Source organism: Pogona vitticeps, chromosome 1, assembly GCF_051106095.1.
Source record: "Pogona vitticeps strain Pit_001003342236 chromosome 1, PviZW2.1, whole genome shotgun sequence".
NCBI classification, from domain to species: Eukaryota; Metazoa; Chordata; class Lepidosauria; order Squamata; family Agamidae; genus Pogona; species Pogona vitticeps.
The window spans coordinates 279641002-279929359 of NC_135783.1; the positions used below are offsets into that span (position 1 = coordinate 279641002).

At 40.9% G+C, this 288358-nt stretch overlaps 4 long non-coding RNA genes across 5 annotated transcripts; 2 read left to right on the plus strand and 2 right to left on the minus strand.

The window, feature by feature from the left end:
- Positions 1 to 26310: 26310 nt before the first annotated feature.
- LOC110073519 (uncharacterized) lies at positions 26311 to 32341 on the minus strand. The gene is made up of 2 exons (XR_012082469.2): positions 32170 to 32341; positions 26311 to 31983 (listed from the first exon to the last, which is right to left on the minus strand). It is a non-coding gene; the product is annotated as an uncharacterized LOC110073519 (long non-coding RNA).
- A 45733-nt stretch (positions 32342 to 78074) lies between these two features.
- On the minus strand, positions 78075 to 226508 carry LOC144585909 (uncharacterized). 2 transcript variants are annotated; one of them, XR_013540532.1, is made up of 2 exons: positions 211042 to 226508; positions 78075 to 84020 (listed from the first exon to the last, which is right to left on the minus strand). It is a non-coding gene; the product is annotated as an uncharacterized LOC144585909 (long non-coding RNA). The 2 variants fall into 2 exon arrangements; XR_013540536.1 differs by lacking the exon at positions 211042 to 226508 and adding an exon at positions 88921 to 97802.
- Positions 164889 to 179927, plus strand: LOC144585908 (uncharacterized). Its single transcript, XR_013540530.1, has 2 exons — positions 164889 to 168365; positions 177869 to 179927. It is a non-coding gene; the product is annotated as an uncharacterized LOC144585908 (long non-coding RNA).
- Positions 226509 to 250602: 24094 nt separating the features above from the next.
- On the plus strand, positions 250603 to 259089 carry LOC144585915 (uncharacterized). The gene is made up of 2 exons (XR_013540539.1): positions 250603 to 252002; positions 254294 to 259089. It is a non-coding gene; the product is annotated as an uncharacterized LOC144585915 (long non-coding RNA).
- The last annotated feature ends 29269 nt before the right edge of the window (positions 259090 to 288358 follow it).

A 288358-nucleotide genomic window follows, 5' to 3' on the forward strand; every position in this document is an offset into this window, starting at 1 on the left:
TTTGTTCCATCCCCACCGATCTAAGACCGATCAATTAGGAAAAGGCCAGGTCACAAGTTTAGGGTATCATTCAGTTGAAGAACTTTGCCCGGTTAGGGCCATTTCTGACTATGTTGAGCTAAAGGGGATTTGTTTTGCCATAAGGATGATTCACCTCTCACAAGGTACCAGTTTTAGACAGTTTCTTCCTGGGGGCTGCAGAAAGTGGGCATTGAAGGTGGAAATTTGGCACCCACTTTTTTAGAATAGTGTAGCATCCATAGCAGCAGTTCTAGGATATGGGGAAGAGCAGATAAAGAAAGTAGGAAGATGGTCCTCGCACAGGTTCAGAACTTATATATGTTATCTCCCACAATAGATGCTGGGTTTGTTTTCTCTTTCAGGATTCCAGGTGGTTGCCACCCGATTGCAAGTTGTTTTGTATGGCCACAGTTATATACATTGGGCAGCGAAGTTTGCTCTGTGGACCAGTTGGGGCCACAATTTAGTCCTTGGCGCTCAGGCCACAGAGGAAGGGAAGGAGGGTTATGCTCTGGGACTAGCTCCTTGAATGGGGTCCCAGGGTATTAGGAAAGGCCAGCTTTCATGTGATGAAGCTGATATGGTCAAACATAATACAATACCAAGAATGGTTTGGAAGGCTGATTGACATGCTCTAGACTGGTCTGGATGTAAAGGCTACACCGGATTTAGAGATAATTTTTCACTACGTTAGGCCCCCTTGTAGATGGGTGTTTTTTTTTTTAAGTTTAAATAGTTAATAAAGTTGTGGCCCAAGTTTTAACCAAACAACCTGTGTCTCACCTCAAATGTCAGGTGGATACACAATTGGCTACAGAATCATACTCAGAGGGTGATGATTAATGGGTCCTTCTCTAACTGGGAGGAGGTAACAAGTGGGGTACCCCAAGGCTCAGTCTTGGGCCCAGTGTTCTTTGATATTTTTATTAATAACTTGGATGAGGGAGTGAAGGGAATGCTTGTCAATGCTTGTCTGTGCAGATTATACCAAATTGGGAGGAACAGCTAATACCCTAGAAGACAGGTTCAAAATTCAAATGACCTTGACAGGATGGAACACTGGGCCGAAAGCAACAGAATGAAATTCAGCAGGGATAAGTGCAAAGTACTGCACCTCGGAAAAAGAAACCAATTGCACAGTTACAAAATGGGGTTCAGTAAAACTATGAGCAAGAAGAATCTTGGAGTTGTTGTAGATCACAAGATAAATATGAGCCAACAGTGTGGTGTGGCTACAAATAATGCAAATGCTATTTTAGGCTGCATTAATAGAAGTGTAATTTCCAAACTGGGCGAGGTGCTAGTCCCTCTCTATTCAGCACTAGTTAGGCCTCACCTTGAGTATTGTGTCCAGTTCTGGACACCACACTTCAAGAAGGATGCTAACAAATTCAAACAAGTTCAGAGGAGGGCGACAAGGATGATCAGGGGGCTGGAAACCAAGCCTTATGAGGAAAGGCTGAAAGGACTGGACATGTTTAACCTTGAGAAAAGAAGACTGAGGAGTGATATGATAGCACTTTTCAAATATTTAAAAGGCTGTCATATTGAGGAGGGGCAAGATCTGTTCTCAATCTTCCCATAGTGCAGGACACACAGCAATAGGCTCAAGTTAAAGGAAGGGGCCTGCTGAGGGAGGCCCGGAGAGAAAGAATAAGAAACCGGGCCTTCTCGGCAGTGGTCCCTCACCTCTGTAACAGTCTACTTTCAGAAATTTGTCTGGATCCCTCACTGGGCGCTTTTAAGAGAAAATTTAAGCAAAGAGCAAACTCCTTCCTGTCATCATCTAAATCTATGTCTTGCTGTCTTGAGTTATATTAATATTGTTGATTCATTTTATATTGCTATTATTCTATGGATTGTTGTTAGCCGCCCAGAGTAGACTTTGGTCTAGATGGGCGGAGTATAAATGAAATAAAAAATAAAAATACAAAAGGAAACCAGATTTTGGTTAAATATCAGGAAAAACTACCTAACTGTTAGAGCAGTACAACAGTGGAAGCAGTTACCTCGGGAGTTGGTGAGCACTCCAACACTGGCGGCATTCAAGAAAAACTTTGATAACCACCTGGCAGATATGCTTTGATTGCATTCCTGCATTGAGCAGGGGGTTGGACTTGATGGCCTTGTAGGCCCCTTCCAACTTCACTTTTCTATGATTCTATGATTTCCAAGCTCTGATGTCATACACTTTATTGCACTACCGACTTCAGCCAGAGACTAATTCAGTGACCCCTGAGGTCCTGTCTAGCTCTACAGTTCTGTAAGTCTGTGATTCTACAGTATTGCAGAAACATCAAGTTCCAATTTTATTGATTTGTTCCAAATTATTTATTTCACAAATAGTTGTTTTTCGGGCAGCCAAACAGCCCGAAAAACCTACAACAACCATCAGATCCCAGCCATGAAAGCCTTCGAGAATACATAGTATCCTATTTGCTTAAAGCCGATTTGTAGCCTGCCCATTTCAATTTGGATCTAAATACTGTATTATAAAGTATTTGTACCTATTTTTATGTGTCCAAATAACTGAATTCAAAAATGGCGGAAATCAATGGCTTAGAAATGAGGGGTAAAACTCAGTGCAGTAAATTTCTGTGTGTGGTAAAACTTCCACCAGTTTACTTATTCCTGTTGGCTGGTCAGTGACTATTCTGTCTGAGTGATTCTGGTTGGTAAATAGCAAAATGTCACTTCTTTATTTATATACACCAGGAGTATAACTGGCTGCCCTACAAATAGTTGGAAAGCAGCATGTACAATAGAGCTAGGGTTAACCTGCATTGTCCTTCACTTACACAATGGGAGGCCTATCCCCATGTCTCCCATTACCATCCTGGCACCAGTACTGTGAACAAAGTATAATATCTGAGCAGTCTTCTCCTGTGGCTCAAGAGAGATCAGGTGGAATTGTTCAATATGAAGGGAAGCAAATCTGGTGGCCCGCTCAGCCTTTTCAGAAAGGGCCAAACATAGACAAACATGCTTTTGGCCAAGTTGATGTTAGCAGAACAAGTCACAGCTAAGTTAACTTGTGCATTGAAGCCAGAAAATCAGAATGGTTAAGAGAGCACATTTCCCTGTTTGGAAGAAATTACGTTCATACTTCTTGTTCTAGGGAAACAGGAATCCTAGTTCTAGCTACCTAAGGTGAAGAGGTGAAGATGTAGGAAGCCATTGCTGCCCCCTCACCTCTGAAGAACAATATTGAGATGCCTCTTTTGACATTTTCCAGAGTGGGTCAAGAGAAAATTGTGTGAAGGAAGGATGTGTCAGCAGAAACTCTAAGAATAACAGTGTAGGCTGAAGGAAGGCCAGTGGGAGTAAATGACAGTCTAGGAAACTCAAGGAGATGGTTCTGTCTCTACCTATTCCACCCCTGGCAGAGAAGCGCATCATATTCAGTTTAACTTGAGTTGCATTTAGTAAACTCCAATTGTTGGAATGTGCCTTTCACCAGAACTATTGGCATATGAAATGTGATCAAACCTCTCTAAAACAGCCCAAGTAGCCTATTTCAGACTTGCCTTCCAAGTGGCTAAAAGCACCTCTTCTTGTGTTAGTAAAGCATAGTTTTCTGATAAATGATCACCATTTGATGGTGTCTCTGGATGTCATGTCATCTGTTAAATGAACAAGACCATGAAAAATCAGTCCTTAGGTTAGTTCCATTAGCTTGTTTTGGAAAGCTAATGGCACTTTGAAAGATGAGTTGCTGGCTGTACAGTATATGCTCCCAACCCCATTCAGCTCTGGTAGCAACATTTGTTGAATGTTTGCATTTTTGCATTTTTAATATTTCAAAACTTTGCAGGGCTTTGAAGAAGAAAAAGAGACAGAGGTGTACACACACACACACACACACACACACACACACGCACACACACGCACACACACACACACACACACACACACAGAGAGAGAGAGAGAGAGAGAGAGCTAGATCCATATAAAATAAATATATGGATAGCTTTGCAAAATGTTAGCTTTATAAGGTACATTTAACTCTTTAAAACTATAGTGCATTTTAAGTTGAGTTATACAGAGCACAGGAACAGCAATACAAGAAGAAAATCTATGTGTCTGTGTAGAGCAGGGGCATGTGACACACACAGACACACCGAGTGCCCACAGGCGAGAATTAAAACTGGAATCAATCTGCTTCCAGTGAATTTGACATCCATGAGCAATGTCTGTTTCCTTCACCTTCTTATAGACGTGTGTGTTCGAAATATCTAAGGGCAATATTTAATTGAATTGTAACCTTATCTCTGTAGCCTATTTCCACAATCAGTAGCAGCCAGTATGAAAGCTCACTCCTGATTTCAAGATAAATAAGATATATCACAGCCCTCTTTTTGGGCCTACATCTAGAAATCCCTCCTGACTCCTGCCATGTTTATCTCTACTCTCCTGGTGGTCTCTTCAGTGCTGGTGGCAGAGGCAATGATATGTCCCCGATGACTGCCCAGGCCACTACTGCGTTCCCAGCATGGAGCTCCCAATAATTACATCTCTCTCCAAAGGCCCTGTTATTCTCATGAGGCTTAACAAAATGTTTTGAGAAAAAACAGTTGCCATAGGATACTTGGTTCAACATGTTTTCCCCCCCAGCAATGATGCTTAACATCAATTAAAAAAAATTTAACCCTGGTCTCAAGAATAGCATATCAAAACATCCCTTGCAAGTATTAATGAATGCATCAAAAGACCCAAAGGTCAAAATAGAGGAAGTCAAACTTCATGTCTTAATATCTGTCAAGGATATCTCTTATGACACATATCTGGAAAGTATGAGAAGGATTTAATTGTGGCCTAAATTTAGTTTTAGTCCCAAAGAGAATAAACTGTTGGATGGACAGGAACATGGACAATTACTTCTTAGGTAAGTTCCGTAGATTCAGTGGGTCTACCTGGGTTGGGAATAAAATAACATTTAGGCCTATATTTATTTATTTATTTAATTAATTTATATGCCGCCCACACTACCCAAAGGTCTCTGGGCGGCTTACAGCATTTAAAATACAATAAAGATATGTGACAATTAAAATACAATTAATATATATATAAAATTGCCATCGGACCCACAGCTAATATTATTTCAGTTAAAAGCCTTCTGGAACAGGAAGGTTTTGACCTGGTGCCGAAATGTCATCAGTGTCGGCGCCAGACGAATCTCAGTCGGGAGGGCATTCCATAGTCTGGGGGCAGCTGCCGAAAAGGCCCTTTGTCTACAAGCCGTCCCTCTTACCTCCTTGAGGGACAGCTCTTTCAAAAGGGCCCCCTGGCTAGATCTTAACTGCCGGGTAGGCTCATATGGAAGGAGGCGGTCCTATATTGCCATCTTCTATTTATATACTCAGCAATAAACCTCACTGAAATCAAATAAATATATTCTTATACAACATAGATGTCTATATTCCAACACTGGAGGCATTCAAGAGAAACTCAGACAACCATGTGTTAGATATACTTTGATTTGTATTCCTGCATCGAATAGGGGGTTGGACCTGATGGCCTTATAGGTCCCTTCCAACTTCACTATTCTATTCTATGATTCTATGAGCAGGGCCTGGAAAATTGTGGGCAAACAGAATTTTGGAAGTTTAGTCCAATTAAATTTTCAAATTTCTGTTTGCCCTCCTCATTATTATCCGCACTTGGTTATGGCGAATTTTCCTCCCTCTGTAGGGTCACTCCTCTTTACTCCATTGATTCATCAGGTTTACTCAAAGTGGGATTAGAAATTGGATTCCACCACCATGGAAGTATCCACTGTTGGCCTGATGTTTCTTAAATTGTGAATCACGTTTTAAAATTCCATGGGCTTCTGCAGTTACTCTCCTGTAACCTTTGTACAGCAAAGCAAGGTAATTTTACAGAACTTTTTTTTTTTTTTGCAAAATGGGATATCAACAACTATTTGAAACAAAATCCAAATTTGATTGCAACACAGCAAGTTCATGCACAGTTGCGCAAGATATAAAGTATGGTTATGGCAGATTAATCTCTGATGTGACAGGTTGCAATTAGAGGGCTCATTATAATCCCTGTATTGTGCTTCCCCAATCTTTGTCAAAACCTAGAGAACCAAATAAACCATATACTGGAAGCAGAATAAATTGCATGGAGGAGGAAATAAAATGTGCAAATGACTGTAATTTTTGTTGTGCGTGCACATACTGTGATCCATTAAAGTAAGGGGGAAACCATGTTCATTTGAAGCAGGGGATTTTATTTCTTCATTTATACATAATTTATCTCACCTTCAAGATAAAGTTTGTATGTAATTTTTGTTAAAAAAAGAAACAACATGCAAGGAATAGAAAGAGGCAATGTTATAAATTTAAAAATCTTAGATTCTTAATAATTTTGATATGACTTTGCCATGGGAATGGGAATGGGAATGGGAGGGAAGAAGGGCATAAAATATAAGAATGTATATATGAATGTATATATTTAATTAAAAAATTTAAAAAGCAATTAAAAAAGAGGCAATATTATTAAAACTGGGAAAAGATAATGGGAGAACCATTGTTTTTAGTGGAAAAGGACTTCTCTATTTTACATGTTGTAACCTGCCCAGATTAGTGCTGTGATACTAATGAGTGCAGGATACAAATTAAACCAACCAACCAACCAATATTGTTTCTAATTACTTGTACTGAATTTCCTTGTTTTACTCCCAGTGGTCCTCTTTGTATCTTGACATGACAGCTCTGAGTTTGCTGTTTTAAGGAATCATGATGTGGCATATTAGTGGTGCAGACCATTACCCTATTTAGAGATGGATTGCCTGGCACAGCAAAGGGATGGAAGGATCCAGCAGCTTTGGGTTCTCATTTGAACTTTGAAAGCCATGCATTATTTCACTTTCAAATATAAATAAATTTGTGAATATGGATAAAGTGAAATGAAATTCTTACTGAGCGGGGTTTTGTCTCTTGGTTAGAAATGAGAAGTGGAGAGGAAGGAAGGAAGGAAGGGAGGGAGGGAGGGAGGGAGGGAGGAAGGGAGGGTATACACAAGCATATAGATATGGTATACGGATTGCTGATGGCATGATTTGGATCAGGGGAAAAAAGACCAGGTCTGCACATATCTTTACTTAGATCAATCCACTCTTCCCCTTTAAGAGCTGTCTCACACCTTTCTGCCTAGCAATAGGACATGCATTCATCTTGGCATGCTTTTTGTTTAGCCTGTTCTGCTGGAAGATAGCAGCCTCCAACTGCTTCAGCTTCCAACTGCCACCGTGGCTGCAGATTCCAAGGGGGAGAGAGAGTGTGTGTGAGGGGAGAATGAGGGAAGAGAAGCAGGGAGGGGGGGAAGGATGAAAACAGTACCAACAGAAGGAATGAGAGCAACCTAAAAAAATAATTTCACTTCCTCTGACCCTCTGCAGACTATTGGGGAAACACTTAATTGACAGCTGATCAGGCTATAAGGGGTCAGTAGTTGTTCAGACAGAAGGAGCATGTCAAATGGCACATTTCTCTCCCTCGCCCCAACCTCAACAGACCCTTTGTAGTCCAATCCAGCCCACACTAAAGCTAATCTTTCAAAAGTGAAGCACTCAACACCATAAGCCTTCAAGGACAGATCTGTGAGTTCTAGGTTTTGCTTCATAAGAATGTTCTTTTACTCTTTTTCCATCCCACATATGAAGGCCTTTGCAAGTTTTGGTAAATTCATATCAAAAATGAAATGAAATTCTTAGCTCCCCTAGCAAAATGTCTTGATACGATGGTAGAACAACAATATTTTGAATAAGATAAGCTAATATAATCAATGTTTTTGTTTCTCAGCATCTGTAACAACAAATCATCATGACACAATGGAGGCAAAGGTACAAGAATAAACATGTGGCTGCCTCCATAGAAACCACATTAATCTTCATGGTAAAATAACTGCATCTGAGGACAGATTTTCCCACCCACAGAATGTTACTCTTTTCAACTATTATACTATGCCAAGTTTCCTTTAATGTAGAATGTCAGTATACATATGGAGGATCTGATGGTAAAGTATTGTGGAGACTTGGTTTTGATGAAGTTGGTTAGGCTTAGTTCAGGATAGAAAAATAAAGGATGCACAGTTTCTCTGTTAATTAAAAACATAGCTAATCTGCTTTTCAGATGTGCCACTCTCAACTGTCTTGGAATATGGAAACAGCTGTATATACTATATATATTTAAAGCTTTTGGAGAAAGTTCATGGAAGAGACATATAGGAAATCTTCACTGGATCATAACACCCTGACGTGTACATTCTTATGCCCATTATCCAAATCTCATTCCGTTGATGAAGCCCTGTTTTGGAAGAGGAACCTATATGTGGTGACAGAAACTTCCCTTTCTCACCTGCCCTTGCTGTGCAAACATTTATTGAAAAGCTATTACCTACAAGATTGTATGGCCTCCATCCACCATGGCATTAATAGTTCAGGAAAAATTAGGAAAAAAGCTGCATGGTCATGGAAACAATACAAAGGTGCTATTTTTAATTCTAATAAATTATATTTATTATATTAGATTAATTATATCCTTATATATTAAGAATATATATATTAAGAATATAATTATATATAATATCCTTAATGGTTGATTAAAGGTATCACCTGCTCCTGCATTTGCATGATATTAATGGTAGCATCAGGATTTTTAGACTCTTCCCCTCTGCTTTCCATAGGGCTGTCTGAAAACCTAACTTGTGGAGCTCTGCAGTTGTCTGGAGGAAGTTCTTGGAGTGCTTGAAAGAGTAAATGAAAGAAGTGGATAAAGTATCTTGATCTCTGTTAATTTGAGCTAGATGTAAAATGACAGGTGCTGCCATTATCCAATTTGCCCAAAAATGTTCAGCTTTAGGAATTTAATTAATGCATACGACATTTATAAAATGCTGGGCATCATCATACCCTGTTTTCCTGAAAATAAGTCCTAACCTGAAAATAAGTCGTAGTATGATTTTTCAGGATGGTTTTAATAGAAGCCCTACCTCAAAAATAAGCCCTAATTAAATGAAAGCCCACCCTCCATCATTGTGCAGGAACCAGAAGAAGGTGGCATGATCAAATATAGATTGTACATGAGAAAAATAAAGCATCCCCTGAAAATAAGCCCTAATGTGTCTTTTGGAGCAAAAATTAATATAATATAAGAAAATATATCATATTTTCAGGGAAACAGGGTAGATAACCTTTATTAGACAAACAAGAGAGTTATGATTGTTATAATCTCTAAACTAACCATTTATTCCTAGCAAATGGGCAGAAATCCTGTGCACATATATCAGTGGGATTTGCTTCTGTGCAAGCATATGCACAGTCGCATTTCTGCTCTTTGGAATTCAGAACACAAAATTGTTCCTGTGATCCAGTAGTTATATATCCTTTGGCTTCTGTAGAGAGGGAAATGTAATTTAATGTATTTAGACCTCAGCTTTTATTAGTCTCCACTGCCAAGCCTTTTGTGCTGCTAGAAGATGTGGTGATGGTCACTGACTTATATGGCTTTAGAAGAAGATTAAGTGAATTCATAGAAGATAAAGTTATTAATGACTAATAGCTATGATGGGCTATATACCACTTTGGGGATTAGAGACAGAACACCTCCTGATGCCAGTTGCAGTAGAACACATGCAGGAGGGTTCTATTGCCCTCATGTCCTGCTTATAGGGTTCCCATAAGTATCTGACTTGAAGCTGTGGGAAACAGGATGTTGCACATGATAGGCCATTGGTTTGATCCTGCAGAATTCTTGTTATGTTATTTTCTTATCTTTTGTTAGGACAAGCCAGATAGTGGCAATCTACCTCTTAAAACAGTGATTAGATTTGTTTTTTTTTTTTCAAGTAGGGTAAACAAATTATTGGTCCAGTATTTTGTTCAGAGTTCCCAGTACATTAAATATAATCCTGATTTACAAGATAAAAAGGAGACTTCTTAACTTTTCCTTAATTGCTGATTGTGGAAAGATTATATTACTTCTTAATTGTATGTATTATACATACATTTCTATGTATTTCTATGTATGGTGTAATTGATCTATTGTATACCAAGGGTGTTGCTGGTTTCCTTTTTAAAAGTGTGCATACTAACCCAAGTGTTTCTAGGTCCTTAAGGCAGTTGAAAATGTCATTTAAAAAACAAATAATAAATAATCTTACTTACTATTAAAAAATCTAAATGTTAGCACCAAGAAAACCTCAATTAGAGCTGCCTTTTAAAGAAAATGATGAATCCTTGGTGGAACTAGGAATTCACTATGTATGAATTTTAAATTGTTAACATTAGATGATGATTGGATATCACACCCCTGTTTTTCAAACAAAGTTAGGCATCCTTCAGTCTCGAAAGACTATGGTAGCGTGCTCTGTGTGGAGGACTTGGAACAGCGTCTAGTGTGGCTGAGGAGGCCAATTCGAGAGTGACAATCCCTTCCACACTGAAGACAAATCCAATCTGTCCCCTGTCCAGCTCCCTGGTTTTGCTGCTTTTGTGATTTCCTCTTTGCCTCGGCCTGCTGGGCAAGGGTCGCTTCAAATTGGGAGAGGCCACGATGCAGTGCCTGCCTCCAGGCTGAACGCTCAGATGTCAGGGTTTCCCATCTGTTGAGGTCTATTCCTAAGGCCTTCAGATCTCGCTTGCAGACGTCCTTGTATCGCAGCTGTGGTCTCCCTCTGGGGCGATTTCCCTGCACTAATTCTCCATACAGGAGGTCCTTTGGAATCCGACCATCAGCCATTCTCACGACGTGCCCAAGCCAACGTAGACGTCGCTGTTTCAACAATGTATTCATGCTGAAAATTCCAGCTCGTTCTAGGACTACTCTGTTTGGGACTTTGTCCTGCCAGGTGATGCCAAAAATCCGTCGGAGGCAACGCATATGGAACGTGTTCAGCTTCCTCTCCTGCCGTGCACAAAGGGTCCAGGACTCGCTGCAGTACAGGAGTGTGCTTAGGACACAGGCTCTATAGACTTGGATCTTTGTATGTGTCGTCAGCTTCTTATTGAGCCATACTCTCTTTGTGAGTCTAGAGAACATGGTGGCTGCTTTGCCAATGCGTTTATCCAGCTCGACATCCAGAGAGAGGGTGTCAGAGATGGTTGAGCCAAGGTACACAAAGTCATGAACAACCTCCAATTCTTGTGTAGAGATGGTAATGGAAGGAGGTGAGTCCACGCCCTGGCCCATGACTTGTGTTTTCTTCAGGCTGATTGTTAGTCCAAAGTCTTGGCAGGCCTTGCTGAAACGATTCATGAGTTGTTGGAGGTCTTCAGCAGAGTGGGCAACGATGGCTGCATCATCTGCGAAGAGGAAGTCCCGCATGCATTTCAGTTGGACTTTGGTCTTCGCTCTCAATCTGGAGAGATTAAAGAGCTTTCCGTCTGATCTAGTCCGGAGATAGACACCCTCGGTTGCAGTTCCAAAGGCATGCTTCAGCATGACAGCAAAAAAGATCCCAAAAAGTGTTGGTGCGAGGACACAGCCCTGTTTCACTCCACTTCGGATGTCAAAGGGGTCTGATGTTGAGCCGTCAAAAACTACAGTGCCTTTCATTCCCTCATGGAAAGATCTGATGATGTTAAGGAGACGAGGTGGACATCCAATCTTGGGAAGTATTTTAAAAAGGCCATCCCTGCTAACCAGATCAAATGCTTTTGTAAGGTCTATGAAGGCCACTAAGAGCGGCTGTTGTTGTTCCCTGCATTTCTCCTGCAGCTGTCGGAGGGAGAATACCATGTCAGTGGTGGATCTATTAGCTCGAAATCCGCACTGTGATTCTGGATAGACTCTGTCTGCAAGCACCTGGAGCCTCTTCAGAACAACACGGGCAAGCAGCTTCCCTACAACGCTAAGAAGAGAGATGCCACGGTAGTTATTGCAGTCACCCCTGTCTCCTTTGTTCTTGTACAATGTGACAATGTTTGCATCCTTCATGTCCTGTGGTACTCCACCTTCCCTCCAGCAGAGACAAAAGATTTCGTACAGTTCAGTGGTGATGATCTCCTTACAGCATTTCAGCACTTCAGCAGGGATGTTATCCTTTCCAGGTGCCTTGCCGGAGGCGAGGGAGTCCAAGGCCGCTTTTATTTCTGCTAGGGTTGGTTCGCTGTCCAGCTCTTCCAAGACAGGTAGGCACTCAATGTTATTTAATGCTTCTTCGGTTACTACATTCTCTCTGGAATATAGCTCAGAGTAGTGCTGTACCCAGCGTTCCATCTGCTGTGCTCGGTCCTGGATGAGCACACCTGTAGCAGACTTCAAGGGAGCAGATTTCTTCTGTATTGGACCTAAGGCCTGCTTGATACCGTCATACATTCCTTTGATGTTACCTGTGTCCGCTGCTAACTGTATATGAGAGCTGAGCTGGAGCCAATAGTCGTTGGAGCATCTCCTGGCAGCCTGTTGGACTTGGCTGCGAGCAGCTCGAAGAGCTTGCAAGTTGTACTCGCTAGGACAGGCTTTGTATGCTGCTAGTGCTCTTCTCTTAACCTCGATGGCTGGCATTAACTCCTCTGAATGGGCTTCGAACCAGTCAGCCACCTTTTGGGTCTTCTTGCCAAAGGTGGACAAGGCGGTGTTATAGACAGTGTTCTTGAAGTGTTCCCATCGTTCAGGTGCATTTGCAGTAGCCGGACCTGGAAGGGCTTCCTCAAGTGCTTGGGCAAATTCTTTCACTTTTCTTTGATCGCGAGTCTTGCTGATGTCAATACGTGGTCTTCCTTCCTTTTTCGTGTGATATACTCTCTTTGTTCGCAGTTTTACTCTACTACACACCAGGGAGTGATCAGTATCACAATCAGCACTCTGGTAACTGCGTGTGATCGTAATACTAGGAAGGCTGGAACGTCTAGTGAGGATTAGATCGAGCTGATGCCAATGCTTGGATCTTGGATGTCTCCAGGAAACTCTGTGTTGCAGCTTCGTGTTAAAGAATGTGTTGCTGACGCAAAGACCATAATGGCAGCAAAGCTCCAGCAAGCGCTGGCCATTTTCATTCATCTTTCCAATGCCAAAGTGACCTAGACAAGTGGGCCAAGAATTATGATCAGCACCAACTCTAGCGTTAAAGTCTCCAAGAATGAACAGTGCCTCTCTTTCAGGGACTTTTTTGATAGCAGCTGCCAGATCGTCATAGAATTTGTCTTTCACTTCTGGAGTGGATGACAGTGTTGGTGCATATGCACTAATGAGGGTTACTGGTCCTGCTGATGAGTGGAGCTGCAGAGACAGGATTCTTTCACTCCCCACAGTAGGTGGAACAATGCATCTCAGGAGAGTATTTCTGACTGCAAAGCCAACACCATATTCCCTGGTCTCATTCGATGGTTTTCCCTGCCAGAAGAATGAGAAGTTTTTTTCCTTGACAGATCCCGAGTCTGGCAATCTTGTCTCTTGCAGGGCAACAATGTCCATCTGCAGTCTACTCAGTTCCATGTCAATGACAGCTGTCTTGCGCACATCGTCTATTTCTTGCAGGTCATTAGGAAAGCCGTAGTCAGGAAAGCCAGGGGTCATTGTCCGTACATTCCAGGTGCCCAGCTTTAGGGCAGGCGTTTTCTTACGATTGTTGCATGGTGCACAGTTATCGATCTGCTTGTCGGGTTTGACCCTAAACCCCACGCACCCCGTGAAGTTAACAGACCGTGGCGAGGTAGCACCTTACTGGCTGGGGGCTGCCCAGCTTAAGGCGGGCGGTATCTACCTGGTGAGGTGTAATGACCTCTCCCACCGTCAGAAGTAGCCCCTGGCGTCATGCTCTACGCCAATTGAGCAAGGACTTATAACCGGTAACTGCTACTTCCCGTGTTGTTTCGACGCTGTATGCGAAGCTGGAGTGTCCTCTCCAGAGCACGAAGCCTGGGTAAAATAGTATGGAGGATAGGCTGTTACCCAAGCAGCAAATCCCCCCTCTCCACGTCACTGAAATTGTCCAGTGGAAAGGCAAGAGCCAGTACAATTGGTTCCAGTGACGTCGCAGGAGTTGGCGGAATGATATAAACTGCCTCCGGGACTCCGGCTCCGGATTTTGCCTCGAGGTTATCTCCTGAAGCCCTTTCCATAAGAGGATATAGCCACAAGGCAGTGGAGGTTTGAAGTCGGAGTTTTCCTTCTCCTAGATGGGCTGCCTTCCAGGGCTGACGAGCCCCACCTACCCGGCCTCCTCTCTAATAGTGTGGAAGTGTTCTATGTTTGTTGTCATTCCAATGTATCAAATTTCGGTAAAGATAGGATTTGAAGATTTAGCACGCCATTTGACACGCTCTCCTGCTCAGCCTCCTTCAAAGCTAAAACTCCACCTTCCCACAGGCCATGCATATCTACCATGTTAAGGACGGAGATGGGATCGTAGATAGAATAGGAGTATTTGACAGTTTCGCGCGCCGTTAGGCGCGCGGTCCTGGGAAGTCCCAATTTAACCATGCGGTGGGGGGTGGGGACAGAGAGAATAAGCCAGAAAAGCCCATAAAGCCAGTACCTCGGCTTCCTTCCTAGACAAAACTTCCTGAGGAAATGGAGGGAGCTCTCCTGGGAAGTCCCAATTTAACCATGCGGTGGGGGGTGGGGACAGAGAGAATAAGCCAGAAAAGCCCATAAAGCCAGTACCTCGGCTTCCTTCCTAGACAAAACTTCCTGAGGAAATGGAGGGAGCTCTCCTGGGAAGTCCCAATTTAACCATGCGGTGGGGGGTGGGGACAGAGAGAATAAGCCAGAAAAGCCCATAAAGCCAGTACCTCGGCTTCCTTCCTAGACAAAACTTCCTGAGGAAATGGAGGGAGCTCTCCTGGGAAGTCCCAATTTAACCATGCGGTGGGGGGTGGGGACAGAGAGAATAAGCCAGAAAAGCCCATAAAGCCAGTACCTCGGCTTCCTTCCTAGACAAAACTTCCTGAGGAAATGGAGGGAGCTCTCCTGGGAAGTCCCAATTTAACCATGCGGTGGGGGGTGGGGACAGAGAGAATAAGCCAGAAAAGCCCATAAAGCCAGTACCTCGGCTTCCTTCCTAGACAAAACTTCCTGAGGAAATGGAGGGAGCTCTCCTGGGAAGTCCCAATTTAACCATGCGGTGGGGGGTGGGGACAGAGAGAATAAGCCAGAAAAGCCCATAAAGCCAGTACCTCGGCTTCCTTCCTAGACAAAACTTCCTGAGGAAATGGAGGGAGCTCTCCTGGGAAGTCCCAATTTAACCATGCGGTGGGGGGTGGGGACAGAGAGAATAAGCCAGAAAAGCCCATAAAGCCAGTACCTCGGCTTCCTTCCTAGACAAAACTTCCTGAGGAAATGGAGGGAGCTCTCCTGGGAAGTCCCAATTTAACCATGCGGTGGGGGGTGGGGACAGAGAGAATAAGCCAGAAAAGCCCATAAAGCCAGTACCTCGGCTTCCTTCCTAGACAAAACTTCCTGAGGAAATGGAGGGAGCTCTCCTGGGAAGTCCCAATTTAACCATGCGGTGGGGGGTGGGGACAGAGAGAATAAGCCAGAAAAGCCCATAAAGCCAGTACCTCGGCTTCCTTCCTAGACAAAACTTCCTGAGGAAATGGAGGGAGCTCTCCTGGGAAGTCCCAATTTAACCATGCGGTGGGGGGTGGGGACAGAGAGAATAAGCCAGAAAAGCCCATAAAGCCAGTACCTCGGCTTCCTTCCTAGACAAAACTTCCTGAGGAAATGGAGGGAGCTCTCCTGGGAAGTCCCAATTTAACCATGCGGTGGGGGGTGGGGACAGAGAGAATAAGCCAGAAAAGCCCATAAAGCCAGTACCTCGGCTTCCTTCCTAGACAAAACTTCCTGAGGAAATGGAGGGAGCTCTCCTGGGAAGTCCCAATTTAACCATGCGGTGGGGGGTGGGGACAGAGAGAATAAGCCAGAAAAGCCCATAAAGCCAGTACCTCGGCTTCCTTCCTAGACAAAACTTCCTGAGGAAATGGAGGGAGCTCTCCTGGGAAGTCCCAATTTAACCATGCGGTGGGGGGTGGGGACAGAGAGAATAAGCCAGAAAAGCCCATAAAGCCAGTACCTCGGCTTCCTTCCTAGACAAAACTTCCTGAGGAAATGGAGGGAGCTCTCCTGGGAAGTCCCAATTTAACCATGCGGTGGGGGGTGGGGACAGAGAGAATAAGCCAGAAAAGCCCATAAAGCCAGTACCTCGGCTTCCTTCCTAGACAAAACTTCCTGAGGAAATGGAGGGAGCTCTCCTGGGAAGTCCCAATTTAACCATGCGGTGGGGGGTGGGGACAGAGAGAATAAGCCAGAAAAGCCCATAAAGCCAGTACCTCGGCTTCCTTCCTAGACAAAACTTCCTGAGGAAATGGAGGGAGCTCTCCTGGGAAGTCCCAATTTAACCATGCGGTGGGGGGTGGGGACAGAGAGAATAAGCCAGAAAAGCCCATAAAGCCAGTACCTCGGCTTCCTTCCTAGACAAAACTTCCTGAGGAAATGGAGGGAGCTCTCCTGGGAAGTCCCAATTTAACCATGCGGTGGGGGGTGGGGACAGAGAGAATAAGCCAGAAAAGCCCATAAAGCCAGTACCTCGGCTTCCTTCCTAGACAAAACTTCCTGAGGAAATGGAGGGAGCTCTCCTGGGAAGTCCCAATTTAACCATGCGGTGGGGGGTGGGGACAGAGAGAATAAGCCAGAAAAGCCCATAAAGCCAGTACCTCGGCTTCCTTCCTAGACAAAACTTCCTGAGGAAATGGAGGGAGCTCTCCTGGGAAGTCCCAATTTAACCATGCGGTGGGGGGTGGGGACAGAGAGAATAAGCCAGAAAAGCCCATAAAGCCAGTACCTCGGCTTCCTTCCTAGACAAAACTTCCTGAGGAAATGGAGGGAGCTCTCCTGGGAAGTCCCAATTTAACCATGCGGTGGGGGGTGGGGACAGAGAGAATAAGCCAGAAAAGCCCATAAAGCCAGTACCTCGGCTTCCTTCCTAGACAAAACTTCCTGAGGAAATGGAGGGAGCTCTCCTGGGAAGTCCCAATTTAACCATGCGGTGGGGGGTGGGGACAGAGAGAATAAGCCAGAAAAGCCCATAAAGCCAGTACCTCGGCTTCCTTCCTAGACAAAACTTCCTGAGGAAATGGAGGGAGCTCTCCTGGGAAGTCCCAATTTAACCATGCGGTGGGGGGTGGGGACAGAGAGAATAAGCCAGAAAAGCCCATAAAGCCAGTACCTCGGCTTCCTTCCTAGACAAAACTTCCTGAGGAAATGGAGGGAGCTCTCCTGGGAAGTCCCAATTTAACCATGCGGTGGGGGGTGGGGACAGAGAGAATAAGCCAGAAAAGCCCATAAAGCCAGTACCTCGGCTTCCTTCCTAGACAAAACTTCCTGAGGAAATGGAGGGAGCTCTCCTGGGAAGTCCCAATTTAACCATGCGGTGGGGGGTGGGGACAGAGAGAATAAGCCAGAAAAGCCCATAAAGCCAGTACCTCGGCTTCCTTCCTAGACAAAACTTCCTGAGGAAATGGAGGGAGCTCTCCTGGGAAGTCCCAATTTAACCATGCGGTGGGGGGTGGGGACAGAGAGAATAAGCCAGAAAAGCCCATAAAGCCAGTACCTCGGCTTCCTTCCTAGACAAAACTTCCTGAGGAAATGGAGGGAGCTCTCCTGGGAAGTCCCAATTTAACCATGCGGTGGGGGGTGGGGACAGAGAGAATAAGCCAGAAAAGCCCATAAAGCCAGTACCTCGGCTTCCTTCCTAGACAAAACTTCCTGAGGAAATGGAGGGAGCTCTCCTGGGAAGTCCCAATTTAACCATGCGGTGGGGGGTGGGGACAGAGAGAATAAGCCAGAAAAGCCCATAAAGCCAGTACCTCGGCTTCCTTCCTAGACAAAACTTCCTGAGGAAATGGAGGGAGCTCTCCTGGGAAGTCCCAATTTAACCATGCGGTGGGGGGTGGGGACAGAGAGAATAAGCCAGAAAAGCCCATAAAGCCAGTACCTCGGCTTCCTTCCTAGACAAAACTTCCTGAGGAAATGGAGGGAGCTCTCCTGGGAAGTCCCAATTTAACCATGCGGTGGGGGGTGGGGACAGAGAGAATAAGCCAGAAAAGCCCATAAAGCCAGTACCTCGGCTTCCTTCCTAGACAAAACTTCCTGAGGAAATGGAGGGAGCTCTCCTGGGAAGTCCCAATTTAACCATGCGGTGGGGGGTGGGGACAGAGAGAATAAGCCAGAAAAGCCCATAAAGCCAGTACCTCGGCTTCCTTCCTAGACAAAACTTCCTGAGGAAATGGAGGGAGCTCTCCTGGGAAGTCCCAATTTAACCATGCGGTGGGGGGTGGGGACAGAGAGAATAAGCCAGAAAAGCCCATAAAGCCAGTACCTCGGCTTCCTTCCTAGACAAAACTTCCTGAGGAAATGGAGGGAGCTCTCCTGGGAAGTCCCAATTTAACCATGCGGTGGGGGGTGGGGACAGAGAGAATAAGCCAGAAAAGCCCATAAAGCCAGTACCTCGGCTTCCTTCCTAGACAAAACTTCCTGAGGAAATGGAGGGAGCTCTCCTGGGAAGTCCCAATTTAACCATGCGGTGGGGGGTGGGGACAGAGAGAATAAGCCAGAAAAGCCCATAAAGCCAGTACCTCGGCTTCCTTCCTAGACAAAACTTCCTGAGGAAATGGAGGGAGCTCTCCTGGGAAGTCCCAATTTAACCATGCGGTGGGGGGTGGGGACAGAGAGAATAAGCCAGAAAAGCCCATAAAGCCAGTACCTCGGCTTCCTTCCTAGACAAAACTTCCTGAGGAAATGGAGGGAGCTCTCCTGGGAAGTCCCAATTTAACCATGCGGTGGGGGGTGGGGACAGAGAGAATAAGCCAGAAAAGCCCATAAAGCCAGTACCTCGGCTTCCTTCCTAGACAAAACTTCCTGAGGAAATGGAGGGAGCTCTCCTGGGAAGTCCCAATTTAACCATGCGGTGTTCAAACAAAGAAGCTCAAGGATTATGGATATATCGCTCCACATGGCTTTCTTTTGAAACTATAACTTTCTATTTGGCTGGGGAACAGGGTAACTCAAAAAGCCTAGAGTCCTCCATGAGGGAATTGGGGTGAAAATTAAGTAAGCTCACGATTTTTAGCTAACTTGAGTCAAATTAATATTACCTTGCAGTTGCAGTCTTACTTGAATGATGTTGTGAGTCCATGTGTTTTCTTAAAACCACACCTGCAATACATCCTGCATTGTTCTTATGTTACCTCTAAGAAACATGCCTGGCAAAATCCATTGGCCATGAACTTAAATGCTTTGCACCAATGGGAAGTTGTTGCTCTGTACAAAGCCAACAACTCATTGACCACTTGCACATAGCCTTCTATAACATATGACCATACACACCATTAGAGAAAGCAGAGTGAATAAACATGGCCAAAATTCTCAGCTCCCTCTCCTTGCAAGGACATTTCAGGTCACAGCAGCCAGTTTCCTAACACTGACTCTCTCTCCTCTGGTCATCATCACTTTGTTTCCAGTCTCCCATGGTTGTCAATCAGACCTGTGTGGACTTGGCGTGAAGATCTGAAGAGGTGGCTGCCATGTTCAGATGATGTGCATTTGTGGCACTTCTGTCATCAAAGCCCTTGATAAGGAAGGGGTCCCAATCATGGAAATGCATGAATATGTTCAACCAGATACACTTAGAAGTGCTTTTTAACAGCTTTGTACTGAATGTGTCAAGGTCTAACTGACATCCAGTGAGGTTTTAGGAGAGGAATCTATATACAAACCTCTATCCTCTCCACAATTACAGCCCTCTTGTACTTCAAACTATAATGCCTGATGTATGTATGTATGTATGTATGTATGTATGTATGTATGTATGTATGTATGTATGTATGTATGTATGTATGTATGTATGTGAGTGTGTGTGTGTGTGTGTGTGTGTGTAAATAAGTAAATGTATGTAAAGAAGTAAATAAATAAATGTACTACGTAAAGGTAAAAGTAAAGGTAAAGATTCCCCTTGACATTTAGTCCAGTCGTGTTTGACTCTAGGGGGCGGTGCTCATCCCCGTTTCCAAGCCATAGAGCCAGCGTTTTGTCCAAAGACAATCTTCCGTGGTCACATGGCCAGTGCGACTTAGACACGGAACGCTGTTACCTTCCCACCGAGGTGGTCCCTATTGATCTACTTGCATTTGCATGCTTTCGAACCGCTAGGTTGGCGAGGATGTGGGACAGAGCGACGAGAGCTCACTCTGTCACGTGGATTCAGTCTTACGACTGCTTGGTCTTCTGACCCTGCAGCACAGGCTTCTGCAGTTCAGCCCGCAGCGCCACCACGTCCCCTACGTACATACATTTATTTATTTACTTAATTTGATCTGATTTGAAATGTGATTCAAGACATCTATACTTCTGCATCACTTTGCTGTGATGCAATTAGGGGCCATGTTAGTGTCTCCAGCATTATCTGCCAAGTTAATCTCAGAAAATGATACATGAGACTTCTGTTTTGCTGCATGGCTGCTGTTTGTGGTGTACCACTAGGCTGCACTTGCCCCTCGTGCTCTCTAACATTTACATGAGGCTGCTGAAGGAAGTCATGTGGAGATTTGGGCTTCAGACATCATGTCCCTACTTTCTACTTACTAACACCTCAAAGGCTGTGGAACTCCAGACTTGAACTGGAAGTGGTTTTATAACAGATGATGGACAATGGTGAGCAAGCTCTCATCTGTCTGAGAAGATGGGGTAGATAACTTGGCTGGTGTGATTAGAGGGATTCAACCAGTGTATAGGATCCATGTGTAGTTTGCAAGCTGCTTCTTGATTGAGTAACATCCAGATTCAGAAGGAGGGGTTTTAGGAGTCTTTAGTAATGGTAAAGATTCTCCTTGACATTTAGTCCTGTCGTGTCTGACTCTAGGAGGCTGTGCTCATTCCCGTTTCCAAGCCGTAGAGCCAGCGTTTGTTCGAAGACAGTTTCTGTGCTCACGTGGCCAGTGTAACTAGACACGGAACACTGTTACCTTCCCACCAAGGTGGTACACATTTATCTACTTGCATTTTTGCATGCTTTCAAAGAGCTAGGTTGGCAGGAGCTGGGACAAGCAACGGGAGCTCACTGTGTTGCGTGGATTCGATCTTATGACAGCTGGTCTTCTGACCTTGTAGCACAGAGGCTTCTGCAGTTTAACCCGCAGCCCCACCACATCCCTTCTAGGTAATGGTAGATAAGCCATAGAGTGGCTGAAATCCTGTTTGTGTAGCTATGCTATGTTACAATAAGGCTGATTTAGACTATGTTCCTTTGTGATAAATTTCATTCTCTCATTAGAAAGAGTTAGGTCATTAGGTCCTCCCCTGGCTCTTGTCTGTCCGTCCGGTTATGCTGTCCAACACCAGGGTAGACTGGAGGGGCGTGGGGGGGAATAGCCATTGTTTATAAATCCAACTTGGAGGTTACTAGATGCTCCTCGGTGGTAAAGCCGGGTCTAGAGGCATTCCACGTGTCGACTGGGGCCAGGGATGGTATTGGGATTTTGCTGGGTTACCGCGCTCCCGGCGATCCAGCCACTTCCCTTCCGGAGTTGACCGACTTTATCTCTGCGGCACTATTGGGATCCCCGAGACTTTTGGTCTTGGATGATTTCAGCGTGCATGTGGGAGCAGAGGCATCTGGGTCAGCTCTTGAGTTCTTGGAAACCATGGCTTCCTTGAACATGTCCCAACATGTCAACGGCCCCACCCATGTGGGTGGTCACACACTGGACCTGGTCTTTTCCTCCAGTTGGAGCGAATGTGATCTGGTGGTGACAGACCTTGTGTCAGTCCCCTTATCATGGTCAGATCACCACCTAATAAATGTAACCTCACAGTGGCTCTCCCCCCTCGCAGGGAGCAGGGACCTATTGTCATGGTCCACCCTCAAAGGCTACTGGATCCTGTTGGATTCCAGGATGCCATGAGAAGTGTTACAGCTGACCTGGCTAGAGCTCCTGTTGAGGCTCTGGTTGACAGCTGGTCCACCGCTGCCACCAGGGCCATAGAGACGATTGCGCCTAAACGCCCTCTGCGTCGTAGAGCTCGGCCAGCGCCCTGGTTTAACCAGGACCTCCAAGCGCTGAAGCGTATGAGGAGAAGGCTAGAGCGTAGATGGTGGAAGAACCCGACGGATTATAACTGGATAGCTGTTAAGGTCGCTACTAACCTTTACCTGAATAAGGTAAAGGCTGCATGTCGATCTTTCTTCGCTAACCAGATAAGCGAAGTGTCAAATCAGCACGCAGAATTATTCCGTATAGTTTGTGACCTATCCGGAACTGGTTCAGGTGATAGGCCTCCCCCTAGTTTCTCACTTGACCAGTTTGCAGCCTTTTTAAAATCTAAAGTGGAGGCCATCCTCCGGGAGCTCTCTCCTTATTTGAATACAGTGAGTCGAGCAGAGATGTCCAGTGCTCCTTTTTGCCCGGTAACTTTAGACACCTTTCAGCCTGTCACACCTGATTCTGTAGCCAAGGTGTTTGACTGCTGTCGAGCCACCACCTCTTCCCTTGACCCTTGCCCGGCCTGGCTAATCAAAGTAGCCAGGCTGAAAACAACAGAATGGGCCACAGCAATAATAAATGAGTCTTTCCTTGAGGGCAGGTTTCCATCTGCCCTCAAGGAGACACTCATTAGGCCCATTAGAAAGAAACTTAATATGGCGGCGGACGAGACTGGCAATTATAGGCCCGTCGCCAATGTTCCTTTCATGAGCAAAGTGGTCGAGAGGGTGGTCGCTGATCAGCTTCAGGCCCACTTGGATGAGACAGATGCCCTTTATCCATTCCAGTCGGGCTTCAGGCCGCGCCACGGTACAGAAACGGCATTGGTCGCCCTGTACGATGACCTGTTGAGGGAGGCTGACAGGGGCAAAGTGTCTCTGTTGGTCCTCCTCGACATCTCGGCGGCCTTTGATACCATTGATCACGGTATCCTCCTGGGGAGGCTCTCTGAGTTGGGAATTGGTGGCTTGGCGTTAGCCTGACTCCGTTCCGTCCTGGAGGACTGACCCCAGAGAGTACAACTTGGGGAGAGTGTCTCTGCCCTGTGGAATCTCAATTGTGGGGTCCCACAGGGGTCGATTATCTCCCCAATGCTGTTTAACATCTATATGAGACCGCTGGGTGGGGTCATCAGGGGGTGTGGAGCCTCGTGTCATCAGTATGCTGATGACACCCAGCTTTACATCTCCTTTTCACCAACTGCAGGAGATGCCGTCCTGTCCCTCCAGCACTGCCTGGAGGCCGTACTGCTGTGAATGCTGGAAAATGGGCTGAGGCTGAACCCGGACAAGACGGAAGTTCTGAGGGTGGGCACCCTTGGGGTTGGTGGCCTGGGTGGCTCTCTCACATTGGGGGGGAGTGACCCTGGCTGCTAAGAATGGGGTTTGCAGCCTGGGGGTACACCTGGACCCGATGCTCACCATGGAAATCCAAGTGGTGTCGGTAGTTCGCACCGCCTTTTTCCACCTTTGGCGGATTGCCCGGCTGTGACCCTATCTTGACATGGGGGCGCTCACTACCTTGGTACATGCGCTTGTAATCTCAAGACTAGACCACTGTAACGTGCTCTGCGTGGGGCTACCTTTGAGGCTGATGCTGAAACGTCAGGTGGTGCAGAATGCAGCAGCCAGACTCCTTACTGGAGTGAGAAAACACCAACATATTTCTCCTGTTCTGGCCAAACTGCACTGGCTGCCCATCCGTTTCCGCATTGACTTCAAAGTTCTAATGCTTACCTATAAGGCCCTAAACGGTTTAGGACCTCGATACTTGGCGGAGCGCCTTCTCCCACCAAGATCTACTCGGATCACCTGCATGAGTCAGGAGGTGAGGCTGAGGAGCCTGACGCCAAGGGAGGCCCAGAGGGAAAAGACATGAAGCTGGGCCTTCTCAGTGGTGGCTCCTCGCCTTTGGAACAACCTTCCTCCGGAAATTCGCGAGGCCCCAACGCTGGGTACTTTCAAATGCCAACTGAAAACATGGATGTACATCCAGGCCTTCCCTCCTGTCAACTACTGATTTCTTTGCTTTGCTATTTATTATTTATTTATTCCTGCACTATTTGTTATTGTTGTATGCTAATGTTTTTATGTTTTTTTAAAATTGTTTTTGATATTCTGTAAGCCGCCCAGAGTGATAGAATATACCAGATGGGCAGGATATAAATCAAACAAATAAAATAAATAAAAAGAGAGGGGACAAAGAAAAAGAAGATGAACACTGATTTGGTACTTTTATACTATTTCATCCCAAAATATCCTGAACATTTGAAATAAAATGTTTGTGTGTCTCTTGTTAACTTCTCTTCAACTTTTGATTTAGTGAGCATCTGTTGTTCAGAAATGAAAGAAAGAAGTCAGCCAACTGGTCATGAGCAAAATTCAAAGTCAAGGATGAGTACCTTCATTAGATGTGAGTATAATAATTGCTTCCCATTTTTTTAAAATGGTCTTAAAGAAATGGGAGTGCCTGACCACTTTATCTGTCTCCTGAGAAACCTATATGTGGGACAGGAAGCAACAGTTAGAACTGGTCATGGAACAACTGAGTGGTTCAAAATTGGGAAAGGAGTACGGCAAGGCTGTATATTGTCCCCCAGCTTATTTAACTTATATGCAGAATACATCATGCGGAAGGCTGGACTGGAAGAAACCCAAGCCGGACTTAAGATTGCCAGAAGAAATATCAACAACCTCCGATATGCAGATGATACCACTCTGATGGCAGAAAGTGAGGAGGAATTAAAGAACCTTGTAATGAGAGTGAAAGAGGAGAGTGCAAAAAACGGTCTGAAACTCAACATCAAAAAAACTAAGATCATGGCCACTGGTCCCATCACCTCCTGGGAAATAGAAGGGGAAGATATGGAGGCAGTGTCAAATTTTATCTTCCTGGGCTCCATGATTACTTCAGATGGAGACAGCAGCCCTGAAATTAAAAGGCGCCTTCTTCTTGGGAGGAAAGCGATGACAAATCTTGACAGCATCTTGAAAAGCAGAGACATCACCTTGCCAACAAAAGTCCGAATAGTCAAAGCTATGGTTTTTCCTGTCGTGATGTATGGAAGTGAGAGCTGGACCATAAAGAAAGCAGACCGCCGAAGAATTGATGCCTTTGAATTGTGGTGCTGGAGGAGGCTCTTGAGAATCCCCTGGACTGCAAGGAGAACAAACCTATCAGTTCTAAAGGAAATCAACCCTGAATGCTCACTTGAAGGACAGATCCTGAAGCTGAGGCTCCAGTACTTTGGCCATCTCATGAGAAGAAAAGAGTCCTTGGAAAAAACCTTGATGTTAGGAAAGTGTGATGGCAAGAGGAGAAGGGGACGACCGAGGATGAGATGGCTGGACAGTGTCTGCGAAGCAACCAACATGAACCTGACACAACTCCGGGAGGCAGTAGAAGACAGGAGGGCCTGGCGTGCTCTGGTCCATGGGGTCACGAAGAGTCGGACACGACTAAACGACTAAACACACACACATTTTTTTAAAATGGTAAATGGAATGAAATTTTGGTTCATATTTTGGTTGGGCTTTACAGTATCTCGGGTAATACAGATATCCAAATATGTGGGGAAGAGCTTACCATTTGTGATCAGAACAGTTTCTAAGTCTCAGCCTGGAATCATTATTATCAGCTTAACATCACTAGTACTGTAGGGGGATCTGAAGATCTCATATTCTATCCTTGAAAGATTTCTCTTTGAAGACCAGGCTGCCAAACAATGTCATCTACTTTTCTTGTGAAAAACAGGAAAGACTATCCTTGAATAACATTTATGCCTCTATGGCCAAGGCAGGACAGAGAATATTTTAAATTACTTACAATATTGCCAGTTTTGTGAGAGTCCAAATTGCTTGATATTGTTAGACATATTTTCTGAGTTTTTGAAGTTAGCTAAGATTTATTTCCTGTTAGTAGAGGCAGCTCAACCATGCCAAAAGAAATTCCAGGTGAGGAACTAGCGCTGTGTGCTGTGCATGAGGGGTGGTTTCTGAAGCAAGCTTGGAAACTGCCAATTGTCCTGAAAGTGAATGCTACGTTATTAAATAACTGGGAACCTGTTAGGAACATATTTCACAGATACTTACAACACATTATTGTCTTGCACTCAGTTTCTGTGCACAATTAAAAATGCTGATGTTTACCTTTGAATTCTTTTCTGGCTTGGGACCTAGTACCCACCTGCCAGTATATAGAGATCACCTTCAAAGGCCTTTTCCGTGAAGATCCAGCCTTTGCAGCCAATGAATTTGGAGAGGACCTTCTCAAAAGAAACAAAATTCAAAAAAGATCTTGATAGACTTGAGTACTGGGCTGAAAACAACATCATAAAACTTAACAGGAATAAGTGCAAAGTTCTACTACACCTAGGGGGAAAAACAAATGCATAGTTACAAGATGGGTGATAGTTGGCTTGGTAATAGAATGAGTGAGAAGTATCTTGGAATTGTTATAGATCAATAGCAGAATATGAGCCAATGGTGCAATGTGGCTGCAAAAAGGGCAAATGTGATTTTATGATGCATTAACAGAAGTATCGTCTCCAAACCCCGTGAGATACTCCTTCCCCTCTATTTGGCACTGGTTAGGCTAATGAATCATAAGCTCCTTGAGAAAGGAGTTGTGCTGTTTTGTTATTTTGTCAATGGTCTTGGACTGTTTTGGTTTGCTTTGGAGGTTTATTTTTCTTTCGTTTCACTTTTTGCTTTTCTGAACAATGCAAACCATGGACACTGATGGTAGAGATATTTAATTATCCTGAGTAAAAGGCTCAAGTAGAGCAAAAAAAAAATCAGAAAATCAGAATACGGTGATTATTTATTTTATTTATTTCTGTCATTTACTGCAGTGGTCCCCAACCTTGGGCCTCCAGATGTTCTTGGACTTCAACTCCCAGAAATCCTGGCCAGTAGAGGTGCTGGTGAAGGCTTCTGGGAGTTGTAGTCCAAGAACATCTGGAGGCCCAAGGTTGGGGACCACTGATTTACTGTATATACCACTCCTTTAGTGCACATCACCAGTCAGGGTAGTGTACATATAAAAACTGCAAAGTGGTACAAGCAAATCAAAATATAAAGTCCAACCAACAACAAAAGAAACAGACTATCCATTAAACCCTAATGGTGCCATATATTTGAATGGCAATATAGGGGCAAATCACTTCAAAGGAGTCAGCCCTCGAAAGCTTCTCAAAATAGATATTTCAGCAGCCTCTTAAAATGGAGGGAGTCAGATGTAACTCCATTGGGAGGCAATTCCAAAGAGATGGTGTGACTGCAGAGAAGATCCAACTTCTTGTTGAGAATTTTCTGGCCTCCATAGCCACCTGGAGGACCAAAGCCTGAGATAATCTGGCGGCATGGGAAGATGATTATGAACTATCCTCAAAAGCAAGCCAGACATGATGGCCACACAACCCTTTGGAAAGATTATTTAGTTTAGTCAGAGTAATTAATACCAGTAATATTGATGTTGATGTTGATGTTGCTGCTGCTGATGATAATGATAATGATAATGATAATAATAATGATAATAATAATAATGATGATGATGATGATGATGATACTACTACTACTACTACTACTACTACTACTACTACTACTACTACTACTACTAATAATAATAATAATAATAATAATAATAATAATAATAATAATAATAATAATAATAATACAGCTTCTACTGCTTCATATTCAGGATTTGGATGGTATCTTGACAACAAATCAATCACTGAATCATTAGTTCCCTAATTTCAAATGTTCTCCTTTTCTACTGTGAAAATAAGAAAGCAGGACAAATTCTAGACAGTGCATTTGATAACTCAACTAATAATAAACTCAAAAGCTGTGAATGGATCTTCTTTTCCCGTAAGCAAGAACTGATGTAAAAGTTCCTCAAGGAGTTTTGTCTTTCTTATGCAGGGATTCAAAGTTGCTAAATATCTTGAGAGAGATTATGTGGCATTTATGTTACACGAGGAACAAGGAAGGCCTGAAATCTCAAAGCAAAAAGCTGTTATTGGACACAGTTTTTAAGTAAAGGTGAGTAAAGGAGAATATTTGGAAGGTAAACAGACACCTGACACTTTAAGAGATGTACCCATCACCAAAATTACTGTTTCCAGCCTGGTGAACAGAAAATAATTGCTTTCCCTTCAGTGAGCCTGTCTGACATTAAATCATTTCAAAAATTAAGGTGCTGACCTAGCTTTTCACTTGTAGTGCTTCTAGTAAAATTCTGTTGTCACACTTGGCCACATTATAACTGTTTTGGCTATCAATTCTGCCCTTCAGCATCCAGTTCCAAACTGAGAAACTGAGCTCGCATTTCAGGAAAAAAAGGCATGGTTCAGGAATGTCTGTAACACATATTTGCTTTCAAAAGCCACTTTGCTATATTAATCACTTCCCTGAAGTCAGGGACATTCCAGAGAATGAAATATAACCTTTGAAAAAATACTGGGAGAAATCGCTTCCAACTGCCAAATTGCAGAAATGGCTTCCAAAATGTAAAAAGGAGGTGGGAGGGCATTTTGGCTTGGAGAGAGTCATTATTAAACTTCTGGAGCCCCACCTAGCAAAGTTGGCTTCTTATAAACTATGTTCAGAAGTCAAAGAATCATTACCAGTGTTAGAAATGAACGGGCAATCCAGCTGTTGATGGATCGTAACCTTATTGTTTTGGCAGTACTTTCATTTACTTTTTTCTCTGTTAAACTAACTTGTTTGTTCAGGTAATGGAATTTAGAGTTTTTCCGTCTTTTCAGATATTCGCACCCTTCTTGGCAGGGTCTGAACAGATTTTTTTTATTGCTTATAATTATACCTACAGGTAAAATAAATACTTTCCCACGGCTCCACTGTTGTGATGTGTTGCTGGAGGTCTAGCAGTTGAGTTGCACAACAAGTATTTCTGCTTTTGTGTCTTTTCACTTTTGACATATCTTGAAGCCATAGGGACGGGGTGTCCTCTGTCATTCCCATCAGGAAAGATTCTTTCTAATTGATATCAGTAAGTTTCAGAGGGCAAAATCAGAAAGGGAGCATCAGGGCATATTGCATAATGAAAAGAGCTGCAACGCAGAAGAACGTGGGCGCTGGCCGGAAAAGTATGGATAGCAAACTAGAAGGTGATCTGTCATCAGTCATGGACTGCCACTGGATAACCCCATTGTATCAAAACAATCTGCAGAAACAACGTGGCCTTCAGAAACTGGATAGTACTCCACCAATGAACTATCCAGAGATGGAGAACTGGAATTGAGTAAGGACCTGCATTTCCATCTCTGTCCTGCAACTCCCAGGCTGAATGACATCAACAGGCCCTTGGACAAAGCTCCCAGAGGAGTTTTACATAGGCTCTTTGGCCAAGGAGCCAGTTTAGATCCTTCCCTTCCGTTCTCTGCAAAGAAAAGAGTGGGAGAAACAGAGTCAGGAAGGGAAATCCTGGGAACTCCAGTAAGTGGCCAGAGATATCAAGGAATGCCTTCATGCTAGGCACTGGGGTAGTGCTTCAGGGAGATCTGTGTGAACCAGAAGGAGAATTGCCACAGAACATCTTAGGTCTCTGGCTTGCAGTTTCCTTGGTCTGACCTATGCCCACTTTGTTTGCAAGGATAGGATCCCACACCAATCGGTTTAGGGTTGAGGGATTGTCCAGAAGAGCCACCAAATCTGTGATTCTGCAGGGCTGATAAAGATTGCTTTGATCAGGAAAAAGCAGCAGAAGATTTAAAAATATCTATTTGGTTGTTCTTATATTTTTACCCCCAGAGAAGATGAAGTGCTTGTATGATTTTCTGATTACCAAAATGATTTGCCTGGCTTTTGATCTTATGTACTGTGACTTGGGTAGTGCCCTGGACAGCAAAATTTCTTGAGTCTGTCCTCACTCTAGATGCATGAAGTAGCACTGCCATTTTGTTTCTGGACATGTCATGAACCAGAGATCTCACAAGAGACTGCCTTTAACTCCTTTCCAGTCCACATTTAAGAGACCTATTATTCATCATCTGAATAAACATCTTTCCCCTTCACAATAAAACGAAGCCCAACATTGAATAGATGAGATGGTAGAGCCAAAGAAAGGAAAGGGTTATGCTTCCTACGTTCTTTTTTCCAGTTCTGTAACGGATATGCAATATGCCATCTCACAAATATTTAGCTTTGCTTAGCCCTTTTTTGCAAGGAAGGCAAACTTCACTCAACCCAAGTAGCAAGATGACCATGTGGCTTGACTAGATCCATGCAAGCCTGCCTTGGGGGCTTCCACTAAGAGGCAGTCTATAAATCTAACTTAAAGACAGAGATATAAATAAATGGTTGATTAGGTATTGGTGAAAATGGAAGCATTTGCATTCCTGTATGTATCAAACTTGTTAAAGCAAGTTGGACAGGAAGTGGTGAATTACAATCCAAACACAGCCTTGAAGGACCTATTGAACTTGCATAGATAAATGTGATGGTATGTTATGAGAGATACTTTCTGGAAGTGAAGCATGTGGGTTTTTACATACATATTTGGTCTGCTCTTGCTCAATAATGTAAATGTTTAAATATGGTACTAGAAATATGATAAATGTAAAAAGTATTATGTAAAATGCCAGGAAGAGAATTACACTATGACTGAAATCCTGTTGCTCAGTGCACTGAGTCACAACTAGAGTATGCCCACTTGAATCAATAGAACAAAGCAGAGTACTGGAACTTAATTGTATGCCATTAGTGAACTGCTCACATACCAGGAGAAATAACTGTCTCTGCTGATACTGAAAGAACAGATGGGGGGATTTGTTTTATTTTTTCCCCACATCCAAAATACATAATCCTCACTTTTTTGAGTCACAAACCCCTTTTATACTAATCAAGAACCTACGACCCCCACCACCACTACATTTGCATTAAAAAGTATTCTAATGATGTAAAGAAAACACATTAAAATAGATGTTTATAATTCTTCCTTAATATAGTAATATTACTGTAATAATATTTATTTATTTATTTATTTATTTATTTATTTATTTATTTATTTATTTGATTTTTACATTGCCCCTCTAGACAACGTCTACAACCTCTAATTATGGAGGGGCTGCAAATCTGCATCTACCAGATATTTGAGAAGGAAAAAAATGCCAATACGCTTTCAGTTTCATTTCCTTTTTTGGTGTGGAAATTATGTTCTTTCCGTGTCTCCTCCCCCCTCAAAGTCCGCTCAGTAAACACCTCCCCCATGCCCCCCAGTGCCCCATTGGTTCCCCTCCCTTTTGCCCCTCTTGCCTTCCTCCTCCATGACTCAGTGAGGCCTGGAGGCATCTCCCTGACCAGATCACCTCTCCCTTCACTGCCCTACCACTGACACACCTGGAAGAGCCAGAAACCCAGGTGGATGGTGGCAGAGGTTCTTTGACAGGAAGATTCACATTTTCCTGTTTAAGTCATCAAGACCTCTATACTTTCAGTCCACAGTTCCAACAAAAATATGTTAATACTGGAGCTGCCTGGCTATTAATAGCAGCAGTTTTTCCTTTTGCATTAAATTCTGTTTCGAGTACTGCCTTCACTCTATCAAAGTACTTGTTCCTTAATAATGGTTTAAGTTCATTTTGGTTTGTATTGAGATTTTTGTGGATGAGTAGATATTTACAGGTTTTCTGTGCAATTGAAGTTAGGTGACAGTTTTGAGGACCGAAGCTACCAACATGAATTTGACCCAACTGCGGGAGGCAGTGGAAGACAGGAAGGTCTGGCGTGCTCTGGTCCATGGGGTCATGAAGAATCGGACACGACTAAATGACTGAATGACAACGAGGTCCCCGTGCAAATTTACACAAGGAATTACTTGGTAAGAAAGAAGGACTTACCTGCCGTGTGGTTTTATCACCTGTATTTTCAGGGGTTGTAGAATCAATCACCAATTTTTGCCTCTATAGAGGTTGCAAGCATTCACCATAAAGCTTTTGGTGTGCAGAGATAAAGGACCTATTTTATTATTTTTGAGAGAGAGAAAAAAGATCTTGTTTAAAATTTGTAACTGATAATAACTACCTCCTTGTTTAGGCCACTGAACTATAATTCACAAATAGTTTTTAAAAGTAACTTTCCAAGATTTATCTTTATGTAGCTCAGTGGTCCATCTGCCTGTGCTTGCAACAGGAAAAGAATTACCTGAGTGAAAGGCAACACAGATTCCAATCCCAGTGCCTGTGCAAATATATCCATGTCTGCCTGGCTCCCTCCTGCTGATCTGTCCCTCCACAGCAGTCTTGTGATCTTGCAGCTCAGCTGCTGAACTTTCACTGTTACATCCAGGGACCCGCTTCTGGTTCTGGCTGTGCTAATTTCCTGGCTTTGAAGCATAGCCCTGTGTGTGTATGACTGCCATCTATTGGGCAGTATTAAAAGTCAATCAAAGATATCTTTCTTGTGATATACAATAAAGATTATTCTTTAACAGGGAAATTGCTTCCAAAAAGTGGAGGGAATGAAGATCTCAGTTCTTCTCTCATCTTGCACTGCTACTTAAAGAAATGATTGTATGTTTGAAATGTTAAAATCATCTGAATGACCACCATGTACACTAATTAATGTTAAAAAAAAAGGAGAAAAATTCCCGTGTGGCATTCCTTGATCCTCCAGGTCTTTCATAGAAGCTGTGTTCCATTTCCTGAAAAGGAGCAGGTTCTTTTTAGCAGTGGCAGCTGTGTCTTGGCATGACCTCCTTAGAGATCCAGGACAGGGAATTTTTATTATGGCATTATTTATAATTCTTAGGTGACTCATAATTAGAGGTGGGCACAAACCTCGGTTCAGAGGTTCGTGCTGGTTTGTATGCACAGGTGCCATACATTCCCTTCCCCCCCCTCCCCAGCTGGATCCGCCCACCCACCAGCCAACATGCACTCCTCTCCTTCTCCTCTTGTGCTGATCAACCAGTCTCCAGCAGGAGTTTCCCGGCCTCATGTCCTTGGCTAATTGCCCACTCAGACAAGGAGGCAGGACAGACAAACCCATTCTCCTGCTGGGGACTGGTCAAACAGTTGAAGAGGAGGTGAAGAGTGTGTGCTGGCTGGCGAGTGGGTCGTTGGCTGGGGAGGCGGGAGAATGAAGTACAGCGGTATGAACCAGAGTGAACCTCCGAACTGAGGTTCATGCCCATCTGTACTCCCAATCTTTAACAACCAAAAGAATGATGTCATCACCACCAACAAAAATGCAGAAGATTTTCCTTTTAGGAAGACTTTTGGTGGAGTAATTCCAGTTTTATGCATTTGATTGCGTTGACGACTGTCCTATAATAGATAACTGTAAGCAGCTCTCTCAGATTCAGATGGTGGGCCACCTGCTGCCAGTTCTGGAGTGCACAGATCTGGCCATTGTAACACATGCCTAATAATAGCCAGGCCAGAAGATTACTGCAAAGCACTTGATGTGGGCTACCTCTGAAGAAATGGCAGAACATCTTTTTCAAGTAAGTGGCCTTACTTGAAGAAGTAGGCCACTTGCTTATGTATTCATATTACACCTGTTATGCAACAGGTAATTAGGTACCAATTTGTTTCCACAAGTTCTGGGTCTAGAGTAGTGGTTCTTAACGTGGGCGATAATGCCTCCCAGGGGGCAATTTCATTTTTCAGGGGGGCAGTAGAACAAAAAGGGGCAGCGTGGGGGCGCTGGAGCAGAAGGGGGCAGTAGGGGGGCGCTGGAGCAAGCCAAACCTGTGAAGATGGCTGCAGCCTTTTTACAGTGTGCATGAATATATATTTTCCTCCAATTTTAATTTAGTTTCAGAATTTTTTTTTAATTTTTACTTCCTGCATTTGTTTTTATGCCCTTTTTATATTTCTTTTTGCGTCTTAAAATTCACTTGCAACTAAATCATTAAATGTTACTTTTTGGGGCGCATTTCATTTTCTTGGAATTTAATTTTGTTTTCAGGGGTCATTGGATTTAAGTGTCTTAAATAAATAAATAAATAAATAAATAAATAAATAAATAAATAAATAAATAAATAAATAAATAAATAAATAAATAAATCACCGCGGGGAGGGGGGCGATGATAACTTCCTCAATGGCTCAAGGGGGCGTTTCTTTCAAAAAGGTTAAGAACTACTGGTCTAGAGTACATGAAAGAAAGTTTCCTGTGGCAACTTACTGGCAGCTTCCTAAGAATGTGCTATTCTACACAGTTGTCTCAGTTTTATACTTCTTTTGCTACTTTGATGCTCCATTCTACAGAATCCTCAGATCTATAAATTTATGGGGATGCCTAGAACTCATCAGTCAGGGTCCTCTTGGTACAGCTCTCTCTGTGTAAAACTGATATTGTCATGGCATTTTCTCTTTAACTAAAAGTTTCCTATTTTCCCCTTAGGCTCGATATTTCCCTAGAAATCCCTTTCACCTGAGGTGGGCCTTTGTAGGCCTCAGGACAGGGGAAAGACTCTATTGTCTGAGAATTGCTACCCACCCTGCATGCTGCTATGGGTTCCTAGATCAAAGGGGATTTCTAGGAAGCTTCAAAACCGGCGGGGTGTGTATGTATGGTGCAGAAAGAACATTTTAAATTAAAGATAAAAGGCTAGGGCTGATGATGTCATCAGCTGTATGTGCATGGAACTCCACCAGCAGGATTCTGGCCTCCACTAGAGAGCTCCAGTAACTCTCCTGAATTACAGTGCTACAGCTCTTTAGAACAGAATCCTAATGACCTCACATAACATCAAGTCCCAGGATAATGTAGGATGGAGTCATGCCAATAAAAATTGCAGCAAAATAAACAATAATAACTTTATTCAAAAATAAACAATAATGTGATATATGGGGAAACATATATTGTTAAATGTATATTTTCCCATTCTTTAAATATTAACTTACAAAATTTCCATACTACTTTACACTCTCACCACATATGGAAATATGTCCTAACCTCTTGTCCATTTAATTTCACAGGTGTTGAATACCATTTCCATGTTACTTTGTAAACATTTTATTCTGAAAGACATGAATTTTAAAATTCTTTCTCCATATACTCTTCGACATGTCAGTAACTATTTCCGTACCCAAATTGATTTTGCACATTACTTGAGAGTTTCTTGGTAGTTTTCTATCCCTAACAAAGCAGTATAAATCTTAGTCACCATCCCTTTCATACGCTTATAATTTTCCTCTCCCTTTGTATTATAATTTCCCCAAACTTCATTACGTCTCAGCATCTACCATTATCCTTTTTCCATTCTTTCATCCAGTGATTTTAGCTCACTTGCATTAATCCATGATATATTTTCACTCTCTAACATCTTTATTTTTTCTGTAGAGTTCATTTTTCCCAACCAGGCTTTTTAATCCATGTAAATGTTTCCTTTTTCAATACATTCTGAAAAACTCCTTTTGAATTTTCTGGAAGCTTCTTTAATCCAGAGAAGAATTTTTGAACAAATACAATATGATTGGGCAAAAAAAGAGAGAAGGTGTTACGTATGAGCATGGTAACAACAGCTAAACCAGTGATTGTGAGACACTAGAAACTGAAGTATATGTCTCAATTAACTGAATGGTATAATGAACTTTGGAAATTAGCTGTCAACAATAGGTTCGCATAGGATATGAAATTTAAAAAGGGATTGTTAAATGAGAATAAGTTTGTGGCTGCACTAAAATTAGATAAGTTTATCTTGACTTGTGTAGACTTTTTTTTAAAAAAAGTTTTAAGGTATGTATATGTAAAAGTTTTGTTTCTTTGTTTTCTTTTATGTTGAGTTGTATATTGTAGTTAGTAATTTTTTTTTTAAAAAAAGACTTGTAGCACTTTAATTCAGGAAAGGGTACTAGAGCTCTCTAGCAGAGGCCAGTATTCTACTGGTGTAGCTCCATGCACATATAGCTGGTGTTGTTGCTGTGGTGGTGTGTATTTATGCTTATACTTACTAAGTGATTCAGCTTTTCTGCTCAGCATGCATTCACTGTTCTTATGTGGCAACCCCTCTTTTTACAATGTTTTTATTTGCTGAACCCATTTCTGTTCTATACTTGAGCTGTGTATTATGTCTTTTCATTTGTAATTACTGTTAAGAGTCATGTGAATTAGTCTATCAGTCCAGTCAGTCAGTCATTGTTTCTGGATGTAGTTCAGGGTCTTACTGTTATAAGCTGTCCTAGATGCTCGCATTGCGTTCCAAGAAGATACAGGTTTAATACATTATTTTTAACAATTAGAAGATTGTTGATGGTGGAGAGCCTAACCAAAGCAGGACAGTGCACTAGGAATGCTATTTTACTCCCTTTAAGCCTGCTGTTTCATTTTTAACAAATTTACTTACTGTCCATAATTCATGGTGTATGTATTCACTTCAGATTTTGTGTTACAGTCCAGCACAGCTAGAATCTAGACATACAAAAGATAAAATAGAAGGCTTCTACTTAGAGCAAACAATTTTTGACAAACTTTTATTAGGTTCAAAAGAACAAACTGTTAAGAAAATGTGTAATTATATGTTGGAAATTAAGATGCAAGATGAAATGGTTAAGGAATGTATGATTAAGTGGGCACAAAATATAGGGCATAACATTGATATTGATCAATGGCTGAAAATATGGCAAAATAATATAAAGCTTACAAGATCGGTGAACTTTAAAGAGAATATATATAAGATGTTTTATAGATGGCACATGACCCCAGAAAAATTGTCAAAGATGTATACAGATGTATCAAATAAGTGTTGGAAATGTGAATCACAAGTGGGAAGCTATTATCATATGTGGTGGTCATGTGGAGTAGCGAAACAATATTGGAAAAGAGTGCATGTAATGTTGGAACAAATATTGCTCTGTAAAGTGCCATTAACCCCAGAACTGTTTTTATTGAGTATGATACCTGAAAATATAGATAAGTCAAAGAATTATATAGTTATATACATAGTTACGGCAGCTAGAATTTTATATGCTAAAAATTGGAAAAGATCAACGGTACCGAAACAAGAAGATCTTATTGAAAAGATACGGGAAATAGCCGAAATGGACATTTTATCAGAAGTCATGAAGGACTATCCCTTGCAAAAGGCAACAGAAAGATGGGATCTATTTAACAAGTGGACTGAATCAACTGGCAGCTTGTGAACAGTACATATTGAAAGGAGAACTGAATCTAGAAGGCAGAAAAGAGTAAATAGAATAATTTAAAATCTTGATATGGCAATAGGTACAGAATGGATGAAAGTATGTTATTGTCTCCCCTCTTCCTCATCAATCCCAATTCCCTTTTCCTTTCTGTTATCCCTTATAAAAAATAAAAAGTACCAAAAAAAAAGATTTTGTGTTACAGTCTGATAATATCCTAATAGCGCAACCCTAATCATCCAAGATGACTCAAGGCCGGTTGAAATTGTTCTGGATCTGCCCCTCTCCCATACAAGGCATGCAAGGGATTCTTCAGCACTGCTTTTATTGTGTGCTGTCATGATGGCTATACACCTGGACTGGAAGAATTTTTAATGTGGCACTATATCTTGCTTTCCCCCTTGTTCCACTCTTTTGAGGGATTACAGCGTGAAACTTTAAGGCATATTTTGAAAAACTCTGGCAATAAAATGAGATAACATGCTTAGCTGTATGGGCTCTCCTTATATCCCTTCCCAAGATCAAAATTGATTCTTCCACACCTCCTTCCCTTTCAACTCTGGATCTCCTGTTTCAATAAATTAGAGAAGATAAATAGGAAGAAGAAGAAGACAGGACGATCTTTTAAGAAACTCCATGATGGTGCAAACAATTGAATTCGGAAATAATGCTAGAAACCATTTCCTTTAGTTTGCTATTTTCCAGGCAGGATGCATCCTTAGGAAACGGTAAGTGCTGAGGGACACAAATGGCATATGCATCCTAGCCAAGTGTTTTTATACAGGAAAGTAACAATATTGTCAGGCATTTGTGTAAGCAAGCTGGAAGTTATTCAGCATTCTGAGAGGAAGAATAACGGAAACTCATGAGGTTGATGCAAACAGTCAAATCAGGTCAAAAAAAAAAAAAACGGAGGGAGGGAGAGAGAAAACAATGTTCCCCATTTTACCTTGACTTCTTTTGCTAATGTTGCTGCTCTCTATTTACTTCAGTGCTAACTTCAGGATAGTTACCGCAGACTAAAAATAACTGCACATTTGAGTCTTTAAATATGATTCCTGTCAGTTTCTGTGACCACAAGGTCAAACAAAACAGGCATTTCCTACTCTTTAACCTTTGCAACCAGCAGAAGGAAAAGTGTTCAAAAGGGCCACTGTTATTAAGGGCAGCCTGAAACATCTGACCCTGAACTGTTTTGTTTTGCTTCTTGAATTCTAAATGCAAGGAGTGCTATGAGAATAATACCATGGCGCCCATGGTTTTTACACGCTTGCAGCCAATCCGTTCCTCCTTAGTAACATGACATGTGGAAGATATGATGGCCCAAAGGAATATGTGTTCACAGAGTTCTGACAAGCAGAACTTATGTGAAAGATTCTTCTTGGTTCTACTAGCATTTGGTCAGAATCCTCTCTGTGGAAGATAAAATCACTTACATTTCATGCTCAGGATACATAATAAGCATATTGAGCTGCTGAGGACGGTTACACAATGCATTTTGACAGTATATTAAGGTCTTCAGGGAATTTAGTATAATCTGTAATAGATATTCTGAAATTTAACACAAAGTTGGAATAGGACTACAGGAAGCCTTACAAACTATTTGGAGTCTAGTAGCTGTTCTCTAGTCACCTCCACCCGTCCCACCAAACACACATAACTGTCCACAGTCACAACTGCATTCCACCCTTCCTCCAGGAAACATGGAGTGGCTGTACTAATAACAACATGGAAGGGTGTGCTTTAGTTTCAGATGAATCTGGTATACAGAATTGATCCAGACATATTCAGGAAATGATGCTCCTTCAAAGGGGATTAAATCCAAATCTTTATGTTCCTGAAAAGTCTTCACTCTCTGGAGTCAAAGAAACAAAGAGTTGCAAGCAACTCTAAAAACTGATCTTTTCCTCCCCAGGTTACTTATGTGAGGAAAACAGTAGGGAAAGTGGAGGGAGATAAGAGCAAAAGGGAAGAGGGCATAGTTTTCTGACTAGCAGCAACTCTAGCTTTTGACCTCATTTTTTTTAATCAGGATTCTTCAGTCACAGTGTTTTGGAGGAGAGATGCTAAAGTGATATATTGCAGGACTAATCCATTTCTGTCCATTACTCTTTCGTACTTCTTTCCTAAGAAGAAAAATCTGGCCTTTGTGGACCTGGGAGGGTGTAGCATTGGGTGCTTGCTTACAAAATGCTTGGTGTATAAACCTGCCTGCTGCTGTTCCTGTGTATTATGTATTTATCATCCTCTTTGGTTCAACTAAACTGTTTTCAAGAGCAGGTCTATGTGTAAGTAACTATAATAATTCAAATTGGAGTTTACCAAAGTGCAAATGCTTACAGCCAGGCTATCTCTACCCAGGCACCCTTGTAGCTGATACGGCAACCTAGGCTGGTAAAAGTAATTCTGTGCCACCAAGACTACCTGCAATTCCAGTAGTAATGGTGGGCCCAAAAACATCTCCTAACTATGGATCTGATCATTCTGAGGCAATACAATCCTCTCCATAACTGGGTGAACACTACTCAACTGATCAATGACTCCATCTTTCTGGGCTGAGTCTCATTTTATTGTCCTTTATCCAGTCCATCATCACATTCAAATCCCGATCTCCCTAGACATGGTTTCACACCCTTATTTTATTATTTATTTTATTTTATTTTATTTTATTTATATGCCACCCACACTACCCAAAGGTCTCTGGGTGGCTCACAACATTTAAAATAAAAATTCATAACAATTTAAATGCAATTAAAATATATATAAAAATTGCCATCAGACCCACAGCTAATATTATTTAAATTAAAAGCCTTCTGGAACAGGAAGGTTTAGACCTGGCGCCGAAATGTCATCAGCGTTGGTTCCAGACGAATCTCAGTCAGGAGGGCATTCCATAGTCTGGGGGCAGCTGCCGAAAAGGCCCTTTCTCTACACACCCTGCCCCTTACCTCCTTAAGGGACAGCTCTTTCAAAAGGGCCCCCTGGCTAGATCTTAACTGCCGGGTAGGTTCATATGGAAGGAGGCGGTCCTTCAGGCTCTTGCCACTATATCGTATTGCCTTTGCAAATAGAGGGAGCCAAAGGTCTGATGAAATCTTTACCTGGAGGTAACTTGTGACCTAGGGATGCGGTGGCACTGTGGGCTAAACCGCAGAAGCCTGTGCTGCAGGGTCAGAAGACCAAGCAGTCGTAAGATCGAATCCACACGATGGAGTGAGCACCCGTTGCTTGTCCCAGCTCCCGCCAACCTAGCGGTTCGAAAGCATGCAAATGCGAGTAGATAAATAGGTACCATCTCGGTGGGAAGGTAAACAACGTTCCGTGTCTAAATCACACTGGCCATGTGACCACGGAAAGATTGTCTTCGGACAAATGGCGGCTCTATGGCCTGAAGAGCGGGATGAGCGCCACCCCCTAGAGTCGAACACGACTGGACAAAAATTGTCCAGGGGAACCTTTACCTTTTACCTTTTTAACTTGTGACCTGTCTTTTCTTTTGTGGCTGACCTTCTCATGGAACCATTTTGTTTCCTTTTCAGGGCTAGCCATCACTTTTAACAATTTTGTAACCACATAGAGGTGGAGCCTATTGGTTACAGAAACTACTACATGTTGTTTGAGTAACAAAGTTTAGTTAGGATCATGGGGTATAGTTATTAATGAGGTGATGTCTCCAGATGTGCAGAATTGTCAAAATCTAGGCACTGGGGAATTCTCATATTTAAATACGTGTTAAGTATGAGAACATCACAATCTCCATGGACCAGACATGACATGACAAACCTTCTGTCCAAAAGAGCTTTGAACCTTGTGTGAAACAAGGTACTGATGGACTAGCAACTTTATTCAAGTTATGTTCTAGGAGTAGTGGTAAATTCTGAAGTGTAGGCACCATAACACCCTCTTGGTCGTACTTCCAAGAGGAGTCCAAGCTATGGTGTAGATCTATGCCAACAAACCATTTCTAGCAGTTTTTACCTCCACCAGGGACATCTCTTTGATAAAGCTAAAGAGTCCTAATTGCCTATTCAAGACCAAGCCACAAAAATACTTTCCATTCCAACAGGGAATATATTGTTGCTGGCAAAATCCTGTCCCCCATGTGAGGATTAAACCTAAACTCTGAGAACACAGGGAAGCCAGAGAAGAGTGGCAGAGAAAATCATCCTGCTAATGCAAAACCCACAGTGCTTTGTCCTGTGGGCTGTGGTTCTATAATAACACTCTACAGGTTTTTTTGGAAGTTTGTTGCTCTGTGCATAGTGACATTTCCTTCTTAATAGCTTGCTTGTGTGTCAAAAGTGTAGCTGAGAAATGATTTAGTTGGCAATGACTCCATAAGGATCAGAATGTAGGATTGTGACAAATATGTGCTAAACTCCTCATCTTTGTCAATTTACATAGTCTTGATAAGACAGCTTGACAAGGATTTGATATCCCTGGAGGATTCTTCACCTCCAGCTGTGAGTGAAACAAGGAGCTGCATTACCCCACATGCCCATTTAGGCTTCTGTAATTTGTGGAAAAAAAATCCACACAAAAAAGGACCATTTATGTTTGGGAAGGAGACGCACAGCAAAAAACAAAGGACTCATTGTTCAGAAAGACGCAGCTCCTTAACATTGTTTAATTTCCAGGAATCTAAGTCATCTCAAATTTAGGCAAATTTTGTGCAATATATTGTCCTCACAAAAAGGAGGACAGAATCAAGAGCAGTGGAAAATCTTACGCACACCTCACAAGTGAGAAAAAGAATGTTGTGATGTTTTGATCTCCCCTGAAAGGGGAAGACATGGGAGGATATGTACCCTTGCTAATGTGCGTGCGTGCGCACGCACATGCATGCACACACGTATGCTGTGTGTGCGTGCATGTGGGCTAGAGACACAGGTGGTACAGGTGGGTGGGTTGATGAAGAAGTAAGCAGAATATCTACATGTGTGTTTCCTCAGACAGAACAACACCTTCTCTCCCTTGCTTCATTTATGTTATAGTACAAGGTTAAAATAACACGGAAAATCAAACAAATAACTGTCTGTTCCAGTCATTCACATTACTGAACTGAATGAGATTTTTTTTAAAAAAACAACAACCCCCAACAAAGTTTAGAACTGTGATTTCCCTTTGTTTCCATCCTACATCCTTCTCCCTTCTCAAATCCCTGTTTGTGGGTCAGAAGAGAATGGGAAGTGAGGTGAGGATGGAGGGGGCTTCCTTCATGATTCAACAGTGGTACAAAATATGGAGGAAACAATTCCAGGCATTCTTTAAGGGATAAGCTGTTAAAAGGCTAAGCAGAGAGTCAAACAATATTGGCCAGGTATCCAATGGCCTATGTAGATTTTTCTTTTTAGACAGAACCTTATACCATTCAGGGTCATTTTGGAACTACTGGATGTTGTGTCTCCAATTCTGTGAGCAAATTATGTAGCTATTCTTCCTTAGTAGACCTTTGGTCTAAATGGGCAGGGTAGAAATCCAATTAAATGAATGAATGAATGAATGAATGAATGAATGAATGAATGAATGAATGAATGAATAAATAAATAAATAAATAAATAAATAAATAAATAAATAAATAAATAATCAATCAATTATCAATCAATCAATCAATCCTTTATGTGAAGGGTCAACTGTTAAGTTGCCTCTAGAGAAAGAGCACCTTATGGCACATGTTGGAGATATAGTATCACATGCAATAAAATTGCAGATCATTCACATTATTTTGGCAGGATGCTTATTATAGGCATTTTGATTTGGCAACAGCATGCTGTTTTCATTTTTGTTTCCCATATACTTCTGCACGACATTGTCCTCCTTTCAGGGCATGGTTTACAGGAGTGGTGACTCGGTTGTGTATTTTAGCTGTCTGGGCCATGCCTCAGGGGTGCAGTGTAGGCTTTGCTTTGTATCCAGAAGCATTGGAGATTGGCACCTCCAGTTTCTTTCAATAAGAGTTAGACAGGAACCCATGTGAGTGATACTGCACAAGGCTTTGCATCTGCTTCACACAATACCAATACCAAAAGGTGCATTTTAGAGGGAAGTCATTTTATTTCCCCTACAGCATGGAGTGCTTTTCCTCCTCAACAGCTCCATACCAAATTGGCATAAATGATCAAATGTCCCCATTTGCCATTGTTATGTAATTCTGCTCACTTTTGCACTTTCTTTGTGCAAAAGACACTTCCTGGCCTAAAAGATGCCCAAGATCAAATTGTGTGAGCTAGAGGCTTTGGGGTGGGGGGGGGATGACTAGCATGGTGGATCAAACTGGGAGGATATCAGAGACTATCAGGGGAGGGGAGATGAAGCCAGGAAATAAATGAAGCCCATATGTCACTCTTTGTCACTCTTTGTAACTGGGCTTGATTTGATTTGGTTTGGTTTCTAACAGGTCTCCTGACAGCTCTTTGGGAGATTCCTGTTGCCTTGACAGGTGGTCCTGTCAAAGCCCTGGTAGACTAGATCAAATCAAGCCTGAACAATCCCTGGAATGGGGAAATGACCAGGGCTTTGGACATAATAATTTCTAAGTATCCCTTCCTATGGAGTAGAGCTACACAGTCCCCTGATTTTCCAAAAAGGTGGCTGCAATGAAAGGAGCAGAATGGAGACTAGAATGGTGATGGCAGACTCCTTGGAGTGAATCGGACTGACATGGGTAAGAGCTCATTTGAAGACTTATTCCATGGCAGTGACTGCAGTGAAAAAAAGGGATTCTTCTCTGCTGCCATTGCGTCTGCATAGAATAATTCAGCGGTGTTGTTTCAAGTGATCAGGGTTTAATACATGCCCTCCAAAAGAACAAGATTGGTGACCACTGTGAGGAATTTCCATGGCACCTGCATGTGGGCAAAGTCACTCGTATCAGTACTTGCATGTTGTTATACAGGTCCCGTGGATTTGTCCCAAGCTTGTCCCATTATAACGGATATGTTTCAATTAGTGCAGCCAGAGGATGTAGACAGAATTCTCAGAGAGGTGAAAGCCACCCCATATGTGCTAGATCCTTGCCCTTCCTGACTTATAAAAGCAGGAATAGCTGAGTGGGAAAGGGGAGTGGTGAATGCCTCCTTTCAGCAGGCAAGGATCCCAGCATGTTTAAAGGTGGCAGTAATAAGACCATTATCGAAAAAGCCCTTGAACCTTACTTTACTGGGCAACTATTGGCTAGTCTCAAATATTCAATTTCTGAGGAAGATCGTGGAATGTGTGGTCATTTTTCATTTCCAAGAATTCCTGGATGAAGTGTTTTAAATAGACCCATTTTGAACTGACTTCAGGCCCAACTATGGGGTAGAGACAGATTTGGTCACCTAGGTGGATGACCTGTGCCAGCTGCTCCCATTATTTGAGATGTCTGATTTGATTGCAGTGTCACATGTTTTAGTTACATCTCACTTTATTTTATTCTATTTTATTTTATCCAACTTGCATACCACCCAATAGTGCACTCTTGGTGGTTGAAAATTGCAGATTCTGCTAATGATGCCTTTAATAGGTTTTGGCTGGGAGAGAGCTGCAGTTAATATCAATCAATTGAGCAACAATAGTTTCCTCTCTGCCTCAGATTCTTTTCTCAGCTCCCCCCCCCCGCAAAAAAAAATCATGTCAGTCTGTCAGCAGTTAGAGTTAGGGAGTCTGAAATCTTCTAGTTGAGGTGGCTGCTTCACTGCTCCTAATGGGAGGCTGGCCCACTCCTCTGTTGTCTTAGCACTTTAGACTGAATGCACATTAAATTAATATTAAAGTGTATTTTATAAGGTTGGACAACTTATACGTATAAAAGTAGTAGTTTTGTTTTTTGAACAAACTAAGATAGCAACAGCCTCTTTGTAAAAAGTTATGTTTATGTACATGTAGTACAAATAGAAGAAAGTGTTCAATAACATGTGGATATAAATATATACTGTAAATATAAGGTTTTCTTCCTCCCTCACTTCCTTCCTTCCTTTCTATTCAGACATATTGATTTCTTTCCTAAGAAGGCAGGTTCAATACTTATTTATTTGGTAAATCAGTTTTTAAGGCAGTACATACAAACCATACAGTCTACACAAACATGTAGATTTTTTTCCACAGAAGGGATGAAGCTTCTCCGAAACTAACCCAGGCAATGTGACATTTGCCTTTTTGAAGTTTCCTGTTGTGCTCTGTTAGCATCTATTTTAGAGTTCATGTCACTGAATAACACAGGTAAGATGTTTTATTATTCAGAGTCCACCTTTAGCTTTGAGTTCACATTTTGAGGCTGAACTGTTGGGATGAAAACGAAAGTAGCTTTTGTTGGGTGTTTTTGTTTTGTTCCTCAACTCATCTTGAGAGGAATTTTTTTTATAAAAAAGTTATTTGTTAGGTGTTATCACCAGGAAGAGATCCGTATCAGTGACAAAGGAAGTACATAAAACTCTGACATACTGTGACAAAAACATCATACTGAAATTTTCTGTACAAAGCATGATTAACAAGAGGGAATTAAAATAGCTGCCTAGTAAAAAATATAGACTTCAATTGTGACTGAAAGAAAAGAGGGAAGCATCCATTCAGGACAGACAGTAACTGTTCTAGTTTTCTGACAATGCTTTTTCCTCAGATTCTGTTAGGGTAGAATTCCTTATAGGAGCTGTAGGCCAAAAACACCTGGAAGGGCACAGTTACTTGAGATAGTTCAGGACCCCTTTACACATTAGTATTCTCACTCCAAAAAATTAATCTCCTTCAGGTTGGTACACTCTTGAACTTGATTAGTTTAATCTGAAAATATTTTTAAAAGACATTGAACATTGTTCAGTATCCTGTTTGATATTTATATGCACATAGAGTCCCATCTGTGGAAACTGTCATAGAGATCTGATGAGCTGTCAGTTGTTTGTGACTGGGCACAGGATCAGCACCTCATCAGATCACACAGCAGTTTCTGCAATTGGTGTTTAGTGTGTGCAAATATTAATCAGGCTACTAGTCAATGCTGACCTCACTGAAAAGGTAAACAAGCAGATAGAAATGCAATGGGAATGGTAGGCAGGTGAAACAAGGGAAAGAGATGCAGTCTTTCACACAGCATATTTTAACAAAAGGGTGAAAACATGAAGAACGCTCTAGAGATGAGCATGAACAGTTCATGCAGCACACCAAAAAAAGTAGAAAGTAGCCCTTAACCAGGCCCAGAAAGGGGCAAGAAGTGACACTCCAGTGATTCTGTCATGTGATCATTGGCAAAAGGAGTGAACCAGGCAATTTCTGCAGTGATTGAAACAGTGGGCTAAGTGCTGATCCGATCACACCCATTGTAACACTCCATAATATGTTGCAGGTAATGTTGCAAGCTTTGGAGAAATTAAATAGCATTCCAAATCTTTTTATAGAGGGGATCTGGGAGAGATAGCAGAGTATCTATTTTGGGGGAGAATATTAAATAATTATAAAATCTCTCTCTCTCTCTCTCTCTCTCTCTCTCTCACACACACACACACACACACACACACACACACACACACACACACCCCTCTCTCTCTCTCTCTCTCTCTCTCTCTCTGTCTCTCTCTCTCTCTCTCTCTCACACACACACACACACACACACACACACACACACACACACACACACACACACACACCCCTCTCTCTCTCTCTCTCTCTCTCTCTCTCTCTGTCTCTCTCTCTCTCTCTCTCTCTCTCACACACACACACACACACACACACACACACACACACACACACACATTAATGTGCATATACACATACAGAAGTGCCATCAAACCACTTTTGATGTGTGGTGACTTTATGAGTTAATGACCTGCCATATGCCCTATTATTAACAACTCTGCTCAGATTTTGCAAACCAACAGCATTTCATGTTTGGTTGTTCTCTCTTCCTAATGCCCCTTCTTCCTAGCAATATTGTCTTTTCCAGTGAGTTCTCTTCATATCTTCAAACTAACAGCTGCGGACTTCCCTTATTGACTCAACCTTTCTCATGTTAACTTTCCTTCGTTTCCTACTGTCATCCTACACTAATTATGTGTAGCCTGCATAATTAACTTGTAAACCGCCCAGAAAGTGCTTGAAGCACTATGGGGTAGTATACTGTATAAGCAGCACGCTTTGCTTTTCCCCCAGCAATATTGTCTTTTGCAGTCAGTTTTGTTTTCTCATTATATGGATAAGCTAGGATGGCCTTAATTTATTCATTTTTACTCTAGTGAGAGTTGAGGCTTGACTGACTTATTTGTCTTTCTGGTGGTCTGTGGTATTTGTAAGGGTCTCCTTTGACACCACATTTCAAATGAATTTACTCCACACACACCCAGTCTTTTTTCACGGTATGTCTTGTACATAGTATGGATAATTTTGTCCTTGAGTTCAAGTGACAATCTTTGCTAACTCCAAGCTTCCCTGCTTTTTTATTTCAAAAGACAGACATCATTGGAAAACTTGCAGGCAAGATGTTTTTAGAGGAAGAATTTGGAAATTGTAAGATAGTGTTCTAATCAGCATTTTGCTGTGCAAACATGGCAACATTAGTTTGTCTGAGAGGTTAAAGGGTGTGTATTGCACATATTCACGCTTTTGCTTCAACATTTCATTAAGTCCTAGACAGCCCTTCAAGATATTTGGATACAGAGGGACTACAGCAGTGCTTGATGCTGTCCTCCCCCAGCAATCATAGAACAGATTATGTGGTTATTTTTTGTGATCCTCTGGTGACAGCAGCCATGGAATTAAAAGACACTTGCTTCTTGGGAGGAAAGCAATGAGAAACCTAGACAGCATCTTAAAAAGCAGATACATCACCTTGCCGACAACAGTCCGATAGTCAAAGCTATGGTTTTTCCAGTAGTGATGTATGGAAGTGAGAGCTGGACCATAGAGAAGGCTGACCGCCAAAGAATTGATGCTTTTGAACTTTGGTGCTGGAGGAGACTCTTGAGAGTCCCCTGGACTGAAAAGAGAACAAACCTATCCATTCTGAAGGAAATCAACCTTACTGCATGTGTCACAGTTTGTATATAAAATCTTTATGGTTAATTGTATATTCTTTTATTGGAAGCCACCCAGAGTGGTCGACCAGACCAGATGGGCGGGATATAAATCAAATAAATAATAAATAAATAAACAAACCTTGAGTGCTCATTGGAAGGACAGATCCTGAAGCTGAGGCTCCAATACTTTGGCCAATTCATGAGAAGAGAAGACTCCCTGGAATAGACCCTGATGTTGGAAAAGTGTGAAGGCAAGAGGAGAAGGGGACGACAGAGAACTAGATGGATGGACAGTGTCATAGAATCTACCAACATGAATTTGACCCAACTCCAGGAGGCAGTGGAAGACAGGAGGGCTGGTGTGCTCTGGTCCATGGGGTCACGAAGAGTCGGACATGACTTAACAACTAAACAACAACAACAAAAAGTACTATGTAAGTCTATATTAGGGAATATGCTGTTGAGGTTCTCCCAAAGGAAATTGACATAAAGAATGATAAATGGTTAACATATAAATATCTACTCATAGAGGAAAATGATGGACAACTAAGATTAAGAACAAAACAAGGAATGAATCAAGTAGGAATAATATGCCAGTGGTTTCCACACAGACAGCTATCACAAAGGATGAAAATGGATGTGAAGCTCAACAAAACTTGGCTCCCAGCTCTCAAAAAATACAGCATGCAAAAGGTCAATGAACTCTATCCAGCCACAAGGACAGGGGATCACTACACACAAAAGACCAGCTAATGACACCCATCAACCACAGTGACAGATAATCTCTTCTCCTTAGCACAACAATACACCCACAACAAGACACACTAATCACCCATCTACAGAAAAAGACAAAAGCCTATCTCACAGCCATAAATACTGCACTCCCAAGCCAACTACACCAGAGCACAGAGTGCTGTCCTCTGAAGATGCTGGCCACAGAGACTGGCGAAACATTAGGAAGAACAACCTTCAGAACACGGCCAAAGAGCCCGAAAAAAACACAACAACCAAAATATGATAAAATGAATGCAGGAATTAGGTAGAACAATTCAAACAGAAGATTGGTTTAGAGCATGAAATGATAACAAAACTATTAATAAGTACAGATTTGAAAGAAAAGTATATGAAAATATTATATAGATGGTATATGATACCAGAGAAATTGGCAAAGGTGAAGACAAATGAGACAGATAAACGTTGGAGATGTAAGACTATAAAAGGAACACTATATCATATGTGGTGGGGTTGCAAATTTATTAGGAAATTTGGGGAAGAAATAGAAAAGTAATCACCATAGATTTAAAAATAAAAATGGAGATGAAACCTGAAACTTATTTGTTCAACCTGGTAAAGCTAAACTCAAGAAAAGAGACAAAAATTTGTTTATACATATTAGGCACAGCCAGAATTCAAGTGGCAAAACAGTGGAAAGACAAGGAGGAACCTTCGGTGGAGGATTGTTTAATAAAATTACAGGAACTAATATTAATGAACAAACAAACAGTCTCATTGAAAGGAAAGAGTAGAACGGAGCATGAATCCCAATGGGGGAAAGTAAAGAGTTATCTTAAAGAGAAGTGGAAGAAAGATTCCAAACCTGTTCCAAGTGACTTAGGCTTAAATTAGAAGCAGAACTGCTCTCAACAGAAGTTAAAACAAAGTAAAGCAGATTGTTAATATGGATATAAAATAGGATTTAAGAAAGGTATTATTAAGATTGTGAAGAAAATAAATGTTTGGTAGAAAATAAGGAAGTAAAAATGTTAAAGACTTACTGTTTTGTGAAAGAGATAATAAAAAGTTATTTTGGCTATGTGCTAATACAGTATTGTGATAATTATTTACTTATTTTTATAACTTCTTTTTAAATGCAATAAAGATTAAAAGTTAAAAAAAAGCAATGTGGATGATTCAGAGAAAAGAAAGTCCAGTTGGATGCTAACTTAAAATTAACCAGGTGCAAATCCTAGCCCTCCCTGAAATCACATGTAAAGCACTTTATATTTCTTATTGAAAACAGATTTTCCTTTAAAGTATTGTCACAAATCTTCATATATTGTCCAGTTTGAGGTCATATTGGTGAGGTTACTCATGAAGGTGATTGCACACAAATTTTATTAAAAGCAGATTTGGGTGCCTGATATTTTAAAGGTGCATTGTTTGGATGACATCCCCTTTGATGGGCCAGTGATGGGCGGAGCCAAACCCTGATAGGATTCCCCAGCCATAGATGCTTCCTGGTGGGAAAAACATCACGAAGCCGAGCTGTCTGTTTCAAATGCTGACCTCTGGCATGTCCATGTTCTTAACTAGTAGAAAGGAGTCTGGCTCTTTTGAAACCAGACCGCTTGGAATTGAGACGGCTCTGACCAGCCAGACACCAGACACTTGAAACATCCATAGATCAACTTTAAGTACAAATTACACAGATCTATGACAGCTAATGGGAATCATTACAAAAGCAATCATAATCATAAATGGGGTTAGGGGATTTTGCAATTCTTCAACTTATCTGTCATTATGCGCTCCCCTTGGAATGTATCCCTATTCTACTTCGCTCTTTACATTTTCATTCCGCCATGACGACCTTATAAAAGTGACAGAGGACACTCAGATCTTGGGCTGGCAAACAATATACATTAATTGTCACATGAAAGTAATGCATAGCTCTCTTAAATGTTCCCTAGCAGACTCCTATTGCATTCCACAAAGCGCTTGCACTTGAACCACCTCCATTCATATCAGGCTCTTTTTATCCCAGCACACATTGAGCAAGCTGCTCTGAAGCTTAATTCTCCTGACCCTTCAGTGCAGTCGGATATTGTCACCTAATCCCTTTTTTTCCCCTTATGTCCCATGTGTGGTTTTGACTTCTTTCTCTTCTCAATTCCTTTTTCCCCTTCCCTTTTTCTCTCTTTCTTATTCTATAAGCCTCTCTCCAGGCTCCACATTCCAGAATTCATCCTTGCATTAGTGCTGCCATACAATGCTTTCCCAGTGTTAGGGGATTAGACATTAAGGAGACTGTGGCAACTCTAGCATTACTATATGCACAAGGGGAACATAAGGAGATGGTGGAATGTCTACCAAAGCTGGCCGGGATGTGGGGGTGGGGAGGAAGGAGTTGAAAAAGCGAGGAGTGGGCAGAAATAACATCTTAGCTATAAACAAATGAGGATGAGGAATGGCGGTTCAGCTTCTGGAAATATGATTGTATAACATTACCTGCCATGGTGAGCAATCAGGAAGGCTGAGTAATGAAATCTACCGAAAGGAGATTAGGATTGCTGAGCAGAAGAATTCTTAAGTGATTTCTGAGTGATGGGCAATTTGAGAACATGTATGTGAAAGGCATAATCAAATCACTAAGGGTATACTACAGTCATGGCACTGTCTTGGACCTCCACTATTATGGAATTAGTTACTGCAGTGGGAAAGTGAATGTCTTGGCGTTTCCCATTTACCATGGTAAGAGTTTACAAATTCCAGTTGTAGCTGCATTGAAACCCTCTTGAAAAACCTGATACTAGATCCTATTACTCTAAAATAAATAAATAGACACATTCAAAGGGCCTCTGGAAAATGGGTGGAAAATGACACAACAGACAGATCCAACATGCTGCTGCCATCTCTTGAAAGAAACAAAACAAGGGAAGCTGTTCAGATACACTTAATTTGGCATGTGATCATAGTCAGATCAACTCATAGCACAACAGAAATTACTTTACTGCCAATGCTCCTTTACCAATTTTAATGGTGAACACTTCCAGATCTTTAAATGTGTTAAATATATATATAACATACACACCACACACACACTATATATATATGAATGAAAAATGACTTGAATATATATATATATGAATATATTTATATATATAACATACACAACACACACACACACACACACACACACACACTATATATATATATATATATATATATATATTCATTGTTTGAGTTTCCAGATCTTACAGACTATAAATGTCTCTGAATGCTTTGTACTTTTTGGCAACCAAAGCACTGATTTTGCTTTATTTTGTTTAAATGACTTGTTTTTGTGTCATCATTTTCTTATACATGTATCAGGTATAGATTGAGAATTATATGATGAAGGTACTAGTAACCCATCTTTCCTCTTCGACTCCCCTTTGTATTAATTCCATATCTTTTTCTACAGGCTCCTATTGAACATAAATTTCCAGACCAAAGTGATTAGGTGGCAGGAAACAGCACATTACCCCCTTTATTGCAAAAGGTTTAGCTTCTATACTCAGTAAAATGTCAAAGTTTTTGTGGTGGTCTTCTGTCTGGCAGTCATCTTAAACTGTTTATGGATCTGTGCTCTTTCACTGAAACATGCTTGTTACTTTCTTGAACTTCATCTCTCAGATCAGACCTTGAGGCAAGATTGCGTTCCTCTCCAATTTTCTTGTAGTCACACTCTCTTGTTACTTTTGTACTGGGGAATTGACTTTTGTGTTGTAAAAATGAAAAATGACTTGAAAGAGCCTCTTTCTTTCATTTTTGGAGTCTTCAATTCATTTCTGAAAAAAAAAGCTTCTGAATCTGAATATGCGCCCAAACAAATGAGAGGAACCTGAAAAATATTTATTATTCTTTTGTTTGTTTATTCAATTTGTATCCACTCCCATTAGTGTTACAGCACTACTCTGGGTGGGTTACAACTCATAAAATAGGAAACAAAGATAAAAATAGAGATATTAAAACCAATAGCAAGAACCCTAAAAAAAACGGATGGCAACAACTAATCCCAGAATGGATGGATGAAAAGAGGAGAGGGAAGAAGAGGAGAGGGAAAAAAAGAGGGGCAGGTAGTCACCTGGGGTCGGTGTGGAAAGCCTCCCTGAAAAGCAATGTCATCAATTGCTTCCTAGACGGAGCCACTGCAAAGAAGGCCCTACCTCTTGTAGAGGGTTTATGGGCCTCCCTCGGGATGGCCACCTGAAGTAGCCTCAACTGGAATGATCTTGTGGGTCAGACAGATGACTTTAAGGAGAGGCGCTCTGACAAGTAATGTGGGCCAAAACCATGGAGGGCTTTGTATGTGAGAGTCAAAACCTTGAACCTGATTGGGGATACCATGGGCAACGAGAGGATACGAGCCAGAACTGATGTGGTCAAATTTCCTTGCACCAGCCAGTCTGGCTGCTGTATTCTGGAACCACTGAAGTCTCCAGAGCAGGTTCAAGGAGAGTTCCATGTATAGGGCATTACAGTAGTCAATCTGGGACATGACCAGGGCCTGCACAAAAGTCCTGAGGGAGTCCTTGTCTAGGTAGGGGTGAAGTTGGGTGAGTAGCCTAAGCTGGTTAAAGGCTGATCTGAACATCTTTGACTCCAAAGAAAGAGCCGGGTGCAGAAGAGCCTAGTGGCGCAGTGGTTAAACCGCTGTACTGCAGCTAAAACTGTGCTCACGACCTGGGGTTCAAATCCCAGGTAGCCGGCTCAAGGTTGACTCAGCCTTCCATCCTTCCGAGGTCGGTAAAATGAGTACCCAGCTTGCTGGGGGGGGGGGCAATGTGTAGCCTGTATAATTAAATTGTAAACCGCCCGGAGAGTGCTTGTAGCGCTATGGGGCGGTATATAAGTCCAATAAATAAATAAATAAATAAAATAAGAATCCCGAAATTAAGCACTTGGTCCTTGAACTGGAGGGGAATACCATCCAGCCTAGGGACCATCCCCCCCATACCTATTGGAGATTTCCCAGAGGATCAAAACCTCTGTTTTGTCCAAGTTCAGTTTGAGCCTATTAGCCCTGGTCTATTCGAGTACTGCAACCAGGCAATGGTCGGGTGTTTTATTTGGATTTCCTAATTCCTTCATTTGACCGTGTTTTTAATAGCTCATTAGGGCACCTTCACCTGAACCAAACCTCATATCTGGAAAGCTATGGGGAATTTTTGATTCACATATAAGTTCACAGTGACTCATGACAGAGCCAGGAGGTAGGACTCTTCCCCCACTCAGGCCATGAGCAGCTCAAGCATCCTTTATATTTCTAGTGTTTCTCCTTGATCCAACCATGATGATGTCATGAAGAATCTTGTGAGGTGTAGCCACTGGCTGGATTTGCTGTTGACTTTACCTCCTTTTTGTGGTTCAAAAATATTTTTCCCTGTTATAGAACCTGTTCATTAAGCAGAATTTCATAGGCAGTCTCTTTCCTAGATTATCCTAGATTATTGTTATGAAATAGTCTAATGTATCTTCTCATTCTTTCCACTAAGCCATTCCCTCTAAGAGGGTGCAAGGTCTCAGTTGTATGTTTATACCACTATTGTGAAAGTGGTGTTCTTTTTCAGATAAGGTGATGTCTTGTGCTTTATCAGTTGTGAGAAGGCTTTCTCTGGCAAAGACTGCAAACATCAACTGAATTACCTTGTCTGTACTGTAGTAATGTAAAAAAAAATTAATTTAATTATATTGTGCCTTCATTTAATGGATCTTATTCCCCATTTAATTTTTTAATTAATTTTTTAAAATTAAATTCAAATTAATTGCACTTGTGAATAACCTCTAAACATCTCTGGTTACACCTTTCACCCACTGGGGCAAATAAAGGACTTTATTTTCAATGTTAAGGGCAATTTTGAGGTGAAAGGTAGGGCAAAAATATTTTTTTAAAAAATAAATAAATGTCTCCCTTTAAAAACTTATTTTAGTGCAGAGAATATCTTGGAATTGCAACATTTGTATTTATTGTTAGACAAGTACTGCACATGAAGGTGGTACTTTGGCATACCTGCAAGTAAGAGTGATTATATGAGCAAAATGAGTTAAGACACGCAAATTAGTATGCAAACAGTATGCACTCATTCTTCATCATTTGCATTTCTCAGAATGTTGGCAAATTTAAATTTGGTTCTCCAAACAAAAAAAAAGCATGCAAAAATGCAGATATTAATGGAAAGTACACACATGGTGAAAAACCATAGAGAACAGAATTATATTAGGTAAAGCAGCTCACAAAAATGAATATAATTTGGAAAGTACATAGACTATTAGGGAAAATGTGCATATGATGTTATGCAAAGAGGTCTTCCTAAGTCACTAACTAAAATAATAATAATTGTGTGCCATCAAGTCAATTCTGAATTTTGGTGACCTTCTAGGTAGAGAATACTCATGGGTGGTTTCCCATTCCCTTCTTCTGGGGACATCCTGTGACTGCAGCTTGCCCAAGGCTACACAGGCTGGCATTTCTTCCAGGAGAAACAGTGGGGAATCAAACTCCCAACCTTTGGCTTGGCAGCCAGATACTTAATCCACTAAGCATTCCAGCCAACTAAGTCACTAATTAACATGGTGTAAATTATTATGATTATAAAAATGGGAAATGGAAGAAAACAAACTTGATAGATTGAGACTGTCCTTACCTACATTAGACTGACATCTATGCCAGCTTAAACACATATATTTTAAACAAGCATCATGTTAAATTCAGAAAATGAACAATCCAAACGGTACATTATGCTGAAAAAAGGAAAAGCATCAGTGTAAAAGAACAGATTTTTCCAAATTCACAGATAAAAACAATCTGTTGTTCTTGAAGTTCTCAGTCTGCAACTGAAAGTTGCCATGTGCCTATTGAACTGACTTGCTGTTATGTAAGAGAGTTTATAGAAAACTGTATGGAACTATAGGGAAAAGAACAACATTTGACTTAATGGAAAACATAGCCTTGTTCCTCCCCCCCCCCCCCCCCGAAAAGTAGAGCAGCAGGATAGGCTATAGTTGTTTTGTGTAGGATAAACCTCTTCCATGGGTTTTGTTTGCAGTCACTGCCACGACATCCTTATCCCTTAGATTTCTTCCCCAGAATGTGTCCTGTTGCATAAGGATGAAAAGAGAGCAAGAATACTTTAATAGCCATCACATGGAATGTTACTGGTAAGGGATCACCACATAAAGGCTGCAAGAATGGTATCTGCATGGTAAGATTTATACAGCTCCTTTTTATTCAAAAGGCAATGACTTCCAATTTGGCTTTTGCCTATGGTTTTCAGTGAAAATATTATATGTTCAGTATAGCTCAGTGGTTTAGGTATCTGGCTGCGGAACCAGAGGTTGGGAGTTTGATTCCCCCACTGTTCTCCTCCAAGTAGAGCTAGCCTGTATGGCCTCAGCCTGCACTATCCCAGGATGTCCTCAGAAGAAAGGAATGGTAAACCATTTCTGAGTATTCTCTACCTGGAAAACCCTTAAAAGGTTCAGAATGTCAGACCTGATGGCACATGATGATTATTATAGGATGTACAAAATGGTGGTGAATCTCACCAAAAAGGAGGACAGGTCTTCAAATGGAGGGTCATCCTCCCTGAAGGAAGACATGTGGCCATACTAGTTGACAAGTCACAATCACATTAAGATGAGTTAATGGTGGTTCTGGGCATCCACTGTGGCCACATTTAAGCTCTTCTATTCATAAACCTCTTAATCTTCTATAGAGTTTAGAAATACTTACAGATAAAATTTAGAATCCAAGTGACAATCACTATTATCCCAATGGTTTATTCACACTTGAAAATACTAGGCACGTGTACACAAAAAGCAGTGTAATTAAAATTTGTGCTGATTTTTTCCTCTAAAACTAGAGATGGGTCAAAACAGAGAGTGATAGTAATATTCCCATTTAATTTCATAGCAAGCTGCCAAAAGGAAGCTTGGTTTAGTTAGTTCCTTTAAAAGTAAGAATGGGAACCGTGGATTGCAAATATGGCATGTTGCTTGCAGAGTGCTCTGTTTTTTGATAATACAGCAGCAAAATCTACAGTCATAACTTAGCTATTGAAAAAAAAAACACCTCCTTCAACAATCCAAGGAGCCCGCAGAGCCCTCACAACCCCTCGGGTGGACAGTTTTGTTGTGTCTAAGGAACGCAGGTGTCATCGGAGGTCATAGGCACACAATTATTATGCAGTTAATTTGAATAAACACTTTCATATAAAGAATGTTGGAGGCCCTGTGAGGCCTGATATTCTTCACAAGACTGATGCAAGGCTTAAAAAGTCTGTGAAATGTTCAAGAGCTTTGCTGGGAAGGCATTTAGACAAACGCAGTGAGCTGTTGCTTGTTCAACTGTTCATCATTTGTTCAAAGACACTGTTCACTTTCCTCTCTGAGGTGGGAAGTTCAAAGCAGACTCTCCAGAGTTATTGCAGAAAGAGTGGGCAGAAAACAGCAGCATCTCCAGTCATAACTTAGCTTTCAGTAGCTGTTGCTGTAAAATACGGAAGTAACCAGTAACAGATAGAACTATTTACTTTTGATTAAAGAGTAAAGTAATTAATAGATGTAACTAGTAAAGCATGTAGTTGCTGTCAAAAATAGTTTTTAAAGTGCATTTTAAGGAATTTTTAGCAGTAATTTGTCGAGTTTTGTAACTTTCTCTTACAAATCTTAAATGGCATGGAAGGTATTCTTTGGCTTTACCTTTTGTATTTTTAAAAAGTATTTCTGAGGTGCAATATCGGAAATGGCCAGTAAAGGGAATCAGAGAGTACTGAATTTGTCTGGCCTATTAACCAAGACAATGCAAAAGGTTAATAACAGTGCAGTTTTGCAAATTACTTTTATGACTGGAGCAACAATAATAACAGGCTGTCTACCAAGAGGGTACAGAGTCATGCAAAGTGTTCCTTTTAAATTGTAACATTCCAAGGTCTGATTCATGGGACCAAAAGCAGTACTTTTATTACACCCTTACAAGGGGGCTTGTGTGGATTTTGAGCTAATAGATCCACCATTGACATAGTATTTCCCCTTAGACATTTGCAGGAGAAATGTAGGAAACAACGACAGCCACTCTTTGTGGCCTTCATAGATCTTACAAAGGTCTTTGATTTGGTTAGCAGGGATGGCCTTTTATAATACTTCCCAAGATTGGATGTCCACCTTGAATCCTTACTCATCAGGTCTTTTCATGAGAAAATGAAGGGCACTGTAATTTTTGATGACTCAGCATCAGATCCCTTTGACATCCAAAGCGAAGTGAAACAGGGCTGTGTCCTTGCGCTGACCCTTTTTGGGATCTTATTTGCTGTCATGCTGAACCATGCCTTTGGAACTGCAACAGTATCTACAGACTAGATCAGATGCTCTTTAATTTCTCTAGATTGAGAGTGAAGACCCAAGTCTAGTTGAAATGCATGCAGGATTTCCTCTTCGCTGATGATGCAGCTGTTGTTGCCCATTCTGCTGAAGAGCTCCAACAAACTCATGAATCATTTTAGCAAGGCCTGCCGAGACTTTGGATTAACAATCAGCCTGAAGAAAACACAAGTCATGGGCCAGGGTGTGGACTCACCTCCCTCTATTACCATAAAGGATGCAGATACAGGGATATCTGCAAGCGGAATCTGAAGGCCTTAGGAATGGACCTCAACAGATGGGAAATCTTGACATCTGCCTAGAGGCAGGTGGTGCAGCATGGCTTCTCCCATTTTGAAGAGACACTTGTTCAGCAGGCTGAGGCAAAGAAGCAGTCCCGAAACCAATGATATCAGGGAGCTGGACAGAAAACAGGTTGCATTTGTCTTCAGTGTGGAAGGGATTGTCATTCTCAAATTGGCCTTCTCAGCCACACTAGACACTGTTCCAAGTCCTCTATTCAGAGCATGTTACCATAGTCTCTCGAGACTGAAGGATGCCTAATCTAACAAGGGGGCTCTTTAGATGCCCAAGTGAAACACACAGCTAACATATCTCCATGTCCCCCACTCCCTAATGTTTTTGTGCTTGAAACCACTTCTACATTCAAGGTGTGTTAGAGCAATAAAGAAACACACACACACACACATACATACAGCCTAATGTTTACCCATTGAAGCTTCATTCTATTCATCTAATAAAAGTGGTCTGCTGGCTGTAGTTTATTAAAAAAACCTTCTGCCAAATATATATATATATATTCAGCAACTAGGTACCCCTAGTGGACTCTGTTCACTGCTGAAAAAAGAAAAATAAAGCAAAATATTCTAAGCACAAACATTTTTGCATTTTAAAATCTCTTTAAATTTATAGCAACATCATGAACACAGAAACAAAACAGAGCTTGCTTCTGCAGCCCTAATATGAAGCATATTGCTTCTAAAGCCCTAATGTGAAGCATATTGAGTTAAATCCAGTTTCAATCCCAATTAGAGTAAACCTATTGCAATGAATGTAATTTATTAGTCCACATTAATTGAAGTGCCGTTGATTTCAACTCAGATTTTAATGGAAACTCGATTTATCTCATCCATTTGGGAATAAGTGCCATAATGTTCTGGGAAAAGATAAAATATTTTTAAAGAAAAGAGTTAACCTGTCAAATCAATTGCTGAATCATGAGTCAACACTTATGTAAATTCCACTGATTTCAGTGCTAGTTTGGACTATCAGTTGGTTCAATCTGATACCCTTTTAAGGTGAAAATGAGAATAAATTATTCCAGACATGGTGATTACATTTTAGAAAAAGAGTGATTGAAGTTCCTGTTCCCAGATAGAGTTTTGATGTCCCAAATTTGTGAGTATGCAAGTTCACATCATTCAGATCACAGCACAATTGGGAGTTTGCATACAGCAAATGTGTTTGCAGAGTAAGAAACAAATCCTGATGACTCACAAATGTGAATTCCTGAACACACTGAAGTGGAATGGGATTGATCCCAGGTTTAATCCCAGTCTTATTAGCTAGGCTGCTATGAGGGAGATTTTCTCCCTAGTCCTCAGGGTAGTAATGCATTTAACAAAGTGAACTCATCTTCTTCTAGCATGCCTCTGAGAACTCTTCCTTGCTTAGAGCAAAATGAATTTGGGGAACAAGAATACTATGTGGGTTCCATCTACTGCAAACCAGGCAGGATTGTTTCTGAAAAGTGGGAGGGATGTTGTTCAGTAGTAGTAGAGCAAATTCTTTGTGTACAGAAGATTCCCGGATTCATTCCTTGTTGTCCTACTTTTTATTTTTTTTTTAATAATGTAAAATAGATTTACAGTATACAGTGAGTGAAACATTGAGCATCTGTTGCCAACTCATCTTCCACCCCTTTTATGTTCCCACAGGACAAAAGTCAGCTTCCTGACTTGATGCCATCCCCATCACCCCAACTTACATAACTCTCTAGGAAGGAAGTGGACTGAGTCCTTTCAAGTCAGGTTTACAGATGAGGCATTAGTCGAAGGGTTTTTTTCTGTTTATTTTTTCAAATTTAACAGAAAAAAGCAAAAATAAATTGACCAAAGAAAAAACAAAACAAAACAAAACAAAAAAGCAAAATTGATAAACACAGTACGGTTAGTACTTGTTATAAACCAACACTATAAATTTACAATACAGTCATAACCACTGCTACATTAATTGCAGATTATGCATATAAATCAGTGTAGGCCTTCCAGATATCCAGGTAATTGTCTTCATGAAATTGGAGTCTATATGATACTTGTTCAAATGAAGCTAGCACTAACAGAACCCATGACTATTCTGCAATGGAGGTTGATCCTTCCAGACGTAAAGTGTAGGTTTCTTAGCCACCATAAAGGGCTTATAAAGTCCAATTTAATTGTGCCTTTGTATGCCCCCAAAGGACAAGGATATAATTTAAGTCAGGGGTCAGGGAACTTTTTTACCTTTTACCCCCTAAAAATTTTATATATGCTGACATTACCCCTTGATTTGAAAAGAAGGATCTCGGTCATGCGTGGCCAGTCGAGTGCCTTCGTTGGAGCCACGCCACCCACACCCAGGCTGCCTCCGCCTCCTTGCCTGGCGGGGCCACGCTCAGTCCTTGGCCCCGTGGGTACTCAATTTTGCTAACCCATGAAGGATGGAAGGTGGAGTGAAGCTTCAGTTGGCTACCCGGGCCTGTTGGGATCAAACCCAGTTCATGAGCACAGTCTTGACTGCAGTATAACAGTTAACCACTGGGCCATGAAGCTCTTATATTCTAAATGCTATTTTTGTCGGATCAATCTTAATTTCAAATCTAAAGAAACACCCTCTATAGATTCTAATGCAGTTTCCCATTATTTAGATGGCATTTTACCTTCTAATTCTCCATTCCCTATCTCTTTAATCTCTTGAATATCTATCTGATAAAGATCCATTAATCATTTATATACCACAGTTACTGGCTTGGAATTCTGACCAGATGCAATAGTTCCCTCTAGCTACTTACGAGATTGTGAGGCACTCTGTGCAGGTGAACAAAAGACAGACAACAGCAAATGCCGAAAGTGGGCATATCACTATTCTGCACTCACAGGTAGATTGCATTTAGCATGTAAAATGGAAAACATTAGAAGTTCATCATTCAAGCCGATCAACTGATCTGGAGAATGGGATATTGCAAATTGACTCAGAAGAGATATGCTATATTCCACCCACTTCTTCCACAAAAAGGGCTTTTTCTCTATCTTCAAATCTCAATCTTCCCATAAAGTTATTTTGGCATGGATATAAGGGTCAAATTATAGCTGACGAGTCAGTATACACCATGTCTCTCTGGCTGCTAATACTGAAGAAGATATAACTCCTTTCTTTTGAACCCAAAACAAACCATCCATAAAGGGGTGCTAGTTAGGCCACGTCTAAAATAACCCAAGCCAGGGCATTCACAGAAAGAGAGGCTCGCCAACATTTTGGCAAGTGATAAAAGATATGCCTTGTGGAACAAACTAATGTATCTGGGAAGTTAAAAACCTCCTTGTAATATCAGCAACTGCATTTTCTTAAGTGAGAGGCAAGGTGGAGAGTCATTCCAAATAAACTTCTGAAATATTCTGTTGATCTTTTAAAAATATATTTGAGGAATATGCAGTGAAATACCACAAAGCACATATATTATTCGTGGCAATATATTCATGTTGAGTATATTAACCTTGCTCCAAATACTAAGATTACATGATGCCCATTTTTCTTATAATAATAATTGTGTGCCAGTTCTGACTTACAATGACCTTTTCAGGGTTTTCTGTAAAAAAAAAAAAAAAAGTTGTTTAACATTCTCTTCTTCTGGGGGCAACCTGGGACTGTGTGGCTTGCCCAAGGCCACATAGGCTGGCTCTTCTGGGATGCACAGTGGGGAATTGAGCTCCCAACCTCCAGCTCCACAGTCAGCGACCTAATCCAATGAGCTATCCAGCCAGTTTTCTAGATCATTGGAAATCTCTCTAATAAGCGTATTTAAAGTTGGTTCAATCATTTGAGAGGTATCTTTTTGGGATCATAACACTTGAATATGTTACTACATCTGGACTCTAACAAAATGGCCATTTATTACATAATGGAAATGTTCTATAATTACCCACTGGCATTAGCTCAGATTTTGACCAGTTAGTTGTGTATCCTGAGATTCTACCAAAATGATCAATTATTTTCATTCATTCTGGTGCAGATATTTTTAGTTTGCTAATAAATAAGAGTAAATCATAGAAACATAATTTAAATTCTGCTTGCTCATGAACAAAGTCATGGCTCTTCCTGTTCTGTCTAATAGCACATGCCGAAGGTTCCAAGCATAAATCAAATAACAAGGGAGACAAGGGACAACCCTGTCTTTTACCTCTCTCCAAATGAAAAGGATTGGAAAGGAGTCAATTGTGATTTAGGACAGAAGTATAGATTTTTAATTTATTTTATGAATTCTTGTGAAAATCCAAATTTTCAGAAATTTGGATTGAAGGTACAGCTTCTTCATGTGTTTTTGAATGGAAGGCATGCAAAGCACGTATTTGTAGTAGGATTACAATATATGATTCACGTATGAAATGAACTAGAATTAAGCAGGAAGAAAACTTGGAAAAAATGTGAAGTCTCTTCTAAGTCAGTTTGCAATACCTCATTCTTCAGATCTTTACCAAATGTTACAATGTGCTAAATATGAATTGAATAATTTACACTCTGCTAAAACTGAATTTGTATTGACATATGTACGTCATAGATATTGGGAAAGTGGTGAGAGAAAGCATGCAAATGTATTCACGAAGGCTTTCATGGCCGGGATCTAATGGTTTTCGTGTTTTTTTTTCAGGATCTTTAGCTGTGTTCTGATGGTTGTTCTTTCTAACGTTTCACCAGTCTCTGTGGATGGCATCTTCAGAGGACAGCATTCTGTGCTCTGGTGCAGTTTGTTTGGGAGTTGAGTATTTATGGCTGTGAGATCAGCTTTTCTCCTTTTCAGGAGATGGGTGATTATGGTGATCAGTGAGGTTTTTTTTGTGGGTGTATTGTTGTGATCTCTCCTCCTTATCACAACAATTCAGTAGCCCTAAATAGTGATAGTTTGGATTCAGCTCCATTTATTTCATTGGATGCTAAAAAAGCACTTTATAAAATATATTGGCAATTTATTTTTGCAACTTTAGCCATTAGTCGTTTTGGGGCCAGCTTTGATGTGTCCTCTGATAAAGATAAGCATGGAAGTGTCTGCCCAATCCTTTCTTTGAATAGCAGAAGATAAGATGTAAGTGCAAACTGGTGGTTCATGCCCATCTTTATTTTCTTTTCTTGAATATCCTCAGGTTATAACCAACATTGGCAGTGCGGTTTGGAGGTGTCTGGGGGCTGCAAAAATAAGCTTCTGCAGCCCATGGGCCACATGTAACCCATCCATGTTCTAAGCCCAACTCACAATATTTTGATTACACATCCACTACAGACAAAAAAGCAATTTAGGTTATTCTGCCTGCAAATGAAATGCCCACTTCTAGCATGGTGATGGAAGGTCTTGGGTGGGATAGTTATTCCAAGGAGGAATGTTGCGCAACCACTTTTTCAAGGGGTGCTTGCTATCCTTTCTGCTGTGTAGTAGAATGAAATCATTCCTTCCATATCTGTTTCACGGAAGAGTGTGGATTCCAGCAAGCTGGGCAGTCACCCCAACACAAAATTGGTCTTGGCTTCTCTGGTCATGGAACGTTAGCCCACATTGTTCCACTCTAGAATGCAAGAGCTCCACAGGAAATGCTGCTCCAGGGATGCTCACAGTTTACTATTGTGTCAGAAAAATACTTCAGCAATTAGGATATTTTACTAATCCACTTTCCTAAAATAAAGAAGGGATCTAAAGAGAGAGAGAAAATTGAATTGCGAGGCGTTCTGCTTTTGAATTACCCTAGCTTCAGTCAATATAATAAGCAACAAGCTAAGCAGATTCCTCATTAAGTTTTCTCTAGTTTTTTTTAAAAATCATTTTATTTACAGAGCAACTAAGCAATTACGAATTTAGTGGAAACTGGAAAAGTGATCATGAGAGAAAACCTCAGAAATAATAATGAATTGGTAGGGCGAAGCTGGTAATGGAGTTCCATGGAAAACCATCAGTGTTTTTTCTGGCTCCTCCAATCTTTCTGCAGTGTGTAGGCAGGCAGGAAAATCCCCAAATCTACATCTGAAAATAAAAAGTTTTCAGATGGGATACTTTTTATATCCAAAGCTGAGGGAACACAGACGTACAGATATAAAGTAACAAAAATGCCTAGGCCTTCAGTACGTAGTTTCATACTGAATAATCCATTGGTATTCAAAGACATATTTTCAAGGCAGGTTGCTGTGGAGCCACCACTTAATGTAGCCCCCATTTGTGATCCACCAATAACATACAAACTAAGGATGTGATTGCCTGAATTCATGCATCTGGTTATACCAAATGATGTAACCAGAACATAAGTATGCAACCTAGGGGATAGACCCAGTTCAACATAATCCAATGCCACAAGTGTCCTTTCACAAGCCCTGCCATCCTGTTTCAGTACTAAAATGATGATAATGATATGCACATGATAATTCATACATCTCTCTTTCTCTCTCTCTCTTTCTCTGTGTGTATAAAATATGAATATGTTTTTCTGCATTTCTAAGGCTGAAATCCTACTGCCATAAATTATGCCATTATGTTGTCATCAGCCAGCAGGATTTTTTTTTTGGGGGGGAGAATTTCCAGCCCTCAACTCACACCCAAAGGTCGCGAGGCTCACACGGAGTCCCCTCCTTCACTGTCATGGAGCCATCCAGGATTGTGGAACAGGGGGAGTCCTTCATTAACAAAAATAATTAACAGAATGATAACCGAACAACTAGGAAGCTAACTAACTCCTGGAGACCCAAGTTTTAACATTATCATTCAATATGGATGAAAAACATCAGATATCTGCTTTGTAGAATGTGATAGATGTTTAGGGTTTACAAGTTGTTTTCCTCACAAAATGTCACACTCAATAAATGTCACTGACAAAAATTAGTTTACCAATGCCATGCAATTACAGTGGACTCATTGTACATACAGCATGCATAATACACAATGTCATGTAGAAGTATTCCAGTCGATATGTAGATATATAAAAGGCATCAAAGAGTATTAGAAATATTTTTTTCTGTTCTTCTCACCACATTTCATGGAAATATAACTAATTGTTAAAAACAAATGACTTGAGAATATATGCACATTAGAGGAATTTGATGCAAACAATATGGAAAAAAGACAACTTTTCTACTCAAAAAGCATGGTAAATATAGAACATCAGAAGACCTTGTTAAACCTTATTCTTATTCTTATACTTAGCTTTAAGAAATTCAGATAAATTACAGTACTTAGATTTGACTAGGAGAGAGAATGAGACGGCTACTGTTTCAGTTATCTGCTTCATTAAGTTTAGACTATATTTGTGACTGTTTGCTTTTCTACTTGTGCTTGGAAGTGTGTCTATCTGTGCTCTGTCTCACAAGGTCTGGAGTTTATTTGCCTACGTTTGCTTTCCACTGCCTTTGGACTGTGTTTGCTCTGTGCTCTGTTTCATTGAGTCTGGACTTTATAGGCCTGCATTTATTCCACAGCTTCTGGCCTATGTTTGTTTTGTTTTCCAAAGCCCGGGAATGTGGCAGTACATGGCTTGCTTGCTGCTGTGAAGAGTGACTATGACTGTCCTGTGGTTTGCTGGAGAGCCTTCCTTTACACAAGTTGACCCTTTGCCTAATTCTGCAATGCAACGTAGTTGTAGAGCACATTCCACTGGGAAGTCCTCTGCCCAGGGTGAGCAATACTGAAAAGAATGCAACTTAGGAAGCTGCCTTATTGCAAGTCAGATCATTAGCCCCAGTATTGTCAACTCTGGTTGGTAGCAGCTCTCCAGGATTTCAGGCAGGATTCTTTTATAGCTCTACTTGGAGATCCATGGAATGTCATGCTGGTCTCCTATCCAAGTACTAATCCAGCTTAGCTTCTGAAATAAAGCAACCTCTGGTTTTCAGTTCTCAGCAGGGACTGAGTGAGAAGCTTCTCCAGTTGGCCACAAACAGGTTGGAGTTGAGGGAAACTGCTGAAAATAATATGGAGAATGCATGCAGAGGTCTACCACTAAAAGTACTGCCTGAAAATACCTGTTATGGTGAGTGGCGAACATACAGTATGCCCCTCTAGATGTTTTTGGGCTATAGGTTTCATCAGTCTGAGCTAGAATAGCCATGAGGGAATAATGGGAGCCCATGGTGACCTATCGGTATGTGGGAGGTTATTTGTCCCCACCCTGCTACATGAGATCCATTCTTACATGCAATCCCCTTATGAATTTTGCATTGCATAGAAGGCTTCTGAGTGCTGGAATTCACTACTCCTCGAGTGAGGCTTACAGTGAGAACCTTATTCATCATACAACATTCAGGCATATTTTGCCTGTGGGGGGGAAGGAAAAGAAAAGAAAACTGGGAATATTTGGAGAGTTGAGTCATCTGGGGAATAGCCAGTAACTGTCAAAATCATCCTCATGCTGAATGTTCCAAAATGCCAGGAGATGATGCATGGATTCACTCTTTTTTTAAAAGCTGCTCGTCAAGGTTTGGAACATTCAACAGAAGCATAGTTTACCCAGTCCTGGCTTCTTCCCAGTTGGCCCAACTGACAGAGGTATGCCAAGGACTGATTATCATGTGATATCATTTGAGACACAGCAGGTAGAACTTCTATATTCCACTGCAGAGAGTTTTGTGTTTATTTATGTTGTTCTAGACAGAGAAATAAAACACAACTTTTTTAAAACTCAGACCCTGAAATTCCATGCTAGCTGTTGTAGTGAAACAGTGGTTCCCACCCTTGGATAACCTTTACCACCGACTATGCTGGCAGGGGTTTCTGGGAGTTGCAGTCCATAAACACCTGGGTTATCCAAAGTTGGGAACCACTGTAGGGAGAAAAAAAAAACAGGAATTTTTCTCATCCCTTCCTGATGTTGACTCTTGAACTATATACACTTAAAGGCATAGACAGATCTTACAACACAGAATATAGCTTAAATGTGATGCAAACAAACATGATAATGTTTCACATCACATTCTTGCAGTGAAATACATTAGCAGTAATCTGGAAGTACATTCCCCAATTGCAATGATGTTATTGGTAAGGTACTTCTTCTTTTCCAAATGTCATCATTTAAAAGTGGTGTTCTAATTTAATGAGAGGGAAGTAATATTCTGAATAGGATGAGCATTTACACAACATCCAAAAATGTGTCAAAAGAGTATGGCAGTTTTATTTTTTTAAAAAACGGTATACAGTATGCTAATTTAGAACTTAGAACTGCAGAGGGACCTTATGGATCATTTACATGTAAAGATATACAACTGCAACTCAATGCTGTGGACTAGATTTGGGTTTGAGTCCCTAATATAGCAGGGCTTTTACAGCAGATTTTCCAACTGCACAAAAGTCATGATATATTCCCCACCTACCACCCCTGAAAAATCAAAGTCTGAGTGATCACTTCAGTATTTGTTGTACTACATGTAGTGGGGCTTATAAACTGTCATTGCAAAGACGGGTGAAGAACAGGAGGAGATCCTGGCCAAAAAGAAGTTGTTATTTTCATAAGGTTTTGATAGTTTGGTATAATACTGGAAACCGAGCACATCTGAACCCTTACATAAACTGTGCTACATGACACTGTCTGCTGTTTAAGATTGTAATAAACAGAAGCATATAACCTGTGCAATTTTTCCCTCTGTGTCTCCAACTGCACATCTATTGGTTTCCAACCCACATTTTCCCAACTGCATTTTGTTTTTGTCCAGCTGCACACTAAAAACCGAAAAGCTGATTTTTTTCATTCATGTTTCCCATTTTAATTCTTCACAAAGAAGATTCCAAACAACTAAAGGTAAAATGTACTTTATAGGAGATACAGAATGTATCATAAACATGTGTTGCATGTACATAAATCCATCTACTTATTTGTAGAACAGCCTGCCTGAACAAAAAAATTTTTTAATTTAATTTGGTTTCCAAAAAAGGCAAAAAAAAGAAGCTTTGATGTGGCTTTTGTGGATTTGGTTTTCCAAAGTTGGGTCACTGCCACTGAGACAAGGCCAAGACTGCAGATACACTTCCTTCACAGGCAGATATGAGAGGGGCTGAGGGAATCATTTGTAAAAGAAAACTTATTTACTTACTGAATTAATATACGCCTTTCTCTCAAGATGGATTTAACATGGTCTACAAAGAATTCTAAAGCTCAGGTAACAGGTGAATTAAAAATACAATAAATTACATGGCTGCCAGTGCAAGAGCAGCAGGGATTGGGCACCCAGGTCTCCAGTGAAAAGGAATTCCACTGCCTGGGAGCAACCACTAAAAAGGCTCTTTCTTGTGTCTCCCTTGCGGTGAGGGTAGTGAGTCTCCAGTGAAGATCTTAAATTCTGGAGAGGCATGCATGGGGAGATAAGATTCCTCAGACAACCAAGACCCAAACAGTTAGGTAAAGGTAAAGGTTCACCTTGACATTTAGTCCACTCATGTCCGACTCTAGGGCACGGTGCTCACCTCCATCTCCAAGCTGTAGAGCCAGCGTTTGTCCATAGACAGTTTCCATGGTCACGTGGCCAGCACGACTAGACACGGAGCACCGTTACCTTCCCACCATGGTGGTGCCTATTTATCTACTTGCATTTAAATGCTTTCAAATTGCTAGGTTGGCAGGAGCTGGGACAAGCGACGGGAGCTCACTCCATTGCGTGGATTCGATCTTATGACTGCTGGTCTTCTGACCTTGCAGCACAGAGGCTTCTGTGGTTCAACCTACAGCACCACCACATCCCCAAGACAGTTGGGGATCTTATAAACTTGAATTGCGCTGAGAAATCATAATCAAAGAATCTGTTGTAACAGGACATTTCTACTCTGCCTGTAATTCTCTGATTGACTTGCTTGCATTAGACTCACTGATGTTTCTGAACACTTTCCAAAGGTAGTCCCACATAGAGCATATTATGGTAATCCAAAGGTGACACCGTGGCCAGATCAGACACTTATGTACACTAATATATATAATAGAAGATGCTCTTTAAGAGATCCAGTGTGGTGCAGCAGATAAGAGTGTTGGATTAGGATTCCGAAGTCCTTGGTTCCAGTTCCTTCCTGGATGTAAACTCACTGGATGACTTTGGCTTAGTTGCATTCTCTCAATCTGACCTACCTTGCAAGGTTAGTGTGGAGGAGGAAAGCATGTACACTATGGTGAGTTCATGGGAGCAAAAGGGCAATGTAAATTCTATTCAGATCCCTTCAACAGATGTCATATATGGCTTTACAGGGAGTGTGCAACACTGGGTATCCACTGAAAAAACAATTGCCCTTTCCCAGTGCAGCCTGACATACATCTTCAAAACCTAATTGGAGTGGGGAAGTTTGGAAATACTCTGAAGCCAGTTCTGGGTCAGCTCCAAAGGCTGATATTGCAAAGTTTTGAATTTTCAGTTAAATTCTTCTAGCTGTATGGCAGAAGTGCAGGGATTTGCAGAGCAGAATAGCTTCAAGTTCCCTAGAGTAGACCACACCTTTTCACATTAACTGGCACATAACAGTCTCAATAATTCGCTCTGAAACATTAGGAGAAAGAACAAAAATGTTTCATTTATTACAGTTGAATAGATTGAACAACTAACCGACAAACATGACTGCTTTCAGCAACAGACTTCTGCAGACTCAAGAGAGGGGAAAAGCTGTTAATTACCATACCATGGACACCTTTTTCTCTACAAAGGGTATAAAAAGCAAAAGGACTCCAGGGATCTTGCAGGTTAAGTCACTGTTGGCACTTTGAATTTTATTTAGAAGTAAGCAGGTTATTACTGCAATCAAAGGCCAAATGAGTTGTGATATTCTTCACAAAGTTATAGTTCACTGAATAGTTCAGAAAAGTAAATAGCGAGTTTACTCCGAGTCCAGCTTGCAAGCTGGGGGTAAGCAGAGGCTTTAACCTATGCAGGAGCTAATTTTGTAGTGGAAAGAAAGGTGATAACCTGATTCAAATATTAGTGACAATGTGGCCAGCCTTGGGAACAAAAGGGTAACATTTCCATTTCCCCATCATGTATGGCCAGCCCTACCGTTAGGTAAGCTGAAACAGCTACCACAGGCAGCAAATGATGTGAAGCACAAAACAGTGGCCAGACGTTAGGTAACAATATTGTCTGGGCCACACAGCCTGTCCTGTGGCTTGTATAGGGCTCAGCAGTGATCCTAGGACCAGGGTTGAGTTAAGCACTGAACAGCTAGTTGAATCTGTTGCTGTATATAGTGTGCTACCATCTTGGCTGCAGGCAGCTGAGCATCTTCAAATGGTCTGCCTCCTTGTTATCATTCTGACAGCAAGAGTTGGACGGAGCAGCCTCAAACCTGCATCTTACTTTAGAATACATTCACACCAATAGTAACTGTGTGAATAATGCTATGTCTGGTTTGGCCCTGATAAGAAATTAGAGGTGTCTTATGTAATATGATCTAACACTAAATGAGTCCATGGCATCCTGTACCAGTGAGAGCTTCTAGATAGTCCTTGAAGATAACTTTAGTCTTACAACATCCAGTACAAGGGACATTATATATTCAGACAGAACTGGTCTCTTGTGTTTAGAAGGCAACCTTTCATTTTAACATATAGACATTACTTTGCAGTTTGAAATACATTTTAATTATTTTGACAGGCTGTTCAGGAGCCCTTGCTTTCCATTTACTGTATGCGCTTTCCAGAAGAACTAATGCCACTTTGGCATACAGAGGAATAGACCTACCCATATACTACATTTTAAGTTAAGAACTAGAAGTGATGGAAATAAAAAAGAAAGTTCTGGGCAAATTTCTTTTAGCTTTTTGTTACCCCTGAGGAGTTTTAGACATTATCTATTGAATTTCCTGTTGAATGTCCCATTTTGCTGGTGAACAGTGGTATAGCGTGGGTGTGTGTGTGGCTACGGGATGGTTACCATGGGTGCAAAATTCTTACAGGTGCATAAGGTGCCCTTCTCGGCATGCTCCTTACACTCCTTTCCCCCCTCCCGGCAATCCGAGCCACCAGAGATGCTGGGTCTGCCACTACTGCCAGTGCAGACCTCAAGCAGTTCCACACCTATTTCATGGCAGCACCCGAGGGGTTTCTCCTGCCCTCCTGCTCACACATTGTATCATAGAACCAGCATATGATTCATGCCCCACAATACCTGCCTTGGCCTAGGTGCTGGCAACCCACACTGCTCCTATCTAATGTCCATACAAGTATAAGCAATGCAATGATGAATCAGACTAAAGTTCCATCAAGCTGTACATACACAAATTCTCTTTTAAAGATTATAGTGTGGTTGTCAACTGCAGAGAAATAAAGTCTGGGGGGAAAACTTGGGGGGGGGGACGGACTGCCTCAGTACTGTCAGATACCACTTTTTAAAGAATGCAAGGCATCTTATAGTCAGGCTATTTCTGAAATAAACCATCCTCCCCCAGGGCGCTTATAGGGGAAAAATCCATTGAAATAATTAACTTAGATCCCATATCTGAAAGATCTTTAGCATATTCTTTAGAAACATTCTAGCCTTGCCCCCTTCTACATTCTTTTTGCTCACACCAAAACCTAAAGGTCTGAAGAGACCCCTTCCTTTATGGAGGTTTTCCACATGATCCAGAACTCTAATTTCCACGCATTCTGAGTCATGTGGGGAACGTCCACAAATATAATTATTTTTTTCAGACCTGTTGTTCTCCTCACGAATAAAACAATGAGGGAAGTGATGGGACTAGCATGTTCCTCTGCTTGGGTGTTGAGTAAACATACTTAAGGCTGCCTGAAGATGGCTAGACATTTGTTTTCAAGTCATGTTTCCTCATTGATAATTTAGAGAACATATCACTTGTTGACTTCATTAGTATATATTTGATGTTACATTCTTCTTTCATGACCCGTATCCTCTTTCAGTATGATTTCCACATAGGTTTAAAGGTGTCATCTGATCCTGCCACCAAAACAAGACATCTATATATCTGAGCATAAGCAGAGGCATGAATGACTGAGTGGAAGTAATCCATTTTGATTTTGTCATAAATTATGGTACTTTGCATCCAAATGGGGAAGGTGTGTGGTTTATATGGTGCCATTTCATAATTTTGAAAAAAAGAAACCACCACCCATCCCACAATTTCTTTGTTCAAGCTGCTCTTTGTTTTATCCCACAAATTCTTCTTAGTAATTTTGGCAAAGTAATTTGGCTTTCTTTTCTTTTCCTTGCTTCCTTGCTTCCTTGCTTCCTTGCTTCCTTGCTTCTTTCTTTCTTTCTTTCTTTCTTTCTTTCTTTCTTTCTTTCTTTCTTTCTTTCTTTCTTTCTTTCTTTCTTTCTTTCTTTCTTTCTTTCTTTCTTTCTTTCTTTCTTTCTTTCTTTCTGGATCCTCATCAAAGCCAACAAGTTTGCAGTCAGTCAACTAGCTTGTTGGATCTAAATCCCTCATGCTGCAGAAACCATTTCATTTTGCTGTGCTTTCACTTTTTGCATGAAGCTGAGCTCATCCTCCCACTCCAGGCTCATGGCCAACTGGAGGAGACTGAGGGGGTGAAGTTTTGGCAAAATATAACCAAAATACTGAAGAATTGCTATGGCAGCCTCGTTGAACGAGACTCTGTGGCAGGAGTTAACCCCTGGCTTGGTTATGAGTGGGAGCAAGCTGAAGGCTGTGATTGGCACTGAATGTTGTGAGACTTCACAGAGAAATAAAAATAATATATATGCATCACAATGTTTATGAAGTGAAGAAATGTAGCATTAGTCCCATCCACAAGTGTGAGGACACTAAAGACCACTGGTCAGTGAAAATGCATCAACACAGAATTGCTTTCTGGATCAAGACATGTCCATCTAGAGCGGTAGCATTCTCTTCAAGACAGATGGTTTCATCTCCCAAGTGCAGTGCAAAATTAATGAAACATGTCTGCATGTGGGAGTGAGGGCAAACATGTTATTGTCTCCGGATGCTGGCAGTTCTTATTCAGATATAAAATAAATAATTGCATGCCATCAAGTCAATTTTGACTTATGGCAACCCTCTCCAGGTTTTTCTGTATAGTGAGTACTCAGAAGAGGTTTGTCATTCTCTTCTTCAGGGAGCATCCTGGAAATGTGGAGCTTGCTGTCATTGAGATGGACTGTTATGATCCAACCAATGAATCTAGTTATGTTTCTTATCTCTGGATACCATTGCAGATATACTGTATGAATATGCACTTCCATCAATAGAACCATTGTGGATCATCAACTGTATTTTTAGAGTTCACAGGATCTGGGGGGGGGGTTTAAAAAGGTTCATATAAACCAGAGGTCTCAAACTCAATTTACCTGAGGGTCGCTGGAGGCAGAGTCTGGGTGAGGCTGGGCCGCATCAGATTTTCCACTAAGTGGAGCAAGAGCCCGAGGAAGCTGCCCAGGAGTTTCTTTATCCCAGCTGGGGCTCTGAGGAGGAGGAAGAGGAGGAGGAGGGTCGCCGGCCATGACCCCCTCCAGCTCCTTCTTCACTAACACCACCACCAGCAGCAACAGGACGAAGAAGCAGAGAAGGGAGGGAGCGCCAGTGACTGCCTAGCGGGGGGGGGGCACAATATAAAATTTAAAATAAAACCCTCACAGAATCATCTTGCCAAAGGAGAAAAGCCCCCATTGGTACCTGCAAAATTAAACAGAATGGGGCGGGGGCCCCCACAGGTGCTTGTGGATGCATGCGCACACACAAAACAAACACATACACACACACACACGGAGGTCCGACAACCTTCCTCTGAGGCGCCCCCCTCAAAAAAGGATCTGAGGGGGGAGCTTAAAAAGGTTCATATAAACATTGTCTGCTTTTAGCAGGCTGCCCTATGTTCGTAATTCTTGATTTTCAAATAAACAGCACAAGTGCTTGGATCCAATATCTGTAGAAGAAATGGATGTTCCTCCCTCTGTACCCTATTCAGCAGCATCCTGACCCCTCTGCAAAACATCTGGCTGGAGTGGCTGCTGTGAGGTGAAAGAAGTGGTGCTACTGTGGAGAGACATGAGTGGAAACATTTGCCAGTCTAGTTATGCATGCCTCAGTCTGGAACCAGTCCCTGAAATTTATGTGGATTGTTAATACCTTAATGCTTCTTATTTATGTTATCTGACTTGAAGCATCTGGATAAGAGCTGAACACAATACAAATCCAGTCAGCAAAACATAGTAAATATCCAAGGCCAGGTCAGCATCTCCACCATGGGATTATTGTAACTTTTAAACATTATTTGGATGAAACAGTTGGACACGGAATAAATACAGAGGTGTGACAGCACTGAGTAATCACAGCTCTGACATCTACGTCAATGCATCTCACATCAAAAAGGTTTCTGCATGCAACATAGTCAGCAGCAGTGGTTCCCAAAATGGTGGAGCATGCTTCCTGGAGGTAGTGAAGAAATTTTATACGTGTGTGTGTGTGTGTGTGTGTGTGTGTTTCCACAAACTGTGAGATTTTCAGAAAGAAAAATCAGCTTAAACAAATTGCAGTGGTTAAAATGCATCATTACAGTCAAGTCTCTGCTCACAACCTAAATTCAATCCCAACATGTTCTACTAGCCAGCTCAAGGTCGACTCAGCCTTCCATCCTTCCAAGGTTGGTAAAATGAGTTCCCATCTCGTGGAGGGGCAAAATGTTCCTTGCATAATTGTGTTGTAAACCACCCACAGAGTGCTCTAGCACTATGGGGCAGTATATAAGTTGAAACAACAACGACAACCATTCTTATGGCAAAAATACCATAACTTTGGGTTTTACAAGGAAAACTGTAAGTAATTTTAGTTTAGAATATTTTTAATTAAGTGTTGGTGTTTATTTTTCATTCGAATTTATTTATTTTGGTGGTTGTTGAAAAGGGCTGGGGTGATGGTGAAGGAGAGGTGGGGAAGTATGAACATTTCTCAAAAATCAGGAAAGAGGTGCGATCTCAAAATGTTTTTGAGGTTTCCTAAGGTGAATAGAGCATTGGTGGTTGGCTTTTTCATGTATATTCATGGCCCAAATATTATAAAACGTTAAACAGATTCTAATTAGATTCCAATTAGAGCTTTTGAAAGGTGGAACTCAAGAGTTAAACTGCACCATCAATATTCGTTTTTCAACTGAGAAGTGGCCCCTGGTTAGCCTTCCTTCCTTCCTTCATTTAATGGGACGTGGTGGTGCTGCGGGCTAAACCACAGAAGCTTGTACTGCAGGGTCAGAAGACAAGCAGTCATAAGATAGAATCCACGCAACGGAGTGAGCTCCCATCGCTTGTCCCAGCTCCCGCCAACCTAGCGGTTCGAAAGCATGCAAATGCGAGTAGACAAATAGGGACCTCTTCGGTGGGAAGGTAACAGCGTTCCGTGTCTAAGTCGCACTGGCCATGTGACCACGGAAGATTGTCTTTGGACAAACGCTGGCTCTATGGCCTAGAGTCGAACACGACTGGACAAAAATGTCAAGGGGAACCTTTACCTTTACTAAAGAGTGGTTTGCATATCGGGATCGCCTGTTTTCATTTTTCACATTCCACTCTTCTCTCACTGCTCTTCTAGACAGATCAGTTTTGGAACAGAGTGGCCAGCAGAGAGACACAGGAGAACAAACTTGATGACAAGTTATGCCCAGTGTAATGTATTGCTACTTCTCTGTATTTTGAATGGCTCAGAAACAGCATGTTACATGAGACTTGGCTGTACAGACTTTTCAGTCCAAGAAGCTGAGAATTACAGTGAATTTGGAGTGAGGAGGGGTGAAGTTAGAGCTGCATACAAGAGCAGCCCCTGTAGGAAAGCTAAGGAATCCGTCTTTCTTTCTTTCTTTCTTTCTTTCTTTCTTTCTTTCTTTCTTTCTTTCTTTCTTTCTTTCTTTCTTTCTTTCTTTCTTTCTTTCTTTCTTTCTTTCTTTCTTTCTTTCTTTCTTTCTTTCTTTCTTTCTTTCTTTCTTTCTTTCTTTCTTTCTTTCTTTCTTTCTTTCTTTCTTTGCATGGCCAAAGGTATGTGATCAATGAGCGAAGGTAAGAGACTCAGAGTAAGCTCCTGGATCATCTGGCACCTTCTTGAATTAAGTCAGGAACACTCTTGGACCTTCAGACATGCCCCTACCCAGTTCTAAGAGTAGTTTATTCTTCCCTTTTCTTGGCAAGTTCATGTATTCTTTAGTTGTGTGAGAAAGGAAGTCATTTGCTAGGTTTGGATTTCATAGGGAGGAAGAAGGACAGTGCTTTATTCCTAATTCCGGGACGGCTGAGTTCTTGAATAAATTTTCAGTTCAGCATAAGGGGTTTTGTACTACTGTTGTGAAACATTTATTTCAAGGGGACTGAACAATGTGCTCCTGAGCATTTGTGCTCAGAAATCCTTCCAAGTTCCGTGAGGCTTACTCCCAAGTAAGGTTGTATTAGTTGCTGTATGTAATTTGGCAAGAATGGAAGTTGGAGTTGCCAGGGTACAAGAATATCCGTTCTGCTTCCAGATTTTTTCAAACCAAGAAACACATCCATTTATGGGAATTGCTAGAACACTTGGGGAAGATTAGCCATTTGCCAGCTACAGTACTATCACTGAATCAATGGCTGAAATCCAGTCGTAAGTCACAGCTAGAGTAGGCCCATTGGACCAACTGGACTTACATAGGTGTTAATTCACCAAATCCCCACTGCTTTAATGGGCTGCTCTAGTTGTCTCTCGCTACTGGATTTCTTTCACCTTCATCTTAGAACTGCAGAACTGGAAAGGACTCTATGGATCATCAAGTTCAGCCCCAGTCAACAAGGTACAGTGGAGAATCAAACTCCCAACCAATGACTCCACAGTCAGATGCCTAAACCACCAAGCTATCCAGCAGATCTATTTCAGCCATTAGGATTTACTTGTGTGTGGATTAACTATTTAGGTTTTGATTCAGTGGGTCTATTTGAGATGGCAGTGACAGTTGGTTTTAGGACTTTATCCCAAAGAAAATATTGGAACCTTCATTAAATTGGAATGATAGGGAATGAAATAGTGAACATATTGTTTGTGAACTATTAAGAACAGTGTGATAGTTCTCTTCAAAAGCCTCTGGCTTTGTTTCTTCTGCTAAAGCCATGACTATACTGGCAATCCAAATCACTCCAGTTTGGCTTTGCTGCGATTTGATTCGCAGTCTGTATGACAACTGAATTTACCATCAATAATCACACAGGGTCTGTGGACTGATATGAGGGTTCAGGGCTGACAATCAATATGATGCAATCTGCGTTTTAGCCCACAGCCTGCTTTTCTTTCCTTTCTACCTCTGGTCCCACCTCTGCCGATCCTTTTGTGGTTCACTGGCAAGCTGCTTGGTTTTGAAAGGGTTTTACAGTGTTCCAGGAAAGGTGGCAGCTTTCCAAAGTCCTTTTTAAAGTATACAGAAATACCACATACCACAGGAATGTCTTTTATTTCATCCAGGTTGTTTCTGTATTTTGCATCATCATCATCATCATCATCAACAACACTTACAATACGGTGATCTAGTACTAATCTAATACATGCAAAACTAAACATTCAGAGAATGATCAGGGAGAAGAATGCAGGTGGGGGCATGATGTTCCGTTCCTGTAATCCTGAACATCATGCCCCCACCTGCCTACATCACGAAACTACCATCCACAGATACTCCCCTGTTTTTACAAGAACAAAACAACTGATCACATGGGGAAAAATCTGTTTGCATTGTTCCAGCTTGAAAAAAATTAGAAACCCTACCAGTAGCAGATAAAAAAGCCATATTGGGAGCAAAAAGGCCTGGCCTGAGTTGAATTGGCCTTTGCATCATATAATCAGTAAAAAAATAATTCAATTGCATCAATTTTATAAGCGGAGCAAATTTAATGTATTTGACAGCGTAATCGCAGCTAGTTAGGAAAAAAGTCCAGCAATCCTGAGATTAACATGTTTAAGCCAGTGCATCTAAGCACTAAAACAAAATGAAATGCTTGATGCATTAAAAAATATTCAGGTAAACTTATAAGGGGAAAACTGGAGCTAAATTTTATGTATCATTGCCCGCATTGTCTATATTGAATGAAGAAAACTTTGAAGATCTGGCCCACCTCTTGATGATTATGGTTTATATTCGGAGCAGAGTTAGCTTTACCATCCTGTCTCAGCTGTATCATGAATTAAGTGGACTGCACTGGGAGTAACAGACAGTGAAAAGCAATTAATATCAAATACTGTGTTCTTAGCTGTGTTAGCCCTTAGCTGTGTTAGCCAGAAAACCATAATTAAAGATGCTGCATGGTCTTTACTGTTCATCTATATCCAACAGTTGGAAATTCTCTTTTTCTACAATGTGAACAGTTTTAGAAAAGTGTATTCAGATATTTGCTGCATAGTTCTTGTCATAGATTTGGCAATTGCAGAAGAACGCCACAGAATATGGACAAAAAGAGCCATTTCACACATTACAAGAGGCAAAGATCTAGGCTTGGATTGTACAGTGCAGTCCAAATTCAAAGATTGACTGTAGTGACACTGGAAAGAGAGAAGGCACTCGTGTCCGCACTACTGGATATGCTGGTCCATCTACTGCTGTATTGGTTGAGATCAGGGAACAGAAAAACAAAAAAAGTTGTTGAGAATGAAAGCTGCAGGGGAAGAGGGAGTTAAGAGTTGAGCGGGTGGGGATTTGTCCCAATGTTTGTGCCATGCTTCCTTTTGATATTAATTCTGTAGACTACCTGACTGTGGCAAACAGCCCACACGTCACCTCTGTCAGTCATTTTAGAGCTCTAGTACAGGAGCCTATGACAGGACAGGAGGGGCGGAGTCAAGGGAACTGGGAGTGCCAGAGAAGCAGTGCTAGAGAAGAGTGTGACAGAGAGAGTTAGTTAGGGAAAAGATGGTGAAGAGAGTTAGAGAGAAGACTGTGAAGTGTTTAGACAGGCTATTGTACAGTTAGTTAGGTAGAGATTATTAAGGAGTTAAAAAAGAATTAGAAGTACATTGACAGTCAGAAAATATTGAGATCTTGATTAAAGTAAATGAGTACAAGGAAGCTTATAAGTAATCAAATCCACATTTAATGAATGAATAATAATAGAACATCCATGATTTTCCTTCTGTGATTCACTTATTTATCCTTAAACAAACCTTGTTTTATTTGACAGCAAGAGTGTGAGACTCATAGTGAGGATAATATCCTCTGGTGGCAGCGAAAAAGGGGAAAAGAATAAGTCATGTCCAAAGGTGAACTTGTGTGAGAGACAAAACATACAGGGGTCACTGGGGGTATGCGACACTGACATTGGCACTAATCATGAGTACATCTGATCTTTTGCATCCTTAAGCAGCATGTTTTGTTCAGCTGGTAGGTCTTTTGGGGAGTGTTTGTAGCATTTTCATATCCATTATTTTGACTTGCTTTTGGCTTGTGTGATTGCCTATATGGTCCTTTAGGGCAATTGTTGAGCATGTCCAAGTGACATAACTGATGATGCACAGAATCGGGCATGATGCAGGAGTGAACTCTACCTCTTTTGAACACCTTCTGCTCCCATGGGTAAGGGCTACAACAGCAGTGCATTTTGTACATTGTCTTCTTAAACCAATGCATCACTAATACTCACTATGTCTTGTCATTTCAGTGCTATTTCACTTACTAAGCATAAAAAGAGAGAAAAGGATTTTAATGCCAGTGAAAAGGGTGGGTGAAATGGTGGAGGTAATGGCAGAGAAAGGTGAGGAAGCACAGGGGCTGTGCAATGTATGGGCACTTGAAATGCACCTTCCTAGTTGAACATTTCTGTGTGAACTGTTTTTGCAAAAATTGGTGGGGGAGAGATTTCCATTGCTCCATCCTATAAATAATAAAAAATTATGTCATAAATAAACTACTTTATTAAGTAGCGTACATCACAGCATTTTTTTGAAAGAGATTGTTCATCATAAACAACAACAAAAAATTCCACCCCAAAACAATTAAAAAAAAAACATTTTAAAAGGTGTTCCTCAAGTTTAAGGTTAAAGGTGTAGACATTACAATTTAGTTGCTTGTTTGTTTGTTTTAAGCAGCTGCAAGCCAAATCAGCGCTGGCCTGGAAGGAAGAAGAGTTTGTGTCTGTTGGTCGGTTCTTGGTTTTTAATACATTTCTGTCATTTCTGTCACTTGGTACAGTTTTGCTTCCTCCAAGAGCACAAAGGAACACCCTGGCTTCCTGTTCTTAAAAAAAAAAAAAAACTCAGTGTGGTGGGCTTTTCAGTCTGTTGTATTCTGCATGAAATGTTAATACCGAACTATTGTGATGCCAATGATTAGATCCAGCCTTCTCTTCTTGGTGCAGCCCAGATGGGAACTCCTCTCATTTTTTGTTATATACCAATATATTGGAAGGTGTGCTAAATCATGAGTATGGCTTTAAGTTACTCTTCTTCACTGGATCTACAGTGAAGGAAGTATAATATTCCTTTCTCTCAGAACCAAACTATAACACACCTTTTGAGCAGAAATCATGTCAGCATTCAAAAGACTTGGGTGAGATCCATGCCATATTAAAGAAATAAGACTTAGAAGAACGTACTTATGGTCTGAAGACCAATCCTAAAACAAAGCAAGGCAATTTACAAACTACAAGAGGCAAGAAAAGTTCCTGGTATTAAAAAAAAAATACACGTATCATTTAAGGATTCTCTCTTCTGCTGGTGAATTACCTGTAACATCAGTCTCAAGATAATCTGCTTTTTGATAAGGCTATCTGTCTGTCCACAGTGACAAGCAATAGTCCAGAGGGCCATGGCAGGGCAGTTTTAAAACTGTACCTGCCCTTTGTGCTGAAAGGTAATGTAGAAGAGAGATGGTGAAGATAGACAACAATTTACCAAATGCTAACTCATTATGTGGCCTGCAGATTATGTGTTTTGCATGCTTGCTGGGGAATTCTGAGACATGCTTGCTGGGGAATTCTGGGAGTCAGGCCAACAAAGGTAACATTTTCATGTGCATCATGCCCATTATGACTTGCTCACAAGCATGTTGTTCTTGTTATATTCCATCAAGTCGCTACCAATTTATTGTGATGCAGTGAAGTCGTGACCTCCAAAAGGCCTCATCACTAACAGCCCTGCTTAGGTCTGGCACAATCAAGGTTAGGCCATCTCATGTTTGGTCTTCCTCTTTTCCTGCTACCTTCTACTTTCCCCAGCAGTGTTGGAGTTTCTGCTGAGTCTTGTTTTCTCATGATGTCTCAAAAGTATGATGTGACCTCAGCTCAGTAATTTCCTAACCAGAAGCATAGGGATGACACAGTTGCTTAGGGCTGATGGGTCTCAATGAATAAGATTTTTGCTCTGTGAGGAGTTAAATATTTCTCCAAGAGGAAAACAATACACTTCTGCTATTTTCCTTATTCTTCATTTTGGTAAGCGAAGAATACCAGGTGCAGCAAAAGGAGGCTCTCAAATGCTGACGTCAGGCAGTCTTTCCTTCCATGTAACAGTCCCTGCCCTAACCTTGCATTATTTCCCCTTTCCCTTCTCATGTTTCTCCATCAGTTTAGGCCCCTAATAGGGAGAGGATGAGCCCATTGATGTTGGCGCATGGAGGCCTGCGAGTGGCATGCCTTTGGATGGAGTCGCCTAGCAGCAGCCATTCATGTTATGTGGGCTTTCTTCTTCAGGGGCATTGCCCACCCCTGAAACTGACTTCAGGCATTTTTCACTGCCTGTTCTGCATGAATAGCTGCAGGCCTCTTGCCAATTGTCCCCCTCCTGGCTTGAAAGCCAGCCCCAGCCAAAGACCTTTTCAAGTGTGATCCCAGAGTGCCACACAGGCTTTCAGGCATTGTTGTCGAGATGAGGGCCCTGCACTGGAAAGTGGGGTCAGAAGAGAAAGCACAATGGAGGGTGATGGAGGCTTCATGCAGTCCTCAGATACCCGCCTGTTTATTAATTTACAAAACTAATGTCACTGTCTTTAGAGGAGAGATTGAGTGAAAAAGATGCCCTTTGAAGGAGGTCATCCTATGACATTGATTTTTTTTTTTTTTAAAAAAGAAAAGCAACCCTAGCTAAGGGATAAAACAAAACCTCCCAAAAGAAGGACAGGAAACCAGTGCCAATAAAATGTTAAAGAGCTGGATGTTGTTCAGAACATAGTAGTTAAGGAAACATTCTATTCAAGGGCCTTTTCAGATACAATACTCTTTTTATGAGAAATGTTTCACCCGACAACCAGCCACTGCTTTGGGTGACAACAAATGACTCTCCCCTGTACGCGAAACACAGCCAAAACGCCACAGGATGACAGTGGAGCCTATTTCATGGGGATGTTTTCTCCCTCTGCAGATAAAAATGTCAACTTATTGTGTTAGCTACCACTTCCCAGTGCTCCCCCCCCATGTACTCGCCCACACACCACATAACAAAGTACATAGGCACAGCTGTTCTTTTAAAGGCTTCCAAGTCTTGTTTTCTGTTAATGGTTATTTATTTATTTATTTATTTATTTATTTATTTATTTATTTATTTATTTATTTATTTATTTATTTATTTATTTATTTATTTATTTATTTATTTGTTGTTGTTGTGTGCAGTCAAATTGCTTCTGACTAGAGATGGGCACGAACCATCGATTTAACAGTTTGTGCCCATCTCTGCTTCTGAGTTATGCTGACCCTCATGCAGTTTTTAAGGTACATGAGTTGGTCAAGGAGAAGTCTAGTCAGTGTCAAACCCCCCCCCCCCCAATGAGCTTCCATGACCAAGTGCAAATTTGAACCCAGTTCTCCTGAGCCCTAGTCCAAAGGTCTATTCATTACACTATTCTCTTCCAACCCCCTTTTTAATTAGTTACATGTATATCTTGCCTTTTCCCTCCCACAGTGGAAAACAAAGCTCTCATTCTCCTCACTTTATTTTCATGTCAACTCTATAAGATAACTTAAGCTAAGAGAAAGGGATGTGGTGGTGCTGTGGGCTAAACTGCAGAAGCCTGTGCTGCAGGGTCAGAAGACTAGCAGTCATAAGATCGAATCCACCCAACGGAGTGAGCTCCCGTTGCTTTGTCCCAGCTCCTCACCAACCTAGCAGTTCGAAAGCATGCAAATGCGAGTAGATAAATAGGTAGCACCTCAGTGGGAAGGTAAAATGGTGTTCCCTAGTCACACTGGCCATGTGACCACAGAAACTATCTTTGGACAGATGCTGGCTCTATGGCTTGAAAAGTGGGATGAGCGCCGCCCCCTAGAGTTGGACACGACTGGACTAAAAATGTCAAGGGGAACCTTTACCTTTACCTAAGAGAAAGTCATCAGCCCAGAGTTACCCAGTGGCTGAAATGCAGTAGTAAATCATAGGCTAAACTATTTATTTATTTATTTATTTATTTATTTATTTATTTATTTATTTATTTATTTATTTATTTATTTATTTATTTATTTATTTACATGAGCCATCTTAAGCTCATGCACTGAGACATTCAATGTACCACTACACAAGCAGTTCTCCATACAAATAAAAAGGAGGAAGGAAAGTGATTGCATTTATCTTCCCCCTTCTGGGTCTTTCTCTCACTCTTCCATCCAAGCATGAGTTGACTTTCAGTGGTCTTCTCCATGTGCAACACATAGAGACTGAAAAAAAGAGAGGGAAAGAGAAAAAGGGAAAGGTACAAATATATGAGGGAGCATGCACACTGATTAAGCACAACCACTATAATCCTTAAAACAGCACCTTGATCTTAAAGTGGCACCTTCCCCCCCCTTTGCTCCACCACAAAAATCTACCCAGAAAATCTGGAGATGTTTCAGCTCCCCAGAAGGTTCTGAGATGACATTTGCCCTTCTTCCCTCATCTAAGATGAACTTCTAAAATGACAAAAAAAACTCTGGCACCTTAAAGATACCCGTTATATTTTAATATGAACTTTTGTGGACAGGTCATGATGTTCCACATGAAATACAAATGACAAGACTGCACAAACAGACTTCTAAAACCTGAAATATTCTAGTTGTTGAGCATTTGTCAACCTGGCCCTGCTGGATCTGTTGCTCTGCAAGAATGGTTCCCAACCGTAGGCCCCCAGATCTTATTGGACAAAAACTCCCAGAAGCTGTTCTGGGTTTTTCGGGCTCTTAACCCAGAACAACCATTAGATCCCGGCCGTGAAAGCCTTCACGAATATAACTCCCAGAAGCCTTCATTACTAGCTGTGCTGGCCAGGATTTCTGGGAGTTGTAGCCCAAGAATATCTGGAGACCCAAGGTTGGGAACCACTGCTCTACAACTACCATAGCCATGCTGCTGAAGATAATGACATGTATGGTGCAAGGCATCTGGAGGGTGCAAAAGGTTATGAAAGGCTGTCTTTTAAAAAGTATTGGCCTAAGACAGACAACTGGTTTTGAGCCAATATTTATAGCTAGCTACTATGCTCAAGAACATGTGAAAACACAAAGAATTGGATTTCATGAATGTTATTTATGAGCAACAAATGAAGAAAAAAGGTGCAAGGCAGTGACAATTGGAGACATTTGAAGTTATTATAACTCATTCTCCTTCATGGTAGCAGAAAATCATTCTAGAAACACAGGCTTATCATCACTTCATTGCATGATCAAGTAATAGAAGTAGGCTTATGATGGGAAAAACTTCTATTAGAAATCAAATATGAAAAGTAATTTCAAGCAGAGCTATAGATACTGTACTCATCCAGTGTACCATCAATAATATTTGATGATATATTAGAGCTTTGGAGTGATTCCAAATTCCCTCATTTTGTTATCCATTCACAAAGCTTCAACCCAATTTCCCATGACTCACTCAAATGCTCACAATTCAAGTGTGTTCTTCAGTGTGTTTGATCAAGAATATAAACATTGGAATCTGTTTCTGATCCACCAGACTTTGTGGGTTAGTTGTGTCCAAATCGTAATGGCAAATACCAACACTGCTCACACATGTCTGGGTTGTTTTGTGAAACTGAGCACAATAGCAGATAAATGGAATCCTGGCAAATATTTCAGGAAGGCAGCTTTCTACCACAGAATACAACTGACTCTAGTTTGAAGGCCTTTTCTTCTAAATTTCTGTTAATCTCACGCTCTTTCCTGAGACACTTATTTTTTTATTATAAATATATATCTGCTTCCCCAGTTCCTTCAATTTCAGGATCAGGACATGAATATACAGTGATTTTTTTTAAGTTCAACCACTCATTGTGAGAGCCCCTTTCACCACAGCCTCAGTAACAGGGTTGATACACACCAATAAAACACATGCTAGCAGTTCTCATCTTCAAACTGGAAGCAGATCTTATTGATAAATTCACTTCAGCTCAGTTTATTTCAGTGCCATCTTTCTGTCCAGAGACACCCAGAACAGTGTACAAAGTGATTAAAACAATAACATCTATTACAATATGTAATAGACATAACTGTCTAAAAACAGAAAATCCCTCACCACAGAATGGTGGGAATAGATAAAATTGGCAGCATTCAAAGGCCTTAGTTCTGTTTCCCAATCCCTGCAAAGACATTGTACTTCACAGGGACTCGGGAAGGGAATTCCACAAAGTAGGGGTAATAGCATAGAAGGCTCTCATCTAAACATGACCAAGTGAAACAGTTTTGATAGCTAGTATTTTCTAAAGGACAGTGGCAGAAGGTAAATGTGGTCCAGTAGGCGTGTTGGTCCCAAGCAGTGTATGGCTTTAAAGATAACAACCAAAACATTGAATTGAACTCAGAAGACCACTAGCAGCCTGTGCAACTTCCGCAGAATATGTGCCATGTGCTTGTGGCAAGAGGCAGTCATCAGTAGGTGAGCTACCACATGCTGTACCAGTTGATGCTTCCAAGTTGTTTTCAGGGGTAACCCTAGGTACAGTGAATTACAGCAATCTAATCTTGAGGCTGATGTTAGGAAAGTGTGAAGGCAAGAGGAAAAGGGGATGACAGAGGATGAGATGGCTGGACAGTGTCATCGAAGCTACTAACATGAATTTGACCCAACTCGGGGAGTCAGTGAAAGACAGGAGGGCCTGGCATGCTCTAGTCCATGGGGTCACAAAGAGTCGGACACGACTAAATGACTAAACAACAACAAGAGTCTTGAGGCTACAGACACACGAATCAGCATGGCTGTTCCTGTTCAATTTACTGTCCTATCAATGCACTCCTTGTATGATGGCTCGCAGAAGAAGGCAGGTGATGATGAGCTACTTCCACATTTGCAATTATGTGCAATGTAACAGGATACTGTTACAGAGTGGCCTGGGTTGGGATAGGAGGTATACAAATCAAATCAAATCAAATCAAATCAAATCAAATCAATCAATCAATCAATCAATCAATCAATCAATCAATCAATCAATCAATCAATACTGACTTATGCATTTTGATAGCCCATTCAAAAGCAAGCAATTCAAAATAGTATATTTAACAATGGAGATGGCAGGCAGCAATATGTTATTACAGGGCGGGGGAAGAGATTGTCATCTTAGCTCCTGGGAGGTCTGTAACTAAGCTCAGAGGGAACAGGGAATCCTAAGAGATTCCTAAGGTGAGAAATAACACCACCTTCCCTTCTATTGATTGCATTGTCTTAGTGCTTTAATGCAGCCAACCCAGGCTTCAGTACAAAACTGCAATCAAGGCTATTGCTTGTATCATTTCACACCAAAAGTTGCATTAGGAACTTTTTGCAGACTGTTGGACTGGATTGGATGCACAGGAGCAACAGTGGGTTGCAAACCAAAGCTGCAGATGACAAAATACGGTTTAAGACTAGAGATGGGGGTATTCATATTTGTATACGAATACCCCCACAGGTGGAGATAACAAGGGTCCAGCCCCCTGGCGCCAGATCGTCCACTCACTGTTCTGCTGCCATAGGCTCTGTACTCCCTTCCTATTGCTCCAGAGCTCGCAGTGGATTAGCCACTCCTGGCAGGAGGTGGAATGATGAGCCTCTCTGCCAGGTCGAAGATTGGCTAATCCAATCCAAGCTCCAGAGTGATAGGAAGGGGGCGTGGAGTCCGCAGCAGCAGCAGAACGGTGAGTGGATGGCCTGGCCCCAGGGGGCTGGACCCTCGTTATCTCCACCTGTGGGGGGTATTCGTATATTAATTCGAATACCCCCATCTCTATTTAAGACCCATTCCAACAGTATAAAATATCTCTGAATGGACAAATGGCATTCTCCTCATGTCCTTCTTACCTCATGAAAGATTAAATAAGTATATTCACTTCCTGGCTTGCAATTTTCTATTGATTCGAGACTAGCATTTGTTTGCCAGAAATGAAACCATTTTCACCATGTTATAAATCAGCCCACAAATGTGAACAGTTAAGCCAGAATATTTGGATTTCAACAGAACTAGTAAGAAGCAACATACCCAAAATTAATTCCTTATCATTAATTAATATTCACAGGAACTATAAATGCAATGCAGTTGTAATGTAATCATATAATTGCTTTATTTTTTACAATATCAATCTGTAGCACCCTACTGTCTTACAGGATGTAGCCACACAAAACAGTGGACAAGGAATACTACACGGTTCATGTGCTGGCTTGCGTTTGTGGCTCATGCTGGGTTGTTTGTGTTCAACCAACAACTACAGTGGACCCTCTACTTATGGAATTAATCTGTATTGGAACGGTGGCTGCAGGTCGAAAAGTCTGTAGGTCGAGTCTCCATTGACCTACGATGCATTGAAAACCGATTGATCTGTAACCGGCCGTTTTTGTTCCGTTTTTATTCCATTTTGGTTTTTTCTGGTCTGTAGGTCGGTTCTCCGGCTGCAAGTTGAACCTAAATTTTGTGGCCAGAGAAGTCTGCAACTCGAAAAGTCTGTAAGTTGAGCCGTTTGTAAGCCGAGGGTCCACTGTAGGTTGCTTGAGAGGATGCTGTGTTTTCTACCACAGATCAGCACTGGGCTGCATTCAGATTCCATTCCCCTCTTTTTAAAGATAACTAGTTTAGTCACATCTGAGAAAAGGGGGAAAGGATGTGCAAAGTCAGCTGTCTTTCACCACGATTTTCTGCTGTAACCCTACCCAGCAACCCATGTGTCTAACCCAAGGCAATAGACAGATCGCCAGGAGCTTAAGCCAGGGTTTTGTCTGCAGAGGGAGGAAAGGCAGTAACTGGATATGTTTGACACCTTTCCTTTCAACGTGCAAGCTCCAGCTTGCCTTGTAAGTAGTCAGTTTTCATGAAAACTGGGCACCACAACTGGCCCAAGTTTAGGACTATTATCTTTGACCCCAAATTTTACATGATGAAGAGTTTGAGAGAATTTGGAAGCTTCTCTTCTTTGTAATTTTTTATTATCCAACAGACATATTACTCAAACTGGAACCTTTCCCCCGCTTCCAAAATTAGAACTATAACAACTCAGAAGGTGGCATTTGGGCGGTAACTACTTGCATTTTAAAAGTAACTTTGTAAGCTCTGGAGCTCAGCTAGATTTGCACTGATTTGTAAACCATTTCAGGAGTTGTCAGTCATACCAAATCATAGCTCACCTGAAATGAAGAACAAATTCTAGTTTCCCCTGAGTTTTATCTTCTTTGAGAGGTTCCAGACAAGGTCCTGTTGTGCAATCATCCTGCATCATTCGCAGAGTCTTACAGGCAGTCCATGTGTTGTCATTTCATTGATCACCTCCCTGTGTTTTTTCACTACTTCTGCCTTTTTCTGGAGAGAAGATCTGTTAAAATAATAAAAGATATGCAAGATATTGTTCAATCCCTTTTGCCTGATAATGCTAGGAATTCTCCATCTAGAAGGAGACACTCCAGAGATCACAATACTGTACAGAGTCATCTGGGAATAAGCCTCACTGAACTCAGTTGGGCTTAATTCTAAGTATATGTGCATGAGATTACCCTATAATTTACTTAATATATAAGATTTCCCTTCTATATCATTTAAATCATCATAGTATATGTTATTTTAATATATTATCACCGGAGAAAGCTTTTTTAAAAGGCGATAATCTTGTGCTTGATAAGTAAGGCCCATGCATAAGACAAATATTAATAGGTAGCATGCTGTCATGGAGATTGGTCTGTTGGGTTCTCGTAATAAAACTGATTTTAATATAATTGGAGCTGTTTTCAGATGCAGCTATTTGAGGAATTGCTTTTGAAAACTGCTAAGGAACTGTTACAAACATTCAGTTGGCTTCCTGTTGAGATATTTTTATGATACTGTGGGCATAACTGACTTCGAACTTGTTGTGAATTTACTGTTTGCAGCAAAAATCAAACAAAAAAGAATATTTTGCATACATTTCAAAAGCCACGGGCAGAAGGAATAAAATGCACCAGTGCTGTTCTCTGGACAATTGTGCAAGAGCTAGTGCAGAAGAAATACTTCATACAGGCAGTGCCAAAATGGCCCAAGGATTGTGTTAATTGATTTATTGATTGATTTAAAATACCCCGACTTTCTCCTTAAAAAGGACCCAAGGCAGCTTGAAAAAAGATGGATGCTGTCCTCTGATCAATATATACTAACTGGGGTGGACAACTTCTACAGATCCAGGGGCAAACAGGCCTCCCCTTGCAGCCTCCATGCTCTGCAACATCCATCTCATTTCTGTTCCTTTATCTTAAAAATGCCCACCACAATGTCCAGGGTTCCTGCTCCTTGAGTAATTATGTGGAAGCTATGTCTATTGTAAGTTCCTAATTTTGATATTTAAAAGAATAGTAAAGATGCAGGGGCCGTGTTTTCTTTTTCATGTGGCCACTCTCGATAGATCAGTATTGTCCACTTAGATCTTTCTCAAGCAGAAGTCCTGCCAATCTTCTGCTACTAGTTCTTTTAGCTGGAGAATAAACCTGAAACCTTCTGCATGGAAAGCACCTAGTCTACTTCTGTGTTATGGGCTGTCCCTTAATGTTTGGGAATCTCAGAAAAGTCTGTGTTTTGGCTTAGGCTAATCAACCTGATATCCTTCAGCTTGTCAGGACCCATCTGATCTCCTTGACTTTGTATAATATAAAATGATCTAAAAATTCTCACAAGAACAAGCCTTCTCAAGTCATTTTGGCGTGTTTGCTTTTAGCTCCACTTGTAAGGCAAAACAGGAAGTACAAAAGTGTACTCAGAGAGGATCTCACCCATTCAGAATTACATAAACTCCATCCGGATTTTTTTTTTTAAAAAAGTTGTGTCTGAGCACAAAATGTCTGTTCAGGTTCCCTTTCGTTAGTTTGTCTGAGTCCTTTTGTCTTTCCTGGTAAACAGACTTTTGGGTGGCATACCTTCTAGCTATGAGTAACTGTCAGCAATGTTTTGCTAAAGGCCTGTACCTCCCTAAAACTTAATTTAATCAAAGCAGAACACATGGTGAAAGATGAAGACAACTGTGGGCTTTCAAGAGAGCCGAGGAGACCTTGAAGAACAACTTTCCCATCCCAGTGGATGGAATGTCATGAAAAAGCTGCACTGGCCAGATATTTCTCTTAAGGAGACAGATGCTTTCTTCTCCCTTTTTTTAAAAAATGGTTCCCCTTATGCTTTAAGTGGTGCACGTTTATCTTACTCAGCATAAGTTCCCTCACCGATTGCACATTTTGAGATCAGTGAGAGAGCTAAGCTTGTTTGAATAGCACTGAAAATATGAGTATATCCGACATGTAAAAGATATTTACATATCATGGGTTTAGATGCCTGTTATCATTGTTTCTTCCACAAGTCCACAGACTGGGGAAATGATGCATGCCTCAGTTTCTCAATCCATGTCTCCAGAGAAACAGGTACAGTTCAAATGATGTCTTCCTTCATTTCCTGAGATTTCAAGCTGCCTTATGCTAAATCAGACAATGGCTTTTTCTAGCAATGGTGGCCTATGCTTGAGCAGGAGGTCCCCAGGAATAAGACGAAGAGCCTTCTCTTCCTCCTTCTCAGTCCATGAGTCACACAGAGTTTCTCATTCATTTACACTGAATAGTAACAGGTATCCAGGATTTCATAGCTACATTTTGAATCTCTTGGCTAAATTCTCCATCAAGGCAAAGTACAGTGGTGCCTCAACTTATGACTGTAATCCATTCCAGAAGATGGACGTAACTTGAAATGGTCGTAAGTCAAAGCACCATTTCCCATAGGAATGCACTGAAATGCAATTAATTCATTCTGGCTGAAGAAAAAAAATAACAAAAAAGTCACTACAAGACCCATCAGAAACGCGATTAATCCCTTCTGGCCAAGGGAGGGGGAGAAAAGCAATGCAAGACCCATTAGAAATGTAAAGAAAACAAGGTAAAAAGCAAAGAGAGCACATCTGAAATGCAAAGAAAACAAACGGAGAACATTGGAAATGCAAAGAAAACAAATGAAAAGGCAAAGGGAGCACATCAGAAATGCAAAGAAAACAAAGGGAGCACATAAGAAATGCAAAGGAAACAAAGGAAAAAGCAAGGGAAGCATGCAAGTCCCATTGGAAATGAAAAAAAAATCAAAAGCAACCAACCCCCCCAAGACCCATCAGAAATGGGGGGGAAAACCAACCAACCAACCAACAAACCCCTGTCATGAGTGCAGCCAAAGATCCGGAACCTGAGGGGTTAACTGTAGCTGAGGAGAATGCTGAGTGATTAGAAACACAAACAGCTGAATCGCCTCCAGATTCTTCTCCCCCAGTAGATAGGCTGAGGGCCAGGCTGAGGGGAAGACTTATGACGAAAAGGTCAGAGGATTGCTTGAAGGCTGCCCGCAGAAACATCTGATCAACTAGCCTTGAGTTCTGACAGGATGAAAAGGCTTCCAGCAGTTCAAGGACTGTTTTTATTATATAAACAGCTCTCAGATGGCTGAAAGTCCATGGAAGCAACAAGTCAAACCTCTGGCTTGCATCCACGCTCCTGACTATCTTGAACCTGGTTCTCTGGACCCTTGGCTTTGGACTGTGACCCTGGACTACATTGTGCGTTTTGGCTTTGGACTCTGACCCTGGACTACACTGTGTGAGTTGGCTTTGGTATTTGGATATCGGATCTGCATTATCTGAATTTCTGACATAGAACTGGCTTATTGGACTCTGCTGTTGTAACCCCCGGGAATGTGACACCCCCCTAAGACCCATAGGTATTGGAAAAAAAACACTCCAAAAAGCAACCAACCCCCCCAAGACCCATCAGAAATGGGGGAAAACCCCAACAAACAAACAAATCCCACAAGACCCATCACAACACAGAAACATAACCCCCCCAGCCCAAACCCATGCTGTAAAACCCACCCAGAACAGTTTTTAAAAAGCAGAAAGCAGCACTTTACCTTACCAGGAAGCCTCCTCCGATCGCACGCTCTCTAACTGCTGGGGCAAAAGAGCTACAAAGAAGCCTCTTCACCACCTACAGTTAGCAATTTGCATTTCCCCACCTTTCCCCCCCTGCCTTTTTGTGTTCATAACTGGAAGCTCCAGCTGCAAGTCGAAGCAAATTTTTGTGGCCGGAGCTGGTCATAATTCAAAATGGTCGTATGTCGGGACATTCATAAGTTGAGGCACCACTGTGTAAATTTTTTTAAAACAGCATTAAGTTTCTTGATTGTCTACATGAAAGCTATCTAATTTTCTAAAGTCTTGATTGTTGCCTTTCTAGTATTCAACGAATCCTCTTTCTGTCTTTTTCATTTCAAGTTATTGCTAGTTTCTTTCACTAATAGGGTGTTATCTGTGTTTCTTTAATTGCTGATTCCCCTCCCCAGCAAATTTCAATTTTCTTTCACTAGAATTTAATCCAGTTTTCTATATCACATTGTTTGAACAGGCAAGAACATAAAATACAATTCTTTCTGACACCTTTGCCACTTGGAAATGATTTTCTCATTTTATATTCTCTCCTAACAGACTCTTGTTCAGACTATAGGATGTCAGAAAAACAAAATGCTGTGGTGCACTGATTTCTTCTCAAATAATCTAAGCTTTCCATGATCCACACAGTCAAAAGCTTTACTGTAAGTTATAAAACACAAATTAAATTTCTCATGGATTTTTTTTATTCCAATAGCCAACATACTGTATATTTGCAATATGATCTCTAATGCCTTTTCCTTTTCTGAAAACTGGTTAAACTTCAGCCATTCTAGCTGTGTTCTCCACAGTTTGTGCTCTAAAATCAATGCTGTTGGAGGATAGAAGACGCATCAAAAAGGCAGATGTACTGTCTGGGTTGGTTCCACAGGAGCTTCATTCCTTCTGTACCCTGTTTCCCTGAAAATAAGATCTAACCTGAAAATAAGCCCCAGTATGATTTTTCAGGATGCTCGTAATATAAGCCCTACCCTGAAAATAAGCCCCAGTTAAGTGAAACCCCACCCTCCACCATTGTGCAGCAGCCAGACATGACTGTATTTAAATAAGTGTAGATAGTTGTACATGAAAAACATCTCCTGAAAATAAGGCCTAATGCATTTTTGGAGCAAAAATTAATATAAGACCCTTTCTCATTTTCGGGGAAACACAGTAGATAAAATCCACATGTTTGTATAGGCTGTGTCATTTGGATGCTTTACCTGAATATGTCTGATTAACAAAATAAGTACATTTTGAACTGGCCTTCTTAGCAAAGAAATAAAGATTTTCATGTTTTTTTTTTAAAAAATCAGCTTGACAAATTATTTGACATTTTATTTTTATACTCATGTTACTGAGGATTTTCTTGTACTTGCCCTATACATAAATACACATTGACCCAAATCCTCTTACTTAATTACACTGGTGTAGGACAAAAGGTGCAAGTGCTGGAGACGAGTTGTGCCAAGTTAAAGAATCAGTGTACACATTGCCAGCATACTAAGTGTACACTGATAATGCCTGTGGAGAGCTCTTAACTTGGAGTAGCTTGCCTCTCCAAGCTACACAATTTGCATAGCTATGCAAGATGATTTGGGCCCTTATATATGAAAAGTCTTTGTTGCAAAACCTAGAGCATTATTTTGCTTCCAAGAGAAATCAGTGCAATTGTCCATTAGTTACTACAATCCTTGATGCCTCTTTTCTTTGGAATGGGAATGTATATTAAAAATTTCCAAATAGTGGACCAATGTTTTACCTGCAGTCTTGGATGGTACATTTTTGTTAGGATCTTGGTAGATTCAGTCTCTAAAACCTGAAGTATTAGGTCTACTCTTGTGGATTTATTTCTTTGGGATCAGTTTTCATGCACTTTCTGAAAATCTTCATCAAAATATTTTTCATTGAAGGAATTTGTCATCCTTGTGTCCTTTCTGAGCAATATCTTGCTGCCATATTTTCATTTCTTTTCCTGATCAGATAATATGTTGTGCTATGTGCTATCAAGCTGGAACCAACTTACAGTGACCTAATGGGGGTTTCCAGATAAGTGAGATTATTTAAGGAATGGTTTTACCATTTCCACACTCCCAGTGAACTTCCATGGCTGAGCAGGGATTCCAACCCAAGCCTCTTGAGTGACTAGGGTCTGTCATTCTGTTCACTATGCCACACTGGATATCCCATCAGATAATATATTCCCCTTTTATTCTTTCAACATCCTTGATCTGGACTTAGATTTCCCTTTTAATCCTTGGCTCTCATGGATTTTTTTAATTTATGTCCTCTTCTTTGTCTTTGGGAGTTTGAATCCTCACTGTGCCCTCCTTGACAGGAGCTGAAGTTCTGCAATTCAAAGATTATGACTACTGATATCATCTGATCATGCATTTCACCATTAGAGCCACAGCTTTTCTTCTGTTGTTTCCAAGGTAAAATACTTCACAATTTTGTGATTGAAAATGGTCCATTTAGAGATGGGGACAAAATCTCAAAATGTTAGTTTGTCATGGGCCGTCAACATTGATGAACCATGAACCACAAATTCCCTGCCCCCTGGTAGACCAATGAACCACAAATCAATTCATCCGTTTGTTGAGGCTGTCTAAAAATCAAAATAAAAAAGCTGAGCCCTCTGACCCTAGAGTCTGCCCCCAACCCCTTCCTACTGCCGCTTACCTTGTCCTGCTGCATTGCCCTGCTCTGCCTCTGCCAAAACAGATGTTAGACTGCCAGAACCATGGTTTCCGTTCTGGCACCCCAGCTTCTGTTCCATTGCAAACAGCAGTGGGGAGGTCCTCCCTTTGGGCAAGCCTGACCAAAGCGATTCCCCCCCCCCACTCAACTGTTTGCAAAAACAGCAGGGGGAAATCCCTTGGGTCAGACTTCCCTTGTCTTTTTATGTCCATGTGGGCATAGAAAGACAGGGGAAGCCTGACTGAAGTGATTCTCCCCCAACTGCTTTTTTAAACAGAAGGGAGGGATTCCCTTCAGGCAGGCTTGAGCAAGCCACCCAAAGGAAAAACCCCTCTATGTTGATGCCCCCGAGGAACAGCTGACCTATGGGGGCATAAGCAGAGAGGGAAAGATGAAGGGACAAATATAAAAGGGTTATATTTGTTGCTTCGTATTTGTCGGGGCCTCTGGATCTCACAAATATGAAACAACGAATATCTGATGGATCAGCGATAATCATTGAACATCGCAATTCATTTTTTATATTCGTTCCCTTGTCTAGTCCTATTCCAATCGACTTTAACTCATTCACTAGAAGTATTACAATGTTTGAACATTGCTTTTCTTCATTCAGAATTTCAGGCTTCCCTTGACACATTTCACATTCCATCTTTCAATTATATATGTTATGCATCTTTGGACTTTCCTTTCATGTCTGTGCCCGTTGCAACTGTATGTTCTTTTGGCTTGAATCCACTTACTTCGGTAGGAACAATGCTATTCATACTTAGCCTTAGCAGCATCTCAGTAGCTGATTGAGTGCCGTGCAACCTGGGCGTCTCATCTTCCAACATTTTATTTGTTTAGATCATTTTGTCATGAGGTTCTCAAGGTGTGAAGTATTCATAAGCATTTTACCATAGCTTTCTTTTCCACATTACAAGTATTAGGTTATCACTGCTGTTGTCCATCATAATTCTTCTGCCAGTCTCGCCTTCCACTATGGATGCTGCCCAATGGCTACTTTTCAGGAGTCTTTGCCCCCATCAACGGCATGCTGAGATGGCTATTAATTCCTGAAAAGGAGGGGTGTATCTTAGTCTGTTATCTACTGCAGTTCAATCATTGCAGAATCCTGTGGTGCAATGGTAAAATTGCAGTACTGCAGTCAAGCCCCTGCTCATGACCTGAGTTTGAGCCTAACAGGTTCAAGTAGCTGGCTCAAGGTTGATTCTGCCTTCCAAGGTCAATAAAATGAGTACCCAGCTTGCTGGGGAGCAACATGTTGCTTACATAATTTTGTTGTAACCAATCCAGAGAGTGTGTTAGCAATATGGGCAGCATATAAGTGGAAACAACAACAACAATCTCAACTTTAACCATTCTGCCTTAGTTGATTCTGCTATGGGTCTAGTAGCCTCTTGACACTATTAATTTCAGCTTATGTGACACACTCAGACCCCTTCACCAAGTTAAGATGTTCTTCAAAGAAGGGGAAAATCATCTGGACCTCCTGAGAAATTCTGTGAATGAGGTAGTGTGAAAGCTCAGTAAAAACCTTGTCTAGGAGCACTCATTATATGGTTTGGAAGTTGCATGACTGACAGCTTAATATAACCGTATTCTGTTGCAGCTTAATATAACTGTATTCTGGGGAATTTAGGAGGGAAAGAGCGAGAAGAGTAAAAGACATAACACTACATGCATCCTGTGAATGTCTGTACCCAGCATTTGCCACATTCATTCAGAACAACAGCTATTAATAATATGAATAATAGTTACGAGGAACAAGAATAATGGCTAATTCCCTTGGAATGAACACCCTCCAAACATTATCATTAGGAATTCTTTTGGTTTGCCTTTTAAGGAGAGTAGCAGTTTCCAACATGTCAGGTTTCTAAATCACCTGATAGTTTGAAAGAAGGTATTTGAGTAATTTCTCCAAGCTATAAGGTAAGCACCGTGCAGGCTGTATTATTTTAGGAAATTAGCCCAACCCCTGTAGAAGCTAGCATATAAATTAAAAACATCTTCCTCCCAATTTTAATTGGCTTCCTTTCTCATATATAATTTCTTATTAACCGTTTTTACAAAATCCAACATGATTCAGTGATTCATACTGAAAGTATTAATACCTTAAATTTTTAATTCTCACTTAAAATAAATAAAATTAGAATGCTAGATACACTGTATCTTCTTCTTTGTTGGTGCAATTCAGCAAACTTCTATTTATCCCATTATATAGCCTGTGGAGATGGCTAGTTCATACCTAAATGGAGCTGTGGGCAGTGTTATCTGAGGTGACAACCCCGTGACATATTAAATGGGTTGTGACATCAGAAGGGACAACAGAGAACTCCTCTCCTCTTATTTTTGTCATCTTTTAAAAAATATTTCCAGAACTGATGCAGTGCAATTCAAATCCCATGCTATGTTGATGCATTGCTGTTTCAACACGTCAGTTGCTTTACTGAACGGGGGGGGGGGAGAAAGGAAAGTTGGAGCTGAATGACAGCCATGAGGAAAGACAGGGAAGGGGGCTAGTTGACTCCATGGGCTCCAACCCCACAAGGCAGCTCAGCCCCAGGAGAGTACTTGGCTGAGGGGAAAGGCAGGAAAAAAGGAGGGTTACCTGTTTTCTGTCTCCCTGACCTCCACATCCATGTTTTTCCCTCACACCATCACTATCCTTGGCTGCTGGTGCTTCCTTACTGGTAATGCATAAAATCACATTTGACTCTGAGAGATGCATCCAGTACTAGATCAGAAAGATTACAAGGGGAATGGATTAAAGCTATAAAAAATGGGCCATGCTGTCTGGGAGCTATTGGGAGTTACAAGCAAGCAAACAAACAAATAAACAGCTTTCCAGGCTCCATGGATATTATATGCATAATATCCATGGAGCCTGGAGCCATGGAGGTAGCAGAACAACACAATCTTGATCAAAGGGTTAGTGCTGGCATGAGGAAACACCAGCACCGGGCCGCAGACCAGGGGTTGGGGACCCCTGATGTAAACCATTCATTGTTTTCTACTTTAAATATTGTATTTCAATTGTGTAAGCCACCTTGGGTAAAAATATTTTAAATCAATAAATCAGGTGTAATTGTTGAAAGAAAGAAAAAGGTCTGTTTCACATTCTAAAAAAAAATCAGATTTTTTTTTTTACAATTAAAAAAAACCCCAGGATCCAATATAGGTCAACAATGAAAAAATAAGACAGTGAAAAAACAATAAAATAATCCAATGGCCCAAATCCTGTTGCTTAGCATAGTAAGTCACAGAGTATGCCCATTGTATCAAGGGAGATTTAATGACTGAACTCCTCCATAGGTTTCATTATTTCAAATGGGCCTACTCTAACTGCAACATAATTTAACATAGTAAGTGGCAGTTAGAGAAGAATGGGGAGTTGAGTTGCATGACTCGGTGTCAAATTTGACTTAAGTTGCACTGTGACTCTACTCAGTCTTTTTTTTTTCAATGACTCAGACTTGATTCATGTCTCGAAACCCATCCACCCTTCCCCTTTTTTCTGAGGAAAAGAGCTTGTTTTTAATAGGGACTCAGGGGCTTGCGGCTTGCGATTTGGTACCAAATACGCGTACTCGGACTCAGTAACTTGATACCAAACACTTGGATTCTGACTTGGGACTCAGACCCAAAGATTTGCCAAAATCCCTGTATTAGATTAGGCATATTTGAATCAATGGAACTTACAGTTTGGCTCTCAATCCCTTTTGATTCAATGGACCTACTATAGTGTGATTTATTGGGCTAATCAACAGGAATTTGACTAGTAAAAAAAAACAGATAAAACTGATAGCAGTGAAAACCATTGAAACAATCAGGAAAATGCTAGGGCAAACAAATGAATTTCTATTCAACAGCAGAGGCCAGAGTTCAGAAAATTACATTTTATTTTACTCATTATTTCTCAGCCAGCAGTTAATCTTTATCATTATCATTGCTTGGATGGTGCACATAAATCATTGTATTGCATGTTATTTATGCATTGTATTGCCTTTACTGACAAAGATAATAATAATAATAATAATAATAATAATAATAATAATAATAATAATAATAATAATAATAATAATAATAATAATAATAATAATAATAATAATAATAATAATAATAATAATAATAATAATAATAATAATAATGATAATGATAATGATAATGATAATGATGATTCTGATTAGACATGGGGATGAATTAAAAAAAGGATCGCAATGTTCGTCAGAAATCACTGATTCGTTAAATATTAATCCCTTCATATTTGTGGGTTCCAGAGACCCCGAAAAATATGAAGGGATGAATATTTCCACATTTTTATTCATCCCCCATATGGAAAAAAGCCATCCTGTGGCTTTTCCATTCTGCCTACTGGTCTGCTGATCAGCTGATTTGCCAACAGATAGGCAGCCAACCCCCACAGCTATCCGCCACCCCCTTCCTCTCCCTACCTTAGCCCCCCCACTCCTGCCAAACCCCCTCACCATAATTGCTGCTGCTGCCGAGGTCTTCATCTAGCCTCTCCAGCCACAGTGTGTAAAAAGGGTACTGGCTACCCTTTGCAGAGATGGCAGCTGCAGCTTCGTTACCCTAAATGAAGCTGCAGACGCCATCTTTGCAAAGGGCAGCCAGTCTCCCTTTTTACACGTCATGTCTGCAGATCTCAGATGGAGACCTCGGTCCCCATGTTGGCAGTGGCAATTATGGTGGTGGGGTGTGGATGGCATCGGTGGGGGTAGTGGGGGGCAGTGGCAGTGTGAGGGTCATGGGGTGGTGGGAGGTTAGTTTTTTTTTTTTTTTTTAGGGAAACCTCCCCCCACAAATCGTCAAATAAATTTGTGTTTTGTCAGTTCATGGAGTCAGCTTTGTACTCCGTAATTCATCAGCTTTTGACAACTCATGATGCATGACGACTCGCCAAAATACTGAGTTGTTCCCATCTCTAATTCTGACTTAAGACAGTCCTGAGTATAGAGTACGCAGTAGTTTACCCTTTACCGGTATGCCAGAAAAAATACAGAGAGAGATACTCTCTGGCTCACTCTAATGACCAATTCTAATATTGCATTTTGGAACTATTTTTAAAAACACAAAATAATTAAAAGTAAACAAAAAGAAAATCTGATTAAAATATGAAGAAATATTGTTAAAATGCCTCTAAAATTGACTTAAGATATCCTTTAAGAATGACTTGTAAAAGTAACTGGGAATTGCTTTTTACACCTGAGTTACTCTGGTCTTACTAGTATAACTATTAATACTTCTGATTATCCAAAAGTAACTAGTTGCTATTCTTAGTTACTTGTACCAGGCTCCCTCCAAGCTCTAGTAGAGACAAACCATAATAGAAGCCCACCTGATCTCAAGAGGGAAATTTTCCCTCTCTTTCTTGCAGTACCTAGAACATCTCACTGGGCCTGCAATACAGAAAGCAGGCCTTACACCTCAGAGTAGTCTCTCAGGTAAGCTGCTCTGTGTAGGTTTCAACCAAACAAGTCAAACACTTTGAACTTGACTCAGTAACTATGAAAACAGTAGGACATGTAGAGCCTTTTGAACAAGGATTCAGGTAGCTCAGAAGATGCATAAAACACAGCTTGGTCTAGAAAAAAAAATGAAACCAAAGTCAATACATTGTGAATAACAGCATTGAAGGTAATGGGAGGCATTGATATGCGCGTGGAAGGAGGGAGCAAAATGCTTTTTTCTGAAAATCTGACCGGTTGAAAAACAGATGCATACTGTTTTACACAATTATAAAAATATGACAAGAAAAGGGGAGGCAAATGATCCAAATGGAACAAAAGTAATGAGCATAGCACAATTTATTAATCTGGATTTCACCTTAATTTATTTTTATTTTATATGTAAACCACCCAGAGTAGACACGTTTTAGATGGACGGTGTGACAAACCCAGACCTACTGGGATCTGCCACACGTTAACTAAGCTGCCACCAACCATTCCCTATAAGAAGTCACACAGACCAGGGATGGATTTTTAAACAAATAAAGAATAAGGTTTATTTAAAACAACACACAGGCAGAATAAAATAATCAGGTGAATAAGATATAGTAACGTGGCTTAGTTTCACTCATACATACACACAGTTTGGTTCACACAGAACCCTTAACTTGAAGCACAGACCCTGAACCTATCAGTTCTGGCTAACCAACAGACACCTGAACCTATCAGGTTGGTACTGACACACAGTAGTACCCTGTCTGACACACAGACTCCCACACCAGCTTCTTCTTCCCAGCTGCTGCTTCTTCACATCCCAGCGTCTCCACACACGCTCCACATATATATACAGTACAGCCCCTCCTCCTGATGTCCCGCCTTCCACTCCCCATAGGATGGAACTTTCCCTCCAAACCCATGACAGACAGGTAACATCAGTGCTGTATGTAACACCTCCCCTCTTTATAAGTTGTTTTGTAGGGGGAAAGCTAAGGTGCTTTTTCCCAAAAAACAACCTGGATAAAACACACAACAACAGTTATACATACCATATCATACTTACTTATACTTACATTCTAAGTTAACCATAGCAATTAGGCATTTAAACATTTACCATATACATTACATCCATTTACCTTTATTCATACAAACCAAGTTCAAAAAACAGGTACATTTAACTTTTTGTCACCAACATATATACATAGTCCATGTTTCTTTCGCCGTCTTCATTCTTCAGGTCTTCTTGACAAGGCATCAGCAACACAGTTCACTGACCCTCTGACCACCTTCACTTCAAAGTCATAGTCCTGTAGGTTTAAAGCCCACCTCATAAGTTTGCTATTGTGGGTTTTCATTGTCTTTAACCATTGCAGTGGTGAATGGTCAGTGCACAGAACAAAATGTCTTCCCCAGATGTAAGGCTTGGCCTTCTGGATCGCGTAGACTATGGCCAAACACTCCTTCTCCACGGTTGCCAAATGTCTCTCACCTTTTTGGAGTTTCCTACTCAGGTAGGACACTGGATGCTGGTCACCATTCTCATCCTCCTGGCAAAGAACCGCTCCTACCCCGCTGTTAGACGCATCGGTGTAGATGATGAACTCCCGGTCGAAGTCTGGAGCACGCAGCACTGGATAGTTGATGAGCGCCTGCTTCAACCTCTGGAACGCCTCCTCACAGTCGCTGGTCCACGGGATGCGGTCATCAGTCTTCTTCCTCGTCAGATTGGTCAGCGGAGCCGCAATCTCGCTAAACCTCGGGATGAACTTTCTGTAGTAGCCCACCAACCCAAGAAATGATTTGACTTTTTTCTTGGTGTTGGGTCTGGGCCAATCACGAACAGCTTCTATTTTGGCCTCCAGGGGTTTTATCACTCCTCCCCCTACCATGTGACCCAAGTATTTTATTTCTGGGCTACCCAGCTGACACTTGCTGGCCTTTACTGTTAGCCCTGCTGCACTTAACCTCTGCAGCACTAACTCCAGGTGTATCAGGTGATCTTCCCAGGTATTACTGAAGATCCCTATGTCGTCAATGTAGGCCACTGTGTTAGTTCCAATGTTAGTCAAGGGAATGGCTTCAGGGTACCTCGTGGCATGGTCCACAATGGTGAGAATGAACCTGTTCCCCCTCTTTGTGGCCTTGGGCAAAGGTCCCACAATATCCACCCCTATGCATTTGAACGGAGTGTCAATCACAGGCAAAGGGCACAACTTTGCTTTGGTCCTGTCGCGGCTATTCCCCTGCCTTTGACACACATCACATTGTTTACAGAACTCCCTGATCTGCTTCCCTATGTCAGGCCAGTAGAAATTCTGTGTGATTCTCTGCTGTGTTTTGTTCACCCCTAAGTGTGCAGCAAACATGTCAGAGTGCCCCCTTTGTAAGATCATGGGGCGATACTTTTCAGGCACCACTAGCTGACTTCTGATCCCATCTCCCCCTTTTGAGATATTCCTCAGGGTCTCTCTATACAAAATCCCCTTTTTCTCCAGAAATCTCACTGGGGTTTCAGGTGTTAGCTGGGCGTCAGTCACCTGTTCAAAACACTTTTGGAGAGTGGCGTCTGCCTTTTGCTCTTGTCCAAATCTGCTGTCTGTGGTTAAGGTTTCCACCACAGCTTCTGAACTCCCCTCTGCTTCCGTCTCTGGCTCATCATTACCCCCCTGAACTGTCCCCGTGGTGGCTTGTGAACGTGTAATCACCAGCACCCGTTTCACATGTTCAGCCAGGTCATTTCCCACGAGCACGGCTGCTGGCAGAGTCGATGAAATCGCTAGCCGCCAAACTCCCCTCCAGCCTTGAAAGTTCACAGGTACCTCCGCGACTGGCAGTGAGATTACCTGCCCCTCAATCCCTGCCACCTTCATGCTCTCATTTGGGATTACATATTCCCTAGGAATAATATCTGGATGGCACAGGGTCACCTGGGAACAAGTGTCCCGCAGCCCCCGATACTGACGGTCAAGTATTCCTACGTCCACCCCTGCTGTCTCAAACAACTGCGAATCTGTTCTCACCAGTAGGCAGCGCCTGACCTCTACAAGAGGACCATTTTCCTCAGCCTGATCAGCAGATGTAGCTGTTCCAGATTGAGTAGCCATGGCAACAGGCTCCCTCAGTGACAATGAGCCTTGCTCTTTCTGGACACAGAACACAGCTTTTGGCTTGGTTCCACTTGAATCCTGAGGCACAATTCCTTTTAGCTGCTTTAATTTCTCACACTCTGAGATTAGATGGCCCTTTCCCTGACAGAAATAACATTTTCTGGTGTATTTTGAATCTCTCTCATCTTGTTTTGGTTTTCCCTCCAAAATCTGAGGTCTTGGTTTCATGTCTGAGGGCTTCCCTTCACCATGGGCCCCTCCCCCTTGCTGGTTTTTCCCTGGTCCCTGAGAGTACTTGCTGTAGGTTTCTTTAGGTTTTCCCATCGCTTTCCCCTCACCCAAGGGCTTTCTTATTTGGGAAATAAAATCTGCGATCTCGGCTGCTTCTGCCACAGATTTTGGTTTCCTTTCCCTCACCTGGAATTTCAGTTCCCCATGCAGGACTGAATAGAACTGTTCCAGCGCTATCAAGTCTTTGAGCTGCTGAAAGGTCTCTGTCCCCTCCTGAGATAGCCATTTCTCTAGCAGCCTCACCAATTGAGCCCCCACTTGGGTAAAAGTCTGCTCTGGTTTCTTTGTGAGGGACCTGAATCTTTGCCTCAGCTGTTCCGCATTTATCCCATGTCTTGCAAACACCAGTTTTTTAAACTCTGCAAAATCTCTCATCAGTTCCTGTGGCATCTCTGAATAAACTTCGGCCAGGCTACCACTGATTAAAGATCGCATGATGGTCATCTTCTCAGTTTCCCTCACTGAGAAGTCCACAAACGCTCTTTCCACTAGGGAAAAGAACACCTCAGGACAATCTCCCTTGTGGTACACAGGGAATTTCTTCAGGTCAGCTTTAGACAATTGGCCTCCCTCAGAATCCCTATTGTTATTATTGTTCTGATTCATCAGTTCCAGTTTTCTTAATTCAAACGCCATTTTCTCTCTCTGCAATTCCAATTCAAATTGTCTTTGCCTTTCCCTTTCCCTTTCCTCCACTTCAAATTGCCTCATCCTCAATTCATGCTGTTGGGCTATGAGCATTCTTTTGAGTTCTGGGTTCTGTTCTCCCGTGCTGTCACCCTGCACTGAGCCAAATTCATCCTCAGAACCTTGATCAACCTGGGGGTCTTTCACTTCACCCATTTCTGCCATTTGGCTTCGAGTCAAAGGCATACTCCCCCCCAGAACAGGCTGCTTTAAAAAGTCAAGCCTCAAAATAAAACGACCACTTTTTTTTTTCCCTTTTGCCTCAGAACCAGCTTTCCCTATAGATTGCTGCTGTCCTTCAGCACTACTTGCAACTGTAGCCAGCCGGAGTCCACCCCCCTCTGCTGGGCCTCTCAGCAGACAAGCTAGCTCACTGCTATTTCACAGTTTTGCCTCAGCTTTTTTCCCGCCAAAACCAGGTTGCCTCAGAGCTCCCTAATCTAGCCCCCAATCTGAGGTTACACGTTCTTCTACTAGTGCACCCCCCCGTGAGGCACACCTAGAAGATTACCTACGTGCTCTCAGATTGTCCCTGACTAGACCCCCCTTGCTCTGGGCACACTTGCCAAGGCTTTGCTGGACCGCTGGACAACGGGACCCGTCGTATCCCACACGCTGGACACCAATCAATGTGACAAACCCAGACCTACTGGGATCTGCCACACGTTAACTAAGCTGCCACCAACCATTCCCTATAAGAAGTCACACAGACCAGGGATGGATTTTTAAACAAATAAAGAATAAGGTTTATTTAAAACAACACACAGGCAGAATAAAATAATCAGGTGAATAAGATATAGTAACGTGGCTTAGTTTCACTCATACATACACACAGTTTGGTTCACACAGAACCCTTAACTTGAAGCACAGACCCTGAACCTATCAGTTCTGGCTAACCAACAGACACCTGAACCTATCAGGTTGGTACTGACACACAGTAGTACCCTGTCTGACACACAGACTCCCACACCAGCTTCTTCTTCCCAGCTGCTGCTTCTTCACATCCCAGCGTCTCCACACACGCTCCACATATATATACAGTACAGCCCCTCCTCCTGATGTCCCGCCTTCCACTCCCCATAGGATGGAACTTTCCCTCCAAACCCATGACAGACAGGTAACATCAGTGCTGTATGTAACAGACGGTATATAAATCAAATAAATAAATAGATACCGTTTTGGTGGAAATGATAAACATTCTTTTTGCTGCAGTTGTTTCTTTCCCACTGGAGATTGGACCATACCTATCTTAAACTTCGGATGGGATAGCTCTAAACAACAATGTGTGTTCTAGCCATTTTCTGTTAGTCAGATTCCTGCAGCAGTGGCAATTCCCAGTATGGGCATTCATTATGAACCTTATTATATTTTATTTTATTTATTTTATTTATATCCCGCCTATCTGGTCGTGTGAGGACCACTCTAGGCGGCTAACAACATAGCACATAATACAATAAATTAGGCACATAGCCTTTTTTAAAGATTGTTACATTATTAGCTCTATTATCACGGTTACCAAAGGCTATGATGCTATTACAAGAGTTAATCATGACCATGATTAATTTCCCAAAAACATAAGAAAATAATATTGTCACTGAAAGAAAGATACTGTTGACATATTATTAACATTAGTGGATGATCCATTAAAAGCATTAAACTATGTGTTTGCCTTATATTTCTTATGGATCATCTACAAGCATTAATAACTTGTTTGGCTAGCATTGGTCACCCTCTCTCATCCTTCTGTTTCATCTTGGCCAGCTATCTCAACCGTAATTCACTTTCTTTGTAAGTTCAGAAGTTTTATTTCATCTATAAAATGTGATTTGTTTTATTGTAAAACAGGAGGAGAACAAAAAGGGTACTGTAAGTAGGCCTCATCATTTTCCATGTATACAAAATCCTTTCAGCTCTGTTTTAGGTGACAAACTGCACAGCTGTAGTGCCTTCCATTTACCAGTCTGCATATATGAAAGATGTGTAATGTTAGCTGAGCTTCTCCCTCCCCCAACTCCACCTCACCATCCAGTCCCCAAAGGAGGACCACCCTGTATGCAGAGTCTCCAAGGGAAAATATGGGGCGGTCTGATCAGAAACTGCCTTTGCTGGCAGAAAGACATAATATTGCATTAACCAACACAGCCCCAAATTTAAAAATAAAATAAAATGAGCATAAAAGTTATTTAAAATGGTGACTGCTTTTTATTTAAGTATCTATTTTATTTGTGTAAACGGATATCATTTGGTCTTTACATGTCAACATTATAGAAGTATCTGTAAGCCTTATTTACAATGAGTAGTGGAAAGTATTTTAGGCTTTTTTGCAGAATCTTTAAAAAACAAGATACCCTGAGCAGAAAATGCATTATTCCCTCATGGCGACACCCTCCTCCATATATTACATCAGCTTGTGGGTAGCAATTTGTGGGACAGAATGGGCCATATCTCTAACTCCATCCATGAAAGCAAGATTTTATGCTAATGTAAGAGTGTGTGTTGTTCTTTGCACAGATACTACTGCCTTTTAACTATCTGATGTATTTACTTGTGATGTCTTTACTAAATTTGGACACAACACAGTCATTTTTGAAGTTAATATATAATTAATGCACATTTTCTACAGTAGTAGTTGCCATCACCAACAAACAGTAGGCATGCGACCCATAATGGAAATGATGACAAGAGAATGATTTAGGTGGGAATTATGTGAGGTTTTCTCACACATGGCAGCTTCAGTGCAAATGCAGGGCAGCTTACCACTTGTGTGGTAGGTACCTAATTACTACAAGGAAATTAATTCGAGGATCCTTCACCTTTTGTGACCTTTTTCATAGAGAATGTGTAGGTACCATGTACGGATCCTTTCCTCACCTGGAGACAGAGGCAGTGCATTGTTGACAATTGATGGCATAAATAATCTTGGATGAAAACCAATGGTATCAGATTCTCTGATTAGATACTAGGATGTTTGTCCTTATTGCTCAGATTTGAACCTTCTTTAGAAGTTCCATTGTTTCTGGGTGGCTAAATAGGCTAATGAAAACAGCCTCCAGGATGTTCTCTTTTTCAAACAGATCCCTTGTGTAGTGTGTTAGGTTTCCTCTGTCTGCGTGAAAAATATGCAAACAAGCCACACTGTGATTTTGACAAGTAGGTTTGGAGTAGTGACAAGTGAATATAACCAGTTTATTATGTAAATAGCCCCTTCTCTGTGCCAGATCAGGTAAGATTTGCCAAATGATACTCTTAATCTCCTTGCAATCTGACCTATGCTAGTTTAAGAGCAACAAAAAAGAAAAAAGAAAAAAGAATGCAATCGTTTTCTCAAAAGAACTAGACATTTATTAAAGGAATTTGGCAGAGCCAGGTTCTTCTTAACTTGGCTAGGGCGGTGTCATCTATTCTGTTCCTTCTTCTCATCTCTTCCAGCTCCCGCCCCCTGCCTCTGCATATGAACTATATGAATCAGAGAAGCCAACCTATGCTTTGGCAAGTCTGAAAAGACTGACAGTTACTCTTCTGTGATAATTAAACAAGTAAAAACTCGTTACTTTGGTTAGCAGATATAAATGAGGAAAAGGCAAATACAGTACATATCACTGGGTGGGTGCGCCTGGAGAATCTAGCTTACCTGTGGTTGAACTGTTTTCCCCCAGAAATATAACAAAGACACTTTGTCCAATAATTATGGCCAGTATCATCTTGTTTTGGTTAAACTGTGGCATCTTTACATTCATCTAGGTTAAACACTGCATTCATGCAGGTTCTACCTTGCTATAGTTTTTAAATTGTTCAACGAATTTATTTTCCCCCCAGTTATTTATTCATTCTAGAACAGGATATAGGAAATTAGAAATAACTGTAAATAATATAGTGGAATTATTGCAAGCAAGAAATTAATCTATAATATATTGATAGGAGACATAACTTAGAAAGTCAATAACTAATAAAGGTAATCAACTCAAGGCAACTGTGTATCTTGTAAATATCTCTTTCCAATACCCCAAAATGTCATACAGGACTGGAACCAAGGAGGTGGTGGGTTCTGTGCTTTTGAACTTCTTAGCTCCAGTTCATAAATGAATTGGAGTTAAAGCTGAACTGTGAGGTGACATGACACAGATTATTTACAGGAGTAAAATCAGAAAGAAATTTCAAAGAGCATGTAAAGAATCTCTCCAAACTGAAACTCTGAATGACTGAGAGAAAGGGAGTTGCATTTAGGGTGGATAATTCCATAAGAACATTGTGGCAGTGTGTAGCGGAAGGAAGGAAGGAAGGAAGGAAGGAAGGAAGGAAGGAAGGAAGGAAGGAAGGAAGGAAGGAAGGAAGGAAGGAAGGAGAGGCAAAGTTAAAATTAGGAATCATTAGAAAAGGAATCAAAGGATAAAACTACCAATATGCAGTTCTTATACATGTACAATGCTTGATCTTTCATTTTTCAAAAAGATTGTTGTGGAAGGGTGTAAGCAAAGTCCTTCAGGAATGAGAACAATGTCCTGAAAAAGTTAAAATGCACTTTTAAAATATAAACATATGTTAGAAAAAAAAGGAGTAAGAGGATATGACTGGGGAGTAAATTAGTAAGGTAAAGAATAAGTGGATAAAGAAGTATTTTCCCTGCTCCCATGATACTAAAACCAGGAGAAACTGAAGAACATTGTTCACGTAGTACATGGTCAAAACATGGAATTCTTTTCCACTAGATGTGATTAAAGCCATCCATTCTTATGGGTTTTATAGGTGCTTATTGGAATTTGAGGATGATAATTCTATTAATGGTTAGTCATGGTGGCTATATACTACCTTCAGCGTCTAAGCCAGAATATCTCTAAATACCACGGTTGTGTGAACATTGTCTGACCTGATTTGAATCTAACTGTAGGTTTCCAGATTGAGAGGGGGGGATATGAAAAATGTGGAAAACAAAGGGCTACAACCTAGGATAGTGAGGTTACTACATAGCCCCATCAGCTTTACACATGTGGTGGACCTTCAGTTTGTAAGCAAAGCTCCTACCAGCTTCCTTGCTTCCCTCCACCTTCCCACAGAGAGCTGCGGTCTGGAAAAAATGTATTGGATTTGTGTAGATGTTTCCCTAGTGTCCTAGAACAATAGTTTGGTTTGCCCAAGTGCTTCAACTCACGTCTGACCCGTGTCAGAGTGATACGTGCTTGGCATCCATCCACTTTCGAACATACGGAGGCACCTACAGCAAGGGTGGGGGAAAGTATGTGTCAGAAGCACAAGCTGCATATATCACAGGGAAAAAGAGAGGGCAGTTATGTTCTGACAGAAGGTGCTTCTGTGAGAAGAAGTGACTGAGGCACTGTCCTTAGCCACTGAGACAGAAAACTGTCAATGACAGAGTTCTTCTTCCTCCCTCAGGAAAAAGAATAGAAACCCCCTAAATCCTGCAAATAGAATATTTGAACAGAGGGTCTCCCCAATGTTTGTCAAAGAACTAGGGTGAAAGACCTTTGATTTACAAAACAGATTATGTATAGAATGAGCTTCTGCTCTCAGCCACTGAAATGGGAAACTATCAGTGAAAGAGCTTCCAAATGGTAAAACCTTAAATTCCAAAGACAGCTGGTTTTTAAAGAAAACAAGTCAACAAAGGTATTTTTCTTTTGTTTGGGACACACAGGCGGATCTCCTTTCCTATACTGGAGAAATTTCTTTATATCGATCTTAGAGAGATTTCCCTCACTAGAGTTGTTGTTGTTGTTGTTGTTGTTGTTGTTGTTGTTGTTGTTGTTGTTGTTGTTGTTGTTGTTGTTGTTGTTGTTGTTGTTGTTGTTGTTTTGAGTAGCAATTTCCAGTCTTTTCATCTCTATTTGAAATTCCATTTGTCTTTTTTCTTGCTCAGCTTTGGCTCTTTCTCTAATTACCATTTCCTTGTGCTCTAGCTCCTTAGCTTTCTCTTCACTCTGGCTTTTTCTCTAATTTCTAATTCCATGGCTTTTTCTCTGAGTCTGTACTCCTATTCTAGTTTTCATTTCTCCAGATCTACGGAGCTTTGAATAATTTCCCTTGAGGGTTCCTCAGGTTCCTCAGGTATTTGAGGGTCTCCATTTCCATTTCCATTCCCCTCAACCTCTTGAAGATCAATTTCCTCCATTACTGGCTTTTTAGTTCTTTTGGGTGGCATAAGTATGTACTTTCTTAATAAAAGGGACTGATTTCTATTGCTGAGTTAGTCAGGCCTCTTTTTAAAACACCTTTACTGCTGTTTTCTTTTCCCAGTATTTTCCTAGGGTACTATATAGCTCTCACTCAGCAGCTAAAGATGGCTACACTTTCTCTGGCATCACCCAAGCCACTATGTTTCCTGGTTTGAGACAACCTTCTTGCCTCCAGACACAAAACAAATTCTATTTTCAAGCCTCTGCTTTTTATTTTCCTATCACCTCAGATCCGCTCTGACACTGTCTTCCACTTTTTATCCACCAGTACTCCCTTATCTCTCAGAGCCTTGGATTTCAAGCTAGCCCACTGGGTCTTTCAAATCCTGAGGTAACAAAAAAGAATTTTTCCTTCAGAGTCAGTTCCCTATCTTTAGTTCCCCCAGATCTGCATTTAGAAGCCCCACCACTAAGCTTTTCCACAAAAGCTCTAGCAGGTCACCCAGTTCTTCACCACAGACCTCTAAGTAAAAGGTACCCACGACTCCAGAAAATTCGCCCTTAAACTTTGGCTTTACTGGATTATTTCATATCCCGCCGCTGGACACCAATTGTGGCATTTGCCCTTGTGGCCCGTGCTTGTTTTTCCCCTCACAAAGGCTCACGTTGTGTTTTCTTCTCACTGCCACCAGTGGATTACCTCAATCCACTATATAAATAATGTCTGTCCAAACACTTGTGAACAGAAACAGAACTTATTTATTGAACTGAAGCAGATTGAATAATAACATAAATTTCTCAGATACACATTATACATAAGCAAATAATCAACAGTCCTCTCAGTATATGCTTGTTTTCTCTTGCTATATTGTTACCACCTTATCTATCTATTTTCCTAACCAGCTCTACCTCTCTCTGACTAACCAGCCCTATACAACCCCTTCTTCTCCCGCCAAGCCTCATATAGCTGCTGACTCCGCCTCTCCAGTCCTCTCATAAGTTCATAAAAATCAGTTCATGAATATGAATGGCATGAGTGATGTGGGCACAAGTACCTACAATCATCACCCACTGTTGCATTCATTGCATGGTGCAATCTTAGGACCATGAATCAATGCAAAAAGGATGAGTTTAACTTACTTCATCACATTCCTTTTAATGATGCTACAATCTGGTCCAGGTACACATCTACCAGCTCTTATACAAAAAAGACCTGTCTAGACAGGAATTTGGAGTGATCTAGTTTGGACGTAAGAAGTTCTTATTTTCTGTATTTTATCTCTCACTTGAACAATCTTTCTGTTCACATCGGTGATGTTTATTCCCCTGTGAGAAGGGTCCACACAAGTCTTAGGATCACTGATTACTCATGAGCAAGGTTTATGTGTTTTTTTTCCACAAGTAAGTATGGCCAGTAAAGAAGCACCAACAACAGCAGCCAAGGATAGTGGTGGTGTGAGGGGAAAACATTGGTGTGAAGGTTAGGGAGACAGAAAACAGGTAACCCTCTTTTTCCCCACCTTTCCCCTCAGCCAAGTACTCTCCTAGGGCTGTGCTGCCTTGTGGGGTTGGAGCCCATGGAGTCAATTAGCCTCCTTCCCTGTCTTTTCTCATGGCCATCAGTCAGCTCCAACTTTCCTTTCCCCTTCCCCCCCTCAGTTCAATAAAGTAACTGGTATGTTGAAACAGCAATGCATCAACATAGCATGGGATTTGAATTGGACTGCATCAGTTCTGGAAATATTTTTAAAAGATGACAAAAATAAGAGGAGAGGAGTTCTCTGTTCTCCCTGCTGATGTCACAACCCATTTAATATGTCTCTGGGTTGTCTGTCACCTCAGATAGCACTGCCCACAGTTCCATTTGGGTATGAACTAGCCATCCACACAGGCTATACAATGGGATAAACAGACGTTTGCTGAATTGCACTGTAGCATTCACCCTAAGTTATGTAATGAGATATGTAATATTCATGAGTTATATGCTAATGTGGTTGAGAGATGGGGCCTCAAGAGATGTTAAAAGGCGGAGCCTGAGAGGAGAAGTCAGAGAGTCTAAGGGAGTCAGTGTTTGGAATCAGAGAGAGAGATAGTTTGGGGATCTGAGAAGTAATTAGTCTGAGGAGTGATTAGTAACTTGTGATATTTAATATAGAAGATTAATATTGATGCTTGCTGGAACTGAAGGAATAGGCTTATGAATTATCCTATAAACCAACTGTAGTCAATAAACCTGTTTTATTAATAAGTAGTACTGAATGGACCTTCTTCTTTCCTAAGTAAAGTACGTTGATAAGGAGATCAACTGGTGGCAGCATATCAAGAAGGTTTTTTGGTTTGCATTTGTGAGCTCTGTGTTTGGGGAGAGAAGAAGAAGAAGGAGAAGAAGAAGGAGAAGAAGAAGGAGAAGAAGGAGAAGGAGAAGGCCTTCCTCTGTTCCAGAAAGGAGCTCTTAAAGGGGCAGGATGGGTCAATCTATGTTGAAACACATGTGGTCACCATAATTTGGTTTAAACCAAACTGTACCAACAATTATCCAAATATCAATCTATGTACTCATTGGGAAAGTCTCCAGGTAACTAGCCATAGGAGGAAGGAAACAGATATGAAGAACAGATGATGGATTCATTATGTTTTGGTTAAAACATGGTCAGGATTTTTAGGGTAAATATATATGACACCATATGTAATTTTGGAAATGTATTTTAAACTTGTGTTGAGTGGGTAGGTGGGGGAAGACCCTAACAATTCTACAGAAGCTTTACAAGTTTCAATAAGCACTTCCCCCATTTCTCTCCTCCTCCCCAAGGGATGGCAGCCAAAGGAACAGAGAGGTTGGAAGAGACTGCTGACCCCTAAAAGGGGAACCATTTAAATAATCTGAAACATAGACATCAGTGTTTGGCTGCCAGTAGAGTGAATAATGTCTTTTGTTCCAGTTTGCCACATGGCCCTGTTGTAGGCAAGCCTGCCACGAGGAGAATGGCCATTCCTCTGTTGATGCTATGAAACAAGCAGGAAGAGACATCGTATGCTCACATTATGGAATAGCTGGCAAACAGGCCTGGATATTTATGTCACTGCCAGACAGGAAGAGGAGATGGGCGGAACTCTTCCATGCATGTTTGCATCTAAATAGCATATATATTAATACGATTTTGATGCTTTCCATGCCTGTGGAGCTGAAACCAAGACTGCACCACTCATGCACATGGGAGAGACAAACCAGTCAAGAGACCAGGAATGAGAAAAGTTACCTTACAGGACTATAGCTCCCAGAATATTTGAGCTGGCATGACCATTGCCTAGATTGACTGGATTTTGCTATAAACTCTCGTTTAAAAAAGATGTTCTCCACAACAGGCTCAGGGTAATGAAGGATAAAATGTGATAGAAACAGAATTTCCAATGAGGAGAATTTTCTCTTAGTTGAGGTTTAGGATTATTATTGTTTGTTTATTAATTCTTTTAGATGAAGTTTGAAATCTTTTCCCTGTCTCTCTGTATATTTCATTTATATCCAAGTGTGTACTTGATTTATGAGGTGACTACATATACATCCAATTTTTGGCTGTACTCCGGGCAGCTTCTGACTGGAGGGTACCTCGTGCCTTTTTTTTTTTTTTTTTTTTTTTTTTGCGTGTGGCACCCCAGTCCCATTCCATTGGCTGCTTCAGCATTCTACAGGTATCTCAGTGACAACTGAGTGCCTCCACAGATTTTCACACTTCAGTTAAGGCCATAGGAAGCACTCTGTAAGGTAACTTGCTGCACAGGGTTTCCCCCACCCACCCAGATTGTGAAGAGTGGATAGCCCGGAAGTCTGCAGAGTGATGAAGAGATGTGTAACAGAAAAAACCAGAAAACACAGCACCCTTGGCCACCTGCCTATGATAGGTTAAGCCTCAAAATATCACCAACATAAACTCTAAAGGGTCTTGAAAGTGAGATATATAATAGAAGTATTTTTGATGGGGACATATAATTATTGAAAGGAGAAATTATGGCATAGCACTAGACATCAAGCAAATGTCATAAAGAGCCCATAATTAAGAGCTGAAAGTATGTTTAAGCTTTTGGGTTTGTGAAGTCAGAGTTCAGAAGGAATCCCATGCTTAATCTCTGAGGACCAAACCATCTAACAAGAGACGCTAATTTGCACACACTCAAATGTGAGAGAAACTCCTGTTGACACTCAAATATTTTCATTTGTTAAAGATTTTCCTCTTCATATCATGGGCTGGAGAAGGTATATGCTTTAGGCCCTAGCATCACCTTCCTGGTGCAGCTGGATGTAACACTGTCCTTCCACACACCTGTGACAACATGTACAGGGAAGGTACTGTCTTATAAAAATCTTTTTCAGTAGAAAGAGTATCTACAATCACTCTTCTAAAATTTAGCACGAAAGATGCAGAAAATGTTGTGAACCCTGCACAATGCCCTCATTCAAAATTATCTAGGATACACTTTAAAAAAAAACACAGACACATTTTTATATTCTTACTTCTCTGGAAGTAGAAGACACATTGCAAAATTATTTTCCAAACTTTCTCTGCCATTTTTAAGCGGCTGCAGAAATAGAGGGAGCAAAATGGTAGCCTTCACAGTTGCCACTTGGAGGAACAGTGTAAAATATATGTATATAGGGTTAGGGGTGGAGACACAAAACAAGTCTACAGCCACAGGGTGATGGTGAGTATTATTTATTTATTTATTTATTTATTTATTTATTTATTTATTTATTTATTTATTCATTCATTCATTCATTCATTTAAATAAATAAATAAATAAACAAACAAACAAATAAACAAATAAATAAAAGATGAGTCCTTATCTTTGAGAAGCTATTGGAGAACTTCACCTTCCCACAGAGAAATTTGGTCATCTCCAGTTTCTCTCGCTATAGGTAATACCCACTGTTTTATTTCTCTATACAAAATTCCCACAAACAACCCTTCAGTGTTACCCAAAGATATGAGTGACTACTGTTGTCTGGGCCTGTACTGAAACTGAGAGAGCAGATTGTAAAAGTTGTATCATATTATCTATTGTTTTTATCTCTCACATTGGACATTGGGCTGAGAGTGTAGCAAACTATTCTCATGCAGTATGGCTGTTGTATTCTTATTACAGGTAGGAGAACTGTGCTGCTGACAAATAATAGCTTACAACAGCAAACCAAAGCAGAGCAGTCCACTATTAATATTCAAGGCCAGTGGGTCTGCTTATATTGTCCCTTCAGGCCTGATCCAAGGCCAAATCAATGAATGAAAATGACTAAGGGTATAGGTGCATTCCATGTCTAAATCACACTGGCCATGTGACCACGGAAAGATTGTCTTCGGACAAACGCCGGCTCTATGGCTTGAAGAGCGGGATGAGCGCCGCCCCCTAGAGTCGGACACGACTGGACAAAAATTGTCAAGGGGAACCTTTACCTTTTTTATAGGTGCATTGGAGTGCTGAATCAGAAGGCTGCAGCTTTGCTGTGATTTGATTCACAGCCTCCATCATGTTTCAAATGGCAAACAGTGGAAGCACAAGGGCTGCAGATAGATTTGTGAGTTCCCTGTTCACATTGTGATGCAACCCGCAATCCTGCTCATACATACTTCCTATCTCTGGCCCCGCCTCTCCTTTCCTTTTATGGTTAATTGCACAGATCCTGGGTTACAGAAGCATTCCAAGCATCTTTCGTTTTGCCCCACTTTTTTGCATGTTTGTGTGTGCACAAGACTTAAATATTAGATTAATGCAAATGCCTCATCACTGATACAGCCAAGAGTGACACAGTATAATTTCAATGTAATTTAATCATATTTAATTCATCTTTCTTTCCACGTTTCTGACACTTTTTGTCAATCTCTTACTGCAATGCATACACAGCAAAGCTCAGAGGACAATGGGAGAAAGGAATGAGAGTGAGGGCATTCAGGTTTGGCAGGAAATAGCACGGAAGGAACTGATTCTGCCTTGAACGTTATGCAGCCATTTAAATAATACATCTAATTAATCTGTTTTATGGGTGGAGCAGTTTCCAAGCTCTTGGTCTATTCCACTGTTGTCAAAACTGAAGGGAATGCCAGTGTTTCACACAGAAGTGTTTCCACTACTACATGGCGCACCCAAAGGATAAATTTGGGGGCTCCTGCACTCCATATATATGCTGTTTTGTTGTTATGTGCTGTTACATGGCTTGTTACTTATAGAACTCCTAATATGGTTTTCAAGGGGTGTAAAATGGTTTGCCAATGACACCCCTCAGCAAATTTCTGTGGCCCAGCAGAGGTTTAGTATTGTTATGTGAGGTCTGTGGGATTTTTAAGTTTTAACTTGTGGACTGACTACAGTACTGTGTGCACTAACGGGGTGCTATATAAATCAAATGGTAAATAAATATATGAAATTCGAATCCAGGTTTCTTGAGTTCTAACTCTGTTGCCCTGGCTTTTGCATGTGTTCTACCATTAAGCTTTACCTGGCAATGCCTCGTGCTGCATGGACTTGCACAAAGACTATCTGTCCTTTTAAATTGTTGGAGTAGGATGATGTCATGGTGGCTGCTCCTTAGAAAGTCAACCCCACAAGCCTTGCCTCCAGTACTCCACCGGATCCTACTTAAAATTATAGGTTGGTGTGCTGGTTCCATTAATTGGGCTGGAACTAACTCTACCATTTTACAGAACAACAGAGGAAAGGAGATAGGGAAAGGAAAGGAAAAAAGAAAAAAATTAATGGGAGGGGAAAGGCACCCTCTAGCTTTAACACTGCAGAAAGCAAATGAAGACTTAATTAGGAAACTGGAAGGGAAAGAACAAGAGCTCATCCTAAGTGAATTGGAGTGTGATGGGCATGAAGAAAACTCTTTTTACAACATGTCCTTTGACTCCCACTGAGGGCTTGTTTCTTAGACTTCCTTGCCTAATAATGTTAGCATTTAAATGGGCCAGAGTAGCTTTGATGTTAACACCTCATTGAGGTACAGAGTTCATATGTTGGCTACTCCTATTCTTCAGCTGGAAACAGTTTTCTGCATGGGTAGCTTAACAGGACAACAGAACCTGGATTTGTATAGGGATTGGAAAGGCTATTCCCACAAAGGCAAAGGCTACAAACTTCATTTATTTTAACAGAAATCTGCTCTTGATAGAAGAGAGCAAACTCACGGAAAAGAGTGCCTCAGAATAAATGATTTGTTGGCAGCATGGGGTAAGGACAGAAAGTAAAGGTTTCTAAAATTGACAAAAACAATCTGCTGTTTAGATACCATGCTAGATAAGGGTGAGGGAGGCAGAAGGAATACCCCTTTCCCTTGAACTGCACTATTTCCTGTGAATCCTGTGCATCAAAGCCTTGACTGGGCATAATTGTGATCCCACTGTGGTAAGGGAAAGTAGTTTAAGAAAGGTTTCACGTCATCAGAGGAAGGGGAAAAATAAAGAATCATATGAGTTGGCCTGTATACATAGACATATATGAAATGGAATGTGACTGAACCTAATATGAGGACACCAAATTGCCTTGAGCATTATGTTGTTGACTCTGGCAGTTTGTTTGTTTGTTTGTTTGTTTATACCACCCACCCAATGATGAGGCGTTACTCTGGTTGGTTTACAAAACTTAAAAACACGCAAACCCCCCTCCCAAGAAGCAAAAACAATCAAGCCCTCGCAAATAACGCTGGTGGTGACAGTGACAAAATAAGAAACGTTAAACAAATAGCATAACAGTCTGTCATGGAGAAGGATATTCTCAAAAAAAAAAAAATACAATGAAAAGCTGTGTTTTTAACAGTTTTCAGAAAGCTAGGGGGTAAGGGGCCTGGTGTAACTTCACAGGCAGGGCATTCCACAATATCATGGCCACTACCAAGAAGATCTGGTTCCTAGTTGTAGTTTTCTGGGCCTCCCTCAAGGTGTCCACCCACAGCATGAGAGCCTGAGAGGAGTGGGTAGCACAGGCAGATCTCAGGGAAAGCTGCTGCAACAGGTAACCAATTTAGCAAATTCCTATATATTTGGAGCTGGGTTTTTCAAATCCAGTGGATGAGAGAGGAAGGTGTGGTATCAAAAAAAATTGCTACACAATTATAATGCAGCCAATATATTATATGACAGGCAGTTAAGAATGTATAAATGAATAATGCTAAATTAAGTAGAAAATCATTCATTTCTGACATCGGTCTTAATAATGAGAACATTAGGATACTGAAGAAAGACTCTCATAATACTGTAATTTACCCTATAATTAATGCATTATGATAATCTGACAAATTCCATAGATCAGTATCTTCTTTTCTTACAAAAATGCAATGCAGCACTAGAATGTTCTAAGCCTAATATGCACCTGATCTAGCTATAAATATAAAACATCAACGGGGATATTTTGATCCTTGGGATAATTTGTAATTTCAGTTAAATGTTCATTTTGAGCAATAGTATTAGAAAATGGGCCAACATTTCTCATTTCTCAAATGTGAAGAATTTAAGTTGTTTATAAGGATCAAGTGTAGTGTGGAGTTAAAGAATACAGGAAAGGTTCGTTAATGGAGTAGAATACCATCTAGGCACCATCTGCATTAAGAAAGGAGTAAAAGCAGAATATTTTCAGTACACCTCTGCTATGAATCCACCCGCCACCCCAGTCCTTTCTGCAAGGAAAAGTAAGTCCTGCTGTTTGCCTGTCTACCACTGAATCTTTGGATAAGCCAGTATGGCTAATATGATTTCCGACTGATGTTATGTCCGAATTTCAAATAATTAGATACATTGACCCAAAGTATTCTCTCTCTCTCTCTCTCTCTCTCTCTCTCTCTCTCTCTCTGCATGTGTTTACAGATAGCCTTCTAAGTGGGAAAGATCTCTCAGTAATCACAGCCCTCAAAACAGAGACAGAGGACAGCAACCAGACAATGTGGCAGGCTCAGGTGCCAACTACGTCCCCATGTCTACATGCTGGAAATATTATTACAAGTCCCAGAAATTGCTTTCAGATTTGGAAATATTTGGAATTCACTGAATAATGCCATATTCAGGTAGTTCTGAATATAGTCAAATCTCAATTTGAGAATTCTGAATATCTGTAACAATAAATTGCTAATATTTTGGTTCCCATTTCCTCCTATAGCTTAGAAAGCAAATGCTAAATTTCCGCTTGCTGGAGGAAGAAGGAAAAGTGAAATCTATTTCTCAGGCATCCTAGAGTGATTTCTTGAAAAATAAAACTTAAAGATACTCTGGCACCAAAGGAAGTGAGGCAGAAAGCTTAGTGTCTCCTGAATGGGGGTGCTATGAGTCTCCCAAGGGAGGGGGACTGGCTTGTGAGAAAAATCTATAAATGATGTCTGTCTGCACCAATGAAATCTAGAAGCAAGCACAGACACCAGAAGGTATTTTTTCACATTGGTTCTTTTCAATTGAAATGACCATAGCTGCTTATAAATCTTCTGAGCATTTGTTGTTAGGCTATGCTCTGGTGCAAGCCTGAAATGCAGCAGTTTTCTCTGTGTCCTTTCTGGAACCTACAACTTACATTTATGCTCTCTACATCTCATTGTATATAATTTACTTAATATTGTTATGAATAAGATTTAGGATTAGAAGATTGATAGCTTAATATCCCTTGTCCACAAAACCTGACATTAAAATATATTAAAATATAGCAGTCTTTAAGTCTTTACAATATTTTTCCAGTGTTTTTGCTGCAATAAACTATTATCACTCTGTTTTTTTTTAATGTAACTGTAAATGCTGCAAATCAATTAGGATAGTAATTAACAGTAAAATTATAACTCTTTAAAAAAAGATTTTGGCATTTTGGATTAAATTTCTTAATTATCCTTTGGATCACAAAGGAGGAAGGTACAAAAAGGTCAGCCAATTTCTGCTGCATTGCAAATTGCTTGTAGATAAGACAAACCATTCGCTTTTATTTTCTGGAGTAACACTAGGAATGTTCAAATCAACATGTGGCATAAATATTGCTTCTTCAATGTTTTTTTCCAAATGGTTGAGACTTTAGATGCTTTATTGCTTAGATTCTTTTTACATATGAATACATCACTGGAATAATCAATCATTTTTGTTGGTTGTTGTAGCTCATATTTTCAGAACAGTTTGCAGTTTTAAAATAAACTTGCATTTTATTTTAAAATATTATTTAGAATTGTTCATGTATAAAAGATACTTAGTGCATATCAACAGGACTGTGTACATGCAAACAAATGCATGCATGCATGTGCACACATATACACACAGGTTGGCCAAAATGAAAAGGATATTGCCCCACCCCCAGTGACTCGATGAACATACATACCTCATTGTTACAACATCAAGCCACACATAAAATAAAGTTAAATGCAGAGCTTCAAGTACTGACATATACTGCAAAAAGCCAAATCAAATAAACAAAAAGCAATAAAACTACAAATATAACAATATAAAACCAATGTCTAAGTTTGGCTATCTATTCTGGCTACTATGGCATGCCGCCCAAAATTTCACTACCAGTTCTGTAATAGTCCGATTTGGATCAATTAACAATTGGTTACAGTAGTCCGAGTCTGATTGGCTTGTCATGTCTTTTAAGAGAGGTGTAATATATTTCTCTTGATTCTTGTTATGCCTGTTACATCTGATCATCAAATGCTTTATAGATTCTGTCTCACCAGATCCACAAGGGCAGAGTCTCTGTTCCCTCAGGATCTTAAATCTGCCTTCCAACACTGCTGAGGGAAAGGCCTCACATCTAGCCAGAGTAAAGGTTTTCCTAAACTTCTATGTCTCCAGCTGTGATAAATAGGCCATGGGGAGCAAGCGATATTTGTGTGTGTCTATCACTCTAAAGTTGGGGCATCTACTAAGATCTACCTGTCTTTCCATGTCCATTATTCTCTGTTTAAGGGCTGATTTCGCTTCATCCCATTGCATACTCAATATTGCTTGTGGAGAGAAGCCCATAACTTGCAATTTGTTTAGGATCACTTTCAACCACTTTGATTGAAAATTGTCCTCTAAAAGTAGATGGGTTAATCCCAGTAACTGATAATTTATTCTAAGCCAGCACTGAAGGGAGGCTAGTGTAATTTTGGCTACCATTGTTAGCGAGCCTGTCTCTAAGCGAATTTGTCCATTTGGTACGCATCTTGGAACTTCAAGAATTGCTCTAAGGAATTTAGTCTGAACCCGCTCTATTGGATCAAAGCAGCTAGATGAAGGCCCTATAAAGGTGCCGTAGAGCATCTGGTTGACTACCTTTACCTGAAAGAGTTTTTGGGCTGCTGGAATATATCAACCCACTTTGGATGGATGCAAAATAAACAACCATTAAAAAAACCCGCCATGGATCAGTCCATTTTGTGGTTTACTTGGGGTGCTTTGGGAAAAGAATGAAATGAAACAGTGAACTATTATCGGTGTTGGCAATTCATACATTTCATTGTGGATGCATCATCTCTGGCCAGACAACTTGGCTACTAGTTAATAAATTCCCTAGGCAACACCGGGGTAGACTTAGAGAAAATTTTGTGTAGGGTTGATTGTCAGGTCAGGTAGCCAACCAAGTCTGCTCTCTGACAGTAGCTGGTTATAGGAGACATACCCTGGGCAGCTTAGCTGGTGCATTCACTTTTGCAACAGCTGGCATGAGAAGAGGATGCTTAGCTAGCTAGTCTGTTCTTCCTGCCTCCTTCTTGTTTCCTCCCCAAGAAAACTGTCTGGATTTAGAGATACAGTGGTGCCCTGCATAGCGACGTTAATCCGTTCCAGGATTAACGTCGCTAATCGGATTCATCACTATGCAGGGGGGAACCCATAGGAACGCATTAAACTCCATTTAATGCGTTCCTATGGGGCGAAAACTCACCGCTATGCGAAGATTCCCCCATCCAGCCGACATTTTCGCCGCCGAGTAAGCGAGGGCAGGGCACAAAAACGGAGTGGCGGCCATTTTTTTCTTCCAGCGGCCGTTTTGGAACCGCCGATCAGCTGTTTTTAGAACATCACAATGTGAAGATCGGTAAGCGAAATGCTTACCGATCATCGCAATGTGATGTTTTGCCATTCATAATGTCGCAATGCGATTGCAATGCGATCACATTAGCGATCGCAAAAAATGGGTCGCTATGTGAATTCGTCATTAAACGGTACGCTTGTTAAGCGAGGCACCACTGTAATCTGCATGAGTATCTCTTCAGGTCCCAAGACAGGAAGAAAGCTTGTACAATCTGGAGTCTCCAAAAAGCCAGGCCTCCCAGCATGGGTTGCAACCCATTACCATGAGAGCAACAACTGATGCTAAATCTTGAATCATACTTGAGAACATTTTTTGTAATTTATTTCCTTGTATTGGTTTCTAAGATTTTCTGAGAATAGCCAGAAGCAGTGTTAGAACACCACAACAGCATTCTAAACAGGACATGGTTGGCCCAAGACCTTCTTTGTAGTATTTGTGGACTGAGATGTTGTGTGGGTTTTTGCAAAAGCTGGGAATGGTATCACACTGCATAGCCCAATCCCAGACACTGTGCATTCCCACATTCCTTTCTACTGGCATCAGCACACAGAGCATGGAGAAGAACTCCATGTGAAAACTATGTCCTCCATGCAAACTGGAAGACTGTGAAATACAGGCCCAGAAGAAAACATCTGAACAAGGATATATTAAGTGGTTCAACACCAGAGCTTTGCAAGAATTACTCTTTTTGGTCTGCAACTTCCAAAATTTCTTAGCCACTAGGATAACAAGAGTGACGTTTTGAAATTCTGCTCAAATCTTATGTGCTGTTGGTTGAATATCTTATCACACATCTACTGTTTCCTAATGAGCTACTGCTAAGGTAATAATCACAATTTACACTTTTTTTGGTGGATGTGGTTCTTGCCCTTTCACTTTACAAGAACATGCTCTTGTTTGTTTGTTTGTTAATTATTGAATTTATATCCCGCCCATCTAGTCAATAACTACTCTGGATGGCGTACAACATATAAAATAAACAATTTAAAATATAACAATAATATATTGTTATATATTAGTGCTCTGTAGCTATACAGTGGTGCCCTGCATAGTGACGATAATCTGTGCAGCAAAAATTGTCGCTATACGGATTCGTCGCTATGCGGATTAAAAAAGTCCATAGGAATGCATTGAAACCCCTTCAATGCGTTCCTATGGGCTTAAAATTTACCTATTAAGCGAAAATCCTCCATACAGTAGCCATTTTGGGTGCCCGGTAAGTGAGGAATCAGTCCCTGTTTTACCCGGCGGCCATTTTGGAACCGCCGATCAGCTGGGGAAAAAACATCATTATGCGAAAATCAGTAAGCGAAACAGCTTACCAATCATAGCAAAGTGATTTTCCCCATAGAAAACATTGTTATGCAATCGCAAAAGCAATCACAAAAACATCGTCGCTATGCGGATTCGTCATTAAATGGGGCACCCGTTATGCGAGGCACCACTGTATTACTTTGCTGCTACTCAATCTGTCACATCATGATAGATTTTTGATGCCTTATATAACATTTTCTATTATTTATCAGTTTTTCTGGCAAAGTGGTCTGTATAAATATGCTGACCAATGACTGTCTTTCTCTTGGGGGAAGGCCAGGAGCCAATCAGGCAAAACAAAGGGCTGGCAAATGTGTCCAGAAATCTGCACAGGAAATCTGTGGTTTTCAAACTAAGGGCTAGAAGATGAAGGCTGCATTCCTGTTCTTCTGGTTTGAGGCTACCTGCAACCTTTGTTGCTGACCCATTCATGACGTGTTGGTCTTTGAAACATGGATGAACAAAGTGCAGCCTTCCAGATGTTGATGGATTGCTACTCCCCACAGCCCTAGCCAAGGTTGCTCGGTGGGGCTACACTTTGCCCACCCCCTGCTTTAAAGAAACATCTCCTCATATATTGCACAAATAGTGGGACATCATTGATAGGTCACCTGATTTGTGCTGTTGGCTCTTTATGTGGCAGCACAAATGCATTGTTATTAATGCAATTTTCTTTTGAATTGCCTCTCCTGATGTCATCTAAACATCATCATGTCCATTAGAAAATAAGAGTTCTCCGCAATCATGAGTTGCTTGGTTAGGGGAGAATCTACTGCTTTTGGCCCAGTTAGTCTGAATTTATACTGGTGAATGGTCTAATATTTAAGTGGGACATAAAATATAAGCCTAACATCTGCAAATGGCGTCAAAACTGAATTTGAGTGAAAAAAAGCTGAAATGTCCACCTCAAGAGCTGCCTTCATTTCTTTCCCCTGAGCTTGGGGCCTCACTTGTGAAACTTCATTTATTAGCTGCACAATTGCTAGTACTGTCCTTTTAGCTTCACTCTCTTTTCATTATGTCACAAGGCCTTTCTAAATTCCTGACTGTTCTGGTGGATGTAAAATGTTCTCTTGTTCCCTGGGATACAGAAAGAGAATTAAAGTTATTTCCCCTTAGCACCTTTGTAATCATCCGACAAAAATTATCCCTGCTAATCTTGTCTCCAAATTAACTTGATTCTTCAGCCTGTTTTAACAATACAAGATTGTTCTGTATAGTTTTCACTACAGAACAGATATACTGTACCTAGATAGGAAATATACATCCCATATTACTCAGGAAGGCCACTTGTTCATATTACTCATTTCTTGTTATTTTGAAAATTTAAAAAAGCAGAAACCTAGTTGTCCTTATTTTGCTGTTTCTGTGTTATGGAGACAAGTATATGTGTGGACTTAGGAATTGCCGTACCTTTTGATGAGATGCCACCATTAGGGTTTCGTTTTCAAATTAGTAGTACTTTGGCCCATTCTACATAATTGCTGTTGTTATGTGCCATCAAGTTGCCTTTGACTCATGATGGCCCTATGACTCAGCAATCTCCAAAATGTCCTGTCCTCAATTGCCATGCTCAGCTCTTATAAACCCAAGCCTGTGGCTTCCCCTAGAGTGTTTCGTCTTCCTCATTCATTCATTCATTCATTCATTCATTCATTCATTCATTCATTCATTCATTCATTCATTCATTCATTCATTTATATCCCGCCCAACTTGTAGCTAGGCTACTACTCTGGTCAGCTAACAAAAGGACGTATATGCAAGACCTTTAGGTAGTGTGGGCGGCATATAAATTAAATAAATAAATAAATAAATAAATAAATAAATAAATAAATAAATAAATAAATAAATAAATAAATAAATAAATAAATAAATAAATAAATAAATAAATAAATAAATAATGATTAAAACAATAAACAACAGTGAAAATCAATGGCAAGTTGACAGCACAAGATTACTTAATGAGGGGCAGAATGTTGAATGGCTTGGGAAAACAACCAGGTCTTCAGTTGCCTCTTAAAACCCAGGAGGGATGGGGCCAGTCACACCTCTGGTAGGAGGGAGTTCCAGAGTGAAGCGGCCACCCCAGAGAAGGCCCTGTTTCAAGTGACTGAATTCTGGGAGCTTCTTTGAGGTGGCCACTTGGAGTCTCCCAATACGAGAGGTGTGGACGGATAAGTAGATGTTTTGAGGAAGAAGCAATCAGCCACGGTCCTAAACTGTTAAAGGCTTTAAATGTTAACATAAGCACCTTGAACTTGGTCTGGAAGCAAACAGGCAGCTAGTGCAGTCAAGCCAGGATAGCGGTTATATGGTCATAAAGAGATATTCCAGAGACCAGCGGGGCAGCAGTGTTCTGCACCTGCTGCAGATTCCAAACTGCCTTCAAGGGCAGCCCCATGTAGAGAGCATTGCAATAGTTTATTTTACACATTACAAGTACATGGACCAGTTTATTTCACACATTACAAGTACATGTCAAGATAGGGGTAAAAGTAAGAGATCTACCTCAGCTGGTAAAAAGTGGACTCGGCCATGACTGAGATCTGGTTCTCCATTGAGATGGCTGGGTCCAACAGCACACTAAGGTTATGCACCTGATCTTTCAGGGGGAGTGTGACCCCATCAAGACCAGGCAGACTACCACAGAGTCGATCAGGGGTCCCTCCTAACAGTAGGATCTCTGTCTTATCTGGCTTCAGTTTCAACCTGTTAGTCCTTATTCAATCCATAACCATGGCGAGACAATGCTGGAGGTCTGCACAGCTTCCCCTGCCAAGGAGGAAAAGGAGAGAGAGATTTGTGTGTCATCAGAATACTGATGACAGTGAACTCCAAAATTCTGGATGATCCCTGCCAATGGTCTCATATATGTAGATGAACAGGATAGCGCCTTCAGGGAAGGAGTGGAGCACAATGCTGTGTCACCAGTCCCTAACCTTTCTGTCTTCAGCCTTTCTCAATATTATTATCTTTTCCAGAGAATCCTCTCTTCTCATGATGCCCTAAGTAGGACAGGATCAGCTTCACTTGTTTGTCTTTCTGGCAGTCATCCCAAAGCTTTCCTCCAATTAGTTGCTGTTGTTTAGTCATGAAGTCATGTCTGAAGTCATGTCCCTTCCTTGGGATTGGGATGTAGACTGATCTTTTCCAATCCTCTGGCCACTGCTAAGTTTTCCAAACTTGATGGCATATTGAGTGTAGTACCTTAACAGCATCATCTTTTAAGACACATCCTTGCACTTGATTATTGTTTCTAATTCCTTCATTGCCAACCATGAGCAGAGTCTTGGCTGCAGTACTACAGTTTAACCACTGTAGCATGAGGCTCCAATTTAAGATTTGCAGATGATACAGTCTTACTGGCAGAAAGCGATAAGGACTTGAAACAGTTTCTAGAAGAAAGTGCCAAAGCCAGACTGCAATTGAACATTAAGTGAAGAACTACACAACTTTAGCATAGACAACGAAGAAATAGAATATTCTAATTATAATGCTTTCCTTTTTGTTCTAAATTAAAGTTCTTAGACAAAATAGCACCATGAGCATTTTAGCAGTCATGCTTCTGCATACTCTAATTTCCACATTTGGCACACAGTGCATACACTGACAACAAACCTTGTGTTCAGAGGGTACGAGAGGAATTGCCCCAATGTAGAGTCTCCCTTTGGGAAAACTTCCAAACCAGATGCATGAAGGGATGACTCAAGCTCACACTAGATATTACGCCATATGCCTGTTTGCCATCCAAATATGTTGTGCAATGTATTCAACTGTTTGTTTTCTTTTACTTTTCAGATGTTTATACTACCCTTTAATATACAGCTTTACGTATGATGGTTAATGCAAATTTTAGCAACATACTGTACTTTAAGGTGTGTGTGTGTGTGGGGGGGGAAGGAACAACCAGAAGGATAAAAGCAGCAACTAGAAAACATGAAAGGTGGAAAGCCTTAGCCTGAAGCTAGAAAAAAAGTTAATGCAAGTGCTGGAGAAGAGTGTTCTGGGGTCAAAGCCTGACAGAAAGAATGTTGCAAACGGAAAGCCCTGCCTCCAGTTATGTGCCTTGAAACACTCAGGCCTGTGAAGTCCCTATGTCCACCCCACCCCCACAATGTTATTTGCATGCAGGAGGTATCACACAATGAAGGGGCAATGAGGCCTCCCTCTTGGCTCCTTTCAGTGCTGGGAAATTTTGCGTTTTGGGTGACAGCTCCCAGAACCGACCAGCCAGTATGGCCCTCTGTGCTCGCTGGGGGATTCTATGGATTGTTGTCCAAAAAGTAAAATTCAAAGCTTTAAGAATAGCCAGGAATACAACTTTACTGACCCTCTGCACATTTCATACTCTCCTCATGTGAATAATTTGCAAAGGAAACGGTTGGGTCAGGCATTCCTCTGGCCCAGCTCCAGATACTAATGTAGGGACAATGGTAACCCTACTCCTGCATCATCATCCACAAGTTGGTGGTCCACTACATTTTGTGGAAGCAAATTCTACAATTTCACCACATGGTTCTTTGTTTTTGTAACTCCTATACAAGTATACTATCAAGTGAATGTGTCTCATTGTATTTTTACCTCCCACTGATTGGAGTTGATGTGTTTTTTTAATGGTGCATCCAAATGGATCAACACTTCCTTGAATGAGGTAGAAATATTTTATCTTTATGTATAACATATTTAAACTCCTTTATTATCCCTTTGTTTGCTCAATAGATATACTAATACTGTGTGTATTGGCTGGTGATTAAATCTTCAATGCAAAGCTTGTTTATAAGTCTGTTGTAATAATTTTATAGTTAAGTAATTTTTCATACTCTTTTCTCTTGATATTATGATTAATGTAAATGCATTTCTTAGGTGCTTTGAGATTCCTTTCATAAGGAAGGTAGGATATTGGTAAATGATTTCATCACAATCAGCATGACTTAAAAATTTACATCACTTAAGAGATCTAAAAACAGCAGAGAAGCACCAAATTACCGAGAGAGAGAAAAAGCACAGAAATCCATTTGTAGCCAACAGAGAGTAAAACAAAAGAAGCTAAGGCAGAAATGATGATGTCTCACAGAATTTTTTTTAAATGCAACAACTCACACACACTTTCAGATAGAGATTGGGTAGCAAGAATATAAAATCATTTCAGAAGGCCTCCAAGAACAGAAAAGTGGTTTCTCTCACAACTTAAAAGATATTTGGATAAATGCCAGCTAGGCCTCTTCGTGGATAGCATTGCATAACTGAGCATTCTATATTTGAGAAAACCCATTCATGAGGAGGCTCTTGTTACACCTCAGTATGTGCAGGAATGTGGAGCAGGAGCTCTGATGATTTCCAATGCAAGGATCAGCACAATGGGCAGGTAAACATAAACTCATCAATTAGTGCTGCAATGGTAGATGATTATATTGAACATGGATTACCAAGAATTTTGCATTACTGAAGGGAGTAAATGACCAGCTCCCATAAGGTCAGTGGCCACTTTTTCAGTGAGCCAACTGCTTGAGGACCACATGCTGAAGGAGGGTGTGACATAAGGGAAGAGGACAGAGTTTAGTAGTTTTTTTCTAACACACACACACACACACACACACACACACACACACACACACACACACAGATATGTAGTGTTAAATACATACACACATTAATGTGTTCATAGATATATGTACATAATTTAATTTTACATTTTATTACAATAAAATTTTGTATTATTAAAAATGGCCACTGAGTCACTGAGACATAAATGATAATTATTATAAAAGATAATCTGAGCTCATAAAAAATTGTTTCACCTTTAACCCGTCAGATGGACTTGGGAGATCTGAGCATTATTTCATATTTGGTTTTCCTGTTTTTCTTCTGAGGGGATGCTCTGCCTACAATGTCAGTGGTGAGCATTTCTGTTCTGGATGTAATTGGCAGCTTATAAGGATAAAATTTTTAATTTTTTAAAAAAGAAACTTCAAAGATTGTGCCCCCATCACCACTCCACAGTTTTGTTCCTCTGAGTCAGAGAATCAAAGTCTCTCACTGGCCTGAAATTATTATGGATTCTGAAGTAACAGTCATATTTAATGTGCTCCAGTTGTTTTCCTGATGAATACGTTATTACTGGTGGTGTGTAGTTCTACGATTTTCACGTGGAAAATAGTAATAATGAAGGGCCAAAAAGACAACGCTCGGCAGGGATATTACATGCGGTGGCTTTTGTGAAAAGAATTAACATGAAAGAGGGTTCAACCCCAGGCTAAAGGTCAGGTCAGATAAACTCTTTGGTTCTGATATGTTTTTGTAAAGAGGAAAAAGCTTTAGAAAACTGGTCTGTGGGAAGAAGCAGTCAAGAAGGGGGTGGTCACCAATGTCAAGGGTGTTGGCCCATGTTTTTCTTCTGATGCAGTCTTTCATCCTCCAGCTGTCAAGCTCCATTATTCTCAAGCCAGATTGTCAATTTTTAATATCAACACAAGCCTGTCTGGTTTGTCTGATGCCTGTCTGCTTAGGGAAACTTAATGATATTAACAACAGTTTAGGAGGTTGCTTAATACCTTCTTTTCAAGGCTAAGTCAGGCTTATATAGAATATGATGAAGAGCTGCCAATTCTTCTCTGTTTATCAGGGTGTACTTGCATTGTGAGTTCCGTGCCTTGAGAAATTTCATCAGAATGATTTGTAGGTTTAAAAGGATACAAAAATATAAGAGAACTTTCATGATTTTATAAAGCTTCTTTGGACTGCTTGTTCTTGTCCCTCTCATGCCACAGGTCAGATGTCATGAGAACTACCTTGACTTTAGATGTGGCAGCTCAAAATGATGATGTTGAGTTGATTCCAAAACTATCTCCAGAGTTCCACAACCAGCAGGTTCTACTTTTTTTCAGTATGACTTTTCTAATGTAAATGAACAGCTTCTCTTAAATGATCAGCTGTAATCATCAGTAAATTTCATTTCTCATTGATGATGACCAAGTGTTCTAGTTTTCCACATTTAATGTGCTTCAAAATTCCTTGGTCTTTATTCATTTGCCTTGTTGGTCACTTTTTAATCAAAGATTTCTTCCTAGGTAGCATTTGTTTCTTGAACACCCTGTCTTTCTCATAAAACTGGGAATAAAGATGACTTACAGCAAAACTGATTAAGACAATAAACTTTTGTATTAAAAAAAGCAAAGCGTGCTGCTTATATACCACCCCATAGCGCTTCAAGCACTCTCTGGGCAGTTTACAAGTTATTTATGCAGGCTACACATTGCCCCCCCCCCAGCGAGCTGGGTACTCATTTTACCGACCTCGGAAGGATAGAAGGCTCAGTCATCCTTGAGCTGGCTACCTGGGATTGAACCCCAGGTCGTGAGCACAGTTTTGGCTGCAGTACAGCGGTTTAACCACTGCACCATGAGGCTCTTCAAGTATTACTGGACTGAAATATGATTGAAGTTCTTTGTAACTTTTATAGGCTGCAAGCTTATAATTGAAATTGAATTTTTTTACTTATATTATTGATTATTATTACTGTATTTATTTAATTTATATGCCATCCATCTGGCAGCCCGGGTCACTTAAATATTAACCTATAACTTCAGGTGAACCTTTATATATTTTTAAGCATTTATACCTGCAGTGGCTTTCACAGAGGTAAGACTGAATTTTATAAGATGAAATAACTATGCTTATAACTTCATAAAACTTACATATTTCCAAGTATTATTATGCTTAGAAACAATTAGATCAATAAAGCTTATAAAATTAGGCAAACTGATGTTGCCTGGAATCATTTTTCCCTATTAAGAAAAAGTGGGGTGAATATGATTTAGGTGTATAAAAAGACATACTCAGGAGACAGATGGAGAATTTAAACAAAGAAACAAATTGCACCTTGATACACAGGTAAACATGATTGATAGGGTTATCTGACCTCACACTGAATTTAAACCTCTCAGGGAAAAATGTCAGGTGTGATGGACCACCACAGACTCTAACTACCAAGGAGTGTTATAAATGTATTCGTGAAGGCTTTCACGGCCGGGATCTAATGGTTGTTGTGGGTTTTTCGGGCTTCTTGGCCGTGTTCTGAAAGTGGTTCTTTCTAACGTTTCGCTAGTCTCTGTGGTTGGCATCTTCAGAGGACAGCAAACTGTGCTCTGGGTACCCAGAGCACAGTTTGCTGTCCTCTGAAGATGCCAGCCACAGAGACTAGCGAAACGTTAGAAAGAACCACTTTCAGAACACGGCCAAGAAGCCCGAAAAACCCACAACAACCAGTGTTATAAATCTTATAATGATTTGAGGACTTTCATAATTTTACCATAAGTACTTCAAAATGTGCTGAGCATGCTATCCTGTGTTTGGAGGGCTCTCCTGCTCATTATTCTGAATGAAGCCCAGATCTTCCACGCCAAAGTTCTGATAGTAGTGGTGGTAAAACTTGATTGGTGAACTGTGGTTAGCATGGTTTAGTTTTATTTTATTAAAGTAAAACTTAAAAAAATAGAAATTAACAAAAAGCAAAAAATAAAAAATAATTTGCATAACAACCAAATCTGGAAAATAAATTAGTTATGTTTACATGTACAACCCAATATGTTTCCCCCCCCCCCGCAAGACCATTAGAGAGGTTCTGGTTCCCATCCATTTACAAAGCCCCATTCCCTTTCCATAAATATATTGACTCTTGTGAAGATATTTATAGACCCCCCCCAGCAAAGAGAATAGATTTCATGATTCACCATAGCTGACATTATCCCAGTAAAGGGTTAATCCCAGAATTCAACCAGGTAATGATTAATAAGCTATTGCAAACTCATCTGGGCATCCCATTACATATGACTTCATTGTTGCAATAATTTCAAGCAACTCCAGAGCTTGTTAATTGTGTACCAGTTCTATTTATTTACTAGATTCCGTATGAAAAATATAAAATCCAGAAACATTACTTTCCGCTCCCTCTGGATAAAATGTTCCTCCATTATATAGCACTGCACGGGTGTTCTGTATTAACAATCTAGTGCAATGTCAGAAATCAAAACGATTTCCATCATAGTTTATACTTTTTAACCAATAAGAAGCCTACATATTTCAGGTCATAGCACTTCTCAGCCCAAGACTTTCTTCTTCCAGGGCCTTCTCCTTTCAAAGCTTTTAAAGCCCAGCTTCCTGCATCTCCAAGGCTTGGCCTGGGCTGCTCCTGGCTTCCCAAGATTGGAGTAAAACTCCCCCTGTCTTGAGCTTGTGCTTGTTAGAATGAAATCATTCATTGACAATACAATACAATGGGGACAGTATAACACATATGTATATTTCATCCATTAATACTACAGAATATATCAGTTTTATACCCTTTTCAGAACTTAGATATTGTTAATTATAAATCTAAAGATTTATAAAACAAATAACACCTTCTTTCCCTTCTTGACCTGCTTATCAGGAAACAAAGTGCTTCAAATCCATCTTTTTTTTTTCCTTTCCATTATTCTGTAAAAGCTTATTTTGTACAATATATATTGTAGTTCTCATTTTTTAACATGGGGTTCTGTATTTATTTTGTGATATCGCTTTGTTAATTAACTGTGGTGGAATGCCCACGTCACTCCTGTCCATAATATGGAGCTCATGTGCAGGAGCCTATGATAGGACAGGAGGGACAGAGTTAAAGTGACAGACAGCTAGAGAGAAAGGGAGAGTGAGGATATTGAATTGAGAGGGTGAGGATATTGAATTGAGAGAATTAAGACAGAGCTTGGAAAGCTTGAGGGTTAAAGAGAATACATAGTCAAAGAGTATTGTTGAAGTGGTTATTGTGAATAAGTATATGCAAGCAAACATATAATCAAACCCAAGTGCGTTAATGAGAGATCTTAAACAGTAATAAAGGAACATCTGTGATTTACCAAATAAAAGATCAATAAACCTGTTGTATTGGCAGCACACGTCTGTGATACATATATTTGGTATAGTGTGGACTAGATCCACTGGTGGCAGCGTAAGAAGAGGAAACGCATCCAGAAGGTGGACCTGAGTGTTTGGGGAAAACAAGCAAGGGACAGCATTTGTTGTTTACTTTTTTCAACGTGAAGATTGGCACGAAACAGAATGAGCTACTACTGCCTTGTTATCAGTTTTATGTTCCCAAATAACTGGCCATGTTTTGGTATTGTAACATACATCTATATTCCCAGCTGTATACATTGTATTTTTTTCAATAATACTTTCACTTTTAATGCATTTCTCTGAGCCACATTTTAAAATAAATTTTCATTTTTAGGGCAACACCTCTGCACCCCATAAATTCAATTGTTTGACCTCTAACACTATTGTGGAAGAGAACAAGTTAAATGGCATAGCCAGGCCAATGAATATTATCTGGCACCATTAACTTGTTTTGATCTTATATAGCCTACTGTGCTGCGTGGGAAGTTATAAAACAAATCTCAACATAAAAGCATAAATCTATATTCTAAGCTGGCATACATGCCTATGGCTACAAAGAATCTTAATCACTACCTTATGACTCCTTAAAAAGGTGATCTAAATCTAAATAGCAAGAGAAATTATTATTATATCTGCATTCTCTTTTCTGGCTCTACAAGTGACATGTTATCTTCTTTGCTGAAGAACATTTAGCTAAACTTTTGAACTAAGATGATGAATTGTGCCTTCTTATATAAGGAGATTCTTCTCATTCTTCTGGCAGGGAAAACCATTGAACGAGACCAGGGAATATGGTGTTGGCTTTGTGGTCAGAAATACTCTGCTGAGATCCATTGTTCCACCTACTGTGGGGAGTGAAAGAATCCTGTCTCTGCAGCTCCACTCATCAGTAGGACCAGTCACCCTCATTAGTGCATATACACCAACACTGTCATCCACAACAGAAGTCAAAGACAAATTCTATGTGTAGCAGAATAAAACTGCGAACAAAGAGATTGTATCACACTAAAAAGGAAGGAAGACCACGTATAGACATCAACAAGATTTGCAATCAAAGAAAAGTGGAGGAATTTCCCCAAGCGCTTCAGGAAACCCTTCCAGGCCCGGCTGATGCGAATGCACCTGAAAGATGGGAACACTTCAAGAACGCTGTTTATAACACTGCCTTGTTCACATTTGGCAAGAAGACCAAAAAGACGGCTGACTGGTTCAAAGCCCATTCGGAGGAGCTGATTCCAGCCATTGAGGATAAGAGGAGAGCTCTAGCAGCATACAAAGCCTGTCCTAGTGAGTACAACTTGCAGGCTCTTTGAGCTGCTCGTAGCCAAGTCCAACAGACTGCCAGGAGATGTTCCAATGATTATTGGCTTCAGCTCTGCTCTCAGATACAGATAGCAGTGGACACAGGTAACATCAAGGGAATGCATGACGGTATCAAGCAGGGTCTAGGTCCAATACAGAAGAAATCTGCTCCCTTGAAGTCTGCTACAGGCGTGATCATCCAGGACCAAGCACAGCAAATGGAACGCTGGGTGCAGCACTACTCTGAGCTATCTTCTAAAGAGAATGTAGTAACAGAAGAGGCACTAAATAACATTGAGTGCCTGCCTCTCTTGGAAGAGCTGGACAGTGAACCAACTTTAGCAGAAATAAAAGCGGCCTTGGATTCCCTTGCCTCTGGCAAGGCACCTGGAAAGGACAACATCCCTGTTGAAGTTTTGAAGTGCTGCAAAGAGATCATCACCACTGAGCTGTATGAAGTGTTTTGTCTTTGCTGGAGAGAAGGTGGAGTACCACAGGACATGAAGGACGCAAACATCGTCACATTGTATAAGAACAAAGGCGACAGGGGCGACTGCAATAACTACCATGGTATCTCTCTTCTCAGCCTTGTAGGGAAGCTGCTGGCCCGTGTTGTGCTGAAGAGACTCCAGGTGCTTGCAGACAGAGTGTATCCAGAATCACAGTGTGGTTTTCGAGCTAATAGATCCACCACCGACATGGTATTTTCCCTCAGACAGTTGCAGGAAAAATGTAGGGAACAACAACAGCCACTCTTTGTGGCCTTCATAGATCTCACAAAGGCCTTTGACTTGGTTAGCAGGGACGGACTTTTTAAAATACTTCCCAAGATTGGATGTCCACCTCGACTCCTTAATATCATCAGGTCCTTTCATGAGGAAATGAAGGGCACTGCAGTTTTTGATGGCTCAATATCAGATCCCTTTGACATCCGAAGCGGAGTAAAACAAGGCTGTGTCCTTGCGCCGACCCTATTTGGGATCTTCTTTTCTGTCATGCTGAAGCAGGCCTTTGGAACTGCAACAGAAGGTGTCTATCTCCGGACTAGATCAGATGGAAAGCTCTTTAATCTCACTAGATTGAGAGCGAAGACCAAAGTCCAACTGAAATGCATGTGGGACTTCCTCTTTGCTGATGATGCAGCCATTGTTGCCCACTCTGCTGAAGACCTCCAACAACTCATAAATCATTTTAGCAAGGCCTACCAAGACTTTGGACTAACTATCAGCCTGAAGAAAACACAAGTCATGTGCCAGGGCGTGGACTCACCTCCCTCTATTACTATCTCCATGCAAGAACTGGAGGTTGTTCATAAATTTGTGTGCCTTGGCTCAACAATCTCTGACACTCTCTCCCTAGATGTCGAGCTCGATAAACGCATTGGGAAAGCAGCTACCATGTTCTCTAGACTCACAAAGAGAGTATGGCTTAATAAGAAGTTGATGGCATACACCAAAATCCAGGTCTATAGAGCCTGTGTCCTGAGCACACTCCTATACTGCAGCGAGTCCTGGACCCTTTGTGCACGGCAGGAGAGGAAGCTGAACACCTTCCATATGCGTTGTCTCTGACGCATCTTTGGTATCACCTGGCAGGACAAAGTTCCAAATAGAGTAGTCCTAGAATGAGCTAGAATTTTCAGCATGTATACAATATTGAAACAGCACCGTCTACGTTGGCTTGGGCACATCGTGAGAATGGCTGATGGTCAGATTCCAAAAGATCTCCTGTATGGAGAATTAGTGCAGGGAAGCCGCCCCTGAGGGAGACCACAGTTGCGTTACAAGGACATCTGCAAGCGGGATCTGAAGGCCTTAGGAATGGACCTCAACAGATGGGAAACCTTGACATCTGAGCGTTCAGCCTGGAGGCAGGCGGTGCATCATAGCCTCTCCCAATTTGAAGAGACACTTGTACAGCAGACCAAGGCAAAGAGGCAGTCCCGAAACAAGCAAAACCAGGGAGCTGGACAGGGGACGGATTGGATTTGTCTTCAGTGTGGAAGGGATTGTCACTCTCGAATTGGCCTCCTCAGCCACACAAGACACTGTTCCAAGACCTCCATACAGAGCACGATACCATAGTCTCTCGAGACTGAAGGATGCCTACATATAAGAAGATGTAATCAGAGGAAGTGTTGGATTAAATTACAAGCACAAAATAAATTCTGCTATTTGTTATTATTATTCCATTCAAATCTGAACATTTATTATTCCCGTTAAATCTGACTTTAAAAATATGGTCATTTGTTTCTGAAGCAGAGTTCCCATTTTAGGAGGATTTCCCCTACACCTTCAGCAAAGATATGTGAGAATTGCTTCCCCCCCCTTCAGAATATGAACAATTTTATTTATTTAACTTATTTTCAATAGTACCTATAAAAGAAAATATAAATATTCAAAATGGAGTATATTACTGTGTTTTTTTTAAAATAAGATTTTCCAACATGTATAGTCAGTAAATGAAAAAAATAAAGTTATAATGGCTGCACTGCAAACTGTCTAGCGTTGGAGTAGAGAAACATTGTCAACATGTACCAAAATTGATGGTGACATATTCTAGGATAAAAACAGAAGTGCCATGGAACTTACTTCCCAGTAAATATAATTGTGATTTTGATCTTTGACCACTAACATGTGATCAAGCAAGGTAACATACCTCCATGGAATCAGTATAGTTGTGTCTCATGTTGCAGATCCTTCACTGACCAGAGATTTGGACCAGATGATTTCCAGGGTCTCTTCTCTATGATTCTAGAAGGTCTCAGGTTCAATGCAGTTGGTGTGAGGTAGAAGGTCCTCTCTCTTTGTGCTTGGAACTCAGGAGAATTATTGCCAATAATAATAATTTTTAAAAATCCAGGTAAGTCAAGACATGATACCTCTGGTTGGGAAGCATCTTGCCTAAGATACACATACAGTATATCATAAATGTGACTACACACTCTCACATTTCATAAATATTTTAGTATATCTTTTCATGTGACAACAATGAAGAAATGAACCTTGGCTACATACAGCTTGTTATACAGCACTGCTATACAGCTTGTATAACAATGTAAATCTGCTGTCCCCTCAAAATAATGCATTAATGTCTAAACTGCTAGCAACAAAAGTGAGTACACCCCTAAGTGACAATGTCCAAATTGGGCCCAAAGTGTCAATATTTTGTGTGACCACCATTCTTTTCCAGCACTACTTTAACCCTCTTGAGCACAGAGTTCACCAGAGCTTCACAGGTTGCCACTGGAGTCCTCTTCCACTCCTCCATGATGACATCACTGAGCTGGTGGATGTTGCACCTCCACCTTCTGTTTCAGGTTGCCCCACAGATGCTCAATAGGGTGTAAGTCTGGAGACATGCTTTGCCAGTCCATCACCTTTACCCTCAGCTTCTTTAGCAAGGTAGTGGTCATTTCGGAGGTGTGTTTGGGGTTGTTATCATGTAGGAATATTGCCCTGCAGCCCAGTCTCCGAAGGGAGGGGTCATGCTCTGCTTCAGTATGTCACAGGACCTGTTAGCATTCATGGTTCCCTCAATGAACTATAGCTCACCAGTGCTGGCAACACTCATACAGCCCCAGAATATGACATTCCCACCACCATGCTTGACTGTAGGTACAACACACTCATCTTTGTACTCCTCATCTGGTTTCTGCCACACACTCTTGACACCATCTGACCCAAATAAGTTTATCTTGTTCTCATCAGACCATGGGACATGGTTCCAGAAATCCATGTCCTTAGTCTGCTTATCTGCAGCAAACTGTATGCAGGCTTTCTTGTACATCTAGAAGAGGCTTCCTTCTGGGACGACAGCCCTAGAGACCAATTTGATGCAGTGTGCGGTGTATGGGCTGAGCACTGACAGGCTGAGCCCCCCATCCCTTCAACCTCTGCAGCAATGCTGGAAGCACTCGTACATCTATTTCCCAAAGCCAACCTCTGCATATGACGCTGAGCACAGGCACTCAAATTATTTGGTCGACCATAGTGAGGTCTGTTCTGAGTAGAACCCATCCTGTTAAACTGCTGTATGGTCTTGGCCATCATGCTGCAGCTCAGTTTCAGGGTTTTGGCAATCTGCTTATAGCCTAGGCCAGTGGTCTCCAACCTTGGGCCTCCAGATGTTCTTGGACTGCAGCTCCCAGAAGCCTTCACCACCACCTCTACTGGCCAGGATTTCTGGGAGTTGAAGTCCAAGAACATCTGGAGGCCCAAGGTTGGGGACCACTGGCCTAGGCTATCTTTATGTAGCGCAACAATTCATTTTTTCAGATCCTCAGATAGTTCATTACCATGAGGTGCCATGTGGAACTTCCAGTGACCAGTCTGAGAGAGTGAGAATGATAACAGCTGCTCCTTTTCACACCTGAGACTTGTGACACTAATAGGTCTTATGACACAAGGGAAGAAAAATGGCTACTTGGGCCCAATTTGGACATTGTCACTTAGGGGTGTACTCACTTTTGTTATAAGCGGTTTAGACATTAATGGTTGTGTGTTTCATTATTTGAGGGGACAGCAGATTTACACTGTTATACAAGCTGTATGCTGCTTTACATTGTTGCCAAGGTTCATTTCTTCAGTGTTGTCACATGAAAAGATATACTAAAATATTTATGAAATGTGAGGGCATGTACTCACTTCTGTGGTATACTGTATACAAACAAAACTGTGCATAAGCGTTTGAGGGCTCATGCTCTCCTCATCAGGTGAGATGCTATGGACATAATAGAAGGGAAAAAATCTGACCTGATATACCAAACTCCTAGGTGAGTTTTCTGCAGATGTGGACTATACACACAGTTGTCCCATCTCCCTGATTTTGCTACTGACCTAAACATGGAGCAGTATCTCATCTTTCTTCTGAAGAGGCAGGGGGAGGGGGTAAGAGAGAGATCTGAGCCATACTTGCCCCTTCCTGCCAAATATATGATTTGTGTGCATACAAAAAGATTGCAGATGCATCTCTGATCATTAAAATGTTGGGTTTGATGGGAGGAGGTCACTGTTGAAGACCTTTCTCCTGCTCTCCCCACCAAATAAACATGGAAGGTCACTTCTGCAGTGTTGTCCTTAGAAAGGTGCCTGGAGGCCACTTTATGACTAGATGTGGGCATTCATTTTCGTATACGAATATGAATATCCCTGCACAGGTGGAAATAACGAGGGTTCAGCCCCATGGGCTGTTGTCCGCAATTGATTACCCACTCCTGGCAGGAAGTGGGATGACAAGCCTCTCTGCTAGGTCACAGAGTGGCTAATCCATTGTGGAGAATGGCGTGATGGGAAGGCTCTGCGGAGCCAGCGGCAGTGCCGAAATCTTGAGTGGACCCTCATTATTTCCACCTATGTGGAGATATTAGTATTCGTATATGAATATGAATACCCCCATCTCTATTTATGACCTTTCTGCTACCATGTGTAGAATGTTTGTGAAGAGCTCTCTTTTTAAACATTTTAGAAGAACTCTTTATTATTTGTAGAACACTGGATTAATATTAGGTTTTCAGATCTTAGAAACTGCTAGTTACAAAAAATGAAACAGCCATAACTAGTTTATTTGTCCAATTTCAGTAATATAACTATAATGCAGTTGCAGCTGGTGTGATCTGCGTCAGTAGTTCTCAAATTTTTGTACCTTATATCCTACCAATTATTCCATCAAGAATATTAAAGAACCTGACTTGCATCATGATACAAAAAGAAGGCCCAGCTTTTTTGAGGAGGGTATTTATATGTTGATATGGTAAACATGCGGTAACAAGCATTCTTTTATTATATTTAGCATTTGGGATTAAGTTGGTGGGTGGAAGAATGTGAGATTAGGAGAAATCTGGTTGTTCACAGTTATTATTAGGAAGCTGGAAGACACAGATGGATAACCTATGGTAGCTAGGTTGGTAGGAGACAATGGTTGGACTCCTGTTGTGCAGCTCAGCATGCACACTGGGGATATTGTCATCATCAGTAGCAAATTACCAATGTAATTAAAAGCAAATCATGGTGATTATAGGCAATTTTGGGGTGTGCATGACTTGTATACAATACGATAGGAGTTGCATGTACCCAAAAATTACCAAAGAAAGTCAGTGGCTATTTGCCATTGCTAATGATGTCAGCCAAGTTGTGCATGTGGAGGTGCATGAAAGAGTTTCAGCCATTGTCACACTGGAATGAAAACAAGGGGACTGAAAGAATAGATTGATTAGTAATTTTCAATACATTCTGGCTAGAATCAAGGTCACCATCATGTAACATAAAGTTATATAGGTGTAACTATGCTGGGTATTACTCCCAGGCACTGTAAACTGTGCAGCTGAATTGTGTGGTTGTGTGCTTTCTGTTGCAACAGACTATGCAATGCAGTAGAGGAAGTACTTCTTCCCTTGGTGCTATTATAACTACTGTGGGTGTAGCTATGCAACAAGATTTTAGCCTCTGTGTCCCACCTAGACTACTTTTATGGTTTTACTTGTGGTATGTGTACCTCCTGTTGTGACCCATTAACTTACACTATCTTTTGTGTCAAAGCTGTAATGATTTAGTTAATCTTTTTAACTATGTGGCTCTCTCTGTGTGTGTTCCACCAGGCCAGGGGTCCCCAAACCCTGGGCTGCAGTCCGGTCCCAGTCCATGGCCTTGCCAGGACCAGGCCACAGAGACAAATCTCCTGCCCCACTGCATGTGCAGATGCATTCATGCCCCTCCCATGCATGCACGGCCCCTCCCATGCATGCACAGCCCCTCCCACATGCACACAGATGCACGCCCCCCACCCACACACTAAACTGATCTGTGGAGGCAAAAAGGTTGTGGACTACTGCACTAGGCTACACTGGGAATCATATGCGGCTAAGGTGTCATTAAATGGTGAAAAAAAGATTATTACTCAGTGCAAGTGCTGTTTTGTGCTCTGTTGTGGCTGTTGAGGCAGCAAGGTGGAGGATAGTATCATTTGTACCACAGATCAGTGGCTTGTAGGGTTTAGCTCTCCGGGTGTTTGTTTAAGTAGATAAAAAATGTCTATTTCAGTTACTTTTGAAATATGGGAAAGCAAATAATTGCATTCTACAAACATCAACTGAAATGGTGATTAAGTACAGAGGAACTATAACCTTACTTTAAATATAATTTTAAAATAAAAATAGTTTTCAATTATATGGAGAGGACTCAGATACTGTATGCTGTTGAATGCTTCCTCTTTGATGGTAGTTTTATCTATGCACTATCTTCAAAAATTGTTATATTGGTTGAATTTTGTATTTTGAATGTGCACCACCAAGAGAACCTCGGTTCACAATTGCCTAAAAGTGCAATTCATAAATTAGTAAAATAAAACATGGCTAATATTTCCCCAGTGTTTGATTATCCCACTGACTGCTCTGAATTAATACCTGTGGCTAGAAAATCATTTGAACATTGTCTCTCCTCTGTTCTGGTCTGGAATTGTTGAGGTTTATATTTAGGTGATGCGTGCTGTACTGTACTTTGCTAGTTCATATTTGTTACTCCTTGTACATTCGTTTCCATGGCTAGCTAGGGGAGGAAGTCATTCCAATATGCTGGTAATGTTGTGATCTGGCCAGAACATTCAGCAAAGAGCAGGGTGACAAATCTAACACGTTCTGCACAAGAAGAGTAGTTCCACATAATATGGTCTCATAACCTGTTCGATGTAGGGAGGTTCCCATAGAAGTGGCACCTATAGGATAAGAAGAGCTTTATTTTAAAATATTTGTAGTTGGGAATCCTTGCAAAGTAGATGGGGGACTTCTTGGGTAGCTGAAAGCTTAAACATCTGGCTCCTACATTATTTCCAGAGTTCTCTCTCTCTCTCTCTCTCTCTCTCTCTCTCTCTCTCTCTCTCTCTCTCTCTCTCTCTCTCTCTCTCTCTCTCTGTGTGTGTGTGTGTGTGTGTGTGTGTGTGTGTGTGTGTGTGTGTGTGTGTGTGTAACACTTGCTAATGGCATAGATTACAGCAGTCAACGATCAGTCCTCCCCTGTGCCAGGGTCACATATTGAACAAACCAACGGGGGGGTGTAATAAGCCTGAATGAATTTTGGTTGTAGTAGAAACTCTAGGCTCTTTCAGAAGCTGGACAAATTTACAGTATTGTCTCTTTCTGAAACACTACCAAAAGGTGTGTCTTCTTCTTAATTCAGCTATCAGTTTAAAGCATTCTCACACTGCAATTTAACAGCAGTTAATACAGTACAGTACTTCCTTTAAAAAAACAAAGCATCATTACAACAGGCATCTTCGGATCCTCAAGAATTTCTTTCAGTTTCACTGCTCAGCTGAAATGGTGTTGTGGTTAATTACCCAGCCAAAAATTAATACAGTAGTGGAACAACAGGACTACTAAAGTCAGAAATCAGAGCAAGCCTATGCATAGGCTTGTTCCCTAAAGATGAGAACTTTTATAATAATAATAGTAGTAGACAATGATGTTGATGACAATAGTTACTGCAAAGGAAAAAGATTGTCAGATGTAAAGAAACAATATGTGAGTGTTCAACTTCTCCAAAACCTTTTTTTTGGGGGGGTGGGGTGTCAATATTAGGCATGCACACACAAGGGACAAAGGTATTTTGGACATGGTGACAAAAACAGGGTTGATTTTAAACCCAGCCATTAAATGATTTATGCTTCCCAACATCAAATTTCCCAACATCAAAATGTGTTTTTTTGGGGGGTTATTGAACATTTGTTTGCCCCTTTGTAATGTTTTAGCTGCTTCTAACAAAGAGCTTACTATATTTTTTTTCTAATAGCCAAAAGGACTCTGCAACTTTTATTTCTGTATCATTTTTAATCTGTAGCCCTATTGTTTCCAGAAGACACTGGTAAGAGCCATTAGCTCTTTGGTAAGAGACATTAGCTACAAGAGACATTAGCTCTTCTAGCCAATGTCTAAGGGATTTTCTGTTCTTCTCTGGGTCTTCATGTGGGGAGACGGATCTCAAAGGGAGTGATGGTTGAGGAGAAGAGCACTAGATTTTACTGTATGGGGAAGCTACATGCTTACCTTCTGCCCACTCCCAGCAAGTGTCAGGGTTCACTGCCTTGGTATGAAGGTGTGTGCATTTGTATAGGAGAGTGTAGTGCAGGATATCCACATTGAATGTCTCTTATTACCATTATTTTACAACTGTTAAACAAGGGCCTGACTCTAGTCTGAGGCTTAGGCCCTGAAATCTTAGGAAACTGAACCTGCCAAGCTGGTAGCCCTGTGAGATCAATCTGTACCAGCCTAACTATAGGATGCTTTGCATATTTTTCTCACAGAGCATCACATTACCCAATTACATACATAGCTCTAGCTCTACAGTTGGATCAGAATTTGGATGGGAGAGAGTGTCACGGTTAGAGATGGAGACAAATTAAAAAATGGCAATTTATTTTGATCCGTTATTTGTCAAGATTAATGGATCAACGAATACGAATATACAAATATCTTTGATGAATTGATGAATCAATCTGTCACTCATCTGCACTTTAAATGGCTATAACACTGGCCCCCAACTGCCTAAAGATATCACATTTGCCGGGAAGCTTCCTCAGACACTTTCCTTCAACTCCTGAAAGTTTGGTGAATATTGGATCATGGAACCCCGAGTTATATGGTCAAAAAGAGGACCCCTAGGAAAGCTCCCCCTAGGTACTTAGTGAATCCAAAATCACAACAGAGCTTCCTGTGTCTTTCCCCAACATGCCTGCAAATTTTGGTGAAGATTGAATATCAGATATCTGAGTTATTCACCCACAAATTGGGTCCCCCCAGGAGAGTTTACCACACAGTACAGAAGCCCATTCTGCCTACCGGCTGCTGATCAGCTGATCAGAAGCCGATAGGCAGCCACCCCCACACACACACAGACAAACAGCCATCCCAACAGCCTACCGCCCACATCCCCTTCCTTTTCTTTCCTTAGCCCCCACCCCACTCCCACTGATACCCCCTTACCTTAATAGCTGCTGCCAGGTCTCCATCAGACCTCCACAGCCACAGTGTGTAAAAAGGGAGACTGGCTGCCCTTTGCAAAGATGGCGGCTGCGGCTTCATTTAGGGTAGGGAAGCTGTAGCTGCAATCTCTGCAAAGGGCAGTCTGGATTCCCTTAAGGCAGGCTAAGGGAATCCAGGCTGCCCTTTGCAAAGATGGCAGCTGCAGCTTCCCTACCCTAAATGAAACTGCAGCCACCATCTTTGCAAAGGGCAGGCAGTCTCCATTTTTACATGTCTGGCTGTGAGGCCAGAAGACCTTGGCAGCAGCGATTAAGGTAAGAGGGTGGGGGTGGGGTAGTGTGGGGCCTAAGGTAAGGAAAGGAAGGAGGTGGGGGTAGGCTGTGGTGTTGGGTGGCTGTGTGGGGTGGTGGCTGCCTTTTTGCCATGGATCAACTGATTGGCAGCCAGTAGGCAGAATGGTGTTTGTTCTTTTAAAAAATACAGAGGAATAAAAACTGGTAAATATTCACCCCTTCATATTTGTGGGGGTCTCTGGAACCCAGAAATACAGATTGATGAATATTTAACGAATTGGCTATATTCGTTGGAAAAACCGATCCATTTTTAGATTCGTCCCCATCTCTAGTCACGGTCATAGTCAACCAGGAACCTCCGGGCTAGAAAGGAATGAGAAACACTTCAACATAAGACAGCACTGCACATTGAGAAGAGTGTCCACAGGAAGGATGGCAAAGTGGTCTTTACCCCTGACCCCAATCCTAAATTTACTAATTTTAACATACATGGATTGTGTTGGTTAGCACACAGATTGTACTGACATGCCACTATGAAATGTTACCTATACTCTGTGAAAAATTCCTTTGGATCGTCCTCATACAATTTTGACTTTTACTTTATTTTAATATTTCATTTTAATGCTTTATTAACAAAAGTGGCTGTTTTAGATAAAAATATAAGTAATACAAAATGTAGGGAACCTTTATGTTTACCTGTAATTCCAACCTGTCATCTTAAGTGTTTCTCTAAAGTCTATGTAGTCATAGCTTTTTATACAGTGCTCTTCAAAACCTACTTTCTATATTCAGATTTAAATGAAATTGCTTACTCTGGAGTATCACTAAAATAATTTTAGAAACAACAGCAAGGAGTATAATTTCAGAGCAAGTCATTTCCAGGAATGAACCTCAATGTTTGGGAAATGGGGGAAAGTGGGTTGTACAATTTTTGTTTTATAGCCTTGCTTTTAGTAAAGCAAGCAAGTTAAAACAACAGGATTTAATTTCCAGATTGCCAGGGCAGCTAAGGGCTAATGCGTGGACTGGCCTGCTTTCATCTTTCCCTCCTTTCCCCCCACTCCTCATGTCTCTTTAGGTGTTCCACTTTGCCACTGTGCTGTTCAACTTATTGGCCTAAAATATCATTGTAGGTGATTTATAGAACCCAATGGTTATTGTATGGCTAATGATTCATGGAACTTCATTAAATACCAAGTATGTGCCTGCTTACTGTCTGTGCACACTGCACATGAGAACTTTTGCACTCCCCCTTTGCAAATTGCCCCCATTAAAGTCCCAGACAAAAGGTCCTCTCAGTAGCTTACATATTTTCCCACATGTGAGAGAGCAATTGGAAACTTCCTCTTGATAACTAAAAACTTTTGAATTAGAATTTATGAGAAGGGTCTTTTGGTCTCATTGCCTCAGGGTGGAAACAGATCCCAGTGTGTACAAGTGTTCCTTTGATGCGTGGAGCTGCACAGGGTAACAGTTTTGAACAGGATCAAAAAGTGTAATGTGGGGACAATGTGTGGAGACCCGTACCCTGACACAAGGAGTCAAAGTCTGTGTTTTTCCAAGGCTGAAAATATAAATGTACGTGTTGAAGGTAGTAACAAGCTGTATTTTATTTTTAATTGCAGTCAACTGTAAGATTTTCGGAAGAAAAAAACTAGGAGGAGGCATTACAATTTCCTTTTCTTCAAGGTCCCGACTTTGAAGTTATAATTGCTTTTAAGGGAGGCTGGAAAAGAATTCATTAGGTATGTTCTTAAAAAGCAGAATTAACATATGATTGACCTCATCCTCACCAAGTAATATTATGGACCTCAGCAAACAGAACATTTAACTATGTATAAAATCTGCCCATCGGTTTCTCCACTATAACATTCATGTGAAAATGTTACAATGGCATCGTTAACCATATCAGTTTTCGAGGATGGATGTGAACAAGATATTGTCTAAAAGGATGGATCTGGCAACTTTGCTTTTCCCCATATGCATATCTTTTAAAAATAAGGTATTCTTCAGGAATGTTACAGAAAAGGTGCAGATTTTGTTACATTCTTATAAAAAATGGACTGAACAAAATTCTCAACCGTGTAAACCAGCAAAATTAAATAGGTATAGCTTTTCCCAGTGTGGGTTAAAGAGGGGAGAGAGAGAGAGAGAGAGAGAGAGAGAGAGAGAGAGATGGAGCTACACACAAGAAAAAATGGTTGAAGATAGTGATTCAACACTTTTAGAAGAGGTAGCCATGTTAGTCTGTGGTAGTACATCAGGCAAAAAGAAAAAGAAAACAAAGCAGACAAAACTCCACTCTTTGAAAATGTAAACACTTGAAGCCCTATTGCTGAATGGGCAGATTTCTGAGGTGTTCTTCCTCTCACAGTTGATTTAAATAATAAAAAAAAACCTGACATTCCTTCAATCAAATTAATGAAGATGTTTATGAATTTTGGCAAAAAAAAAAAAAAACAGAAACAAAAATGAACTAAGTAGAACTCTTGTTCCAGATGTCATTGGGCTATCTGACGTGCCTTTTCCTCTGTCTCATTTTTTCCTCTCTTTTTTTGCAATGTAATTTATTTAATTTTTATCTTATCCTTTCCCTGATAGATTAGACCCAAATGGAGATAATACAGATTAAACAAAATTAACAGTAATGATGTTAATTTATCTCAATAATTAAAAAAAAGAAAACAGAGGAGAGAATTTATAGTTGCTCATTATGTGAAACAATACATTCTGAGAAGTCTTTTTGTCTAGAACTGGGAAATAAACACATTCACTGCAAATTCAAAAAATGATTCCATGAATAACATGTTTTAAATGCTTTACATCTTCCTTCTCATATGTTGGTGTTTTCAAAGTAAATTGAAAAGAGAGAATGTTGAAAACTTCATGTTTGATTAGAACTCCTACACAGAGTTAGAACTTTCCAACCTTCTCCTTACTTTTTATTGACAGGGGAGGATAATGATACTGCATTTTAACAGAGTTATTACTATCAACTGTATCAATAAAGTTGAGAACCTCTCTTATGTATTAACATCTTGTTCACAATGTAACTGTAACAATATTGTATCTCCACTGTATCTTTACCACAAACGCTCTTGATGTACTGTACCAGTTATGGTTTTATACACTTTATCTCGATTGTATCTTAGAATCTTATTTTGTATTGTACCTTATACTTCCTTAATGCTGTATACATTTTATACATTCTCCAAATGGTATTCCACACAGGAACAGCAGAGGCCATTCAGGCCCAGGCCCCAATGCCCAGCCATACCCGATGGGAGTTTATGATCCATCCATCCATGGGCCATCTAAATAAACAATGAGACCTTTTATCCTACACCAGGAGTTGACATTTAGGTAAAGTATGGCCAGCTGGCTAGGGCATTGAAATGCAAAAGGGCAGGAAGGCCAGAGATAAAAAATACTCTTGAATTATCCTCTTTGAAGGGCAGGACAGAGAACTCAGGAAGAAACATTACCAACATACATAAACATATCAATAAGAAAACAGGATAGTTGCCACTACACCCAGACTACATGGTGCATCCGGAGATGAGGTCAAGGCAGAAAATGTAGATTTTTCTCTAGCCAATGGGTCAGCTGCAGAAACACCTGAAGTCCAATCAGGGCCGAGATCCAAAAGCTGGGGTACAGATGACCAATAGCAATGTAGTACTTTTATGGCTCTTTGTCTGTAACCATTATAAAATATTGGTTCACCCTTTGTTCTGGGTCTCTCTCTGCTTTTAAGAGAAGACCCAGCTGACCATTTCTTTGCTGTTATTTAAATAAAATTGGGTCTTTGGTTCAGCTGCCTTGCGTCTTAGCCTGATTGTCCTTGTCGGAAACTCGAACCCAGAATTTGGCCAGTAACACTATCACCTTCTAATAGCATTAAACCAATTGTTCCACTATACAATTAGGTTCTGGAGTGAGCAGAGACAAAAGATAGTGCTTTTCACTGCATTTCCATGGGCTGGACCTGCTTCTTTTTACAGATGGGCTCCACTTTACTCCAGAACACTAAGACTGGAAAACCTAGGTATACTAAACTGGGAGTACGTTCCACTGACTGATTTTGTTGGGGCTGTATTAACTTGAGTAGAATTGGATTACAAGGTAACCAATCTGCTTGTCTACTGGGATTGATAGAGGTTCCTCAACCTGCCACAAAATGTTTATTTTTTAAATTATTTTAGGCCTCTCTCTGTCTTCCTTCACAATGGAACTATATTGGAAGAAAGCTAACATTGTAAAAACAAACACAAGTCATTACTGAGCAGGGGTAGTTAAAAAACAAAACAAAAGATGAAATACATTCAACTGGCTAGCATGAAAAGGGTCCAATTTATGCCACCCTAAATACAAGAGAAAGCAAGTGAATAAATAATCTTAAATGATAACATCTATTAACTATTTAATTTTCAGTATATTCCAGGTACTGCACCTCAAATGGCTGAGTAGTAGTTTTCCTGTTACAAATATTTCTAATAATAAATGTAATGACTTAATGAATAACTTTGTTTCCCAGGGTGTTCCAGACACACTGAGGACATACCACCTTTAGCACACTTATGTACAAAGCCACATGGTCTGTGGCTGTATTGACAATGGAAATCTGGGGCTTCTGATTCAAAAAAATAACTTTTCTAAGCTTTAGTATTAGTCACCATGGGTATATGCAACCTATAGTTTGGCTACAGCTTGTAATTAATTCATGATATTTGCTGCCATGGCAAACAACAACAACAACAACGATTTGTGCTCTACAGTGGAGTGCATTCTAATAAATTAATAATTTACTAAACAGCAATGCAAAATTTAAGAATTTGTAACACCATGTGTATGGGTATATACTGGGTGCTTATGTTCCTCACCCAAAGGTTGGTCACAAGATGACAAACAAACTAGTGTGAAAATGGTTGCAATCAATATTGGTGGAGGGACTATCTCCCACCTATGAAGTCGCAGATCATCATGGAGTGTTCTCTTGATAGGCATGGGGTGGAATAGAAGATGATGGACAACAGGAAAATGATCACATGGAGCTTCTTCTCTTGGTTTAGGGGCTGGATTGGGAAGAAACATAAAATTCCATGCAAAGGCCACAATTGTTCAGGATATGTCATGAGATACACTATACAGTCTAAAGTATAGGCACGCTTAACTTAGTATTTGGTAGCACCCCCTTTGGAAAAAAAGAACTGAAATCAATCGCTTCCTGTAACCTTGAATGAGTTTCTTACACCTCTCTACTGGAATTTTGGACCACTCTTCTTTTGCAAACTGCTCCAGAGCCTTCAGATTTGCAGGATGCCTTCTTCCAAATGCTGTTTTGTGATCTCTCCACACGTGTTTTATGGGATTCAGATCTGGACTCATTGCTGGCCATTTCAGAACTCTCCAGTGCTTTTTAATAACCATTTCTGACTGCTTTTTGAACTGTGTTTGGGGTCATTGTCCTGCTGGAAGAGTCATGACCTCTGGTGGAGATGCAGCTTTCTGGTACTGGCCACTACGTTGCACCCCAAAATTCTTTGGTAATCATCAGATTTCATGATACTGTTCACACAGTCAAAGCATCCAGTGACAGAAACAGCAAAGCAACCCCCCAAAAAATCTTTGAACCTCCAGCATGTTTGACTGTAGGGACTGTGTTCTTTCCTTTGAATGCCTCATTTCTTTTTCTGTAAACAGTGTCATGATGTCCTTGATCAAAAAGCTCTACTTTTGTCTCATCTGTCCACAGTATGTTCTCCCAGAAGGAATGTGGTTTTGTCACATACATTTTGGCATACTCCACTCTTGCTTTTTTATGCCTTTGTGTCAGCAGTGGTATCCTCCTTGGTCTCCTACCATAACGTTCCCTTTCATTCGGATGACGATGGATAGTGCCAGCTGACACTGTTGTACCCTGTGTCTGCAGATCAGCTTGAATTTGTTGGGAAGTTAATCTGGGTTCTGTATCCACCATTCGAACAATCCTTCATTGTAATTTTTCAGTAATTTTGCTCTTCCATCCACGTCCAGTGATATTAGCTACAGTGCCATGGGCTGTAAACCTCTTGATGATATTGTGCACAGTGGACACAGGAACATTAAGATCTCTGGAGATGGACTTGTAGCCTTGAGATTGTTAATGTTTTTCCACAATTTTTTCTCTCAAATCCACAGACAACTCTTTACACTTCATTCTTTACTCCATGCTCAGTGTCACACACAACACAAAGGCTGAGTCAACTTTTCTCCATCTTAACTGGTTGCAAGTGTGATTACTATATTGCCCACACGTCTTACTTGTGACAGGTGTGTCTAAATACAAATTAAAGAAGCATCACATGCTTGAAAGCAATTATTTCTTACAATTTAGACAGGGTGCCAATAATTTTGGCCAATGCATTTTGAGTTTCTGTGTGAGATTGTATCAGATTTGACTTTTCTTCTCTGTTTATTTTTGTGTTGTTCCAACGCAAACCAAAGAAATGAACATGTGAGTACCCAAACATTTGCAACTGCAACACTTTTCTGAGAGAAGGATTGCATTTTCTGACAGAATTGCAAGGGTGCCAATATTTTTGGCCATGACTGTATGCTCAGGTAACTTCACTATTATAACAAAAAGATGTATCCTGACTCTGTAAAAGATAACACACAAGAATTCCTCACATTCTCCCACCCTTAAGTAAGAGCTCATTCTCTAGTTTCCATGAGAGGGGCTTAAAGCCAATGCCTTAACAGTCAATATTTATGATATATTTTACAGAGAAAAGCAATACAAAGCTGAGTCCCAACACTACCTATATCCTATGACGTAGTTTTATGACAGACATGCTGAAACATGGCCCACATAATTTAAAATTTTGTCACCCATTCTAATGGATGGAGTGCCTTGTTTAGCTAATGCAGTGCAAGCTGGGATTTGTCCAAAAACGCATTGCATATTAGTGCAAAATAAACAGATGGTAATACTTTTGCAAATACTGAACACACATAAAAGGACAACATGTAAGACCCACTGATTTTGGCTGCCTTCCCAGGGCTCTTACGTCAGCTAATAGGTGAGTAGGCATCCTTCAGTTTCGAGAGACTATGGTAACATGCTCTGAATAGAGGACTTGGAACAGTGTCTAGTGTGGCTGAGAAGGCCAATTCAAGAGTGACAATCCCTTCCACGCTGAAGACATATACAATCTGTTTTCTGTGCAGCTCCCGGATTATGCTGGTTTCGGGACAGCCTCTTTGCCTCAGCCTGCTGAACAAGGGTCTCTTCAAAATGGGAGAGGCCATGCTGTACCGCCTGCCTCCAGGCTGAACACTCAGATGTCAAGGTTTCCCAACTGTTGATGTCCATTCCTAAGGCCTTCAGATCCTGCTTGAAGATATCTTTGTATCACATCTGTGGTCTCCCTCTGGGGCAATTTCCCTGCACTAATTCTCCATACAGGAGATATTTTGGAATCCGACTGTTACGTTCACCCTGTGCTCTGGTTTCTATTTCTCAACACAAAGGGCTCATGCTGTTGATGTCCCCTCTTTCTTTTGCTGCCACCAGTGGATTTCTTTATCCACACTGTACATACTTTACTCTGACACTTACTGCCAACAACAGAACTTGTTTATTAAAGGTTATTAGGATAATTCAGAATCACAGATGTTCTTTATTTGTTTCATATAATCAAAATCATTGGAATATCATATATCATATATTCTGCCACACATTCAATCACCTCCTGTTTTATTTATTTCAGTTAGTTACAGTTTAACCAGTTTATCTTTGTTAGTTACAGTTCTCAGGCTATCTCTGACTATATATATCTCTCTGCAAACCTCTCTCCTTCTCTCTCTCACTCTCTCTCTCTCTCTCTCTCTAACTCTCTGCCTCCCTACCTCCACCCCTCCTGTCCTCTCATAGGCTATGCAAATGAGCTCCAACTCTGAGTGACAGGTGTGATGTGGGGCATCCGTCACACTGACCATCAGCCATCCTCATGACATGCACAAGCCAACATAGTCCTTGCTGTTTCAGCAATGTATACATGCTAAAAATTCCAGCTCATTCTAGGACTACTCTATTTGGAACTTTCCCCTGCCAGGTGATACCAAAAATGTGTCAGAGACAACACATATGGAATGTGTTCACTTTCCTCTCCTGCTGTTCACAAAGAGTCCAAGACTCATTGCAGTACAGCAGTGTACTCGTGACACAGGCTCTACAGACCTGGATTTTGGTATATGCCGTCAGCTTCTTATTAAACCATACTCTCTTTGTGAGTCTAGAGAACATGGTAGCTGCTTTGCCAATGCGTTTATCCAGTTTGACATCTAGGGAGAGAGTATCAGAGATTGTTGAGCCAAGGCACATGAAATCATGAACAACCTCCAATTCTTGTGTGGAGATGGTAATAGAGGGAGGTGAGTCCATGCCCTGGCCCATGTGTTTTCTTCAGGCTGATTGTTAGTCCAAAATCTTGGCAGGGCTTACTAAAACGATTCATAAATTATTGGAGCTCTTCAGCAGAATGGGCAACAAGAGCTGCATCATCGACGAAGAGGAATTAATCAGCTAATAAGCGTAACCATTTTAGTGCATCACTGGCAGCTTTTGGAAGAGAAGCTTTGCATACATACAGAAATGCCTAGAGTGTCACATATTGCAGGGTCACATTTTAACTGATAGTGCTTAACCAACAGTTTATCCATTGGTGACTTCTGGTTGCTATTCACCAAAATGATTGCAATATTCTCACAAGAATGTTTTTAGGAAATGTTTGTGTATCTTTTTTCTTTCAATGATTTATATTTTGTCCTTTTGCCCAGATACACTCTCAGCAGAACTGTAGGCACCTACACACATTTAAACAGATTAGGATTAGAAAGTATTATCCATGCAGGAGAATCACAATTGTAATGGATAAAAGCAAAAAATACAAGATGAGACAAACCAAAGTGTTAGAACTAGATACATAGTTAAAAGCATGGATAAATACTAAGGATTAAATCCAGATTCTGTCTTCCATGAATCGTTTGGAGCATTCCTTTTAGCAGTATGGAGGAGATATGCTATATTGTCTTCATTTTCCATGACATCCCTTATACCTTCTTTTGAAAAATTGTTATCAGAAGGCTGGGGACTGGAACCGGGGGGGGGGCAGCAGGGGCTCCCTAGATTGTACAGATTCTTCCCTTCCAGTCTGTTAATACACACTAAACTTAACTTGGACACAGGTCATGCTGTTGAATTTCTGTCTACCCTTCTGAAGCAATGGAACCGCGGTATGTGGTCCTACATTATGGTCAGAATCCTGTTCTGCAAGTTACATAATGTTACAGACAGCTATGACATCACCTGCCCGTCACTGCTGAAGCTGTGTGTCATCTGCCAATGGCGTGACGGAGGGTGGGACATAAGGGGTGGAGCTGTTGTATATAAGGGGAGTGACTGGTGTGAGAGATTCAGATAGGGCTTTGAGATAGGGTTGAGATAGGGAGATAGGGCTTGAAGATACTGTGATATAAGAACTGTGCTATATAGTGAGGGTCTGTGAGTGTGTGTGTGTGTGATTGTTATATTATTATAGTGATTGCTTTATTATTTATATTCAAGTAATCTACCATTCCTTTTGTTTGTATACAATAAACCTAAGTTTTTATTTTGAAATCATACTTTGGCCTGAAGCTTTATTTGAGGGAATGTTTGGTGGCAGTGGAAACGAAGAGTGATTGAGTGTGACGTAACGGCCCCTTTGTGAGGTATAAGGTGGCTGTTACACATAATATAACCTGCATGATGTCCTTATAAGACTTTAAAGTCCTGTGGGGCTATTTGCTTACTTAAATATCTATTGATGAATCTTGCAAAAAACAATTTCACAAAATGAGTGATTTCTTATTCACAGTTATATAGCAGATAACATGACCAATTATAACAACAAATGCTACAATTGGTGCTCCCAAGTCCTAGGCAGCAACATCAATACTGAAGTTACTTGTAGAATTGCAAAGTTCAAGTGTCCTTTTGAATTCAAATTCAGGTAAAATTTCAAAATATCTTATAAAGAGGGATCCCTTTGTAGCCAGATTTTGAAAAGCGAAGCAGTTATGGGTGAAAGTTGTTTCACACTAGTTTGGTGCAAGATAAAGGAGGCAAATTCAAGGAAAAAATTCTTTTCCAAAATAACATTATTTTGTCATTACTAAATATTATTATTGTCTTCACGAATAATGCAAATGGCTCATATGTGCACTTGGTTTGTTTCCAGCTGCTGTATTTTCAGGGTTTAATTTCAGTTTAGGCAAAAGGCAATCCCAATATTTGCATATGTTAAGAACAGGTAACATATAACTCACAATGAATTTTAAGAGGTATAACATGGTTCAATGACACTTTATTCTTCTCTGGGATGATCTTAGGCTGTGATAGGGAGATACAGAAAGGGATGTTCTTTCTGCGGCCCATTCATTCAATAATCCAGAGCTTTACTAAAGGCTAAGCTAGGAAACATGGAACAAGGGAAGGGCAGGGAGGAGAATTTAGATTGCTGGGGGCAAAATGTCAAGACTCGTGGGCTCTTCTGCTTGAATGAAGTTGAGAAAATGGATTGTTGCCATGACTGCTCTTTTCACAAGCAGCTTCAGGGCATCATGGACCCTCCGCCATGAAAATGAACCTCCTGTCTGGTAAATTGATGTACCACCTCCATGACAGTGGTGAATCTGAGGTGCAAGGTCTTTTGCTTCTTCTAGCTGCAGGCTTGGATCATTTCACATTCCAAACAGCTTGACATGGGGGAGGGAATCAAATATTTCTGAAGCCAAAATGCATTTCATTTAAATCCTCTTCAGCTCTTGCAAACAGGGCTGGCCTTGTACAAAGCAAAGCAAACTGGCCACCTCAGGCACCAAATTTTGAGTTAAATTGAGTCATGAAATGGTGAAAAGCTGTTAATTATTTAGTCAAATTTTATTGTTTGCCCACTGTTAGTTAAGCAAAATTGCTAACATGCATTGGATTATAGAGAAAGCCAGAGAGTTCCAGAAAAAACATCTACTTCTGCTTCATTGATTGCCTTTGACTGTGTGGACCACAGCAAACTATGACAAGTTCTTAAAGAAATAGGAGTCCCTGACCACCTTATCTATCTCCTGAGAAATCTATATGTGGGACAGGAAGCAACAGTTAGAACTGGATATGGAACAACTCACTGGTTCAAAATTGGGAAAGGAGTATGACTGTATATTGTCTCCCTGCTTATTTAACATATATGCAGAATACATCATGCAAAAGGCCATACTAGAGGAATCCCAAACTGGAATTAAGATTGCCGGAAGAAATATCAGTAACCTCAGATATGCAGATGATACCACTCTGATGGCAGAATGTGAGGTGGAATTAAAGAACCTCTTAATGAGGGTGAAAGAGGAGAGTGTAAAAATGGTCTGAAGCTCAACATAAAAAAAAACTAAGACCATGGCCACTGGTCCCATCACCTCTTGGCAAACAGAAGGGGAAGATATGGAGGCAGTGACAGATTTTACTTTCTTGGGCTCCATGATCACTGCAGATGGTGACAGCAGCCACAAAATTAAAAGACCCCTCCTTCTTTGGAGGAAAGCAATGACAAACCTAGACAGCATTTTAAAAAGCAGAGATATCACCTTGCCGACAATGGTCCACATAGTCAAAGCTATGGTTCTTTCAGTAGCGATGTATGGATGTGAGAGCTGGACCATAAAGAAGGCTGACCGCCAAAAAATTGATGCTTTTGAATTGTGGTGCTGGAGAGTCCCCTGGACTGCAAGGAGAACAAACCTATCCATTCTGAAGGAAATCAACCCTGAGTGCTCACTGGAAGACATCCTGAAACTGAGGCTCCAATACTTTGGCCATCTCATGAGAAGACTCCTTGGAAAAGACCCGGATGTTGTGAAAGTGTGAAGGCAAGAAGAGAAGGGGACGACAGAGGATGACATGGTTGGACAGTGTCATCGAAGCTGCCAACACGAATTTGACCCAACTCCGGGAGGCAGTGGAAGACAGGAGGGCCTGGCATGCTTTGGTCCATGGGGTCAAGAAGAGTTGGACATGACTTAACAACTAAACAACCACAAAGGGAAGGAAAAGGGTGTTTGTGGGATTTTCTGCCTCATTTGGAAAAAATAAATTTGCAAGATTTGGGTACTATGCACCCAAATAGTACCCAAAGTTGGTGACTTGAGAGGTGGGGTTGGTAGCATTTACTGCATCTCCTAAAATAAGGTGATCTAATGCTAATCTCATTTAGTTAGTTAGTTAGTTTAAAAAAATGGAGGATGATTGGGGAAGGAATGCAAGTATAGGTATTCTCACAGTCTTTGCCCGCCCAGCCCGGAATAAAGAGACGAGACATGTGATATAGTTTTAACTGGGCCACAATTTTATTAACTTTTAACTTTAATTCTCCTTTCACAAGGGGACTTCCGTAGTGCAAATTCTGGTATGTTCCTGAAGTCTATCAAGACATTCCAGTACTCACCTCTTTAGTGAATTCCTGTTCCTCATGCATGCTGTCCTACCATACAGCATTCCCTCAGGCATAATGTAACCGGAGTACCCTGTTTCCCCTTCCGTCAGCTAACTTCTGCTAATTCCAACCTGAGAGGAGGGGTGCTCGGCATCCCCTTTTGAACTAGCTTGATACTCTTCCTTGTGCACTAGCCGCCGCTGAGACCTATTTAAATTGCCAATTCCTTATTAATATACAACCACTGCCCTCACTACTAAGAATGGGATGGGCGAAAAACCACTCACACCTAGGGCCAATTCAGGTGTAAGACAAAAATTCCCATCCAGCCCCAAAGTGACCAGCTAATCTTATTCTTACTATCTAGGGTGGATGGGTAGGTCAACCATGTGAAGCTGAAGAGGTCAATGCCGGGCTGGGCAGCCTTTTTAAGGCTTCTGTTCCAGCCCGTGTGCCCAAGCCTAATGATATCTCATCTCCGGACAGGCAGGCAAAGTGGCCCTGCCTCAGCAACTCTGCACCTATGAGGCATAAACATTCATTCTTCAGCTGCCTGTGTTATTGAAAAACTACCCACATGTGGGGGTGCCATTCCCAAGGTTGCTAAGCTGTTGGCTGATTGTTCAGTGTAAGTGCAAACTCTCCGGGATGACACAAAAAGGTCCAGACCAATTCAAATTGGCCTTTGATTTGTGTGATCAGAAAAGAGTACTTCAAATCAAACTATATTATAACAGCAGCAAATCCTGGAAAATGATGGGGGTGAGACCAGAGAAGACAAAATATTCCATAAAAGACGAATATTCCATAAAAGACGAATCTACCTATCTACTCTTTGTCTTGGTTAGTATCATGATTTTTCATGCCTTTTCCTGCATTTTTGTCTCCCTCAAAGGCATGATTTGTTTTTTGTTTTGGCTTCTTTGGAGACAGGGGTCAAGTTGTAGTGCCACAGTGCTTCTAGCTGAAGTTCATTTTTTTGTAGTTGGAGCTTATTCATCTTTTAAATATGTCCATATTTCTCTTCTGGTCTTCTGCATCTGTGTGCACCCACCCACCCAGTGGCACACACACATGCAGAGGACCAGAAGAGAAATTCCAGTAGGAAAAGGAGTTTCTTATACATTTTTAAAAACAGTTTCCTGAAGAGAAGCAAGCGGTTTCTTAAAGAACTCTTTGGGTGCAAATGATGATAAGTTCAATGGACCATTTGCCCCATTTGGAAGAGTCTTTAGTTAGTTACAGAAATAATATCTTGTCTACTTTCCAGCTACATGTTACTAATACATATAACCAGCTTAATGTATCAAAGTGTGGAGAAGTCTTGCCCACCTGATATGGCTCTTCACCTTTAACACACATGAAAAATGCTGCAGATTTTAGACAATAGTTCCTGGATGTATGTCCTAGATGTTATGGGACAATAACTGCCATAATCTCTAACCATTGGACATGCTGTCTGGGATTCTAAGAAGAAGTCCAGTAATAGTCAAAAACCCAAGTTTAGGAGCTACCATCAAAAGCATATAGAAGACTTGCAGTGTGTACCCTCCAGCTGTGGCTCCTCCCTCCATGCTCTCCTTGTATTGTTGGGAAGCAATCAAAATGTAAAAATGTACCACTGAACACATCTATTTGTCCACAAGCTTTGGGGAACCAGACTGTGGAAAGCTTTCCAGTTGCATGAAGGACTGAAACTGTGAATATTTATGTGCTTTAAAACAGGGCTATTACGGATGTGAAAATGACAAGATGTTTCATGGCATCTTAAAGATTAAGAGGTTTTAGCTGGCATAATCTTCCATGAACTGCAACTCAGCGCATCAGAATCCTGGAATCCTGGCATATTATACATTTGATTATTAGTGGGTTGCAGTCCATGAAGTTTTATGCTAACTGCCCTGAGTTCACTGGCTGGAAAGCTCAGCAAGTTAGGTTTCTGGCTGTGGATCCAGAGGTTGTGAGTTTGATTCCTCACTGTCCAGAATCACCAGCCTGAGTGGCCTTGAATCAGCTGCACAGTCCCAGGACGCTTCTAGAAGAAGGGAATGGTAAGGCACTTTTGAGTTCATTCTACCTTGAAAACCATGAAAAAAGAGTCACCATAAGTCAGAATTGACTTGCCGGCTGCTGCTGCTAGTGATGATGATATTGTGTTTATCTTCTTTTAGCTGCAACAAATTAATGTGGCTAATCCCATGAAAACAATTGTGAATGCGGCTATCTCAGTTCTTTCTCCAGTCCTATACAAGCCCTGTAGATATTTGAAACTAAGCTTGGGACAGGGAGGGGGTATAGAAAAAGCAAGGAAACATGGAACATAGAAATACGGTTGAAATGTACTCAGTGGACTGAATAAGTCGTCTCCTGTCTGAGGAACATGTCCAAGTGTCTGTAGTTACTAAATGGAACAACGCATTCATACTTCTTCTGTCTGAAAGCATGTGGAAAATAGTACAGTACAGTGGTGACACAAAATTTCAATATTTATGGTTATTGTGTTGTGCCAAGGTCATAAACTGGTCTCATAGGGAGAGGAATGGGCTGATGACACTTATCTAAATGTCTGGATGCTAAAATAGTCTCACAGCTAAATCCTTGAGTGGGGAAATCATTGTGCTAACAAACTGGGATATGGTAGGAACAAGAATAATAAAAACCACTCTGCATAGAGAATACAAGAAAGGTCTTTGGGCACAGAAAGATACTGGATAATGAATGAGCATGGTATTGACAGTTCTAAATAGAAGAAGCCTATTTTGTAAATTAGCATGAGGAGGGGTTGTTGTCCAGCAATGCAAATGGCAGCCAAGTGAATAAACCCTATTAAGAATTCAAGAGAGGACATGTTGGGTCTCATTATACAGAGGCCAGATTTGCCTCTCCTATTCCTTCCCCTGTTAACTAAGCACATACATTCAAACACCATGTAGATTCGGGTTGGGGTGGGATGGAATATCTGATGTTTCTAAGAAGAGAAATTACACGTAATGTAGAGGACCTAAAGTTAAATTCAATACTCATGACATTGTATTTTTATATTCTGAAAATAATATAGTGGCATCAGGGCTACAGCTAAACATACTTTGTGTATTGACTATTTGCAGTTTTACATAAACTAAAATAGACTTGCTGAAAAATTCATATTATGAAATCAATATATCAAAACTCACATTTCGGTTTTAAGATCCAAATGAGATAATCAAGATTTTTACTTTTACAACCAGTGTTTCTACTCCACCTGGCTTTTTAGAAATCTTGGTCCCATTCAAATAATGTTGAATGTATGGAATAAACTACACATGAAATTAGAAGAGAGACAGAGAGAGAAAGAAAGAAAGAAAGAAAGAAAGAAAGAAAGAAAGAAAGAAAGAAAGAAAGAAAGAAAGAAAGAAAGAAAGAAAGAAAGAAAGAAAGAAAGAAAGAAAGAAAATCCTTTATCTTCCTTTCAGAATTTTGACATCGACTGAAATCCTATTTATGTAGGTTCCATGGTGTAAGTTTGATGCCATCAGCTGGGGCATTTTTTTTAAAATTAAACATTTCCTTCTCCCATCCTGAGGCCCCCACAATGTAATCTCTTGGGGAGTGCAAAAACCACACACACCGACAAAAATTACCAAAAATTGCCACTGTCAGGTGGACTTTTCTGGTGTTGGCAGTCTTCAGTAATTAAAAACTTCCTCTTCCTATCCCATAGCCCCCATGTTTTTTGATGACAAAAAGGATTACACAGGACCTGTTGGGTGCCCTGAGACAGGAGGACAAAATGTTTAATTTTCAAAAGGTGACTGGTTAATGACATCACAAATAGCACATTGTGAAACTTACACAAATAAGATTTTAACCAGAATCTTCCTGGAGCTTGGAAAACATACTTTTTGATTATACTTCCCATAACTTCCCATCTGGCACCTGTGATAGCTGGAGAATTCTGTGAGCTGTACTGCAAAATAATTTTTATAAAATCATATACATGACGGACCAATTGTTCCCCGCCCCTTCAAAATCTTTTAATTCTCTTTATTTTTACTTTTCTTCTCTCTTTTCTTTATTCATTCGTATCAATTTTCTTCTCTCTCTCCCCCCTCTAGTTTTTAGTAATAACTATACTAATTATATTAATACTGTTCTTAATCCTTTCCAACAGTTTGCTACAGAAAGGAAATGTTCCAAAGGTGATCGCTATACCGGTCTGTTGTTTTCCTCCTATAAAAAGAGTCAGTTGATGTAGCTGCATTTTCAGGTGGACTTTGGCCCCATTGCTGAGCTTTATGCAACTCTCTCTTTTCCTGTGTTTAAGAAAAAATTTGGGGAGCTTTAAACAGAGTGCCAGTTGCTTCCAGTGAAGTATCTGTTCCTTGAATATTTCTCTCCAGTAGAGGCAATTATATTAATATTAGTTAGCAACAGCAATAATCAAACTAAAATTAATAATTCTGGATCTTAATTTTTTTTAAAACTTATAATTACAGGGGAGAGAGGGGTGGAGAAGGAGGCTTCAGTGTTATCAAGTATTAAGAAGAAATGCAAAAATGTAATAAAAAGAGCAGAGGCGAGTTTCTGGTTGTCGTTCCGCTGGACAGTGGTTGTGCCCCCTCACCACCTTATGGCCTCACTAGTAGTTATGGCAGGGGAATATGGTGGGGTGGGGAAAAGGATATATGTTGTTCGGGGTAAAGTATTGTATGTTTGGGTTATGTTGATTTTATGTTTTAGTCTATTTTTATTGGTTGTTGGGGGACGGGTTGCACACGGGGCCTGTTAGGAGGAAAGATCTTGAACTCAAATGGGTAAAAGAATAAGACTGGCCACTTTAAATGTGAAAGGCCTAGGATCAATGGTGAAAAGAAGAAGAATAGAAGCATTATTGAAGAAAAATAAGGTGGACGTTGCCTTTCTGAAAGAGATTAATCAGTCAGAAGATGGAGTCAACGAACTTTGATGAACAATATAAACATTTATGAAAAAACTTTGGAATCTCTAAATCTAGAAGTGTGGCAATCATAATTTTAAAAAATTGTGAATTTATAGTGAAACAGGTAGTAAAAGATTGTAATGCTAGATTTATAATAATACAGGGTAAAATGGGTTTGGAAGAAGATACTTTGGTTAATGTGTACGCACCTGATAATAAACATGGAGATTTTTATGATACGGTTATTAAAGAAATGGAGAAGGTAAAGAAGGGTTATTTTATTATGGCAGGGGATTTTAATATGGTTATGGATAAGAGAAAGTATAAAACTTTTTATTATCGGAATGGTGTTCTTCAAAGTACCACAATATTGAGCAGGAAGGTAAAAAATAATCAATTGAAGGATATTTGGAGGGTAATGAAAGGTGATGAAAGAAGATGTAACTTATTTTTCAGCAGCATATAATAGTTACTCTAGAAAAGATTTTATATTCAGAACTCAAGATTTAATTTCTAAGATAGTTAATACTGAGATTAATTCCATAAAAATAACAGATCATGCTTTGATGTCAATGATTGAGATTTAAAAAGATTATAAAGACTCTAAAAGGTGGAGAATGGATATTAATATTTTCCAGTACCCAGAGGTAAGAGAAAAGATAAAGAAAGAATGGTTAGAATTATGGACAATAATGAATCAAGAGGTACAAAATTAGGCCTGTTGTGGGACACGATGAACATAATTTAAAGAGGAATAACAATAAGGGAATCCTGTAAATTGAAACAAATTAAGGAGAAAAAGGCAAAAAAACCTGGAAGACTTGAGAAATTTGGAAAGCAATGTTTTTTTTAAAGAAAGAGATAGAAGGATATTGGCAGAAATTCAGGCAAAGAGGGATATGATGTATATAAAGAGGATTTTTTAAAATTTAGTAATAAAAATTCAAAATTATTAGCTAGAACGTGTAAAAACAGAAGATTAAAAAACACGATTGGGGTAATTAAAGATAGATCAGGTAAGAGGCATAATATAATGAAAGATAAATTGAAGATTTTTGAAGAATTTTATCAGAAATTATACTGTCAACCCTCAACTTCCGAACGTCCCTAGATATGAACTTTTCAATTTATGAATGACTCTGTTGGCAAAAATTGGCATCAACTTGCGAACAGAGCTCTACCTAGGAACAAGGTCGAGGCTCCGTTCGCAAGTCAATGCCATTTTTTGCCAATGGAGCCGTTTGTAAATGGCTCCCTGCAAAAAGTCAGGGAGAAAGGGCTGGAAATTCTTTGATGTCAGGGGGAAAGCCCTTTGAGACCTCTGAAGGGGCCGATCGCGGCAGCTGGGACCCCCAGGGAGGGTCCCTGCCGCTGTGATCTGCGCCTTCGGAGCTCCCAAAGGGCTTCCTCCGATGTCGGGCAGAAAGCCCTTTGAGAGCTCTGAAGCCAAAAAGGCAGGGAGAAAGGGTGGGAAATTTGAATTTCCAGCCCTTTCCCTCTGCTTTTTTGCCTTTGAAGTGCTGGAATGGATTAATTCTGTTCTCATGCATTTCAATGGGAAATGGTACTTCAACTTACGAACTTTTTGACATACGAACGTCGTTCCAATACGAATTAAGTTCGTAAGTCGAGGTACCACTGTATAAAGGAAACAATGTACTAAAACAAATATAGAAATTATATAAATGACACATCCTTGTGCATGCTCCATAAATGTCATATCATTTATGCGATGGATCATTCTGCAATTAGAGAGGAGAAATACAATTCTCCTCTTAAAGCTATCCCAAACCATTTAACCTCCATCTACTCATATTTTCACAATTCCTTTGTCGCTATCCATCCTTCAGGAGGTTTTCTGATTTCAAGGACATTTGCAAAGTGTTCACACATAACACTCACACATTATTTTGTCCAAACATACTGTTGGCTGCATACTGTAGTTATGAGAAGAGCACCTCAGAACGCAAAAACAGAACCACTGCTAGGATCATGGTTAGTTCAGACTTGCCTGAAGGTGACCTTGGTGTTATTCGTCATCTCCAGGTAGGTAGCAAACATATTGGTTGCTATGTGAGTCAATAAGATGACTCATAAATAGCAGGAATGGGAGACTTCCCCTGTAAGAAGCAGCCCACACTCTCACTTTTGATTATTATACCTAGATGTCAGTGAGAAGGTGATATGTGAATGTACTCTTCTCTCTTGAATTGCACCAGTAGTTCTGAGGGCGTAAGAGATATACATGGATTTTGAACGACACAGGTCTGTCTCCCTTAACCCCAGCATTGTTGAAGGGAGAAGGGTACTGTGTCTGCAGTCTTCTTCCATACCTATTTTCACTTCTTCATGTGGGATGCATGAGGCCGGTAGCATCATACATAGGTGGGCAAAGAAGTAGACTATCTGTAGGACCTGCTCACATGTTACGTTTTTCCTTAATCATAAGGGCTGAACTATGTAATGTGGGAACTGAGTCCACCTGGTGAATGTTTTTATTTTCTCAATCAATTTGCATTTCCGACAAATGAATGATGCTGACCCTGCTTAAAATACAAAGATGCCTTCAAATCACTGCATCCAATGCTTATTATAGAATGAGGCTATCATACATAAAAAATGAAGAATGCCAGCCACAAAATTGTTCTCTTTATAGGTTAAGCTTGCGCGCACACACACATTCATTCATTCAGTCATGCATGCATGGAGCTCTTTTTCCTCCCCACGCCCCACCTTCATACCCTTTAAACAGATCTAACTACTCCTGTCCTCCTCTGAGTTAAATACCATAGTATCAGTTTCAGCAGACATCTAAGTTAAATCTAATCAAGCTGTGTCACAATTCTGTCAAGGCAGGTTGCTCTCTCTTTGGCCTTGAATAATTGGAAGAATGTTGGCACTTGTGCCTGGGCCATGAGAACGTGACCTGGGTTGCTATTTAATCTATTCCAGTGCTAGGCTGCACAAGGTCTGGAGCCTAAGTCAGGCCTCAGGAACAGTGTGTTAGACATCAGCAGCACTCATTTTACCTTGAAATAGATTCCATTTGATGCATCATTACACTGCTCCAGGAGAATGCTTTAATGAGACAGATACATGCACTGGAAAGGATTAAATTGTTGTCCTTTAATTTTTTTTGCTTTTCTAGCTTAATCATTACAAGGTGTGGGGAAATACCTGGTGAAGGCAAAAGGTTACAGAGTCAATCAAGAATCCTCGAACCAGAAGTTCCATAGTTTGGATATTTTCCCAGCACTTCGTAAAAATGGTAAGTATTCAATGTTTGTTTCTGCCTAGCTCTTTCATAGAATCATGGAATAATGGAGTTGGAAGGGACCTATAAGGCCATTGAGTCCAATCCCCAGCTCAGTGCTGGAATGAAAATTAATATAGATTTGACAGATGGTTGTCTAATTTTCTTTTGAAAGCCTTGAGCATTGGAGTGCTCACCAATCTGGCTTCCTGTAGCTTGAGCCCCTTATTACATATCCTGCACTCTGGGATGACTGAGAATGGATCCTGCTCCTGTTCTGTATGACAACCTTCAAAATATTTGAAAAGTAATATTGTATCTTCTCTTTTCTCAAGACTATATGTACCCAGGCCTTTCTTTCTCTCTGCTATAATTTTAAACAGGTACATGTTTGAACTCTGTTTAGCACAATTCCAAAAAGTGCCATTATCACATGCCTACAAATTCATAAATCAGAAGTACATGGACTTTGTCCATTGACTGACTTCTGAACTGCTTGAGAAATTAATTAGGTTTTTAAAATTATTTCTGCCTACCCCAAGTCTTAAGACATACAATAAAATACCTTGATTAAAACAGGCATGTTGATTTAAGTACCAGCTTCTGAAACCCATCTTAATTGAACTGTATTCTCAGAAGATGCTCACTTTCTGAATTCTTAAATTTAACAATAGCAAGGATTCCTATCATTTTAGAGCAGTAAGAAACTTCAGCACAATGACTTTAAAAGATCTCGAAATGTTTTGAATATGCACGTGCTGTGATTGAAAGACCACTTAAATCAGGAGCTCCTAAGTTTTAGATTGCTAAGACTAAGGCTTAATATGCCAATATTTTTTTTTCAAATTCAATAGGAATCACATATTCCAATCACTTTGGTATGCTAACTATGCCCAAAAGGGTCTGGATTTAGATGGTCCATATTTGATCATTGGTATAAAACTCATTGGACCCAGTCCAGAGATCAATATGTATAGCACTGATAAAGTAGCCCACTATTGCTTAAACATATGCTCAGTGCTGTTCATCTTGAAAGTACAGGGAAGTCAGAATCCATCCATTCATGAAAAATTAATTAATTAATCCTGGCATTCCTTTAAACAAGTTGAACATCGTGCAATAGCTTTACATTGAGAAATAGTCCTATATATCCATGTACATGAAAGGGGTGATCTGTGGAATGAAAACATGATTCCGTGTTCTCCACCAACATACACAAGCCATTCAAACTCTTCAGGAAAAAGGAAATGGCACACTTCCCTTCAGTGATTCCTGCTGAGTAATCCAAAGCAATAGCATATTCTGATAGTTTCATTCACAGTGCCATGAAGATTTCAGAGTAACAAAATGCCTGCTGAGCTGGGCTAGAGTAGGAAGGAACAACCATCTGTGGGGGGTGGGGGTGGCAGACACTTTCCCCCCTGTCAGTCTCCTGGATGAATTATAATTTTCCTCCTTGTCGATTTCATGGGAATTCCTGGGAATGTTTAATTACTTCAAGTTTTTTTTTTTAAAAAAATTTATAGGACTATCAGATTGATTCTATATTGGTTTTTAACTACCTTTTAAATTTCATTGTGCCTGCATGTATCATTTCTCTGGATCATCACGGCCATGATCTGCTATTAATGAGTTAATAATCAACTCATATATCAGTATGCCTTCCAACATTTCATTGGTTGCTTCTGGGATGTCCAAATTATGCCCATCTGATTACTACAGTTTTGAAATGGAGACAATGGAAACAGGTTCTGATTGCCTGAATTTCAAGTAATGCAAATCCGGTAAGTCTTAATTGATACCAGTAATATAATATACAGGTCTGTGGGAGTGAGATTTCAGACAGACTGTCCTAGGGCTAATATTCAAGGCCATGTCACAGAGTCTCCAAATTATTTCCATGCAATGTCATTGTTACATACAGCACTGATGTTACCTGTCTGTCATGGGTTTGGAGGGAAAGTTCCATCCTATGGGGAGTGGAAGGCGGGACATCAGGAGGAGGGGCTGTACTGTATATATATGTGGAGCGTGTGTGAAGAGTTTAGGAGATGCTGGGATGTGAAGAAGCAGCAGCTGGGAAGAAGAAGCTGGTGTGGGAGTCTGTGTGTCAGACAGGGTACTACTGTGTGTCAGAGTACCAACCTGATAGGTTCAGGTGTCTGTTGGTTAGCCAGAACTGATAGGTTCAGGGTCTGGGCTTCAAGTTAAGGGTTCTGTGTGAACCAAACTGTATGCATGTATGAATGAGAATAAGCCACGTTACTTTATCTTATTCACCTGATCATTTTATTTTCCCTGTGTGTTGTATTTAAATAAACCTTATTCTTTTATTTGTTGAAAATCCATCCCTGGTCTGTGTGACTTCTTATAGGGAATGGTTGGTGGCAGCTTAGTTAAAGTGTGGCAGATCCCAGTAGGTCTGGGTTTGTCACATTGATTGGTGTCCAGCGTGTGGGATACGACTGGTCCAGTTGTCCAGTGGTCCAGCAAAGCCTTGGCAAGTGTGCCCAGAACAAGGGGGGTCTAGTCAGGGACAATCTGAGGCGCGTAGGTAATCTTCTAGGTGTACCTCACGGGGAGGTGCGCTAGTGGAAGAACGTGCCAACTGGGGAGACTAGATTAGGGTGCTCTGAGGCAGCCTGGTTTTGGCGGGAAAAAAGCTGAGGCAAAACTGTATAGTAACAGTGATTTAGCCTGCCTGCTGAGAGGCCCAGCAGAGGGGGGTAGACTCTAACTCGCTACAGTTGCAAGTAGTGCTGAAGGACAGCAGCAATCTATAGGGAAAGCTGGTTCTGAGGCAAAAGAGGAAAAAAAAAAGTGGTCGTTTTATTTTGAGGCTTGACTTTTTAAAGCGGCCTGTTCTGAGGGGGGATTATGCCCTTGACTCGAAGACAAATGGCAGAAATGGGTGAAGTGAAAGACCCCCAGGTAGACCAAGGTTCTGAGGATGAATTGGGCTCAGTGCAGGGTGACAGCACGGGAGAACAGACCTTAGAACTCAGAAAAATGCTCCTAGCCCAACAGCATGAATTTAGAATGAGACAATTGGATAGGGAGGCCAGAGAAAGAGCTGAAATCAGGCAGGCAGAGGCAGATGCCAAGAAAAGGGGAATGGCCATGAGGATAGAAGAGATGGAACTGGAACACAGAGTTAGAATGGCACAATTAAAATTAACATTCCTAAATAAGAAAAATAACAACTTATCAGTTGAAGAAATTGCGGAAAGAGAAAAGTATGAGGCTCAGGCCAGACAAAGTGAGCAAGATCTTGAAAAATATACTCAGCAAAAAGACATTAAATTAAAAGAAATCAGAGATAAGACTGAAGAAAAAGTAAAAGAGATAAAAGCTAGGGCTGAGGAAGAAATTTTACAGATCAGGGCTGAGTTTGAGGCCAAGCAAAAGGAGCTGGATTTGAGAATAAAAGGGAAAAGCCAGCAAGGGGGAGGGGCCCATGGTGAAGGGAAGCCCTCAGACATGAAACCAAGACCTCAGATTTTGGAGGGAAAACCAAAACAAGATGAGAGAGAATCAAAATACACCAGAAAATGTTATTTCTGTCAGGGAAAGGGCCATCTAATCTCAGAGTGTGAGAAATTAAAGCAGCTAAAAGGAATGGTGCCTCAGGATTCGAGTGGGACCAAGCCAAAAGCTGTGTTCTGTGTCCAGAAAGAGCAAGGCTCATTGTCACTGAGGGAGCCTGTTGCCATGGCTACTCAATCTGGAACAGCTACATCTGCTGATCAGGCTGAGGAAAGTGGTCCTCTTGTAGAGGTCAGGCGCTGCCTACTGGTGAGAACGGATTCTCAGTTGTTTGAGACAGCAGGGGTGGACGTAGGAATACTTGACCGTCAGTATCGGGGGCTGCGGGACACTTGTTCTCAGGTGACCCTGTGCCATCCAGATATTATTCCTAGGGAATATGTGATCCCAAATGAGAGCATGAAGGTGGCAGGGATTGAGGGACAGGTGATTTCGCTGCCAGTAGCGGAGGTACCGGTGAACTTTCAAGGCTGGAGGGGAGTTTGGCGGCTAGCGATTTCATCGACTCTGCCAGCAGCCGTGCTCGTGGGAAATGACCTGGCTGAACATGTGAAACGGGTGCTAGTGATTACACGCTCACAAGCCACCACGGGGACAGTTCAGGGGGGTAATGATGAGCCCGAGACGGAAGCAGGTGGGGGGAGTTCAGAAGCTGTGGTGGAAACCTTAACCACAGACAGCAGATTTGGACAAGAGCAAAAGGCAGACGCCACTCTCCAAAAGTGTTTTGAACAGGTGACTGACGCCCAGCTAACACCTGAAACCCCAGTGAGATTTCTGGAGAAAAAGGGGATTTTATATAGAGAGACCCTGAGGAATATCTCAAAAGGGGGAGATGGGATCAGAAGTCAGCTGGTGGTACCTGAAAAGTATCGCCCCATGATCTTACAAAGGGGGCACTCTGACATGTTTGCTGCGCACTTAGGGGTGAACAAAACACAGCAGAGAATCACACAGAATTTTTACTGGCCTGACATAGGGAAGCAGATCAGGGAGTTCTGTAAACAATGTGATGTGTGTCAAAGGCAAGGGAATAGCCGTGACAGGACCAAAGCAAAGTTGTGCCCTTTGCCTGTGATTGACACTCCGTTCAAATGCATAGGGGTGGATATTGTGGGACCTTTGCCCAAGGCCACAAAGAGGGGGAACAGGTTCATTCTCACCATTGTGGACCATGCCACGAGGTACCCTGAAGCCATACCCTTGACTAACATTGAAACTAACACAGTGGCAGATGCCTTGGTGGGGTATATGTCCAGGATGGGATTTGCCTCAGAAATAATCACAGATTTGGGTGCATCGTTCACATCAAAGCTCATGAAACGGTTATGGCAAATCTGTGGAATTAAGCACAAGGAAACCACTGCCTATCATCCTGAAAGTAATGGGTTAACTGAGAAGTTCAATGGGACTCTAATGCGCATGATTAGGGCTTACTTGGCAGAGAATCCAAACAATTGGGACCAGAAGCTGCAATCCCTTTTGTTTGCTTATCGATCAGTGCCACAAGCCAGTACCGGGTTCAGTCCATTTGAACTTTTATTTGGGAGAAGGGTGAAAGGGCCCCTTGATTTGATCAAACAAGATTGGGAGCAGATCACCCAGGATGACCCACAAGATGTTGTGACATACATAGACACCTTGATGAATGACCTAAAGAGAAACCTAGAGCTAGCAACAGAGACCCTGCAAGCTCAAAAGGTCAGAAAGAAAGCTTGGGATGACCAGGAAGGCAGGGAGAGGCACTTTAACCCAGGGGAGGAAGTGCTTTGGCCTAGGCCCTGCAAAAAGAGCAAACTGCAGCTGGGTAGCCCAGAAATAAAATACTTGGGTCACATGGTAGGGGGAGGAGTGATAAAACCCCTGGAGGCCAAAATAGAAGCTGTTCGTGATTGGCCCAGACCCAACACCAAGAAAAAAGTCAAATCATTTCTTGGGTTGGTGGGCTACTACAGAAAGTTCATCCCAAGGTTTGGCGAGATTGCGGCTCCGCTGACCGATCTGACGAGGAAGAAGGCTGATGACCGCATCCCGTGGACCAGCGACTGTGAGGAGGCGTTCCAGAGGTTGAAGCAGGCGCTAATCAACTATCCAGTGCTGCGTGCTCCAGACTTCGACCGGGAGTTCATCATCTACACCGATGCGTCTAACAGCGGGGTAGGAGCGGTTCTTTGCCAGGAGGATGAGAATAGTGACCAGCATCCAGTGTCCTACCTGAGTAGGAAACTCCAAAAAGGTGAGAGACATTTGGCAACCGTGGAGAAGGAGTGTTTGGCCATAGTCTACGCGATCCAGAAGGCCAAGCCTTACATCTGGGGAAGACATTTTGTTCTGTGCACTGACCATTCACCACTGCAATGGTTAAAGACAATGAAAACCCACAATAGCAAACTTATGAGGTGGGCTTTAAACCTACAGGACTATGACTTTGAAGTGAAGGTGGTCAGAGGGTCAGTGAACTGTGTTGCTGACGCCTTGTCAAGAAGACCTGAAGAATGAAGACGGCGAAAGAAACATGGACTATGTATATATATTGATGACAAAAAGTTAAATGTACCTGTTTTTTGAACTTGGTTTGTATGAATAAAGGTAAATTGATGTAATGTATATGGTAAATGTTTAAATGCCTAATTGCTATGGTTAACTTAGAATGTAAGTATAAGTAAGTATGATATGGTATGTATAACTGTTGTTGTGTATTTTATCCAGGTTGTTTTTTGGGAAAAAGCACGTTAGCTTTCCCCCTACAAAACAACTTATAAAGAGGGGAGGTGTTACATACAGCACTGATGTTACCTGTCTGTCATGGGTTTGGAGGGAAAGTTCCATCCTATGGGGAGTGGAAGGCGGGACATCAGGAGGAGGGGCTGTACTGTATATATATGTGGAGCGTGTGTGAAGAGTTTAGGAGACGCTGGGATGTGAAGAAGCAGCAGCTGGGAAGAAGAAGCTGGTGTGGGAGTTTGTGTGTCAGACAGGGTACTACTGTGTGTCAGAGTACCAACCTGATAGGTTCAGGTGTCTGTTGGTTAGCCAGAACTGATAGGTTCAGGGTCTGGGCTTCAAGTTAAGGGTTCTGTGTGAACCAAACTGTATGCATGTATGAATGAGAATAAGCCACGTTACTTTATCTTATTCACCTGATCATTTTATTTTCCCTGTGTGTTGTATTTAAATAAACCTTATTCTTTTATTTGTTGAAAATCCATCCCTGGTCTGTGTGACTTCTTATAGGGAATGGTTGGTGGCAGCTTAGTTAACGGGTGGCAGATCCCAGTAGGTCTGGGTTTGTCACAGTCATCATGACTACTCAGGAATCCTGGCAATTAAAGATTGGTGAGTGTGCTGAGCTAGAGAGCCAACACAACCTTCTTGCATGTACCCCAAGCTTACAAAGATGGAGAGAATCCAACATATGTAGTAGGAATAGGTGAGAAATTTGTCGGTTTCACATTTTAATTAGAAGAATATTCTCAAAATGAAACACAAAATGGAACATTTGCTGCTACTGAATACTCGCCAAAGCAGAAGATGTATATAAAGAATTGTATGTTTGAATCATGTACACAAATAATGTTTGCATTTGGAAAAAGAATTTTTATGAAAGTGCTTTCTCAATAGAAAAGTCCATATAATAGAATTAGATTTTGAAACATAATGTACGTTTAGCTCACATAATGTGTTTGCTTTGAAAAATGAGGATAAACATACATATGGATTTCCAGGAAGAAGAAAAAGAACCCATGACACGATATACACTCAAACCGGAGAACAAACTGGATAGAGGAGTACCAAGAACTTTGATATCATTTTCCTAAGAGATTTGCCCATTTCCAGTGTAAATATACCATTAAGTGACCACCTCAACCTATATGCTCCTGATAGTTCTCACGAGGAATAGTGAAACTATGTTGAATTCCAGTTGCTCCAACTATCCTATTTCTGGTGCTTGCTCCTTATAAAACATTGCCTATGCTTTATCTATCTCCCGCCAACCTAGCGGTTCGAAAGCATGCAAATGCAAGTAGATAAATAGGGACCACCTTGGTGGGAAGGTAACAGCGTTCCGTGTCTAAGTTGCACTGGCCATGTGACCACGGAGGATTGTCTTCGGACAAAATGCTGGCTCTATGGCTTGAAGAGCGGGATGAGCGCCGCCCCCTAGAGTCGGACATGACTGGACAAAAATTGTCAAGGGGAACCTTTACCTTTACTATGTTTTATCTATAGGGGAGAATTTAAAACAAAATTGATCAGGATGCATTTCCTTCTTTTCCGTTGTTTGCTTACTGACTATCTTTATAATAAACATTGTTATTTCTCTCCCCACACCCCTGAGGTAATCTAAAGGCACAACCAACTCCTTTGTAAAATAAAACACAATCCCAAAGGAGAGGATCAATTAGTTGGCTGTATTTAGCCTGTGTGTCATTCCCCACAACCCTGCATAATTTGTGACAGGCTCAGCTATGATGATCAGATTTTGACCATGGACTCACTTTGCAAACATGGTGAAAAGACCAGCTATTTGTATGCCCCATGTCTAGAAAAATCAGTACGACTGTCCAGCTTATAAACTATTCCATAAGCTTTTGTAAGCATTATTTTGCAGAGAAAAGAGGAGTATAGATTTCTGAAATCTGCAAATAGCACAGGGAATACAGTAAATGCCACAGGTGCACAGACCCCATGCAGCATGTAAATGGCCCTTAGTCTTTTACTCCTTTGCATCATCCCTTTCAGTGGTGGAGATTTAAGAAAATACAAGTGATTTGCACTTCTGAAACTGCCCATTTAAAATAAAATGCAAATTGGCTCTCAGAGTCCAACTGATTTACTGCGGCAAGAGCTGTTGCCACAATGAAAGGAGAGGCCACCATAAAGTACTTAGCCTCTAAGGTGCCACAGCACCTTTTGTCTTCCTACTTCTGCTACAGACTGCTGCTCTTCTGGAATTTGTCACCACAGTTAAGGACGACCCGGTAGCTTGTTTCATGCCTGAATGATAGTTCATTTGCTTCTAATCTTTCATAACAAGGTGACCATTGTGTCCAATACATCCAGAGCATCCCAATCTGAGCAAAGGCCATTTCCGCATGAAATGAAAGGGTCATCATGATAAGTAGAACTCCCCGCACCATATTTCACCACTCCTGTATTATCACCCTGATCAGGTTCTCTGCACCATAGCACCCTTTAGTCAAGCCCAAATGCCTTTTCCTCCACCTTCTACCAACCCATTCTAGAGACCTAAACAATAGCAGAATAGAAGCTTTGTTACAGAGTGCAGTCCAAAGAGATTAATCAAGTACATTACTGATTAACCCTGCCTGCTTTGGAATGTCAAATACTTCCTTTCTGTAGCATGAAGGAACAAAGTGTTTGTCCCTTTCTGATGATCTCCTTTGAACAAATTTCCACTTCAGCTATCATAGAAGACTGACAGCTGTCTCAAAGGCAGCATTAGGGATTCTCTTGTCTCTCTCATTTTCATGTTTTTTCTTAACTTCGTGTCTAGATAAATGGTGTCTCATCACAGCAAAAGCACTGATTATATGCAAATACATACATACATACATACATACATACATACATACATACATACATACATACATACATACATACATACATACATACATACATACATACATACATACATACATACATAAGCATATATATACATATACATACACACACATACATATACATATTCTGATAGTTTTGTTTGTGTATGTATATATATATACACACACACACGCTGTGTATGTATGTATGTATGTATGTATGTATGTATGTATGTATGTATGTATGTATGTATGTATGTATGTATGTATGTATGTATGTATGTATGTATATGTTACTCTTACTGGGGTACCTCTGTGAAAAGCTCATCTAGGCCTTTCCCTTTGAACTAGGAATAACATTAACCTTTGGTCAGTAGTTCTCTGACCAGAAGCAAATGCATTTGCAAAAGTAGCATCCAAAGATTGAAATGAAAATGCAGAGGGAAGTTTGTTTCGTGTAAGTGGGGGAATTTCTCTACAGCAAATATTATTATGGACCAGCCCACAAAGAGTTAAATGACAGTTCTTGAGACTTATATCCTGATCCTAATAGTGGGTATAGTTTTGCTGATGCAGTTTGCCGTGTGCTGACTTAGTCCATTGGAAAGGAGGGTGAGGCAGAGACATTCTGTGTGGGGAAAACGGGAAAGAGCAGCTGTTCTGAGAGCTGCAACTTTCCAAAAAAGGTAGCTTTCCTTTCCTTGGCCATCATTACAATCCTAATACTGTATTCCCTCAAGGAGATACCCTTAAGTGCTGAGTGACAGTATGACTGAAGTCAACATTAGTCGGAACTGAGAAACAAAAGAAAACTTCCATTGTGCTTGGAAAGCTTCAAGATATACAAGAAAAAAATACATAGAGGAGACAGAAACCCATAAAAACAATTCAACATAAACTGAAGTCACGGAATGTAAGTAGTAAGCAGAATCATGGTGGAATGACTTGCTTGAGTCCCTTCCATTTTAAAATATCTTGGAGGAAGGCATGACTAGCTAGAACTCTGCACAGGAGCACTCATGCGACCTTTTATTGACTGCCCCTTTTGTAACAACGTACTACCATATTTTAAGTTTGTAGATCAGCACTGACAAGAAGCATGTCTTCACTACTGGGGTTTGGTCCCACAGGCAAATGTTTGGCAACAAAGGTATTCCATTTTTTTTTCAGATAGGCAAATACATTTCTTGTGTGTTATTCAGATGGCACATTTCAGAATTCTGAAAATCCTGTTCAGAGCCCTGCTGGATCACTAGAACATCATATATTCAAAGCCAGTGGGCCACGTTAGCTGCTTTAGTGTCAGGCTAAGACCATGGCAACCCAAGTTCAAATTCCACACAGCCATGGAGGTCATTGGGTGACTTTGGGTCAGCTGCTCTCCCTCAGACTAACGTATCTCACTGAGTTGGAGGGTAAAATGAGAGAGAGAGGAAAATCCAGAGCTCTAACTCAAGTAGGAAGCCTACATGAAGAGGATCCCTTCCAGCTCTGCAGTTCTAAGATGATAATTAAAAACCCTGACTCCTGCAGATATTTTCTCCAGTGGGTTAACAGCAATAGAGCAGGTGGAGTAAATATGTCCATCTTCCCATTTTCCCCTTGTGTATTCATTCTTCCATAAAGCAGATCTCATGAACAGCAGTGTAGTGTAATGTGTAAGTTAAATGCAGGCTGACTGATTGAGTCATTAACAGGTTGTGGCTTTGTTTTGTTTTGGGTTTCCTTCCTTCCTTCCTTCCTTCCTTCCTTCCTTCCTTCCTTCCTTCCTTCCTTCCTTCCTTCCTTCCTTCCTTCCTTCCTTCCTTCCTTCCTTCCTTCCTTCCTTCCTTCCTTCCTTCCTTCCTTCCTTCCTTCCTTCCTTCCTTCCTTCCTTCCTTTAAATTGAAGAAAGAGCATCAAATAAAGTAGTGGTTCTCAACATAGGGTATATGTACCCCCCAGGGGAGCATACCAGGACATTTAAAGATACACAAAACATTTTTGAATAATGTCAGAAAAAGGCCAAAAAGGCACATACGTGTCAACATGCTTCCTCCCACATGTGCACAAAAGAGGGCAAACCTGTTAGTCATTGAGGAGCGCAGAGTACCGGTAAATCACTGTCACATTTACTAGTTTGTCTCCCACTAGTGTCTGCGTGGTGGCAGATGCACTTGTTTTTGTTTCCTCTGCAGGCCCTATTTCTTCACCTCAGCCATTTTCATGTCAGGAGTAAGTGGCTGAGGCAGAGTCCAGCTCAGAGCTGCCAAAGGGAGGCGACAAAGGAGTCCTTCAGCTGAGTGCAGTGGGCTTATCTCTGACCCTTCCCAGCTTCATAAGTCCTGAAAGAAGGCAGGTGAAAAGGTGAGAGTGGGGAGTGGCGTAATGCATAACCTTCATGGAGCCCCGTGGTGGAGGTCTGGAAGCCAGCCCTTCTCCTCATGGAAATGGGGATGGGCTGAAGGGGTACACAAGTGAATAAAGTTGGGAACCACTGAAATAAAGTGGTTTTAGAACTAATATTATTTGTAGTGCTGATTTAAAAAATAATAATTGCTGGATAGCTCAGTGGTTTAAGTATCTAGATGTGGAACAAAAAGTTGGGAGTTTGATTCCTCGCTGTGCCTCCTTGGCAGGAGTTGGATGACATGATCCATAGGGTCCCTTTGAGCTCTGCAGTTCTAAGATGATGGTGGTGGTGGTGGTGATATAAATACTTGCTAGTTGCTACTGGAATAATTCCATTAAATCAACTACTAAAGATTACATGAACATACTTATGTAAATCCAATTGATTCAGTGGACCTTTTCTAGTCAGGACTAGGATTTGGATTTTAGCCATAGATTTATCTTTGCCATCATGCAGATGGAATAATTGCTGCTTCATTAAAATGTTTTAAAATTTAAGGGGGGAAAGTTGAAAAGAAATGAAGCCATATTTTTCTGGCTGACTACTGAATTTCGTCTAAATATGATTTTGTGTAAATATGCTCTCTCACTGTTTCCTACAAATGCTACACTGTTCTCTTGTCCGAAGATGCCTTGTAACAGAACTCTGGGTTTTATCTGCTTTGTCTCACCAATGCTCTTTACATTAATAGTTTATTGACTCTTTGGAAAATAATTAGATTAGTCCTAGGACTGGGCAGTTTTACCTAAACTGGGTGGACAAAACCAGTCCATTGTGTTCACAAGACTTCAAACACAACAAACACTTTCCTCCTTCCTACCCTCAATTAGTTTTTGCATAATCCAGAGGAATCTCACAAACAAAAGCCCTCTTAGAAGTCAGATGGCTTTTAATTTGAGTAGTAGGTAATCAGTGAAAGAAAGTATCCTAGAGAGAAGGTAATTTGTCTCAGAGTGGCAGTTGGAGATGGATGGGCTCTGAGGTTATCTCTAGTGTCAGTTTAGTCAGAGATGAACCAAACTTTGTGCCTCCTGCCCTGAAATCTGAATCAATGGGTGTTTGTAGTGTCTACTCCCTACCCAATGCTTCTGTATCATGAATCTCTGTGCAAGAAATCTCAACAATGTAAGTGTTCTGACTACTAATATGCTGAGGCAAACACTTCTGCTTCTTAGGAGAAAACTAAAGAAGGGGTTACCCATTTTCCATTTTGCATATTCCTTTAATATGGCAGAGAAAATTGCTACAACATGGGTCCCAGAGATTATAAAATGCAACATAAGGAGATCGTTTGCGTCCTTTGTTTTTACTGGACTAAAGAGAAGACAAGTGTCTAAATTTCGCATAACATTTCTGTCCAATTTCTACATAAATAGTTATGTGGACCTCCTGGCATACCCATGATTTTGTTTGTTCTCAGAACCCCTAGAGATGATATTTGGATGAGAAAAAAGATGCACACTAAATGCTTCTACATCATATGCATTTTGACACCAATGAAAACTTTCTGCCCAAGGTTGATTACTTTTGTGGGTCTGGAAACAGGAGTGTTGCTATGGAGCCCAGAGAAGGGGTTAGGTCACCCTCCATGCCAACTACAGTTCCCATGTGTTTCAAAAAACTTTTAAGAGTAGAAATATGCATAATAAATACCTACACATGTCAGATATAGTTTGGATATTAAAAACTTATTAGTTCTTTCTGTTCCCTGTGGTTGATTCTGTTCTGCAGCCCTAATTGCTCAATGGTCCCTAGGTCTTTCTGGATTGTAACAACTGGTGCTGCTGATAAAATTCTTGTTCCAGTTGAAAGAATTGGTGTGTGTGTCCTTTTGCAAAAATAAATGTTAAAAACATAGGCCCGAGTCCAATTGGTAATTTCCACAGGACCAGACTCACTGAATCAATAGGTTTAAATATGTATTAATTTCTTTTAAAATTTAAAATAGGCTTTGGTAAAGCATATTTTATGGAGTTGTGTATTCTCAGTTCTACTGTATAGCATGAAATTTTGAATTTTAACACAGACTACTGTATAAAAAAAGATAGAAGCATTTTACATGTGGATTTTGACACAGTAACTTTGTGGCCCAGTGTTTAAAGACTCTGCTCACAACCTGAGCTTGATCCCAATGGGCTGAGGTCATTGGCTCAAGGTTGTCTCAGCCTTCCAGCCATCTTTCCTTTGCTTTTTTGCCAAGAATTTCTTGCATTGAAAAAGTGGCTAGTAAAGAAGTACCCAGGTGAATGAATGGAGTCCCCAAAACTATAAAACACATAAAATGCAGCATACTTAGGCCATATAATGACAAGCAAATAATACAGAATGTGACAGATGATCACCCAATGTAAAATGAATGGGAGAGAAGGGGAAACTCTTGGCTGAAGAACCTTGGAGTCTGGTTTGAATGCAACACAATGGCTAAAATCCTGTTGCTTAGCATAGTAAGGTGCGCTAGAGTAGGCCCATAGAATTAGGATGGATCTACTGAGGCAACTCCTTTATAATTTCCATTGACTCCAATGGGCTTATTCTCACTGCAACTTACTATGTTAAACTAGAGTAGGTCCATTTGAGTCAATGGAACCTCACCAAATCCCCACTGATTCAATGGGCCTACTCTGGTACAACCTACTATACCAGGCAACAGGATTTCAGGAAGAATGGAACCAGGCGAAGTTTCTGAATTACTGTTCAGTGGATCTACTCTACTTGAGACTAGTAAGTAGATTTAAGCCATTGCTTAAACCAAATCAGACAGCCGGTCCATTTAGTTCAGTATTGTCTACACTGATAGGCAGCACTCTTCCAAATTTTCCAACATGTTTTTTTTCCTATGTGTACTGGCAGATGCCAGAACTGAAATGGAGACCTTCTCCATACAGTCTCTAACTATTTCAGTTTCTTCATTGTCAACATTGAAGTTGTATTGTTCTTGTAGTCATGATTTTGCGCTTCTTAATGTTGAACTATAGTTTTGCTTTAGCACTTTCTTCCTTCACTTTCACAAAAAGTCATTTCAACTCATTGTTGCTTTCTACCAGTGAAGTGATGTCATCTGCATATCTTAAATTATGGATGTTTCTTCAAAAATACTGAAACTGAGACTGTCCGACTTTGGCCACAGACTTGAGTTTGCAAGAGTTAAGCAGGGCTGTTGAGGACATTCAGGAGATCATTCATTCATGGGTTCTCCATCAGTTGGGGGTGACTTTTTGGGGGTGACTTGATGACACATGACGACAACAATACTTATCACCTCTGAGCTACCTAAACAAGGAAACCTGGTCTGCATGTCTGGCCAAGGGTTTTGGAACCTTTATGTTTCTTGTGCAGCATCCTAGTTTGTGGTGCACTATCTGATGAAGACCCATATGGGGTTAAAGGCTAACTTATATTTGTGATTTTTAGTGCTCTAATAAAGGTATCACCTGCTTTTGTCTTTGGATTAGGGTTAGTGAAGAGAATGAGAGGGAACTAGACTTAAAACAGTATTGACTTCACCTCTTGTTGGTTCTGTTACCACCTACTATTGGCTCCAATTCCACCAGGAATTGTGGTTACACATAGCAAAGATATTAAAATGCCCACTGCTGCTTTGCTTAGTGTCTATCCCTTGAGCTAACGCAACTACACTCTGTCTAGATATAGACTGCCCATGATTTGGCCAGGGAAGTGTCTCATGAAATGTTCGCTGTGCTGTGTCCCATCCCAGTCCACAACCTACCCCTGGAATTGGATTAAGAGGCCATTAACTTTATTATTAGAGCCAGAGTAATAGAGTGGAAAGAGTGACAGAATGGGACTCAGAATCCCTGGGTTCAAATCTGCACTTGGCTGTAGAAACTCATGGTGTGTTTGTGTGGGTGTAGGTGTGTGGGTGTGGCAAGCGACTCTTTAAATACCTCCCATAACTTAAAAATCCTGCTAGAGTCCCTTTAAGGAGGATGCAACTTGAAGTCACATTGAACAACATTATTAGGCAGCAGAATCTGTACTAAGTAACTATGATCTTACCTCACAACCAGCTGCACCAAAATTCACTTCAACCTGTCACAGTTACCCATGCTGGCACACTGGTGCCAAAAAGTGAGAACTTTTCTATTATAGACACCATGCATAGGTTCTCAAAGGCACACTTTTTCAGCTACTGAGGAGGCTCACTCATTGTGAACATCATTTGGATTTACATGTTCCAAGAGCTTTAATGTTTCCCTGTATCTACCCTCACTGGGCCTGCTCCTCATTTCAATCCAGCTGCCTGCAAACACTCCCCTTGTCACAGTATTCTTCAAACAACAAATAGACACCAGGTGATTAAGCTCTGCAAACAAACAGGGCTTTCCCAGCAACAAATCAACACCTCTCTGTGTCTGGTATTTGTGGAATTTGATAAGCCACCCACTCTTCCCCCTCTCTCCCTCCCTCCCCATCCTTGTTATGTCTCTCCTCAGCCTTCTTCAAATTTTATCCTCCCCTTCACCCAGTCTCCCAAGGAAAGCATTCATAGTTAATTAACTACTGAAGTAGTGTGAGGAGGAGCTTGGGCTGTGGAGAAATGAAGCTTTACGTCTGAATTTAAAATAGCTAGAAAGCTCTTGAAGTTTCAAAACAAAACAAAACACCCAGAAATGGCACAGAAAAGAGTGAAAGTGGGTGAAGGGAAGGAGGTGGCTAAAGAAGAAATCCCTGTCAATTGCCTCATCAGTGATTTTCATGCAACTGTGTTCTTGATCAGTTAAATTACAGCAACAAAAGAAAAGCTGTAGAATTCCTACTGTCTTTTCCTCTCCTTGATGAAATTTTGCCCTCTGTAATAGGATCATGAGAGCCACTATAGTGTAGTGGACAGAGTGATGGATCGGGACTCCGATGACCAGGATTCAGATCCCTGCTTTGCCATGGACACACCCTGAGGGGTTGACAATGGTAAAAGAATTCCTCATGTACCTCAAAAATTTCCTGCAAGGATCGCCTAAAGTCAAAATTGACTTGACAGCCCATAATACACCATGGGATCATAGGACTGTTTTCCATCCTATGTAATTCCTTGTTGGGAAATGGGTCAATTTTTATTACATGCAGATCAGGTGTGTTTTTGTTTATCTCTGTCCCAAACTACCTTTCATGTAGGAAGTCATGGGAGAGATAGCAATATAGCTTGCCTAATTTTTTTCCTACTCTTCCCTTTTCTACATGAACTCTGAAACTCATAGACTTCTTTCTCTGCTTCTTCTTGCTCCTAATTAGAACAACAAAGAACCTTGTGGCATCTTCAGAGTTTGAGAAGTTTTACTTGGCCTACCATTTCCTGGAGTACAGTCTGTTGATCAAATGCTTCAGGAGTTCAGCCTCACTATAGCTGACCAACAAGTGGAAGGGGGAGAGCTTATTAAAAGGCATCTCTACTGGGGCTATATGCCATGCATCCGAAAAGGTGGACTGCGCTCCCCAAAAGCTAATGCCGAATGAAACTTCTTAGTTCCTAAGATGTCACAAGATTCATTGTTGGGTTTGCTGCAACAGACACTAGTGTAACTTAGTTTCCCCCTGTGGAAATTTAGTTAAACTAAATGCCAATGGATATGCATGCATGGAAACCTGTGCAAGGTGTTTCTCACTCAACGTTTCTTTTTCCTCCTATGCTATCCTAAATCAATTTCTTTACAAATAAACTGTGGCCAGAATCCAGACTTATACTTATGCCAGCCAGTATAAATTTATTGATATAAATTTCAGTCCCAAGACTGAAGAAGTCAGTGTAGGTATTTGGTATCATATACCAGTCATGTGCTTTGGCATGTTGCAATAAATGGCTATGGCAGCTTCTTAACAATTTGCTGATGTAATTTATGCCGAAGGACTTAAACCAACATAACTCTTCAGTTGAATTCCCACCATTTTGGTACTGCTTCCTGGGGTCCCCAGGTCCTGCAAATGTTTATAGCTCAGCACATTCATAGGCAAAACTGCAGGGTCAATTACCTAGTTCTAATGGGTAAAGGCGCAGGAAAGGGCGGTGGTGACTGCCGGATGCACTGACTCTGGGCTTTGCAGCTGCTACCTCCCCGCCCCTTCACGCCTTGGGCGGGACGAGGAGGAGATGGCTGTGCCCGGACAGAGTGCCGGGAGATGGGACAGGGTCAGTTTTACTGCATAGCTCTCTGGGAAGTGCTAACTTTAGCTCAAAAGGAAATGTGGAACCTACCAAACAACCACTTAGGAATCCAAATTTGCCAGTAGGTCATTTTGATGAGCCAGAGGAATCCAATACAGAGAAGGAGCCACTAGAAAAATTTCCAGATGACATCAATCCTGTTACAAAAGAGAAAGGTGGATCCAAAGGCCCTGAACCAACTTGTTATGGAGACTGGGAACAGAAAGGATGCTGTATAGATTTCTAGAAGACTCTAGATTGTAAACATGACAAAGTTGGATGAAGGAACCCCAGGTAGGTGGGGCTCATCAACCTTGGAAGGCAGCCCATCTAGGAGAAGGAAAACTCCAATTTCAAACCTCCACTGCCTTGTGGCTATCTCCACTGATGGAAAAGGCTTCAGGAGTTAACCTCGAGGCAAAATTCGGAGCTGGAGTACCGAAGGCAGTTTCTGTTGTTCTGCCAACTCCTGCGACGTTGCTGGAACCAGTTATATTGGCTCTTGCCTTTCCATTGGGCTATTTCAGTGACATGGTGAGAGGGGATTTGCTCCTTGGGTAACAGCCTATCCTCCATATTATTCTACTCAGGCTTCGTGCTCTGGAGAGGACACTCATACAGAGCGTGTTACTATGGTCTTTCGAGACTGAAGGACACCTAAGTAAATGGGTAAAGAAGTTAAGTATGCAAGTTCTGCCTGTTAAACTGTGCACGTGGATGGGGCATAAGGGTGTTTCCTTCTGTATCCAAGGAGCCAAGGGAAGTTGTTGGGTGGACACTCCCTACACATGTTGGGCTGGAGCAGACTCAGCCCCTACCCAGTCCCAGCTCCCTGTTGTCCATTTACTAACAGGCAAACACTTCTACGTTCAGGAAGACCTTAGACATCCAGCAGGTTTTAACTGAAGAGAAAAACCTGTGGTTTTGATCAATTTATTTTAATTGCGTTTCTACAGTATGTTTCAATTACATTTTTCAAAATGTGAATTGTATTATTGTTCGCTGCCTTGGGGACATTTTCTGGAGAAAGTTACATTTAGTAAATGTACATTTACTAAATATATGTTGTACAGTATTGTGCAATTGCCCTTCTTTTCCCAGCATTCAACTTTCTCTCTCTCTCTCTTTCTCTGTGTGTTTATTTATTTATTTGTAAATTAAATTAATTTAATAAATTAATAAAGAGGAGCATTATTTGGTTCCTTCTAGTATCCATCTCTGATATCACAGACAAGATTGTGGAAGCAATTGTCATTTAAGGGAGAAAAATAGCACAGGGCTTCTGAAGTGTAATAGTACAACTCTCTACAGCTGGAGGATAGGAAACAAAACATAATATATTTTAAGAATATTGGCTTGGATTCCCCTCCCCCCTCATTTTTAAACTGCAGCTGCTGGCTCAGAGCTATTGTGGATGCCTGGGCACAGTGGTAGCCTGTGTAAGGATTGTATTGCTCTACAAAAGCAAAACTTATTCCAACTGATTTATATTCTCTCCCATCTCTGGCAGCTCTAGAATCTTGTAGTCAGGCAATGAAAACCGGAGGTTACTTTCTGTTTATATGGTGGATGTTGCCAAACATGATCTCTCACACTGTGGAAATCCCACTTTGTCTAGGAGCAAAGGCAGAGATATTTTAGTACTGATTGGTTCCATCACATTGTGATACTACCCATGTAATTGCTCCGTCTTCCCGACTGCTGCTGGGATCTGCAGAAACTCACACAATTTTGAATGTTACATTTTAAGAAGAACTTGTTGCATTACTCGTTACCACTTGGCTGCTAGGGTGCCTCTGTGCTTCATTGCTGCAAGTAAATAATTGCATGATGCATTATTAGCTTGTTGTCTCACTGCTACCAACAGGCCAGGAAAACACAGGGGGACATTCTTTGGTTCCTTCTAGTGGCCATCTCTGATATCACGCCTCAGACACATTTATACAAAAGTACAAGAGACAAAGCCAAACAACATTTTTCTTGGTTGTTGTGGGGTTTTTGGGCTCTTTGGCCATGTTCTGAAAGTTGTTCTTCCTAACGTTTTGCCAGTCTCTGTGGCTGGCATCTTCAGAGGATAGCACTCTGTGATCTGGTGCAGTTTGTTTGGGAGTGAGTATTTATGGCTGTGAGATCAGCTTTTGTCCTTTTAAGGAGCGGAGTGATTATGGTGATCAGTGTGTTTTTGTTTTGGGTGTATTGTTGTGATAAGGAGAGATTATCTGTCACTGTGATTGATGGGTGTCGTTAGCTGGTCTATTGTGTGTAGTGATCTCCGGTCCTTGTGGCTGGGTAGAGTTCGTTGACCTTTTGCACGCTGTATTTTTCAGTGCTGGGAGCCAAGTTTTGCTGAGTTTCAAACTTTCTTCTTTCTTGTTGAAGTTCTGCTGATGTTTGTGGATTTCAATGGCTTCCCTGTGCAGTCTAATGTAGCGATTGCTGGTGTTGTCCAGTATTTCGGTATTTTGGAACTAGAATTTCATGTCCAGCTTGTTTTAGGGCATGTTCAGGTACTGCCAATTTTTCTGGTTGTTTTAGTCTGCAGTGTCTCTCATGTTCTTTGATTCTGGTGTGGATGCTTTGTTTTGTGGTTCCAATATATACCTGGCCACAACTGCAAGGTATCCGGTATACTCCTGCAGTGGTGAGGGGGTCCCTTCTGTCCTTTGCTGACTGTAACATTTGTTGTATATTTGTGGTGGGCTTTAATACTCTTTGTAGGTTGTGTTTTTTCAAAAGTTCCCTCATGTGGTCCGTGACCCTTTTGACGTATGGCAGAAATACTTTATTTGTGGGTGGCTGTTTTTCTTCTTCAGTTTGGTGTTGTTTTCTTGGTTTGATGGCTCTTGTGATTTCATTTTTGGAGTAGCCATTTGCCTGTAGGGCCCAATTCAGATGGTTGAGTTCAGTGTTGAGAAACTGAGCTTCACCGTTCCGATTTGCACGGTCTACCAGTGTTTTGATTGTGCCTCTTTTTTTGCTGTGGGTGGTGGTTGGACTTTTTGTATAGGTACGGTCTGGGTGGGTGGGTTTTCTGTAGACCTTGTGTCCCAGTCAGAGGTCAGTTTTGCGTACAACCATGACATCTAAGAACGGGAGTTGGCCCTCTATTTCTTTTTCCATGGTGAATTGTATATTTGGGTGGATGCTGTTGAGATGGTTCAGAAATTCTTCCCTTTAAAAGGGGATTGGACAGATTTCTGGAGGAAAAGTCCATCACAAGTTACAAGCCATGATGGGGATGTATAATCTCCAGGCTTAAAAGGGAGATATCTCCAAATGCCCGATGCAGGGGAGGGGGATCAGAAGACAGGTATCTAGTTGTCTCGTGTGCTTCCAGAGGCCTGTGGTGGAGCCACTGTGAGATATAGGAAGCTGGACTAGACAGGCCCTTGGCCTGATCCAGCAAGGCTCTTCTTATATTCTTATATAAATACTGTAATAAGACATAGAAACAGATACATATCAAATGATATGACTGAAACTACTTCCCCTTTTATCTTCCTTTTTCTATTTCTCTAATCCCACCTGCTACCATGCCAGATCTCAGGAAACTCCCACAGCAGCTCTTTGTGTTGTGAAACTAGCCTCATAGTAGTCAATGGGATGCAGGGGAAGCACATAGTAATTGTTGATTCTACCCTCCCCACAAACACACTTTGATTTTAGTAGTTGTTGTTCAGAACCCTTCAAATAGCTTTTGATGACCCCATCCTATGGTTTGGAAAGGTTTTCATAGGCATTCTCTCAGCTCAGCAGGCAAGATTACAAATGTTTGTTCATTTTTCATTTTTTTTTTTTAAAAAATCATGGAAGTGGATTGTACTTCCTTGAATTTTTTGTTCACTGAAACATGTATTTTGCAGAAAATGCAAGATTTTGTGCAAAATTCAACTGCATGTGCAAAATACAAACATCTTGCTCATTCTGCTTTGGCACTTTCTTCTTTCTCTTTCATCAGATGTCGTTTCATGTCATTGCTGCTTTCTGCCAATAAAGTGGTGTCCTTTGCTTATCTTAAATTTGTGGTGTTTCTTATATCAGTTTGCACTTCTCCTTCATCTGAATCTAATCTGGCTTTCCATATAATAAATACTGTGTACCATCAGAAATTGCAGCCAAGAAATCAAAAGATGACTGAGACTAGGAAGAAGAGCAATGAAGGAATTAGAAAAGATCAACAAGTACAAGGTTGTGTCACTGGAGATCAGGATCATCCACACTTGTATTCTTGATTACTATGTATGGGTGTAAAAACAGGACAGTAAAGAAAGCTGACAGGGAAAAAAGTTTAATTTAAAATGTGGTGCTAGAGGAGACCTTTGCAGATACCCTGAATTGCCAGAAAGACAAACAAGTGGGTCCATTCAAGAAGCAAAAGTAAAAGATGACAGAAGGAGGGTCAGAATCCTGAATGCAGCTGTTCAGTAAGTCACATGCAGACAAAAAGAACCATAAAGTGGCCAGGGTAAAGAAATAGAAGAGAACAACAAAAGAGTTTAAACAATATATCTTTTCCAGAAGATCTAAGATATCAAAGAGAAATTCAAGCCTAGATTAGGAATGCAGAATAACCAACAGGATATCTGAGCTGGTTAAAATAAAGAGAAGATAAATACAGAGGAGATAAAAGGACAACAGCAATCATATGATGAAGAAACTGCCATTTTAGAAAATGAAGTGAAAGCTGTTCTAAAAGCTCTAAGAACAAATAAATCATATGGGGGTAAATGGAACACCGATAGAACTATTTCAAACCGCAAAGACTGTATCTGTCTAAATTCCTAACAAGAATAATGCAACAAATACAAAAAACAAAACAGTGGCACACAGATTAGCAACATTCCTGCAAGAAAGGAGGTGTCAAAGAATGGAGTAACTACGGGATCATTGCTCTAATTTCCTATGCAAGCAAAGTGAGGCTCAGGTTGTTGTAACAAAGGCTTTTATCTTGTATCAGATACTTTGTATTCAGGCAGTAAGCTGTGTGTAGTTAAGATCTGCCATGGAAAAAATAACAAAACATTTTAGGGCCATGTTCATATTTATATACCCATTCCATGATGCTCATTTCTTTCAAAGAATATTTTATAGAGGAGCATTAAAGCAGACAGACACCCAACGTGTACTACCATTCTGTGGAGCAAATGCACTGTTTTCCACAGAATTCCTCTGGAGTTTTTACCAGAGTAGCTGGATCCTAAATCTAGTCCTTTGTGCAAGTGGACTAAGTGGTACTTTATTACAAAGGGCAGCAACAGGAAAGAGCTTTATCTGTGTAATGTAACACTATACCCGATAGACAGCTTAATAGCTAAACCTCTGGCAAGTTGGCTTATTTGGCTTTTAAAGTTCCTGAAAGGACTCCTTGGATGTTCTAATTCTTTGGAATCTGAGCTCCTGCCGTGATGGATTTAAGGGTCTTCTGGCCTCTGTTAGACCAACCCACCCCCTCCTCAGGTATTGCGTAAAAGCTTAACAGTGGTAAAATTGCAACCAGCCTTGGAGGCCACCGCAGCTGGGAATGAAAGACAAGATGCATACCTTCTGCTGTAGTTTATTCCCTGCCTCCCCCGCCCCCACTTCCCCATGGCAATGTTTTCCCCCTAAGGTTATGAGACAGTGGCAATAAGGACTGGAGTGTGTGAAAACATGCCGCTCAATGGCAAAACTCAGACCAAAATATTGTAAATCTCTCAGGTAGTGCTTTCTGAAAACAACTTGGGGGAAACTCATGGAAGAAAAAGACTTGAGAGAGGGGAGGACTTTAAAGAGCCTGGAAAAAGTTCCCATTGGGGACTGCAGCTCCCACAATGCCCCTGCTAGCACGGCCACTGGCAACTCTATGGCAGAAATCTAGTTTGTCTTTACATAAAGCAAAGTTACACCTACGTAAGTTCACCAGACATTACACAATCACACAGTTCCCGCCAGGATTGTTGTGTGGCACATATGCAGAAGTACTTCAGGAACTAGTTTTTCTGCCATGCTACGATTTTCAGTTATGGTGTTGTAGTTTTGCGCTGTGTGCATGGAACTGCGCAACAGGATTCCAGGCAGTATGCCATAGAAGCCCTCATTCCAGACTGTTGTTTTTTTTTAAGCAGACAAACTATTTATTTCTATCAATCCTCCACATAGGATGCTGTTGATCTGGGAACCACTGTTGCCCACCTTTATTCTGTTTTGTCACAAAGGATGACACATGAGACATGCCCATTGGCAGGAGGAAAACAGGACTAGGGGACTCTAAGATTCCCTGGGTCTGATTGTTGGAGAACTACTGCCTTCCCCTCACACTGGATTTTGTGTGGGGAACATGTGGCCCTCTGGATATTTTTCAGATCCAGTTCGCAGTGATCCTCACCATTAGCTATGTGGTCAAAGACTGGCAAGAGTTGCAGGCCAGCAATATCTGGAGGGCCACAAATCCTGCAGCCCTTGCCTACCTGCTCACTGAAATGTGGTATTAATAAACAAGGTCAGTTTGCAACAAGAAGGGAAGTGACTGAGTACTCTTTCAATCACTTCTTGCATGCTCCGAAGCCAAGCAAAGGAAAGAAGCAAAGATAGTTAGAAAGAAAGAAAGGGGATGAGAGGAAGTGGAAGAGGAAGAAAGAGATGAGATAAATGCTATAGTTAGTTATGATCAAACAGGTATTTTCAGTCTTTTTGTTATTGTTTCTCATTTGTTTCATTTGATTCCTTTAGCGATACTGAGGAGGGTTTTTTCCAGAAGTTATATTATACCAATATTAAAATTAAAACCATAGCAAGCTATGAATTTCCTTCAGTTCTCCAAGGAGCCATTCCTGGCCACTGTTTCATAAAGCAAAACACAAAAACAAACCATGAATATTAACAAGGACAATTGTATTGTTTGGTTCTGAGCTCAGCAGTGATAAGTAAGGTTTTTGTCTAGTTAAGGAAGGCTGATTTCACTTGGTATGCTGTGAGCATTTCTATGCCTTCTGAGCACCTAGAAAAACTTCCTTCCTTCCTTCCTCCCCTCCCTTCCTTTGTCTCTTAGCAGCACTGCTATGTGATGGTTTGGGTTGTTTTAATTCAAGTCAGAAAAGGAACATGCAAAGAAATGAATTTATAACGTATTTAGTCTCTCCCTCCCTCTCTCTCGCTTTTCTGACATAAGATCCTTAAAGTCAACATACAACCAAGAAAGACAGCCTGTGGGCTGTTAGAAGAAACCACAGTACTAGTGCAAGAATGATACAATTATACCAGAACTCTCATATGGTCGGGTTTAAAAAAAATCACATCATTTCCTATTTAAGAAAAGGAGACGGAGGTCCAGGAAGGTATGAGATGGGGGCAGGGGAGGAATCATTCACAGCACAGACAGAGGCCTCACACAGATCTTGCATATGCATCTGAAGCATCTGATTGGTGAGCCTTAGGAAAGGTTTAGCCAATGAGAACCCTGGGATACCTGGCCATTCATGAAAGCCAGCATGGCACTGTTTTGTTTAAAGAACAGGAAGTGTGGGGAGGGGGAGAGCGGGAGGCGGAGGCTGTCTGTTATCACTTTTCATCAAGGTTTCCATTGTAGCTAAGCAGAACTCTGAACTTCTACATTCTGACTTCATTTACTCAAGACATCAAAAAGCTCTGTTCCTTGAAAGATTTCTGGAATAGTGTTCAAGCAGCGTTTAATTCTAGGGGGCCACTTGTTTGTATATTGGAAATCAAATTCTCTCTTTACCAGTATGCTCTTGCCATGAAGTCATTTTTCTGTGCTGATTGAAATCATCTGTTTTCAGTTCTCTGACAAATTAATTGAACTTTCCTCTGACTCAGGGGCCTTCTGACTCTTGAAGCAGATTTTGTCTACATGCCGTCTCCCAGACGAACACAATTTAATCTCCTTGGCTTTAAATGAACTTTATGTTTCCAGAAAGCTAGTGAAAGGAGCATTTGTTCTCGTGATAGCATTTTGCTGCTTTTACAGGCGGAGAACAAGAATAGGGGTTTACAGAATATATATTTTACCGCTGCTGATAACTAACCCTAAAATGTGTTAGATCTTTTGATGCACAGTGACAACCACAGCATTTTCAAATGCTTGCATTAAAGAATACAGAAATAGTTTGCTGCCGATAACCATGGGGAAGGGCTTCACTCACTGGAAGGACATATGGTTTGCAAGCAGGAGGGCACCCCTCCCCGTTATGTGCAATGTAGCTTGCTGCTCAGGCTTCATCTTTTGGATCACCCATATAAAATCAATCCATGCACTCTCTTTCATAAATAACTGGTTAAAAAATAACCAAGGGACAAAACTTGGATGGTTATCTTCTTCTTTCTGAAGCAAAAGTAGCCTGTGTTGTTCAACATGCATTGTTCCCTCTCTTACAATCCTAGGACATAATTCAAGTGCAGGGTGTAGCTATAACATCAAAGATAAGATTTCAAAACTTGGGGTTAAACCCATCTTCAATCCCTAGTTATGTCTCTCCTTGAGTAACACCACACTTTAAGAAGGATGCTAACAAACTGGAACAAGTCCAGAGGAGGGTGACAAGGATGATCAGGGAGCTAGAAACAAAGCCTTATGAAGAAAGGCTGAAAGAATCTGGCATATTTAGCCTTGAGAATAGAAGACTGAGGGGTGATATGATAGCACTTTTAAAATATTTGAAAGGCTGTCATGCAGAGGAGGAACAAGGTCTGTTCTCAATCATCCTAGAGTGCATGACACACAACAACGGGTTCACGTTAAAGGAACCCAGATTTCAGTTGAATATCAGGAAAAACTTCCTAACTGTTAGAGCAGTACGACAGTGGAACCAGTTACCTTGGAAGTTGGTGAGTGCTCCAATACTGGAGGCATTCAAGAAAAACTTAGATAATCACATGGCAGATATGCTTTGATTGTATTCTTGCATTAAGCAGGGGGTTGGATTTGATGGCCTTGTAGGCCCCTTCCAACTTCACTTTTCTACGATTCTATGATTTGAAACTAATGGAACTGAGGTCATTGTGGACTATCAAGTCCTATTCATTTTAATAAGTCTATTCTAGCTGATACTAAAACTGCATTTATGCCCATTATTTTTCCTTTCTGATTTAGTTACATTTTTGAAAAAAAAAAACAAAAAACACCCTAACTAAAAAAGGTAACTTTTTAAAAAGTGCTTGGATTATCTTTTTTTTAATTTTACCTTGAGGCAACCTAATATTTTTTAGTAAATAAGTGATTCCACCAGAATTGAGCATTTTAAGTGGCACTGGTTTTAAGGTGAAGAATTTGAAAAATGTGTTTAACTTGCTCATTAAAACAATGGGCACCTAAATGAATTTAAGAGCATAATCTTGTGGATACCTAATCAGAACTCCATTAAATTCAATGCAGCTTACTTCCATGTTGTTGTATATAGAATTACAGAGTTATATATTCCATTCTATGTTCATAAGTGATGTCAGTTAAAGAATTTAGGAAACAGAACTTACTTCTTTATAGGAACTTAACAGTGACTTCCTTTAGCTAAACCACAGAACACATTTGCCTATGTCCTGAAATGAGTTTCACCAAGTATTGATTCATTCATTTTTCTTAAAAAAAACTTTTTTGAATCATCCGAATCATAACTAAACCTGAAACACAGAGGAAAGCATCTGGTTTTTCAGAGACCCTAGGAATACTCTTCCCATGTCACACAACCTTTCTGTTTCAGACAACGATGGACTTCTGCATTCCTGTCAGGAGCAGATGCAGAAGCAGAAGTGATAAAATACTCTTGAAATAGTGGTGGTGGCATTATTGGTGGGGAGCTATTCTCATGATACATCCGGCTGTGTTGGAAAGATCAGGGACAGGATATCTCAGAGAAATAGCGTTCTGTTGCATAATATTCATATTAATTTTGCGGAAACAAGTATCTTGACTCAGAAGCATTTACAATATTTCTGAACACTTATCTGCATGAAACATTTCAGCGTCTAAAGAAGCTCGGCAGGAATAAGTTACAAGAAATATTGTGTCATGGAAGAGTTACTTTTTTGTAATGAGGATGTAACAAAGTCACATTACAGAGCAATGTAGTAAGTGGGGTGCAAGTTACTTTGTGGGTGTCATGAGTAACATTTTCCACCTACTTTTTTTAAAAAAAAAAACCCACATACTTTTAAAGGGCATTTTAGAAACATTTTAGAAACATTTTGACAGGAATTTTTCATGTTTCATGCAATTTCCTCATTATTTCTAAGTTTTTTTTTAAGTGACGAAAAGGGATGAACACACAATGAGTAATAGAAGTAAAGATATAACTGAGAGACAAAAAAGTGTCCAGTAAATCTTGCAAGAAATTAAAGGCACAAGTACACAATATAAACCTGGAAAACCCACAGTTTCATCCACTTCTCACACATTTAAATTGTGGAAAGATAGATTAATGATTAACTATAAATCAAATTCTTTTCACATTGATAAACAGATTTATTATAATATCCTCAATTATATTTTTGACATGACTGGTGATTTTGTGAAATGTCTGATGTTACAATTTTCTGTCTATTATTTTCTTCCCCTGAAGGCAGCTTAAGAGGCACAGGGAAAATTACTTAGCACCACACTGCTCTTTCTTTGAATATCTTGCTGCCACCTCCCAGCATTTCCTGCCTGAGACAATTGTCTCCTGCTGTGTCATGGAACCACCTTTTATTTTAAATGGACATTGCAAATCATGCAGTATTGCAGTATTCTGTAGCATTGTTATGGTGGTAACAGCAAAGACTGACTCATATTTCTTTGCAGAGGATTATCTCTTTATCTATTCTCTGTTATCTTTGCCATCTTGAAGAATTTGCCTATTGTTTATTCTCTATTGTTCATGTTTATTGTTTAATGTCGATAGCTTAATGTTTCTGTATATTTTTATTTTTTGTTATATGTATAAATTATTACATTTTACCTGTCTGGAAGCTGCCTAGAGTGGTCGTTTGACCAGATAGGCGGGGCATCAATCAATCAATCAATCAATCAATCAATCAATCAATCAATCAATCAATCAATCAATCAATCAATCAATCAATCAATCAATCAATCAATCTGTGGCAGAAAGGCCATTTGAAAACATTTAGGATATAACCTTACCTGTACTTGCTAGGACAAGTCCCATTTATATTTATTTATTTCATGCATTTATATGCTGTCTTTCCTTCCAAGAGATCAAGACAGTAATTGTCGACTGTCCTCCCCATCTTATCTCCACAGCAAGGTTAAAGAAAGAGAATGGCTGTTTCATGATTACTCAGTTGGGGTTCATGTCAGTGGGGACTAAAGCATCAATTTCCTAAGTCCCAGTCCAATACTCTATCTGCCACATGAACTCTTAGAAGGACTGAACAGTTAGATTCCTTAGTGGTTCAGGTGTCTGGCTGGGAGTTTGATCCCTGCTGTGCCTTTTTGAGAGGGTCTGGACTCAATGATCCCTTCCAGCTCTGCAGTTCTAAGATGCTGATGCTGATTACTTCTGAACAAGGGCATCTAACAAAGAATGGATTGGACTGGAATGGTTTTTTTTTCTTATTTTGATATGCTCAATGTGTGGGCTTCCAAGTGGCCTAGAAGCTGTTTTAATTTAATATGAGGAATTATTATGTTCTCTATATCTTTGCTTATCCATCCAGAACTAATGTCAACTGTTTCCAGTAATAAATAATGTAAATCTGGATCATAATTATTCTTTCATCTTATAGACTTTTCTTGCAGTGCTTCAGCCAAACTATAGAGGGCAAACATCATGACTTGATGAACCGTCTGGTTTCAGGCATATATTTGCTCAGAGGTCTCTCTGATTTTAGTGCATTGATTCCCAAGAATGTGTATATCTTGATGGTTTGTTTGTTGGTTGTTGTTTTTTTTTTAAAAAGAAATCTCTAAAGCAGCCAATTTGCTTTGGAGTCCTTAAGTAAGCACAGCCATTTGGTTTCTGTGGCTTCTCTGCAAGGAAAGGGGATTGTTCCTAATTAAGATGATGAGGTCGAAGAATGATTGTGGACCTCATCCAAATCCCACCAAAAGCAACGAGATACTTTTTTTTCTCTCAACTTGTGTGATCTCTGGATCACGTGGGATGCTATGCGGAACCTTAAAACAGCTCTGCAATGTTTGGCAAAACAAAAATACTGAAGATGGACACACAGGCTGTCAAAGTTGATGACTCAGAAGTAAACTTTCTCTCAGCACAGCTCTTGAGAACAAATGTCTTCCCTTTTCGGTAAAGTGATACAACATTTCTGACTTGGCAACCGTGAGCCCAGATTGCATTTGCAGTATTTTTTTTTGGCAGAGGAAGAAAACTTGTTGTAATGGTCTGCTGAAACACTCATGGCCCGGCTCTGGGGCTGCCTTTTGTTTCTTTTGCACGCCTTCAGGATGCAGCTTTTTCTTTTCTTTTCTTTTCTTTCTTTTTTTTTTTTAACAACATGCAGCAGTTTGGGCTATTAGGAGACGGAATGTAACCGCTCAAAGCTGTGGGGTTTGTCACTTTGGATTTGTTACATAAGGCTGTGTTAATGCAAGCGGGGCTTTTTGATTATAGAGCACAGACGGTCGGAGAAGTTGTCTGATGTTCCTCTAAAGCAGTGAGCAGACTCTGTGATTATTAACATATTGGTTGTATTCCAATTTTGAATGGCTGGGAGAACAGAAAGGCATGTGGTCGGGTGGGGGAGAGGGACAAGGGAAAAGGAAGATCCATAATGTTTGCAGATTTCCTTGAGAAAAACAATGCAGCAGAAAAAAGACCACATGTTTTTCAGTTGTATCTTTCTCCTAATTAAAGTGGGGCAAGCGAATTTTGGATTTGTCTGCAGTTGTCACCCTGCTCACAACTCCAGCTTAAGCCTCTCTAAAAACAGTGGGAATCTCTCTCAACACCTGAAGGAATTTCAGGAATGTCCGCATGGCAGGCTTGGCCTTTCAGGAGACCTGCATTGAACTCAGCACATCCCACCCACCATGTGTGAAAGCCAGTGGAGTGTTCTGGTTAGTGAGGTAGGCAGAGACCTAAGAAAGTCAGGTTTTAGTCTTCACCAAGCCATGAAAGTTATTCGGTGACCTTAGGCTGGTTGCTTGCTGTCAGTCTGACCTATCTTACAGCATCATTATAAGGATAAAGCCAGGAGGGAGAGGCATGTACACCGTCTTGAGCTCATTGGAAGAGAGGCAGGGAACATACTGGATGACTGCCTACCCAGTAGGAGCTTGATAAAGCCTTTATTGGCATGCTGTTTGCCAGGAATTGCAAACAAATAAAGTACCCAGCACTCGGAATACAAATTTGAAGAATATGCTCAGCTTTGTGGATAAATTTTGCACAGTGCTATATTACAGTTTTAATCCAGGTGGTTGTGACATTAAGATATAAGACATGTGTAGCTCAGTGGAAGGGCCCATGCTTTGGGTACAAAAGGTCCTTGGTTTGATCCCTGCCATCTCTAGGCAGGGCTAGGAAAGAATTCCCACTGGAAACCTTGCCAGTTTGGAGGCACAGGATTTGGGAAAGATGAACCAAAGTCTGACTCACAGGGAGACAGCCTTCCTCTATTCTTTCTGCATTCCTGTGGCATTGCAACAGCAGGGCCCTTTTCCTCCAGTATTCCCTCAACAATTTTTTATTTCCTGTTCCTGCTCTTTGAATGCCCAAATGTATTTGTTGTCACTTACAATTTACAGAGAACTTAATAGGGTTTAAAGTGTGTGAAATGATCAAGGAGTGATTTTACCACTGTCACTCTTCAGTGCGTTTGCATGATCCAGCAGGGATTTGAACCTAGGTCTCCTGAGCCTTGGGGATGTGGTGGCGCTGTGGGCTAAACTGCAGAAGCCTGTGCTGCAGGGTCAGAAGACCAAGCAGTCGTAAGATCAAATCCACGCGACGGAGTGAGCGCCCGTCGCTTGTCCCAGCTCCCGCCAACCTAGCGGTTCGAAAGCATGCAAATGTGAGTAGATAAATAGGGACCACCTCAGTAGGAAGGTAACAGCGTTCTGTGTCTAAGTCGCACTGGCCATGTGACCACGGAAGATTGTCTTCGGACAAAACGCTGGCTCTATAGCTTGGAAACGGGGATGAGCACCGCCCCCTAGAGTCGAACACGACTGGACAAAAATTGTCAAGGGGAACCTTTACCTTTACCTTTACCTCCTGAGCCTTAGTCCAACACTAGCTACTACAGTACATCACCCTGGTTCTCACTGGATCTGTACCCTCCTACTCTGATCTCTAATGGACTCATTATATCGATTTCATAAATCAGTAAGTCTAAGTCTACATCCTTTATCTGCAAAATGGGAATAATAGTGACCAATTCATCCATAAACAACAATAAAAGGATATTGTAGAGGCTAAACTTAATAATGACTGCAAAAGTTTAGTAAGAAGTCTTTGTGCACAAGTTTTAATCATACAAACACTATGCAAACAGCCTTCAAAGTACCATCCCAATTAAGATAGTTTGTTTGTAAATGATTACAAAGATCTGTATTTCTGCCATCTTTGATAATATGACTCATCTCTTCTCCCCTCCACTATCATTTACGTTGCCTCTTTACAACAAAATCCCATACTCAGAAGAGCAAATGGCACTTATACAAGACTTCTCAATCAATGAAAGCAAACCATTTTAATAAATGAAAGCAAACTCAAAATTCTAAGACAGCCTTGTCCCACCAGGCAGCCTCCATGGCTGAAGGAAGTTGTATTCCAAAACACCTGATAAACACCATGTTGGGGAAGGCTGTTCTAAAAAAGCATACATGTATGTGCAGAAAATATATTCGGCTGCAGTTGTATATTTCCTTACATTGGAATGAATCCCATGGTCTGAGTGGGATTTACTTCCAAGAAGACTTTTTAAAAAGTAGTTAGATTTTACACCCCATTTTTTTCTCCAGTAGTCTCAAACATATGTATTTATTAAATCAATGTTTTCTTTGCAGTGGCTATCTCTGGTGGAAAGCCTATTTAGGGTAGAATCAGATACACATTTTTGTAGGAGTAAGTTCCACTGATTCCGCTATACTGTATTATTTATTTTCTTAATTCATTATTATATGTGTTTATGCTTCATCTTTCCTCCAAAAAACTGAAGACTGCATGCATGGCTCTTTTCCTCTTCTCTCCATCATAGTATTAGTCCTGTGTGAGAGAGAGAGAGAGAGAGAGAGAGAGAGAGAGAGAGAGAGAATGGTCCAAGGCTGCTCAATGAGTTTCATGGTTCAGTAGATCCTGGATGTCCCCCATGACCCAGTCCATCACTCTAACCACTATGCAATATTGCCTGTCAAATATCTATGGCACATATAAGGTTATGTTGTGAACCCCTGCTGTCTTCACAGTCTCGCTTGAAACCTGCAGGGGAGCACCACATCTGTTTCAGACGCGGCTCATGCTTTTGATTGTCTTGCTGGGAGAAGGATGTGGCAAATACAGCTTGCCTTGCCACCTCACACACCACTCTAGATTGCCTTTTGCAATTCACAAGAAGTTCTTCATTTTCCAAGCCGTGTTGACAGCTATGAAGCAAAGAATCCCAAGCGTCTGACCACACACGAAAATAGTTCCTGAGGACAAGTCACAGCAATTTTGAATGTTTTTGGTCAGAAATAACTTATGAGGGTACAGTCTGCCGCTGTATCCTGTCCCTGGTTCCTCACCAGCTTACAGCACTTTCAGTTTTGAAGAATCATGCTGCACATCTTTGATGCTTTAGGTCACCAGAGGAGAGTGGCTTCTCATGTGTCTATCCAGGAGCTTATCATTTCTGTTAATTTGCTGCTTGTAGGAACTTTTGCATTTCAGAAATTTTAGGGAGCCCACCCTGGATATCCTTTGCATGGACTGAGGTTCATTGGACAACACAATTACACACACACACACACACACACACACACACACACACACACACACACACACACACAGAGAGAGAGAGAGAGAGAGAGAGAGAGAGAGAAAGAGAGAAAGAGAGAGAGAGAGAGAGAAACTAATGTGGAAAGTTAGAAACCAAAGGCCACTTGTCCTGTTGCCCAAAAGTGAGTCATTGTCCCTTTGCTCTCGCCAAAAGCAGATTCAGAAGCTGTGAGAGTTTCCTGAAGATAAGAGATAAATCGAAGGAAAACCTGGCCAAAAAAAGGAACCATGGTCTAGCTCTGAGATATCATTTCCTTCAAAACCCCTGCATGCTAATTAACCATTCCAAGCATATTTTCAACAGCATTAAGGGATTTCCTCATCAAAATAAACTTCCTCCTTGGCTATCTGCTCTCTCGCTCGCTCTCTTTTTCCCTTTGGCATCTGGGAATACAGTTTGCTGTAAGAATCAGGATTAAAGATCCAAACAGCTGCTTGTATATATATTTATATTTATATATTCATTTGAAGCCTTGCCAGAACAGCCTTGGAATCTCAGTGCCTGATCCAAACGCTGTTTCAGTCAATGGGTTCTTTGCTGTGAACTTGAAGGGAAGGAGGATCGATCTTGTACTCTTGTGTGCCCAGATTGTTTCACTTAAAATTCAGAATGTGCTGCTAATAAGCTACAGATGGACTTCAGGCCAAAATTCCAATGCCAATTCACTTCCAAAGCTTGGAAGTGTTCACACCTACAAATGTGTTTCAGGACTGCTCCCACAACAAGCTACTTTAGCAGGAGCACATGCACAGGCTCACATACAGCCAAACTATACAAGACACCACCTTTGCATGTGGAGAATGATAGTATGTTGTCCTTCCAGAGTCCACATTCCTTCAAAGCTGTCACATCTGCACAATCAACTCACAAATGAAGTTGGTTGTCTTACAGTGAGTATGAGGATATGGAAGTATGAACTCAGATTCTTTGCTTCATAAAGATGCTGCACTTCTAACTGCAAAGCTGCCATCTCATTTAACTTCTGTCTCAAGCACACACACACATCTTGTAATGAAGAGCACTGGCTGGCTGGAAAGTGAACTAATCAAATCTGAATTTCTCAAGAGACACAAGGTGCCTTAAAATAAGGGATGTGGGGTTTAAATCTCACACTGCCCAAATACATCCCTGTTTATGTAGGAAAGGAAGACCTGACTGCAGCCCCATTCCCTCACTCCATACATATCAATCCAGCCAAGGAAAGAGATCAGGTCCCTTCTACTTGTATAAAATGACCAAAAATGGGGGTTGGATAACTGCAATTTGACAGCAGAAACAATGACCTAGACTAGAGCAGTGGTTCCCAGTACTGTATATGAGTAATCCAGTATGACAATTGCCCCACGTCACTCCTGTCACTCATAGTCAGGATCTCATTTCCATGAGCCTATGAGAGGATTGGAGGGGCAGTCAGCGGATAAAAAGGTTTGGCAGGATAAGATAAGAGAGATATAGAATTTGCAGAGAGAGAGATAGCCAGGGAGATACTGAGAACAGATACTAATAGAGATAAGTGGCTCAAGATAAATAGATAGAACAGGTGGTGATTAGTTATGTGCCAAGATACAGTGGTGCCTCGCAAGACGAGTGCTCCATTTTACGATGAAATCACACAACAATGAAGTTTTTGCGATCGCAAAAGTGATAGCAAAACAATGTTTCCTATGGGGGAATTTCGCTTTGCGATGATTGGTTCCCTGCTTCGGGAACCGATTCTCGCAAAACGATGATTTTCCTACAGCTGATCGCGGTTTCAAAATGGCTGCCAGGTTAAAAAAAAGGCCGCCCACTGTTTTCTGGGATGGATTCCTCACTGCACGGGCAGTGAAAATGGCCGTGCTATGGAGGATCTTCACTCAACGGTGAGTTTCAAGCCCATAGGAACGCATTAATTGGGTTTTAATGCATTTCTATGGGCTTTTTAATTTTGCTTTACGATGTTTTCGTTCTACAGCGATTTCGCTGGAACGAATTAACATCGTAATGTGAGGCACCACTGTATAGGACATTTCAATGATTTGATTGTATGCATTGAATAAAGAACATCTGTGATTCTGAATAAATTTAATACATTTCAATAAATAAGTTCTGTTGGCAGTAACCGGACAAGTGTCTGAGTACAGTTCTTTATATATTGTGGATAAAGGAAATCCACTGATGGCACTGAGGAAAAAAGGGAACGTCACAATTGGTATCTGTTGGTGAGATGACATAACGTGAGCCCTTTGTTTGGAGAAACAAGCAGGGGCCACGTGGTAAATGTCACATCTAGGTATTCTGGAATTGCAACTCTCAGAAACCTCAGCCAGCATAGGTAATGGTGGGAGCTTCTGAGAAGTGGAGTCCACCCGGGTTAGCCAAGGTTGGGAACTGCTGGTCTAGAGGGTAGTGGTCTCCTTTGCAGCCAATGAAGGCTGGGACAACTTCCTTTGGAGATACTCTGATTCTGGATTTCAAAGTCTGTTCCAACTCTATGACTCTCTATTAGGCTGCAGTGACACTGACAGATACTTCAGAATTTGTATTCACGAAGGCTTTCACGGCTGGGATCTAATGGTTGTTGTGGGTTTTTCGGGCTCTTTGGCCATGTTCTGAAGGTTGTTCTTCCTAACGTTTCTGTGGCCGGCATCTTCAGAGGACAGCACTCTGTGCTCTGGTGTAGTTTGCTTGGGAGTGGAGTATTTATGGCTGTGAGATAGGCTTTTGTCCTTTTTTGGAGATGGGTGAGTAGTGTGTCTTGTTGTGGGTGTATCGTTGTGATACGGAGCAGAGATTATCTGTCATTGTGATTGATGGGTGTCATTAGCTGGTCTTTTGGTTTAGTGATCCCCGGTCCTTGTGGCTGGGTAGAGTTCGTCTACCTTTTGCACGCTGTATTTTTGAGAGCTAGGAGCCAAGTTCTGTTGAGTTTCAAACTTTCCTCTTTTTTGTTGAAGTTCTGCTGGTGCTTGTGGATTTCAGTGGCTTCCCTGTGCAGTCTGATGTAGTGATTGCTGCTGTTGTCCAATATTTCAGTATTTTGAAATAGAATTTCATGTCCAGCTTGTTTTATGGCATGTTCAGCTACTGCCGATTTTTCTGGTTGTTTTAGTCTGCAGTGTCTCTTATGTTCTTTGGTTCTGGTGTGGATGCTTTGTTTTGTGGTTCCAATATATACCTGGCAATATATACTTCAGAATTTGCTTCACCATTAGGACAAGTGAATCTAAAGTATTTTGCAATGATCACATGATGCAAAAGCCAACACAAATTAGCCTGGTCCTTTTTGCTTCCAATTCAGATATCCCACCCCACCACGTGGGGAAGAATGATTCAAAGCGGGAATGATCCAAACAATGTTTTCCTTGTGTGTTTGTTTATTTCATTCTACAAAAGGATGAGGGGGGCATGACTCTGGGTGGCATAATTGATTGATTGATTGATTGATTGATTGATTGATTGATTGATTGATTGATTGATTGATTGATTCATTCATTCATTCATTCATTCATTCATTCATTCATTCGTTCGTTCGTTTGTTCATTCATTCATTCATTCGACTTCTGTGCCGCCCGCGCTCTGCAAGAGTCTCTGTCTGGGTGGCTTCCAACATCAATTAAAAGAGTACAGTAAAAAAACAGACACACTAAAAACAAAAGCAAAAACAAAAACAATCTAAAAAAAACAATCTAGAATCAATCCATGACTTATTAATTAAAATTAAAACCTTCAGTTAAAAACTTCAATTAAAAAAACATCCAGAACAGGAAGGTTTTAACCTGGCACCAAAATGTCAGTAACGTCGGCGCCAGTTAGATGTCGTTTGGGAGGGCATTTGAAAGACCAGGGGCAGCTGCCAAAAAGGCCCTCTGCCTACAGGCCATCCCTCTCACCTCACTGAGGGATGGCTCTTTCAGGAGGGCCTTCTGGCTAGATCTCAGTTGCCGGGTAGTTTTGTATGGAAGGAGGCAGTCCTTCAGGAATCCAGGGCCCAAGCCGTTATAGTGACATAGGAAGTTGGAGTGTGGTTTTTGTGACAGTGGGAACACCTGCCCCCATAGTCTTTCTTCCTAGTCGCCCTAAGGTTTAAAAAAAAAAAAAACTACTAGATGCAATGCCGGATCACCTTATCATTGCATTGATACATTAGTTTAGCACTAGATGACCTCTGTACAGTCAAAAAGAAAAATGATGAGGATTGCTAAGGATCACTAGGTGGGCAGTATCAAAGGAAATGGGGTCCTGGGGTGTGGACATGTATCAAATTGCATCAGATTGAGTGCCAATGTGGACACTGGCATTGAAAGAATCCCAGGCCTTTGTGTGATCACCTAGATCAAATATGAACATAAAAGAGACTGTGAAGCAAGTGGCAGCGTGGTCAGACCCTCAGCCCAAGTCATCCAAACAAAAAAGGAATAGAAATAAATGATAATCCTGCTTTGGCACTTTCTTCTTTCACATTCATTGGAAGTTCTTTCAAGTCATTACTACTTTCTGCTAGTAAGATAGTGCCATCTGTCTACCTTAGAATACTGATGTTTCTTGCACCAATTTTCACTCCTTCATTTGAATCTAGCCTGGCTTTCTGTATAGGATGTACTGCATGCAAATGGAGATTGCAGCCAAGAAATCAGAAGATGACTGAGACTCAGAAGAGCAGTAGTGAAAAAATGAAGAAAGATCATAAGTGTAAGGATATGTGACTGGAGACCAAGACCAAGATCATCCACATTTGTATTCCTGAACACTATGTATGTGTGTGAAAGCTGGACAGTAAAGAAAGCTGATAGGGCTAAAATTGAATTGTTTGAAATATGGTGCTAGAGGAGAGCTTTGCAGAAACAACTGGACTGCCAGAAAGACAAACAAGTGGGTCCTGGATCAAATCAAGCCTGAACTATCTTTGAAGGTAAAAATGATGAAACTGAGGCTGTTCTACTTTGGGCACATAATGAGAAGGCAAGATTTGCTGGAAAAGATGATAATGCTAGGAAAGGTTGAAGGCAATGGGAAAAGAGGGAGACCCAATATGAGAAGGATTGACTTCCTAAAAGAAGCCACAGGCTTGGGTTTACAAGAGCTGAGCAATGCTGTTGAGGGCAGGACATTTTGGAGATTACTCACTGATAGGTTTGTCATAGTTTGGAGGCAAATTGACGACATGTAACAACAAATACACTATTTGCATTATTTCTGTCTCAAGTGCTATCAGTTCTTTTTTAATATGGACTGCTGTAGGGTGCAGCTGTCACGAAGAGCAAATTTGAACGCAATCACTGCTTCCTGAAAATCATCAAGGTTTGTCAGTAATGCTTTTTTTAAAAGATAAAACAGATAAATGGGTGCTTCCTGAGAGGAAGAAGATAAAGAATGGATCGCTCCTAGAGAACTGACACTATTTATAGTTCCAGCTTGCCATTTAACAAGGATAAACTGTCATTTCTTTGTACCCACATCAGCTAGTGCTAAACTGGGTGGGGGGGGGAACCACATACTTCTGTGGATTGCTTATTTAGGCCCAAGGCTGCAGAAATGACTCTGTCATAAAGGCACCAGAGCCTGTCCAAGCAAGGAGTAACGTAAAGGGAAGCAGAAACATTTCACGAGGTTGTCTCAATGAGATGTTTTCATGGGTGAAGGCTCTCTACCAGGCAAAAGTCTTTAAAAGGGCAATGGGCATTCTCGTCTCTTCTGCCACCCATCAGCACAGCAACTTGTGCTGATTCAAAGGGAAGAAAGCAAATAGTTTATTTCTATTCAAAAACAAAGGAGGAAGAAAATTTCTACTCATAGCTATACTTCCTGTCCCTCCTCTTCATCCTTGTATCTGAAATTAGTGGTGCTGCAGCCCCTTCCTACAGCTATGCTATATAGACATTGCTGATGTATATAATGGATCACCATTACAGTCGTGCCTCACTTTACGATTACCCCATTTAACAACGAATCCGCTTGACGGTGAGGTTTTTGTGATCGCTTTTGCAATTGCAAAATGATGGTTTGAATGGGGTTTTTCTGCTTTGCGATGATTGGTTCCCTGCTTCAGGAATCGATTTTTGCTTTACAACAATCAAAAACAGCTGATCATCGGGTTTCAAAATGGCTGCCCGCTGTGCAAAATGCCCCCCCCCCCGTTGTGCTTAGGGACGGATTCCTTCTGCACAGGCACCAAAAATGGCCGCCACTATGGAGGATCTTCACTGGACGGTGAGTTTTCAGCCCATTGGAACGCATTGAATGGGTTTCAATGCATTTCAATTGGCTTTTTTATTTTGCTTTACGATGTTTTCGCTCTACAGTGATTTCACTGGAACGAATTAATGTCGTAAAGCTAGGCACCACTGTACTTTGCATCAGGAAAGGCAAGAAAGTAAATGGGCACAAATTTAAAAAAACAAATCACAACATTAATTGAAAATAGCTAATTTGTCAGTTCGTATTTGTTAGAGGTGATGACCCCCAATGAATATGAATTAGTTTTTAGCAATGTTTGGTTCATCAATTTGTTTTTGGTCTGTTTTTGCACCGTTCCCCCCACCCCCCTGGTCGTTATCTGCAGCCTTCTCCTGTCAATCAGGAGTTCCTAGGCAACCCTGGGGGGACCCTCTTTGTGAGTGTATAACTCAAGACATCTGAAACCTAAACTTCACAAAGCTTGGAGGGATTGTAGAGAAGAATCAGTGGAACCGTCTCTGTACTTTTACTGCATCTAGGTGCCTAGGGGGGCACTTTACTGGAAAGCCCTCTTCGTGGGTGTATAACTCAGACTTTTAAAGCTCAAACCTCACCAAACTTTCAGGACTTGTAGAGAAGAGTCAGGGGAAGCCTCTCTGAAATTTTGATGACTCTATGTGCCTGGAAGACCATTTTATAACATTATAAAGAAGCAAAGAATCAATGAATTGATTCATCCGTGGGGGATGTAAATTTGTGATTTGTGAACCCAAATGAATTAAAAAGCACAATGAATTGCCATTTTGCTGATTCCTGCCCATTTCTACAAGAAAGCTTCATATCACAGGTGATGCGATCACTACCCTTCTGGCTTGGTGCCAGCTCAGCATCTTATTTAGCTTGGTTGGTGGTATCTAAAGCTGCTGAAAGATGGAGTAGAATCAACAGGGACACACACACACCCTGTCCAGTTCCTGTTCCTCCAGCAAGGTGATCAAAGCACTCTGCATTCCATAACGAGGCCTGAAGCCAGATTGAAATGGATCTAGATAATCCATCTCATCTGGATTACCCCTGGAGCTTGCCCATTCTTGGACAAGATGCCTGCTCCAGCATTTTGCCCTAGAATGGGGTATTAGAGACTGGTCAATAATTATCCAATACTGTGGGGCCCAAGGAGTTTTTTTTTAATGGTCTTACTATTGCCTCCTTTAACCATTCTGGGACCCTACCTCTTGCAAGGAGGCATTCACCACTTTTCCTACCCATTTGACCAGTCTTTTTCTGGCAACTTTTATAAGCCAGGAAGGGCAAGGGTCTAGCAGACATGTGATACTGTATTTTTCACTCCATAAGACGCACCTCTCCAAAAGACGCACCAAATTTTTACGGGAAGAAAACAGGAAAAAAATAATCTGGGAATTTCGGCCTGCTGGGCCAGCGGGGGTGAGGGTGGGGGAAGCCTCCAAAAGGTCCACGAGTGCATTCCAGTACCCTTCAGAGGCTCCCCCCCTGCAGGGCCAGCAGGGGCAAAATCGCCAGCTTCCAGGACCCTTGTGACACTTGGGAATCCTCAGAAGGGTCCCAGAAGATGGTGATTTTGCCCCCACTGGCCCCATGGGGGTGGGGGTAGCCTCCAAAGGGTCCTAGGGTGCCTTCCAGGACCCTTCTGAGTTCCCCCACCCCACCCCCGCGGGGCCTGGGGAGTGCTGTTTTACAGTATTCGCTCCATAAGACACACACACTCCCCCCCCACGTGTTTGGGGGGAAGTGCATCTTATGGAGCAAAAAATAAGATAACCTTCACCTCTTCCACATCATCAGACTTCAGAAACTGAAACTCATCCATCAACACAGGCCCAGCAGGGGCCATAGTTGCATTCACAGGATCTGTATCAACAGCAGCATCCAAGTCAGAGCAGACCCAAGCAATTTTGCCTGCAAAGCATCATGCAAAGTCTTCACAGTGAGCTATAGAGTGGTCTTCATTCTCTTCCTTTAGGCTGTGATGTAATAGGCTGCTGACCACCCATCTTAACCCCACAAAGGGAATCAGATTTAACATGAGAAATTGGTGATGGAGGTTGCTTCACCCTTCGAGTGCCTCTGAGCTCTTTGCTTCATCTAATGTTTGGAAATGTAGAAAATCCTAATTTAATCTGGATACACATTTGTCTGAAGACAGGACACATCCCTCATAGCAACTATTAATAACCTTAACCTGTTCTAATATCTTCAGCCATTCATTTTTGTGACTCTTACTGCATCTTGCTGCAGCCAGTTTCTTAGCTTAACAATGTTCTGTGTGAAGAAATACTTCCTTATGTATGTCACAGTTTTTTCATACATAATTTTATACACTTGTATTTTATTCCTCCTCTTCTTACTTTTTTTCTAATTAATGATTGGAAGAATTTTAAATCCTGTGAATATGTATTAAGGTCATATACAAACATAGTGCTGGAGCTTTATTTTTAACCTTGCATGCTGTCTGTGGTTTGAATGATTTGGGGGGACTTTGTGTCTATATATATCTATATATCTAGCACTTACCAATCATTCCTTCCAGCCTCTGAATTTAAAGACAGCCCTGCCTTTCTTTTCCTTTCTTTTGTCAGTTGGAAGTCAGTTGTTTTGTTTGCTGTTGATCTGTCCAGTTGGTTGCTAAGTATATGTGCAGTAAAGAAAAGAGGATGCACAAGTCTATAATTTCAAGGAACTGTAAATAAATGTTTTTATTTTAGTTTCCCCCCCCCCCTCGTTATACTAGTATTCTGGGGTCATAAATGAAATTGATTGACTGGCAATTCAAGATAGAGGATAGGATGTAACTCTTCATCAAACCAAGAATTACTTTATGCATTTTATTGTCAGAAGACATAAAGATTATCACTACCGTGAAAGAATTTGACTACTTCAGGGAAGATTAGTTGGTCAATGGTGAATAATCTGTGGCCAGAGGAATTTGGAGGCCATATGCCTCAGAAAGCCAGTTTGCCAGGAAGCAATCATAGAAAAGGGCCATTATTTTCATTGGGCACCTGTAGGCTTTCAAGAGTTTTCTGGATGACCCATTCTAGGAAGTAGCAGCTGGATTGGTCTGATCCAGGAGAGTTCCTTCCAGGGACTTAAGTAATTTAGCCCCAGCAGTGACATTTCTGGCATAAACACAAGCTTTTTCTTTATTTGCATCAGAGCATTGTACAATTTTAAATGATGGATGTATATGACATGCAGGTGAAGTTCTTTTTTTAAAAAAAAAAGTCAAAATGATTAGACAATAAATACAAACTGTTTAGTTATTTAGTGCCATTAGGATAACTTGTGTTCTGATTTTTTCATTTATAAGTAAATATATTCTTTAATCAAAGTCATACTCTGCCATCTTATCCTCACTGGGAAGTGAAAGTATTCTTTGAAGAATGTACTAGTAGAGTCCGATCTCTATTGGGTTCTACAAATCAGACCCTGGCGATCTGTCATTCAAGGACCAACCAGGATAAGAACAGAGAGGCTAATCATCAGACATTGGCCAGTGGGGTCAAATCACATGTTAAGAGGAACCTATATTATTTATATAAAATATTTTTACCCTGTCTTCCTCCTTAAAAGGACCCAAGACAATAATATATGTTGTGCTCTTATTTATTATTCACTTATTTCATTTCTATGCTGCTCTCATAGTGCAAGGCCCCAATGTAGCTCACAAATGAATTAAAAACATATACAACTTGGAACATGGGAAGTTATCATATTTTTAAAATACAGTAATTAGTCTCAACATTCAAAAGAGCACTGATTTAGTAAACACTTAAAAACACACACATACATCAAAAGCAGTAAAAGACACAGCATCTTACAGTAAAACTTCTTTCTTAAGATTCCCATTTAAGTTGGTGAAAGTCTGTCTTAAAAGTAGGATCATCACCAATAGAAGGTCAGGAGAAATATCTTGCAGTGTTCTCACTCCAGGCAAGGAAGCCCTTCAGAGCTGAGAAACCAGGTATGCAAATGAAGCACATGTTCACCTCCAGATGGCCAATGACAAAACAAAAGTCAGCTAATCTGTGACATGTGGAATAAGGCATCCTCAGGCTAGGATAAACAGACATCTTTTACCTCTTGTGAGCACTCCACCTTTAATGACATCCTACCATCTGTTCTTGGTGACATATTGGTCATGGCCACTACAGTATGGATGTGGTGGAACACGTGCAATCTCGATCATTAAAGGGTTCCTGAACCAATGGAATCATGGATCTTTAAAGTATTTCTTACAGTTAATCACTTGTTTATTATATTTTTAAGAAAATGGGATGCATAACAAATATGGATTGTCACATAAATGTCTGTCCCCATTTTCCCTCCCTCCTACCACATATACAATCATCATAATATTAGGGGTTTTTTTACAGCACTAGCATAGGTGATGAATTATCAAGGCTGTCCTACTTTTGGATTTACAGTTCTTGAACCAAGTGAGGATTTCCCTCATCCCAAACATTGAGCGCTTGCCCCTCACTCAGATCACAAGCTGTCTATGACTAGGTCACACAGGCACACACATGCATGAGAAGTTTGCATTTCAAAGATATGCTTTCAGATATACTTTCCAGCAGCTATTCTTCAACACAATGGAAACATCACATCTATACTAGTTTCCAACTATAGTAACCAAGAAGTGTTGGTCCTTGTGAGCCTGGCTTACCTTAACATACCTAATAATCCATTCATCCACCCATCAAGGAAGACCAGTTTTTGTTGAGCCGGATTTCAGCTTGGGATGCTGCAGAAGAGGCATCCTGTCTTTGCCATAATTTCTGCAAGAATTACAGGAAGTCCTTAGGGAAAGCACATTCTTCTCTCCCATCTCATCCTCCCTGGATAGGCTTCAAAAACAGTGATGTTATCAGATGAGTCATATGCCTGTTTTTATGTACTGGTGCACATGTTGCAGATCCATTATAAATTCCTGCTTCTGTCCATGACAATGAAGTCAGAGGGAACAGCAAGAAGGCAGCTGCTTAGATCAAGTGGCAATGTCTGTCCACCCCAAAGTCTGCAGCCAAAATCAACAGTGTCTTTTTTACAGTTGATCTAGGGAATGATGTTACATAAATGGGATGTTTGAACTAATGACTAAGTCAAATACAGCTGGAGGATTTCCCCCCTCCCAAAGAAATACAGCTGACGCGGTTACACTGCCGTCCTTGCCTATGATGTAGACCTAGAGAATGAAAGCTGGGTTAGTTTCAGAAACGTTTTGCTTTTTCTTATTTTAGAGCTAAGACACACAACCTTGTGCTACTCCTCAAGGCCCCAGTCAGCATAACCACTGTTCTTATTTTAATTTTGTGCCCCATCCCCTGCAATATACAAAACAGATCCTGGGAAAATTCTTGATGCAAAGCAAAAGGGAGCCAGACACTCATTACACGCTTGCCCAGTGCTGAAGTGGCTCCAATCCAAGATAAGCAGCAAATCTACTTTCTCAGTTAAAGCTCAGGTTAGGCCTGACCTCATTCTAGGATCTGTAGTAATAGGATGAACCACCCTCTAGGATTCCCTAGGGTTCAGGGAACATGGAAAAACCTGTTAAGTATTACTTGTAAACATGGAGGGTTCACCCTCCCCCCCCCCGAAAATCCATTCTTAAGTCTCACTGCTAGGAGAAGGGTAGCATTGAAATGCAATTAATAAGTAAATGAAAATAATGTCTCTGTGGAAAAGCAAAGCAAAGCCTCCAAAAAGTGACAAGAAAAAGTAGTGCCTAAATGGTTTTATATTGTTTTCAAAAGGAATGTTTGTTACTCATCCCTCAATGTAGCACTTTATAGGCAACAGCAATGCTTGCAATCCATTGCTTCCAAGCCCTGGAATGGCTATCAGTGTAATTCAGCCAAACGTAGGGTTGCCATATGTCAGGCAAAAGGAGGACATGTCCTCCTTTTTAGCCTAATGTCCTCTGTCAGGCAGGCAAAGATAAAAACCTTTAAAATGTCAGGCTTTTGTATATTTTATGTTATAATTTTGGATGGGAAGGAGAGAGGTGGAAGGACCCTCTTCCCCCCCGACTTTCCCTGCCGCCACCTGCCTGGTATTTTGAAAAAAAAGCCTCCATTGAATTTATTTTTAATTTTTAACATGACTGTTTCTTGGTCGTTTCACTAAAAGACATTTATTGGCAGCTATTGTAATAAAATTGTACTGATTGTGGGTTTAATCTAGAATGATTCAAATGAAACATTCAATATGTCCTCCTTTGTCCTCCTTTTTTGTCTTTCTATGTCCTCGTTTTAGTACTTGTGTATCTGGCAACCCTAGCCAAACACATAGTAATGTAAAATCAGGGTGAAAAGATTTGGTAGGCTCAGGAGCAAATGTTCTACCCTTAGGGCACTCTGCCCATCAGAAATGACACCATTATCAAGGTGGGGAAATGCAGAATTAGGTAGATATCTACCTGTAATTTTGAAAAATATACCATTCGAAAGGTATTAAAGGTTGCAAGAAGTGTCCTGTGATACCAATGCAATTAAACAACAGGAACACAAGTATAACTGTAATTCACTTGTCTTTCCAGAAAGACAAAAAAATCATGGAGACCTGGCCTGGAAAAAACAGGGGTGGGTATGTCTCTGTGTGATGTGTATTCCCAGAGCCAATCTTTGCATACCCTTTGTTAAACCATAAATTATAATAAGCCCTGGCTTTATCTCCTCTCTTCTCAACTCCTTCAGCATTTCCATTTTCAATTAAATATGACAAGTTGTTATGCCTGAAGCTAGAATCTCCCACAGTCTTTTCTCCCTCCTAGTCTATGCCCTAATAAGTGTGCACAGTGCCCGCCCACCCCAGTGCCACTTTGGTGACACCCCAACCTGATTCCTGTCCAAGTCTATAACAGTATTTGTTTATTTCCAGATCTTCATGGAGAGAAGATCCGTAAATGGAAAGAAGATCTCTGTAAATAAAAAAATGTAAATGGCTATGATCTATGGTTAGGATGGGGACCATGACATTCCATTGATGTCAGGGATTTGTAAACAGGAGACATTGTCTTCTGTCTACAGATAACTCTTCTAGTAATTGTACAAAGGCCAGCAGGCAGTGGAATTTGCACCAACAGAAAGAAGAAAAAATGGAAGCAGGAAGGATAGACCATAGCACATTAATTCTGAACCAGCCAATCAAAACCCATACTGGTTGAATACAGGCATTCATCCAGTCACACACATAGATACACATACAGACACACACATGCATACAGACACACAATCCTAGTTACACTAAATTGTACTGATACCAAAATCTGTCTACACTTGGAGACATTAAGAAATTGCTATTAGTTTGAAATAAAGGAAATAGTTCTAATCTCCTCCCTGCCATGCCAGAGGTGAAGTGCTTGAGTATATGTATATATGATTTAGCATTATATATAAATACATCATGAGTGCCAGTTTGGTACAATGGATAGAATCTCAGGCTAGGATTCAGGAAACATTGGTTCAAGTCCCTATTTAGCCATAGAAATTCATTCTACCATAATCTGGAAATGATATGGTAGTATGTAATACAATCATAAATGCATGCTATATATGTGTTAAATGGTTATGGGGTAATTGTACAGGTTGTCAGGTCTATCTCCTTCCTGTATAGTCTGAAAAAGTTACTGCTGAGATGTAATGGTACCAATAAAGAAGCAGGGTATTATCAATTAAACAGCAACTCTGAATATAACTACTTGTGTGATTGCTCCTATGTGCACAACAGGATTTTGACCAGGATATCAAAACACACGGGTAACACTCAAATCATTCAGAGGAAATGGTGGACAATATTGTAATTGGATATTACTCGCCATTTCGGTGAATTTGTAATTTCTTTGACTGATCGCTTATTTTCATCTAACGGACAAGCTTGCCATGGCTATTCTATACACCTGTTCCTGCCCACATAATGGTCTTTTAATCCAGAAAGGGTTATTTTTATCTGACATCTCACATTTAAAAGTCTTTGACAAAACACAATGGTTCATATCCCCACTTCACATGATTCCCATGAATTCATAATATTCCACCTCTCTCCAGTTTTCAGAAGTGCTTTGTAAATAAATAAATGATTTCCATGAACTGGAATGGAAGGCAAAGGAGTGCTACCTAGCAACACATATTGTGCAACACAATGGAAATTGTGATACACCACAGCATCCCATGAAAACTTGCAGCGCTCTGCATAACATGCTTCAATTGGGAGTCTGCACCAGCGAGTATTTGCTCACTTAAACCCCAGGGTAGTTGAGAAATTTTCATGGAGCTTATAGTGATTTATAATGGGAAGCATAGGCTTTTTCAGCTGCATTGTTCTCACTGACAGTGTGAAGAAAGAGACCACTAAATCTCTTCTCATCATAACTAATGATTAAGTCAGCAGCTTTTTTGGAGAATATAGAATGCCTTTCTACAAAAACAAAGTATTCTATTGTAATGCATTGTGTGTGTATGTGTGTGTGTGTGTTTGTGTGTGTGTGTAGAAAAAAATTCTTTTAAGTATCCCATAAGGCTCTTGCAATATCTTTAACTAGATCTTCTCTCATTGTCACCATATTGAAATAAATGGAATGTGTCAGGCTGGGTAATGCCCTTTCAATCACTTTTTAGGAGCTCACTCAACAGTTTGGAAAGAAAGAAAAAAAAAACGAAGCACTGAAGCAAACTTTCTCAGGATCTTCTGTGGCTTGAATGAAAGATTGGCTCACGAAGGGGAACGCACTCGGGCTCACATTAGCGCTAATAAGTGGAACAAGAACAGATCATTTTGCATAGTCAGTGTTACTGTTTTCTATGTGTCTCAGCATTCTGAGAAGTAAATTACTCAATTAAAGAATAGGATTTGATGGTAACTCTCTGTGGTGTAGAGATCTTATTCAAATGACTGTAAGTAGGGCACAGTCTAACAGCAGCAGGACAAGGCAAGGTATGAAGAATTCGATATGCATTCTCCAGGCTATTGTGAAGCGTCTCACAGTGTCATGCCACTGGGAACTGATTGTCTTGGGATCTTAGGTAAAGGTCACAGTTCAAATTCAAGAGTTATGATCATTTGGCAAATTTTAAAAGACTTCTGTTATTCCACCCACCCACCCACTCACTCCCAGCATTCAGGGCCCTGCTTTAATGTTTAGTATTAGACTAGCCTGATCTTCCTTCTTGTGAGCTTTTGTAATACAAACAGCAAGACTTTTGTGTGCAGGCATGGATTCCCCACACACATACACACACCCCCTTCACCTTCACAAAATAGGTTCAAACATCATTGTCATCAGCTTGCTTGCTATTATAATGTATTAAAATCAAATACGGATCTCTCTGTCCTGCCTCTCTCACTGCAACTGCAGTCATCTGGAATATCTTCAGATACAACAGTTACAAACCCTTCCACATCGGCTCAAGTGATCACATTGCCTGAATCAATGCATATGTATTTGCTTCCCCCAAAAAGTAGAAGTCCCAGACGCAGAGGGGAAAAAAACATAGATTAGGTGGGGAAAAAAACTCTGGGCTGATTTGTACTGATGTTTGCATTGTGTAGTTAATGAAAAATAATAATGTGAATCAGACATCCCAATATTGCCATTTCTTCCATTATTTGTCCATTTCTCTCTTCCTAATAGACACTTTTCATCACATTTCAAAAGCACCAACCAACCTGAATTCTATAACCTTTCTGCCAATCATACCAGCACCCAACCTACACATGCTTAACTATCATGCATCCAAAGGTATGCACTGTACAAACCTGTTATGAATAACTTGCATAAAGAAGAAATAGTATAAGGAACAGACCAATAGCCACGGCATTCGAGCAAGAATCTCCCAGTACCACTTTCTGAACTTGTTCTGGCATGAAGGTTCAAAGCCACCATAAAATAGCATCTCCAAATCTCAGTCCAGACAAGAAGAATGTTATGGCCAATTACATCAAAAGCTGCAAAGAGGCTATTCGAATAGAGTTACACATACTCTAAACATACTACTGTGAATGAAAATTTAAAATGGGAAATGTTCCTTTATCAACTGGCTGTTCTTATTGTCCATTTAACTTCTCCTATCCCAGGAACAACAACCTAACTTTATTACCTAAGGTACTTTCCCAGTGCAAGACTAATTCATTGGGGTGGGAGGCTGTGTGTATGGATATGCTGAAGGACTTTTCAGACTTATAAGGCTATGTTCATGGTTGGTGTTTTGTATGGTATTAATAAAATTCTAAGAACCAGGTTTTCACTGTTCCAAATCAACCACAAAACTGCTTTAGGTTCCTTATTAACTCTCCTTATAGTAAGCTCTGGTTAAAAATTTCATATATCCAGCTTGGAGGATAAGTTGGAGGATAAATTAATTTTATTACTTGATCTAATTTAAATAATTTTGTTATTATGGGGGAGGGTAGATTGGAGAGAAGGGGGGATCGCAACTGTGTGCCTTGTGCGGGTTGCACTTTGACACAACCAAAGCTTAAACCTTAGCTCAAAAAAAAAAAAAAAGAATAAAAATCGAGGCTTTCTGGGTTGGAAAGGCCTGGTTTTCTGGGGAAAGCTGCACTTGACTGATGGCCCACTAAAACAGTCGCATTGTGGTGCGGCCTTGTGGACACGTAGAGGCCTGGGACACATGCGGCGTGGCCTTCTGGCTCATCAGCCATTAGCGCTTCGATCCCCCCATCCTATATACTTTAAGGGTCAGGGTTACAGTGTTCTTGGGAGCTTTTGCTTAACGTTAAATTAATTATACTTTCATTAATTGTAAGTGGCCAACAGCTTTTATTTAAAATTTCATTGGGTGCATTGGATTCAATAAGGCTAGTCTGAATATAATTAATTCAGTAGCTAGTTTCTTCCCTAGGATTGCCCTGGTCCACTTAACATGGTTATTTCCTGAGCTCGACACCTAGACTGGTGGGAATTGTGGTGCCTTGGGTAAGAACCAGAGTGCTCAGTTCAGAATGACCAAGCGTAATAAAGGAAAGCAACCAGCCAAGAAAAGGCCAGTCCCACAAGTGTCTCCAGCTTAGTCCTCATCTGACGAGGAATCATGGCTTTGTATGGCAGCAGCTATGAGAAAAAATATCCACTTTGGAGGCTGAAAGGTTAGTGTGACAGGCACCTTGGGTCAGCGAGGCGCAGCCACGCTGTTCTGCTAGGGAGGCTAAGAGCCACCGTAGGATAAAACATAAAGCGATAGCTGATGATCCAATGTCTAGATTTGCCGCTCTTGAAGCTGAGCAGCAGTTGGCAGGGACTTCCAGATCTGATGCAGAAGGGGCAGTGGCAATGCCACGGTCATGGTATACTAACAAAAGGCAGAGACCTTCAACAACGGCAGTGTCTAGTCCTGCAGTTGAGGTTCTCGACAGGCAGGAACTTGTGGCCATTGATGATTTGGAGCAGACATATGGCAAGGATGATGCAAACCTGGAGATACCTTCAGCTGGTGAGTCAGTTGCTACACCGGGCACTTCATCACTGATCCCCAGGGTGCGTTTCCACCAATGGTAAGCAATGCAGCTGGCGTAGGGGTTTGGCCATCCCCATCTGTTCCAAACACAGGTTACAATACCATGCCACTGAGAGCACTGCCATTCAGCAATTACTCTATGCCTTTAAGCGATCATCTCACCCCAGCCCCGCGAGAGAAAATTTCGAAGAATAATATGTAGATGTATTCAAGTTGTTAAACAGAAATGTGGAAAAAAGGACTTAGACAAGGAGGATGAAAAGGACAAGGAAAGGCGTAGGAGAAAGAAGCCAGGCATGACATGGTCCAATTGGCTACCAGGATTTTAAATTTACACCGAGGTGGTTGTAAAGGCCCAACCATGGCGGGCATAATCCCTTTTTCAATATTTGGATTTAACATACCATGCCTATGTAGATTTTGCTGGGCAGGCTTGATGAAGTCTTTCATATACACAGTGTGATTCATCCGAACCTCAGATGGGACGAATCCCAGCCAGGTCTTTGGCTGCAGTCTATTATGCCAGCCACACCTAATATGGGGAATAGGCTTGATAGCAGACATTTGAATAGAAAGGTTGCCCAGATTCAAAATCCTCGTGTAGGAGTGGGGCAGGTGGTTCTAGGGTCGTGGTGCCGGGACACGCCTTTTTGCTTCAGCTTTGCAATGCGATGAAGGGCCTGCATTGATCCTTGCATACGATTAGTGTTATACAGGGTATGAGGGAGGACCGATGAGTCTGGAATCAGTTTTTAACAGATTTTAATGGAAAATCTTTTTGGAGAAGTGAGATAGGTCTTAAGGCCAATTTTCAGGTCCATTCGGACACTGCAGGCTCCTTAGTTTTCGTAATCTACTTCAGAGGGAGATGCTGTAGCAGCACATGGCCTGAAGATTGGCATCAGGCCATTATTAATAGGGACCTAACGTTCCTGGAATTCTTCCCGATAGTAGGCGCGCTGTGGCTATGGGCAGAAGAATGGTCAAATTCTGTTGTATGTTTTTGGTGTGACAACCAGAGAGTTGTTTACATAGTAAACAACCTTTCATCTCATTCAAAAGGGTCATGGCATTTGTTAGGGCATTCACATTATGGGCCTTGAAATTCAACATTTTGGTTCAGGCATGACACGTTCCAGGGATAGACAATAGTTTAGCTGATGCCTTGTCATGCGAACAGATTGGGCAGTTCAGGGAGCTAGATCCAGGAGGAAACGAGTTCCCGCAGATTTTGCCCCCAGAGGTTTGGCAGCTTGGTGCGAGGACACGGAAAGAGCAATAAGCTTGGCTCTGGCACCAAGGACACGAAAAGGGTACTATGCTGTGAATATAGAGTTCCAGGAATTTAGGAAGCTAGTTAACCTGGAGCCAGTCTAGCCTGCACCGGTGGATCACCTTCAACAATTTATTGTGTATCTGAATAGAAGGGGATTGGCACCTGGAAGTATTCAGGGTAGATTATTAGTGCTCTCCTTCTATGCTTGGATTACTGCATTAGGAAAATGGTTGAAGGGTGGTCCAAAAAAAGAGGAAGAGTGCAGGACACCAGGGCTCCAATATCACCTGTGTTACTAAAACACACCTGTCAGCAGTGGGAGTCTCTCTGTAGGGATGAGTATGAAATGATTTTATTTAGAGCAGTGTCCTTGTTGACATTTTTGGGACCCTTAGGATTAGTGAGGTAGTGCCACTGGAAAGAATGACAAATCTAGAGGTTAGGGTTAGGAATGGAATAGTAAATATTTTTATTAGACAATCCAAGGCCGACCATCTAGGGAAGGGCGTGCAACTTACGCTAGCACGTTGTCATATAGAAAGCATTTGTCCTGTGAAGGCCACGATGGAATACTTGGGAGTTAGGGGAAAAGATCAAGGCTATTTCTTTAAGCACAGAGATAGTTCCCCATTAACAAAGTATCACTTCTGGAAACTCACAGATGTTGCATTAGATAGGGTTGGCATACAGGGATCACGATTTGGCACACACTCTTTTAGAATTTTCCCGCCAACCTAGCAGTTCGAAAGCATGCAAATGCAAGTAGATTAATAGGGACCACCTCGGTGGGAAGGTAACAGCGTTCCGTGTCTAAGTCGCACTGGCCATGTGACCATGGAAGATTGTCTTCAGACAAAATGCTGGCTCTATGGCTTGGAAATGGGGATGAGCACCGCCCCCTAGAGTCGAACACGACTGGACAAAAATTGTCAAGGGGAACCTTTACCTTTACCTTTTAGAATTGGGGCAGCACCTACAGCTGCTGCACTAGGATACAATACAGACGAAATTAAATGGTTGGGTAGGTGGTTGTCATCTAACTACTGTAAATATATCAGAACACTCCCTAATGTTTAGGCAGGGGCCTGGTTTTTGTTGTATCTCCGCAGCTTCCGCGATGATGGGGAGATGGCGACATGTCTTGATTTTAGGTTACAGCTATGTTTTTTTTGGGCAGTCCATTATGTGGCTACATCTCCATGGTAGAGCAACCTGGGCCTGGGAGCCAGAGCTCACATCGTATGGAAGGGGCTGCCTGGGAATGCTATGTAGCCAATTGTGCAGGGCTGTCGATTTTGGCCAATTTCCACCAGATTTATTGGGCATACATCTGGGTGGCAATGACCTGGCCAGGCATCATGGAAAAGCCTTAATCTTGGACATTTTGCACGACTTAAGACGGTTGAAGGCCATGTACCCACCCATGCATATTGTATGGTTGACAATTGTCCCTCGGTTGGCATGGAGATATGCCAGGAAATTTTCTCCATTAATACAGCACGCAGGAGTGTTAACCGGGAAGTTTGCAGAGTGCTCTGTGCTGGCCTTAGATTGGTGATTGGTCACCAGAGGATCTGCTTGGATAGGCCTGAGTTTTTTTGGAATGATAGTGTACATCTGTCTGATTTGGGTTTGGATGTCTTGCTGAGCTTGATAGGTTCGATGGCGGACATGGAACTTAGCATGGCTAGTTCCTATGCTGTGGCAGGTAGTGTGGATATAGTGGGTTTTTCTGGTGAGTCTCAGTTTAAATTCAGGAAAGATATAGCCCATCTGACCTCCCAGCGCTGCGGATCATGTGATTACAGCACTTGGGGGGAAAGATGTGCTGGGTCACAACCAGACCAACAGTCAAGCTGGCTTGAGGTCTGCGGGTGGTCAAATTGCAGCTGGCTGGGTTTTCTCTGTCATTTAAGACCACGAAAACTTGGAGCCAGGGACTTGCACATTTGTTACTTTGGGGGTCCTTTGAGACCTCTACGATTTAACCTGATTCCGCACTACGGCAGGCCCCCCTTTGCCAAAGGATGGCAACATTGATTATGCTTAATAAAGTGTGGCCTGTGTTTTAATCCATAATCTTTGTCTTGAGTCTCTATTTCGGGGTTGGGAGGGCAATACTCAGTGTATGTGTACAAACACAATTGCACATGAATCTAATCAATACATTCATTCCTTATTAGAACATAATTACATGTCCCAGGAGGCTGGAATAGAAATGTCCCATTAACCCCTCGTGCCCTTTCCATTTTTTTCTCGTCTTTTCCATCTAACAGACTTCTATGTCACTCCACTCATTAGAGGCTACTGTCTATGACATGGTTACATAAATAAGGATGTCGATCTGTCAGAATGGGTCTCCCAACTCAAGGGTGATGATAAATATCTGTCCCACTGAATTAGGCTAAAGACAGTGGAATACAGGACAGCTACTGTTGATTATTGGATAGTTAATGTATAGAGGACAAAAGGTGCAAGAGCTTGGTCACTTTTTGAAATCATTAATATGGATTTAGGTCTATTGTTTAAGGAAACTAGGTTAACAATGGCATGCTTAATTTTTTATTTTGGGTACTGTCTGTATATGGTAGATGGCCTCGTAATACTGAGGCAAGCTCTCTAACTGTGGTCAGTTAAGTACATTGTTCACTTACAGGAACAGCTGGGAACGAAGTTAAACTCTACTTGCTAAACTCTTTAGGTGTCAGAAAATTTAGCATCTCTAAAAACACAAAAAATATCCTATGGAAAAAAATAAGTATTGGAAATCTAGCCCATACATAGTAGAACTGTAGTCACTCTGGGAAATGCTGGGGAGCTGCCTCTGAGGGTGATCTGCACTATAAATGATGGCTTTATTATTAAGACAGCATAAGATTACACTCTGCTTTTGAATGATTTCTTCCTTGCCAAAAAAGACGTTTCCAAAAACGGTCCCCTTCCCACCAGTCAAGAATCTCCTGCTGGACAACTACCTGAACATGAATAATGGATTACTCATTTTGGATAACACTTAAAACTTGTGTGCCAAAGTAATGCAGTGGCTGTTGTATAATGTGAGACAGTTGTGAGCCTATTTGATAAGCAAGCATCTTTTCTTGCTATTCCAAACAGACCATACTAAAAAAACAAACCACCAAACCCTGCACAAAAAGCTTTCTATCTGCTGAGCTTTCTTATCATACAATCTATATCAAGGGCAGATAATCTCTTGCACTCCAAATGTTTTGGACAACAGTTCCCATAATCCCCTGCTTCAATATTCATTCCACCCTCTGCTACTCCACCAATTCTGAGTTTCAAATACAGAAAATCTACATGTTTGAAAGAGCAAACAGTTTTCATATGCATCTGAAATTGATGCATTCTAATTATTGCTAATAACTTTGATAAAGGCATATAGTCTCAATTCTAACAGTTTGGTATTCATTCAACAATTATAGTCAGGTTCATTCAACAAGTACAGCCATAGTCACCACACTGCATGGTGATTGGAAATGTCAGAAATAAAAGAACAAAGTATGTCAAATAATTAGCCAAAGTTATATAGTGGATCACTCAAAAGAATACATCGTGGATCATTCACAGAAATACAAAAGTTGCACATATACACCAAAGAAAGAAAGAAACCCTCAACTAGACAGGGTACACCAGGCTTCCTACCCTGATCTTTGGACAACCATCTCAATAAAACTATACTGCTAGTTCTTTATCATGGCCAAAGGTGGAGTAGTAGATTATGAAGTGCAGGAATTCACAATGACACCCTTCACGACAATGCTCCCAAGGATAGGTAGACAGACAGACAGACAGACAGACAGATGGAGACACATGTAGGTAGGCAGACAGATTCAGCTTTTCTATTATTATTCAAAGGGTTAAACACCTGGGTTAAAAACCTCATTGTAAAACACAGATATTCAAAACAAACAAGCAAACCACTAACACAGTCTCACACTTACCCTTATAAAGTACAACTACATTCCTACGCATAACCACCAGGAGGTAAGTGCCATTAAACTCAGTGGTGCTTACCTGTGACTATGCAAGTTCAATATATTGAGTGTGAACACAAAATCTTCATCCAGATGAAATACAAACTTCAGATTTTTAACTGGGATTTCAAATATGCTTTATAACTTCAGCTATGTGATACCACTTCAATCATGAAACAAGAACACAATAAAAAAAAAAGGAAGGTGACATCCAGCAACTGCTTAAGTTATGTTTTTTTTTTACTTTTTGATTTCCTGGATTCTAACCTTTTCTAAACAAGAAAGAATATTGAAAGCCTCATTATCACATTATTCATTTGCCAGGGTAAAGCATGTCCATTATATGGACTGATCTTTCATTTGATGATACCATTGTTTCTCCCCAAAAATAAAACAATCCTTACATTTCCCCTGCACTACACCACAGGTCAGGGGCTAAATTAGGAATGTTCTGTCCTCTGAGTCTACACTTCATGCTCATGAAGGACAATAGGAAGCTTTCTATTGACTTACACTATTGGTTGATCAAGCCCAGTATTGTCAAATCATACTGGCCATGGCTCTTCTTGGTTTTAGACAGGATTCTTCCCTAGTCCTACTTTGGAGATCTTGATAGGATGAATGGTCTCCCATCCAACTACTAACCAGGCTTGTACCTGCTTAACTTCCAAAATCAGATGATATTTTGGGCTACGCTAGTCTATGTGGAGTGAACCCATTACAGTATATTCATTCTGAAAATTTATGAAGCATATATTCTCATACATCTCCTTAGGAATAAAAAAAATGAAAAAAAATTACAAGCAACAGTGAGTATCATACTTCAATTGTCAATAAATTATTTGGGGAGGAAAGGAAAGAAATCCACACAACTCACTGTGGGTATGACAGCTTATTCAAGCTTCCACTGACCTGTCACACAGGATGAATCATTTTTATATTCAATATCTTGGGCCAATTAAAAGAAGAAGAAAAGTCTGCACCGATTGAAAAGGTAGACCTGTTTTTCTCAGTAGATGTTTTGAGTCTTACTCTGTGTAGCCATGTGCCCCCAAAATACCATCTAACATCTCTCCAAAAGATGATGTGGCTTCAGGCTCCTTATGGATCCATGCTTTGTCAGCCAAAAATATATCAAAGTGGGAGCCAGCTCAGTAGTATATAGTAGCTGTAATTCTCTCCATGCTTTCCCTCCCTCTAATTTCCTCCGCCCAGAGGGACCAACTGCTATGAGGAGTATCCCCTTTTTCCTGGCACAGGGACACGTGGAAAGTTTCTGCTCACTTATTGTAGTCGGAATTCTCAATCACTTTGGGAGATGCCAGGAACCAAACAACAATCTTTTGAGTCCAGAAGGATCAACAAGTCAGCCTGTTAAGCTGCTGTGCCAGTTTTTGAAAAAAGCTGATTTTTAAGGAGAATTTTGTATGCTGACTGGCTGCAGTTCATTCATATCTTTATCCAGACACAGTGACAGAAACCTAGCAAATAAAAAAATGGGGAGGGGGGGAGGGAAAGACTGATCCAAACCAGGAATATATGTACTACTCCTGAATTTCATTTGGCTGAGAAATACTCAAAGGAAGCTTTGCCAGCCTGTGGGGAAAGTTTAAGCAGACAGACTTGCCAGCAGCAAAGTTCAGTTTTGGAACAGACAATAGCCATTTTCACGTGACAATATAGTTTGAAATGTGTGGAACCTGTGCCTAGAACCTCTGTGCACACAATCAGCTTTCCTAGATTATATCTGAGGTAGCTATTTTAATTGGGTATAACTCTTATACAAACATTACGTTTTATATATAGGATGTTACTGAAGAGGAAATTCATTAAGTGCTGAAAGACATCTGATTGTCACAGCAAGAGCTTTCCATACCTCCCATAGTTGACAACTTAGCTTGGAACTGTTTTATGACAGGTCACAAAAGGGAATGTGGGCCCAATTTGCATGTGTGATTGCTCAGACATGAAGGCCTGTTGGAACCACATACTGTAACTGGAATATTAACATGATTTTAGCTTTTAAGCATGTGCCATCTGAGTCTCTGTAGAGATTCATAAGACTGTGTGGAGGTTAGGTCACAATCTGGATTCCTTTAGAGTCTGCTACCACATGCAGATCAGTATGGATTCCCATATCAAAAAAGTTTTCGACATCTGGAATGTGAATCAGTGTTTCTCTGAAATAAGTCTGATTCTGATTTTTTTTTCTACAGCATTCCAGCAATGAATTCATTTTCTAACAAGAGCTTAGAAAAGTTGCTTTTTTGGACTCTAATTCCCAAAATCCCAGATACTCCAGCCACTTAAATTCTGGGAAATGTCCAGGCTGAAAAGTTCTCGAAATCTCTTCTGTTGAGTTCACCCTCTCTGCTTCCAGTGTTCACTTCTTCCTCAAAAGTTACACACACAAAAACTGAGATATCAGGAATCTTTTATTTTTAAATCTTGTGAGACATCACTACAGAGGATCAATTCATACAGTTCTATGAGGCAGTCTCTCTTGATTAATAGGACCCATGGTATTCCATGGCAAACTAAGCAGGGGGTCAGAGATTTTACAAAAGGGTGAGTTTATGACTCCAGTGTTAGGAATGAGACACACATTAAGAGTATGAAGGTGGGAAAAGATAGGTCTTTAGAAGGAATGTCATTTCCTTTATGGTCAATGAGTCAGAAGCTTTTGAAGTGTAGATCTCTAAGCCAAGACACCAGAAATAACTGCAGCTAAACTAGATTTCACCAAGTAGCTGCCATCCTCACCCTAAAAAGTGACATGCTCCTGACATGCTCCTGAACTTCAGGGGAAAAAATCTCTCATTACACTGATCTCTTTCATCAACAAAGGAGTTACATTATTTTGGCCCTCTCCATTGCTGCTGCTAACACCATGACAACTCATAACAGATTTCCTTTTCTTCCTGATGGATAGAATAGAATTGGAGTAGTAAGTTAAAGAAGTCTTTGGCCTGATCTAGCTGGGTTCTCCTTGTATTCTTATCAAAGTGGTCCTCATGTGAAATCTTCAAAGAGACAGTATGCAACACCTAATATGGGTAGCTTTAACACCTAACTGGAGCTTAGAATGTCACAACTCCCAGAATCTGGTGGCTAAATGCCTACTGACCATCTTGGCTGGGGGATCCTAGAAGCTGCCATCCAAAATGGTAAATTCCTCTAAGCTCTGGGCCAAATCACATGACAACACAACCCATTTGTTTTTATATTTTTGTTGTGGAATTAGCCTGGAAACTTCACAATTGTCAGAATCCTCCACCCAAGCAACATGGCTGCTGGTAGTAATTAACAAGTCCTAAAAACTAACTTTTCCACATTTTCTTAGAGATATGCAGAAGGAGATGCATCCCTCAGCCCCACCCCACAAAACAGCTTTTCTGTTCTTTCCCCCCCCCCTTAGCAGCAGCTATTTTCTACTCTCAGGGACCCTACAGGAAAAAAGAAAGCTTAGGGAAAGCAAGATGAAATCAGGAAAGATTCAATGATACCTATGTGTACACTTACACATATTCCAAGCAACAGAGTGCTTGTGGCATATGGTTCAGCCACTACTTTGGCTTCCAGGTTACTGACTCTACTTTCTATTTTCAACACGAAGCATAGAAATTAAAAAAAACACCAGATGAAAAACAGTGTATCAAGAAGAAAGCACAAAATCCCAGAGGGCCTTTTGATATCCTGTAATTGGAAGTGAAGAGGCAGTACTTTGTCAGACATTTATTTTGAAAGAGCAGTGAATTATTGTGATCCATTATGTAGCTTACCATTATGAAGAGCAAAACAGATTGCCCTTTCTTAAGGGAAACAAAGTCGTCTGAGAAGAAAATACTGCGAGTTATTGGTGTTTGACTATCTCCTTATTCATATTAATAGCTGTTTTAATCTGACAACAGGTTGCCAGATATTAAGTGGTACAGGAGGACTTTGTCAGGAAGAAATAAAGAGAATCTTTTTTCCCCAGTTTTAATCTGCTACAAGGTCTGGGAGCTCCCAGATACTCCAACTATGATTATGAATGGAATGGGAATGGGCCACAGCAATAATTAATGGGTCTTTCCTTGGGGGCAGATTTCCATCTGCCCTGAAGGACACACTCATTAGGCCCATTAGGAAGAAACCTAGTTTGGCAGCGGACGAAATTGGCAATTATAGGCCCGTCGCCAACGTTTCTTTTCTAAGCAAGGTGGTCGAGAGGGTGGTGGCCGATCAGCTTCAAGCGCTCCTGGATGAAACAGATGCCCTGGATCCATTCCAGTCGGGCTTCAGGCCGCGCCATGGTACAGAAATGGCATTGGTCGCCCTGTGTGATGACCTACTGAGGGAGGCCGACAGGGGCAAAGTGTCTCTGCTGGTCCTCCTCGACATCTCGGCGGCCTTTGATACCATTGACCATGGTATCCTCCTGGGGAGGCTCTCTGAGTTGGGAATAGGTGGCCTGGCACTGGCCTGGCTCCGTTCCTTCTTGGAGGACCGCCCCCAGAGAGTGCATCTTGGGGAGAGTGTCTCGGCCCCGTGGAGCCTCAATTGTGGGGTTACGCAGGGGTCGATTATCTCCCCAATGCTGTTCAACATCTATATGAGGCCGCTGGGTGGGTTCATCAGGGGGTGTGGAGTCATGTGTCATCAGTATGCTGATGACACTCAGCTCTACATCTCCTTTTCACCAACTGCAGGAGATGCCGTTCTGTCCCTTCGGCGCTGCCTGGAGGCTGTACTGCAATGGATGCAGGAGAATGGGCTCAGGCTGAACCCAGACAAGATGGAGGTACTGAGGGTGGGTGCCCCCACAGCTGGGGATTTGGGAAACTCCCTCTCTTTTGGGGGGGTGACTCTGCCCACCAGGGATGGGGTCCGCAGCTTGGGGATCCATCTGGACCCGGCGCTTACTATGGAATCCCAGGTGGCGTTGGTGGTCTGCACTGCCTTTTTTCACCTCAGATGGATAGCCCAGCTGCGGTCCTACCTTGATGTGGGGTTGCTGACCACCTTGGTGCATGCGCTCGTAATCTCGAGATTAGACCACTGCAACGCGCTCTACAGTACGTGGGGCTACCTTTGAGGCTGCTGCAAAAATTACAGGTGGTGCAGAATGCGGTGGCCAGATTACTCAGTGGAGTGAAAAATACCAACATATCTCACCCACTCTGGCCGCATTGCATTGGCTGCCCATCTGGTTCCGCATCGACTTCAAAGTGTTGGTGCTTACGTACAAAGCCCTAAACGGTTTAGGGCCTCGATATTTGGCGGAACGCCTACTCCCACCAAGATCTACCCGTATCACTCATGCAAGCCAGGAGGTGAGGCTGAGAAGCCTAACGCCGAGGGAGGCCTGGAGGGAAAAGACAAGAAATTGGGCCTTCTCGGCGGTGGCTCCTCGCCTCTGGAACAATCTACCTCCTGAGATTCGCGGGGCTCCCTCGCTGGGTATCTTCAAGAATCTACTAAAGACATGGATGTTTCGGCAGGCCTTCCCATCAGATAACTCCCGACACCCTTTCTTCCCCTCTTATTGTTTCTTTTTTGTCTAATATCCAATGCAATGTAATGTTTTGTGTTCCCACTGTTTTGTTATTTAGAATTGTTCATACTTTTTATTGTTGTATTTTTATGATTGTTAGCCACCTAGAGTGGGCCTCACCCGACCAGATAGGCGGGATATTAAATAAATAAATAAATAAATAAATAAATAAATAAATAAATAAATAAATAAATAAATAAATAAATAAATAAATAAATAAATAAATAAATAAACAAACACTCCAGCATTTTTGAAAAGAATGACATTAGCAGTTCTTCAAAGATACCAGCAGATATCAGATTGACAGAAAATATTTTTTTAAAAAAAACATTAAACAGTTGGTCAAACCAATTGCTGGAACATCTCTTGAGGCTGATGAAACATGTTCATAGAAACTTTGCTTGCTAATGCAGAAAATGGGAACAGATGCTACAGCTGCTGAAATATTAACCTGTGGTGGTGGCCCAAAACTGGACTTCATCAGCCTGTTTCAAAAGAGCACCCTCTGCATGTCAGAGAAACAGAGACAGAGGTTCATGTAAATCTCTGATGAACTTGACTTGCTAAAATTAGGGTAGAACTTATATTTTCCAACATATTCTGAATCATTTCATCATAGAAACATTTTCAATGCTACTCCACTGGTTTTGCTTGCCCCATGCTTTGCTTTTACTGGCAGAGTCCTCTGAAGTGTAAATAATTGTGAGGAATATTAAGAGAATACCCTCCATTCAGCTCAGTCAAGGACTGAGCACATCTCTTAACCAGGAGGGCTGTACCAATTAAAGTAACCAGACAATCGGAATACAATGCCTGCCATAATAGTAGTTTTAGAAGATATATCTGTGTTAGACTCTGCTAGCCTATCAAGCAAAAACAAAAGTAAAAATAAAAAATAAAGAAGGCAAAAATGTTGTGGCACCTGAAAGACTAACTGCTCTATTTTAATGGGAGCTACCATGGGCAAATTCATTTCCTTTAACCTCTCCAAAAGTGTTACTGGGCCTTGAGAGAACCAACAATATGTGTGGAGGTATATATATGTGATGCAGAAGCTGCATCTTTTTATTACATCATAATTCAGAGCATTTTCATTATTATATCTTCAAAGGTATTACAAATTGTGCCTTCTACAGTGACCTGAAGGTAACCAGGACCATCCAGCAACGCTGTGTTTATTACACAAGATTACATTGACATGGAGACCTGCGATCAGTTTGAATAGTGAGGCATTTCAGATAAGGAATTGCATCACAGGGAACACATTTCAGCAGGGAAAAAAAATCCAATCATTCAAGTTTGAGAAGTTCCTGACCTTCTGGCAAAGACTGTGATAAGCATAGTTCTGAGGTTAGCTGGGAGAACCCCTACACTGTGTGGCATGAACACAGTGCCCAGGCCGACTGCCTTCAGTTGCTATGCTCTGTGGGTGAGATATGAAATTGGCTCTAAAATATAACATGCTTTGGATGCTAAATAGACAGTTGGATTAAATTTGGTAGATGTGGCAAGCACCTGAGACTGCAGTTTGCCTAATCTATCCCTTTACCACTTGGCTCAAATCATGCTGTTGACCATTGTCCCAAATGGCTGGAAGACTGTTTGTCAGACATGATGACGCTAATCCATCAACAAAAGAGGTGGTGCATCTGACCTGTGAGTCAGCAGAGCAAATTATTTGCAACCAAGGTCTGTTAGCATGTGGAGAGCGCTTATCTTCCATGAGGGAATCCTGCCACCACTAGGCATCTCTATGCGCAAAACTCTTGATGTCCTGTGCAAATAAATAAATAAATAAATAAATAAATAAATAAATGAATGAATGAATGAATGAATGAATGAATGAATGAATGAATAAATAAATAAATAAATAAATAAATAAAAATCCCCATGGAAGATACCCAAAGCAAAACTGAAGCATCTTCTCTTCTTTACCTTCAGCTCAGACCTCTCTCTACTCCCACACTTGCATTGAATGTACAATTATCTTTACACCGTTTCTGTGTGAAAGCTGTTGCCATATGATGGTACTCTATATGCTGATGCTATAATAACCCTGTTGTACAACTGGAGTTCTGCTTGCACATGTGTGGATCCAGATCAATAAAAATTATTCACTCTGTTTTCAGTGAAGATTATGTCCGCACAGCCTTAGAAGGAGGCATGGCTGCCTCTCAGTCAGAAGGATAAAAATTTTGTGAAATCTGATAAGATTAATATTTACTAGGAAGTAAATTAATGAGATGAAAGAGATGGGATGGGTGAAGAAACATTAAGGGGGAAAACATCATCCACCAAGGACTTTTTTGTTTTTAGAAAATTGAAACATGTTGGATTATAAAATATATTATTCTATAGTGATGGATATTACTTTAGTTTAGAATGATGAACATTACATTTTTTAAAGGTGTTCACACATAGTCACCAAGCTTTACTTCACCAAAATATCTCTAAACACATATAGAACACGATGTTAGAAAGAAATGTCCAAATGTTGCAGGACATCTTTGGGTTGCTCCAGATATATGGGACTCTGCCAAGCTTACTTGCTTACTTATCCATCCATCCCATCCATCCTTCCATCCATCCAAATTATATTCCCCCTTTCCCCTGCCACAGGATCCAAGAGAGCGTATATTTCCTGCAAAATGGTGGCAGGCTCTTTAAAGGAGACTACCTTTGAGTTCTCTTGCTTTTTAATCTTTGGACTCCTTAATTTTCTACAAAATAAATATGAAACTCATCTATGTTTGCAAATATACCAAACCAAGAAATAAATTATGTGAAAAGGCAGACAAACTTGTCTTAATCCAAGCAAACCTTCACCTTCCAGTTGATTTTAAAGATGATCAGGAAAATTAGAAATTTGAGGCAATCTTCACTCATGAAACAAGATTTATTGGATACAGCTTCATGAAACAAAATTAGTACCCAGAAAACTACCCGCTTTCTCAGCACCAGTTTTGTATTTCAAACGCTCATGTCACCAAAATCCTCTGATGTTTCTACAGCATGATATGATAATTTCAGACATAGACTGCATAATTTGTGATCCTCAAACTATGCATTGTAACCTGTCATATGCTTGACAAAACCCCTGTTTTGGCAGCAAAAATGAAGAAGCAAAAACAGTGTCTAGCTGAACTGCCACATAGAGGTTCATTGGCTTGGTGGGTTTTATGTTTCAACGTATGCCTCAAGGTACATACATGTATAAATAATGAAAGAATGAGAGAGAAATATAACATTTAGGTTTTCCAACACAATATTTTAGAAATAAACGATACACCATTTTAGCTAATACGGCTTGCTGTGCCTGCTGAGATAGTTTAAGATTATATTTGATTTGGTAAAATTGTTCCACGACCTGCTTATATCATCTGAAGACTACTGCTGGATACTCTGCTTCAAGGTGTATAAAATATAGGAGCTAAGCTTCTGAACTGATATGCTGCATTGCAATCACATCATTTGTAATCCTGAAAAAGGTATGCTTATTGCCATATGTTTTCTGGGCTCAGTCTAGTTGGGGCAAAAGTTTTAAATGGCTTAGGGCCAATACTAATACTAATACTAATACTAATGATGATGATGATGATGATGATGATGATGATGATGATGATAATAATAATAATAATAATAATAATAATAATAATAATAATAATAATAATAATAATAATAATAATAATAATAATAATAATAATAATAATAATAATAATAATAATAATGTTTTATTTATATGTTGCCTCTCCCCTGATATATCTGAGGCACCTCTGAAATCTCAGTTGTCCAGCTTATTAAGATCAGCAGAAACTGCTTTGAAGATAACTCCACTTGCCGAAGCTTACTTGCCAGACACATGGGAAAGATGATTCACTTCCATTGCTCCCAAACTCTGGAAGCCATTCCTTTTGGAGTTGCAACTATCTCTATGTTTGGGAAGAAACTCAAGCTACAACGGTCTGATATAGTTTTTAAAAAATTCTTATTCAGGATTGCTATTATTCCTTTATTGCATGACTATTCTTAATTTTTGTTATTTTTATACATTGCCTTGGTGGATTTTGGAAAAGGCAGTGCAGACATACTCTGTGTGTAGGTATTGGTTGGTCCTGATAAAGGTATTCGTCAATTTCAGGTTTTGTTCTCTTTCTCATGAACCATCGTGGCTACCATTGTTTTTGGACATGTTCTCTATCAGGAGAAATCCTTCCTATTTCTGATTCAGAGATTGGAAATAGTATGCTAGATTTAGCTTGTTAACATTAAAATCCTTACTTTTGTATTAAACAAGTGGAACACATCTAGTCTAATAACATTTTTAAATGTTTGAGACACTTAAAAGGTTACCTCAGAAACACGGGTCCTTTTAAGGAGAAAGGCAGAATAAAAATATTTTAAATAAATAAAATACATAAATAGGTGCATCAGCTGGCTTGGTCTGCTGATTAGCTCAAAAGAAATCATTTTAGTATTAGCATATTAAATTGGCATGTTATTTCCAAGCTCTGATCTAATTTAACTTTTGAAAATTAACTTTTTCTCAAGCATATTTGACTTGACTTACCTTTCCATGTTTTTCCTTCATATCACAGTCCTAGGAAAGCAGAAACTTTAGAAATGCACAGCTAATAATATCAACTACAAATCACTCTACAAATAACCCAAATAGCTCTCCAATATTTTTTTCACCAAATAATGTGAAAGGAAGACAACAAAGCTATCTTGATCTATACCAACTGTGATTTGTTCTATAAAAATTCAATTTATTTACATGTCTGATAAATAAATTGTACAAACTGGACAAAAGGACATAGGTTGTTATCCCAGAAGGCAAATGAAATAAACATGAAACAATAGAAGACATTTGCTACACAGAAGATAAAAAGGAACAAAACTATCAAATTTTTGGCAATAGAGATAAAACATTTGAAAACAAATGATTGTGGAAGAAACAGCAATTGTTGTGTCTGTTACTGACATACTTCATTGAAATTTAACTTGGACAGGTTTCAAATAACACAGATCATCCTAACCCTGCAAAACTTGCAGCTTTCCAAGCTTTCACTTGCCATGTTATTTCATAAAGGAAAGAGACCATTTGTCAGGCAAAAGTGGCTTGAAAAAGACTGAAATTGTTTGAAGCATATAAAATGAAAGCAAAGTGGCACATTTTATTTATTTATTTATTTGTTCAATTTATATCCCGCCCATCTGGTATATTCTACCACATGTTTTCATCCTAATCAAAGTTTTATGAAACATGCAGAGACTGGCGAAACGTTAGGAAGAACAACCTTCAGAACACAGCCAAAGAGCCCAAAAAACCCACAACAACCATACCTAAGGTAACATTACATAAGGTATACTGAAAGTACAATGTGGTTTCCTAGGTCAGGGTCGGAAAAACGAGATTGTTATTATTGGACTGCAGTTCCCATGAGCCCTAGTCAGTATAGTCAATTGTGAGGGATACTGGGAGTTATAGCTGAACAACATCTAAAGAGTTTCGTTTGGCTTGTCCCATCCTAGGGCATTGTCATTGTGTAATAGCAAGCAATGTCACAAATTGCAATCATTGTTTACCATTTTCCTTCTATACACAGATTGGACGGGGGATGTTAGCCAGTGAGGTCAGAAGAAAATGAAATGCAAAGATTGCAAATAATAATCATTACTGTTGTGGGTTTTCCGGGCTGTTTGGCCATGTTCTGGAGGTTTTTCTTCCTGACATTTCGCCAGTCTCTGTGGCCGGCATCTTCAGAGGACAGGAGCTAAAAGTCTGTCTGTGTACTAACTAACTCCTGTCCTCTGAAGATGCCGGCGAGAGACTGGCGAAATGTTAGGAAGAAAAACCTCCAGAACACAGCCAAACAGCCCAAAAAACCCACAACAACAAGTGGATCCCTGTCATGAAAGCCTTCGAGAACATAATAATCATTAGCTCAACACTGGTCATTAACAAAGGGTTCTTGGGTGACAACACTCCTATCCTTCCACTGATGAGCTGATTCACACCACATGTCTTAAGAGCCTTTGTCCAGTTCAAGCTACAGAAGAGAATTCATCAAGAGTCTCATCTTTATTTCTTGTGGTTTTTTATAGACAAAGGCTATTTATCTCACTCCACATGTTTAGTAGCTCATCAATGCCAGGGCTTCTTTGTTACGACCCAGGTACTACTGGTTTATGTTAATGTGGTTCATCCTAAGGCCCTGATGTTAAGGAAGTGACTGATACTTGCCAAATCCAGATTACATTAGTACAACATATATATGCCTTAGGATATATATTTGTCCTTTAGAGTCATTAGGCTATATAGCTCAAGACTGCTTTGCACAACCAATTTCAAAGGCAGTAAATGATTCCTATAATTCACTCCTGTAGCCACAAAGATGTACAGAATGAATGCACATGAGAAATTCCAAACCAGAACTGTAACATGTTCTCTTTGGGAGTCAATTGCTTTTGCTACTTGAACCAAAAGTGCACATTTACATGACAACAGCCAAGCCAAGGTATCTTGCTTCTGTCTCCCAAGTGAAGCACCTCTACTCCCACCTCAACTCCACTTAATGGGCAGCGAGTGAGAAGGAATAAATAAAGATTGCTATTTCTAAGCCATGTTCAAATGCATGGCTCAAGTGGAATAAAATATTACCATGTCAAACACAGCAGCACTGAACACAAACATACACCGTAGCATTAAGAAAATTAAGCTGTTAAGTCACACCTCCCTTCCACATGAACACCCCCATCAATTAAAACAGTCTGACCTCCAAAGTCAGCATACTGAAGCCACAAGAAATTATGACATCAGGGAGCAGCAGGGTCTTTTCTGTGACAGCTCCAACATTGGGATGCTTCTCAATTTACTTCCCATTTTGTGGTTGTTGTGGGTTTTTCGGGCTCTTTGGCCGTGTTCTGAAGGTTGTTTTTCCTAACGTTTCGCCAGTCTCTGTGGCCGGCATCTTCAGAGGACAGCACTCTGTGCTCTGGTCACAGAGTGCTGTCCTCTGAAGATGCCGGCCACAGAGACTGGTGAAACGTTAGGAAGAACAACCTTCAGAACATTGCCAAAGAGACCGAAAAACCCACAACAATCAATAGATCATGGCCATGAAAGCCTTCGTGAATATACTTCCCATTTTATTTAAGATACTTTCTAAGTTTTGTTTGCTTTCAAAAGGTGAGCCACTGCCTCACTTTAGGTCAATTGATATTTAGAGGTTCAAAGCAATGAATAGTAGAAGCGGTTAAGAACTACTGGATGCTTAACAAAATAATAATAATAATAATAATAATAATAATAATAATAATAATAATAATAATAATAATCATCATCATCATCATCATCATCATCATCATCATCATCATCATCATCATCATCATAATTCCGTTTTATGGTACATTGAAACTGGATAGACCACGGATTTGTGATTGACAAGACACATCTAAATAAAAATGTCATCTCATTATATATCTGGCATTTCTATAATAATAACGTTTGTATAATAATAATCTTCCAAAAAAAATCTACTTGAGCACTTTAGTGACTTAATTGTACCTGGGGGAGAGTGTGGGATACAAAGAAAATGACATATAACAATTGTTGTCTTTAAGACAACAGGACCTTGAAAAGGGCAAACACGGTGCTATATTCTTTATAATCTTAGACTATAACCTACAGTAATCTATGGCCCTTAATCCTTAATATAGTTATTGTTAGGGCATCAAGACTCATTTTAAAATAGTATTCCTTAGTCCTAATCTTAGATCTACTTGTTGGCATTAATATAAGCATTAACAGTGAATTAAGGTCTTATTTCCCTAGTTATGTGCCATATGTGACACTTAAGTACTTGTAATTGCAGGAGGAGAAGAAAGAATTAGATATGTGACATACTGTATACAGTATGAGAAACTGTGTAAACGTCCAGTATTCAGCTTTTTTTTTTTAAAAAAAAAATAGAAATAGCTGGATTGTAACTTTCCCACAAGCAACTGGACACTCATATTTTTAGCCAGTTGAAGCCTGTGTATGTTAAGAATAGCAACTGCTGCAGTGGGAAAATGCACAGTTTCTATTATGGGGCAGCCTGAACAACAGCTGGTTGGTGATGCCTTCATATGAAATATGCAATTATAGAGGGCAGATAAGAATAAATTTTATAAACTGTTTAGAGTGGGAATTGTAAGAAGACAATGGCATATTGTTGTCATCTTTCTGAAACAGGCAGAGCGTTTGCCTGAGCGAACAGCAAAGGCAGAGTCCATTCTGTTTATGTGGCACTTCCTGGAAAAGGGGTTGTTCTCAAGAACCACATAGGTATTTTTCATTGCAGAGAAATTAAGACAGATCCCATCTGTGCTTCAGTTCAGACAGTGCAATATTTAGAACGGTCCTCCAAGCTGAGATGCAAGAAAGGGAGTCGCTGCTGCTGGTGGTGGTCACAGCCGATCTTCTTCATTTCACTGTGAAGGCCAGACTGAAATGTAGTGGGAAAGCAACCCTTTCCCAGGCAGAGGAAACTAAAACAGGGTTCCTGCTCTGGAATCAGGTCATAATTTAAAATGATAACAACATGTTGCTCACTCTTTCCAAAACACTGAGATTCACTGAGTTGTGACAGGGAGGGAGAGGAGAACGATGAGGTGCATGTCACGGACTTCCTCTAATAATAATAGCGAGCAGCAAGTTGTATTTCAACATAAGCTTTCATGGAATGCAGCTGACTTCTTCAGGCTCATTCATGTAAAGAAATGGGCTACAGTCCACTAAACCATGTGCTGAATAAAACGTGTTAATCTTTAAGATGACACAAGTCTCTTGGTCAGGTTTTGTTACAAGAAAATGCAGGTTAACATGGCAAGCTACCTCTTTGGAAACCACAGATAGAAAGTTCATAGAGTTATGAAACAGCAAGCCAAACCAAAACAACATGCACAAAACTGGGAAAGAAGGACATCTTCATATATCATACTATACACAGAAGATGTTTTTCTAACTGATAAGCCCCTTCTGTCCTCCATATTCTTTTTGTGGTACTGTTTGTTTTAGGACTAGGGTGAAATCAATAATTTCTTTCTTTTTCTGGTCTCTTCAGCTCAGTAGCAAAAATAGGCCTAAGTGTCTGGATTAGTGGGTGTGAAACAAATCTGTATTAATTGATTTTTCCCCTTGATGTGGATTAATTGCAGCTCTCTATTAGGAATATTATCAGAAATAAATTATAGACCAGTATAGATTGTTAAGCCTGGATTTGAGATGAATGAGGCTAATCAATATCTAAGGCCTGTGATTTAGAGTAATTCATTAGGGCCTCAGGAAAGCTAAATAGTGTATCTGAGAAAAGTCTCATCTGGAGCACCAAAACAAAAAATAAATGCATTTGTACTTTATAGTAATTATTTCATATCAACTGATTCTGTTTCTTCCATTATTATGTGTGTAGCAGGGGGAAGGCAGTAACAACAGGTCAGTTGTTGAAAACAGGGTGGCTCCGGTCACTTCACAGAAGGTTTGATTGACAGCCAGCATATTTTCTGACAGATCATTTATTTTCTCTTAACTTGGATACAAATGATGGCTCAGAAATAATTTGATGACTATACATTTGGACCACAAAGTTGTAATGAATATCAAACTTTGATTATGTTACCCAGTGTTCTAAATGAAATGTCACTAGACAGACAGTAAGGTGGAGTACTGTGCACTGGACTATCAATAATACTCTGAACTTAATATAAACTCCTCAGGTGAGCCACCCATTTAACATTTAATTGTCCTAGACAATTGAATGGTATCAGTAATGATGAATGCCATTAAGACTACAGTGGTGCCTTGCTAAACAGTTACCCCGCATGACAGTTTTTTCACTAGACATTGACTTTTGTGATCGAATTTCGCTGGACAATGTTTGGTCCCTGCTTTGTAAACCGATTATTGCTAGACAACAATTTTGACAGCTCCCTCCACGCTCGCAAAACAGGTGTTTTTGGGACCTAAGCTTCATAAGACAGCGATTTAAACAGCTGATCGGCAGTTCGCAAAGCGGCTTTCCTATGGCCGATCTTCACCAGACAATGACGATTCTTCCCCACTGGAACACATTAAACAGGTTTCAGTGCATTCCAATGGGGAAATGCTTTTTGCTAGACAATGATTTCGCTAAACAGCAATTTCAGTGGAATGGATAATCATCATCTAGCGAGGCACCACTGTATTGCAAAGTTGAATGCAGTACATACATATAGGAATGCATGACAGCAACTACAGAAAAGATGTTTGCAGCTGGACATTGACAAGAAGGAGAACTAAAACTCTTTGTTAAAATAGCTTCATTGGCCACTGACCTATTCCCAGCCATAATTCATAGTGCTGGTTTATCCTATAAACAGTTTTGGTCCAGGTTGTCTGGGAGGCAGAAGTGTATTTCACCATGTGAGATTCCTTGGGTTTTAAGATCTTTTAGGCAGGTCTTTATCTCAGTACAAGCACCCAAATACAAAACTAAAGGCACAGTTAAACTACTGAAATATAACACGTGATGGATCAGGGTTTTTGAAGTAGTTTCTTTAAAGTCATGTGGTAGTCATGTGGTTTTCAGGCTGGTGTGTGCATCCTCTTGGGACAAATACTAATCCATTTTACATTGTGTTGTAGATCATTTAAGGGGGCTCCAAACACTTTTAAAATCCTTGCTTTTGAGGCTTGGTCCCACATGCTGATATGTGTGCTTGACTGTGTGCAATTTGTCAAGTAACGAATGCCAGGAACATGGGTTTGGGCTACAGAGAAACCTTGCACTCCAATCTGTTACATATTTTTTTTCTATCAGTAGTACTGAAATAGTGCTATACCACTTTAAACATTTATTTAAAAATAGAATATTAAAAATAACACTGGTGGTGGCAGCAGTGAGTGGCTATGAGAAGCAGCCAGCACAAGGGTTGGTGGGCACAGGAAAAAGCCTCAAATACAAAGAGTTTGCAATGCCCACCCATTCTTGTGCTGGTTGTATCTCACAACCATTTACCTCTGCCACTACCAGTGTTATTTTTAACATTTGTTTTATTTTAAAAATGTATTTCAAAGTGGAATAACACTATTTCAGTATTACAGATAGGAAAAAAAATGTTGTTTAGTTATTAAGTCATGTCTGACTCTTCGTGACCCCATGGACCAGAGCACGCCAGGCCCTCCTGTCTTCCACTTCCTGGAGTTGGGTCAAATTTATGTTGGTAGCTTCGATGACACTGTCCAACCATCTCGTCCTCTGTTGTCCCCTTCTCCTCTTGTCTTCACACTTTCCCAACATCAGGGTCTTTTCCAGGGAGTCTTTTCTTCTCATGAGATGGCCAAAGTACTGGAGCCTCAGCTTCAGGATCTGTCCTTCCAGTGAGCACTCTGGGTTGATTTCCTTCAAAATGGATAGGTTTGTTCTCTTTGCAGTCCAGGGGACTCTCAAGGGTCTCCTCCAGCATCACAATTCAAAAGCATCAATTCTTCGGCGGTCAGCCTTATTTATGGTCCAGCTCCAACTTCCATATATCGCTACTGGAAAGACCGTAGCTTTGACTATGCAGACCTTTGTCAGCAAGGGGATGTCTCTGCTTTTTAAGATGCTGTCTAGGTTTGTCATTGCTTTCCTCCCAAGAAGCAGGCATCTTTTAATTTCGTGGTTGCTGTCACCATCTGCAGTGATCATGGAGCCCAAGAAGGTAAAATCTGTCACTGCCTCCATATCTTCCCCTTCTATTTGCCAGGAGGTGATGGGGCCAGTGGCCATGATCTTAGTTTTTTTGATGTTGAACTTCAGACCTTTTTTTGCGCTCTCCTCTTTCAACCTTATTAAGAGGTTCTTTAAGTCCTCCTCAGTTTCTGCCATCAGAGTGGTATCATCTGCACATCTGAGGTTGTTGATATTTCTTCCGGCAATCTTAGTTCTGGCTTGGGATTCATCCAGTCCTGCCTTTTGCATAATATATTCTGCATATAAGTTAAATAAGCAGGGGGAAAATATACAGCCTTGTACTCCTTTCCCAGTTTTGAACCAATCAGTTGTTCCATATCCAGTTCTAACTGTTGCGTCCTGTGCGTCCCACATATAGATTTGTCAGGAGATAGGTAAGGTGGCCAGGTACTCCCATTTCCTTAAGGACTTGCCATAGTTTGCTGTGGTCCACACAGCCAAAGGATTTTGCATAGTCAATGAAGCAGAAGTAGATGTTTTCTGGAACTCTCTGGCTTTCTCCATAATTCAGTGCATGTTAGCAGTTTGGTCTCTAGTTCCTCTGCCACTTCAAAATCCAGCTTGTACTTCTGGGAGTTCTCGGTCCACATACTGCTGAAGCCTTCCTTGTAGTATTTTGATCATAACCTTGCTAGCGTGTGAAATGAGTGCAATTGTATGGTAGTTGGAGCATTCTTTGGCACTGCCCTTCTTTGGTATTGGGATGTAGACTGATCTTTTCCAATCCTCTGGCCACTGCTGAGCTTTCCAAACTTGCTGGCATATTGAGTGTAGCACCTTAACAGTGTCATCTTTTAAGATTCGAAATAGTTCAACTGGAGTGCCATCACCTCCATTGGCCTTGTTGTTAGTTATGCTTTCTAAGGCCCACTTGACTTCACTCTCCAGGATGTCTGGCTCAAGGTGAGCAACCACACTGTCTGGGTTGTCCAGGACATCCAGATCTTTCTGGTATAATTCCTTTGTGTATTCTTGACACCTCTTCTTGATATCTTCTGCTTCTGTGAGGTCCGTACCATTTTTGTCTTTTACCATGTTCATCTTTGCGCAAAATGTTCCTCTAATATCTCCAATTTTCTTGAACAAATCTCTGGTTTTTCCCTTTCTATTATTTTCCTCTATATCTTTACACTGTTCATTTAAGAAGGCCCTCTTGTCTCTCCTTGCTACTCCTTGGAAGTCTGCATGCAATTTTCTATAACGTTCCCTATGGCAAATATATTTCCCTATCACCCTTGCATTTTGTTTCCCTTCTCTTCTCTGCTATTTGTAAGGCCTCCTTGGACAGCCACTTTGCTTTCTTGCATTTCTTTTTCTTTGGGATGGTTTTTGTTGCTGCCTCCTGTACAATGTTATGAGCCTCCATCCATAGTTCTTCAGGCACTCTTTCCACCATATCTAATTCCTTAAATCTGTTCTTTACTGCCACTGTGTATTCATAAGGGATTTGGTCTAGATTATACCTGACTAGCCCAGTCTTTTCCTACTTTCTTAAATTTAAGCTTGAATTTTGCTATAAGAAGCTGATGATCAGAGCCACAATCAGCTCCAGGTCTTGTTTTTCCTGACTGTATAGAGCTTCTCCATCTTTGGCTGCAGAGAATATAATCAATCTGATTTCAGTATTGCCCATCTGATGATGTCCATGTGTAGAGTCGCCTCTTCTGTTGTTGGAAAAGAGTGTTTGTGATGACCAGCTTGTTCTCTTGACAAAACTCTATTAGCCTTTGCCCTGCTTCATTTTGAATTCCAAGGCCAAACTTACCTGTTATTCTTTTTATCTCTTGACTCCCTACTTTAGCATTCCAGTCCCCTATCATGACAAGGACATCTTTTTTTGGTGTCAGTTCTAGAAGGTGTTGTAAGTCTTCATAAATTGGTCAATTTCAGCCTCTTCAGCATCAATGGTTGGTGCATAAACTTGGATTACAGTGATGTTGAAATGTCTGCTTTGGATTTGTATGGAAATCATTCTATCATTTTTGAGATTGTATCCCACTACAGCTTTTCCCACTATTTTATTGACTATGAGGTCTACTCTGTTTCTTCTATGGGATTCTTACCCACAATATTAGATATGATAATCGTCTGAATTGAATTCACCCATTCCCGTCCATTTTAGTTCACTAACGCCCAGGATGTCAATGTTTATTCTTGCCATCTCCTGTTTGACCACATCCAGCTTATCAAGGTTCATAGATCTTACATTCCAGGTCCCTATGCAGTATGTTTCTTTGCAACATCGGACTTTCCTTTCACTTCCTGGCAAGTCTGCAGCTGAGCATCCTTTCGGCTTTGGCCCATCCACTTCATTAGCTCTGGAGCTACTTGTCCTTGTCCTCTTCCTCAATAGCATGTTGGACGCCTTCCGACCTGAGGGGCTCATCTTCCAGTGTCATATCTTTTAGCCTTTTGTTTCTGTTCATGGGGTCTTCTTGGCAAAGATATTGGAGTGGCTTGCCAGTTCCTGCTCCAGGTGGATCACGTTTAGTCAGAACTCCCCACTATGATCTGTCTGTCTTGGGTGTCCCTACACAGTATAGTCCATAGCTTCTCTGAATTACTCAAGCTCCTTCACCATGACAAGGCAGCAATCTGTGAAGGGGTAGGAAAAAATATAATATGAGTAGCTGAAAACCCGTAATACTGGCATACAATATCACAGAGACAATTTACATCAACAGAGGTGTTCATATATGCCAAAATGATTCAAAATAAATCAACTTCACAAATGATTGGAAATAAATAATGCTCTTGCAGCCGAGTAAAATATCTTGCTTTCCAACTAAAATAAATGCTTCCCAGGCAATACAAAAACAAAAACCATACACACTTCCCATGCAGCTGGAATTTTAAAAATTCTTTTCAACTTGCTAAACTCAATTTAAAACCAAGGGTTTTTTTGTAATTGTGCCCTAATGGGGGGCAGCCAGGGTTTGCCACACCAAATTTAGAGGTTGTGCTTCTTCTCCAGCTGCCTATAGGAAAAGCATCCCTAACAAGTACAGATTTTCAACAAGCTCCTATTAGAAGCAGAGGACAGTCAGTCAGTGAAACAAAGGCCTTATATAGTGCAGGGCAGGTCTAGCCAAGGCTCAGTATAAGAGTGTTCTAGCACTGATATGGAGGAGTAAGAAGAAACAATGTCCAGAGGGACATTCCGGGTATAGAAAACGCACATTTCTGATTTGTTTGTATTTTTGTACCTCCCACAGTGCTGCTGATCTCCTATAAAAGAAGGGAGATGCAGGCAAGTGTTGAGTGCTCTAATTGTGTCTTGCATTATTTTCACACCATGGATTATGAAGTCAGTTTGGAGAGCACATTTTCTGCTACTTGCCCCAGGTGTCAAAATTGCTAGTCATGGCTCTACTGGCATCCTCAGAGGCACATCTTATGAGGACACAAGGAAGGGCCTTTTTGGTAGCTGCTCTAAACTTTTGGAACCCACTTCCACTGGAGGCCACCCAGACACAATCTCTGCTGCTCTCCTACCAGCAGGCAAAGACTCCTTGTGAACAGCTGGTTCTAGGGAATGGGTTTAAAGAGGATATTGTACCTTTTATCTTTTAAAATATTCTTTTAAATGGTTTTTAATTCAGTAGTTTTAATGCAATCTGCAGTATACTGCTAATAAATAAATAAATAAATACCTGAACAAACTACAAGCCCCAAGAGTCCAGAGGATGGAGCCATGACCCCTTACAGTTATATCAAACTGATCCAACTGGAAGATAGATATGCTTACTGTGATTGTGATCAGGAACAGGATTGGGTGGGGCCTCACTTATTTCCAGGTGAAATAAAAAACAGTAAAATAAAAGCAGGAAGCAGAAGAATCATGTAACGTATTGGTTTGGAGCTACAAAACATCATTTCAAAAAAAAGATATAGGTTACGTGGCTGAAATCCAGTAGAACAGCCCCATTGAATCAATGGAATTTACACAGGAGTTGACTCACCAAATCCCCATGGAGTCAATGAACCCACTCCAGTTGTGAGTTATTTTACATAAATAGATAAAACCCTAGTGGATTTCAGCAAGCTGGTCAACAGCTTAGTGTTTTATGGGAACTGTAGTCCCAAAAAAGCATTTTTTCCCCCAAGCCCTGACATAACTTCATCATTGTAGAGCTTCCTCAAACATATTGTTTCCATTATTAGACTCTGATCTGTAGTTACTTCAGAAGATACGGAAGAGCTGTACATTCAGCCCAAAAGATAAAAGCAAGGGTGTGGGACTGTTTACAAAACTCTGAGGATAAACACACTATCTCACTACATGTGTTTTATCTTCCCTCTGGCATAGATTATCAGTCAGCCTTTTGCATAAACTCTCCACTCAAAAACGGAAGCCCTGGGACTAGATCTTTCACCTTCCTTTGATTGTCATTTTCCAATTGTTTTCTTTTTTACATTACGTCAGCAGCTCACTTGATTGATGTTGCATTTTGGCCAGATTTGGAACCACCCAAAAGAGCCAAGGGCCAAGAAAAGGTTGGGGAAATGAAATGCTCTTGTGTAAATTCCAGTTAAGGGGTTTCAATATGGTATTTTTAGCAAGATTAAAAAGAGCGCTTTCTCTCTGGTATGCCAGACCCTTCCATCACATCTCACTCAGAGGATCATAGGAGAAAAGCTCTGTTTACATGCTCAGGAATACATAGCGGGGAGCAGGAATCACAATCATCTTTCTCTTTGCTGACGTTCCACATTTGAAGGTCTGGAAGAAGTCTATAGAATTTTCTGTTGTGCGAAGACAATCTCCGTAGAAGAATTCCCAGCTGCAAAGTCCCCCATTTGCATATATGTAGGCTTCACTCAAGAGTCAGTGTGATGTGTAGCGGATAGAGTGAGGGACACTACTTAGGAGCCCTGGGTTCAAATCTGTGCTCCAGCTACAGAAACTCGCTGGAGTTGGGGTAGCACTGGTAAAACTACTCTTTAAATATCTCACATATCTTGAAAATCCTGTCAGGGTTGTCATCAGTGTACTACATCTCACAGAATTTAATGGGACCTCCAAATACCTGAAAAGGGCTAAAGCAGGGGTTGGGAAACTGTGGCCCTCCAGAGGTTGTTGAGCTCTAACTTCGATCAGCCACAGCCAGTATGGCCAGTAAGCAGGGATGATGGAAGTCGTAGTTCAACCATATTTGGAGGGACAGGGTTTTCCATCTGGTTTAATGTTGTGAATTAGTGTAATCAATCACCACCATCATTATCAATGTATTATCTTACCTTTATTTAACTATACTTCTCCCTTGAATTGCATGGGTTTGAGCAGCACAGTTTTGGTTATACACTGATTGTTATCAATCAGTCAACCAACCAACCAACCAACCAACCAACCAACCAACCAACCAACCAACCAACCAACCAACCAACCAACCAACCAACCAACCAACCAACCAACCAACCAACCAACCAACCAACCAACCAACCAACCAATCCATCCATACTGTGCTATTTGTCTTCAGGAAGTGACCAGAGTAAGCTGGGACTCAGACTTACCGAAGCCCCTGTTGTTGGCAGTGAGATGACCCCTGATTCTATGATGGCAGCCCAGATAGCCCCCTTTCCTGATATGGTAGCTCCACATTGTGGCTGGGGAGGAGCTGGGGTATACTGTACAGTTAATACAATTAACTCTTCTGTTGTGTGTGTATGAATCAAGTGTTTATGTTTTGTAATTACTTTTTGGGGAGCATAAGAGTTATACGCAGATTTTGAACTACCTAGGTGTTCAGCACCCTTAATTCAGCATTGTCAAAGGAATGAGTATAATATAAATGCAACTTTGCAAGCAATAAATCTACATTCTTACACACCTTTACTTGGGAGTAAATCCCACTGAACTCAGTGAAATTTACTTCTGAGTTAGCCATGTCAACAATTGTATTGGAAGAAGCCAAAACTGGCAGAAAGTTTTAGAACTCCATGCAGACTAAGGAGCAGAATTGGGAATAGGGAAACCTAATCCTTTCCCACACATTGTGCTTTCTTTTTTTTCTTTTGGAAATCAACCCTTTTCTTTTATTTATTTCTGCCTATTACCACCTCTCCCATCTTTGATCACATCAATCCATAAATGATAGGAATCATACTAACTGTGAATTATGAGAGATGTATTTCTGCAAATCTGGAGGGTACTGGGCTGCAGGAGGCTATAATGTGTATTTTCCTTACCACTAATAGTTGACATTTGCTCTTACACAGTTAATATTAAAGAGAAAGACTAGCGGTGGATTTGGCTGTAAGCAAGTCCCAGGAAGCAGTTTTCAATTTTAGTTTTCCATTTTGTTTTTTTTTTCTAAGTGATCCAGTGCATCGGCAATGTTGTAACAGAGTGTAAAACTTTTTTTTACTTCCTCTGCCCCTCCACAGAGGAGCAGAGGAAGTGTTGAATTTCCCAGTAGGATAAAGAAGATGTCTTCTTAAGCTACCTCATGATATGAGTAATGCAAAGAGCAAGGCAAATCAACAGAGGCAGACACACTTTGGAACAATTCCAGTGATCACATACACTGGAAATAAACAAAAATAATCCTACTGTGTTTCCCCGAAAATAAGGGCTTATATTACAAGCATCCTGAAAAATCATACCAGGGCTTATTTTCAGGTTAGGTCTTATTTTTGGGAAACAGAGTACCTGCACACACAAAAAGTAGTAGCCCCTGGCAGGGTCCTAGAAATACAGTGGTGCCCGCATAGCGACGTTAATCCGTTCCAGGATTAACGTCGCTATCCAGATTCATCGCTATGCGGGGGGAGGGAAACCCATAGGAACGCATTAAACTCCGTTTAATGTGTTCCTATTGGGGAAAAACTCACCGGTAAGTGAAGATTCCCCCATACGGCCACCATTTTCGCTGCCCGGTAAGCGAGGGCAGGGTGCAAAAACGCTGCGGGCGGCCATTTTCTGCACCCGGCGGACATTTTGGAACCGCCGATCAGCTGTTTTCTAAACATTGCAATGCGAAGATTGGTAAGCGATCATCGCAATGTGATGTTTAGCCTATCTAAATATCGCAATGTGATCACATTAGCGATTGCAAAAAATGTGTTGCTATGCGGATTTGTCATTAAACGGTGTGCTCATTAAGCGAGGCACCACTGTATACAGATCTGAATGGTCGGGGCAGGCTGGTTCACTCTAATAAAGACATTGTCTGATTACTGGTTTCAGCTATGAACCTGCGCTGCCACTAACAGCAGACCACATAGCAGGCTAAAAGCCTGTGTAGTCATCCTCTTAGTGTTGTCAACTGGTCCAGAAATAACACACAATTAAGACAAAGGGAGAATGTTCACTACAGGAAATGAGGTAGGACAACAAAGGGCACACTGCTTCGGGTCTCATCCAGTTTGCAAATCCTATTGTCGAACAGGAGGGGTAAGTACATACCCTTCAAATGTTTTGGCCTACAACTCCCATCAATTCTATCATGGCCAATGACAAAGAATTATTGCCGCCCAGAGTAGACTATCTGTCTAGATGGGCAGGGTATAAATCTAATAGATAGATAGATAGATAGATAGATAGATAGATAGATAGATAGATAGATAGATAGATAGATAGATAGATAGATAGATAGATAGATAGATAGACTGATTGATTGATTGATTGATTGATTGATTGATTGATTGATTGATTGATTGATTATGGGGGCTGTAGTCTTAAACTGTCCTGATTTAGAAAGAATAAATGTGCCTACACCAAACTAGCATGGTACCGGCCCACACCATTTCCCAGATATTTTTCTATGTGCCATATGATGGACAGGCAACTATGGCTGCCTAGATGATTTTGCTAACTACTGTCATACCACCATAAACACATCCAACCTTGTCTGACTTAAGAGGCTAAGCAGGATCAAGCCTTGTTAGCATTTGGATGGGAGACGACCAGAGATTCCTAGCAATTCCCACGTAGGACTTGGATAGGATTCTACCTGAAAACCTGGAAAGTTCCTGTGAATCAGAGAATGACAACTTTGGATACAACAGCTGACTTATTATTTTGCACACTCTTATATTCCTTAGTTTCCTGTCAGCTCCAGCCAGCATGGCCACGGGTGAAGCTGCAGTCTAAAAACACACGAAGGCCAATGCTGCCCACCCTTTCTGTGCCTTAATTGTTGATTAAATTACTTTGAGTTAAATTTAGGCCTGCACTGAACTTGCAGTACGGACAAGCTGTAACCAATATTCTGCAGCTAGATGTAGTCCCAGAGTGAGGAGATAATGGGAATAAGCTGCCCTTTTGTCCCTGTAGGTGGCCCCTCTTCATTTTATGTGGAAGCTTTGGCAGAGTTCTTCACAATCTCTTTGTAGATCTCAGGTCATGGGATTGTAAATCTGGCACCCACCATGAGAATTAGAGTTCACCCCACACATATAGACAGAAGGAGAGAAAGGAGAAAATGCATTTTTGGTAGTGAGAGAAAGTGAGCGCCTTGCATACTTGCATTTTATTGCTGCCATTAATGGTGTCATGTCAGAAACAGCTTTCTCGGTGCAAGGACTGATTTGTGGAGCAACTGCATTTTTGTAGGCTTCCCTTGAAACAACTAACAAGCAAAAAGAAATGCTAGAGAGGGAGAGGTTGGGAGACGCTCCCAGTCAGTTACACTTTTAAACAGTTTTTTTTAAAGATGCCTCCTTAAAGTGGCAGGCTGTCCTTAGATTGTTCAATTTTTGGAATTCTTCAGGAATGAGAACAGACTCTGTTGTCAACAGAGTCCTGTTCACAGAAACTAGGCAGGAAAATGAAAGAAGGCGCTCTATTGTTCGAAGATGTGGTGTAGGCTGCAAGAATGTGTGGGGAATGTGAAGTCTGCATATCAGAGAGAGAGAGGGGCCTTTGTGTGGACACACTGAAGCAGAATGTCAATCATATAAATAACTCTTACCTCATTTTTTATTCTAAGCATGGCCGTCATAATTTTCAAACCATATATCAATGCGCATAGACATTATAGGTTTCCTGGAGCAGATTGCTCTCGCTCGTCAGCTGCCACCCCCAGCTCCCACTCTGCATACCGCATTCAAGCAAACCAATCTACCATGAAAAGAAAGGGAGAGAAATATTTTAGGCCTCTTTTGAGTGAGAGCGCACTCCCTCAGCAGACTTATAGGACTGATCCTGGTGCTTTTGGATGGGTTCCCAGAGAGGAAGACACGTGGAAAACGTCAGAATTGGAAAGCTGGCTCCTATGTCTGGCATTTTCCAGTAAAATCCACATGGTTGTACAGTGCCAAAGAAATGCTTTCCGCATACATTCTACCATGAGACTCGCTGGAAAACAACTCCAGTCTTAGTGGGGGCGGGGGGGAGTAAAGGGCAGCAAGAAGTGCCTCTTCATAGTATCGGCTTGTTATGATGTAACTGTGATCTTCCCTTCCAAGTAAAACGTTTATTTTTTACCTCTCTATTTTCAGAGATGGGAAACAGTACCTTTTTGAACTGCAATACCCAGAATGTTATAGCCAAGAGAGCTGTGGTCCACAGAAAGATTGTCTCCCTGTCTATTTTTAAAAAGTGTGTGGAGGCTGATACCCTGGGGTCATTATTATTTTTTTAAAGAAAGAATAAAAGGTCACTACTTGTTGAGATTCAGCTAGGAGAAAAGAAATTAATATGGCCATGGTGGATGTGCCATGTAAATAATGTGCATCATAATGGATCATGCCATATCAAGCGTCAATGATGCAACTCCACTGAGACACAGTATGAAATTCTTTGAGATCCTCAGCTCAAAGCAGGCAGCATGCCCAAAAAGAGAATATTTGCACTCATAAATGCTTTTCGTTCTTTCAACAAGCAAGTTCTTGAAGGACGGCCTTGCCAAGAGAGGAATACCATACCTGCCAAGACAAGAATCAACGTTGGCTTCTACTGCAGAGCAGCATCCTACGTGTTGATTTTATGATGTGCTGCCTAAGACAGATCTCCATTTGAGATACGATGTAATTGTTTTGCCTGGCAGTGATAGGAGGAGGTTGCGTGCTGAAATATCACCCACGCTGGAAACGTTGTTAGCCATTATTTAATTAGTGAATGCTACATGAAGCATCACTCATCAAAAGGATGTTTGAAGAACATGCCACAGTGCTTAACTGTAGCCTTCTGTTGGAAGAAGAGAAATGTCCCTGCAGGTATGACTCTGCAAGAGAATGCTGCAGGAATGTGCACTGGGTTAGTAGTGAGATGCACTCCTATCCTTCAAGGTCTTTCAGGGCATGCTCACGGGTATTCCCAAGATGCTGAAGGACCACAAGCTGCAAGGATAATGAAGCAGAAAGATAACTGTCGAGCAGGCTAAATAATAAGAAACCAGCGTACTTACCAAATGTGTCAAAGAACAACAAAAATCTGATTGCTCTACACATTTTAGTCCATAAACTGTGACCTTTGCAGTTTAACACAAGGACACCCACTAGTACAGAGATGGAGAATATGTGGCTTTCCATGTATTATTGGACTGCAACTCCCATCAGTCTAGCAAGAATACAGCGGTGCCTCGCTAGACGATGATAATCCGTTCCACTGAAATAGCTGTTTAGCGAAATCATTGTCTAGCAAAAAGCATTTTCCCATTGGAATGCATTGAAACCTGTTTAATGCGTTCCAATGGGGAAGAATCGTTGTTGTCTAGTGAAGGTCGGCCATAGGAAAGCCGCTTTGCGAACCGCCGATCAGCTGTTTAAATAGCTGTCTTGCGAAGCTTAGGTCCCGAAAACACTCGTTTTGTGAGCGCAGAGGGAGCTGTCAAAATCGTTGTTTGGCGAAAATCGGTTTGCGAAGCAGGGACCAAACATTGTCCAGCGAAATTCCCCCATAGGAATCACTGTTTTGCGAATCACTATAGCGATCGCAAAAAGTCAATGTCTAGTGAAAAAATTGTCATGCGGGGTAACCGTCTAGTGAGGCACCACTGTAGTCACTGCTTAGGGATCATGGGAGTTGCAACAAACAAGTCTGGCTGCACATTCTCCACTTGTATCCACCACTGCCCCTCCACCCTGCAGTCTGCTGCGCTGCCCAAAAACTAGCTCCAGAGGGTTTCCCAGACCTCTGAAACAAAATCTAAGGGCACAGGGGAACAGACTGTGGGTAGGGGCTGAGGGTTACCCTCCTTCCAGTTCTGCTGACAGAAGAAATTTCATCATCAGGAAGAATGTATGGGATCCCAGCCACTACCTACAATTTCATAAAGAAAAATACAAAAGGAATTTAGAGCAGAAGTCAGTTCTAAGATGCTCCTTTCACTGAAATGTTATTCTAGCAGCTCAGTGACCCCAGCTGCTGAAATGATGCAAGCATTACACTCTGCAATAAGAGTTTACACAGTGAAAGGCCTAGACAAGCCCCCCCCCCCTTTTAGCATGATGGGAATTCTTCTTCAGCTCCTTCCACATGCCATTCATTTTCATCTTTCTTATCTGCATTCTCAGTTTGCAAGAAGGCGTTTGAACAGGTGTCTAGCTCAGGCTCTCCTGCAGCCTGCATTTTCACATTCCTAGAATGGATGGAATATCCTTCTTCAGCATGTATATATGTGGTTATACCAGGTACTGCAAAATAGAACAGCCTGGTAAGACAATTACAATTCACTACTTTTTTTTGCATTTTAAATTCATAGTTATGCATGTGTTAACTCAGCTTGCCCTCAAGACATTTATATCACAAGTGAGAGTGTGTTGAAACAACTTAGGATTCCTTTGAATATTATGTTTCTGATAACACAAAGGTGGATTTCCATCTGCTAATATCTGACTGCCAAATGAGTTGCCATTTCTGTAGGGCTGGTTACTAGATGTGGGGACTAGTAGGTCTGCTTCTGCTGATAGCACTCCTGTGCCTCCTACATGCAGCTAACAGACACACAACAGGGTTTAAAATGGTTGAGGGCAACAAGGGACTTGCTGAGGTCAGTGAGAGAATGGTTGAGGCAAATGAAATACAATGAAATAATCCTGGCTCAGTGGAACAGCCAAATAGGCTGGCCGCAGACTGGATAACTGGGATGCACTTTATGCTTCTGCGAAGCAATCAGGAAGTTCAAAAGTAACTTTACCAAACTCTGTCCAATGCCTAAAGTTTCATATGTTGAATTTTGGATGAGGATGAGGATGTAGCTGAGAAAATCAGCCCATGTGGATGTTTTAGAGTTTGGCAACTGCATCCACAGAGACCTGATAAGCAGTTCATGACTGGGGTGCCTCTGGCAGTAATTTGGGGGTATGCTCTCTCTCTCTCTCTCTCTCTCTCTCTCTCTCTCTCTCTCACACACACACACACACACACACACACACACACACACACACACACACACAGAGAGAGAGAGAGAGAGAGAGAGAGAGAGTCCATGAGCTCCAGATGACTGTATTGGATCATTATGGAATGTTAGCTTTCAGGGGTCTCATTTGAATTAGGAATGTGCTATACAATTGAAATGGTACAAAGTATTGAAATACTTTCAATTTACAATTGCTATACAATTGAAATGGTGCAAAGTACACATTGCCCTCCCAACCCTGGAATAAAGATACGAGACAAGAATTATGGAGTAAAACACAGGCCACACTTTATTAAGCATAATCCTTTGGCAAAGGAGGGGCTTGCCGTAGTGTGGAATCAGAGGTCTCAAAGGACCCCCTAATCAACAAAATGGGCGAGTCCCTGACCCCAAGTTTCCATGGCCTTAAAGACTGCGAGAACCCAATCGGCTACAATTTGACCACCCCCAGACCTCAAGCCACCCTCTCCTTGTTGACTGTCTTACCTGAGTTTGCAATGGGACTCATCATAAAACCTGTTATATCCACACTACCCACCAGTGTGACCGAATTACCACCTCATAACATGCCAATGCCCTGTTCCAGTGTGGAATAGGCAAAAAAAATCCCTGCATCCAAGGGCCAATCAGGATATGGGTCAAAAATTCCTATCCAACTCCACAGGCAGCCAGATAAACTCACACTAGAAAATAGGTCGGGTGGGTAGGTGCCAGGAAAAGAAGATGGCGGGGAGAGGGGGAAACATCCCTTAAATAGCCTAACGTCCCCCCCTCTCACCCAAAATGTTCTCACGAGGCTGACAATCTCACACTATCCGGGGAGGGAGGCAAAGGCAAACCATGCTACTGCTGATGCTTTGGCTCAGCAGTGGCTTGAGCATTTTATATAACAAAGAGAGAGAGAGAGATAGGCTGGCTGAAAACTGAGCATTTTTGATGAAGAAACTGCCAGGGCCACAATGGGAAAAGTAACTATTTGAAACATGTGAGCAAAAACTTGCATAGCACTTATGCAAATGGCAGCACAGGAAGGTACCTGTGTGTGTTAGCTACAGAACTGAAACACACACACACAAACACCCTGTATGGCATTTAGCTTTCCTGGAAAAATTGACACATCAGGTTTAGTTCTCCAGAGGCTTAGTCACATCGGATACTTTCTACGTGGCTTGACCTCTCTTTGTTTCACACATTAGCTATAACTGATCTCTGCCTAAATACCTGCTCTGCACTCTGCCCACTGACCTTTTTGGAAGACAACAGTTGACCATAACTATTTTTTTATTTGCTTATACATTAATGTTTAACTCATTTGGAAATTATTGTTTCCTGCTGGTCATGCTATATATTTGTCTCAAAACTGGATGGGATCTTACAATTCAGCAAACAATGATAAGTTTCACTTTTGTTTCTCAGCAGTTTGCTTTTCTGAGAGCTGCAGGATTGTACAATATGTACATTCCAAACACTGGAGGGGAAAGTTGACACCATAACTTAAAAGTGAATTGTTAAAGCGCTCGTTCTTTGTAATCAGTTAATCAGGCTGATTCTGTCTTTTTTTTTTTTTTTTTTTTTTTTTGCTTCAGTAAAGAAACCATCATCATCATTATCTTAGAACTGCAGATCTGGAAGGGACCCTATGGATCATCGAGTCCAGCCCCTATCAAGGAGTCACGACTTGAATCAAACTCCTCACATCTAACTCCACAACCAGATACTTAATTTGATTCAATTTAATTCTTCTCTCTTCTTTCACACTGTGAAGCCCTCTGTATTCTCCAACTCTCCTGACAATCCAGGAGCGCTATAGGTATTTCAGCATCAGTAGGAACAGGGAACTATGGGAAATAAACTGCAGCCTTTCAGCCTCTGTCTGAATTTCCTTGCAGTTTGTTCAAGGAGCAATGGAAAAACAGTAGAAAATAGAGGAACCTTAGAAGAAGAGAGGGTGAATGAAGAGACCATAATACCTCACTGACAGTATGTTCCTCCAGAGCACAATAAGGTGCAACAACTAGAAATGACAACACCTTGGTTTACCTCGTGTGGTTCCTTTCCCATCCATAGCAACATGAGGTAATAAAAGCAACCATGCCACTCAAGAATTAAGGATTAGATATGCCTGAGAAACCACAAGAAGCAAAAAGCAAAGCAAAGTGTGTGGCTTATATACCACCCCATAGTGCTTAAAGCGCTCTCTGGGTGGTTTACAAGTTAATTATGCTGGCTACACATTACTCGTCCCCCCAGCGAGGTTATTTTATTGACCTTGGAAGGATAGAAGACTGAGCCAACCTTGAACTGGCTACCTGGGATTGAACCCTGGGTCGTGAGCACAGTTTTGGCTGCAGTACAGCAGTTTAACCACTGTGCCACGAAGCTCCAAACATGAGAATGAAAAAAAGTAATGAAAAAATTGGGGAAGGAAATCCAAGTAAAATCCATGTTGTCCAAAGTGGATTGTAGGGGCAGTGGGGGAGAGAAATAGAAAATCCTAGTTAATACATGCTACATCCAAATCTTGAGTCCTCAGAGGTCATGGCAGGAAGTATGTGCTAGAGAGGGTGGCTTTTCAGGATCCCCCTTCCTTCCTTCCTTCCTTCCTTCCTTCCTTCCTTCCTTCCTTCCTTCCTTCCTTCCTTCCTTCCTTCCTTCCTTCCTTCCTTCCTTCCTTCCTTCCTTCCTTCCTTCCTTCCTTCCTTCCTTCCTTCCTTCCCACTCATCATAATGGGTTCCATTGTTGAATCACTGAAGGGAAGTTTACTTTTTGGACTACAACCCCCAGAATTTCATAGACATCATAACTGGGTAAATCAGGAGTTTGAGACTGTAGTTCAAAAATATATAGAGAGAGTATATTTTCTGTGCTCTGCTTAAAATCCTGCAGACATTCTCAACAAATCTTTGAAAAAGACCATCATTGGCACCAGAGCTTAGGAAAGGTAACTTTTGAACAACAGTTCCCAGAATCCTCCAGCCAATTTGAAATCCATGAAGTGATTTTTGCAGGCACTGATGCCAGACATTTTTGCAGCCAAACAGGAGCGACTTCCAGTGATGGACTAGACACAATCCTCTTGTGTGAAAAGGGCAGTCTGTAGCATCCTGTGACATTTTAGCAGTCCTTCTGGAAGCCATTAATGCTCCGTAAATCCCATATTTTTCCCATCATTAATTTATTTTGTACTAGAATTGCCCCACCCCATTCGTAGTTTGAAATATGTACCTTGTGCATACCTAAAAGGTTTTACATATTCTGTTAAATTTAAATGTGCCTGGTGTATTATTTGGCTAGTTTTTAGGCTCCCTTGAGGAAATACTGAAGCTGTTTCTATCCCTAGCTCCTAAATTGTAATACAATCACACTTTCCTATGCAGATCCATTTTCTTCCCCACTTTGCTCTCCATATAAACTCTGCATGCCAGGAAACGAAAAGAGGAATTTTGTTAGCGACTGTGATTATATGGGGATTGGCAAGCTCATCTGTGAAAAAGAAACAACAATATTGGGAGCTATGGAGACTAGCGAAATATTTAATCTATATCTAACATGACATCCATAATTCAACATATTCTGTGGTGAAGCACAAGAGATAGTAATGTCATTCTTTCTTCTGAGCCAACATTTGGGGGGGGGGCTTATTTTATTTGTATCATATGTAGCTGTGAGAAATAATCCTAAACATTCTCATACAGAATGTTTTCTTGTTCATTTGCTCAAAGAACCTAATGAAATCAATGGTGGAAGATGTTTCTAATTTGCTAAAGAAAGGCTTTCATACGCTCAGCACCCCAAAAGACCAGCTAACAAGTTAATAATCTATCCCTAAAATTGCAGATACAATCTGCTGGTAACAGATGGTGGGAACTGCAAACCAGAAGCAGCCATTTTTGATAGTCAATAGATTAAGAAAATTTGGCTTTTTAATCTTATGAAGCATCTTGTAACTCACTGGGTCTAATGTATTGACTTGAGTTGCAATATCAATATGGCTTGGGACACTGCATTGTATATTAAGGACTTGAACCTCTTACTCCTCCCTCTGAACTGTAAGCACCTTAGAAAGATGCTGGAAACCTAATGTTTCAGCTGTCTGCTTTTTCTCCCTATACATCCCAAAGCACTGGCTTCACATCAAGAGCATAATTGCCTCTGAATATGCTATTCATTATTTTCCCTACATAAATCAGTGGCATATCCTCCAGGAGAGTGTATTTTTAGAGTGAGAGTTTAAAATGCACTGTAGGTATATTCTATTTAACAATTCATAATGCATGCTTTATATATCCAAGAGAAATACAGCAAAGCCTACAATGAAAAATAAGCCACAAAATCCTGGTAGGATGCTACATAAGTGCAAGTGCAATCCTATAAACTCAGACAACGTGCCTGTTAAGGCTCTCAGTACAGTTTTCTAGAACCAGCTATGTAAGTGGGTGCAGAACCACCATATCTCCTTGCTCTTGACAACAAGCCAACATGGTTGATCCAACAAGATGACTCAACTGATGGTATCAAGAGCTGCTGGAAGGTGAAAGAGAATCAGCAGTTTCAATGGCAGCTTGCTGTGAGCTGCCTGGAATGGAATAGAGGACCTAACTTAGGCAAGTGGTAGTATGTATAGAATGTGGTTAAGAACGCTATGAGAACATGCTGGACCAGAAGAGCAAGGAGTTCCCATGCAATGGAATGAAGTTTTAGTACTTGTAGAAATATAGTCTATCCTCTGCCCAGCAGTTAGGCAAAGTGTGAAAGCCACCTCTGTCAGCTGTTGTGAATGTAGCGTACACATTCATTCATTTGTTTGTTCGTTTGTTCATTCATTTGTTTGTTTGTTTTTTCATTTGTTCGTTCATCCATCCATTTGTTCATTTACTACAATTATACCCCACTCTTCCGTTAAAAAAAACTATACCATAAGAGCAGCTTATGGTATAGTTACAGTTACAGTTATTTAACTTCTATCCCCAGCTTTCTCTCAGTACGTAGTAAGACAGTCCTTACCCTTCAATGGACAATCTAATATATAAGTTTTAGTGTGTGAAGAATACAGACATGAAGAGATGAGGGGGAAAAATACGTTTTGTCAGTTCTCTGTCTGTTGAATTGGAAGCTGGATTGCTTATTAACTAGTTAATGTGTACAGCCAGAGAAGAACAGATGGCCAGAACATGTCATGCTTGTAGAATTTTGTGCTCCATATTCCAAATAACATGACTAGCATCAATCGTAATACCCAAGCTGGGCATTGCACATCTTGAATGTGTGTGAAGGGGGTGGTGCCATTTGTAGTTCCACCTCAGAGACCAAATAAAAACAAAGATGGCTTGGGCCAGCCCTGGAACAGTCATCATTCTTCCCTCCCAAACATGGCACCTGGATAAAGTACTGTAGTATCTTTAAAGTAAACCTGGGTAATTAATACAACACAATTTTTAAAAGTACTGTATGTGTGATGGTGTAAATGCAGTGTAAAAGCGCAAATGTGAATTTTGAAGACAGTTAAGAATCATTGTTGTATAATCAAGGATTTATACATTTAAAGGTGGTTTTGTTTTGTTTTTTAAAAAGAAAAATTTGTGGCAGTGAATCTATGGTCATTGAACTCTGCTAGCAACCTGGCCTCCTGACATATCCTAGTTTGGTGTCCTATAGATTTTTTTTCATCTTCTTACTCCTACCCAAAGAAGATGATGTTGACCAGCCTGAAACAAGTCAATACACCAGCCAATCAAGGAAGTGTCCTAACATGTCAGCATATCAGAAAACTCTTCCGCACTGACCAACAACAAAAGAGCCTGGATTGAGTGCAAAGGATATATAGCCATGGGAGAGAAGAAAAAAGGAAAGCGTGGATCAGAGCACAACATAAAACTCAATACGAAATGGGCTCGATCAGCTGGACTTTTCTGCAGTCTGCAGGGCAGAATGACATATTGTCAGATCTATCCAACCGCAGGGGCCAGGCAAAAAAACAAGTTAGGAAGAAAAAAAAATTTTTTTTTATCTTAGCTACAGTATGTGCCTAGCTAAACTACCTCTTACCCTTCAAGAAAAATTCCTGTGAAGAAAAAACTACAAAGGCAGTGAAATATATTGTTACATGCTGCCTACTTCCTGTATGGTAAGAAGTTCAAGAAGCAAGCAAGACCACTGGGTTTAGTTTCCTTTGAATAATGGAGCATTGAATATTTGCAGTGTCCTTCAACACTTGGTTTCTTTTTTGTTTTGATATATGAGTGTTGAGCATAAGTGGAGATAAAGTGGGACTGTGGTGTGGGAACAGTTCCACTATTGTGCATATGACTCCTGACATCTGCACTCCAAGTGCTTCACCTTCATCAATTGCTCAGCATTTTCCCTCCAACTCTCCCTACTCTGTGGAAAAGCAAAAATTAATTTGTCACATACAGTTTGTTCAACACTAATCACAAGCCCCACTTGGCATGTGAGTTGCCTGTTTGTAGAAGACCCAGATGGTTAAAGGACAGTGTCATCCTTTGATCGAATCCCTGAGTTCCATCCAGAGTCGCATCAATCAAAAGCAGAACAACAAAAAAATGTATTGGTTGTTGTCGGTTTTTCGGGCTCTTTGGCTGTGTTCTGAAGGTTGTTCTTCCTAATGTTTCACCAATCTCTGTGGCCGGCGTCTTCAAAGGACAGGAGTGCTACTTCAGAACACAGCCAAAGAGCCCGAAAAACCCACAACAACCATTAGATCCCGGTCGTGAAAGCCTTCGCGAATACAAAAAAATGTATTCATAGAAAACAGACATATCTAAGAGGATCAACAAGCGTTCTTCCCTCAGAAGCCCTTTATATATCCCATAAACTACGAAGGAACTGCTCTCTAGGAAGAGATGGGATACCCTCTGGAGCAGGCCTACAAAAGAAGAATGAGGTGAAGAAATCTAATGGCCCAAGCATGTAATGGGATCCTGGCAACAATTTCATTGCTGCTGGAAGAAATTTAAACTCCAGCCAGACTAGTGTATTATGGTAAGGAGATACCTTACCTTAAGGTGGTCCAAATATACATCTCTGTATATTTATCTAACTATGTGTTTTCTCTCCTGATAATCTGTTACTCTTGTGATCCTCAGGCAAACTGCCTTCTTTCCTTGGTTATCTGAAATATCCATTTAAACAGAGAACTTTGTAAATACCAAAGAGATGTCCTACAATTCAGCTAGGGTGTCCTCCTCTTTCTTGCAGCTTCCCCAGTGAAGAATATAAACAAGAAAACCATTGACCTAAAGCAAAGCTCTCTATAATAGCACTGTACAACCATAGTTTCCCGATTGTATTCTGGGGAAATCTCTAACTGAGTTTCCTTAATAAGGATTTGTAAGAATGAAAATAAGCATCCTTACAAATTACATTACAAATGGTGTGTCTCTTCAACAGATAACTGTAGCATATCTTTGAGGTATTCTAAGATAACCTCTCAAATTAATTGAAAAAGCAGTTAAAACCAACTACATAATTAAAAATGCTAATAATATTTTTTGTAAGATGATAATCGACATGAAGTGTTCCAAAATCCTTGATCAACATGCTATGGAAAGTGAAGTGAACACCTGAGAAAAAAAATCTAGTCCGTATAATGTTCTGAAATGCACTCAAGAGAAGGTAATGCTGAAAGTGTTCCTTATGGCTATAAATTCAGAAAACCACCACCATACACTAAAAACACCTGTCCAACTAATAACATTTTTCCTCGCCCAAATATTGTCAGACTTGGGAAGTTTCCAGAGGTCATTACAAGCATTATGCACATGCCCAAGGTAGATGCTAGGATCACAATTTCCAAAACAGAGATGTATACAGATAATACTTCCTACAAGAGGTTGCTTCTTCATCAACTTTCATAGCATTTGAGACAATTCAGTGGCTGTTCCAAAACATATCCCTGAAGGACCACAATTTAAAATTCAAGACTGATTTTTCAGAGGCCTGTATCTTTCAGAAGGGAGTCAATTGCTTCCATCTGTGTTTTCTATCTTTGCAAATTAGAATATAAATATCTCCTCCAAAAGTAAATGAGCAATGCAGACCCTCAAAGGAAAAGGGTGAAATGCTATATACTGTAGGTAGGCAATGGGAACTTCTGAAAGGTGCTGTAACATCTTTCCCATACAGAGAATAGCCAGTGCTAGTAAATAGCTTAATCTATATATTGTGGTGTGGGCCCCCCAAACTGGAAATGAACCCATCCTCAGAAAAATTCTGATTTGAACTTAGCAGAGATGAAAGGCGGGCAGACCAATCGGTGATGACTTATGAGCACCAAGGGAGGAAGTCAGTCAGCCATGAGGAAATTTTTTGCTGTCTAGAGGTTACTAATGAAACACTATAAAAACAGAAACAAAAGCAAGAGAACTGAAAGCTACATCTTGGGCTTTTTGAAAAGTTGATCATGTTTCAGTTCTATATATTAAAAGCTCAAAACTTGTTTCTAACATGAAAGTGAAAAGAATGTCTTTTTATAGCTCAACCGCAGTTAAGCAAAGCACTCGGCTTGGATCACATAGTGGTTTAAATCTGTGGGTTGCTGTATGGAAAACAAATCAAAAATGCATAAAGAAATCAGTGCAGCAGGCACCATCATAGTGTCAGGTTACAAATTAAGGACAGTTACACTACTGCAAATATGCTGAAGGATGCAGCAAATCAAAGACCAAAATCCTGTTGTGCAGTTAGGCAAAATGTGTAAGTTTTAGTGGAAAACTGCCACGAGTTAAGAAATCTCTGTAGGCATTATCTGTTACATGCCAAATCACACAATTCAGTACATTAAAAAGATTTATACCTCATGAAATAGGCAGCTCAGTATCCCCAAAGATCCCATTTCTTTTTCTGGGGCATTTGCTTAGTTTTCTTCTTTCCCTCTGGTTTTTAAATCAGAGTCTTATTATAATATCTGCAGTTTCTCACTTCTTCCCCAGATTTATTTCAGTGGTTCTTTTCAGGCAGAAAGCAAGCTTATGCCATTTCAGTGAGCAAGCAGAGGGAACATCATGCTAGAGAGGTTTTTGTAAGTACAGTGGTGCCCTGCATTACGACGTCCCTGCAGAATGATGAAATCGCATGACGATGACTTTTTTGCAATCACTATAGCAATTGCAAAACAATGTTTCCTATGGTTTTTTTCCACTGGACATCAATTAGGTCCTTGCTTTGCAAACCGTTCGCAAAACAATGATTTTTCCGGCTCCGCAAAATGGCTGCCCTGTGTTTTCCGGACCCATGTGTGACAAACCCAGACCTACTGGGATATGCCACACGTTAACTAAGCTGCCACCAACCATTCCCTATAAGAAGTCACACAGACCAGGGATGGATTTTCAACAAATAAAAGAATAAGGTTTATTTAAATACAACACACAGGGAAAATAAAATGATCAGGTGAATAAGAAATAGTAACGTGGCTTATTCTCATTCATACATGCATACAGTTTGGTTCACACAGAACACTTAACTTGAAGCACAGACCCTGAACCTATCAGTTCTGGCTAACCAACAGACACCTGAACCTATCAGGTTGGTACTCTGACACACAGTAGTACCCTGTCTGACACACAGACTCCCACACCAGCTTCTTCTTCCCAGCTGCTGCTTTGTCTCATCCCAGCGTCTCCTGCTTCACCACACAGGCTTCACATATATATACAGTACAGCCCCTCCTCCTGATGTCCCGCCTTCCACTCCCCATAGGCTGGAACTTTCCCTCCAAACCCATGACAGACAGGTAACATCAGTGCTGTATGTAACACCTCCCCTCTTTATAAGTTGTTTTGTAGGGGGAAAGCTAAGGTGCTTTTTCCCAAAAAACAACCTGGATAAAACACACAACAACAGTTATACATACCATATCATACTTACGTATACTTACATTCTAAGTTAACCATATCAATTAGGCATTTAAACATTTACCATATACATTACATCAATTTACCTTTATTCATACAAACCAAATTCAAAAAACAGGTACATTTAACTTTTTGTCATCAATATATATACATAGTCCATGTTTCTTTCGCCGTCTTCAATCTTCAGGTCTTCTTGACAAGGCGTCAGCAACACAGTTCACTGACCCTCTGACCACCTTCACTTCAAAGTCATAGTCCTGTAGGTTTAAAGCCCACCTCATAAGTTTGCTATTGTGGGTTTTCATTGTCTTTAACCATTGCAGTGGTGAATGGTCAGTGCACAGAGTAAAATGTCTTCCCCAGATGTAAGGCTTGGCTTTCTGGATCGCGTAGACTATGGCCAAACACTCCTTCTCCACGGTTGCCAAATGTCTCTCACCTTTTTGAAGTTTCCTACTCAGGTAGGACACTGGATGCTGGTCACCATTCTCATCCTCCTGGCACAGAACTGCTCCTACCCCGCTGTTAGACGCATCGGTGTAGATGATGAACTCCCGGTCGAAGTCTGGAGCACGCAGCACTGGATAGTTGATTAACGCCTCCTTCAACCTCTGGAACGCCGCCTCACAGTCGCTGGTCCACGGGATGCGGTCATCAGCCTTCTTCCTCGTCAGATCGGTCAGCGGAGCCGCAATCTCGCTAAACCTCGGGATGAACTTTCTGTAGTAGCCCACCAACCCAAGAAATGATTTGACTTTTTTCTTGGTGTTGGGTCTGGGCCAATCACGAACAGCTTCTATTTTGGCCTCCAGGGGTTTTATCACTCCTCCCCCTACCATGTGACCCAAGTATTTTCTTTCTGGGATACCCAGCTGCAGTTTGCTCTCTCTGCAGGGCCTAGGCCAAAGCACTTCCTCCCCTGGATTAAAGCGCCTCTCCCTGCCTTCCTGGTCATCCCAAGCTTTCTTTCTGACCTTTTGAGCTTGCAGAGTCTCTGCTACTAGCTCTAGGTTTCTCTTTAGGTCATTCCTCAAGGTGTCTATGTATGTCACAACGTCTTGCGGGTCATCCTGGGTGATCTGCTCCCAATTTTGTTTGATCAGATCCAGGGGCCCTTTCACCCTTCTCCCAAATAAAAGTTCAAATGGACTGAACCCGGTACTGGCTTGTGGCACTGATCGATACGCAACCAAAAGGGATTGCAGCTTCTGGTCCCAATTGTTTGGATTCTCTGCCAAGTAAGCCCTAATCATGCGCATTAGAGTCTCATTGAACTTCTCAGTTAACCCATTACTTTCAGGGTGATAGGCAGTGGTTTCCTTGTGCTTAATTCCACAGATTTGCCATAAGCGTTTCATGAGCTTCGATGTGAACGATGCGCCCAAATCTGTGATTATCTCTGAGGCAAATCCCATCCTGGACATATAACCCACCAAGGCATCTGCCACTGTGTTAGTTTCAATATTAGTCAAGGGTATGGCTTCAGGGTACCTCGTGGCATGGTCCACAATGGTGAGAATGAACCTGTTCCCCCTCTTTGTGGCCTTGGGCAAAGGTCCCACAATATCCACCCCTATGCATTTGAACGGAGTGTCAATCACAGGCAAAGGGCACAACTTTGCTTTGGTCCTGTCGCGGTTATTCCCCTGCCTTTGACACACATCACATTGTTTACAGAACTCCCTGATTTGCTTCCCTATGTCAGGCCAGTAAAAATTCTGTGTGATTCTCTGCTGTGTTTTGTTCACCCCTAAGTGTGCAGCAAACATGTCAGAGTGCCCCCTTTGTAAGATCATGGGGCGATACTTTTCAGGTACCACTAGCTGACTTCGGATCCCATCTCCCCCTTTTGAGATATTTCTCAGGGTCTCTCTATACAAAATCCCCTTTTCCTCTAGAAATCTCACTGGGGTTTCAGGTGTTAGCTGGGCGTCAGTCACCTGTCCAAAACACTTTTGGAGAGTGGCGTCTGCCTTTTGCTCTTGTCCAAATCTGCTGTCTGTGGTTAAGGTTTCCACCACAGCTTCTGAACTCCCCTCTGCTTCCGTCTCTGGCTCATCATTACCCCCCTGAACTGTCCCCGTGGTGGCTTGTGAACGTGTAATCACTAGCACCCTTTTCACATGTTCAGCCAGGTCATTTCCCACGAGCACGGCTGCTGGCAGAGTCGATGAAATTGCTAGCCGCCAAACTCCCCTCCAGCCTTGAAAGTTGACCGGTACCTCCGCTACTGGCAGGGAGATCACCTGCCCCTCAATCCCTGCCACCTTCATGCTCTCATTTGGGATTACATACTCCCTAGGAATAATATCTGGATGGCACAGGGTCACCTGGGAACAAGTGTCCCGCAGCCCCCGATACTGATGGTCAAGTATTCCTACGTCCACCCCTGCTGTCTCAAACAACTGAGAATCTGTTCTCACCAACAGGCAGCGCCTGACCTCTACAAGAGGACCATTTTCCTCAGCCTGATCAGCAGATGTAGCTGTTCCAGATTGAGTAGCCATGGCAACAGGCTCCCTCAGTGACAGCTTTTGGCTTGGTCCCACTCGAATCCTGAGGCACCATTCCTTTTAGCTGCTTTAATTTCTCACACTCTGAGATTAGATGGCCCTTTCCCTGACAGAAATAACATTTTCTGGTGTATTTTGAGTCTTTCTCATCTTGTTTTGGTTTTCCCTCCAAAATCTGAGGTCTTGGTTTCATGTCTGAGGGCTTCCCTTCACCATGGGCCCCTCCCCCTTGCTGGCTTTTCCCTGGTCCCTGGGAGTACTTGCTGTAGGTTTCTTTGGGTTTTCCTACAGATTTCTCCTCACCTAAGGGCTTTCTTATCTGGTAAATAAAATTTGCGATCTCTGCGGCTTCTGCCACAGATTTTGGTTTCCTTTCCCTCACCTGGAATTTCAGTTCCCCATGCAGGACTGAATAGAACTGTTCCAGCGCTATCAAGTCTTTAAGCTGCTGGTAGGTCTCTGTCCCCTCCTGAGATAGCCATTTCTCTAGCAGCCTCACCAATTGGGCCCCCACTTGGGTAAAAGTCTGCTCTGGCTTCTTTGTGAGGGACCTGAATCTTTGCCTCAGCTGTTCCGCATTTATCCCATGTCTTGCAAACACCAGTTTTTTAAACTCTGCAAAATCTTTCATCAGTTCCTCAGGCATCTCGGCATAGACCTCAGCCAGGCTACCACTGATTAAAGATCGCATGATGGTCATCTTCTCAGTTTCCCTTACTGAGAAGTCCACAAACGCTCTTTCCACTAAGGAAAAGAACACCTCAGGACAATCTCCCTTGTGGTACACAGGGAATTTCTTCAGGTCAGCTTTAGACAATTGGCCTCCCTCAGAATCCCTATTGTTATTATTGTTCTGATTCATCATTTCCAATTTTCTTAACTCAAACGCCATCCTTTCTTTTTCCAGAGCAATTTTCTCTCTCTCCCTCTCCATTTCCATTCTCTGTCTCTCTAATCTTTCTTCTTTTTCAAATTGCCTTTGTTTCTCTCTTTCCCTTTCCTCCATTTCCCTCACCCTCAGTTCATGCTGTTGGGCTAGGAGTAATTTTCTGAGTTCTGGGTTCTGTTCTCCCGTGCTGTCACCCTGCACTGAGCCAAATTCATCCTCAGAACCTTGGTCAACCTGGGGGTCTTTCACTTCACCCATTTCTGCCATCTGGCTTCGAGTCAAGGGCATAATCCCCCCTCAGAACAGGCTGCTTTAAAAGTCAAGCCTCAAAATAAAACGACCACTTTTTTTTTCTTTCTTTTGCCTCAGAACCAGCTTTCCCTCTAGATTGCTGCTGTCCTTCAGCACTACTTGCAACTGTAGCGAGTTAAAGTCTACCCCCCTCTGCTGGGCCTCTCAGCAGGCAGGCTAGATCACTGCTACTACACAGTTTTGCCTCAGCTTTTTCCCGCCAAAACAGGCTGCCTCAGAGCACCCTAATCTAGTCTCCCCAGTTGGCACGTTCTTCCACTAGCGCACCTCCCCCTGAGGTACACCTAGAAGATTACCTACGCGCCTCAGATTGTCCCTGACTAGACCCCCCTTGCTCTGGGCACACTTGCCAAGGCTTTGCTGGACCGCTGGACAACTGGACCAGTCGTATCCCACACGCTGGACACCAATCAATGTGACAAACCCAGACCTACTGGGATATGCCACACGTTAACTAAGCTGCCACCAACCATTCCCTATAAGAAGTCACACAGACCAGGGATGGATTTTCAACAAATAAAAGAATAAGGTTTATTTAAATACAACACACAGGGAAAATAAAATGATCAGGTGAATAAGAAATAGTAACGTGGCTTATTCTCATTCATACATGCATACAGTTTGGTTCACACAGAACACTTAACTTGAAGCACAGACCCTGAACCTATCAGTTCTGGCTAACCAACAGACACCTGAACCTATCAGGTTGGTACTCTGACACACAGTAGTACCCTGTCTGACACACAGACTCCCACACCAGCTTCTTCTTCCCAGCTGCTGCTTTGTCTCATCCCAGCGTCTCCTGCTTCACCACACAGGCTTCACATATATATACAGTACAGCCCCTCCTCCTGATGTCCCGCCTTCCACTCCCCATAGGCTGGAACTTTCCCTCCAAACCCATGACAGACAGGTAACATCAGAGGTCCTTGCTTTGCAAACCGTTCGCAAAACAATGATTTTTCTGGCTCCGCAAAATGGCTGCCCTGTGTTTTCCGGACCCATGCTTCACAGGGCAGCCATTTTAACAGCTGATCGGCACTTGGAAAATGTCTTCCCCTATGGGCGATCTTTGCTGGACGACAAGGTAATTTCCCCATTGGAACACATTAAATGGGTTTCAATGCATTCCAATGGGGAATTCTTTTTCGCATGATGATGATTTCGCTTGACAGTGATTTTCCTGGAACGGATTATCGCCGTCATGCAGGGCAGCACTGTAATAAGAATACCTAGCGCTCATGAACCTGAAAGCATCAAGTACATTTCCCAAGCCACTAAACAATCCTCTGTCAAGTCTAGCATTACTTATAACTAGAGATGGGCATGAATTAAAACTTAATCACCAAATTTGTTCAAAAATCACTAATTTGTTGGTTTGTATTCATACGAATCAGTGCCCCTGATGAGTACAAATAAATTAATTTTAGTGATTTTTGATTTGTTGATTCATTTGGCTATAAAATGTCCCTCCAGGCACCTAGAGGTATCAAAATCACAGGAAAACGTCCTCTCACTCCCTTCTACAATCCCTCCAAGTTTGGTGAAGATTGGATTTCCCCAAGCCAGCTACTAAAGGGCACTTTCCTGTGGGTATATAACATGGATGTTGAAACCCAATCTTCACCAAACCTGGAGGAATTGGAGATGAGAGTCAGTAGAAGTTTCTCTGTGATATTTATGTCTCTAGATGCTTGGGGGGGGGGACTTTCCTGGGGTGACCCTCCTTGTGTGTATATAGCTTGGATGTCCAAAACCCAAACTTGCAGGGCTTGTAGATGAGAGAGCTAGGGGGAGCCTCCCTGTGAATTTGGTGTCTCTGGGTCCATGGGGGGCAGTTTATGGGGTTTTAAATAAAAATGAGTTGACAAATTGATTCATCAGAAAAAAAATCATAAATTTATTATTTGTTATTCATCGATATTGATGAACAATGAACCAAAATGAATTGCCAGCACTTACCGTATTTGCTGGCGTACAAGACAACTTTTTTGGCCCCAAAAACATGCCTCCAAGCGGGGGGGGGGGTCGTCTTGTACACCGGGTGCACTTAATTTGGGCCAGGAAGGAGGTGCCGCTGCTGCTGCCACCACTGAGTAAGTGACGCAGGGCCGCACCGGCTGGAGAGGAAGGCAGGCGGGCAGGAAGGCAGGCGGTCGGTCCGGAGGGAGGGAGGGAAGCAAAGCCGCCCATGCCTGAGTGGCCAGAGCCCACTGCCCCGCACCGCTGAGCCCGCTCAACCGCATGCTGCCTGAGAGCTGTTTCTCTTTCCCCTCCTCTGCCGCCGCCCGCTTCCCTTCCCTTCTCACCCTTGCCCCAAAAACATGCCTCCAAGTGGGGGGGTCATCTAATACGCCCAGTCACCTTGTACGGCAGCAAATATGGTAAGAAAATTCTTCTTCTAATCATAGGCCAACTGTAGCTTCCAGCTCTGACGTGTAATAGTCACAAAGCAAAACCATAGCAAAGGACTCAACACCTATCATCAGAAACAAAACTCAGAACAATATGTTGGAGGCAGATCTTCACGGCTGAAACACTAAACACCATGCTACTTATGGCAGAGGCTCCACTGTACTGTTTTTCTCACTCTAATAGAAATCATGAGAGCAAAGTTGTGACTACATTGACAAAAATACGTGAAATCCTATATGATTAGAACAGTCTGATTCACTTTTTTTCATTGACCACGTGACACAAATGCAAATCAGCTCAGAGTCCCCACCCCAATACGTAAAGAAACCTGGATCCATTAGTATCATCTAGGTGGTATGATTGCTTGAACCAAGGTAGAGAAGTGTATGCTGGTGTTTGACACAATGGTGCAGCAGCTGGAGGAGGCAGAGATCTTTGCAAATAATGACTTTTTCTTTCCTTTTTCTTTTTAAATAGCTTGGTACCAGCACTGTTGCACTAGGGCAACTAGACAAACCCTCCCACAAAGAAAAGGAATAGATGAGAGGAGGAAATGAGCAGCGGAAATTACCATGTGGCTTACAGCTTATTAGGTAGTTCTGTAACCACGCCTCCTGCAGGGCTAGAAGAGAGCTACTTTAATAAGCTACAATCAAGCTGCAAACAAGGCTATCAGTCAATTTCTCTCTCACTCCCTATGCGGCCAATTAATGCAAGCAGACCCAAGGAAACCTGAATTCCCCAGTGCAATTTCACAGAATGTAAATTCGCATTTCCCTCACTGTTTAGTCACACCCTTAGATAATGTCCTTATGACTTGCAAGATTATTCTTTAATAGAGAATGATTAGTTGCTGTTTTTCATAAAACACTAGATAAATACTATTTTTATGACAATGGACTTAATAACCAAGCAAACCTGGCATCTATTGGCAAAAATAGTCAAACTGCATCACCAGTAGAATTTAATTTATTTTAATTTTAAAAAACCCTGCATCATCAATAAATATTAGATTAGTAAGGAATGCACAAGAAACAACAACAGTCATTATTAGGTATGCTTGCAAGCCAGTGGATCTCATATTTATCTGTGGATTTGCACCTATACAAACTAACAAAAGACTTTTTAAGAAATATATTACTGGAAAGATTGCCCTTTACTTTTCCATATATTCCTTCTTCTCAGATATTCAGTGGAAATCCCACCACCCACTTCTTTAAAACTGTATGTATTATGGAAACCCACAACCTAACTTAACCTAGAGCAGTTCTTCCAGCAGACAGCACTGATATAATTGCAGCAGTTTTTGCTGCAATAAACCAGATGTTCTTCTATTGGAATGCAAGCTCCCTCCCCAACTTCAAGTGTCATTTAATATGTTGACTCTTTTCAAGCCTCCCATCAGCTGTTCATAAAACTCTTTCCCAAATGAGTCTACTTTACGTATTTAGTTTACAGATGCTTACAGCATTTGGACAAAAAGAACTAAAAAGAATACAGCACATTGAAAATTTTAAATTTTTATAGATTTCAGAAAAAAGGGAGGATGGTGATGGGGGGGGTCCTCCTGTCCATCTCCCTTTTAACTGTTTTTGCTTTTATTGTAAAAAAAAAGGTTGCCAATATAAATGCTAACTTTTAAAATTAAAAGGTAATTTCTATGCAAAATGTACTTGCCACAAAATAAACCCTGGTCATATGAGTCTTCTCTTTCTTTACAATCTCATTCACGAGATTAAAATGTTGAATAAACATACATAGTAGTCCTGGTCAAGTGCAGGCCCTGTAATTTAAAACTTCTTCCCAGAAAGCTCTTCCGTGTAACTGCCCTACAGGCGATTGGTGAGCAGCATCAAGCAACATATCATGCTAAATATGACATGTAGCCCCATCTGTCATTAAAACAAAACAAAAAGACTTCAAGGTAAACATAGGCACCTTGATTCAAACTGGGAGATAAAGCCTGTTTTGCACCTGGGGAAAGTGGCACTATCTCTCACCCACTCCACCCTGAAGAATTAAAACGGAGGAGTAGAATGTGTTCTGATCCCAAAAGATAGAAAAAGTTGTAAGTTTTCAATGACAACAATGAAAAGGGAGGAATGGATAAGACTGGAAGCTGTTTATTTACAGTAGATAACACCTACTAGTAGATTCACTTCTAGATTTCTGTGCCCTCCAAATTTTGGTGCATAGCCGCAGTTGCTCTGTCCTAGTTACGGCTCTGTGAGGAGTTTTGTCCTTCCCTTCCCCCTCTCACAAACATATCAATGTGGTGGTGGGGGCTTCCTTTACCACAAAGGGGGGATATTTTTCAGATCACAGCATAAAAAGTTGTGTTTCCCTGCCTGCATATCGTGATCCTACTCCAGATCATCCTCCTGCACTTATGTTCACCTTTAAAAAGCTTTACAGTGTTTAACCCTAGACTTCTCTATAGTGTTTGTTTGTTTGTTTGTTTGTTTGTTTGTGGAGATTTTTAGACTGATTTTAGTCCTCAGGTTTGTTCTGGGAGCTGTAATTTTCAGAGAGCGTTACTGTGCTTGTTTGTTTGCTATATTGATCTCCCACTTCTCCCCCTGTGAGCACAAAGTATATGTAGGGTTTTCATCCTTCACATTCTAAAACTACATTCTTGTTCTTCACTTTGTTAGCAGGCTTAGACTTCCAACATGTTGATGCATGACAAAGTTGACTATTCATCATCCCAATCCAGCTAGAGATATGCACATGTAAGCAGGTTTGAGAATAAAAACATTCATCAGATGTGCATCCAAATATAGATGCAATCTATCTGTATTACTTTCCTCTCCTTGGATTTTATCCAAAAATATCCTTCTGGAACAGCTACTTCAGTACTAGTGACCAAAATTCCTTGGGCATTCTGAAAAAAAACAGCTCTCAATGACTGAGAAGCATAAAGAAAGTTGTAAGGGAGTAGAGAAACCCCAGTGCACAAGCAGAGATCTTTTCATCTAATACTGGCTTTACAGTAGCCCATCTGGAGCCCAACCATGCTATGGTGAAACCAGTTATATATAAGCAGGTTTTCACAATATAACTACAAAAAGAGTTGCTAAAAACCTACAGGATTTCATTTGAGATTCTACCTTTTGCAGTGATTCCCAACACCTTGGGTCCCCAGATGTTCCTGGACTAAAACTCCTAGAAGCTTTCACCAGTAGCTGTGCTGGCCAGGATTTCTGGGAGTTGTAGTCCAAGAACATCTGAGGAAGCTAAATATTTTTTTAAAACCCTCTGCACCTTCTGGTCCAGTTGGCTCAAATCCATCTCAGAAAATGATACATGAAGTTCAAACCTGAACTCTGTTTTAAGGTGATCCCTTTATAAGGAAAACCTCACAGGACTAATGTTACAAAATACGTGGGGGTGGGTTGGAGAAGATGTATAAAAGGTTGGGGCCCAAAAGGCAAGCCCAACCTAGATATTAAAATTAAAATATTTATGTCCTTTCTGTGGTGGGATTGGAAACAGGAGATGCTCAAATGTGGCTTTTTTGGGTGATGGGCTGCTGGTATTGAATCTGATCAGGAAGTGGCTGCTCTCCTAGCTGGAAAAAGAAAAGAATTCAGAAGAGTTTTGATCTCCATAGCTGCAAACATGCAAATATGAAATTCCAGCTGGAAATTTTAGTTTACCACTATCCTGTTTGAAAGTTCTGGCTTCTAGTTAGGTGGCCATCCCTACCTAAATCATCTGAGGTTTCGCTGAAAGTCCATCTTATGCTACTGAAAACTTAAAGAGAAGTTCCCCATCACAAGTAGCTGAACTGTTTATCAATGCTATGCTCTGAAAGCTGAGTGGCCACTGTACTTTTGCCATGCAGAAGCTTTGCTGTGTACTGTATTAGAAAGCTTTCAGACCATTGTACAAATGTTTCATAGTGGACTACCCAGGCTTTCCTCTACCCATTGACTGTTCAACCTCTAAAACAATGCAGCCTTTGTCAAATGTTGAAATAACACTGGTTCTCCCTCCCCCCATTTGTTCTGTGGAGAAATGTTATAGAAGTTTGTGAAGAACCTCAGATCAAACCCACCAGTCTGACCTAAAAACAACTCAGAAAATTACTACAGCTCCAACATACTCTTTTTCAATATGGCTAGACACAGAACAAGCAGAATGGAATCAAGCAAATCGTTTACTATGCAGTTAATCATTTGCCCTTACACCCCAACTGGCAAACTCTGGTTTGAACTATGGTCTTGTAAAGGTGCATTTCTCCAAGTTACCCATGATCTTCCCTGCCACCATTTCTGGCAACAGGTGAGATATCTGCTGAATTAGCACTGGAGTCATTACTGGAGAGCAAGGATTTCCCATTTCTTCTCCATAATATGTACCAAAGTTACCAGGCAAAATCGGTAGTCATCTGAATTCCTTTTCTTCCTCTTGGAAGTCCTGGTGTAATCTTATGACGTTAGTAGAGTTTCACCAGCAGCACGTTTACCTCAGGGAAATGGTCAGCTAAATTTATACTTTGTCAAAGATAAATGCTTCCCATAAAGTGGATTTTACTTGACTTTGAAACATAGTGCAGTTTTTCACTGATGTGGTAGAATATGCAGACATTGCTGGCCTGATTTTATACAAATCTTTGAAAACCATCCACAAAATATTTGAGGAAACCCAAGAGGCACCCACACATTTGGAATAAGATTACAGGACAGTGCTATTATGCAACCACAGTGCTCTCCCTGTCCCCTTGCTTTGAAAAAGAGCTGTATCAATTTCGCATTTTTGCCTTGCTAACAAGAATGTTCGAGTTAAAATAGATAAATAAATATGCTGCTTTTGGATGCGGGCTTCAGTTCCTTTCCATCACAGAGCTTGTAACTAAGGCCTTTGCATTTCCTCATATGGCTATGCTCTTCCCATTTAATATTTCCACCACCCACACTTTCTTCCCTTCAAATATCTCTTGTTCAGTCATTACGGCAATTGTCTAAAGCCTCAGCTGGAAATCCCACCTTGTTTGTGACATTGCTTAAAACGCCATATTCAAAAGACTGAGGCAGTCTCTGACACTATTTTTAAGCAAATGTGAGTTTCATGCAAACTTTCACACTGATTTATGGCCATGGTAGAGAAAACCCTTCAAAGCTTAATGGCTGAAGTCTAGTTCATGCAAAACACTAACCCCAGGATAACCTTTCTTAAGAGGTTATCCTACAACTGACCCTAAACTATTCACCTCTGGAGAGTTTTTTTTGCCCTAAAACTACCCCTTATCCTAATTGACCCTCTTTGAAGCAGAGGTAAGACAAGGATCAGTTATATGCAAGTCTGCCCAAAGTACAAGCACTAGCACAAATATGGCATAGAGCTTAACCAAGACCAGAATGTGAATTACTGGGTGGTCTAGGGCATAGTCTTACTATTTCGGGTCTACCAACTCACTTGTTCCCATTCCTAGGCTAATGGATAAAGGACTTTCAAATACTTTGTCTTATTATCTTCCTCCACTACCTTTGCTCCATACACCAAGATGTTGACTACTTTTAAGTGTTCCAAGCAGGGGGTGTGAATTCAACATGAATCTAACGTGTTTACTTGATGAGTTTCACTGCACAAAGTCATGCATTCACCAAGTTTGGAAGGCCCCCAAAGACATTACAATCCAGGTCTCTACTGCAACGTGGATACTTCATATCCCCACCACCGAGAAAGCCACACTGATGCTACATACTGTATATGAAAGAAGAAGTGCTGGAAAAAAACAGAGTGCCTACATAAAGAACAGATACACTGTTCTTTTTAAAGCCTGCTAGTAGCTATCATTTATTGAGTATTTTTAATTTGCAATAAGCTTGCCATCACTAATAAGTCCAGCTTTCCCAGAAACTCAGCAATGTTATCCATAACTGTTTTGATTCTGCAGATGGGTAAACTGAGCCAAGCTACACCAAGCCACACTGGAAGTTGCCCACACTCCACAATGATCATGCCAATTAAATCTCTAAGAAAATTCTTTTCCAACCTCAAATGGGGGGAGGGCAGTTAGATCCTCAAAACTCTCTCTCTCACACACACACACACACACACACACATCCACAGCCCATACCAACCAATGTTACTAGGAAACAATTCTATGTTGCCAAATTTGGTTAGGGACATGAATGTCACTGAGCTGCTACGGAATAGTGACCATGCTGTGATCTCTTTCTCCATGCATGTTGAGGGGAGAGTATCAAGCAAATCTGTCACAAAAACCCTTGATTTCTGAAGGGCAGATGAGGAAACTAGTTACAAATAAGTTGAAAGGGAAGGTAAAAAGAATCCAATCTCTCCAGAGTGCACACAGCCTGTTTAAAACAACGGTAGTAGAGGCCCAGTGGAAGTGTGTACCACAAATAAAGAAGGGTTCGACTAAGTCCGAGAGGGTGCCAGCATGTTTAATGAGCAGAGTTAGAGAAGTTTTAAAGGGCAAGAAGGGGGTCCTTCCATACATAGAAAATCTTCACAAATGAGGAAAATAAAAAGAAACACAAACTCTGGGAAAAGAAATGTAAGAAGATGATATGGAAAGCAAAGAAAGACTTTGAGGAACACATGGCCAGCAATATAAAAGTGAATAATAAAAGTTTTGGAATATCTCTGGACTAGATCAGATGGAAAACTCTTTAATCTCTCTAGATTGAGAGCAAAGACCAAAGTCCAGCTGAAATGCATGCGGGCCTTCCTCTTTGCCAATGATGCAGCTGTTGTTGCCTATTCTGCTGAAGAGTTCCAACAACTCATGCATCGTTTTAGCAAGGCCTGTCAAGACTTTGGACTAACAATCAGCCTGAAGAAAACACAAGTCATGAACCAGGGCATAGACTCACCTCCTTCTATTACCATCTCCACACAAGAACTGGAGGTTGTTCATGACTTTGTGTATGATCTCTGACACTCTCTCCCTAGATGTCGCCTAGAGTGGTCTTAATTGACCAGATAGGCAGGATATAAATAAAATAAATAAACACATTGGCAAAGCAGCTACCATGTTCTCTAGACTCACACAGAGAGTATGGCTCAGTAAGAAGCTGACAGCATATACCAAGATCCAGATGTATAGAGCCTGTGTCCTGAGCACACTCTTATACTGCAGTGAGTCCTGGACTCTTTGTGCACGGCAGGAGAAGAAACAACATGTTCCATATGCATCGTCTCCGATGCATTTTTGGTATCACCTGGCAGGACAAAGTTCCAAATAGAGTAGTCCTAGAATGAGCTGGAATTTTTAACATGTATACATTACTGAAACAGTGACGTCTACATTGGTTTGGGCATGTCGTGAGAATGGCTTATGGTCGGATTCCAAAAGATCTCCTGTATGGAGAATTAGTGCATGGAAAGTGCCCCCAAGGGAGACCACAGCTGTGATACAAGGATATCTGCAAGTGGTATCTGAAGGTCACAGGAACAGACCTCAACAGATGGGAAACCTTGACATCTGAGCATTCAGCCTGGAGGCAGGCAGTGCAGCATGGCCTCTCCCAATTTGAAGAGACACTTGTTCAGCAGGCTAAGGCAAAGAGGCAGTCCCGAAACCAGCAAAATCAGGGAGCTGGATGGGGACAGGTTGTATTTGTCTTCAGTGTGGAAGGGATTGTCACTCTCGAATTGGTCTTCTTAGTCACACTAGATGCTGTTCCAAATCCTCTATTCAGATCATGTTACCATAGTCTCTTGAGACTGAAGGACCAATGAGAGCTGTTGGGATGTGGAGCCAGAGAAATTAGAAGGGAGGGATGAGGCAGAGGATTTTTGTGAGTTTCAGTCAGAGATGAGAGACTGAAGTGAAAAGTTAGTCTGTGGGAATGAGAGAGTGTAGTAGAGTGAGGAGTTAAGGGAGGCAGTTAAGAGTGTGGAACTTATAGAGAGTTGAGAGTGAAATGAGTTATTACTAAACTACTGAATACTTTAAAGTATTTGAAGAACCTGCTCAAGTGAACTGTATCCAATAAACCTGTTTTTGTTAAACTTTACACTCAGCATGGACCTCAATCTCTCTAATTAAACAATGTTGAAGGAGATCAACTGGTGGCAGCATAAAGGAGGGAACATGTTGTGGGCCTCAGGCTAGTAAAATAATCTGAGGACATGCTGGGGCACATCACAAGGTGTCAATGGGCAATTGCCCAATGGAGAGAAGTGAAAAGCAGTGTGCCTCAGGAATCTGTCCTGGGACCAGTGCTTTTCAACCTGTTCATAAATGACCTGCAAACAAGGATAAGCAGTGAGGTTACCAAGTTTGCAAATGACACAAAACTTTTCTGGGTGGTGAAGAACAGAAGGGATTGTGAAGAGCTCCAGAAGGATCTCTCCAAACTGGGAGAATGGGCGGCAAAAAGGCAAATGTGTTCCAATATAAGAAAATGTAAAGTAATGCACATTGGGGAAAAAAAAATCAAAACTTTAGTTATCAGCTAATGGGTTCTGAGCTGATCACAGATCAGGAAAGAGATCTTTCATGACAGATCAGGAAAGAGATATTGGTGTGCTGATGGACAGCTCGATGAATGTGTCAACCCCGTGTGCAGCAGCTGTGAAGAAGGCCAATTCCATGCTAGGTATTAGAGATGGGGATGAGGCACCAAAATGGCACTTCATCTTGCTTCATGGGTGACCCATGAACCACGACTTGCCCCCGCCCAGTGACCTGAGGAACAACAAATCAATTTGTCATTTGCCAGGTCATTTTTAATAATAATAATAATAATAATAATAATAATAATAATAATAATAATAATAATAATAATAATAATAATAATAATAATAATAATAATAATAATAATAATAATAATAATAGATGATGATGATGATGATGATGATGATGATGATGATGATGATGATGATGATGATGATGATGATGATGATGATGATGCTTTCCCTCCTCTTGCTATGCCCCAGGCAAGAAGAAGGAAAGCAGGAATCAAAGCAATCCTGCAGGGGAGCAAAGCAATCCTGCAGCGCTTTGGTCCCTTTCATCCTCCTCTTGTGAAGCCCCATGAGGGTGATGGCACTTTAATCCATTCTCCTCTCCTCTTGCTAAGCCCCATGTTACTCTGTGGAACTCTTTGCCACAGGATGTGGTGATGGCATCTGGCCTAGATGCCTTTAAAAGAGGATTGGACATATTTCTGGAAGAAAAGTCCATTGTAGATTACAAGCTATGATGGAGATGTGTAATCTCCAGACTTAAAAGGAAGGTACTTCAAAATGCCAGATGCAGGGGAGGGGTGACGGGTATCTAGTTGTCTTGTGTGCTCCCAGAGGCATCTGGTGGGGACACTGTGAGACACAGGAAGCTGGACTAGATAGGCCCTTGGCCTGATCCAGCAGGGCACTTCTTATGTTCTTTTGTTCTTATGTTCAAATATACTTTTCCTTTGGCAGTTTCTGCTCTGTGGCCAATGCTGTATCTCGTAGGATACATCTTGGACTTGATATTATAAATCAAGGAGCCTACTAATTCCACAGCATATTTGCATGAAATTGGATGGAATATCTGGGTGAGCAGATTAGTGAAAGGGCTACACCACCCTCTGTGCCCAAACAGGTCTCAGTAATGCAAGGCAGATCTGCTGTTTCATCCAGGATTAAGTCCCGGATTAGTTTGGATCTTATTTGAAACAGATCTGGCATTCAACAAGGGATAGAGTGGAGGGTTGGCTGAGCAAGTTACCTTTGAAAGAGAAAATAAGAGAAGATATCTTTAAAACAAAACAAAAATAGTGGGAGGTTCCCTGGATTTCCATCCTGTCCAAAATAAAATGAAATGAAATGAGCAGTTCCCTTTATAGAATGGAAACAGTGAATCCAACCCTCATAATCTAGGTCAATGGTCCTCAAACATGTGGCTCAGATGTTCTTGGCCTGCAGCATCCAGAGGCCTTTGACATTGTATCTTGCTAGGTTTTCGAAATAATACAAATTTCTAGATTAAAACTGCCATTCAGTCTTATTAAATGCTTTTTCTGTGTCGGTTCACAGCATAGCTTTACCTATAGCTTTCTGCAAAAGACTATATTTGGCTGTGGAACTATAGGCACTTGAAGCTTTTTAAAGTACAATACAAGCCATGATGGGGAAGTATAATCTCTAGTCTTAAAAGGAAGGTACTTCCAAATGCCAGATGCAGGGGAGGGGTATCAGGAGACAGGTATCTAGTTGTCTTGTGTGCTCTCAGACACATCTGGTGGGGCCACTGAGAGATACAGGAAGCTGGTCTAGATGGGCCTTTGGGCTCATCCAGCAGGGCTCTTCTTATGTTCTTATGTAAAGTATTGTAACATCAACAATAAAATATTTTTTCAATGTATTGAAAAGAAACTGTAGAACTTCCCAAGGGTATGACCGCCCGTATAGTATATGGGATAGAATGTTAAACTGGATTCAGGGCTCTACTTGGCCATGGAAATTCACTGGAGAGTGGCATTGGTAACATGATCTCTTAAATATCTCACATACCTTGCCAAAAACAGAAAATTAAGGAGACAAAAATGGCACCTTAGGGACTAACTGTTGTCTGAGGAAGTGGACTCATCATTAGTCTTTAAGATGCCACAATATCTTTTCTTCTTTATTTCTCTCTTTTTTTTCTTTTTTTTTTTTTTTGACTGATAAATTGACACAGACTGACAGGGCTATCTCTTCCAAAACTCACATATCTTGGAAAGTCTATTAATATTTCCATAAATCAGAACTGATTTACTAGCACATAACACGGAGAGAGAGAGAGAGCAAGGATGGAATGGCATCTGATCAAGCTTTCCAAAGATAGAACTGCATCCATCATTCAAACTGGAAGGGTGCAAGCCGATCCCCCCCCCACACACACACACATGGCCCACAGAAAATCAAGAGAATATCTGACAGGACAGAAAGGGCTGCAGAATGGATGAGATATGAACAAAGCCCCATCATATATTGCTGGATTCTGACTACTGTTTTAACCCCTACTGAAAGTATATGAGTTACTAATTCTGCTCAGATCATTATTGCCACCATTTTGAATAGCGCTACTTGTAATCTATTTTAGATACACACACACACACACACACACACACACACACACACACAAACACACACACACACGTGTGTATATTGATTTGACCAAACTCCAGGAGGCAGTGGAAGACAGGAGGGCCTGGCATGCTCTCATCCATGGGGTCACAAAGACTTAATGACTAAACAACAACAAATGTATGTAGACAGACAGACAGACAGACAGACAGACAGACAGACAGACAGACAGACAGATAGATATTTTCCAAGTAGTAGCCAGAATCTTATTGTGATCTCTTAGTGTAAATCGGAAATGGTCTAAATCTATATCAATTGTCAACCAGAAGAAACCCCCTATATCAATTACTGAATGTTAAATCAACAGATGTGCATGAATCCTATGGTTTCAATTGGTCTTCTCTAGCTTGGAATAACAGTTGGATTTAGATCAGCAATCAGAAAAAACAGCACTTCAAGCATAAACTTCCAGGGCAGTTTATGCTTGGGAAACCTTGGTGTTGGCAAATCCTTCTATTACAGCATAAGAATACAGAAAGCTACCAGCTATAAGTAGTCACCATGGACATGTGACAGAAGCACTTGTGAACACAGAGGTAAGGAGGCATAGCGATGGCAGAGATAAGGTTTGCTGGGAGGCAGTGAGTCCAGGAAGTAACAGTCCAAAAGGCTTGATAATGTTAGCTGCCATACATGCTATACATGGGCAACTGGTGGAGTGAGCAATCCTCCTTGCCCTCTTCTTACTACTTAAGTCTTGTTGCACAGTTATGCAAAGGGAGTATGTTTTAAAGGTGAATTATTGTAAGTAAAGAAGTATTTAACGATCTTAAAGCTGTGCTACTCTGTATTCAACACATGTTGTCCATTGAAATTTCTTAACGTACACAAATTTATTTCCAAAAGCTATGCCATACGGCTTAACTGCACAACAGGAATCCACTCAATGGCTCTTATGCTTACTAATTAGGAAAATATTTATCATTTGCAGGATGTCTCATGTGATAAAATATTGTGGCTTTGATGCTGAGTGGCAATCAAATTTGCACATGCCATGTTGGGAGGGTGGGGGTCATGACTTTGCCAGTTCCTCAACCCAGTCACAAATCATCACACTTGATGACGAAGATCTAAGAACTGCTTTCCAAAAACCAAAAATATCTTCAGAAAAAGAGATTAATAAGAAAGCAGCCTTGCACAAGTGGATGTGCTTGTGGTGCTTGGTTTCTAAGCCATAGGATTTTTTTTAAAAAAATCTCTGAAATATTTTTATAAATAAAATTATTATGCAGACAAAAAGGAAATGTATTTATTTATTTATTTATTTTAGAACAACATGTTTTAAAATATGCCCTTCTTTGAGCATCTCAAACTTAACTAAGGACCATTAAACAAAATGGCATTATGGTCCTTGAGAAAACCAGACCTCAGCTTCTTGGCTGCCAGCGCAAATAGTGCTACAGCATATGTAATGAATGGCTGATTGTCAATAAGCAGTCTTAATACTAATTCCTTGGGTGTGCAGTTAGGGAAAGACTGGATAATAAGTAACAAACAACTGTGCTGAAGATCGTTAATATCAATAAGTATTACTGGATTGCAACCATTTGTAACTGCTTGTATTGACTTCCACTGCATTTCAATAATCCTCCTTATATCTAAAGGGAAGCCCATTAATTAATTTCCATTAATTAAACAATTTCTGCAACTAATTTGAATTACTATCAGTGAGTGTTATCTGCATTTCATTTCCATTGATTACAAGTAGGCAAACTGGTGCCTAATTGCCACCATCTCAAATGCAGGTTCAGCACAGGGTCTCCATTTAATACCAACAGAGAGGCACACATACTAATTAATCATCTATTTGAATAAGTGACATTTATTATGAATCAGTAGGAGGAAGCAGTGGTACCCTGAGACCTCAATGGCAAATCAATGCACACTATCTGGGCTGCCTGAAGATTATGAAAGACTTGGCACCAGGGGTTTATTGAAGTAACATCGTTGTGCTTATTGTGAAACTTTTGATGGGTCATGATCAAATTGCAATAAACAAACACCCCAGATGATACAGCTCATCCCTTTGGTTATCCTCTGGCCCTTCAATCACATTTTCTTGACCCTTTTAACTTCAGGAAGAAAAAAACCACACATTCTAACAATTTTAAGCATGTTGTACTTGCCATTTCCAGTTAGAAACGTATGAGGCTTTCACATGCATTATGAACTTAAATATATAGGTTGCAGGACCAAAAAGGTGGCTGTTTTCATTTACACTATTAAAGAAATTGAGATCACTATAGGTAACCTAAAGGGGAAAAAAGTTCATAATCTCAGCAGTGGCAAAAGTAGTGAAGATTTTATGAACACCCCCTATATTATGTTTAGATTATGGAGTGGTTGGGCCTGAAATTGATTTAAATCCAGATTTAGTCCCTGTTGCCCTAGTCCCATTAAATCAATAGGAAGATGGTAACTCAGTGCTTATGTAAGTTCCTGTTTTATTGAGTTTAACCCAATGGAATCACCATTACACTTTAAAATTAACAATTCATATGGCAGCCAAAGCTAGATCTATAATTAGAATCTGCGTCATATGGACCTACTTTAAATTGTGTTCATATGCTACACAAAATATAGCCCTAAATGTTCCAGAGCCCAGAGTATCCTGGTTGTTCAAGGTGCTTCTAATATTTTGACATGCAGGGCATTCTGGAGGTTAGGCATCGTTTGATGGGCCATGATCACACGGCATTCAATGAAGATCTCTGTGGAGAATTTCACTTCTAACCTTTGGCATCCCCCAGCTCCTTAAATTTTGAAACCGAGTCATGAGATCAAAACAAGCTAGACAACTTTAAAAGAAATAGGATTCCTTATGTAATATGGTGAAAGGGGAACTGAGAAGGCCTGGATTCAAACTGAGGTCTACCTAGTATTGTTGATGTGTAACAACACATGGATGGATCTTTAAAGCAGGGGAACGAGGAAGCCCGGGCGAGAAAGGGATGCTCTATTGCTGTATGCCAAGTTCCGCAGATAAGTCAAATTCCACATAATTAGTCAAAATAGTTCATTCTATACCATTCCCACTACTTTTCTTTCCACATTCTGATCACACACAAAAATGAAATCTGGTTATCAGAAGATCTAGACAGGAGGTGATAAATACTTGTTGGTATTGTTAAGCACTAGTCATGGAAGATATGGACACAATATTAAATATCAGTATTTTAACATTATTTTTAAGGTGCCCATCCGCATCTATACGGTACATTTTAAAACAATGATTGCACCTTTTTTCAGTTCTGAATTTTTGATCATGAAGACAGCATAATCAGAGAAATGCCTGATACTGTTTCAAGTGCTGGTTCTTATTTGTTCCACAATAATGGGGCAAAAATAACACCAACGTGTGCATGTTTTTAAAAATGTTGTGAGAAGACTTCGGCTTAAGTTTCTAGCTGCATGAGTCTCCACTTCATGTTACTAGTATGAGACAAACTTAAAAGCTGGTGTCTGTGGTACTTCGTTCCTGTTTTTCTAGCAGTCTGAGCAAGGATTGTATTTTCCCCATGAATAAAGATTGTGTATTTGTTATTTTCCTTTTTGGCCTCAAAAGAGATCTCCTTCAAAAGCATCCATTAGTGGGTGATCATGGTCAATCCATATTTCACATTCCAAACAGGAGGAGAAATGCCGGCGTTAAGACTAAATTATGTCCTTAGCTGCATGCGGCTTGACTTGAACTTTCCTGATTTGTCAATTTCCTTCTGTGACTGACACAAATGATAATAGTTGCAAAAGATTTATTCCTGTTAGACCAAAAGAATGCCTGGAATTTTATAAAGCCTTTAGAAAATTATACCAGTTTGATCTGAGTGATATTTTTACTTTAAAGGGTAACTCGGATAGTGTGTGTAAACATTGGTGTTTAAATAGGTGACAGAAAACTACAAATTTGGCTAAAACTTACTCTGGGGAAATGGTAAAGCACAGCAATCTTGTGTTAAAGGCCTGCCCCCCCCTTCTCTCTCCTTTTCACATTCCTCCTTTGGGTTTTGGTAATTCCAGAAGAAAACCAGGAACATTTCTAAATTAAGCCTCAACATGGTCATATTTTATCTTAACCCTAGTACTTTCTTCTACCAGCTCAACATTCTTCTTCATCATCCAGCATTTCTTTAGTATGAAGTCAAAGTATCCAAGTTTCCTCTCAGTTTTGCTCCTAGGCCTCTAAACCGAAATAGGTCCCCCCCCCCTTGAATAAAAGTGGATGCAAACAATATAAAAACAATTGCTAAGGGAGAGAAATTTCAAAAGGCTTGAGGGACAGTCATGCAAAGATTCTGTTAACATTCTTTGTGACTTGTGTGGCAGCATTCCTGTAAGTATTTTGCACATTTCTTCCATAGTTAGGAAGACATTGACTTGTTCATTTTTTGACAGTGGATACCACACTTTATACACACAGCTGTGACAAAGACTGGAAGAAAGAGTTGTTGTTATATACTGTGTTAAGTCATTGATGATTTATGGTGATCTTAATAGGGTTTTAAAGGTATCTAAGATATTTAAAGAGTGGTAAATTTCCATGGTAGAGAGAGGATGTGAATGCAGGTTTCCTGAGTCTGACACTCTATTTACTACACCACACTCTAACCAAAAAGAGGAAAATACTTATTGGAACATCTATCTCAGAAATTAGCTACCCTTTTCACCCACTGCTCTCAGTCCATGATGCTAAAAATATCCACACAAAAAAAAATCATGAATACTAATCAGGCCTTTTCGGTGGTGGCTCCTATTTTGGAATAATTTACTAATACCACGGGGACGTGGTGGCGCTGCGGGCTAAACCACAGAAGCCTGTGCTGCAGGGTCAGAATACCAGCAGTCGTAAGATCGAATCCACACGATGGAGTGAGCTCCCGTCACTTTGTCCCAGCTCCCGCCAACCTAGCAGTTCGAAAGCATGCAAATGCAAGTAGATAAATAGGGACCACCTTGGTGGGAAGGTAACAGCGTTCCGTGTCTAAGTTGCACTGGCCATGTGACCACGGAAGATTGTCTTCAGACAAAGGTTGGCTCTATGGCTTGGAAATGGGGATGAGCACCGCCCCCTAGAGTCGGACACGACTGGACAAAAATTTTCAAAGGGAACCTTTACCTTTACCTTACTAACAGAAATACATCAGGCTTCTTCCCTCTTTATGTTCAGAAAATTGGTAAAAAGAGAATTATTCAAAGTTGACTTCAACAACTAGATGCTATTCATTTTAAGTTAATTTTCCATTTTTTTGTATGAATTTTAGACCTACACTGTAAACTGCCCAGAGTAGTGCTCATATTAAACTAGTGGTATATATAAGAGGGAGAAATATACAGGGAAAATAAAGAAAATGGGATGAGTGAGTGAAGGAGGGAAGGGAAAAGCGGAGGAGAAGAGAACCCTCATATTTATTGACTATTGATATATCACTTTTGTTATTTTTTTAAAAAAGACAATAGGAGACTGATTGCACAAAGAAACAGTAGAAATAAGAAACGCTTCCAAGTTATGGAACAGTGTAGCCAGCTATAATGGTTGAAATAGAAATAAATGAATTTATACACTTAAAAACAATGTGAACATTTCTGCTGATATATATACCACGTGACAGCTGAAAAAATGTATTGGTACAAGAGAGATATGAAAAGAATTGATATGATGAGGGTGCTTTTCTCATGTGTGATCTAGCTTTTGATGTCCAAAGGGAACTTTACAAAGTGAAGAGTTTCCATATCACAAATGTTACTTATATATTACAGATTTGTTTCAGTTTCTAATCTTATCATAGGCAAAGCAATACATTCACATCAGATGTTTCTGTCTCCAAAATGGAAGTAATTTTTAGACTGAGAACTCCATCGGTTCATTTCTTTCTTTCCAGGAACCTCTTCCCAGTGTCCTTTTGTAATCCAAGCCAAACTAACTATTCCTCTTGATCTTACTCTGTAAGTATGTTATAGCAGGCTGAGTACAGCTGGACTGCATATCTGCATTTGTTTAATAAAGCAGATTATAGCAAAACATCTCAGTGTAATCATTACATCCATCACCCTGCTTCTTAATAGAAATACAGCTACAAATTACTCTTTCATGAAGTCATCCTTATTAATATACATTATTCAGTGGTTATCGGAAAAAATGTTCAGAATCCAAAAGAGGAGATGCATACTGTGAAAGCATCTAAAAAGCAATGTACAATTACTTAGGAGTAAATGTCACTGAATTGAGCAGGATACGTGCTGTTGTTCTTTGAGTTTTTCCCTCTTTTTATGATTAGCAAAAGATATAGACGTATGTCCAATGAAGGAAACTTACCTGAACTTGATGCCATCTAGATGGTTAACACAACAGCTCCTAAAATTTCTGATCATTGGCCATGGTGACTGAGACTGATAAAGTCCAAAACATCTGGAATGCACCAAGGTGGGAAGGCTGGACCAATATCTGATGGTGTCTGTACACCAACACAAACACTACCTGCGGTCAGATCTCCTTTCCTCACAGTAATCTGCCACATGGGACAACATCTGCCCCAGATGGCTGAGGGACCTTCCAGACCAGATATGGGGCTGAAACAAAAAGGAGAGGAAGGGCATGTCCTGTTGAGAAAGCAATGGATGGTCTTTCAAGAACTTCATTGAATGCACACCTGGGAATACATCCCATTGAACTCACTTAGATTTTCTTTTTAGTTAGGTAAAGCTATGGGTGAGATCACAATCCAATGTGTGTTTATCTATGAGTAAATTCAATTTAACTCAATGAGATCTACTTTTGAGTAAGCACATATGGAACCAGGCTGAATCCTTTTATTGGCACAAAATATACTGCCAGATATGTCTAGGGGTTCACAAAGAGAAAATGATCCCAAATCATCCTTCTATTGGCTGAGAGGAGCACATAAACATCATCATGTTTGGCAAACACACTTGATCCTTTTTTCCAGTTATGTACTTGATTAAAATGGAGTTGCACGAAATAGCCTAAAACTTACTGGTACGTGTCTTGTGGAGAGTGCTAGTATTAATAAACACCTCAGGTGAAAGAGTTTCAGATGATATACTCACTGTCCCTTACATCCAACTTGTAAAATTGGAGAAGTCAATATGGTTTGTCCAGCAGGCCAGTTTTCCACCTTAATAATTACTTGGGTACTTACACAAGGAAAGCCTATCAGGGATACCACCTCTCTCTCAAAAAGCAACTTAGAAATGAGATCATCATCATGATGATGTTTGGTCAGGCACATTCTTATTTATGGCAACCTTTTCAGGGTTTTCCAAGTAGATAATAATTATAAGTGATTTATCATTCCCTTTTTCTGGGGGCACCCTCGGACTGTGCAGCTTGCCCAAGACTACACAGGCTGACTCTACTTGCAGGAGGCACAGTGGAGAATTGAAATCCCAGTCACTGGCTCCTCAGCCAGATACCGAAGCCACTAAGCTATCCAGCAAACAACAACAACAACAATTTCTTGATTTTCAGCGGGAGTACAAGCTTTGTATTTATGTTGTTCCAATAGCTTTGCAGCAGCCTGTCCTGGTTCCTCAACAGGATCTGCTGAGCCCTGTAGTCCATTTTTCACCAGATGTCCAGAGGCTATAGCATCTGATATGGGCCTTGATGGCCTAGGTGAAGACAGATTTGCTATGGATTTGTTTATTTCTTCTCCTCATAATTAATGGTTGGTGGACATAGTTGGCTTGGGAGACCTTCAAGTAGCAACACCTCATTGAAGCACACAAGCCCCTCCACCTCATTGCATATCAACACCTCATTGAAGCACACAAGCCCCTCCACCTCAGGAGGGGTAGAGGTAGATGCAATAGTGTAAGAAAATGTATCAATAGAGGAACAACTTATGGAACAACCCAGAAATTATGAGTTGACAGAACAGCAGATATCAGTAAGGGAAAAAAATTAATAACCCATATTAGCCAGAAGACACAAAGACAAAGGCTTGCCATTTTGCACCAATTACAAAGCAAATCAATAAAAGATCTACTGACAGGTGCAAATGTAGTAATCAGAACAATCCCAACCAACATGCTAAAGGAAATAAACTAGCTCATGTATGGCACAGCTACCACAATAACCATGGAACTTGGTTACAAGTTTCAAAATAAATAAATAAATAAATAAATAAATAAATAAATAAATAAATAAATAAATAAATAAATAAATAAATAAATAAATAAATAAATAAATAAATAAATAAATAAATCCAGAAAACTCCTGGCACTTCAAAATGGAAAATTCATCTGGAAAGAAAAAAGATTAATTACATGCAGACTAGAAATGGGGATGAATTTTAAAAATGGATCGCAATATTCATCAGAAATAGCTGATTTGTTAAATATTCATCCCTTCATATTCATGGGTTCCAGAGACCCCCACAAATATGAAGGGATGAACATTTCCCCCATTTTATTCATACCCCATATGAAGAGAGGGAAGGCTAGCTTCCCCATTCTGCCTACCGGTGAGCCGATAGGCAGCCCACTCCCACAGCCTATCCCATGCCCCCTTGCTCTCGCTACCTTAGCCGCCCCCCACC